At 41.2% G+C, this 288,358-nt stretch overlaps 3 protein-coding genes and 1 pseudogene across 7 annotated transcripts; 3 read left to right on the top strand and 1 right to left on the bottom strand.

Moving 5' to 3' along the window:
- Positions 1 to 68,449: 68,449 nt before the first annotated feature.
- TBC1D19 (TBC1 domain family member 19) lies at positions 68,450 to 212,889 on the bottom strand. 4 transcript variants are annotated; one of them, XM_055326526.1, is made up of 21 exons: positions 212,701 to 212,889; positions 181,798 to 181,870; positions 180,784 to 180,829; positions 174,579 to 174,654; positions 163,753 to 163,827; positions 162,489 to 162,552; positions 161,240 to 161,286; positions 157,480 to 157,590; positions 151,102 to 151,174; positions 142,487 to 142,525; positions 140,746 to 140,858; positions 130,578 to 130,652; positions 126,950 to 127,012; positions 99,060 to 99,144; positions 96,344 to 96,388; positions 86,677 to 86,709; positions 83,374 to 83,483; positions 81,192 to 81,283; positions 76,811 to 76,926; positions 71,109 to 71,179; positions 68,450 to 70,125 (listed from the first exon to the last, which is right to left on the bottom strand). In XM_055326526.1, the coding sequence occupies exons 1-21, from the start codon at positions 212,797 to 212,799 to the stop codon at positions 70,051 to 70,053; spliced, it is 1,581 nt and encodes a 526-aa protein (XP_055182501.1). In that variant the 5' UTR covers positions 212,800 to 212,889; the 3' UTR covers positions 68,450 to 70,050. The 4 variants fall into 4 exon arrangements, with proteins under 4 accessions (XP_055182501.1, XP_055182503.1, XP_055182504.1 ...); XM_055326528.1 differs by lacking the exons at positions 180,784 to 180,829; positions 181,798 to 181,870 and having other exon boundaries at positions 212,701 to 212,850; XM_055326529.1 differs by lacking the exons at positions 174,579 to 174,654; positions 181,798 to 181,870; positions 212,701 to 212,889 and adding an exon at positions 162,868 to 162,946 and having other exon boundaries at positions 180,784 to 180,831.
- On the top strand, positions 114,621 to 122,918 carry LOC129510397 (endogenous retrovirus group PABLB member 1 Env polyprotein-like). The gene is made up of 2 exons (XM_055326530.1): positions 114,621 to 114,863; positions 120,771 to 122,918. Exon 2 carries the CDS (start codon positions 120,963 to 120,965, stop codon positions 122,382 to 122,384), a length of 1,422 nt encoding a protein of 473 aa, XP_055182505.1. The 5' UTR covers positions 114,621 to 114,863; positions 120,771 to 120,962; the 3' UTR covers positions 122,385 to 122,918.
- LOC129510398 (small ubiquitin-related modifier 2-like) lies at positions 118,851 to 119,223 on the top strand. Of its 2 annotated transcripts, XM_055326532.1 has the most exons (2): positions 118,851 to 119,097; positions 119,167 to 119,223. In XM_055326532.1, the coding sequence occupies exons 1-2, from the start codon at positions 118,936 to 118,938 to the stop codon at positions 119,221 to 119,223; spliced, it is 219 nt and encodes a 72-aa protein (XP_055182507.1). In that variant the 5' UTR covers positions 118,851 to 118,935. The 2 variants fall into 2 exon arrangements, with proteins under 2 accessions (XP_055182507.1, XP_055182506.1); XM_055326531.1 differs by having other exon boundaries at positions 118,851 to 119,223.
- Positions 187,634 to 188,885, top strand: LOC129510530 (interleukin enhancer-binding factor 2-like; annotated as a pseudogene).
- Positions 212,890 to 288,358: the final 75,469 nt, after the last annotated feature.

Below are 288,358 nucleotides of genomic sequence, written 5' to 3'. Positions count from 1 at the left end.
ATCAAGACAGTGTGGTACTGGCACAAAAACAGACATATAGATCAATGGAACAGAACAGAGAACCCAGAAGTGGACCCTGAACTTTATGCTCAACTAATATACAATAAAGGAGGAAAGACGATCCACTAGAAGAAAGACAGTCTCTTCAATAAATGGTGCTGGGAAAATTGGACATCCACATGCAGAAGAATGAAACTGGACCACTCTCTTGCACCATACACAAAGATAAACTCAAAATGGATGAAAGATCTAAATGTGAGACAAGATTCCATCAAAATCCCAGAGAAGAACTCAGGCAACACCCTTTTTGAACTTGGCCACAGTAACCGGAGAAGGACAAACAGTGTATGTTCTCATTCATTTGGGGAATATGAATAATAGCGAAAGGGAATATAAGGGAAGGGAGAAGAAATGTGTGAGAAATATCAGAAAGGGAGACAGAACATAAAGACTTCTAACTCTGGGAAATGAACTAGGGGTGGTGGAGGGGGAGGAGGGTGGGGGGTGGGGGTGAATGGGTGACGGGCACTGAGGGGTACACTTGACGGGATGAGCACTGGGTGTTATTCTGTATGTTGGTAAATTGAACACCAATAAAAATTAATTTATAAAAAAAAAAAAAAAAAAAAAAAAAAAAAAAAAAAAAAAAAAAATCGAGAAAACTGTTTGACAGACCTATGTTGTTTTTTTTTTTTTTAAATAACAAACTATTCAGATCCTAAGCTGTTGTGTAGCATAAGCAACATTCCTCCTTTCAATTGTTGAATAAACTAATCTTAAAATAAACGAAGACATCTGTTTCCACCTACTGCACCGTTGTTTGGATGTTTTACAGACTTGTCTGTTCATACAGAATGTAATGGAGAAGGCTGATATTTTATCATGAACATAGTTAGGTTTAGAGTCAGCAGGCTCCGCATTTTACGAAAGGTCTCACTTGGTCAAGCATACCCTGTCCCCAAAGTGGAACTCGCCAGAATTTTGAAAGCCGAATGCCTCCTGCTTGGTACTACTGGCGATGCTCTGTTCTGATTTGTTAACAGATTTCTGCGAGGCAATTTAGGTCAAGGTTTGGAACCCTTGCAAAGTAATCAGATTTTCACCGCGGCTTCCGCTAGCCTGTCAAAGCACAGGAAGGCTGGTGGCTCCCTCCGTGGCCTACTCTTGCCAACGACGTAGAGTTCGCCAGGGTCTTGTGAGAGATGCAGCCTTCAACACCTAATTGTGTGCATGGATGTGATTTTGTGACTTTGAGTGCATGTCAAGTCCATGAGACAGGCTACCCTTATTAAAAAAAAAAAAAAAGAAAAGAAAAAGTGTGGGGGGGGAGATTGTGTTATTCTTGTTTGTTTTTAGTGCAGTTCTGGAAGGCGCCTAGGCTTTATTTAATAAATTGCTAGATGTCATTAAGAAAAGCCCAGAGCCTAACTGTAAACCCCCTTAATCTACCACTTTAAGCATCACTCTCCGACGCCAATAAATAACTTCAGCTTGCAAGTAAGCCGATACCATCTGCGTGAAGTGCAAACTTGCAAGTCAGTGGGCTGGTTCTGTGCACAACCCCAACAACTGGCCCATCCTAGGCTCAGATGCAGATGGTATGGGGAGCTCATGGGGTCATCGCTGAGGGTGTAGGGAGGGAAGGGCTCTGTGGTAGGCATAGGAAATGGATGCGTTGGGGCCAGGGCGATGGGAAAATCAGCCATTCTCACTTTTTTCTTCATTATTCAGCTGCTCTGTAGCCATTAGAGACCTAGATTCTGTGCCCAGTACATCACTGAAATGCATGTCTGCAAACCCCATGGGATTTTCGTCAACATTTGTTCTCCTTGACACCCTGCAGGGACTAAGCATCGTGGCAGATCCCATTTTTCATGAAGCCTTCTTCTCCCCGGACCTCCAAGGCCCAGAACTGTCTTGGTTTCCCTGCTACTTCTCCAGCTCCTCTCTCTCCTCTCCGACGCTCCGTCCTCCCACCCACCTGCACACAGGCCTCCTGGTGGGCCTCCTTCCCTTCCCCTCACCCTTGGTGATCTCATCCCGTATTATGCTTTTGGTTCTCTCTCCTATGCAGATGACTACTGAATCATGTTATATAAACCCAGCTTCTTTGCCAAGTTGTAGGCCAATGCCAGTGAGCAGGGTAGTGGAGAGAGCTAGAAAATTGGAAGTGAAATCAAACAAATGACAGGTGAAAATTCATAATGCGACAGATGCCGATTCTTCTCTGCCTTCCACAGCTCCCAAGTCACTTTTTAATTCTGTCTCCCCAACTTCTCCTAGTGCCTGAAACAATGGGGAGCATCGTGCTGCAGTCTCCGATTTCTCCTCTCTCCTTTCGTCTCATCCCACCGAGCCCCATAGCCTCTAAATACCGTGTTTCTGCAAGAGCTTGGCCCCCCACCCCCCAACTCCTTACACTCATCAAGCTTCTCCCGCAAGCTGCAGTCACAGCGCCGGACTGCAGGCCTCGGTGAGTCTCCTCTGCTAATCAAAACCAGGGCGGCCCCGCTGCCCAGTATCTGAGCTCCTCCAGGACAGGTACCCGCGAGGCCTCCATGGCTTTTCTTCCCCCCACTCTCCCGTTTGACCCCTGCTCCCCAGTCAAACTGGACCATTTCTCCAAATAGCCCTGCAAGCTCTCCCACCCGGGCCTTTGTGCCCCCCATAGAGCAGCCCTCTGGCTTCATCCCTTAGCCTGACCTCAAGGCGATGTTGGTCTCTGTTTGGTTGGGAGGGTAGAAACCACATGACTTGTGCTCAGGTCATGATCGGGGATCGAGCCCTGCTGGGTGAGGAGTCTGCTGCTCCCTCTCCCTTGGCCCCTCCCCTCCCTTGGCCCCTCCCCTCTCTCTCTCTCTCTCTCTCTCTGTTTTAACCACAGGGAACCCCATATGGAGAATCTGGAGAATCTGTTTCAAAGATGCTGGAAGGGTTGGAAGAGCAAGAGGAAGGAGGAGGAGGAGGGCTGAGGCAGCAAGAAAGGAGCCACAGCTAAGCACCTTTGGTCTGAAGCCCCCGAATCCACCCCTGCCTCTCGTTGCTTGTAGGTTCTGGATGTGCTGGGTGCGGCCCCCCCACCCCTACTCCAGCAACCAGGTGACTCCTAGAGCCAAAGCAGGGCTCTCCTGCTGCCTGCGGTGTCCCCTGAGCCTGGATGGCCGGAGAGCCTGGCCCTGCCTCTTGGAAGCGCGACACGCAAGGGCAGGTGGCTCTCCGAGACAGCAGGTGGGTCCCTGGGCCGGGGCCCAGCTCAGACGTCCAGGGTTTCCCCAAGTATCCCGTGACTCGTCACCCCCTTGCACCCCCCCCACCCGGGCCACCACCCCCAGCTGAAACAAACCTCTCCCCTCTCCTGGATTCTGCTGGAACTGTACTGGTCTCCGCTCAGGTCAGGGCTACCCATTCTGGGGCAGGCGCTCCGCGAGGTGCTGCAACACAAGCACGAGTGGCGCAGGCTGGGCTTCTGTCCCCCTGGAGCCTCCCCGTGTGCAAAGCCCGGTTGGAGATACAGCAAAAGGTGCGGCTGCGACGTCGTTGGAGAGGAACCGAGACAAGGGGGTACAAGTGTGGGAGCCCACGGAAAAGGTGTGTAAACCGAGCTGGGAGAGTCACGAAGGGTTTGCAGAGGGAGCCGGAGTCTGAAGCCCAAGAGGTAGGGGTCAGGGGAAGTGCTCTTGGTAGAAAACGTCATGCAAAGGCCCTGTGGCGAGCAGTGGGCTCCACGCGGAGGAGCCAGAGCGTGGTCACAGCTGTGGGCCCCCACATCTGGAAGTGGAGGAGGGGAGGGCCAGGAGGGGGAGAGACGGGGCTGGAGGAAGTAGTGGGTGGCGCACCAGGCCGGGCCTGCATGGCCCCATCTGGGGGTCTGTGCTTTATCCTGGCAGCCGTGGGAGGTCACTGAAGGGCCCCGGGCAGGATGTGACCTGGTCACTAGGGTGCCTCCTCGGTCACCTGCGTGGAGATCGCCTACCACAGAAGTCCCACGATCCGTGGCAGCTCTTACACACCTGCTCCCCATCTGTCCCAAGGTGCTTTAGACACATTAGATCTCCGAAAAGCCCCTCGCTCTCAAGATTAGAATCTCATTTTTTTTTCCCCTGCCACCCACTGGATGATTTCATTCTTCCCCCATTCTGAAAAAGGCAAAAAACTAGAGGGACAGGACCCAAGGCAGTGGTTGCCAGGGGCTGGGAGGGGCCACAGAGGTCACCTACAGAGGGGCACCAGGGGATTTTGGGGGGCGATAGAAATAGTGTTTTGTGACTCTATGTGGCAAAACTCACAGAACTGAACACTGACAAGGGAGATTTTCCTGCTTGTAAATTATGCTTCAAAAGCCTGACTTTAAAGGAGAATATCTTTCCTTCCCACTGAATCTTGCACAGGCACCACGTCACGTCCCTGATTTCTCTGGTGGCGCCACCTCCTACCTTGGCGTTTGTGAAGTCTCATTACTGGTGTCAATTTTTTTTTTTTTTTTTTTTTTTGAGAGGAAAACAGAGAATCTTAAGCGGGCTTCACACCCAGCGTGGAGCTGCACTCAGGGCTCGATCCCTCAACCCTGAGATCACGGTCTGAGCCGCAACCAGGAGTCAAGACGCTTAGCCAACTGAGCCACCCAGGCACCCCTACTAATTACCGATGTCGATTTAAAGCTATCTGTTCCTCAGTCTCTCTCTTCTGGCTCGTTGCTAGTGTGTAGGAATGCCACTGATGTCTGTGCGTGGATGTGACATCCTGCCACTTTGCTGGATTCCTGTACCGAGTCCTGGCAATCTGGGGGAGGGTGGAATCTTCTGGGTTTTCCACGTAGAGTATCATGTCGTGTGCGAGGAGTGAGGGTGTGACTTCTCTGCCGATTTGGATGCCTTCTATTTCTTTTTTCTTGTCCGATGGCTGAGGCTAGGACTTCTAGTACTGTGTTGAACTACAGTGGCTACAGTGGGCATCCCTGTCATCCCCTCTCTAACTTCTTAAGAGTTCTTGAACTCTTTTACATTTCTTTTTTTTAAGATTTTATTTATTTATTCGTGAGAGACACAGAGAGAAGCAGAGACACAGGCAGAGGGAGAAGCAGGCTCCCTGCAGGGAGCCCCATATTCTCTGTGGGCTTTTCATGTGTGGTTTGTATGATATGGAGCGGTGTTCCTCAATATCATAAAAGCCACATGCAGGGAATCCCTGGGGATGGCTTGGCGGTTTAGCACCTGCCTTCTGCCTGGGGCGTGATGCTGGAGTCCCAGGATCGAGTCCCACGTGGGGCTCCTGCATGGAGCCTGCTTCTCCTCCTGCCTGCGTCTCCGCCTCTCTGTGTGTCTCTCATGAATGAATGAATAAAATATTTAAAAAAAAAAAAGCCGTATACGAATAGGAAGCAAACTGAGGATCACTGGTGGGGAGGTGGGAGGGAGATGGGGTAACTGGGGGATGGGCACTAGGGAGGCCATGTGACACAGCAGGCACTGGGTGTTGTATGCAACTGATGAGTCACTAAGTCTACCTCTGAAACTGGTAATACATTATATGCCAATTAATTGGATTTACATGACATTAAATTAAATCTTAAACAAATTTAAGGAATCTGTCCCCCAGCAAGTAAAATCTCTCCTTGCTTGTCTCTGTGTGTGTGCAACCACGATTCAGCTCCTGGAGGACAATGGGTGGAGCATCCTTACACTTGGATTGTTTTTCCTGCAGGTAACTCAGCCCTCACTAATTTTTTTTGTTTTTGTTTTTGTTTTTTAAGCCCTCACTAATTTTGAGGGAGTATCGGTCAAGCCAGAGAAGTGACCTCAGCTTTGATGGACTCTTCCATAGCCTTCGGACTGACTTCCCTCTGGCTTGTCCGGTGCCCGTCCCCACCCTTTCCTTTCCTCATGGTTCCTTTGCTCGAGCCTCCCCGTGTGCTATTGTACAGATGTGAAAGGTTCTAACCAGGCGGCGTGCAAAACTAGGCATTAAGCAGGAAGAGAAAATGACTAATAATTTCAAACCTGGAAAGTAAAAAGAGCACCAGTGTTTCCATCATTTTGCCTGGGAAGTGAAGGCCGCTGCAGATTTCTGGAGCCTTCCGCCCCTACACTGGCCGAGCCACAGCCTGCAGCCTGGCAGGCCCTGCCTGCTTGTGTTTGCGAGGTCAGAAGCCTGTGATTCTAAAAGATATCCGATTTCCAGAAAAAAAACAGAAGGCTACCTTTGGAGGATCAAGGAAGGATTTCCCACCCGGAGTGAGGCCCTAGAGTAAAAGGATTATTTTACCATAGTCACTTACCAAAAACCTGATTTCCTTGAGTCGCACAGAGAGAGAAATCACTTTTATTTTTGTCTTATGCCCTGGAAAAATCTGACATGCGGAAGTCTCGATTTTAACTGTTACGTGTTTAACATCACCGTGGTTTGCCCAAGCCGTAGAAATACTTGTTGAAGTTCCTTTCATTCTAACACAAAGCCCAACAGAATAATAAGAACAGGCATTTTGTTTTTGCTAAGTAGCTCGAAGTGGGTATAGGTTCTTCACCTGTGATGTGTGAGCCTTCTCATTGTCATTCAATAGCACCTTTAAATTTAAAGACAGAAAAAATAAATAAATTTAAAGACAGGCATCAGCAACCTGCTGCCCCGGGGGCCAAATCTGGCCCACCACTTATTTCTGTGAATAAAGTTTTATTGAAACACCACCAGCCCCATTTGTTTACATATTGTCTGTGCCTGCTCTCCCCACAAGAGCTGAGCTGTGGAGTTTGGCAGAGCTCCCGTGGCCTGAAAAGCCACAAATATTTACTACCTGACCCTTTACAGAAGGTTGACCACTCCTGCTCTGAGAGACAACGGTTTCCAGAATCAGTTTCAGAATCCTCATCAGTCCTGTGCTCAGACCTAATTTTCGAAGTTAAGCATGGAAAGGTAGCATCTGGGTTGTGATAATCTCTCTCACTAGGACAGATGTTTTGTTTTGAATGAAAACTAGGAAAAAGGTCAATTAAATTATTGGGTTTTTCCCCCCTAGAAAACATCTTAGGCAAGGTTTTCAGTCGGCCTTCTTTGTGATACATAAAATTTATCCCTTTGTGTCCACGTGTCTTCACGCATCTTTGATGGTAAATCACTTCAAACATCAGAAAAAGCAATCACTCTTATGCTTTTGGTAGCGTAAGACATTGACATTTTGGGGTTACCAGCAAAGATCTAAATAAAGATCCTCTGTTCACTGCTAAAAATGGGCAGATGCCCATCTACTCAAACTCTGGGTGTGATTCCAAGAGTTCAGAGGTCTGAAGCCTCCGTGGACAGTCCAGGTGAATTCCTTCTTTCTGGAAGGATGAGTCCCTGCAGGCAGGACTTGGGGCACCAGCCACTTTAGGAGGGGCCCGAGGAGGGTATTGGGGCGATCCCAGCAGCCGTGAAAGATCCCACCTCACAGGCAGTCGCTCTGGTTTCCAAAACTGAAGTCGGAAAGGGTGTTCAGGCTACAGACGCAGATCTAGGCCCTGGTTCTGCGTGGCCGCAGATACAAACAAAAACTTGGGTCCATATCTGACTTGCAGGAGCTGTCATGGGGCGCTTAGGGGATCTGGATCTCCAGGAATAGAGGACAGCCGCCGGGGTCAGAGGGGTACACGTCCCAGGAATATGCAGACACCGCACGGCTCAGAGAGCTCCGGGGGGGCCCCACACTCCACCGCACTGATCTCTCAGTTTTGTCCACACGTCGGTGTGTAGTGCGAGGCAGTCCCACAGGAACATCTGCTCTGCGGAGGCAGATGTCACACCCGCTTCCTGTAACTGAAGGGACGACAGGATAACCCGGCCAAGTGAAGGATGGGAGTGCAGGCCTCTCTAGCAAAGTCTCCACTGGCACGAAGACCCTGCGGCGCTTGCAGATCGCTGAGCCATCAGGAGAGACGAAGCCCCGCCACTTGCTTGGCCGTGGATGGAACCGGAGGGTATGATGCTGAGTGACAGAAGCCCCTCGGAGAAGGACGATCATCACACGTCTCACTCATGCGGGGACTATAAGAAATAGTGAAAGGGACTTTGAGGGAAGGAGGGGAAGTGAGTGGGGAAAAATCAGAGAAGGAGACAGATCACGAGGGACTCCTGACTCTGGGGAACCAACAAAGGGGTGCAGAAGGGGAAGTGGGTGGGGGGATGGGAGACTGGGTGACAGGCTAAGGAGGGCACTTGATGGGATGAGCACTGGGTGTTATACTCCGTGTTGGCAAATTGAATTTAAATTTTTAAAAATGTAAAAAAAAAAAAAAAAAGTGCAGGCCAACGGGCCAAAGGCAGCTGTTTCTCATTTGCATATAAGTAGTGTGTATTCACAGACCGAGCAGAGCCGCTGACTTGCAAGCACTTGTCAAGTTGAACAAACAGTTCTGTAATCTTCCCTCCAAATTCAGATGTGAGATGAGGGGCTCCGCTGGTGGGGTCAGCTTCTTACCGAAATGTCTTCCGTGGGCGAGGGCCACGGTGGGGCCGATGCATCACTGGATGACATCGCCCCAGTCACCGAAGCCCCCCCCCATCCCTGAGTCCGGCTGCTGGATGCCTCCTGCAGGGTGGAGGGGTGTGCAAGGGGTGCAGAAGGAATCGCCCAAAGGTCAGCTACAGACAGGCGTGCTGAGGTCCTAAGCCGGTCACAACGCAAACCCCTGGGGCTGGCCCTGCGTCAGGTCCCCTGGGCTGCTGCAATAATTCCCGGGGGGGCACAGCCGCACCTACTGGGAGTCAGCCCCGTCCTGTGTCCACAGGCATCACCCAGTGCGGCCCCGGCCCAACACAGCAACAGGTCTGGGTCCTGATGACGTAAAAACAAACAGAAAATCTTACCTGCCTCCAATAAAACCTTTACCTGGAGCGTTTGGTGAGTCACTGCTGAGCCTAGATAATGCCTCTGCTAAATAGGAATTGTCTCTACAGGCAAGTCATCGGTTTATTGTTTTTTTTTTTTTTTCCTGTGTGAGGGAGGGGAAAGCTGGCGAATTTCCCAGCTGCATGGAGCACCCTCACCCCAACCCCACCTTCCTGTCTCTGTGAGATTGCAAATGTGTTACCCCAAGGAACCAAGGAACCCCGGGGAGGAGTTCAGAAAGCGGGTGTTGATTTTAGCTCCTCGCTGGCTGCCCAGTGGCCTCAGGCAAATCCTTTAACCCCTCTTGGGCTTGTTTCCTCAGCCCTCAAAAGATCATTAGGGGGAGATGGTTTCTAAAGAAACTTCTCGCTCTAAAATGTGACTGTGTGAAGCTTAGGATGTTCCAAGGATCTTTAACTCCCACAGTGGGCCCTTGAGTCCCAGGAGGGACAAGGCCTGTGTATTATTTAAACAACTGAATTGCAATAAGACTTTTCCCATTAAGGCAATTGGTGCAGGCAAGTACTTTATAATAATCTTCCCAGGAGCTCATTTAAAACTCCATTAAAAAGCAAACATATTTTTCCAAGTGAGCTCCTTCTAATTACCTGTTATTTGAGCTTCGTGTTTCCTTGCAACCTTGAGTTCTGGGCTCCTGCGGAGGTCCAGACCAAGTGCACGCTCTCCAGAAAGATCATTGGTTTGATCAAAGTTGTAGGTACACTGATTAAGGGATGTAAACGAAATGGATTTGGTTCTTATTCTCCCTCCCTGTTCTGTGCTTTCTTCCCACTTTCCTGCATCACAGCCTCGACCACTTAAAACAGTGATGGAGGGACGCCTGGGTGGCTCAGTTACGTGTCTGCCTTCGGCTCAGGTCATAGTCTCCAGGTCCTGGGATCGAACCCAGGGAGGGCTCCGCAGGGAGTCTGCTTGGCTGCTTCTCCCTCCCCCCAGCCCCTGCTTGTGCTCCCTGGTACATTCTCTCAAATAAATAAACACAATCTTTAAAACAGTCATGTAAAAGCTAACGATTACTCACTCAGTGCCTAGTTGCCAAACACTGTTCAAAGAGCCAACTCCAAACACAAAACTCATCATAATTCTAGGTCCTTTCCATTTGTTGATGAAGCGATTTCTCCCTATAATGCTATAAGGCAGGTACTTTTATTACCCTTATTTACCAACGAGGAAACTGAAGCACGGGGAGGTTAGGTAACTTGTCTAGGGTCACACAGCTAGTAAGTGGCAAAAGCAGGATCTGAAGGTGGTCAGGCTCCAGAGCCCACGCTCTTTACTGTAGTGCTTTATACTCGCGCTTCTTGGGATTTGAGAAGCAATGTTCTATACGAGGAGTTTTTAAAATGTTGTTGCATCAAGTATTTTGCTGTCCAAGCAAAGGCTAATCTAGAGATGATCTGGAATGACAAAATGATTTCCCCCTGATTCCAATGGTTTAGGCCAAAAAGCAACAGCCACAAAATCCACGATATTTTCACCCCATAGTGACTTTCTGGAGAAACTGCCAGTAGAGTCTGCTTTAGACCAAGCCAGAGTCCACAAATCAGGCCACCTCCACTTAAGGCAGATGAGGCTACGGCTTAGGCGGCTAAAAATTAATATCCCTGGTTGATGTACATTAAATCCATTTGGGCGCAGCGATCATAATGGGCATCCCTTGCATTCACGCACACGGCCCACTGATCCTCTTGACCCCGTCTATGGAGGACGAAACTGAGCCTAGGAGTACGAGCTGGTTCTCATGAGCTCCACGCATCCGGTGAGGACCAGGCCTGGGCAGTCTCCATCCCACACCTTAAACCCACAGACATCAACATATGTGCCAAAGCAGATCTTGGAGGAAGCTGTCCAAGTTCTTTTTTTGAGGAATCTGCAGCCTAGGTAAGTGGCCTCCGTCCATCTCAACCCAGGGGAACGATCCCATCCTTAAAAGCACGTGCTTGGATGTGGGGGTGAGTAGGTGGGTGCCAGCCTAATGTCTTTGACCCAAACGGTGGATTTGGTGACTAAGAGGAGAGATCTTTTGCATTTGATCTTAGCCAAAAGTCTGAGAAGCGATGAGACATCTTTTTTTTTTTTAAGATTTTATTTATTTATTCACGAGAGACAGAGAGAGAGAGAAAGAGAGAGGCAGAGACACAGGCAGAGGGAGAAGCAAGCTCCATGCAGGGAGCCCGATGTGGGACTCGATCCTGGGTCCCCAGGATCAGGCCCTGGGCCGAAAGTGGCGTTAAACCTCTGGGCCACCCGGGCTGCCCCCGAGACATCTTTTGAACAGCACTACACCTAAAGCTGAGTATTTTAATCAAGCAGAAGTGCAAATAGTGTTTCCAGTCTTTGTGTTGGTCATTTACTGTGACAGACCTCGTGGTGGGGACCGAATGCTCACGAGGTTCACGGGGTTATGATGGGAAGGTCAGGCTATCCTGGTCGCAGTTAAAAATTAGTTACCTTTCCCCACGATACGATTGAATAAGCACATTACCAGTTTATAAAAGAGGTTCTGAAACCTGCCAGGGGAAAAAAATATTATATAACCAGTTTGGAGCAGAAACTTCCTCACCCCCCCATCTCAGCAGGGGCTGAACTGCCCAACTTGGGGGGGGGATTCATTCCTATTTCGTAACTATTATTATTTCTCGGAAGGGCTTATCTTTGATTGCTAACAACCCTTCTCTCTGAGCGGCTTTCCCTGCTCTGTCCTCCCAGTGGACGTCACCACCCACACCTAGAGCCTCTACAAACACCCAGCGCGGGGCACTGATCTGCAGTGAGTAGAAGCAACCCGGTCTTTTCTGCCTACCAACGGGGTTGTAAACCCAGAGACGTCAGTATGCCAAGCTTCACTGGATTTGGTTGTCAGGGCGGTGGAGCATCTAGCTGAGCCCCCATCTAACAAAACGCATGCAGACACCAACATATGAACAACGATTTAACATATAACATATAACATATATAACAACATATAAACAATGATTTCCCAAGTGCCTTTTGTAAGTGCCTTTCGTAAGGCGTACTGAGGAGCAACAAGAAGTATTTATGATTGGAACAGCCCTGGTATCTTAAAGGTCTTCTGATTTAGAATTAAAAACACAGAAGTAATGCCATGCAGGGTTTTCTTTTCCCTCCGAAGTCAGCTGCAAGTACTATCAGCAGTCAGGGTACTAATATAGGTCAACTTTAAATTGCAAATATCCTGCTTTTTACTATTGTTGTCATCGTTAACTGTGTTTTAGGTTGCTGGACAAAACTGCTCTAATACAAGAATTTAGGGCTAAACAGGCAGGATGTGAAATTTTGCCTGCTGTGGGAATGGTTTTCAATGAAAAATCTTAGGAAAAAAAAAAAAAAAGCAAAGAATCTGTCCTCTATATTCTCTCTCCAGAGACAATACAGATGGGTAGGAGTCCCAGTTCCATAGCCAACAAGGAGATTTTGGCTAGCTTATTTAATCCCTCTGCATCTGCCTTTCTTCATTTATAAAATGGACATAACAAAAGGAATTGGTTCAGAGAGCAGATGGAGAGCGAATGGGCTGTTTAGGTCCTTTGTAACTCAGTAAACAGTCTATATGGCTTAGCTATTATCATATTCTGTTACTAATCATTGATATTTATTGAGGGCTTAACTCGTATGAGGAGGTCCTTTTACAAGTACTTTACTCATCTTATCTTAATGGTATTGTAAAAACCCTATTAAATAGGTACTATTATCTCCATTTTACAGATGAGGAGAATGCACAGAGACTTTCAGCAGTTTATCCAATGTCATACGACTGGTAAGTGATAGGACTGGGTTTTGACCCCAGAAAGCCTGGCTCCAAACCCATTTTAATTAACTGGTATAACTACACAATGGTGTCTCTCAGGTCATCCTACTTAATCCATGGCAGGTCAGTGGTACAGAAAATCAGAAAAAAAATTCAGGGCAATGGGCAATGGGTATTTTCAACCGACATGTATCCACTAGGGCCTGGAGGAGTTTTGCATATATAGAAAATGTCATTGGAAAAATAATTAAAGTGTCTGATAATGAGGCAGATCAAGAAAATATAGAAAATGTCAATACATACTTGCAAGCAATATATCCACTAAGGGGTTAAATATAAAGAACTTGTACAACTCAACACTAAAAAAAAAAAGAAAAGCAACCAAAAAACCCCAATCCAATTAAAAAATAGGAAGAGGAAACTGAGCAGACATTTCTCCAAAGAAGACATCCAGATGGCCGACAGACACATGAAAAGATGCGTAATATCATTGATCATCGGGAAAATGCAAATGAAAACCACAATGAGATATCAACCCACATCTGTTAGAATGGCTGAAATAAAAAAAGACAAGAAACAAGTGCTGGAGAACAAGTGTAGGGAAAAGGATCCCTCGTTTACCTCATGGACCGTCGGTAGGAAGGTAAATTGGTGCAGCCACTGGGGAAAACAGTATGGAGGTTCCTCAAAACATCAAAAATAGAAGTACCATATGACCCAATAATTGCACTACTGGGCATTTACCCAGGGAAAATGAAGACACTAACTTGAAAAGATGGATGCCCCCCCCGCCGTGTTTACTGCAGCATTGTTTACAATGGCCAACCAGAGTGTCCATCAATAGACTAATGGATTAGGAAAATGTGTACACACACACACTGGAGTACTATACAGCCATAAAAAGGGTGAGATCATGCCATTTGGGACAACATGGATGGACCTAGAGGGTATTCTGCTAGATGAAAAAAGTCAGACTGAGAAAGACAAATACCATATGACTCCACTCATAAAAGGAATCTTTAAAAAATGAAAAATAAGCAAAACACAGAATTGGGGGATCCCTGGATGGCGCAGCGGTTTGGTGCCTGCCTTTGGCCCAGGGCGCGATCCTGGAGACCCAGGATCGAATCCCACGTCGGGCTCCCGGTGCATGGAGCCTGCTTCTCCTTCTGCCTGTGTCTCTGCCTCTCTCTCTCTCTCTGTGTGACTATCATAAATAAATAAATAAATCACATTAAAAAAAAGCAAACACAGAATCGGAACTATACATTCAGAGAATAAATTGATGGTTGCCAGGAGTGGGAGGTTGGGCCAAATGGGTGGAGGCAGGAGATAGATACAGGCCTCCGGTAATGGAACGAGTAAGTCATGGGGTGAAAAGCAGAGCATAAGGAATCGGTCATGATACTATGAGTGGTGTAAAGGGACAGATGGGAGCTACTCTGTGGTGACCTGAGCATAGTGTATAAACTTGTCAAATTACTAATTTGTGCACCTGAAACTAATGTAACAGTGTGTGTCAATGATACTGGAGTAAAAAGAAAAAACACATAAGATCAGACTTTTTTTTTTTAAGATCAGATTTTTTTTAAAAAGAAGATATCAATACAAATATCCAACTAACGTATGAGAAAAAAAATGTTCCTCTTGATTGTAATTGAGACAATAGTAATTTCCAGCATGTGTGATCGTGTGGCGGAGCAGCAGAGGGATGGATTCAAATAGCCTTCTGCAGGGCAATTTGGCAATGGGTATCAAAAGCCTTAAGCAAGCATGTTGCTTCTAGAAGTTTATTTCATATAAAGAAATGCATAAATGTGCTCATTCAGACACTGTTTGTAATAAAAATTTGGAAACAACCTGATGAGGAATTTATTATGCATATGGCCATGTAAATCTATTCTAAGGAAATGGCCATGGATGTGTGCAAAGATTTATTGACATAGATGTTCATGATAGCAAATAGTAAATAAAAAAAAAGAGGAAAAAAATGACTTCAGCCGTTAAAAAGAAGGAATTATATTTAATTTAATCATAAAGCACCTATGTGATTTGGAAATGATGTTACAGAAGGCCGTAAACATGCATTATGAAAAGACTCGAAGAACATACAATACAGGTTTGCAGTCGTAATTTCAGAGTCGTAGTACTAGAAGCGAATTTTGCTTTATTTTGTTGGTTTTCTCCAGACTTTCGGTGCTGAATACTTCCATACTAGGGAAAAATAAGGGTATTATAATAAATGGAAATAAATATTTATTTCAATGCCAAAAAAAAATTCAGGGCCATATTATACAAGATTCTAAACTACAAGTGACAGAAAACCCAGATCAAACAAGTTATTGATGAGTATGTTTCAGGCACGGCTTGATCCAGGCCTCAGACAAAGCTGTCACGACTTGATCCTTCTCTCACCATCTCTTCATCTCTTCTCTTTATTGCTTCATTTTCAGGAATGTTCTCTCCATAAACATTCATGGCACAACTACAGTGGTACAAGTATGTCCACCAAGATGTTTGTATCCTCTTCCCTCCGCAAATTCTTCAACTGCCTTTTTAATAAGAGTTAAAATAAAAGTCCTGGATCTTATGTTCATTAGCCATGGTGGGATAGTTCCCTTATCCCGGATGCCATCAAACAGTCCTACAGAGGGAATGCCCTGATTGGTTATGCCGGGGTCACCTGTCGGGGAGGTGGGCTCAGCCAGGGTGGCGGGGAGTGAGAGTGGGGGGAGGGTGTGTTTTCCTAACAGACAATGGAGCTCCCTGTAGGGAAGGAAGAGTGGAGATGCTGGTGAACTAAAGCCATAACAATCAAGAATCAAAAACCCACTCACCACGAGATTTCAGTTTCTTGAGATGCTGGCCATGCGTGGGAGGAACAGCAGCAGCAGCCTTGAGTCACTCAGGTCTCTTGTGTTGGCCCGTGGCCGAGATCCAATTAGACCCACCTTGAACCAGCAAGAGAATTGATTGACTTACATAAATGACAAGTCCAGGGGTAGGGCTGGCTTCGGGTAAGTCGAAGCCACCCAAGGATCCTACCAAATCTCTCCAACATCTTAGAAACAACTTCGAAATCATCGAAGGGGTGAATTTGTATCTCCAGATTCCACCCAAAGGCTCCCCCCACCCCTGGGCGCTCTCCCCCCAGGGTGGCAAACTGCTCCGGCAGTTCCACCCTTCATGGCCTCACACCCCACCAGGTGTGACCCGGCGACAGAGAGTCTGTAGCATTTTCCATACAAGCCCCGTGACTGTCACCTCAGTGACGGGCCCAAACTGGAAGGGCGTGAGGAGGCTTGGTGCTAATTCTTTGGATGTTCAGTAGGATTGACCAGTGAAGCCACCGTGTCCTGGGCTTTTCTCGGTTGGCAGCTTTTCGGTTTCTAATTCCATCTCCTTGCGAGTGATGGATCTGTTCAGATTTTCTGCTTCTTCACGGTTCAGTTGGTCGCTTGTTTGCTTTTAAGTGTCTGTTCATTTCTTCAAGATTGTCCAGTTCGCTGGCACACGATCGTTTGGAGTTTTCTCTCGTGATTCTTTGTACGTCTGTGATACTGGTTGTAATGTCTCCTGTTGTATTTCTGATTTTATTCATTTGAGTCCTTTTTTTTTTCTTAGTCCAGCTTAACATTTGTCTATTTTGTTGTATCCTTTCAAAAAGCAGCTCTTGGTTTCATGGATTTTTTTTTCCTATTGGCTTTTTAAACTGTTTCATTTATAATTTCCATTCTGACCTTCATGATTTCCTTCCTTCTGCTGACCTGGGGCTTCATTCGTTCTTCTTCTGGTTTCTTGAGGTGGAAAGTTAGGTTGTGTATGAGCTTTCTTTTCTTTTTTTTTTTTTTTTTCCTAATGTAGGTGTTCATCGCTATGAAGTGTTGGCCCAAACTGGATCACGAGCTCATTCCTGACCAATCTGTATGGCCTGGGGAATGGGAAACGTGATTAGCTTGAGCCAATTATCATCCATTCTGGGAACCGGGGACCAGATCAATCCCATCTCGCCCGCCAGTGAGAAGGGAAGAGGGGCGTATCCCCAAGGAACATCCAAGTGGGGCAGGGAAGAACCGGTGCTGGGGACGTAACTGGCAAATGTCTAGTCCCACTCTTTAGTAGGAGTCTGACGGATTTTAAACTCTATCCAGTTGTTCATTTATTTTAATTAAAGATTTTTATTTATTCATGAGAGACACACAGAGAGAGGCAGAGACACAGGCAGAGGGAGAAGCAGGCTCCCTGCGGGGTGCCCGACCCAGGACCCTGGGATCACGCCCTGGGCCAAAGGCAGATGCTCAACCACGGAGCCACCCAATGGCCCCCCAGTTGATCACTTTGGAATGGGGAATATTTATTAAAACCATACCCTGTTTGTGGCTTAGCACAGAATATTCCCAACATATTTCTAACATGCTAAGTGAAGAAGTGTACGTTTGCTCCAGACCTTCGAGCACATCTCTACTTTCAGAGGTGCCCGCTGCCGTCAAAAGGGGGGCAGAGACAACCACAGCACCCTGTACACTGCCCTTCTCGGCCCCAGGCAGCCTTCCTTCTCTTGGGTCGAAATAACCTAACAGTTGTTTTTAATATGTATTTTCATGAGATTTTGTTGAGGGAAACATATGGGCCTCTGAAATGTCAGCACACTGGGAGGAAGGCAGGAGGTGTCAGGAGTTTTGTGCTCCCGTCTCTCTTATTTACAGAGGGGGGTTCCAAGTCGTGCGGGGTTAGCGAGAAAAACAAACACGAGGATCCCTGCCTGGGATGACATCTGTCCACCAGGACCGTCACTAGCTTAGGGTTTTGAAGGGTTTTCGGTAGATGCCACCGGCCAGGGATGACACGTTTTCACCCCCGGGAGAAAGTTTGCACGACTCCCTTCAGGGCCAACCTGTCCTGTGATGCCGAAATGTGCCTCTGCCGGAGCGAAAGCAACAAGGAGGCCTCAGCAGCTGACAGCTTGAGAGAGAAGCACAGTCACCGGGGCTAACGTCGCTGCAAGTGAGGGACAGCGCTGAAGGCCACGCGCAACCGCTCGGCGCAGACGACAGCAGGCCCTGGCAGACGACGTGACTCACCGAGCTGCTTTCCCGGGTGGCAACGGCTGCAGAACCACCGCCTCCCCCCACCCCCCGCCGGCTTGTCTCGCATGAGTCAACGGGATCCTGCAAAAGTGTCATAAAATGTCAGTGGAAACACTTCTGCCACCAGGGCCCAGGAGATGCGAGAAGTGGGGACCGGAGGGTCACCAAGGGAAGGGTCGGCCCCTTGCCAAGGGGGCTTCTCCGCTGCAGGTGCACAGCCGAAGCCTGAGACCCGGACAGAGATGGGGACAGGGACATGACCCCGGGAGCCCCGGCCTGGCCTCCTGGCCCGGGAGACCCCAGAGCAGGGCCCACTCAGCCCCGGCACCCACAGTCTCAGGCACTGAGGGGACACTTCCTTTTTCTGACCCCTGATTCTTTTTTTTTTTTTTTTGATATTTTATTTTTTTTGACAGAGAGCGAGAGAGCACAAGCAGGGGGAGAGCGAGAAGGAGAAGCAGACTCCCTTCCTGGGCAGGGAGCCAGAGGCTAGACTCGATCCCGGGACCCGGGGGCCACCAGCTGAGCCGAAGGCAGGTGCCCAACTCACTGAGCCACCCGGGCACACCCCCTACCCCGATTCTTGCTCAAACCATTTCATCTGTAGGATTCTCTGGCTCCCAGACTTGGGTCCTGTGAGATTTCAGGGGGGCCCATAAGTACATGGCTGAGTCCCCAAGGAGACAGTCCCCAGCTCTCGCGTTCCCAGGGCACACTTCAGACTCTGAAGTCACCAGGGCTCACTGAATGCCCCGGGGAGCATAGGGTTACCCCGATTTCCTCAACTGCCCAATCGATCACTCATCAAAACGTCATTGCCTCTGAACACCATGCAAGGTTAGATTTGATTTCACTTCAAAAGAACCTCCAGGGCCACCTGGGGGGCTCGGCGGGTGGGCATCTGCTTTGGGCTCAGGGCGTGACCCCGGGTCCTGGGATCGAGTCCCGCTGGGCCTCCCCGTAGGGAGCCTGCTTCTCCCTCTGCCTGTGTCTCTGCCTCTATCTCTGTGTCTCTCGTGAATAAATAAAAAATCTTAAAAATAAATAAAATGTGAAGGTGGTTACCTGCTTGCTTCAAGATATTCACACGACACCACTTTTTTAAAACGTGAAAAGCAAAAACTCCTGCTGTCTCGGGGAACCCCTTGGAAGCAGCTCCATCTACAGCCGGGGCTGGTGGGTGGTGGAAGGTTCTCAGGTCTCTGCAACTGCTTCTTTGGGGGAGCAGAGCGCTGCCTGAACGTGCACTTAAATGAGTTCACCTGGCGAGCCTGTGGCCTCTGAAGTTTGTGAGGTCTGTTGCCATTGACCTTCCTATGAATGTGAAATGTGTGCGCCTGGGTGCAACTTTACACTCACACACACTCACACACACCCACACACCCACACCCACACCCACACACAGGTTAGACTCATACCGCAGGGATTCATGCGACACAAGCTGAATGGGCCGGGCCCACCTGACTCCCCACCACGTCACTGACACCTTGTCCTGTCACTCTGGGTGGTAGGTCATATCTCCTATTTTCGGGTCACGGCTTCCGAATCCACAGCAGGGTGAGCTGAACCCCCCCCCCCCCAGCCAGGCGTTTGCGCTGCCTTGGTTACTTGGGGCTGGGCTTGGGTCCCTCCTTGGCCATTGCAGCCTGGTGCCCTTGGTTGAGTATTTAACTCTCGTGTGGCTCCCTTTTCCCTTTACCTATAAAACAAGGTTCCCAAGGGCGTCCCCCAAGGTTGTTGTGAGCCTCAAAAGAGTTTACCCGAAGGCCGGTGTGGAACATCGTGCCCGACGTAGGGCGGGTGGTGAGATCGTAACTGACCGCCTGGCATTTTCTGACCCCGGGGTCTCAAAATAGGGGACTCGAAGGCAGGCTTCCAGGGTTCCAGCGGGGAGGCTGCAGGGCTGCGGTTTACGAGCAGGGAGCCGAGCAGGGAGCCGGTATCGGAGGAGCACAACCCAGATGACCCAGGCACAACTCGGGGAGTGCGGCTTCCACGCTGGGCCGCGCGGCCTCCCTGCCAGGACCCACGGAACACATCTGGATCTGCTTTAGGTGATGTTTCTTCAAACCATGTTGGGATTTCTTCCCTCTCAACTTCTTATTTTGCTATAATTTTGGACAGAAAAGTTGTAAGCATGCAACAAAGATTTGTCTCTCATATCCCCCAAATGTTAACGTTTACTACATTTGTTTGATACACACACGTGTGCACACACAGGCATTTTTTTTTTCACCTGAACTTTTTGAGAGTCAGTTGCAGCAAGAGTGATCAACTCCTCCCATTTTGGCTGGGACTTTCCTGATTTTAACCTTAAAAGCTCTGCATCCCTCAGGCCCAGGCAGCCTGAGACAACGGGTCACCCTCGCTACAGCCATGACGCCCACTTGGCTGCAACTTCCTCAGCAGGTACGAATTAAAAACAAGGACATAACCACTGTAGATCTGGGAATAAGCTTTGATACGAAAGCCTCTTCGAGCTGTAGACCACGAAGTTTTCAGATGTTGCCAATCTTCCCAATAATGTCTTTTGTCAGAAGAACAACCCGGCCCATGCATGGCATTCACTCATCGTATCTCTTCTCTATTCCTTCCTTAGGGCCAGTTCCTCAGTCTTCGTCCTTTGTGACGTTAATATTCATGAGGAGTACAGGCCAGCATGTAGATTGTCCCTCAACGTGGGTTTGTTTTATGCCTTCACACAATTAGATTCAGGTTATTTGTCTTTGGCGAGAATCCCACAGAAGTGAGGCCTCTGGTGTTGATTTATCCCATGAGCAGGTGTGTTGACTTGACTTTGATCACCTGATGGAGGGGCTCTCTGCCAGATTTCTCCCCTGTAAAGCCACTATTTTCCCCCTTTGTAGTCAGTAAGTGTGTTGTAGGGAGGTGTTTGAAGACCAGATGTACGCATCTTGTTTCTCATCAGACTCTCCCACAGGTTGTAATACCCATTGATGATTCTTGCCCAAATCAATGATTTCTATGATGGGTTGCCCAATGGCTGAACTGGATTTTTGAAAAAATTAGCAGTGGAGAATCTTCATTAGAAGAAGCGCATGGGTTTACGGAGGAGCCAAGTTAGAGATACCTGCTGTACAATGTAGCAGGGGATGGCAAGCTCTAAGCCCCTGGGTAAAATCTAGCTCAACGCCCATTTTGTAAATAAAGTTTTATTGGAACACAGCCATGCCCATCTGCTTCCCTACTGCCTCTGACTGCTTTCACACTACACTGGGGTAAGCGAGAGGCTGTAACAGAGACTCTGTGGCTTGAAAAGCCTCACATACTTACTACCGGGGCCTTACAGAAAATGTTGGCTGATCCCTCATAAAAGGGGGCGGGGAGGAACCTCCTCTGAATTAACCTTCAGCTCGGTTTAGCTGGACAGAAGGAGCGTCCATCCGCTCTGTAGGCCCTGAGGGCTGGGAAACAGCAAGGTGTGCGTTCCTGCCCTAGAACCTAGTGATGCGTAGGGCTTGCGCACATGGGTTACCGCGTATACTACAGACGTGTCCTGCCATGTCTTACTCACAACGGATCGACTCTGTTTTTCTTTTAAGGTATAACTATAAATTATCGAGAAGGAAAATTATACCAAGACATAGTGATTAAATACAATTCCTGTGATTAGCCTGACAAAAATATGTGCTTATCAAAGCATCATGAAATCGTATAAGAATGTCCTCTTTCCTTCTAGCAAATCTTTGGTACAACAGAACTCCGGGGATCAAAAGAATTTGAACAACTCTCAAAGCGTGTAACGTAAGCATCAGGGTGGTTCAGTCGGTTAAGTGACAGTCTTGATTTCGGCTCAGGTCATCATCTCGGGGTCGTGAGATCGAGCTCCGAGTGAGGGCCTGTGCTCAGTGGGGGGGTCTACCTGAGATTCTCTCTCTCTCTCTCTCTCCCTCTGTCCCCCCAGTGCGCACGCTCTCTCTCTCTCTCTTATAAATAAATAAATAAATAAATTAATTAATTAATTAATTAATTAAATCTTCGAAAAAAGAAGTGTATAAATGCAGAGAGAGTCTGTGTTGGCACTAGATTTGGTAAAGATAAATAATAAGGAGGTTGAAAGCATTAGATAGTCATGTACATGTGAAATCATTTTTGTTTCCAGAATGTATCTTGTTTACAAAAGCTCTAGGCAAGACCAGGCTAAACTGAATGTGTTGCTCCGAAGGCTCTGTTTTGTGATAGGAAGAGGAAGTTCTGGAAAATCAATTAAGAACTCAAAGTAACTTAATCTTGTTGATTGTTCCCTTTTATGGGGAACACCCATGCAGCGCTGGAAAGACCAGCTCCAGGAAAAGATGTTTTTTAGGCCAAGCCTATATGATCAGAGAGTTGCATATCTTTCTGGTGAATTTTGTCCAAACACACACACACACACACACGCACACACGCACAGACACAAATCGATCTAGATATTTCTAAATCCAAAGCAACAGTTTCATATTAGTAAAAACCATCCATAGAAGGTTGCTTGAGATAGTGTTGGGATAAGGAGGCAAAGAGAATTTTAGGGGCGACTGGCTGGCTCAGTTGGTAGAGCGTGTGACTACTGATCTCGGGGTTGTGAGTTTGAATCCCATGCTGAGCGTAGAGATAAAATCTTTTAAAAAGAAAGAATTCTCATGACTGTTAGAATTCTTACGAAAGATTATTAATGTGGCTTTAAAGCAGATAAAGCGGCCCTAAAACTGGACAGGATGCTGAAGACTTGGAAAAACATAAAAATGAAACCCTGTATAATCACAAAATGGCAGAAGATAGAAAAGGAAAAGATGATTGATTAGTGTAAGACTAAAGTACATGAGCTTCTGCCCAAGAAACTCACTGAAGTGGATCATAGAAATTAAGCTCAGGGCACCTGGGTGGCTCAGTCGGTTAAGTGTCTGCCTTCAGCTCAGGTCAGGTTCCAGGGTCCTGGGATCAAGTTCTATGTCAGGCTCCATGCTCCTCGGGGGGTTCTCTTCTCTCTCTGGCCTTCCCTGCACTCATTCTCTCTCTCTCTCTCTTTCTCAAATAAATAAATAAGTAAAATCTAAAAAAAAAGAAAAGAAAGAAAGAAAGAAAGAAAGAAAGAAAGAAAGAAAGAAAGAAAGAAAGAAAGAAAGAAAGAAAGAAAGAAAGAAAGAAAGAAAGAAAATTAAGTTTAGGCAGCCAAGAACAGCTGAGTCCTGAAAGAGACATCTAGGAAGGAGAGAAGGGGAAGGCCATGGGCTTCCTTTTTCAAGTCACCTGTGGTCACCTCTGGTCTCAGAACAGAATATAGGTATACTTTGCTCTAAACAAATTATTTTGGATTGCATGTTTACCCCCCACCCCCCAAATTCATATGTTGAAACCCTAACCCTCAATGGGATGGTAGTAGGAAGGGGAGGCCTTTGGGAGACACTTTGGCTAGATGAGGCCATGATGGTGGGGTCCTCTTGATGGGACTAAAGCCTTCATAAAAAGAGGAAGAGCTACAGGATCTCTCTCTCTCTCTCTCTGCCCTGTGAGGATGCAGGCAGAAGACGAGGGTCATCCGCTAACCAAGAAGCAGGCTCTCACCAAGACACCCCATCTGCTGACACCTTGCTCTTGAACTTCCCAGGCTCCAGAGCTGGGAGAAATAGATGTTATTTAAGCCACTCAGTCTGGGGCTTTTTTGTTATAGCCGCCTGAGCTGACTAAGACACAAAGCAAACTCTCTTTCATCCAGAAGAGTGGGGGGGGGGTGGATACAATATTTGGAATAACTGAATATTCTAGTTTCTTAAGATTTCTTGAAATCCTTTATATTTGTTTATTTTTTAAACGATTTTATTTATTTATTCATGAGAGATGCAGAGAGAGAGGCAGAGACACAGGCAGAGGGAGAAGCAGCTCCCTGCGGGGAGCCTGATGTGGGACTCGATCCCGGAACCCTGGGATTGTACCCAGAGCCGAAGGCAGACGCTCAACCACTGAGCCCCCCAGTGTCCCTCTTTGCTTTTCTTTATAGTTTCCTAGACATTTTCAGATGCAGTGACGGGTTTTACACCCTGAAATAGGCATCACCAGCCCCTTTTTGCAGATGGCAAAAACCAAGGACCGGAGGCAAGTACCCCAGATTAGCCAAGCCGTAAACTAGGGCCCCTTGATTTCAGATCAGGGCATATTACAGGGCACTGCAAGGACTCTGATTTGCCAGCGTACTGGTCGGTGTGCAACAGGAAGCCAGCGATCACTCCAGATGGTGGAAGTGAGGAGACTCTAATAAAGGGGTTCTCACCAGGTGTGGGCAGGGTGCAGAGAGCAAGCCTGAAGGGGGTGCATCCAGAGGTCTGCAGCTGCGGGGAGTAGTTACCACCCCTGAGAGCTGAAGGAGACAGGCAGGACACAGTCCTCCCCAGTTGACGGTGTCGGAGCGGCGGATGGGAGTTGGGCTGCCGGGCAGGAAGGGCCAGTGACGGACACTCAGGCCAGAGGCAGGGGGAAGAAACACTCCAACCTCCCTCTCCCGGCCTTCAGCTAGCTCCCGGCCAGTCCCCGCGCTGGCCATCGAGTGAGTCAGCCAGAATGAGGTCATCCACTGGGGAGGCCTCCCCGGGCAGCGGGCAGGACGGCGGAGCACGGATCCCGGAGGAGACAGGAAGGAGGCAGCCAATGACTAGGGAATGGCCGGCTCTCCAGCTTCATAAAGCAAGACCCTAAAAAAAATGCTCACACTAAAAATTGAACAGGATTTATACAGGCTTAGGCCTGTCATCCCTTACCTGAAGCTCTTTGGGGTCAGATGCATTCTGGAATTCACAACATTGCGTATTGTAGACAAATAAGTGCTCATGAACTATATATCACATAATGTCCCCCAAGACGAATCTGGGGGGGGGCGGGTACCCTCTACAACCTGTTCCTCTGCCTGCGGCGAAAGTTCTATCTGCTCTAGGTGGGACCAAGGAAGACAATTGACTTCTCTCCTCCAAGCCAGCTCATTTTTTTGCCACCAAGTGAATTTTGGAATTTGTGGACAAGGAATTTTGCTAGTGTTTTAATTTCCGGAAGGCACCCTGGGGTTTTGTGGCTTTTTATTGTCCTTATTGTCTTTCTACCGTCTTCCTCTCACTACCAAGTTATTTACAGATAGTTGTCTGGATTCTAGAAAAAAAAATGCAAACTGACTTCCTGTCGGCTTCTTTTTTTATTATTTTTCGGGGGGCTTTAAAAAATGCATTCATTTAAAATGAAAAGGACATGGAGAGCCGCTGTGCAAAAAAAAAAGAGTCTCTGTCCTGGAAATGATTCACGGCAGGATCCAAGTTTAAGTAGCAAGCACCCCGGATCCTTGCAGTTTGGCTCTGTCGACAAGGAGGGGAGGGCCGCAGCACTGGGTGCTGGGTGGCACTGGGTGGCACTGGGTCCTGTGTCAGGGCCAGGGGAACATCTCCCAGCCTCTGTGCCCAGGGACGCCCAGGTGAGCGGAGCCAGGGAGGGGTTCATGGAATTCACTGGGGCTCCTTGGTGGCGATTTCGTTGGCAGGCGCTCCTGGCCTCGGAGGCCCTGAAAGACACAGTTCTCAGAACGACTTAGCAGGAAGCCTCACCCCTGAGCAGAGGAAGCGGAGGAAGGAAGGAAAGATGGCAGTGCTGGGGGTGGGGGGCCAGTAGAGCAAACAATGAGCCACGTCACGTGCCTTGGGACCGTGTCTATGCGGTCAGAGGAAGCAGCCCATGTGCGCCTTCCTTGCTGCCCCCAACCCTCTTCTAGGTGCCCTGCACTCTGCTAGCCCAGAAGGTTCCCAGGCTGACTCAGCAACCACCCCACCCTGGGCTGCCCCCCCCAGCTCCCCCGGCCCCCCATGGCTTCAAAGCCAAAGCTCACCTCTTTGGTGGGAAGGGATCGCGGCCTTGTCTCCACTCTGGTGGCGCCGCCGAGTGGTTTTGGCTTTGCTCATGAGGCTCACCCTCCTTCACCTGGTGATAGGGGGGCCGTCTCGTCCCATCCCCCGAGTGAGCAGCTTTGTCGGCCCCACTGCTTCCCCCCATTAGCCCGTCAAGCACTTACTGGAAGCCTCATGTGTCCGGGCAGCCCCGGTGCCAGGCCTCTCGGGCTTCCTGCATCGCGGCTCCCAGTGGGCAAAGTGGGCACAGGGCGGGTGGGAACACGTCAGGGGGACCGGGCACCCAGCCGGGGGTGCGTGATCGCGGGGGGCTGTCGAGGGAGCCTGGGGCCACCCAGGCGAGTGGGTGACCGAGGGGGTGAGGGGAAGAAGTGGCTGGCACAGAGGCAGCGTGGCGCAGCGCCACGGCCCGAGGATCGAGACTTGTTCCAAGAAGTGCAAGGGGCCGAGCAGAGCGGTTCGGGGAAGTCAGGCCGGGGGTGGGGGGTGTTGGAGACGGCAGCGGGGCCAGGGGAGGCCCGGGCGGCACCGGCCTGATGGCGCAGGGTCCTGGCCACCCTGCCGTGGATCCCAGGGGGCTTCCACGCGGCCTGGGCGGACGGGGCACCCAAAGTGTGATTACCTGGTGTCTCGGGGTGACTTCCCGCACAAGCAGGTGCCGAGACCGGGATTCAAGCACAAGCAGGTGCACTGGGAGGGGATTCCCGGAGCTGTTAGGGGAGGGGGGTGGGGGGCCCAGGAAAGGGAAGGCGGCCACCGCAGGGAGCGCGGGCGAGCAGGGGGTCGCCACAAGCGGCTCTGCTCACACCTCTGGAAAGCTCTAGGATGGTTTCGGGGTTGTTCCATTTGAGGGGAGAGGGATCACCCCCTTTGCTAAAAGGGCATCAGGTCTCCCACACCGTGGCCCGCCCTGCACGGGGCCCCCGGTGCCTTCAGCTGGAGGGAACCCGCAGGCGCTCCAGGAGGAGGCCACTGGGGCAGACAGGCCACCGGCGTCTGCTGAGCGTCGCTGTGCAGGTGGGATGCCGAGGGCAGACACGGCAGGCTGGGGGGTCGGGGCAGGAGGAGGCGGCCCACCCACAGGGAAGAGGGTTGTGGGGCCAGGGCCCAGCTGAGATGGGGTGGGCGAGGCAGTCACGGGGGGGGGGTGCCAGGGGTGCCAGCACTCCAAGGCCCAAAGGGGGGACCCCAGCCTTCTCCTCCCTCGGGCGGGGGGACAGCCCTGGGGCCTGTCCTGCAGCCCTGTTTTCCGGAGGCCTGAGCCCAGCGCTCGAGAGCGCAGATGCTCCCTGTGTCGCTGCCTTCCTGCGCCCGGCCTCCCTGCCCCAGCTTACCTTCTCGGGGTGGGGGTCGGTGAGAGCGGGAGTGGGGAAGGGGGTCCCCCAGCCCCAGTGTGGTCTCGGCTGGGAACTTGCCACCCTGCCCAGGGACAGCTTGGCAGACAAGGCGCCGAGGGCAGAAGCACCACGACCCCTCACAGCCCAGGCCCCAGCACCCGTGATGGGATCCCCCTGAGAGGGGCACGGAGGGGGGCAAGTCCGGAACACCCACTCCACGTCACGCTGGGGCGCAGTCTTCAACCTGCACCACCCAGATGGGTGTCTCCGTGGTCACAAAGCTCATTTGGCAGGGAGCGGGCCTTACGCGGCCAGGCCTTGCCCGTGGAGCGCCTTACAGCAGGACCCGCTGCCTAAACTACTTTCTTTTGCCTCAAAATAACTGGGTCGGCAGAGCAGGGCGGGTGTTAGTACCCGTCCCCTGTTGATCCAGGAGCCCCCACCTCAAAGGCCCGCATGCCTTCCCTACACTCCATCCTCCCAGGGGACAGGGTTGTCGGGGCTCAGCAGAGAGGTCACTCGGGGTGTTCACCGTCCGTCTTTGTGGTTGCTCAGTCGGGGCTGAGTCAGTGACCCAACTTCTCAATTCCTGAAGGTCCCTGTTAGCATCAGAGGTCTTGTTTGATAATGATGGGACGGAGGGTCGACGTGACCTAGGTGGCACTACAGAGGGACCGGTGGTGCCTCCCCGCCACCAAGTCCAAGTGCTGAGATCCTAGACTCCGGGGGTGATGGTATGAGGAGGTGGCCGAGGTCCCGAGTGAGCCCCGGCCTGGGATGAGTGCTACGAGGAGGGGCTGGCGAGGCCTGGGGTTTTCCTTCCACCCTGTGAGGACGCGGGTCTCTATCTGCCTCTCTGTGTGTGTCTTACGTGAATAAATAAATAAAATCTTAAAAAACAAAAAAAAAAAAGAATACATTTCTGTTGTTTTTTTTTTTAATTTTTATTTATTTATGATAGTCACACACACAGAGAGAGAGAGAGAGAGAGAGAGAGAGAGAGGCAGAGACATAGGCAGAGGGAGAAGCAGGTTCCATGCACCAGGAGCCCGACGTGGGATTCGAGCCTGGGTCTCCAGGATTGGGCCCTGGGCCAAAGGCAGGCGCTAAACCACTGCGCCACCCAGGGATCCCTACATTTCTGTTGTTATCAAGCCACCTAACCTGTGGGACTCTGTGCGGGCGACCCAGGGGGCTAAGGCAGGAGGCGCCACGGTTCACCTGGAATTTCATGGAACATCTGCTTCGGCAGAGGGCGGCTGATGGAAAAGGCCTGCTGAGTGCCCAAGTGTGAACACGGTTTGGACACCCCCCACTTTATGGGGGGGAGAAGCCAGGGCCCAGAGGGGCCGAGTATGTTGTTCAAGGTCCCCCGCTGGAGGGGGAGGAGGGTTGGGGGTGAATGGGTGACGGGCACTGAGGGGGACACTTGATGGGATGAGCACTGGGTGTTATTCTGTATGTTGGTAAATTGAACACCAATAAAAATTAATTTATTAAAAAAAATAAATAAATAAACCGTATGTAAATACATGAGGCTGCTAGGAAATAAGCCAAGCATAGTATCATAGGAGATGTTTGTAGGTTTTATATAATAGTGATTAAATTTTGGTTTGACTGCATAAATGTTAATACAAATTATGATCTTTTATGTGAATGTTTGTTATTTATTCCTAATGACCAAGAAATGTTTTACTATTTTATGATGTGTAATAGATTACATTTCCTTCAAGTTTCATTTGTTCTCCATATTTTCACTTAGCATACATATTGGTAATGTGCCCCAGTAATTTGCTAACAACTTATAATAATAAAATGGATACTGATGACATGCTTTCCCTGCCTCCTTTCTCCTTTTATTCTCTCTCTTACAACTCAAGGAAACCATATGGCATATTTCACACTTGTGTTTTTATTTTAACAGTCCTCTTAAAAATAATAAGGTAGAATTTCAGGTATTGGTGCTGGCTAGTGAAGAAGTTATTTTTAGAAAAAACTTGTCAAAGTTCCAGATTTCTCTGACAACCAACTTCTCTTTGACAGTTGGGTTGGTAGGGCCGGGCGGGCATCTATGTCCCACTGACCTTCACTGCCTTCTGTGCCTTAGTCAAGGTGTCCAGGGGACTGTTGCTAAGAAAATCGATGCTACTTTCAGAAACACAACAAACGAGGTAAGCAACCAGTTTTGGGGTCCTCGATGCTACATGACCTGGCTCCTGCAGCGACGTGCGCGTGAGCTGCGCCGTCAGCAGCGGCTGGGAGCCTGGACTCTGGAGCCACATCGCCATCGTCCCTCTCCAGCTTGTCATTGATCCCTTTTTTAAAATTTATTTATTCATGAGAGACACACACAGAGAAGGAGAGAGAGAGAGAGGCAGAGACACAGGCAAAGGGAGAAGCAGGCTCCATGCAGGAAGCCCGATGTGGGACTCGGTCCCGGGACCCCAGGACCAGGCCCTGGACTGCCCGGCTTGGCATTGATCCCTTATCCACTGTGTAACATTAGACGAGCTATCCCAGCGCCGACTGCCTCAGTTTCCCCACCAGCGCCGTGGGGTCACTGAGAGTCCTATCGCTAGGGGTGAGGCAGTTAAGCGAAGCTCCTGGCGAAGATCAGCTGTTTCTCAACCCACGACCCGTCCAGAGACTGCGGGGCTGGACCTGAAGGGGCCGGCGATCGGGGACCCGGAGAGCCCCCCTCCCCTGGGGGGCCGGTGCTTAGAGCTCCCGGGTGGGAGTGCTGGGACTCGCCCAGCAAGGGGCACAGGGCGGTGGGCCGGGCTCATCAGGAACCTATTTTGGTCTGTGGTTTCTCGAGTCATTTTTATCTTTACCAAATGACCCCCTGGGGACAATGAGGCAGCTCGATGGCTAAAAATAGCCAGGATGTGAGAGAGGAAGTGAGAGGTTTCCCAAGAGAGGGCAGAGCAGTGCCTGGGGGGGGTGCAGGGGCCCCGCACCTCGACAGGGTGCACCCCCAGCATCCCCCCGCCCCGCCCCAGGCCCTAGTCTGGGGGGCAGCGGCTCTCCACCTGCAAGGCCATCCCTGCTCGGCCGGGAGGGTTTGCCCGAGCCCCTGGCAACCCCCCGCGATGTCATAAGGAAGAGCCTGGAAGCGCTTGCCTCCTTGTCATGGGAGTCAGGGTTCGGGGAAGGAGGCGTCTGGCTTGTCCACTCACCCGCCCAGCGGTCCCCGGTTGTGTTCCCCTCCCCACCCCCTCCCAGTGCAGCCTCGGTGGCTGCAACAACACGGATTCACTCTCTCCCGGCGCTGGAAGGACCAAGTCCAGGTGTGGGCAGGCCCGTGGCCTCTCTGGAAGCTCCAGGGGACAATCCAGGCTGCCTGTCCTGTCCCAGCTCAGGGCACTTGCTCGGGTTCCAGAAGCCTCTGTGCCAGTGCGGCCTCTGGCGGCCCACAGCCTCGTCCCCTCCGTGTCCTGCCTGTTGTCTTCTCGTGACCTCTTCCAAAGACACCAGCATCAGACATGGGGCCCTTCCTAACCCAGTGTGATGTCACCCCAGCTGATAAGATCCCACTCTGAGGTTGTGTGTGCCCACGAGCTTGGGGAGACACTGTTTAACCCAGTGGAAGTGGCCTGGATATAAAGATGAGTAAGTCCCGCCCCCCCCACCCCAGTGTCACATCCACAGGGGCGGTGGACACACAAGCAAATTAGTGTAACGCCTCGGCCTGAACACCAGCTGATGCTTTAGGTTCACTGAGTACCTCCTAAGGGCCTGGACCTATTTTAAACTACGGCCCTTTCCTATCAGTGAATGAACAGGTAAGGAAAATATGGGGTTTGAACGCGAAACATTACTGACCACAGAAGGAAATCCCGCCGTGGGAGCCAGCTTGCGGAACGGGGGGGGCCTTATGCTGAGTGAACGGAGTCAGACAGGGGAGGACAGACACTGCATGGCCCCACTTAGATGTGGCATCTTAAAAAAAAAATGAATTGATAAACACAGGGGACAAATTTGTGGTTTGCAGAGGTGGGGGGTGGGGGAAATCGGTGAAGGGGATCAAAAGACACTCACTCCCAGTCGTAAGAGACATAAGTGACGTACAGCATGGTGACCACAGTGGAGAGCAGTGTATTGTGTACTGGACAGTTGCTAAGAGGAGAGCTTAAAGGTTCTCACCGTAACCCAAGTCTGTAGCTATGCGAGGGGATGGATGGTAACTAAACCTACCGGGGGCATCAGCCTGCAGCACACGCACAATCATCAGGCGTACGTCGGAAACGAATACGGTGCTGCGTGTCAGTTATAGCTCAATAAAACCGGGAAAAAATTTAAATTAAAAAAAATTTTTTTTAAAGTACATCTACACTCATATACTAGTCCTGGTAACCCTAGGAGGTAAGTACAATTATTATCTCATTTTATTTTATTTTATTTTATTTTATTTTATTTTATTTTATTTTATTTTATTTTATTCTTTATTTATTTTATTCATGAGAGACACACACAGAGAGAGAGAGAGGCAGAGACACAGGCCGAAGGAGAAGCAGGTTCCACACTGGGAGCCGGATTCAGGACTCGATCCCAGGACCCCGCTCTGGGCAGAAGGCAGGCTCTCCATTGTCGAATCCCCCAGGCGTCCCTAAATAAGTAAAATTTTTAAAAAGGAAAGGAAACTCTGGGGGGCATGTTAGAAACACTGAGTCCTGGGCCTTCTCTGACACCCACTGGGTTTTGCTAGACGGGCCCAGGCCTTAGCAGGCCTCCGGATCGGCTGTAGGTGGTAAAACTTGCTTTCAGGAAGCACTTCCTCTGGGCCAACACTTTGCAGCCCCTGCTTTTTAGTCTCTTGAGAATTCCGTGTGCTCCCTGCCCCTCCCGCCCCTCCCGCCCCTCCTGCCCCTCCCGGAGGAGGAGGCTGCGAGCCCCAGCACGTGCCCCCAGCAGGTGCACCGGGCGGCTGGGGGCGGGGCCGGGCCCCCCTGCGTCTGCTTCCTGTCCCCCAAGGGGCTTCTCGGGTCCGTCCCACTTGCAGAAGCGCGGCCTCGGCCCCTTGTCCCCAGGCCCGGGGAGCACGCGGCCGTCCGCGGATCTCCTCTTTGCGTAAATATTTAGATCGCACAGAAACGTTTCCCCTCCAGCCTTTCTCCATAAAAATAAATCTCGGCCTCTGGACCGTGTCCGCGCGGGCGTTTCCTGAAGGGCTCGGTTCAGGTGCTGAGCGCGGAAGGCGAGGGGGGCTCTGCGCCCCCGGGACCCCCCCCCGCGGCCCCCCCCCGCCACCCCCCGCCCGGTGGGCGCAGCCGGGCCCCCCCAGCGAGGCTCGGCTGCTCCCGGGCCCTGGCCGCCCCCGAGACTGCCTGGGACGGGCCTGTCGCTCACGACCCGGGGATCAAACTCTGCAAGGAGGAAAAAAAAAAGAATCCGCTGCTTGCTTTTATTCGTTAAAATAACAATAAAAAAACAACAAAATAAAATAAGGGGGCCTTGGGGGCAGGCCGAAGACGCAGCCGTCCCTGAAACGCCCCCGGGATTCACGCGAATCCACCGACTTCCAGAAAGTCCCGCCCGCCCCGCCGCGGCGCGGCCCTGGGCCGTCTGCGCTCTCCGAGGACCCCGCGGGCGGGCGGGACTGCGGTTCCGAGGCCCGCGAAGCCGCGCAGGGACCCCCCCCCCCGGCCGCCGGGACCCGGGTGCCCCCCCCGGGGCAGAGCCGCTCTCCCTTCGCCGCGGCCCGTCGCCCCTCCTGCTCCGCGTCCGTCCGTCCGTCCGCGCGTCCGTCCGCAGGCCCCGCGGCCGCGAACCCCCTGCAGACGCGGCGGGCGCGGGCTCAGGCCGGTGGCTGCGGCCCTGGCCCTTCGGTTCTGCGGCTCCGCGAGCGCCCCGCGGGGTCACCGGGCCCCCGGCCCGCAGGGCGGCGAAGGGCGGGCGGCCCGGGGGGTGCTGAGGGCCCCGGTCCCAGCGCCCGCCCTGCTGCGGGGGGTCGGGGTGCGGCGGAGGCCGCGAGCCCCCCTGACCGGCGTTTCTCCGAAATCGGCTAAGAAAGGAGAAATATGGGCGGCCCGGGTGGCGCAGCGGTTTGGCGCCTGCCTTTGGCCCAGGGCGTGATCCTAGAGACCCAGGATCGAGTCCCACGTCGGGCTCCCGGTGCATGGAGCCTGCTTCTCCCTCTGCCTGGGTCTCTGCCTCTCTCTGTCTCTCATGAATGAATAAATAAAATCTTTAAAAAAAAAAAAGAAAAGAAAAGAAAAGAGAAATATTTTAATAGATGAATCGGGTTTATATTCTCCCCGTCCCCCCTTCCTCTCTCGTTGTCCGGCAGCCTCGGCGCCGCATCATGGGTGCCCCCAGGCACCTGGAGAGAGCCTCCCTGTGACCCTTGAGGACCCCCAACTTGCACGTTGAAGTCCTGCCTCCAACCGCGATGCAGACGAGGAGGCGGGGCCTTGGGTGAGGGCGTGGCCTTGGGGGCGAGGAGGCGGGGCTTTGGATGAGGGGCGTGGCCTTGGAGCCGAGGAGGCGGGGCCCTGTGGACGAGGAGGCGGGGCCTTGGGGGCGGGGAGGAGGGGCCTTGGGAGCCTCTCGAGGGTGGGGCCCCTGGTGGGCTTCGTGGCTGAGACCTTGGAGCGGCCCCTCAGGGCCCTGTGACCTCGGAGCATCCCCTCAGGGCACGGTGCCGGTGCAGTCCAGGCAAAGGGCCTTTACCGAGAATGAGATCCGTTCACACCTTGAGCAGGGACTTCAGCTTCCAGATCTGTGGGCAATAAATGCCTGTTGGTGAAGTGGCCCCCTCTGTGCTCTTCCGTTCCAGCAGCTGGAGGACACTAAGGCATTATCCTTTCACTGTTCTCCCTCCGCGTTCAGTGAATCCTCCCTAAACATCAAACCCTGGTACATCAAACCCTAAACATCAAACGCTGGTACAAATGCATATGAGTTTATCGATATTCTATTATTTTTCTGATTTTCTAGATCTGCTTTTTTTTCTTCTTCTTCTAGCACCTAATGGAATCCCTTTTAATTCACTCAGTTGAGCTCCAACTGATTCTTGTTAAGGGCCACATTGAGCTCTGCGGCCTAGCAGTCCTACAATTTCTCTAACCCTTCTCCTGTAGGTAATAGTTTCCAGTTGCTTGTGTAATCACTGTCGACAATGGAGTCCATTTCTCTGAGAATATGTCCTTTAGGTCTTAAAGCTTTCACTCCCAAGGGAGAGATTCCTGGGAGCGCAATTTCTGAGTCGAACACGTGTGTATTTTTTAATCATAAAAGGTGTTGCCGTATTGCCTTCCAAAAAGATTGCATTAATACATATTTCCAACCAGAAATGGGCTACGGCCCCCACATCCCCTTCAGCAGTAGGGATTATCGGTTTCTGATTTTTCCGTCCGATCAGTGTAAGCTGATATCTTGTTGTGACTTTACTTCCTATCTCCCTGCTTGCATCTGAGTTTCAGCCTCTTTTCATACATGTGTTGGTCCCTTGGAATTGCTTTTTTTGTGAATGACCAATTCATATCCCTGCTCAGTCTTCTGCCGTGGTGCTTATCCCTGACTTGTTTTGTGAGAATTCTTTGTAGATTAGAGCTGTTCACCCCTCGAGCTCTGGGTTGCTCCCCAGGCTAGTGTTTATCTATTCACTTAGTTTATGGTGTCTTTTCCAAGCCAAAGTTTCTCCATTTTTATCTCGTCAAATATGTATATATGTGCTTTATAGCTTCTGAATTTCCAGTCTTGATTAAAAAGCTCTCACCCACCCTACATTTTACATGTGGTGTTGCTCCAGTATTATTGTTGTTTTAATTTTTTACACTGAGAACTTCAATCTACCTAGAATTTATTTTGTGTATGGGGTAAGAGAGGGGCTCATTTTATTTGCTTCTGGTTGGATAGTCCCTCATTCTCCCATCCTTATTTACTTATTTTTTAAATTTTTATTTATTTGAAAGAGAGAGTGTGAGTGGGGCGGGCGGGGAGGAGCAGAGGGAGAGGGAGATAACCTCCACCTGCTGTGCACAGAGACAATGGGGGGCTTGATCCCAGGACTCTGAGCTCATGACCTGAGCTGAAACTAAGAGTAGGACGCTTAACCGACGGAGCCACCGAGACGCCCCTCATCATAATTTAATACCTAATCCTTCCCCACTGGATTGAAAAATCACTTTTTAAAGATAGTTTTATTGATTTTCAACAACTTGGATCGAGCTAGACTGTATAATGCTAAGCCAAATGAGTCCGAGAAAGCCATACTATACGATTTCACTCATACGTGGAATTTAAGAAACAAAATAGAGGAACAAAGGAAAAAAAAAAAGAGAAACTAAGAAACAGACTCTTAACTCTAGGGAACACACTGATGGTTACCAAAGGGGAGGTGGGTGAGGGGTTGGGTGAAATAGGTGTTGGGGATTAAAGAGGACATTGTCACGATGAGCACTGAGTCGTGTATAAAACTGTTGAATCCCTATATTGTACACCTGAAACTCATATGATACTGTATGTTAACTATACTGGAATTAAAATTTAAAAACACACAAAAAACAATTTTATTGAAGTATAATTTACACACTATGCAATTCCTCCATCATTAAATGATTTGAACAAGTCGATAGAGTTTCGCAACCGTCACAATCCAGTTTTAGAATATTTCCATCACCCCAAAAAGCTTTCTTGTATCTGTTTACCCTCTAGCTTAGGCAACCACAAATCTGTTTTTTATGTCTATAAATTTGCCTTTTCTAGACAAGAGGAATCACTTTTGTCCTACTTAAAACTATAAATATATGTTCGGACTCTCTGTTTTGTTCCATTGATTCATTTGTTTATCCTTCAACCCATCAGAAATCTGGACAAAGAATATGAAGAGTTTTTGAAAAGGAAATACAGATGACTCTTTCAAGATGCTCAATCTCATTCCTAATAAGAAAGAAAAAAGAAGTACAAATGAAAATTATGCTGAGATAACATTTTTCACCTCTGAAGTTGGCAATAATCCAAAAGTTTGTAACACACTACGTTGGTGAGGCTACGGGCAAACATATTCTTACTCATTTCTGGTAAGAGCGTAACCCCTTGGCATAACCCCTACGTAAGACAATTTGGCAATATTTCAAATGCATATTTCTGGCGATGGTACTTTTGGGAAATTATTCTACAGATATATTTAGGAGAAAAGACGTGGGTACACACACACACACATACATTGTAACAGTGCTTATAGTAACAAAACATTAGAAACAACCTCAATGTTCAATAATAGGAAATTAGTTAAATAAATTTATTGTGTATCTATACAACAGAACATGAAGCATCTAAGTAATAAAGAACAAAAAAACCTCTTAGTACTACAAAAATCTTGAAGATTTAATGAGTAAAAAACATGATTAAGAGTGTATAATAGGATACCCTTTATGTAGAAAATATGGAATAAACAAGATTCTATATTTCTTTCTATCTATCTGTGTAAATTCTGGAAGGATATACATATGGTGGGAGGTTGGATGAACCAGGACAGATAGGGGACAAGGACAGGAGGGGTTTCCTGTATACTTTTTTCCCTTAATTTTAACTTATATTAAATTTTTGCCTATTCAAATTTTTTTCTTAGCTATTTTCAAGTGTTTATCCTTTTGTATACAAATGTATCCAATTAAAAAAAACCAAATGTATCCAATTCTCACCTTCTCAACATTGCTGGCCTTCCAATTGTAACTGCATTAAATTTGTATCTTAATTTTAAGAGAATGGACTTTTACATTATAATTGTCTTATCAACCAAGACTGTTACGGTTTCCATTTGTTAAGATTTGGGGCTAGACACTTTGATAAGATGTTACAGTTTCATTTAGGTGTCCTTATTAAATTAATTTCTAGAAAAGTTTTTAGTTTAATGTGAATGAAACATTTTTCCCGTTTATTTTTCAGGTGCTTATTGCCAGAAGACAGAACATTCAACTCTTTTATTAATTATAGTAGTGTTTTATAAGATTATCTTGGATTTTCTAGGTATTTGACCATCAGTAGTGAGGTACTTTCAACATTCACATTAGTTATTTCATATTCCTATCTCAATGCATTTGTTAGAATCCCAAGACAATGTTAAGTGATAGTAATGACTATAGCCTTCTGTTCAAGTTCCTGATTTTAGTGGAAATAGTTTTAGCAGGGACGCCTAGGTGGCTCAGTGGTCGAGTGTCTGCCTTTGGCCCAGGGTGTGATCCTGGAATCCCAGGATCAAGTCCCACGTCGGGCTCCCTGCATGGAGCCTGCTTCTCCTCTCTCTGCCTGTGTCTCTGCCTTTCTTTCTGTGTGTCTCATGAATAAATAAATGGAATCTTAAAAAAAATAGTTTTAGGTTAATTCTAGGTTAAGCCACATGCAATTGTTGTTTTATAGATCTAAAAGAGCTGGACATTGGTGATTTCCTATGACTCAATATGAATATTTGCTCTTGGCTTACACACCTCTTTTGCCTGAAGTTTCTATTAGAAATGGCTGCTAAACTTTATCAACTGTGTTTTAGGCTCTTGTTGGTAGGGTCCTTTGATTTTTTTCTCTTTTAATATTGTGGTGGACTGTTACATGGGTGACACTAATGAACTACACTCCCCAGTATTCCTACTTCTGTGTAGTTTTTCATGTCATTTCAGCCAATTGAACATTATTAGCAAGTATGATGCAATCAGAACTTGAAAAGTCCTGGAACAATGAAATTGGTCCTCTTAGGACACCCCCTTCCCTGGAAGCCAGACACTATACGGTAATGAAGCGTGGGCTGAATCACTAAATGATGAGAAGCCATCTTGGGTGTTCTGGCCCTAGCTGGACTCTTGGCTGAAGAGAATCACGAATCAGTTACACTGCGTGGAGCAGGACTTCCCAGCTGAAACCAGCCAAACACAGAATCACAAGAAATAGTACATCGTTATTTATTTAAGACACTAGGTTTTTGTCATTTGCTAAGCATTTTTTTTATTTGCTAAGCATTAATAGATAATTGGGAAAATGTAGTAATGAATCATGTTGACAGATTAAAAAAATTATTTAAATTCAATTAATTAACATCCAATGTATTACTGGTTCCAGAGGTAGAGGTCAGTGATTCATCAGTCTTATATAACACCCAGTGCTCATTACAGCACATGCCCTCCTTCATGCCCATCACTCAGTTACCCCAGTTGACAGATTTTCTTATGGCAAACTACTGAATTATTAGAATAAATGCCACTCAATCGTGAAGATATTATATTGATTCATTGCTAGAGTCTATTGGCTAATTTTAAAAAATTTGCATACTTAATTGGTTGATTATCTCTTTTAACACCAAATTAGAGAACTTACTGCATTTTTCTATGGTCTAGAATTACTTAAGTAACATCTAATTATCCCTTTAATTTTTTTTATTTTGATTGAGATATAATTTGATACGTAACACTATATAAGTTTAAAGTGTGCAATAGGGCCGCCCCGGTGGCTCAGCGGTTTAGTGCCGCCTTCAGCCCAGGGCCTGATCCTGGAGACCTGGGATCGAGTCCCACGTCGGGCTCCCTGCATGGAGCCTGCTTCTCCCTCTGCCTGTGTCTCTGCCTCTCCCTCTCTCTCTGTCATGAATAAATAAATAAAATATTTTTTAAAAAATAAAAAATATAGTGTGCAACATGTTGATTTGATACATTACTACCTTAGTATTAGCTAACATTGTCTATTTTTAAAACTTAAAAATCTTTTTTAGTTCTTTTATAGTTTCGATATGTATTTTGTTTAAAAAAATGAAACATTTCTCATATTTTTCAATTGCACATTCATTTATGACTTTTAAACTCTTCTGTATATGTGGTTGTATCTTCTTATTTTTATTTTTTTTTAAAGTTGGCTTTATTTATTTATTTAGAGAGCCTGCTCTAGCGGAAGGAAAGGCAGAGAGAGAAGGAGAGAGAGAATCTCAAGCAGACTCCTGTCAGAGCCTGATTCAGGGCTCAATCCCAGGACCCTGAGATCATGACCTGACCCAAAATCAAGAGTTTGACACTTAACTGACTGAACCACCCAGGTTACCCTCTTTTTTATTTATAAATGTGCATATTGTTATTCTTTCTTTTATCCTTAATAAAGCTCATACAGTCTATTTATTAGTCTTTTTTTTTTAGATTTTATTTATTTATTCGTGAGAGACACAGAGACACAGGCAGAGGGAGAAGCAGGTTCCCTGCAGGGCCGGATGCGGGACTCCATCCCCGGAGCCCGAATCACGACCCTGAGCCAAAGGCAGATGCTCAACCACTGAGCCACCCAGGTGTCCCTATTTATTAGTCTTTTTAAGTGATTCCATTTTTTATTTATTCATCCTTTTCTTGATTTCTATTTTAATGTTAGATTTTTTTCTGGATTAATTTCATTTTCCTAGTTTCATTTGGCTTATTTTCTTATATTTTAAGAACTTAATTTCAAGTAAGTTTCAAAGAATTAACAAAATAAGCCCCCAAAATATGAAAAGCCAAGCAACAATAATTCTTGAGTAAAATGGGCAATTTTCCTTCAAAAATAAATTGAAATTAGTGGTACAGAATGGGCATTACTATTACTCTTTGTTCCTTAATATGCATCCCCCTTCTTTTAGGCAGCAGGACATCAACTTCCCTTGGGAAACAAGTCTCTCCCTTACCCTCAGACTGGAAGGGGAGGCCTCTGCTCCAGGTTCAAGGTGGACCATGGGACTCAGGCCTTCGCTAATCCAAAATCTGCATCTACCTGGCCACAGTGATTGGTCCAGGAATGGACACATGACCCAAGATGGCCCAATCAAGTTTCTTCCCAGGGTTTGCTAGAACTTCGGGGTGGGGTGGGGAAGAGATTCTCTCTATCTTGAGATTTCGGGTGGTGTGAAGTAGGGGAGTCTGGAGCTGCTGGAGGCTGTCTCTGTAGCCACTAGAAAGTGCCTGAGAAAGGAGGCAGCAGAGAACAGAGACAACGGGACGGATTCTTGGTGGCGTTCGTCAAACCCTTGATGGTTACACTGGAGCTGATTCATCTCCTTTGAACATTCTAGTTATGTGAGCAAGTAAACTCCACATGTGTTTAGTGAGTGTGAATTGGGCTCCTGTCATGCACAAGAGGAGGAATCCTGATAGACACACCAGGGGCTGGGACTGAAAGTTATCACCCCTCTAATCACATGCTTGGGCCCCCTGACAACCAGCCCTCATCCTTTGATTACCTATGAACTTTCCAAAAGCCACCTTTGTTCCTCTCATCACTTAGGAAATTCCAAGGATTTCAGGGGTTCTGTGCTGGGAATGGGGATGAAGACCAAATACATCCATTCCTTATAGTAAATCATAATATCACGGAGAAGATGGGTACTTGTACATTAATACAGATACTGGTCAGAGTAAAAGGGAGAATTTATGTGAATCTTTAAGATCCAAAGAAAATTTAATGCTAGTGGCAGGCCACTTCAGCCAAAGAACTCTCGATTTTCTGGCGACATACAATTATGACATAATTTCTCCCACCTTAAGGAAAACCCTCCCCTGACCCCATGATCGCCTCTAGTATGGCCCTTTTGACTTCCTTTAGAGCTAAACTCAAAGGGTGTCTACACTTACTATCTCTACATCTCTTCCTCCCAATCTCTCCTGATGGGGTGGCATTATCGGTATTCTGCTCCTGTTTTGCTCAAGTCTCCAGTAGTTTCCATGAGGCTCAATCCAATGAATGGCTCAGTCCAATGACGTGCCGTCCGCTTATACAACTGCTATGGAATCTGATGTAGTTTATTAGCCTGTCCTGGAAACATTCCTTATTTGGCTTCTAGGACCTACTTTCTGCTAGTCTTGTCTCTCGGAGTGGCCACTCCTTTTCAGTCCCTTTTGCTGGTCCTTCTCATCTCCCAACCACTTAGAACGGGGGCCTCTTGGTCTTGGCCCTTTGATGTCTTCACTATCCATGTGTCCTGAGCGGTGATCTCAGCCACTCTCACAGCTTTAAATGCCATCTATATGCTGACAACTTCCAAATTTATGCCTCCAGCCTGGACCTTTCCCCTGAATTCCATCCACGCTTGGATGTCTAATATGCATCTGACTTAACACACCCAGAAAGGAAACTCCTAATCTTCCCACCACAGACCAGTTTGTCTCCTGTCTCATTAACTGACAACTCTATCTTTTATATTTTTAGGCTTCAAACTGTAGATTCTTCTTTTACTTTTTCACATTTATATTCCACATCCAGTCAATCAGAAAACCATCTTGGATCTATGTTCAGACTATATCCAGAGTTTCCACTGGAACCACCGTGGTCTGAGTTTCCATCATCCATCACCTCTTACTCATATTACTATCTTAGGCTCCTTACTGATCTCCTGGCTTCTGTCTTTGCCCACTCTAGGCCATTTACCACCCAGCAACCAGAGCAATCATTTCAATACATATCTTTGCTTGGAATCCTCCAGTGGCTTCCCCGTTCACCAGGAATAAAAGCCAAACTCCATCTGAGTGTCCTCTAGCCTTCACTCAATCTGGACTCTTCTTCTTACTCATTGCATGCCAGCCAAACTGGATGCCATGCTACCCCTCAAATGTACCAAACCTACTCTTGGTCCAAAATTCTTCCTTCTGGAATGCTCTTTCTCAGCTCTGCACATACCTTCCTCCCTCAGCTTCTTAGGTGTTGGCCTCAATGTCCCTTTTCACTGGGTCCTTCCCTGATCACCTTATTTAAAATGGCATCCTTCTACCCCACTCCTGATAGGTACTAGTTTTCCTTCATAAATTTTTTTCCTTGTTCATCACCATTTAGTGCACCATGATTTAACTTATTTACTCATTTATTCTCTTTTCTTTTTACACTCTAGAGCAAGCTCCATAAGGCCAGAGATTTATTTTGCCTGTTTTGTTAACTGTTGCATCCCCTAGGTGATAGCTGGTAATCAAAAATGTTATTTGAGGGGTATCTGGGTGGCTCTGTTGGTTCAGCATCCGACTCCGGATTTTGGCTCAGGTCATGATCTCAGGGTCGTGAGATTGAGCCCCTCATTGGGCATGGAGTCTGCATGAAATTCTCTCTCTTCCTCCCCCTCTGGTCCTACCCCCACCCAGGTACACTTTCTCTCTCTCTCAAATAAATAAATAAATAAATAAATAAATAAATAAATAAATTCCTTAAAAAATGTTATTTGAATGAATTCAATCAATGATTAAAGAATAGATGACACCAATTTTTTCTCTACCCTTTATAGCTCTTCTCTAACATATTTGAGATTCTCTGTGAGAAACAACCAAGGACCCCACAGGATTTTTTTGTTTTGTTTTGTTTTGTTTTTAAAGATTTATTTATTTATGACGGACATAGAGAGAGAGAGAGGGAGAGACACAGGAAGAGGGAGAAGCAGGCCCATGCTGGGAGCCCGATGTGGGACTCGATCCCGGGACTCCAGGATCGTGCCCTGGGCCAAAGGCAGACGCTAAACCGCTGAGCCACCAGGGATCCCCCCCACAGGATTTTGGAGCAGGAGAGAGGGGGTTACAAAGAAGGATTTTGAGGCAATTGTCCAGAGGACCCTGTGCTAGATGGATTTGGGAGTGGGCAAGGAGGCATGGGGATCAAACGAGGAACAGGTTGGACAGTAGGAGGTTGTTGTAATAGTAAAAATGAAAAAGAACTAAAGCTGATCTTGGGGGTTAAGCCTTTGTGACTGGGACAGAAAGACAGCAGCACAAGAAAAGTATCAACATCTCAGAGGTGGCTACTGCCCAGGTGGGCTCAGTTGTGACTTTCCTTCCTCCCTCCCTCCCTCTCTTCCTTCCATTCCTCATAGAAGCAAATTATCTATTTTTTTTTAAAAAAAGATTTTGTTTATTTATTCATGAGAAACACACAGAGGCAGAGACACAGGCAGAGGGAGAAGCAGGCTCCCTGCGGGGAGCCCGATGTGGGACTCGATCCCGGGATCCTGGGATTACGACCTGAGCCAAAGGCAGATGCTCAACCATTGAACCACTAGGAGCCCAGAAGCAAATTATCTTAGCAATTATATGACTGGGAAGGAGGAGATATTATTTTTGTGCAAATACCATATTTGGTTTAAAACACTATTTCATCCAGACTGTATGTCTTTGAGAAAAGCAGTTTCTTTTATTTTTCTTCAAGAAGCATACAAATGTACTAATAAATGTCTCAATTTATTTTTCTATGGAGCTGTTTTTGGCCCCTCCCCCCAAATGCAAACTCCACAGCCCCCAGGTCTCCTCCAACCCCCAAGTCTCCTCGGGCCCCCAGGTCTTCTCCAGCCCCCAGGTCTCCTCAGGGCCCCCAGGTCTCCTCGGCCCCCCAGGTCTCCTCAGGGTCCCCAGGTCTCCTCGGGCCCCCTTGCCCCCCCCCCCCATCTGCTGGCTGACCGCCCTGGCGCAGGAGTCGTGGCCCACCGCCTCTCTGAGTCACAGGTGTTGTTCCTAGGCCAGAGGAGGCTTAGGGCCCGTGTGGCCCTTTGTGTCAGCTCATCTTTAAACATCATCTGCTCCTGAACTGGCAGGGCTCCCCTGGAGATGGAGGGGGAGCCGCTGCCCCGCAGCTGTCGCGGGCACAGGAAGCGCAGGGGCTGCTTGTCGGAGGTGAGGCCGGCTATAAATACTGTAAAAACTGAGAACCTCCAACTTCAAAGGAAGGCCGGATGTGGTCAAGGTCGGGCTGAGGAAGAGGAAGAAAGGGGGCCCAGAGGGAGCCTGTCTGCTTCCTCCTGAGCCCTCCGGGTTCCTCACCCACCTCTGGGGAAAAGCCGGAACCCCTTGCCGTTCCAAGGCCTCCCACCTCAGGCCCCAATTTGACTTTCTGAGGCCTCGGACCTGTGCCTCCAGTCAGCTTCCTTGCGCAGCCCTGCCTGTGCCTCCAGCTTTCCGAGGAACACGTTCTCCCAGTAGATGGTCCTTTCCCTCCTTTCTGTCCTTTCTTAGGCCTGCTTCTAATTCCACGCCCACCTGAAAACCTTTGTAGGCCAAGACCCCCAGAAATAAACATGGTGGCTCTTCATCGAGCGCCCCCACATGCCACTTGCTTCAGAAACCGCATCCCATTCGATTCCTTCAATCAGCCTGCAAGGCAAGTCATCTCTCTTGATCATCTCTCTGGAGGCGAGGGAATTGGATTTGATGGGGGTGAAGTAAGTCTCCCGAGGTCATTCAGCTACTAAATGACACAACAGCGGGTCTTGTCCAACTGGCTTCAAAGCCACCGTTATGGTGTCGCGCTGCTGTTCCCACGCATGTGTTCATCTATCCATTCCCCCCGCCCCATCCATCCATCCATCCATCCATCCGTCCGTCCATCCATCTGTGCATCCATCCATCGGACCCATCCTTTTGTTCCTCCCTCAAGTACCTACATGTAGCAAGGCAGGCCTCTCCCTCTCCCAGAGTCCTGTGGCGCTCAGTGTCTGAACTCCCCCCCCCCCATGGCAGCCCAGTGTGGTACTTCTTCTCTCCTAGTGTAGACATTCCCTAGTGTAGTGTAGAGATTGGAAATGCTAAGGCCGGGGATCAGATGTCCCTCATAAAATCTGCCGTAGCCCTTTGGCCAGACTGGATGCTTGCTGACAACTGGCTAATGACTGAACGTTTACTCTGCTTTTATGGGCGGCTGAGAATAGCCCTGTTCCCAGATGACCAGGAGCCAGAAGGCCAGGTCTTCGGGTGACCGCGGTGGGGGAAAGCCATTCAAGGAAGGTCGGCTGACGAAGGGCCTCTTGCGGGAGTCCTGAGAACCCAAAAGCACCCTAGTCTATACTCTTTCAAAAGCTTCTGACAGACACACTTCCGTCAAAAAAAAAAAAAAAAAAAAAGTCTGCAGTGAGCATGGAACTTCAGCCTTGAGACGACAATCACAGGAAATGTAGTGTTCAGTTTCCTAGGCAACCATAATTCTTTGCTTTCCGTCTTGCCTGCCCCTTTCTATTACGGTGGGGTCTCCCATAGCTGGGATACAAATCCACATACTCCGCGGCGGCAGGCAAGCTGGTGTTTCTAAAGCTCCTAGAGATCCTGGGCTTCGTAGCACCAGGAAAAGGAAGTGATGCAGTAGCAGTTGTCCGACCCTAACTGTGTTCCTGTTTATATAGACAGATGAACCGACAGGCAGTCGTCCTAAGTCATTTATGGTCATGCGGGCACAGACGTGCCATGCGTCGCTGTGTTGACTGAATGTGGTCCCAACCTCCCAACCGCACCCCTGCCCCCGGGTTCTCCTCTCGGGCCCTGGTCCCCCTTCACGCATTACTCACCCTGCACCGAATGATGATCATCTGTGTACCCACTAGACTGTGAGCTTTTTGAGGGCAGTAACCGTGTCATCATCGTCATGATCACTGTCACCATCGTCATCATGGTGATAGGCGACATTCTCAAAGCTGACTTGTGTGATAGGCGTCGTCTTAACGGCTCCACATGCGTTACTGGAATCCAACCCAAGCAACCCTATGAGGTAGGTGCCCCTGGCGTTCTCAGGGACCGGTTTGGGTTTTTTCACTCCCAGCAAGTATAGTTTGGCGAAGTTCATCTTGTTGTGAAAGTTTTTTAAAAAGAGAGAGAGAGAGATTCAGGAGAAATATCTTTTTCCGTCTAGTGCAAAAGAACTTGTCATCCCTGAAATAGAAACTTTTTGAACTGAACTGGCAGGATCGCCAATACAAAGTGAAAATAATAGCTGGAGGGGCGGGGAGATCAGAGACAGCCCGGGTGTGAAACTGCCTCTGACGGGCTGTGTGACCTTGGGCAAGTCCCCTCACCACCCAGAGCCTCAGTTTTACCACAGGTGCAGTGGGGGTGATAAAATGTGTCTCATGGTGTTCCTGGGAGAGCTACGGGGAGTGTAGGCGCCGGGTCTAGCATGGTGGGGACACGAAGTTGATGTTTCGTAAATTGTGGCCATTATCATTGTTTTCATGACCGACACTCACCCTTTGACATCACAGAGGAATAAAATCTGAGGTTTAGCCTGAATTTCTATCAAGGTAGTTTTTAACTCTCTACAAATAATTAGCCAATGTTCCCAAAGGCAAAGAACTACTTCTTCTCTCACAAATTATAAAAGTGCTCAGTATTGGAACATGAACTTGCCGGGGTGCCCGGTGGCTCAGTCAGTTAAGCGTCCAACTCTTGATCTCAGCTCAGGTCATGATCTCAGGGTCGTGAACCCAAGCCCCACACTGGGCTCCATTCTGGGTGTGGAGCCTAATTTAAAAAGAGAGAGAGAGAGAGAGAGAGAGAGAGAGAAAAGGATATGAATTCTCCATGCAAGAGATTTAAAGATACTCAAACATGTTATTTCTGATCTAGAGTTGAGATCTTTTTTTTTTTTTTTTTTTTTAGAGTTAAGATCTTTTATGTCTTCAGAAGATTCATGGGACTCATTTTAGAATGGGGTCACCACAAAAATTCCTGTTCTGGGTCAAGAGTTGACATGACCGTGCAGAGCTCTCGGTTGGCAGCAGCTGGAGGCCTCAGAAGCTCTGCAGTTGGGGGGAAGCAGAGGCAGAAAGAGAGGCCCTGGGAATGTGTCTTGGGTATGTCAAAAGACAACGTTGCGAATGCCCGTCACAAAGGCTTCTGTTGTGCGTTAGGTTGCAGTGGGGCGGTTTGCGCAGTCAGTCCCTGGCCTGGGCATCTGCCAGTAGCCTGCAGAGGCGAGGTGGTGGTGAGGCCAGCTCCAGCCTGGGCTCCTGGGCTCCTGCCAAGTGCCCTGGGCAGTCACTAGACAACTTTAAGCCTGGGAGATAAGAGGCTTAGGCAACAGTCTTAAATCTCCCCGGCTTCTCCCTTCTGGATTTATGGAGCACAGAACTGCTCACGGAGACACAGCCTCCAGGATTCTTTACGGGGAGAACCACTTAGGGCTACAGGACCCTTGGGATCCTCGCTCTGTTGCTCTCAGCTTCCTCGTTCTGTTGGTCGCAGCCTGGCAACAGAGGAGGAGGGTCAGTACCCCCCACTCCCCCCAGTGTGAACAAGTTCATGCAGGTTGTTTTCCCTCCTTGGTGAGGTTCATGAAGGAGTTCTTACCGCCAGTGGAAAACGGGACAGGCAGCTTGGAGCCAAAGCCATGGAGGGGCTAAACCTCTCAGTCAGGTTCACGCCCAGGGCCCCCACGAGGAAGGAGTGTGCGCTCAGCTCTGACTGGGCTCCCAGATGGCAGGTACAGAAGCTCGGGGAAGCTTCCTGGAGACGGCAGCCACCAGAAGGCATGCTCCAGGAGGCTGGCCGGGGCCATACCTGTTAGGGGAAGTGTGAGGAGCACCCATTTCTCCACACTAGATACTGTGGGGGAGCTTGCTTCTCAGTGTATTCACTCTGCCTCCACCCTTCTGCCTCTGTCTCCCTCGTCTAGCTGCTATTTTGACATTGTACCGCCAGTCTTCACACTTCAGTTCGAAGAGCATGCCCACTTTATTCAGAGATGACAACTTCTTTTGCATTAGAGGTGAAAAATAGGATTGGCTAAGGACTCTCCCAAATCCAAATACCAAATAGCTTTTTTTTTTTTTTATCTTGGGAGAAGATGTTCCAATTTGTTCTCTGGTCTATTCAAAATGTTCTTCGGGAGGCCTTCAGACCGAAACCAGACTTTTCCCTTCATCTATTTCAATAGAAGGTGTTTCTCTAATGAACTCAAGTCATCATCAGTGATCAGTGTCTAGAATCAATCACTCCTCATGTCCTTAATTGAATCTTCTAGTTGGAAACTATGCAGTGAGATCCTTTATTCAAAATACCAAGAGAAAACATAAGCAGGCCTCATTTCTTGCTGTAACAATGCCAGTTTTCCATAATCTGACCTTCACTTGACATCAGTGGACCAGAACCTTTCTTCAAAGCAGTGTATATATTTTTATAACCTAGATGCACAAGATGACGACAGAGGATTATCTTCGGTCATTAAAGATGTTGGAACATTCTTTATTACAGATGGAAAAAATAGCCTTGCGGTTAGTTAAGATTCCTGTTTGCAAAGCTGACTTGAGTTGTCTTTTGTTGTGACAAGGTGTGGACTCCAACTGTAGGATTAGAAGTACCTACGTTCTTTAGAACCAATATTTAAAAGCAGATTAGGTGCGTGACTCACGCACTCCGCAGTCATATTTTGCAGAATAGCGAGAGGCATGTGTGATCATTACAAGTGCAAATATGCTCACAAATAAGAAAACTATCTGTGTTCTTTCCCCTGAGCAAACTGTATTTATTTTCAAGGGAAGCTTAGTGATCCATTGCTTTCAGGATATATGCTACGTTTTATTCTTCCATGATCCTTTTGTTTTGTTCTATAAGAAAAGAATCAATATTGTTTTTAAACCATAAATCATTCTGGAATTTGAACAAAGAAATGATCAGTTACAGGGAAAACTGGCACTGCTGCAAGATGACAACGTCAAAAGAAATTTAGCTCGACAATGAAGCTTTTGGTCGCCCCTAAACATAGAACGTATGATAGTAAATTTAGGACAAAGTTGCACAACTGTGTAAGGAATGAAGAGTCGAACTCCAGTTTTGGTGTTTGGTGACAGCTTTTGAGCTCACTGTTCCCCTTTCCCTTTCTGTCCCACATCTGGGTGAGCTGATGAGAAAGTGCAGGTGCACCTTTCCTTCTGCACCAGTGGGAGGAGCAAACCATGCAAGGCCTGGTCTGTGTGAGGAAGCCCTCACCCCAGCCTCTTCTTCTAACCGCAACAAAAACTAATGCCATTTGCTTTTCCTTGCTCTCTTGAGCCACTCTTGGACCTCGTTAGAAGCCTGCCCTGCAGGGGATCCCTGGGTGGCTCAGCGGTTTGGTGCCTGCCTTTGGCTCAGGGTGCGATCCTGGAGTCCTGGGATCGAGTCCTGGGATCGAGTCCCGGGATCAAGTCCCTCGTCGGGCTCCCGGCATGGAGCCTGCTTCTCCCTCCTCCTGTGTCTCTGCCTCTCTCTCTCTCTCTCTCTCTATCATAAATAAATAAATAAATAAATAAATAAATAAATAAATAAATAAATAAATAAATCTTAAAAAAAAAAAAAAGAAGTCTGCTCTGCAGCCCTCGGCCCCCTCCTGAAAGCCCCATAATGCAAGTAATAAACCTTGTCATATCCTCTTGGTGTGTGCATGTTGCATCATCAGTTTTAACACCTGAACCAAATTTTGGGCGGGAGGAGTCCATCCCACCACTGCAGGGTGATCACAATATGATATGATCCCATTAAAAAGTTTTAATGTACATACACATATTAATAACCATATCTGTTAGCAGAAAAAAAAACCCCACAGAGAAATCTACTGAAACATTAACAGTGGTCATCCCTGAGCAGTAGGATATGGGTGTTTTCTTCCTTCCTCATATTTATCTGTATTTTCTAAAATTCCTGCTCTAAAGATACACTTTTTTATATGGACGCAAAAAGCAATGCAGCATGCAATATAGAGTCAGAAGTGTTTTCCTTAAGAGAGAAGCAAAATGGTCACATCATTTTGACCAGGTTTAACCTTACCTAATTCTTTTTTTTTTAACCTTACCTAATTCTGAATTACATATACAAAAAGCCAAAAATCAAGCTTCACATGATCTGTTCTTCCTCTTTAAAAAAATAAGAAAGAAAGAAAGAAAGAAAGAAGAAAGAAAGAAGAAAGAAAGAAAGAAAGAAAGAAAGAAAGAAAGAAAGAAAAAGAAAGAAAGAAAGAAAAGAAAAAAGAGGAAGCATAAGTGCATGAAGTTAAGTTTCACTCTTTAGGAAAGTTTTAATCTAATCTTTCAAACTATTTGGATGAAAGTCAGCCTGGGGAAACATATTTCTGCTAAAAACATTTCTTTATCCTCAGGACTCAAAGGCTGAACTGTGAACTCTTGTAAACCTAGAGCCATTTAAAAATGTTAATTAAAAATGTATTAACCGTAGCGTCTGGTGCGTGTGTGGCCACCGCTCGTCTTGCAGATTTTCACTGTAGGGGCCCTGGGCCTCGGTCTGTAAATTTCCTATTGGATGGGCTGCTGCGGGGAAGAGGCGACACTCGTGACCTCCTCGCCTGTCTTAGAGCTCGGGGGACGGACGTCCAAGGTCACAGGACGGGGGGGGGGGGGGGGGGGGGAGCGGGGCTAGTCCTCAGAACCAGGCCGACCCATCCGAAATCCCCACCCCTTCCCTCTGGATGCTCAGAGATAAGGGGGGCTGAGCAAGCAGGGACGTTTTTCACCGAGGGTGGTCCTCGCCCCCGAGCCTGCACCGGAGTCCCTGGAGGGACCGGAGTCCCTGGAGGGCCTGCTCGCACCGGGGGGGCCGCCGCCACCAGCCCAGGTGCAGGCTCCCTGGATGCGGGATCTGTTTCCCAGCAACCGCACTGACAACCAGCAGGTGAAAGCGGTACCCTAACTCGGGCTTTTTGGGCCGGCAATGCCGGGCCTGGATCTTCGAGTCCTGGGGGAGCTCCTCTCATTCGTGGATGCTGAAGGCTGCCCCAGGGTCTTAGGGGTCACGGTCACGCTGAAACCTCCAGGCCCCGAAGCAGCCCACTCCCCACGCCCTGGGGCAGTTCCCCCTGTGTCGGGGATCCCCCAGAGTTGCTTCCTCCTCTGCTCTCTGTCCCTTAGGGAGCCACCCCTGGGTGAGGTCTCATGAGGCCACCCACTCAGGGAGCAGGAGATTTCTTGTGTTGGAGCTCCCCAAACTGCTCCATTTAAGTAGCACTCCCGAGGGGCGTTATTAGGGTTGGGGAAGCGAAGACAGGGCCTGCCTTCCATCTACTGAGACCGGGCCTGGGGTGGCTCGGCGGGACAGGGCCTGGGGGGCCGCCTTCCTTGGCTTTCTTTCTGGAACATAAGGATTCACATGTTATCAGCAGAGAGGAAAGAGCTGCTCAGCCTTCGGGCTACATGAGCCTCTTAGGTCCCAGTGGGGCTTTCTCTGAACCCATAGAAACCGGCAAGGAGGGCAGCCCGGGTGGCCCAGGGGTTCAGCGCCGCCTGCAGCCCAGGGCCTGATCCTGGGGACCCGGGATCGAGTCCCACGTCGGGCTCCCTGCATGGACCCTGCCTCTCCCTCTGCCTCTCTCTCTTTCTCTGTGTCTCACGAATAAATAAATAAAAATCTTAAAAAAAAAAAAAAAACTGGCAAGGAACTAAATAGGGTCTACAGAATCTGGAGAATAAAAGAGCGTTATTCCAGAAGGTAAACACGCTGCGTCCTGGTGACTAGCGGAACCTGGCACGTAGCAAGTGTTAAGTGTGCTAAGGAAAATGTCGGTGAACAAACCCCCCCCCCAGACAAAAAAAACACAGGGTGATCTGAGTGTAGAAACTGAGGTTTAAAGACTCTCGGAGTTGGCTGCCTTTGCCATGGGCTCGAAGGTCTCACTTTCCCTCCCCAACCCCAGCGCTCCGCCTTCTGTCCAACTACAGAGAGAGTGCGGTTAGTTTGCTCACGGGGAGGCAAGCTCTGGCCCAGGGGGTGGGGGGGGGGGCTCCTGGGTCAGTGCTCCAGCACCTCCGAAGCAGCCAGTGGGGGCCGCCAGGGGGCTCCCCAGCCTTCCTGGGCAAGCACCCCGCTGCTGCAGGCCAGCGGCCTGGAGCCAGGACCCCAGGCCGCACAACTCGCTGATGGCAAGCCATGGGGCCTTGCCAAGGGAGGAAGACAAGCTGGAGTGAGGACAAGTCTAGTCCTGCCAAGCTGCCGTCCTCAGGCCGGATCTCCATGTCAAGAACGGAGCTGGGATGGACAGCAAATCAAGTCCTGTTCTGCTGTGACTTTTAGGCACCCACTCTCTGGCCCCAGGCCTCAGTGTCCCGGCCTGAGCTTCTGCAGTGTGGATCTAGGCCAGAGCCCCAGCGAGCACCCAGGGGACACAGCAGGTGCCCCACAGAGCGCTGGGGAACCCAGACAGAGGAACCCAGGGTGGAGGGAGGGAAGGCGAAGCAGCCAGAACAGGGGTGTGCTTGCAGGAGCTCTTGCCCTGGGGTTGCAGTGCCCGTGTGGCGCCCCAGGCTCAGGAGCCTGCTGCCAGGTGCAGCTGCTCAGCCCAGCCCAGGAGAAGCAACCTGGGAGGCCTAGATGGGCCTGCAGCACCTGCCTCCCCACCAGTTCCTTGTTTTACCTCCCACGGTGGTTGGCAGGCCAGGGCAGAGCTGGAGCTGCCCTTGATCCTGGACTATCAGCGCCTACTGAGGTGCTTGGAGGAAACCCCAGGTAGTTTCACTTCACACCAACAACTCCACCGGCAGCATGTGTCACCTGGGAGCGTGTGGAAATGCAGACCCCCAAGCTCCCCCCATCCTCTAACTAGGGCATCAGCATCTGTTGCTTAGATGCTTAGACGCTCCCGGGTGACTCCCAGGAGCACAGAGCCTGGAGAGAACTGCCGTAAGCAGGGATTCCCAAACCTGGCTGTACATCTGGGGAATCTTAAAATATATTGATTGATGCCTGGGCTCCCTCTGCAGAGATTCTGACTTCCTTGGTAGGGTTGTGAGAGAGCATGAGGGAGGGGAGGGGCAGAGGAGAAGCAGGCCCTCTGCTGTGTAGGGAGCCCAATGGGGGGAGGCCCAGTCCCAGGACCCTGGGGTCATGACCTGAGCTGAAGGCAGACATTTAACCGACTGAGCCCCCCCAAGAGCTCCCATCCCGTAGTTATTCTAACGGTATTTATTCTGTGCAGTAAAGTTTGAGAAACACTGCCTGAAGTACCTTCAGATTTTCCTTCTAGATCCCTGCATCTCAGAATTTAATGTGCACAGAAATTGCCAGGGGATCTTGTAAAAACTCAGATTCTCCTGCCACAGTCCTGAAGAAAAGGATATTCTGCTAGCGAGTGCTTCTGGTCCAGGGGCCTTTCTTTGAGAAGTAAGGTTTTAAGACACGGAAGAGCAACTGCTGGAAAGAAGGGCAGTGAAAGAGAAAAATGGGGAAAATCCAACTGTGACATCAGGACCTGGGCTGCTGTGTAGTATGGGAGAAAGCCCTCAGGATTCAGAGGTAAGCAGACTGGAGTTGTAGCTCTCCCCCTACCAGCTGTGGAAACTTGAATTACTTATGTAATTTTTCTGATCAGCAGTTTCCTTAATTGAAAAATGGGGATGGGAAGGACTATCTAAAGAGCTATGTAAAGATGTCAGGGGTCCTACTATCCCAGGGTTTCCTGTGGGAAAAAAACAAAACAAAACAACAACAAAAAAACCAACAACCTTAAATAAGGAAACGCAACCAACACTAAAAATTATATTTCAAGAAGATTTTCTTGAAATTAAAAAAGGATTTGAAATGACACGTTGAAAGAGCACACCACAAACCTCAGAGCAACACAAAACAACCAACATCAAGACATTTTAATTACTTGGCTTTAAAGAAAGAGAAAAAAATCCTTTGAAAATGCAGGCAAAAACCAGCAAGTGACTTTTAAGGAAAAGAGAATTAGATTACCATCCCAATCTGGGGCAGAAGAAGGGAGAGTAAAATATTTAAGATACTCAAGGAAATAAAATGAGAGCCAAGGATTTTATATCCAGCCAAACTTACTTTCATGTCAAAAAGGATACATGCAAGCTGTGACCCACATGTGGGCTTTGGGGATTATTGTCCTTCTCATGAGTCCTTCTAGAGGAATCTACAAGAAATCGAAGCTTTAGACAGTTAAAATGATCAGCAAGACATTGGCATAAGTACTGACAGTGAGTATTCAATATAGTTACTTGTACGACCAAGACTAAACAAAGGTTATATGGAAGGGGATGTGGTATGTTCTGACTATATGTTCTGACATCATAGATGCGGTATGACTATAAATAATAGAATGAGGACAACATATGACAAAGATATTTTTTTATTTTTATTTTTTAAAGATTTAAAAAAAATTATTCATGAGAGACAGAGAAAGAGTGAGAGAGAGAGGCAGAGACACAGGCAGAGGGAGAAGCAGGCTCCATGCAGGGAGCCTGGGATTTGATCCTGGGACTCCAGCATCACACCCTGGGCTGAAGGCAGGTGCCAAAATGCTGATCCACCCGGAGATCCCCAACAAAGATATTTAAAAGCCCTTTTGTGTTGGGGTGATAGTTTTGTTGTTTTGAGGCTATGGTATGTGAATTGTTGGATAAAATAAATAAGTGGTTACAGATATTTTATTCCATCATCTCTTGAGTCCTTGAGAACCATGATTATCAATGTTGAAGAAAGGAGACACATACAAGAGCTAGAATAAAAATTCTGTAGTCTGTATTTTTAAAAAAGACTTTATTTGAGAGATAGAAAGCACACGGGGGGGGGGGGGAGGAGCAGAGGGAGCAGGGAGCAGGGACCTGGACTCAGGGCTTGATCTGGGAACTCTGTGGTCAAGGCCTGAGCCAAAGGCAGACACTTAACCTACTGAGCCTCTGTAGTCTGCATTTGAATTGGAAATTTCCTCTGAATACTTGAAAAAGCCTGGTAACAATGACTAACCTGGAAGCAATGAATGGCCCTAACAACCAGGTTGTGGCTTTGAAATACTGTGCGCCACTAAAAGAGACCAGAACTTCCTGAAGAGGTGGCTGTTTTCAGGTTTGGGGTGGAAGAGGTACAGGAGGAACCTGGAACATTTTGTCATACCAGACCGCAACCTAGCTCTCAGCGATGACTAGAGTTGTGCCAAAAGGATGTGGGATCCCCCTTGAAGGGGCTGTCACTGACCAAAGATGGGGTAATTTGAGCTTCAATCATGACAAAAATTGCAATGGATTGAAATCCATAAAATATCATATTTAAATCCACTATGTTCATGATGATACGTAAAAAACAATCTTTGAAGGATAATAAGGAGCCAACCCATGGCCTTGATAACTGTTAAAAAGAAAGAATCAAGGGACTCCTGGGTTGCCCAGTGGTTGAACATCTACCATCGGCCCAGGGTGTGATCTGGAGTCCTGGGATCGAGTTCCGCATCAGGCTCTCTATATGGAGCCTGCTTCTTCCTCTGCCTGTGTCTCTGCCTCTCTCTCTCTCTCTGTCTGTCTCTCATGAATAAATAAATAAAATTTAAAAAAAAGAGAGAGAGAGAGGAAAGGATCCAGCATTATCCAGGCTTTCCTATATGTACTGTGCCAAATTATTCAAATACAGTTGATCATATTAACACACTAAGAGAGCAAACTGGATGATTATCTCAGTAGATGCAAGGAAGGCATTTTATAAAATTCAGCATTTATTCCTAAGAAAAACTATCTGTAGACTTGAACTAGAAGGTAACTTCCTAACCTGACAAAAGAGATCTATAAACAAACAAACAAACAAACAAACAAACAAACAAAACTACTGTATGGGGTTCCTGGGTATGCAGTTGGTTAAGCAACTGGTTTCAGCTCAGGTCTGATCTCAGGGTCATGGCATAGAGCTCCGAATCAGGCTCTGTGCTCATGCAGGGTCTGCTTGAGTTTCTCTCTCCCTCTGCCCCTCCTCACACCCTGCACATGTGCTCTCTCTCTCTAAAATAAATAAAATAAATCTTTAAAAAAAATCACCTACTGTAATACCATACTTAATGGGGACACAGTGAATGCTTTCTTCCTAAAGTTAGGAACAGGGGGAAAGTCCACTCTCACAACTTCTACTCAACATTTTATTGGTGGTTTTAGCCAATGCACATGGGCTGGAGAAAGAAATAAAAGACATCCACATTGGAAAGGAAGAAATAAAACTGTCCTTATTCATAGATATCATTTCTGTGGAAAATTTTAGGGAATTTACAAAAAGCTAGTAGGACTAATAATGAATTTAGCAACTTTTCAGTCTACAAAACTCATTTGTATTTCTATATGCTACAGCAATCAAAAATTGAAATTAAACAATAGCATCAAAAATGTGAAACTTGGGAATCCCTGGGTGGCTCAGTGGCTGAGTATCTGCCTTTGGCTCAGGGTGTGATCCCGGAGTCCCGGGATTGAGTCCCACATCCCTCTCCCTGCAGGGAGCCTGCTTCTCCTCCCTCTTCCTATGTCTCTGCCTCTCTGTGTGTGTCTCTCATGAATAAATAAAATCTTAAAAAAAAAAAAAAGTGAAACTTGGGGAAAGCTCTGACAAAGGATGACTGACAACAAATATAGAGAAATAGTGTGATAAAATTGCTGTGTGGAATTTTAAAAGACCTAAATAGGGCAGCCGGGGGTGGGGGGGTGGCTCAGAGGTTTAGTGTCACCTTCAGCCCAGGGCCTGATCCTGGAGACCTGGGATCGAGTCCCACGTCAGGCTCCCTGCCTGGAGCCTGCTTCTCCCTCTGCCTGTGTCTCTGCCTCTCTCTCTATGTCTCTCATAAATAAATAAAATCTTTAAAAAATGGGATCCCTGGGTGGCGCAGTGGTTTGGCCCCTGCCTTTGGCCCAGGGCGCGATCCTGGAGACCCAGGATCGAATCCCACATCGGGCTCCCGGTGCATGGAGCCTGCTTCTCCCTCTGCCTATGTCTCTGCCTCTCTCTCTCTCTCTCTGTGTGTGTAACTATCATAAATAAATAAAAAAAAATCTTAAAAAAAATAAAAGACCTAAATAAATGTACATATACCATATTCATGAAATTGGAAGACGCAGTAGTGTCAAGTATCAGTTCTATGCAAATTGATCTTTGGATTCCACAAAATCTGTCAAAATCCCAGAGGTCTTTTTTGTAGAAACTGGCAAACTATAATCCAAACGTGTCAGGGACCGAGCTCCCAGGTGTCAGAATAGCTGGTTAAGGGAACAAGCCCAGTGAATGTATCTGTTGAACCTTCAATCTTTTCTGCAATAGTATAAGCAAGAGACTAAACTGGCAAAAGCGTCTCCCCTTCTATTTTGCCCCCATGAAACAACTCCAGTGGAGGTAAGGTGTATCAGCACAGATGTGGGGAATTGTCTCCATGATCAGGGAACCCCAAACAGGAGACTCCTGCAGGAGACCAGGAGCAGGGGGGAGTGAGAGGCGGAAGAGTGCCAAGTATTGGGTCAGAGGGGAAGAAAACATCTTCAGGTCCTCCTCAGCTCCAGCACCCTGACAAGACGACCTTGCTAGAGCCCCTGCGGGAGCCCCTGCAGAAAGCCTCTCATAAAGGGGTTTCCAGAAGAGGGCACCTGGGCTGGGAATGCTGATATATTGAAGAGCATGGCCCACCAGGGGAGCCCGGATGGAGCTGCGACTTCTTTGACTTCTTTTAGAGGCTGCACCGCGTTGGCCCGGCACCGAGTCTGGTGTGGGAGGCAGCTCTCGCCCCCTACCCTGTGAGGCCTACCATGTGAAGCCTTTGCAGTTGCCTACGGAAAAAAAAAAAAAATTACACATGGGTTTTTGGCCAGGAGCCAGAGTCCTGCATAAAAGAAGCAGAGGTACAGGAGCCAAAACAACTTTTTTTTTTTTTAAGATTTTTATTTATTTATTCACGAGAGACAGAGAGGCAGAGAGACACAGGCAGAGGGAGAAGCAGGCTCCATGCAGGGAGCCTGATGTGCGTCTCGATTCCAGGACTTCAGGATCACTCTCTGAGCTGAAGACAGACGCCCAACCGCTGAGCCCCCCGGGCATCCCTCTTTTTACTTTTCTAATATAGGCCTCTGTAGTATGAATTTCCCACTAAACATGGTTTTAGCTGCATTCCAAAAATTTCCAGATACTGTGATTTCATTTAATTTGAATACTGTCTAATTTCCCTTTCTGATTTATTCTTTGATTCATGGGTTATTTTGCAGTAGGTTAGTTTCCAAATAGTTCAAGTTTTTGCTAGATATCTTTGCTATTGATTTCTATTATAATTCCACTGTCATCAGATAATGTACTTTATATAGCTGGAGTCCTTTTAAATCTGTGGAGACTTGTTAGTTGGCCCAAGATATATTCTGTATTCATACGAATTCTGTGTGCACTTGAGATGAATGTGTATTTTGCTGTCATTGGATAAAGTGCTCTATAACTGTGATTAAATAAAATCTGTTAATAACATTGTTCTTTTATATCCTTACTGATTTTTCTGCCCACTTTTCCTATAATTGATAGAGGGGTGGTGTTGAAATCTCTGACTATAATTTTAGATTCGTCTATTTTGATGAGCATTACCAATTTTGCTTCATATATTTAGAAACTCTGTTGGGTGTATATTTAAGACTGTTGTGTCTTCTTGATGACTTCACCTTTTATGATGGTAATGTTCTTTGCTTTGAAATCTGATTTGTCTAATATGATACAGCCACTCCAGCTTACTTCTGACTAGTGATAGCATGCTCTATTTTTTTTCAGTCTTTTACTTCTGATCTAATTGTGTATTCATATTAAAATTGGTTTATTACAGGGAACATGTAATTAGGTATTGGATTTTTTGTTTTTATTCAACATGTCAATCTCTGCTTTTTAACTGAAATCTTTACATTTAAATCTTACATTTATTTTTTTTATTTTTTATTTAATTTTTTATTTTATTTATGATAGTCACAGAGAGAGAGAGAGAGAGAGAGAGAGAGAGAGAGGCAGAGACATAGGCAGAGGGAGAAGCAGGCTCCATGCACCGGGAGCCTGACGTGGGATTCGATCCCGGGTCTCCAGGATTGCGCCCTGGGCCAAAGGCAGGCACCAAACCGCTGCGTCACCCAGGGATCCTAAATCTTACATTTAATGTGGTTGTTGATACAGTTAGATATTTTGTTATTTTCTACTTTCTCCATCTGTATTTTGTTTCCTTTTCACTCCTTTTCTGCCTTCTTTTGAACTGCATGTTTTTATAATTCCATTTCATCTCCTTTAGCTTATTAGTTATACCTTGGGGGTTTTATTCTAGTGGTTGCATTAGGAGTCCCTATATACATCTATAACTTATCTCAATGTCCCTTCAAGCAATAACATACCACCCATGTACAAAACCTTAGACTATATATATATATATATATATATATATATATATTTACATTTCTACCCTCCTTGTTGTGCTACTGCTGTCACATATTTTACTACTACTTATATCTAAGCCTTGTGACCATTATTTTTGCTTTACATGGTTTATTTTTTTAAGTTGATTGATTGATTGGTTGATTGAAGTAATATAGAGATACCCACCATGGGACTTGAGCTCATGACCCCGAGGTCAAGAGGCACAGGCTCTTCTGACTCAGCCAGCCAAGTGTCCCTATGTGGTTTATTTTTAAAATGAATTTAAATATTAAGAAAAAAAGTTTTCATATTTATTCACATAATTATTATTTCCAGTGCTCTTCATTCCTTGGTGTAGATCCAGATTTCTTCCAGATGCCATTTTTCTTCTGCTTGAAGACTTCCTTTACGACTTCTCTTAAGGGATGTCTGGTTGGTAATGAGCACTTTCATCTTTCCAATGTGTGAAGAAAGAGTCTATTTCCCATTCATTTTTTGAGAGATATTTTCACTAGGTAAAGAATTCTAGATTGACAATATGTTTTTTGCAGTGCTTTTTTTTTTTTTTTAGACTTTTTTTAATTTTTTAATTTTTTTTTATTTATTTATGATACAGAGAGAGAGAGAGAGAGGCAGAGACACAGGCAGAGGGAGAAGCAGGCTCCATGCACCAGGAGCCTGATGTGGGATTCGATCCCGGGTCTCCAGGATCGCGCCCTGGGCCAAAGGCAGGCACCAAACCGCTGCGCCACCCAGGGATCCCCTTTGCAGTGCTTTAAAGATGTTGGTTCACTGTCTTCTATTTTGCATGTTTCTGACAGAAATATGCTGCCATCCTTAATTAACCTTGCTGTTCTGCACAGAATGGGGGTTCTTGGGCTGCTTTTAAGATGTTATCTTTATCATTGGTTTTAACGAAATTTATGATGTGTCTTTCACTTTCTCCAACGACAAGAAAATACACATTCATTTCAAGTGCACACAGAATTCGTATGAATACAGAATATATCTTGGGCTGATTAACAAGTCTCCACAGATTTAAAAGGACTCCAGCTATATAAAGTACATTCTCTGATGACAGTGGAATTATAATAGAAATCAATAGCAAAGATATCTAGAGAAAATTTGAACTATTTGGAAACTAACCTACTGCGAAATAACCCATGAATCAAAGAATAAATCAGAAAGGGAAATTAGACGGTATTCAAACTAAATGAAAACACAGTATCTGGAAATTCTTGAAATGCAGCTAAAACAGTGCTTAGTGGGAAATTTATACTATATGCCCTATTTGGTACTGCTTAGCATTTTATAGATGAAGAAACTAAGGCTTATAAAGGTTAGGTAATTTCACTGAGGTTGCACAGCTAGCAAATTTTGGAACTGGGTTTTAAGTCTATGCCTAATAGAATATAAACAAAATATGGGATATTGTGAAAATATTTGCGTTCAACAGTGGTGACTATTCCCTCTGTCTCTAGCACAGGACTTAGTAAGATGCATGGTTCTGATAAAGCACAGGTATAGGAAGGCTCCCCATCTCTTTCAACCACCTCCCTCATGTGGACTTGGTATCTGGTGTCCTTCCTACTCACCAGATGAGGCCACTGACCTTATCCCAGGGCTGAAGTCTGGGGTTGGCCTTCCGACAGGGGAGTTCCTGTTCCTTATACACTCACTGCTCCCTTATATTTCTGTACTTTGCCACCAGCTTGGCAGTATCAGCCCTCTGACAGAGTTGGGGTTCTATCAGCCTGTCCAGTGATCCAAATCTTTGTTTCCATTCATGTTCCAAGTCATTTTATTTGCTTTAGGCTCTCATACATGAAATTATTCAGTCACTTTCCTTCTAAACTAGGGGAGGTCATGCAACACAAAAAATTGTATGCCCTTTTTTGAAGGCAAGGCCCATGGTCCTTTGAAAGGTGGCAGAGAAAAAGAGAAAAACCTGCCTATTTCTCCATAGTTTTACCATTGACATTCTAATCCTTTCATTCATTCATTCATTCATTCATTCATTCATTCATTCTGTCTCTGTGTCAGTCCATTACTGTATGTGTTATTGGAGCAAATTAAGTTGTGTATTAGAGATAGTTTGTTGCTTTCTGTATTTCATGAACACTTTGCAGGGATTCCATTTGCAAAGGAGGGATCCTTTTGTTTAAGCAGTGAAAATAGTCTCTCCTTAAGCCATGAGTAAGTTGAAACAATGAATAAGCAAAAGCCAAAAGAGGGAGAGGAGAACCAAATTCACTGGGTGGGGAAAAAAAGGCTAAGTCACCAAACAAGTGCAGTGCTCTATGAGAGACAACCACAACTGCTGTCTGAAAAGGCAGCTAACTGTAATTAGATGGTGCCAACCTCAGGCTGCCCGAGGGAGCAGCTGCCCCGCTATGGGGAATTGGTCTGGACCACAGCAGTAGAACTGATTGCTCAGTCACTTCTGAGAGGACCAGCCCTTCGGAATTTCAGGCTTCTCAGTCATCAGTTATCTAAACTTCCTTTATTTGGACCTAATTCCCATTCCACTTTCTATTCCCCTCCCTAGTAGAGCATTTCCCTTTGTCTCTTGGAGTTCCCAAACCCCAATTTGAGATCAATAAACTATTTTCCAACCTTCTCTCTGAAAGTTCTAGTCATATCTTTGCTTACCTAGAAGCAGGCTGTTTCCTGGGGACATGGTTTCTTTGCAGTGCTCTCAAATGGATTCCTTCTTTTCTTTTACATTTAAAGTGATTCAGCACCAGCCTTACTTGGCAATGCCAATTTGAGTTTTACTCCCCCTTCCCTCTTGCAAACTCCTTCTGCTCCTTTGAGGCTCACACCATCTGGTCACACAACTCTTCCTCCTCCAAGCTACAGTTACTAACTAGTAGCTTCAGAGTCTTTCCTTCTGATTCTCAGTAAAACTAACTTGCAAGTCTGTTTTCTTCTTCTTCTTCTCTACTTCTGTCATCCTTCTTGGTGACTTCAATATTTATACTGATGATTCATCCAACACCATGGACTCTTGGTTTCTTGATTCCTCATATTTTCAGTGATGTTTTCCTCTACTCTACCTCCACTATCCACCATGCCTTAGTTCTTGGCATCAACAAAAATGGCACCAAGTTCAAAATTTCAAATGCAAACGTCTCATTCTGGTTACAAACACTATCCTTCCAAGTTACTTGGTGAAGTACCTTTCCTTCAAAAACGCTTATCTTTGCTTTTACCTTTAATTCTCCCACCCCTCTTTATCTATTTCTATCATCACCCCCTACTTATCCTTCATTCTCTTCTTTTGAAGCTTATATTCCATGACCCATCATTATAATTTCTTCCTTGCAACCCTTAACTCTCTCACCCAGGTGAATATTGATTTGGAGGTCCAATAAATAGCACCTGTCTTCCTGCCTGAGTTCTGAGTATCTGGGAGATAAAATTAAAACCTAGCAAAAGAAAGTTTATTACGATGATATATCTATCATCTTTCTTGCTCATAAAGTTAATCTCAGGGAGTGTGACTTAGTGTTGCAGCAAGGACAGGTTTTTCAAAACTTAAGCACTCAGTGATGCACTGAACAACTGTCGCCACCCCCTCCACCCACTCTCCCCCTCCATACTTTTGGCATCCAGACTTTCTAAAGCCAGGGTGTAGAGGAGCAATACAGAACATACGCTTGCCTTGGGTTGTTGGATCCCAAGAGAATATGAGAGAAAAGAGTTGGCTTTATATGCCTACTCACTGATCCCAACCTCATCAATAATAGAATTTACTCCCCTCCATGGGAGGAGGGAGTGAGGAACACTACATCAGTGAACAGTGTCCACATGGAAAGAAATGTTAGGACTTGGCAATACACTTTACTCAACACCTCTCTTCCTCTGTTATGCTTGTCTGATAATAGCCCAACTTTGTGGGGTCTTTTCCCTGTTAGGACTGGAGCAGAAGGTAGTCTTCAAAATGCATTACACGTTTTATATTATTTGATCATTATAAAAACCACATGAGAGACAACGGGCAAATAGAATCATCTATTATATAGATAAGAGAACTGAAGCAATGTGAACTTACTGTCATATGTCACAGTTGATGCAGGAAATCTAATTTACCTGAGAGGAGGTGTATTGATTTCCTGTTGCTGCAACAAATCACCACACACTTAGTGGCTTCAAACAAAACAAAATTATTATCTTACAGTTCTGGAGGTCAGAAATCCTAAAATCAAGGATCAGCAGGGCTGGGTTCCTCCTAAAGGCCATAGGTGAGAACCTGTTGTTACCTTGCCTTCTCCAGCTACTAGAACAACCTGCATTCCTTCCTCCATTTTCAAAGCCAATAGCACATCTTCCAGTCCTTCCCAGACTCTGACACTCCTGCCTGACTCCCTCTTTCCCCTGTAAGGACCCTGGTCATTACTCTAGACCCACTTGACAATCCAAAATAATCTCCCTATCTGAAAATCTAACTTAATCACAGAAGCAAAGTGCAAGTGCCTTTTGTCATGTAAGGTCACATATTCACCACTGGGACTCTGAATTTTTTTTTTTTTTTTTGATCATTATTCTTCCTATCACAGGGGGGATGGCACCAGTACTTACAAAAAGAGGTGCTAGTATTCTATTTAAATAAGAAGTTCTGTCTCTTACCACATTTGTTACTGAAAAAGCAAACATACAAATAAACACTGAATGCTCAGCAGAATACCTTGATCTGAGTAGCATTTAATGTTTGTTGAATAAATATATATATGTATAAATATATATATATTATCTAAGAACAAAGTTTTAAGAATAAATAATAATTGAAGAAGTAATACAAAAACAATCGCCTAATTAACATAAGAAAGACATTGATAATACCTGAGGTCAATTCCTTAAGTAAAAAGAATAATCTGAAGAAGCCATTTGGTTGATCAGCAACATAAAACCGACCAAATTTATCTTCACTGTGTATCAATATGTCTCCCCACCTCAGAATCTGTTTCATTTCCTCCCACTGTTTTATTCCTAAATTAACCAAACTATTACACTGGTATATACTGAAAATGTTTATTGGGACTTATTCAAGAAAGAAGTACATTTAATTTAAAATTAGGTGAGCTACAACACTTGTATATTCTATTGCACGTTCTAGTCAGTGAATAAAAAAAAGTGTATAGATTGGAAAAAAAAGTAAAACTGCCTTTATTTATAGATGGCATATTGTATATGTAGAAAATCTTAGGGAGGCTACAAAAAGGGATATTAGGAATGGCAAGTTTAGCAAGGTCTCAGGATACAAGGGCATTATTAAAAAAAAATCAATTTTTTTTCTATGTATTAACAAACCATTGGAAAGTGAAATTAAAAATACCATTTACAATAGCATACAAATGCAAAAGAATTAGGGATATTTTAACAAAATATGTACAAGAACTCCCCACCAAGGACTACAAAATATTATGGAATGGAATTAAAGAAGACATAACTAAATGGAGAGGTATCTCATTTTCATGGATTGGTAGGCTCAATATTGTTAAGGTATCAATACTCTCTCAATAAAAATCCCAGCACCTTTTAAAAACATTTTGGTACAAGTGGAAAAGCTAATTCTAAATGTTATTTAAAAATGCAAAGAACTTAGAGTAGCCAAAACAATTTTAACACAGGAAAAGAAACCGGAAGACTTAAACTACCTGATATCAAGATTTTCTCTAGAGCTTCAAAATCAACACAGTGTGGTATTGAAGAAGGACAGACATAAACCCAAGGAACAGAAGAGAATCCAGAAATAAGCCTAAAGATATATATGATCCATAGACTTTATACAGAGGTGTTGACATAAAAGCGATAGTTTTTTTGAGCCAACAGTGCTGGGACAATTGCATATCCATATGCAAAAACATGACCCTCAATCCTTAACTCTTCTATCATACACAAATTAACTTTAAAAAAAGTATTACAGGCCTCAATGTAAGAGCTAAATCTATAAAGTTTCTAGAAGGAAACATAGAAAAAAGTCTTTGTGATCTTAAGTTATGGAAAGATTTCTTAGATAGGACACAAAAAACAGAGGAGCTATAAAAGAAAAATGATAAACTGATTCAATAAAATTAAAACTTCTGCTTTTTAAAAGATAGCCAAGAAAATTAAGAGGTAAGCCACAGCATGGGAGAAAACTTTCCAAGCCATAATTGTATTCAGAATAAGAAATTCTTACAACTTAAGATAATCAAAAATGGGCAAAATATTTGAACACTTTCCAAAAGAATATGTATAAATGGCAAAAAAGCATGAAAAGATGCTCAACATCATTAGTAATTAGGGAAATGCAAGTTAAAACCACTTATTAGAATGATCAACATGATAATACCAAGTGTTGGTAAGGATTTGGAGCAATTAGAACTCTTACACACTGCTAGTAGGATGTAAAATGGTAGAACCACTTCAGAAGAGAGGTTCCTTGGAAAGTTAAATTTATGCTCATGTATGACACAGCAATTGTACTCCTAAGTATTTACTCAAAAGAAAGGAAGATCTATGGGAAGATCCAAATAAAGGCTTGCATACAAATGTTTATAGTGGCTGTATCCATAATTCATCGAAGTATAAGAACATGGAAGCCCATTAACAATGATGGATAAACAAACTGCATGAAACAGTCATACAATGAAATACTGCTCAGTAATAAAAAGGAATGGACAACTAATCGCACAACATGGATGAATCTCAAACATTATGCTGAGCAAAAGAAACCAGACCCAAAGAGTACATATGTAGGATTCCATTTACATGAAACTCTAGAAAGATCAATGTAAACTTTAGGGACAGAGCAGATGAGGGGTTGTTTGAAGTGAAGGTGTATATGGGAGATCATATGGAGAGAGGCTTAAAGAGAATTGTTACAGATGTGGAAATGTTGCATACTACAAATGACTGTGTGGTGATGGTGATGTGGGGATATACACTTGTGAAACCCTATAAAAAGCATACATTTTACTGTACATATATTATACCTTAATAAAGTAGATTTAAATGAAAAAAGTTGAGTGAGGTGAAGTGTTTATAAAGTTGTTTATGAAGTGTTTTTTTTTTTTTTTTTTTAACTCAAGAATATTCTTCCGTTTTGGAAGGGAAGATAGTCTCAATTATGGAGGCAACTCCACAAATCAATTTAGTGGGTAAAATAGTCATGTGACACTGAACGAGTTAAGTTATTACTGTGTGCGGAGCAAGTTTCCTTATCAGTAAAATGAGTGAATTAGGTTAGATGATTTCTTCTGTTCATTCAATAAACATTTATTAAGGCCTGCTATGGGGCAAGCACATTGCCAGGTTCTAGAGATATAAAGCTGAAAAAGAAACCATTTTGGCGCTTAAGGAGTTACAGTCTAGTGCAAGAAAGACAAGCTAATATGTGATTATGATATAGCTTATGTATACTTAGAGTATGAGAATTCATAAGAAAGCAGTCCTCTCTGATGATGCAGCACCTGAGTTGGGTTTTGAGGTACAAGAAAGAGTTTGATAAAGATGGAAGAGAAGGCATTCTAAGCAGAGGGTGCTGTATGGGCAAGGGGCCAAAGTTGAGAGACATACTATGTGTTTAAGGTACTTCAGGTGCTTAGTAGGTCTGGAACAAAGAATTTGTCCTTGTAAGGTCATGGTGCATCTTAACTGAAAAAAAGTTGAAGACAAAAAGATTCCTCCAGTTTAAGCTGTGTGTAGACAGGAGTCCTGTACCAAGGATACATGGGTACCAATGATACCCATGTAGTAGCAGATGACCTACAAGGTAAGAGAACTATATCTTCACTGAGGATCCTTTCTGTTGAGAGAATGTTTTGGCTCATGTAACAAAACTGTCCAGGGACAGATTGGTAGAATGTGACTTGGGGGATCAACAAGATCGACAGAGCAGCTTTTCACACTTTTCATTTCTAGACTGCAGCTCCTGAGCCTATAACCTCTTTTTCATACGAGTTTCCTGAAAGATTAAACTAAAGTCTTGTAATCAATTTTCATTGGTCCTCATTGGTCTTAGATCTCTGCACTGATCCTGAAGCAATCCCTATGGCCAAGAGGGATGGTGCATAGTGACTGGCTTGACCAGGATCCAGAGGTCCTGGGGTGGAGTCAGCCTCATCTGGAACATCGCGGGCTGGGGTGGAGGTGGGGGCATCTCCAAATAAAAATGAGAGCCTTTCTGGAAGAAGGGAGACAGTAGATACTAAGGAGGAATTATGTTTTAAGAAAACAGATCCCAACAATTTTTAGAACAAGTCAGATGACAAAAACACAAATGGACAAATTCTTTCATCCTCCATACTTAGGACCAGTCAATGAAAACTGACTTTGGAATAAAGATTTAAAAATCAACATATATACAAAACACGGTCACTCAAAACTCTAAGCACCCATATATTAGTGGATCAGCAGTTTTATGAGAACAAAGGAAGGGCGTAATTAATTCCAATTTACAGATGCCAGGGTGTCTTCACAATAGAGATTTTTTTTTAGTTGGGCCTTGAAATATGGAGGTGCTTCTGGCAGAGACCAAGTGCATGGCCATAGCTGGTTGAAGATGAGCAAGTAACCTGGTGAAACTGAGGTACAGGATAATGGGTCAGAGCGGAGCCTAGGAATGGAAAGACCAAGCTGTGGAGAATTTTTCCCACCATGCTATGCTATAGAGCCTGGATTTTTAACCTTCAAGCAATTAGGTATTGTTTAATTTTTAAGCATGTAAGTGACAAAATGGAGCCTGTATTTAGAGAGCTACAGGAATAGATTAGACAGTTTCCGAGAAGGAGGAAGGAGATAAGGAGATAAGTATGGGGGAGGGGGGATAAAGCTAAGTTTTAAAGCAGAAGGCTGAGGGGGTTCAATCCTAATGTTCTTTATCTTGTCTATGGAATAGGAAGAGGGAGTACCTTCTGAGTGTAAGGGGGTGCTATGCAGTTAGCCGGGGTGCTGGGAGTTTCAATTAGCCAGAAAGCTGCATTACCAAAACGCTGTCGGAAAGACTGTTCAATAAACTCTTCCATCATATAAAGTCACACATGTTACATTAGTGGGTGAACTGAAATCCAGAAAAGCCGAATACAATTTGCCTGTAGCTTATTTCGCCATAAGTTGCAGACAGAAAGATTATAGGTAACACTCAGGTCCTTGTGACCACCAGCAGGGCATATGAGGGATGTGGTTCAGGGCTTGGTAGGAGGCGGCACAGGAGGCCACAGGAGGGAGGAAGCCAGGGAAGGGCAGTGTGAGGAGTGCAGTAAGAGGCAATGTAGGGAAGACAGCCTGACTGCCCTTGATGCAGTATTTTAACAAGCAGCTAAGAGCAGCACATGGCCCGGAGGGGTTTGTGACAGCAGCAATGTGGAGTGGCTTTGGGGTTCAGATGCAGCATTGCTGGCTGAAGCCACCTGTTTCATGAAAGGATCTGCTATGCCATGTTCCATGTTTCATTTTTTTAGTCACTGTCGCAAATTCTCAAATAAGTTGGACAGATGCTAATGAAGTTAGGCATTCTTCATATATATCTCCTAGCACTTGGCCTTAAAATGTCATATTTAAAATTAATTACCAACAACATCTTACATTTGCTTGGTGCTTTGCAGTCAAAAAAAAATCACTTTCAAATATATTTTCTCATTTAGTCTTATTCAACCTGGTAAGGTAAACAAAAACAAATACAATAATTTCCCATTGCCTGTCCTCACACCCTCCACCCCCTCAATTACAGAAGAGAGATTAAATCATCTAGGCAGTCACAGCTAGGACAAGAACTCTCAGTCTAGAGTTTTCCTACTAGATCACTACATCGCCTTTTAAAAAGGCTGATGAGTATTCTCTTAAGGAAGCCAACAATGGGCGTATCTGTACACAGTTGACTTTAATCATTTAAAACTCTAACAGGGAAGAACGGGGGATAGTAGTGCTTATCTTTGTGATGAATGTGCATTTGCACACACCCAATGGCAAAGCATGTGGTCATAACTGAATCACTTTAAAAAGCAATGAAATGGGGTTTCTTAAGAATCAATTACTGAATAATAAATGATTATTTTGTGTTCAATAAGTACCTGATGAATAAAGCATATAATAAAGATTAGCAAATTAAGAACTAATTCTGTCAAATTTCATCACATTTGCAGTCTTGTGTTAAACCTCAGACATTTCCTAATTTATATATAGTCTTTAAATAAAAAAATTCAGGAAACACATTTGGACAAAACTTAATACAATTCCAGGCATTCAGTAAGAGTATCAATCTCTTGATTCAAAGTTGTGTTGAAATGATCAGCATCTTGAATTTGGACTTTTTTTCACATTATATTATTCCGAATTACAGAAATGGTAGGTCTTTAGGAAGAGATATAAAATAAAACCCTTCACTTACAATAAAGACCCAGATGAGACTGAGGACTCGCATAATGTCTTCAGTTCTAAAATGAATGTATATGGTACCTACTTCTGGTTTCTCAGCTGCTCTGCCCTGGAAGTAAATCTTGTTAAACCAAGATTCGGCAAAAGCGGGTAAGCTTTTGATTTTTCATTCCCTTCATTGAATCCTTGGGTGTCCTCTTTGCATGCTTCCAAAGTAACCGACTCGCAACAGGCCTTGGCAGTGTCAAGTCTTCTTAAGCAAGAGGCGGAAGGTTGAGTTTGAAGGCATCACTCCGTAATGTTCTTTTTTCGGAAAGTGATGAAGAAAATACTGTCAGGTGGAGACAACTGTATTTGGTCTGCCCCACTGAGACCTTTCAGGGGAAAGTAAAATGGAAAGGGATCTAGAAGATCTCGGATGAGAGAACAGTCATCAAGAAGACCAAAGTACGCTTGACTTCCATTACCTTTTTCAAATCTTCCCACATTCTACTCCACCCCTGGCTCTGAGTGAAGAGCAATTTACAAGACAAAGTGAAACATTATCTAGAGATAAATTTACAAACTGACATAAGAAAATTGTCCCAGAGGCTACATTACCTCTTCAAGTTTATTACAGTATCTTTCGTTCTTATTGCATATATGGTTACATGCCTTTTACAAGTCAGGAGTATAGAGACACTATGCTCAATTTAGCAGGAATTACGTCTATTGCTTCTCTCTTGAAAATCAGCAGCATGCAGTGCAATATTTGGTGTGCGGAGTTATTGTTTCAAAAAGTGAAAAACTACTTAGGTTTAACTGAAGAGGGAACATGATCTTTATTGGTTTATATGCAAAGTTTAATTTTGGTTTTATGCAGAGTTTGCATAGTTCATGATTATTTTTTAATGAAAAACTAGATGTGTTGTCAGTGACCTTGAAGGAAATCAGGTGACAGTAGCAAACAGAAAAATTTGAAGAAGAGGCATAACTTTTAAAGTAGAAAGGTCAGCAAGAACGGCCTGAAACGAAAAAAAAACAAAAAGAATTATTAATATCAGTATTCTAACTGGGAAGTCACAACAGAAACACACTGCAATGTAATTCTGGCATTGACACCCTAAGTTTTTCACATGTGTCCTAAATCTGTACTGAAGCTCCACCCTCCCTCCTCTTTTCTGAACATCTTAATGTTACAACATGTGCAAGATGCTCAAACGTGCAGTAGAAAATAACCTCGAGCCTTCTTCAAATATACAAGGTAGCAGGAGTTTATAAGAGGTCTAACATTTCAACTTGCTTCTATAAATAAACGTACATTATGAATCTTGGTCCCGTTATTCTAGTGTGCGGAGTATCTGGCTTCAGGAAATCATTTTGAGATGGAACTAATGTTTATTCAATCGCAAGATGCATAAACATCCTCTTCCCTTTAAACAAAGAATGTAGGCAGCTATTTTAAGGGTAAAATTTGAATTTCTATGAGAGATAGGAAATAGAGTAATATGGTAAGCCACCATTTAATTGAACTGTGTTTCAGGTATAAATTATACTATTGAAAAGAAACCAGCTTTAAAGAATTAACTCATTATTAAAAATAACCAAAAGCCATGTATCTTTACTCTGTCATCGAATGCATGCTCTTTAACTCTCTCAACCAGTTTTTCTTTGTGTTAGCAGAATACGTGGATGTGAACAATAATAAGAAACTCCAACCAAAGCCCCGGTAGTTGCTACTAAAATTACTGGGTATCTTGTTTCCCATAATGGTTATAACGGTTTCCTATAATAATCTTGTTTGTGATTCATTCACAAGAAGATTGTCTTCACCTAATTCAGGAATTCTGAATACCTGATGTTACTTAGCTTGAAACTTATAGTTTTACCCGAGTTAAAAAATTAGGCTATGAGTAATGTGTATCCTATGCATCTGAGACTGAAGTGCCCGAGCCTGGCAATCTCTCAGGAACTATTTCCATCCCATCTGAGTGAAACTTATCCTTACTTCAGCTGCAGCCAGTGATGTCACCTCCATCAGGTTCACTGCTCGGAAAGCAAACACAGCAGCTGCCAGCACTGGAAAAGAATGCACACTATTTCAACTGCTGGCCTACTCATCAGCCTGACAAATTTACTGCTCTGCCCACAACCTACTAGGAGAGCTCAGAACTAGTGCTTTACAGGACTGCACGCACGCATTCTGAGTTAAGGTCTTGTGATGAATGGAAATCATCTCCTCTGGAGGACAGAGTGCCTGATGGCTAGGTAAAATGAATCCCACCGTTTTGGGAAAAGGAAAATTCAGTGCTCTTATAAGAACCATTTATAAATTGTTTTATTTCATATCTATCATACGTTTTTATTTTATTTAACTTATTTTTTTAAAAGATTTTTTGTTTTTTTATTCATGAGAGAGAGAGAGAGAGAGAGAGAGAGAGAGAGAGAGAGGCGGAGACACAGGCAGAGGGAAAAGCAGGCTCCATGCAGGGAGCCTGACTGGGACTCGATCCCGGGTCTCCAGGATCACACCCTGTGCTGAAGGTGGCGCTAAACTGCTGAGACACCCAGGGTGCCCACATCATACGTTTTTAAATATAAGTAAATAAAAAACAAACATAATAAAAATAAATAAATAAAGGTTTATTTCGATGCAGGTGTTTCTTACTAATGCAATAGGGTTCTGGAAAGTTATATGGAGACTGTATTTTTATTTTTAAAATTTTTTTTGAGACTGTATTTTTAAATATATCAGATCATGTTTCATATATATCAAGGTGTCCTCATAGAAATGTGCAATAAATATTTTTCTTAAAAATATTTTTATAACATTTTGTTATACTTTTGTATTCCGCATTGACTTTCTTAGAGTGTTCATAAATGGATAGGTCTGTGGGGAGAGCCTCTGTGAACTGATTCTGAAATTTACGTTAATACTGGCTATAGGAAAAAGAAGTTGAAACTTTGAAAAAATAATTATAGGACACCTTAAAGATCAATAATGTACATAGAATAGAAAGCAATATTTGAGTTTTTGTTTCTATCAATCATGCATATGACAAGAAAGTAATGCTAATGTGTAATCTTTCTTATTATGTAACCTGACATAAAACCCCACGTGAGGGAATGTGTCATCTTGAAAAGTGAAAGGACCCATGTAAGAGGTAGGTATCCTGACAAGGACATGGTACTGCTTACAGATGACTCGACTTCCCTCGTTTATTTATTTTTTTTAATCACCAGTGGTGGTAGTTTCCTTTCTACCCAAAAAGTCCTTGAAATTTAGAAAATAAATGGTACGGAATCTTCAAAATTATTTGAAAGACTGGCTCCCAAATATATGGCATAGCTAATGCAACTATATATATACATTTTTACTATGGGAATATTAATAATAATGCTAATTATATTTTCTTTTTTTTTTAAATTTTTATTTATTTATGATAGTCACAGAGAGAGAGAGAGAGAGAGAGGCAGAGACACAGGCAGAGGGAGAAGCAGGCTCCATGCACCGGGAGCCCGACGTGGGATTCGATCCTGGGTCTCCAGGATTGCACCCTGGGCCAAAGGCAGGCGCCAAACCGCTGCACCACCCAGGGATCCCGCTAATGATATTTTCATACCAACTCCATGAGTCAAGTACCATTGGTGGCCTCATTATATTAAGATGGAAACTGAGGCCCAATGAGTTTGGAAGCCATGTTTAGAGTCACCCAGGTAGAAAATAGCAGAGTGAGGGGCAGCCCGGGTTGCTCGGTGGTTTAGCTCCATCTTTTGCCCAGGGTGTCATCCTGGAGACCCGGGATCGAGTCATGCGTCAGGCTCCCTGCATGGAGCCTGCTTCTCCCTCTACCTTGGTCTCTGCCTCTCTCTCTCTGTGTCTCTCATGAATAAATAATACAAATTATATATATATATATATATATATATATATATATATATATATATATATATATATATATATTTTTTTTTTTTTTTTTTTTTTTTTTTTAAAAAGAAAGAAAATAGCAGAGTGAAAACTTAACCTTGGCTCTGGAGCCAGAGCATCTAACCATTCACCATGTGATGATTTTATTGAGATTGAAGGTAAATAGTAATGACTCTTCCCTGACATGAAACTCTGGGTGCTTTCCTCTGAATTGTAATCTCTGTTGTCCTTCAGAATGGTTTTCCAGAGATGGCCTGAAGCATGATGCCATGCATCATGATGCTGGGCTCTGACAGGTAGGTGGCTGTGCATGAGGAGTACAAGTCAGCATCCACACCCCTTAACTTTCCCAGAAGGACACGGAATGCAACTAGACCAACCTGGGAAGCAGGCATTTTTCTAGGGTACAACAGATTTTGGACAGTCTGGCAAAAAAAGGCAATCCAACTAGCTAGAGAGGAAAACTCCAAGGGAAAAAAAGATGGTACCAGTAAAAAAAAATTTAAAAATTTGGGGATTATTTAATATGTAACAAAGGATACAAGAGGTCAGGGACAAAGAATTTACCTTTTAACTGAAAAGGAGAAAACTACTTTAAAGTCACTAGGCTCCTAAATTTATAAGAATATCAAAGAAAATAATTTCTGTGGACCAGAAACTTCTTTAATATCTGGAATCATTTTGACAATGGTTGACATTTGAGAAGCTAAGGAGTGTGACTGCTACTTCCTTTTTTGTGTATAATTTAACAGAGTTGGTGAAAGCCTGACAGGATGGCCAAATTTTCTGCTGTAGCAGGAAAGAGTTTTACATGGCGGGAAATTGTTTTTCCAAAGGTAGATAAGAGGGGGAAAAAAAGATCAGCTCACTAATTGACCTCAGCATCCAAAATGCTTATGTGCTCATAACCTTTATTTATCTTGGTGTCACATCACAGAAGTTCCTTTGCGTCTGCTTCATGTTTGATTTGCCCAGCCCTTCCGCAGAACACATTTGTTTGCCAAGGAGAAAAGATCTCCACTTTGGGATATTTTCAACTGCAATCACACTTCAAGGGAAATTCAGAAACTCTAATATTTACTTTTGGTCTTTTAAGCTATTCTCATTGAAAAAAAACCAAAACAGCTATTCTCATTGCTTTAATTCTAAGCAATTTTATCACAAGCATTAAGACACTTATGCTCTAAACTGTTTTTCAAAAGACCCTAATTAATTCATAATTAAAGCCAGTAATATTTACTAAAAACTTGTAAAGACTATATAATGACTAACTTGGGCAAAAAAGGTGGTCCCAAAATATCCATTCCAAAAAATGTCTGAAATAATAAAAACTAATTTGGGCATACGTACACAAAATGGTTTTCTGTGTAGGTATACCCGTGGCCCTTTATCTGAATTCATGGTATGGGAGTTCCCACCAGTCTAGTTCTATTTCTAGATGCTCTATAATTTTCCCTGTTGACTTAAGAAACACTCAGGGAAAGTGGATGGATACAACAGTGCATATTGTATTTCTACCTATTCATCAGTAACACTTCTATTGATGCTTTGAGCTTGCAGCACAGTGCCTAGTTTAGAGCAACTGCGTCATTCAACATTCATTTATTTCTCTCTGACTTCAGTGTGCTGATGGGTGATACGTCATAGAATGAGAAAATTTAAACTGGAAGAGGTCTTGAAGATCTTCCAATTCAACATTTCTTTCACAGTGGAAAACCTTAACCTTTGGTTGACAGTTAAAAAGCCCCTTCTAGTTTTGAAAAATCCTCATTATTAGAAAGTACTTTCTTATATTGAACCTCTTTCTTTAACATTCTCTCTTTTTGAAATGATACAAAAAACTATATACAACACTCTTCAACAAAACTTAGGACATACCCAGAGGAGGTTTATTTGCTATTTATTTTAAAGTCTAAAATCCTGTTGCCTGAGAAATGGTAAAAAAAACAAGATGTCTTAGCCTGGAAAGTAGAAGCTTTGGGGAATGGTGAAAGTAGAAAAAACATGATGATGACCCTGGTTTAATAGGATTACATTTTGGCTACGTTGTCAGACAAGGACCATCCAACTGAAGTGTTCAAACAGAGGATGAGGGCTACCTGTCAGACATGTCTAAAAGAGTCAGACAGGGATCCCTGGGTGGCGCAGCGGTTTGGCGCCTGCCTTTGGCCCAGGGCGCGATCCTGGAGACTCGGGATCGAATCCCACGTCGGGCTCCCGGTGCATGGAGCCTGCTTCTCCCTCTTCCTGTGTCTCTGCCTCTCTCTCTCTGTGTGACTATCATAAATAAATAAAAATTAAAAAAAAAAAAAAAGAGTCAGACCTGGGCAGACTGGGTAGCTCAGCAGTTTAGTGCTGCCTTCAGCCCAGGGCCTGATTCTGGAGACCCAGGATCAAGTCCCACATCAGGCTCCCTGCATGAAGCCTGCTTCTCCCTCTGCCTGTGCCTCTGCCTCTCTCTCTCTCTGGGTCTCTCATGAATAAATAAATAAAATCTTAAAAAAAGAAATAAAGAAAGCAAGCAAGCAAGCAAGCCAGACCTGACAACCTCTAGGATCTAAGTTACATGTACTACTGCCATTCAGCTAAGAGAAATGAAGGCAGGCCCTCCTTTCCTAAGTCATATCTGTGTGGGCTTAAAACCCAGTTGAGGTAGAAGGATACTAGGATTGTTAACGTCAGTAACTGGTATCTCCAATTGCACCAAGGGTGATGTTTATCTTCATGGCATTTTATTATTACTCTAATTTTCCTTTTTGAAATGCCATACAATTACTCTAGACACCTCAGCATTCAAGAATATGTTAATATGGTACCTAAAGAATCTTCCGCAAGTAAAGGGTCTTTTTCAATTAAACATTATTTCCACAAACCCAGAGACGTGTCCTTACAATGCTATCAATATAAGGTAAGGAAATGAAGACTCACGCAGGTTAAATAATTCATTCAATATTACACAACTGGAGAAGGTTGTACCTAGCACTTTGCCAACTTCTCTGCCCTCCAACTACTGTTGTGAAACCCTTGTGCTAATTATTTGAATTTCCTGATAATCCCAATGATAAAAATAACTGAGACTATTTTGTATAAGAGAAGCAAAATAATATAATTAACAAGAAATCTGCACCGTATGTGTTACCAAATAGCTGTCTTGTGTATATCTTGTGTATACCTATTGTGAGAACTGCTTAATTATAAAAAAAGAGAAAAATCTGTGGCCTCCTGAAAAAAAAGATGAAATTTTTTTTGGCTTAAGAGAATACCTAACAAGAGGAAATTCAACCACCAGGAGTCAGAGACTCCTAGCAAAAAGGAAGAGGTTTTGAATTCAGTGGAAACCGAAGTCCAGAAAAGCTGAGATTTCAGCTTTGCAGAGAGGCTCAGTGTCAGTTTGGATTTTAGGCAGTGGTTGAGAAGGGGCATAGAACAGATGCTAAGAGAGGCAGAGGAGCCAGGAATAGAACTGAAGTATTCCTACACTCCGCTGCAGAGACCTTACAGGTACCGAGAAGAGAGTAAGCAAGCCCTGGCTAAACCAAAAATGGACTTTCCTGGGAGCAAAGAAGAAAGATTAGGAATACACTAGTATTGGGAATTTACATAGGGGTATCTAGATCTCAGAACTTTAGTACTTGTTTTCTAAGGCAGATAAATCAATTAAATATTAGGAATTGGAAATGACAGATAACTCTAGACTCAAATTGCAATTACAGATGGTGAATGTTAGAAAGGAAAGGGACTTTATTATAGAAACATGTATCTTACAAACAAACACTTATTACCAGCAAGAATTTCCAGAGAGTTGTATCCTAGGATTCTATCCCACAAAAGCAGGAGTTGATCTGTAGCTAAGTATCCAGAAAAAGCTCGAACCATCCATTTAAAGGATATGCGAAGTCTGTAAGCAAAGGAAAAAGAAAACAGATTTTACCAGTGGCTTTTCTTTTCTCACAAAAAGGCAGTATCAGGAGAGCCAACCAATTCTATTGTTAACTTCTTTGTGAGTCTTAGACATCACCTATGCATTTAAATCTCACAGGCTCTCTTAAAAGCTGCAGAAGTGCAATGGTGAGAAACCATGAGTCTTCAAATTAGCAGTCTCAATGTATTAAGAAGAAAAATTATATCTACTTTGTTATAGTTCATTCAGCCTTTTGCAGGACACCTGGGCGGCTCAGGGGTTTAGCACCTGCCTTCAACTCAGGGCGTGATTCTGGAGTCCTGGAAGTGAGTCCCGGGATCAAGTCCCACATTGGGCTCCCTGCATGGAGCCTGCTTCTCCCTCTGCTATGTCTCTGCCTCTCTCTCTCTGTGTGTGTCTCTCATGAATAAATAAATAAAATCTTAAAAAATATATTTAGTTCAGCCTTTTGAAAATTCACTCACTTCTATGTTCTGTTTTTTCAGGGTCTCTACTAATTAGCTACCAACGAGGTGATCTTAAGAGTTAACAGTTCTTAACAGCTCAAAACTCATGATTATTTGAATTTTTATTCAAAATACTTCAATGCTAGGTAGCTGTATACTTTTCCAATTCAATAAATTATATTCCTACATTTTTCAATCAAATCGTTACATAGGCTGAATAAAAACAACAGGCAGTAGTCTTTAAAGGCAAAGAAAAATAGTTTTAAAGCTATAAGGGACCCTGGAAATAGATTTCTAATTTCAAACCCTTCATTTTAAAGGGGAGATTAAAAAAAAATAAAAAAAAAATAAAAAAATAAAGGGGAGATTATCAGAACTCTGAAAGATCAACCAGAACAGTCAAATGATTTTTCCAAAAAAACCCACAAAAAGCCAAAACCTGATATGAGATCCCACTATTTGTAAATAGGTTATGTTACAATAATAATTTATGTCTGCAATCAGGAAATGAACTCCGTAGCTTTGGTGCCTTAAGAGAGAAACCAGTCCCTCACACTTCCGTACTATTAGCCTCTAAATATCACTTGCCTGCCCCTGAGAGGTGCTAGCCAAACTCTTAGCTGGAGCTGTTACAATACTATGTAGATAAGTATCTGTGCTATTTTTTCAAAGCAAGAGAAAGGGACTTAGAGACTGCCATTGTTGATGTGATATTCATACTCTTAAGACCAAAAAAGACCCCCAAGTTTTTGGAAATTCTTCAAGACTAGAAAACTATTACTCTAATATAACAAAGTACATGTAGGGAGTAGTACTGACAAATTAAACTTCTTGGCTGGTTTTAGAACATCTGTTTATAAATACCGAAGAAAGTTTTGGCCAGACATTTTAAATTAAAAAAAAAAATCATTTGACTTTTAAGTCCAAATTATTAATATCATCCAATTTCATTTTAATAGGTCTTTCATCGTGTCTTATTAGAACAATAGCGCCACACATTGTGCCCTCTTCCAAATATAGCGCAGAATAAGTTTCTTAGAAATAAAGTTTATTGAAGTATAATCTATGGATAGTAAAATTTACCCTTATTAATGCACAATTCTATGAGTTTTGTTAAGAACCAAATGGGAACTTTGTTATTTTTTAATAATAAATTTATTTTTTATTGGTGTTCAATTTACCAACATACAGAATAACACCCAGTGCTCATCCCGTCAAGTGCCCGCCTCAGTGCCCGTCACCCATTCACCCCCACCCCCCGCCCTCCCCCTCTTCCATCACCCCTAGTTCGTTCCCCAGAGTTAGGAGTCTTTATGTTCTGTCTCCCTTTCTGATATTTCCCACACTTTTCTTCTCCCTTCCCTTATATCAAATGGGAACTTTAAAAGTAAAAATACAATAACAACAAAACAGAACAAAACAAAACAAAAAATAACCCTCACTGGATAGATCCAAAAGCAAAATGGTAATGACAGAGAAAGAGTCAGTGAATTTGAATATACATCAATAGAAAGTATCTAATCAGAACAATCAAAAAGGATTGAAAACAAAATGAATAGAGTTTCAGGGACCTTGGGGATGAGACCAAAAGTTTCAACATTTGTGTCACCGGAATCCTAGAGGAAATGGAGAATAAGTATAGTGCAGATAAAAATATTTAAAAAATAATGGTTGAAGATTTCCTAACTTTGGCAAAAGACATAAGCTTACATAAGATTCAAGAACCTCAGCAAACTCCAAGAAAGTATAAACACAACAGAAATACATGCCCAGATACATCATAATCAAACTTCTGAGAACTAAATACAAAGAGAAAAAATATTTTTTCCTGAAATGTTTGGCAGAATTTACCAGTGAAGCCACTCAGGCCTGGAGTTTATTTGAAGGTAGAATGTAATTAATTAAAAATGTATATTATAAACCGCAGGGCATTGTTATGGACTGAATGTTTGCGTCCTCCCATCGCCCCCACCTCATTCTATGTTGAAACTCTATCCCAAGGTGAAGGTATTAGGAGAGAGGGAGGGTCTTAGGGTAGTAATTGGAATGTGAATAGTTACATGGGTGAAGCCCTCAAGGTTGGGATTAGTGCCTTCATAAGAGTCAAGGGAAAATTTGTTTCTCTTCTCTGCTCTCCACCATAAGAAAATACAATAAAAAGTTGGCAGTCTGCAGCCTAAAAGAGGGTCCTCGTTGGAACTCAACCATGCTATCACCTTGATCTTAGACTTTCAGTTTTCAGAACTGTGGGAGATAAGTTTCTGTTGTTTAAAAGCCACACAGTTTATGGTAATTTGTTAGAGTAGACTGAGGGGTGTCTGGTGGCGCAGTCGGTTAAGCGTCTGAGTCTTGATTTTGACTCAGGTCATGATCTCAGGACTGTGAGATGGAGCCCTGCACCAGGCTCCATGCTCAGAGGGGAATATTCTCTCTCTTCTCTCCCTCTGCCTGCCCGCCCCCTCCCCTGCTCTTGTGTGTGATCTATATCTCTCATTCTCTCTCTCTAGAAAGAAAGAAAGAATTGACAAAAACATTGTGAATTGAATGAAAATTAAAACATAATATATCAAAATTTGTTGTGGGGAGGTAATGTGGTGCTTTGAAGCAATTTATAATAATATTGTTTCCATTAGAAAAGAAGAAAGGTATCAAACTCATGATCTTTCACCTTAAGAAGACAAGAGCAAAATATACCTAAGGCAAGCATAAGGAAAGAAATAAATATAAGAGCTAAATTAATGAAATTAAAGACAGAAGAATAGAGAAAATCAAAACAGAGTTCTTTCAAAGAAGGATAAAATTAATAAACTGCTAGCCAAACAATCAAGAAAAGAGAGAAGATACAATTATCAATATTAAGAATGAGAGAGGTGTTATAACTGTGATTCTCTTGATTTTAAATATGAAGAAGTTGAATTATCTTGACTTAAAGAATTTGAGACTTAGTCAAATTAAATTACTTCATTAGGATTATTCAGTTTAGTAGATAGAATTTAAATCCTGGTCTCTTACACCCACCCACTCATCCATCCATCCATCCACCCACCCACCGACCCACCTATCTGATGTGGATTCAAGTGTAGAAAAGACAAATACTAAACTACTATTGTATTTCCCATTAACTACTTTTGTGGTCTCAAAGAGTTAATGCTTCTTTCAAATATGCCCTAAGAGGGGAAACTAGTTTCGCAGAGGGGAAGACAGTGACAAAACATGAATAAATCATTTAGAAACTTCTGTTGCCTTAGGCATTGTTATTTTTAAAAAAAGAGAAGAGAATCAATAATACTGAAGTGAAGAGGTAACCCTACAATATGTAGGGTTGTGATTTAGTATTGGTTTGGTATTATCACATTTCTTAGGTGGTATTTGTGTTCACAAATTTCTGCCTCAGTTTTGGCCAATACCTGTAATTATGAAGAGAAATTAGTTTATTTTGGTGATTCTTATACCAAACACAGAAATTCTAACAAATAAGAATTTATTAGGATTTTGCTCCCAAGAATTTTTGGTACAATGTAGAGCTCCATCTACTACTTGATAATTATTGTTTTATTGGAGATATTTTTAGTTTAATTTCTCTAAAGAATTACTCTATCTTTAAAAGTGCTTTATGGGTGACTGGGTGATGGGCACTGAGTGGGGCACTTGATGGGATGAGCACTGGGTGTTATACTATATGTTGGCAAATAGAACTCCAATAAAAAAAATACCAAAAAAAAAAGTCCTTTACAATGATGTAATAGAACCTTCTGAGGTCAAATTATCTATTCTTCAATTAGGAAAGGTACTCACGGTTGAGCCCCAATTTCTCGTAGATGATAAAAGAGCTGGGGGAGATAGGTTTGAAGAAGAGTTTCAAACAGCAAACAGAGGGACACAATACCCTGGATATAATAACAAAACACAAAAGAAATATACATTTTAGTATTTAAAAATTAACTCTGCCAATAAAGTATTCAAATGGAAATGAGGAAAAATTATCAATATAAATATTCTCATATTGTCTAAGAGTAAAAAACTGGAAATGCTCTAATGTCGTCTAATACTGCGGTTAAAAATACATTTTCCCCCTATTTATGGATACTTAAACTATTATAGATATGCCAAGGAGCCTCCTTTTTAATACAATAGGATCCTCATATAATCTGGTATACAATATACAGAGTCTAAGGAAAACATCATTTTATAGAAAACCTGCTACTTTGTAAGCCCTCTATTATCACTTATGTCCAGCAAACTAGTTTTTTCTGGATGCATTCCAGTTTCCAGGTATTTCTCTGCTACTATAGCCACACCCTTACACTCTCCTTCCATATGTCCCTTCCCTTTCAGCTGCCTCACCCATCCAGGAAAATATTTCCTGCTTTTCTCACTCTTTCTTTGAAATCGATTCCCAGGGGAAGACTGACTACTGACTGCTTGAAATTTGCATCAGGAAGTTATCAAACAAGAATGTTTGATATTTTTTTAATTGAAATCTACTTTTTATCAGGGCATTATTTGTAGAGGACAAGAGGTAACCAATTTAAGCAGATGGTTTTTTAAGTGCTTTTATTACTTGACAACTCTGAATAAAGTCTTTCTTGTAGCTCAGCATTCCTCAGGGTTGATCTTTGTGAGGAAGTTTTAATCCTCTTTGTGAGTTTCTAAAGAAAAAAGGCTGGCATGGTTCCAAATAGTTCAATCTGGCTGCAAGCCAGAAAAGGAGCTGACCAACTCTAAGTCTTTATTCCACCGAATAAAGAAAGGGCAGAGGCAGGGCTGGCCCATCCAATCCACTGAAAAAGGACACTTCAGGGTCAGCATGGAGATAGAGAAGGAATATCCAGGGTTGCCTGATGTCAAGCTCCAGTGCTCTGCACAGGGAGAAAACTGTGGGTGTATACTGGGCAGCCAATTTAAAATTAAAAAAAAATTTTTTTAACTCTGAAGCATAAAATGGTACAGAAAACAGAATTATTCATATTTTTCTTATATGACTAAAAATTAGTGTAAGATAAGCACTAACTCAAGTTGTCTCAGAGAGCAGGAACCCAAGATAATTGGTGGTGCTTCTATTTGTTCATCGGAGACATCCTGGATCTCTGTTACTTGTCAGCATTCACTAGCAATGGAGGAGAGCAAGGTAGAAACAGAGGGAGGTGGACTAGGAATACACAGGGTTAAAGTGGGAGGGATAAGCAATAGTGATTTAGTTTAACAGCAGCCACAAAGTCTTCCCTTCAGGGAAATCTGGTTAGCCCTGATACATCCCAATTTAGTAAGAGTTAGTCAAGTTACCCACAAATGGACCACAGCAGGCCCAAAGGTGAAAAAAGTATAACTAAAGTAAAATAAATACTGTTTTAACTCAGGCTCATCGGTGGAAAAAAACATGTGATAAAGGACTGGCCAAGATAAAACAGATAAAAATGTTCAACTCCCAATATGCTCCTCTTTGATTTTCATATTGAGATCAACAGAGCTATCTACTGAATAAACACAAAGAAAATATCTAGTATGGTAACTGATAACTAGCCAAATGCGAAATTGAAAAATAAGCGACAAATAAATATTTGATTTCATTAAAAAAGAAGAAATTATGATGATAATCATGACAAAAACAATAATAAAAATAGCAGCTCTATAGCACTACAGAAACATTAACATATTAACTTCATCTCGATGAGGACATCAGTGTTCAAAGAGGGTAGGCATCCTTGTCAAAGTGAACAATACAGACATTTTTATATGTTTTTTTTCTGTTAACATATAAAAGATAATGTAACTGCAATTGATAAAGGCCCTTTTCCTCCCTAATTGTCATAAAAAATACTTAAATATCAATTTCTTCTTCTCTTTCATTTATTCTATGGAAATATATCGCTTGACATCACAAATTAAAATTTGTTGCTTTATAATTTAACTGAGGGAGGCTTTCTTAAGGAAAGAAAACAGATTATAGTCTAATTTGATTCAATTTTTATGAACTTACAGAAGGATGAGAAGAGATGGAATGGAGTCTGAAGAAAAAACGCACATACATCTCACGGAATATCTGATACAATTTGGAAGGCTCATGGTATAGAAAACAAAGTGGTGCAACTGAAAGAATAAAGAAATTAATTGATAACATTGCAGAACTATTAAAATTCAAGAAAATAAGTTAATGAAACATGAAAGAATAAATCAATTTTATAGTACTATTCATTCAAAGACAAGTTTAAAAATCATATATATCGTTTCTTCATGTTGAAATGGAAATATATACACATGTAAAAAGTGAGGCCTTAAAAATTATAAGGAAAGGATTAATTAAAAGCTACCATAATCCTAAATTAACAGAATGATGGAATGGAATTACATATAGAGGTATATTAAAAACACAAAATAGCTTTAAAAGACTATGTAAAGTCAAGTATCTCTCTTTTTTTTTTTTTTTTAATTGAAATAGTAAGAAAGTGAGATGCAGGCAATTCACTTTTACTTTGTTCCACAAAGGATCCAGAAAGTTTTTCAAAGTTTTATATTTTGGAAGTCAAGTAAGAAAATATAAGATGATTTATAATTAGCGTTTAGAATCATGGTCTTCAACTAATTCAATTTGAAAATAAAAATTTTGTTTTTGTTTTTGAAAATAAAAATTTTGATTAACAGTTTAAATTATTGGTCATTGAGACTGGTGAATCTCAACCTGTACAAAGACAGTTTCTATAGACTTACAATAAAATAACTCTCAGACAATGGATTCATTTCTCTAATGAATGCTGAATTAAGTTTTCCTTTGCATCCAGTTCTTGGCAGTTAAGCTCAGGGGTGTCAGCTCAATCAGACATCCCACAACTGAATGTCAGAAAGTCCTAATCTCAGATGCTGATGTAACAACATGATTATTCTGGACTGACATGGTCATGCTTTTTATCTTCTCAAACATTGAGAATTTTAGGCAGCATGAACACATTTATAACGCAGATACATAAAACTGCATTACCTAAATATTAATTTTAATACAAAATGACTTACCGAGTAATTTCAGCTATGATATAGAACAGACAAATTAGAAATTCTAAGGTTCCATATTCCATCAGTAATGCCCTGAGGGCAGTAGGCATTAAGTTATCTGGGAAAGCAGTGAGCCAACTCAATTCACTTTTTTTTGACAAAGTGAAAGGAAAAATGATAAAAAATGTTAAATTCTTACAAATAAAAAAAATCAATTATCTGGGCTAAATGGCAGCACACAGTATTACAGATGAGTAAATCATCAAAAGCTAGCAATGCAAGGGAGAGATTTCACTTTTTCTGAAGGGCAAAAGAAAGACAAATCAATTTTAGAGGAGTAAATAAATACCTACAAAAAAACCTACTTGTATATATAGAAAGAAAAATTTACATTATATACATACACATTTAAAAACTGACAGGCACATCTTTCCATTTTAAAACTAACTTTAAAAACTTATTTTACCACCAAAATAAATTGCTATTTCTTAAAATAGCCCAAATTAGGGTATTCTATATATTTAAAAAGAATAACTCATATTCTAATTGCAACAGTCTAAGAAAAAAATAATGTGGCACAAATACATATTATTATAAATTCAAAGTGAAACGTTGAAATTTATTTAATAACCTTTTTATGCATTTTTTCCTTTAACTTTTAAAGTTATTGATATGTAAAAATCTATAATCAAAATCTAAAGATTTTATGGGTTCAGTAATTATTTATTATCATTTCCAGTGAAGGAATAAAAGAGAATTTTAAAATTAGCACTTTTTACAAACATGTATAATACAAAAACCTTCACAATCAGTTATTATTACTCAAGATACCACTACTGTTTGTGTTGAATTCCTTATATAGCTATGAAATGAAAAAGCTTTAGTCTTTTATATGATATGTAAGAAATCTACATGAGTTTATTTTCTATTTAAAATACATTTCCCTATTTGGTTTGTGGATGTTCAACATACATTTCTAAAATAGTATAAAGAGACTCTGTACTGAACATTTTGCATCATCTACTTCCTTAGTGAACATTAAACCTTAGCCTACTTAAGTGACCAGAAATGTGAATAAGCAGAGTCAGAGTCAATGACGTGTTCTGTTGCCTAAGAATCGCTAGAAGATTTAAACTTTCATGACATCATTAATGTCCCCCAAATCACTCAAGCTCACTTTCTAAAAACGGCTTACTTGAAAAATTCTTGCAGTTGAAATTAAAATAGATAAGAGGCTAATATTTTTATTATTAGATGTAAAAATTTATATTCTTAACCTTTTGGGGGTACTCTATTTTAAAATCCTCACGTATTTATAAAAGAGAAATGTGCGGAAAGGTCATCATAATGTTATGTATCCTGTTATGAAATTTTGGTTGCTCAAGAGAATAAAGTAGGGTGCTCTGTAATTCAAGCCTGTGATCAACACCATCAAGAGAGGCATAATGCAAAGTTCCTAGGTCCTCTGAACTCGTTTCATTGTCTGGTTTTAAAAGTCTTACATTCACCATTATTGTCTGATGTTGAACACGGAGGGGCTTTTACAATGAAAAGTGTTAATGTACTGCTGATTCTTTTTATAAAAGTCAAGCATTAAAGTATTTCTGTTTAGTGTAAAGGTGGGGAGATAGCAGTTGTGGGTGACAATATTCTTCAACATGTTTATATGTAACATGTGAAAATTTAAAAATTAAATAGCATTAGGTGTCGAGCATTCTTCCTCTTGCTAATCTTCATTAAGCTTCTTGCATTCCTTATTCAATGACATGTGAGGCCAGAAAGGCATTCAGGGCTTTCGAGCCTGCACATGCGCTTTTCGTACTGTACCGCAGGACATACGAACGCTTTAGTGAAATTGTTGCTGTGTATGCCAGTCGTCTGGAGAAAGCATAGACTTGAACTCAGTGTTGGCCCTCCTTTCACATTCTTTCTGACCTATTATTTGTTTAAAAGACTTAGGAGAATTAGTTCAGGAATTTAAGCAACCTCATTTTACACCTATCAGAACTAAATACTAACGTGTATCTCTGGTTTCCATCGGATTAGAACATGGTCAACACAGGAGCACTTTCACAGTATGTTCTAATCTTAATTTGTCAAGCAATCATCTGAGAAATTATGATGATCCTTATTTTTAAAAAATTTAATTGGAGATATAAACAAATACTAAACTCAATGTTTAAAAATGTTCACGATAACTTGTTAAGTGGGTAGGTGATATGTTATAAAGTGTGATCTTCATGTCTAATTTTCTAAACTATAATAAAAACACTGAATATTTTAAAGCCCAACTTACCATACATTGAAAATCCATGGAAAGGGATTACTCCTAAAAAAAAAAAAAAAAAAAAAAGTTTCTTTTCAATTAGTATACCCACTGAGGTATTAGGTAAACTTTAGAGGATTAAAACTGAAAATAGAAAGGTTTCCTATTTTGCTTCAACTTTGTGCCTCTTATCTCCATAACTTATTCATTCCATAACTGAAAAAATGTCAGAAGACTTAGTGACAACAAAAGCACCAAAAAATGCTTTTTAATTTCTGTAGGAAAACAGACTAGAGGTTTTCAATAGATATCCAGTTAATTTTCTATTGATAATGTTGAAAAACTAAAACCTTGGATGTGTTATAAAAACAAAACAACAGAACAAGGCAGATCACAATTGAACAAATTATAATGGCCTCAGAAAGTCAATAGATTATGTCCTTCCTGAAACAACTTCATCCTGTATGTTAGAATCCAATCTGTTGAAAAGATAAGTGGCTGACTCACACAAACCGGTCACCAAACTTCCTGAGGTTCAGTAACTGCTTGTCACACACAGGAACTAAGACCGTCTCTGAAACATCATCAAGCTCTAAATTCTATGTTTAATAAGTATGTCTAGAGCGGATGCAGAGAAATTGGTGAGATCTAAAGAAAACCGAGGAAGGTCTTCCAGCAATAAGATCTTTACCAACTTAAAGGTCTTTTGCTCTCTAGGAACTGAAAAAAATTCAGAACCAGATTAGACTCACATTAAAAATCAACATTCCTAATGACATGAGAGCCACCAGCTCGAGTTCCATGGAGTACTGAGAATGAGGGCCCACACACCATCTTTCTTCAAGTTTTTCTCTCTGCTTGTATCTTTGGTTGAGTCTCTTATGAATGACCATCTTTTTCTACCTTCCCGCTCTGCTACTTAATTTTATTTCCTTTACTAATTCTAGACTTTTAACAAATAATAAAAAAGTCTGTCTTTTCTAACTTTTCTACAATAAAATTGTTGACATGTGAAAAAAAAACCTGAGAAAAAAATGAGTTAATAAATAGTGGGCACAGTTTGATGCTTTACAGAAATATAAGTACATATCTTTCTAAATACTACACCTCAAAGCAGGTGGCTATTATACCAAACCCCTACATTCTTACTGCAAAACTCCTTTTTCTTTCCTCTGTTAAGTTACTGCAGCGACATTTGAATAAGCAGGTTAAAGTAGTCAGAAATGAAGATGTTGCTATTATTATTTTCATCTTCTACAAATATTTATTAAGAAAAAAAAAGAAAAAAATATTTATTAAGGATCTGCTAAGGATAGGAATACCTTAGTCCAGACAAGCCATTTTTAATTAGAAGCTTAGAGCGAGTGAAGTCATGAACTGCCAAGCAGCAGAAAGGGATGCATACATAAAGACGACTCATGGCTAATCACACTTTCCCCACATTTCCCCCAAATTCTGAAATCTATAGCTGCTCTGTAAGCAGCTAGATTATAAGCTATTTGAGGCAAGGGCCACAATTCATATTGTGCAGTATCTTCTACAAATGAGATATAAATTGATGGAAACTTAAGCATTTATAGATATAATCAAAGTTTATAAATAAAAAAGTACAATAGAGAACAAACTAATGGTTGCGGGTGGGGGACTAAGGGGATGGGTAAAATGGGTGAAGAGGAGCAGGAGATACAGGCTTCCAGTTATTTTTTATTTTATTTTTTATTTATTTTTTTTTATCTACGATAGTCACAGAGAGAGAGAGAGAGAGAGAGAGAGAGAGAGAGAGAGAGAGAGAGAGTCAGAGAACAGGAGGAGGGAGAAGCAGGCTCCATGCCGGGAGCCCGACGTGGGACTTGATCCCGGGTCTCCAGGATCGCGCCCTGGGCCAAAGGCAGGCGCTAAACCGCTGTGCCACCCAGGGATCCCCAGGCTTCCAGTTATGTAATGAATAAGTTATGGAGATAAAAGGCACAGCATAGGGAACACAGTCATTGGTATTGCAGTAGTGCCGTATGGTGACAGATGGTAGCTATACTTGTGAGCACAGCATAATGTGTAGACTTATCCAATCACCATGCTGGTCATCTAAAACTAATGTAATATTGTGTATCAATGATACTCAATTAAAAAAATTAAAAAGTAAAAAACATTAAAGTGTAAGATTCATTTATGAATGGGGAATTAACATGTAGGATAGGAAACTTTCAATAACTCAGTGTTGAAATTAGAAATGGCCAATGAAGTCATACAGACACAAATATGAATTCTGTGTGACTCCTGTCAAGTTATCAACACTTTCTGAGTCTCTATTTTCATTTTTGAAAATGGAGATTAAAAAAAAAAAGAAAGAAAGAAAATGGAGATAAACAAGAGCAAGTTCGCTGAGCTGTACTGAAGCACCAGTGAGTTAATATACTTAAAGTGTAGCAGTACAGAGTTTAGGACACAGCAGATGCTCAACAACTGTAGCTATTTTATGCTCTCAGAAGGGAGAGTACCACTTTTAAGTATCAGCTTAAACCTAAGAAAATCTTTTTTTGTCACTATTAGATAAGGGTTCACTTCAGCTTAATCAAGATTAGCCAGGGTTTACGATTCCAAAAATGGGTGCATGGTCTACTCTGTGGAAGAAGGACAAAGTCAATTTCTGGCAAACAAAAGTAGAAGGCAGAAGAAGCAATGAAGAATCCATTAACACTCTCGGGCACGTATTGCCTAGAACATTTCTTTGATCTCAGAGGTTGTCATGTTCTTGGCCAGTTTTCCAAAATCCTTTCCTTTGCCTCTCATCACTTCAGCCTTGCAAGGGTCAAGTTTCATGCACGTGGCCATCATCCAAGAGTGTACTTCTAACAGGCGTCGGAATGCTTGGGACACCATCTCTTCTCTGGCCTTGGAGACCTACAAGTCTGCCATAACTGATTATTTTAAGATACTAGGCTTCCTTTGTCTATCTAAAGAAAGTCTAAAACATGAACTGCTTGTCCCATTCAATAGAAATAACTTTATAAAAGTAATAGTTTAATGGGCCTTTGACATAGCTCAGAATGGTAAACATGGTCAACAAAAATAAATCTTGAACTAGGTAAGATATAAATAGTAAATATGACTCAGAAAATACAGCAAATATTAACATGCTTTGCACTTACTAAATATTTCCCCTTCATTTCCTCACTGTCTCTGTTAATACTTTAGCATCTGTAGTTGTACCACAGCTCTCACATCTGATTCACATTAACATCATTCCAAATTTTTACCATCCTTCATTTGGGATTACTTAGTACAGTATTTAATTCATTTGTTGAGACAATCATTTTCTTTGGTTATTCTCATTCTACATGTAGCTTACAGATCAGTAAGAGTAGGCATTGGGACAATGGTTAAATTGTTTTCTAGCTATTTCTGTTATCTTTCCAAATTAGAACTTCAGAATATGACTTTGTTACTTATTTCCGTAAGTAAAATTTCCCAAATATCAGAACATAATCGTAGTTAAATATCAAGCTAAAAATCATACTTTAAATACAATTTTCATTAGGTTTTCAATTTATATCTAAAGTTACACATCAAATAAATTTTGGATTATTATTTAATTTAGATGACAGAGTATGGTGTTATTTATCAACTTGACACTTGTAAGCAGATTTAAAATTGACATATTTTTTCACTATTTCTTCTAGGGGCGTTTCCTAATCTTTGTTGTGAGGGGCTGTCCTGTGTACTATAGAATGTTGGTTTAATAGCATCCCTGGCCTCTACTCATGAGATACTGGTAAAACCCCCTTTCTCCCTGGCTCTGACAACAAAGTGTCCACAGACATTGGCAAATGTTTCCTGAGGGACAGGAGGTGGGGCATGGAATTGCCCTTGGTTGATAACCACTGATCTAGAGTCCCAGAACTCCTGTACCTAACGTTCACTGGCAAATAATTATTTTCACTTTTCTTGTAGGAAATAAATGGTATTAGTGGTGTTTATTTAAGTCTCAGTCAGATCTTTGTGTATCTTGTAAGTCTCAGCTCCTTGCTTCTATTCCTGTTCTTCTGTATTCTTCTATATTCACTCCCTCATTCATTTGCTCTCTCATTCAACATTGTTTACTGAGCAGTGACTTTATGCTATGCATGATTCTAGGTGCTAGATATGCTGATCATCAAAAGATCCTTGTTGCCTTGAAGCTTACATTAATTAGAGTGACACTTTCATTTCACACAATAGTTAAGGATGAACTTCAAAAAATGTTAGTCAGGAATTGAAGAGATGTCACTAAGAAGAATAGAGTAGGGAACTCCAAAACTCTCTATCTCTGCTAAAGCAATGGTTAAGCTGGCTAGAACTATTAGATCAACTTTTTTGAGTTCTGGAATCTAATAATAAGAAAAACACTTAGAACCAAGGAAATGCTTAATGAAAAAAGCAGCTGCTGAATTTTGGAAAGAGAGCATTGTGGTATTCTAATTTACCTGCCTACCATCACACACTGTCCAGTTTGGCGGCAGCTATGAAGATAACCGTCCATGTTCCTGGGGCAGCTTGCTGGTCCCAGAGTGGGCAACACGGATCTCGAATCAAAAAATTGTGGTTGTACGTTTTGACCTGTCTAGTAGCTCCCTGCCGGACTGGGCCAAAGAGGACTCCCCACTAATCAAAAGGCCTTAAGTACAAATTTACTAGCTGCAGCTCTCTGGGGCAGGAAGAGGCCGGGAAAGGAGATATATGGAAGAATAAAGGCTTAGAAAAGCTCCTCTATTCAGGGGAATCTAGAAGAGACCTGAGAGGCACTTCAGCTTTCACCTCTGCCAGATTCCTGGGCTCTGCGCATGCAGGAAGCGATGGCTGATGAACTATAAATGGCCTGGCTAAGCCTTGAAGGAGTACCTCAACATAGAGCCAGCCTGCAAAGCCTGGATAATTTATTTATTTATTTATTTTTGGTTTCAGATGTTCAAGGAAATCTCGGTCAAATTACCAGCTGACCACTAAGCTAATGCAACTGAGACTGCAGTGGGCACTCAACACAAAAAATACCATCTTGACAAGAGCAGTTTAGAAAGGTCACTAAACAAACAACTAGTGCATAACAAGCAACAACGACAAATTCTGGGGAGGGGAGACAATCCAATTCCTAGTTACCATGCTATAATATTCAAGATACCTAGCTGTCAACCAAAAATGTACCAAGCATGCAAAGAAAAGAAAGTATGGCCCAAGGGGGGGGAGGATCAAGAGTACACTTCTCATGATGAGCATGATGAGTAACATACTTATGGAAGTACACCCCCCCCCCAATCGCTAATATAACACTGAACTAATATAACACCGCATGTTAACTAACTGGAATTAAAATTTAAAAAAAAAGGATAGCTCATTCACAGGAAAACAAGAAATTAATAGAAGCTGTCCCTGAGGAAGCCCAGAGGCTGGACTTACTAGACAAAACTTTAGATCAACTGTCTCCCTATCTGACCTGGTCCCTAGGTCTCCAACCTCACCTTGTACCGGATGGTGTTTTGCCCGCTGTCACCAGTCACGCTGGCCATCTTGTTCTTCAAACCATCAAGTACGTTCCTGTCTGAGGCCCTTAAACATGCTCTATATTCCCTCTGGAATGCTCTTCTCCTACCTCTTTGCACAGCTCTCTCTGCATATTCTGGTCTCTGTTCATATATTCTACGTCCTCAGAAGTAGTTTTCCTGATCACCTTACCTAAGATAGCCACACACCCCCATCAATTTCTGTTCCCCTTCATTGTTTATGTCTTCACTCTCCGAAATTATTTTCATTAGTTATTTATTTACTTGCTTACTGTTTGTCTCCCCCACTTGGATATAAACTCGACGGCAGGTACTTTGGGTTATTACTGCAGATCACCCACCTAGAATAGAAGAGGGAGCCAGAGCAGGGCTAAAGTATTAAATGAATAAATGAGGACAAGTTATATAAAATGAACAAAAAATAAAAACAAGAAAAGCTTATATAATTTCTGTGAAGAGTCTCCTCAGCTCAGAAATTGTGCCTACCAGTTGTTTAGTGAATCCACTAGGGAAAGCCTATCCACTAGCAAGGCCTCAACCGAGGTGAGGAGGTAATGTTCAGTGCCACGGTGGCCTGTCATTTCAACCCTAGGGAAGGCGATACAGGGACGGAAGTGCCCCATGTAGGTACCTGCCTGGTCAGGGATGGAGACTGTGTCAATGAGCTGCAGGCCAGCCTCTCTGTATAGGCCCCTGAGACCAAGGAAGTCAGGCCAGTTTTGGTGGTGCTGGTGGTGGTGGAGGTGTCCCTAAGATTTTAAAGTAATCCTATCTTTGGCAGATGTTGAGTAAGTAATATATAATATTGCTTTGTATTGCCGTGAGTAAAGAATAAAGGGACAACACTCTGACTAGCTTTTGTCTCTTCTTATTCTGCTGCACTGCCCAGAGAAGGGAGTTCTCCCTGATTCTGGTAACATTCTAAAATAACCTGAAAGAAGAAATTATCCTGAAGAATTAAGGTTATGAACAGCTGTAGGTTTACCACATTTCACATTAAATTGCTCTTATTCTGAATGAAAATCTTTCTAGAATCCTTTATACGCATCTTCTTTTTCAATATATTAGCCCCTTCCTTTTCTTCTAAAAGACACTCTAGTGTACACAGTAACGTCTTCTGAGACCATAGGGCATGGTGATCAAGAATATTGAAGTCAAAGAGCTTTCGGCTCAAAGCCTGGCTTTGCCACTCACCAGCTGGGCAAGGTGACATGCCATGCCTCAGCTTCTTTATAGATTGGAATAATATTAGTACCTGCCTCAGTAGGTACCTGTCTTGTAGGGACTAAATGAATGAACACACGCAATGTGCTTACAGCATGCTACCTGGTACACAGTACTGCTTGGAAAACGTTAGCTACTGCTGCTGTGGCTACTGTTACTATTATGACAGCAATATTTTTCCTTGATGTTTTGAGTTCCTAATAAAAATCTTAAATTATGATGGTAGGTTACAACCCAGTGAGACGTTCTAAATAGTCATAAGGTTATTGGCCTTTACATAAAATGGTCCCAGGCTGACTTTCTGGATTGCTCTTACATGCTGGTTTATAGTTTTCCTTTGTGAAGCTTCTAATTCTCATTTCTACTGTTGTTAGTCATTTTTCCCGATCTCTTTTGTCCCTTTCCATGCTTCCACTTTTGTAGGGGGCTATAAAAACCGATTAAATCAAGCTTGTTAAGTAAAAGCTAATATTTTCCTTTCCTTATTTTTAAAAAAGATTTATTTATTTATTTATTTATTTATTTATTTATTTATTTGAGAGAGAGGGTGCGAGCAAGCAAGTGGAGGGGCAGAGGGAGATGGAGGGGGAGAGAAACCCCAGCAGACTCCTCGCTAAGCTCAGAGCTCAATGTGGGGCTTGATCTCATGACCTTGAGATCATGACCTGAGCTGAAGCCAAGAGCTGGACGCTTGGCTGTGCCACCCAGGCGCTCCAGCTAATATGTTCTAAACTAAGTTGAAAAAGCTCTCTTAGGAATGGAGAGAGGAGGAACTTGACTCCTGGATACCTCTTTTGGCTCTTCAGAGGTATTTTTCTTCTGATTTCCTGATTCTTGGTTAAGCACAAAAGATTATCTAAAAATTATGTTTCCAAGGAGGCAGAGATATAACAAATAAATGTTAAAATTAAAAATCCTCTAATTTAGTTCAAATAAATACTCATTAAACTCCTATGATGGCTAGATGCTGGGGGAACAAAAATGAATGATATGGCCTTATACCTCAAGAAGCTTGCAATCTAGAGGGGAAGATTAAACATAAACAAAGAATGCCAAGATAATATAATAAGAAATACCAAAGATTTTCACACTGGATACTATGGGAACCTAAAGAAAGGGCCCTTAACCAAACCTGGAGATGCGGGAAAGCTTCCTGCAAAGGTTCATGTCTGAGGTGAGCCCTGAGAGCAGGTGAAGAAAGGCTGACTGAGTTGTCCCATGCATAAGAACGGAGAGGTAATGAGGCAGGAAGCAAAACGGTGCTCTCAGAGCACTAGGGGTGCGTGTGTGTGTGTGCATATGGGTAGCTAATCACTTGATATTGCTATGATAGAAGAAAAGTGAGACAGGAAAAGGCTAGGAGTCAGACTGAGTAGAAGCCTGAGTCAAAAGATGGCCTCAAATGCCGGGCCAGAGGCCTGGACATTACTTGTGAAGAGATGGGAAGCCATTCAGAAAACTTTAAGGAGAAAAATGGCAATTTTTAGGTTTTCCTTTTAGATGTAAAAATCAGCACTGTGAAGCAAAGCAAAGCTAGAAAAGATTGAAAAAAGAGAGAGACCAATTAGGTGTCTGTTGCAATTAATAAGCTGGAGATGGTAAAGCCCGGCTGAGGACAAGGCAGCAGTTACGGTGAGGAAGAGAGGAAGGAGAGGTCCCAGATGCATTTTAAAGATAAAATTGGATGGCCCTGGTGACCTGATGAGGGGGACGTGCGACTTTGAGGAGTCAAGGATAACTGCCCAGCTTTAGGCCTTGAATGACTGGTTTCGATAAGAGTACAATGAACTGGGAGAGAAACAGGACAGTCTTTGTTTTGTTCTTAATTTCATCTTGGTTTTGTTTTCTTTCTCGGATAGTGGGTATAGGAAGATGAATGAGTTCATTATTACAGAGGTCAGAAGTGAAGATGTAAATTTTAGAGTAATCAACAAATAGAACCAAGAAAGCAGGTGAGGAAGCCCAAGGAAAATGTGTGAAAAGAAGAGAGCAGAACAAGTGTGGGTGGGACATGAGAGAACACTGATGCTTCAAGAGGGGCAGAGGATGGCCCCTGGAAGGACCCGGGAGGTCACACCGACAGGTGCACGCAGAGAACAGTCCATGAGAGCCAAGTATGACTTTCACATGGAGAGGCTGATAAAGAAGAAAAATACACCCAGCAGCCACTGCATTTTTTGAGCACTTGCTACATATCAGTCACTGTGCTGCTGAACTGATTGTGTCTCATTTAATCCCTGTGCCAGAGGATGCATGTGCAGCTCAGCAAAGTCATGTAACTCACCCAAGGTCATGGGGTCAGCTGGCGGGAACTGGCATCTGAACCCAGCTCTGCTGTATTACAAAGCCCGTGTTCTTAATTCTGCTGGGGTGAGAGGACTTCTTCAGGAAACAACTTAATAATATCACAATGAGGAATGCCCTATATTGCTTTTCCAGAAAGCAGATCTTAAAAACTGTCCAAGCATTTCAAACGCACACTTATTATCTAATGTGGTCATTATACATTTGATCACTTTCTGTAGTCAAAATAGATTATCTTGGTGATATATTTCTTCAAAATATTTCCTTTCATAAAGACCACACTTGCCAAGTTATGAGAATAACAAAGTGTAACAGCTGGCGATGCACTACGCTGATTGGAGCACTGCTGCTGTGAAGTCACAGGAAGACAGCGGATGGACCCTGTCGGTGTCCTTCAGAGGAGAACGGAGCACCCTGGACCCGAGTCTGCTCAGCGTTATCAGACATCACTCCTGGTTTCCAGGAGAGCCAGAGAGGGTACCACAAACAAGGAAGAGTTCACTTAAAATAGGTATTCTAGAGAAGGTTTACTTTAGATAATAATTTATTATCCGTGTCAACAGAGACAAGGTCACATTTGTTATAAAGGTTGTAATGTTCCTATTTCCCACTAGAGGAAGCAATCGTATTACTCTTACCATTTGGTGGATAAAAGACTGCATATTCTTCTAGTCCTAGTTTTCCTGTAAGAAAAACCACAGAGGGTTTCAATATGATTAAAACAAATCTTTAAAAATTAACTAATTTTGTGGGTGTACTCATAATGGGATTTAAAAAAACTACTACAGTACAATCTCCTTTCACTTCCTTTCAGGATATGGATTTAATTTGAAAATCTACCAGCTAATCTTTTGATATTAGCAAATCCTTTCCTCAAAGTTAATAATACAAACTTAAACTATGACCAGTTGATACAAAATAATTAAAAGAACAAATGCTTTCAACTTCCTTAAGCACTTAAGGAGAGGCATCTATTTAGAAGCATAGACTTGTTTTGCTAACTAATAATAATTCTAATCTATTCATTTGAGTAAGGTCTAAGCTTTGTAATGCCTCATTAGTTTACATTCCTTTGGAATGTGCTAAAAAGTTAAAAATTAAATGTCTTAAACCATATAGTGGTAGTATTTTCTGAATCCTGAAACAGTTCATGTAGTCCAAAAACTTCACCATAATCAAATGTTTAAAGTAGTTTTAAAAAATAGCTTCCCCTCAACTCATAAAGTTCTGAATTTTTTTTCCCCTATCTTCCATTGAGTATCTTTAGGTAGCTTTTATCTTGACAATTTTTTTTTCTAATACCTTTGAGTCTATTGAAAAGTCTCATGCATTCTTGCACTTGGAAATATTTTTTGTAGTTTTTGTTGAGAGTGGTGCCAGAGAAGAGACAAAGAATAAGGAGCATAAGCAATTTAGGTTAGGGTGGAGACCACAAGGACCGAGCTTGTAAGGAAAGAATGGAATAATGAGAAGTAGATGAGAGTGGGGGGAGAGATGGATGATACAGAGTAGCAGCTGGGTACTAAATACGGGGCTAGGTGAAAAACCCCTGTAAATTCCCAAGTGCTAAGAGACTGGGAACATCTGTTGCTCTATTGGTGTGACTATGGTGGACTTCTGGATGGCGACTAGTCACTGGAAAGACCAAGTTATGACTAGAATCTTGGCATTTTCAGTCCTATCTGCCATTTTCTAGAGAGGGGGACAGGTGCTGGAAATGAGGTTAATAACTGACCCTGCCTACACGAAGCCTCTGTAAAATCCCAGTAATGAGGCGTTCAGAGAGCTTCTAGGTAGGCCAACAAATCAACATGGGGAGGATAACACACCACAGCTCCATGGGGCAGAAGCTCAGGACTATCCCAGACCTCGCCCTATGTATGTCTTCATCTGGCTGTTCATTTGTGTCCTTTATTATGCCCTTTCATAAGCTAATAAATGTCCATGTTTCCCTGAGTTCTGTGAGATATTCTAGCAAATTAATTGAATCCGTAGAACAAGTTTTGGAACCCCTCATCTATAGCTGGCTGATCAGAAGCACAGGTGATAAACTGGATTTCTGATTGTCGTCAGAAGAGTGTATATGTGTGTGTGGGGGGTGGCAATCTTGTGGGATGGAGCCCTTTGTCTATGGGATCTGATGCTGTCTCTGGGTAGACAGGGTCAGAATTGAGCTAAATCGTAGGAAACCCATCTGGTGTCCGTGACTTGCTTCTTGTTTTAGGGAAAATTCATACATATTTGGTGCCAGAAGTAGAGTGTTTTATGATTATACACGGTACACACAGTAGAGAAACACAGTAGGAAAGAACTAGGTTTTTCCCTACACAGGAAGGAAAAATCAGTTTTTCTGATGGAGTAAGATATAGCTTAGTTCTTCAGGGACCTATGATTTTGGGGTGGAGGAGTGAGAACCCTTCCACATGTAGGGAGTATGTGTAGGCTAATAAATATGGGGTAGTTGGAAAAATCAGGGAATCAAAGTTAGCTAGGTTAAGACAAGATTGGCTGACAGGACCTTAAAATCTTGACTGAGTGCAGAGATGAGCTCTGCAAATAATTCTACAATCAGCTTTTTAGCAAATGATGTTTAATAAGCTAACCGAAGGTTTCTGTAAGTTCAGTTTAGAAGCAATGGGGTTGAGAGAGCCCCAAAGTTGGGGTAAGCCTGACCCTAGTGCCAGGTAATGTAGGGCAGGGGTTGTAGAAATCAGGCACACAGACTTGGGAGGTACAGGGGAAAGTTTCTTTCTTTATGGGAACAGCAGAACGGGGTTATATGCTTTCAGTGCTGGGCATTCACCACTTAATAAAAAGGAGAAATTGGGAAAGGCTTCCAGCTGAAATTAGATCTGTTGTCAGGTGATAGCAGGATATTGAAATAGCAGTATCTTGTGGGCAGCTAGTGATAAAGAAGAGAAGAAAGCACTGAAATAGAAATTAGAGAGCTAAGAGCATATAAATTACATCAAATTTTAAGTGTGGTAGACCATTTTGAGGGAAGGAATAGAGACAGTAGAAAAAGCAAATTCGTGTGATAAGCCCGTAGGTAGGAGGGAAAATAAAAGTCAACAGATATGATAAAAACAGCAATGGAGGAGAGAGTAAACAGGAAAGATAAAGGAGGTAACTCTCAGTGCTGCTCCTGGGAACCCCTTGCCTGTGATTGTGAGGAGCTGCTTGGCCGGGATTTGAGTAGGAGGGAAAGTATGGCTACAGTAATCTGAGAGAAATCTTATTAAGTAGTTTACAATAAAAAATTTAACAACACCAATAAATGCTATAAAATATAACAGTCTTGGTATGATTTTGTAGGTCTCAAGGAATACTTCCTTACTGTAACTAAAATTTTACCTCTTATGTAGGACTTCGGTGGTGAAGCACTGTTGTATGCAAAATGACCCAACACGGATGTATCCCGGGAAAAACAAAGTAACACCTGGGTGCAACAGTGGAAGAAACAAACAATTAAGCATTGTTTTAGAACAGGTAATTCACTGCTATTTCCCACTTGGAAGGCACGGAGGGACAATCTTTCCTAGTCAGTATGGTGTCTGGAAATGGGAGGAGTGCCCTCTATCGGTACACTGACGCTAGGTGTTAGGCCGAGTACGATGGCCCAAGTTCACCCACAGATTTCTCACGTACACCTCGAACAGCAGCAGATGAAGTAAGTTACTACCAGCTGATTTTGATGCTTTTATTGTGTTTTCTATCTGGAAAAGAGAAACAGCTGGGAGAAATTTAACCCGATGACAAATGTAGAGGGGGGGGCCCCTAGCTAACTAACTACCAGCAGCACTGAGTAGTTTGGGAAGTGCAGGAAACTGGATCTAGAGTCTTTGCTGGAATGCAGCAGCAGGCAGTTGGGTATGTCAGGGTGGGAGGAAAGGCAAGTCATGGTATCTAGAAGCGATGGCAGCTGCAGAACAAGTGGCAGCCCAATACAGGTTAGCAGCTGGTTGCCCTGCCCAGCAGGTGGAGTGTGGTGTCTGCCTGCAGATGAAAATAGGAAGGGCAGAAAGTCCGGATCAAGGATGTCCTTAGGAGGAACCGAGTTGTTGACACCAGTTTGGAACTTGGAGGAGGAGGTTGATCCCAAGGTGATTAGTGACAGGAAATCCAGGTCCTGGTATTGAAAGACCTGGGATTCAAAAAGATGTTACTGAGAAAAGAACTGGGAATGACAGGAAAAGCCAGAAGGCCAGTTAACAGACTAGGGGCACGAGGTCAGGGTTGGACGAGCAGCAGGATCCAACGGAAAAACTGTGGGTGCCAAACAGAAGAAGGGAGCCCCGCTTTAGAAAAAGAATAAATAAGGAGACTGAGCATCAGTGAGGCCCAATGGTGAAATGTGTACCAACCACTGCCACGGATTTATTTTTATGTTTTAAAAGACTATACAAGCAATTCATGGGTAAGGCAAAAATTAGAAGAACAGATCACTGAAAAAGACAAAATGCCCATAAGCCCACCTGTGTTTGTATTCTGATATGTATCTTTTCAGACTGCATTTATGCACACATTTTGCAAACAACAGAATTATGCATGCTGTTTCATAATCTACTTTCTTTCAATAACATAAAATAAACATTCCCTGCCCACATTTTCTAATGTTACAGAATACGTGCCACTATATGGATAAACAATAGTTTATTTAACCTATCTTTTACCATTGAACATTTAATTATTTCCCTTTTTTCCCCAACTATAAACAAAGCAATAAACTTCCCTATAGCTAAATATTTGTATATAATTTTATTTAAATTCCTAAAATTGGACTAGCTGTCTGGTCAAAGCAATGGGCATTTTAAGTCTAAAACTTTTGATGTATATTGTCAAACTGTCCTCTAGGTAGAGTTTGTTTTTGTTTGTAATAAACACAGTGGTAAGATAGTGTACCTTTTCCCTTATTCTCATTGAAACTGGTTATTAGCATCTTAGAAGTAAAAATAGCATTTTGCTTTAATTACTAATGAACACTTTTCCATTGCATTTCTTTTATTTTCCAGCTCATCATCATAGTCCATTTTAAAATTGATGTTTATGAAATTATTGATTAAAAAATAAAATTACTGATTTAAATATTCTGTATATAAAGAATTCTAACCTTTGGTCGAATAATATGTTAGGAATGACTTTCCTCAAACAGTTTGTTGTTTTTGACATAGAGATGTTCTTAATTTTATATGCTGAAATCTACCAACACTTTCATGCTTAGAAAGCTCCTCCCCACATTTAAAATAGTCTCATATATACACACCTGGATTACAAAAGTTTTTAGTATTTTCATCAAATATTTCTAGTTCTTCCCCTTTGCAGATATATGTCAGCCTGACTTTTCTGACCACTTTGGGGTTCGATGTGGCCCTGTGATTTGCAATTTAAGTCAATGAAATACATGACACTTGAATATTTCTATATATAAGTTTCAAGAACTAGAGCAATAACCATGTTTCCCTCTTTGTCTCTGCACAGCAACCCTTGGTTCCAGATAGTGGATACTAAGTTCTGGAGTAAAAATGACACAGAGCTAGGTCCAATTCTATCAAATGGACATGACCATGAGCAAAAAATAAACCTGTGTTGTTTTAAGCCACTGAGATCTCAGATTTGTAGGTAATTCCAGTATAATCTAGTGCCTCCAAAATTTCCAAAACAGGAAATTCTGTCTAGCATTTTTTTAGTGTCTTGAGAACAACAAAAATTTATTCTCTCACAGCCCTAAAGACCAGAAGTCCAAAATCAAGGTATTGGCAGGGCCATATTCACTCCAAAGTTTCTGGTAGAAAATCCTCCCTTGCCTTTTCTGTCCAGTTTCTGGTGTCTCCAGGTGTTCTTGGCTTGAAACTGTGCAACTCTAATCTCTGCTTCTGAATTCACATTTTCTCCTCGTCCTCTCTCGAGGCTTTTCTTCTTCTTCTTCTCTCTCTCTCTCTTTTTTTTTTATATATAGTTGACATAAAATGTTATATTAGTTTCAGGTGTATAACATAGTGATTTCACAATTCTATACATTATACAATGTTCAGCTTGGTAAGTGTAGTTGCCTCCTATCACCATACAAAGTTATTATAATATTATTGACTATATTCCTTATGCTGTACTTTTAATTCCTAGGACTGATTAATTTTATAACTGAAAGCTTGTGCCTCTTATTCACCTATTTGCCCATTCTCCCACCTCTCTACTGTCTGGCAGCCATCAGTTTGTTCTCTGCATTTATACATCTGTTTCTGTTTTTTGTTGGTTTATTTGTTTTGTTTTCTTAGATTCCACATATAAATGAAATCATATGGTATTTGTTTTCCTCTGTCTGACTTATTTCACTTAGTATAATACCATCTAGGTTCACTCATGTTGCTGCAGATGGTTAAGAACAATGAATGGATAAAGAAGGTATGGTATAAAAATACAATGGAATATTAGTCATAAAAAAGAATGAAATCTTGCCATTTGTCTAGCATTTCTGATAAATTCGTTTTGTGGTAAAATCAATAAACCATCTGGAATTTATTTTGAAACTGCACTGCTAGGGGTGCCTGGGTTGCTCAGTCTGTTAAGTGTCTGCCTTCAGCTCAGGTCATGATCCTGGGGTCCTGGGATCAAGCCTTGTGTCAGGCTCCTTGCTCAGCATGGAGTCTGCTTCTCCCATTCACTCGACCCCTCTCAACTCCCCCCCCCACTCTCTCTCTGTCTCAAATAAAGAAAAAAGAAAACAAACTACAGAGTTCAAATTCTAGCTCCACCAGTGTCTTAGCTGGGTGACACTGGGCAAGTTATTAGAATTCTTGGTGTTTTAGTTTCATCATATGTAATATGCATACCACAATAATACCTACATCAGAGGCTATTGTGGGGATTAATTAATACACATAAAGTCTATCAAAGTGCCTGGGTAGAACAGTTGGTTGAGCATCCGACTCTTGATTTTGGCTCTAGTCATGATCTCAGGGTCAAAAGATCAAGCCTGTATTGTAGGAGTCTGCTTGAGAATCTCTCTCTCTCTCTCCCTCCTTGCTTTTGTTTCCTGTCTCTCTAAAATAAATAAATAAATCTTAAAATGTGTGTAGGACAGTGCCTAGCACATGGTGAATCTTATTAAACTGTTGGCTGCAATTACTACTATTACTACCACTATTACTTTAATTTTATTCTGTCAAATAAAAAGTGCTATGGAAACACAATAAGGGGGAAATGGAAAAATATGGATGCCATTTAAGAGAGTTGTCAGGGCAGGCATCATTCAGAAGATAACATCTAATTAAAGACTTGAAAGGACTTGAGAAGTCTCTACAGCATTACCGAGGCTTCCATTTATATTGTATTGCATCTAGACTTCTTCCTCTGCTCAATCCTGCTTCATTCACTGTCCATCTACAGGCATTGATCCCAAGAGCACTCCCTAATAAATTTTTGGCATGCTAACCTTAATCTGAGTCTGCTTCCCTGGAAACTCGTCTTGCAACATAGTGGAAGTGGGGAAAAGTGATCAAATTCTAAATATAATGTCAGAAACATAGGAATCAAGGACAATTCCAAATGGAAGGATGCCTAATTTGAATTAAGGGGAAAGATGGGGTTATCACTAACTGAGATAGGGAAAGTTAAGTGGAACAATTTTGAGAGTGAGATCAGGGCTTCAGTTTTCAACATACTAAATTTGAGATATCTGCAAAATACCTGAATGAGGTATTGAAAAGGCCGTTTGGAGATACCAGACTGGAGTATGGGAGAGAAGTCTGGGCTGAAGATATAAATTTAGAAGTTATCAACATATAGATGATAATGAAAGTCACAAGACAGTTGAGCTTGGTGAAATCAGCAAGTGAATGGGTATAACTAGAGAAAAGATCGGGAACCGAGACCTGGGACACATTAATGAAGGAGAAGGGAAGGAACCAGTCTTGGAGATTGACCTCATTAGCATGGGTCCCTTTGAGTGCTGGGAATTGCTAGGAAGTATAGTGTGCTCTAAGTAAGGAGGGCAAGTCAGGCTGTGATCAGAAAACACTTCGATGTATGCATTTCCAGTAAACTGCCTAATAAGATCTCAGAAAAAAGGGACCTGAACCTCTTATTTTCCTCTTGTTCTAAATAATTATGCATGTGTGTACCTAATTATGATTTATTTGTAATATTATATTCCCTATCTTTAAAGGGTTTCCCAAATTGTATGAACTTAAGTTCCCAAAATGCTAGGTCTGCCTCTGGTAACCAGTAAAATAAGACAAGAACCAAAAAGATGTAGTGTCTTAAAAGCCAAGTGAAGAAAGGACACAACTGGGTCAAATGCTATTAAGAGATCAATTAAAAGGGGGACTGACCATTGGTCATTGGATTTAGTTATTGGGGACCTTTGAAACAACTGTTTCAGCTCAAAAGGTAGAACACCATATACAATGTTCAGTATCTGATTTTTTTTTAACGGACCATGAATCTCAGATATTCTTTCATATTAGTATGTATGAATATATTGCTGCTTTACATGGAGCTGCTTCATTGTATTTCTTATAAGTATATACCATAATTTATAAATGAACATTTAAGTAATTTTCAATTTTATGCTATTTCTGACAATGCCAAAATAATTTGCCTTTTATTGTGTTATTTTCACATATATATGAATATTTCTGTAGGACAAATACATAGAAACAGATTTGTCCAAAGGATACATGCATTGAAAACTGTGATGAATATTTAGCTACGTAGTCACATTCTTTGTTATCTTCTATCCAGCATTTCTTTGTTAATAGTGAGTGAGCTCAGCCTCTTATGTTGTCTGACTCTTTATTTTCCACTGTATATTCTAAATGATTACTTCTCATATTTAAAAGAGTAAATAACTTTAATATTTTATTTTGTAAACACATTTAACTGAATTATTTTATCCTAATAGCTTTCCGTTAATTCCTTTGAATTTTTATGTATCTATACTTGATAAGAATTTTATATTCTTTCTGATATCTATAACTCTAATCTATTTTTTTTTTTATCTTATTCTTTGGGTAGAAATTCCAAAATGATTCATGTTCTTTCTTTGCTTTAGTGGGACTATCTTTAGTATTTCAACATTAAGTAACATTAATTTATGTTAAGATGGCAAATGTTGGTTTCACATAAATATTATTTATATGTCAGGAAAAAAATACTTCCATTCTTTTACAATAAAGAGTGCAAAAAAAAAAAAAGGATGTTAGGGTGCATAATGGTGTTAGTATACTTAATACTACTAAACTGTAGTTAGAAATGGTTAAGATAGTAAATTCTACGTTGTGCTTTTTACAAAAATTTCAAAAAATAGTTATTAAATACAGTCTCAAATATGTTTTGGGCATGTATTGACATAACTATATATTTTTTTGTTGAGGTATAATTGACTTATAGTAACATTATTAGTTTCAGGTATACAACATAATGATTCGATATTTGTATATATTATGAAATGATTATATCATTTTTAGTTTTAGACTTATTGTGATGAATATTTGGCAATAATTTAGTAAAATCATTAGGTTCTAAAAAATTCTAAATCTCCTAAGATTTTTTCAAATCAGTAAATAATGTTAATCTCTTCTCTTGTCAAACCTTCTTGTACCACCATGGTAGGTAAAATAATGTCTCCCCCAAGAGATACCCACATCTTAATTCCTGGAACCTGTGGACATGCTATCTTACATGGCAAAAGAAGTTGTGCAGATGCAATTAAATTGAAGATCTTTAGAGGAAGGGATTATTTTATTTAAGTTTTATTTATTTATTTTTTAAGATTTTACTTGAGAGAGAGGGAGAGCACGCGTGGGGGTGGAGAGGAGGGGCAGAGGGAGACAGAGAAGCAGATTACCTGCTGAGCAGGGAGCTTCACACTGGGCTTGATTCCAGGACCCAGAGATCATGACCTGAGCTGAAGGCAGATGCTTATTTGACGAAGCCACCCAGGTGCTCCTTAAGATTTTTTTTTTTTTTTTAAGATTTATATTTATTTTTGAGAGAGAGAGAGAGAAAGAGAGAGACTGAGCAGGCTGGCGTAGGGGCAGAGGGAAAGGAAGAGAGAGAATCTCAGGCAGGCTCTATGCTGAGATTGGAGCCCAATGTGGGGCTCAGTCCCACAACCCTGCGATCATGACCTGAGCCATAATCAACAGTCAGACGTTCAACCAACTGAGCCACTCAGGTGTCCAAGGAAGGGATTATTTTAGATTATTTTGTTAGATCCAGTATAACCACAAGGATCCTTATAAAAGAAAGAGAGAGGCAGGGTCAGAATCAGAAAAATTTGAAGATGCTATCTGCTAGCTTTGAAGACAGAGAACGGGACCACAAGCCAAGGAGTACAGGTGTACTCCAAAAGCTTGAAGAGGGCAAGGGAATGTATTCTCCTTCAGAGCCTCTAAAAGGAACACATCCCTGTCAACACCCTGATTTTAGCTCACTAAAACTCATTTCAGACTTCTGAGCTTCAGAACTGTAAGAAAATATAGTTGTTTTAAGCCAGTAAGTTTGTGGTAATTTGTTATAGCATCAATAATAAACTAATACAATTGATATAACTAATATAGCTAATATAATAAATACCACTAATAATAAACTAATGTAATTAAAGTAAAATAATACAAAAGGAAAATATAGTTAGAAACATCTTCCCAGGATTGCCTGGAGGGAAAACAATTTTTTTTTTAAGATTTTATTTATTTATTCATGAGAGAGGCAGAAACATAGGCAGAGAGAAGCAGGCTCCTCGCAGGGAGCCCAACACGGGTTTCAATCCTGGGACCAGGATCACGTCCTGAGCCAAAGGCAGACACTCGACCGCTGAGCCACCCAGGTGTCCCAGAAAACAATTTCTAAAGAGATGTTTGTATTAACTTTCCCTTAGCAGGCTGGTGGGAACATACTAATATTAGGAGAAGATCCGGGCTTAAATATATACTCCTTGAATCTCTGTTGCCCTAGAGAAGACAAGACATCTGAGACTGCTCTAGAGAGAATATTGGTGACTGTAAGGTGATAATGCCAGAGGTAGTATGTCAGACATTATGTTCTGGTGTGCCACCCTAGCATACAAGCAAAGATCTGCCAACTTCCATTCTAACTTGAGTTGTTTTAGCTTCTGAGATTCTAATTTTGTATTTGCAAGGAAGTAACAGTTCAATTGTAAGTTTGCTATAAAATTTTGTCATTATATAATGACAATTTCAATTAATTAGAAATTAACCAGCGAGTTAACTAGAAAGCTAAACTTTTATTACTTCCTAATTAAGTAAGAATTAAATTTTATGAGGATAAGGTTATACATGGTAATGATTTACTTTATTGCGGAGAGCTGTAAGAAGTCTCAACTATGGTTTATACAGCAAAATTATACCTAAAATGTCCACAAATAGCTAATAAAAGATTTGCTTGAGCCTACAGTTTTTAGTCTCTTAAAAACATATTTATGGTGAATGTTTCAAAGAAATAAGTTATTTATGTAATAAAAAGCACATAAGAAACAATGGATATCCATCAGAAATCACTTTAATGTTACACAGTTTTTTCATTTGTGGCTCTTCCATTTTTATTCAAACCAATCTGGAGAATTTCAAATGATACATTTCAAAAATGATTTTTTAAAACACTCTTCCCTGATTTAAATTTTCATAAATTAAAGGGCAAACTGGCTTATGAGGACTTTGAGATTGGGCAGCCTCGGCCCGAGGTCCTGGTAGCTGTACTGAACTTGGGCTCTGAGCCTCTGCTTCTGTATCTGTAAAATAGGAATAAACCTACCTTACAGGTAAGAATTAGTTATAAAATACATAAAGTATCTAGAGCAGATCCTGGAACCTAACAGGCAATACATAAATAAATGACAAAAGTGCTGACAATCTCACTTGCAATGATTGGAAAATACTGGGAGAAAAAAAAAAAAAAAGACTTTTTTTTTTTTTTTTCCCTGATCTAGTTACTTGCTTAAGCCTGGGCTCTCATCTTCTTATCACATTCTTATAGAGAAACAAACATTTAAAATCGTTCCCTTCTCTGTCTCCCTGACTTCCAATCTATACATTCTTTCTGTTTGACTAATCTGAATTTCCAGAACCTCCAAGTTTGTGACTACTGAAAACCTGAAAATCCAGTCATTCCTGATTCTGACAGCTCTCTCAATCTGCATACTTAGCCAGTCACTAAAATCTACCTGATAGTTCGCTCTTCCTTCCTCTCTCCTTCCAAGTGTTTATTGAACACATTCTGTGTGGCGTGCACTGTTCAAAATATATTGTATGTCACATGGTAAATGCAATGGAAAAAAGTAATGCAGACATGAGGGATAATGCATTCACACATGCACATGTATTTACTGGGAGAAGTCTGCACTTAAGTTAGAACCTAAGGGTCAGGAAATGAACCTCAGGTAATAAGGCTTTTGGCAGAACAGCTGCTGGGAGCTCACAGGTAAGCCTAAAGTTTAAGGGAGAGGTCCAGAAAATGGGGAGTTATCAGTACACAAATGATATAAAGCAGTGAGAATAGATGAGATCACTGAAGGCAAAGACAGAAAAAAAAAGAGGTCCCCTTGGACTTATTCTTGGGGTACTCTAGGATAAGACAGGGAGAAGAGGAGAAATCAGCCAAAGTGAATGAGAATGCCAGCTAGTAAGATAGAAGGAAATAAAGAACAATATCCTAGAAGATAAGTGAAGAAAGAAAAGACAAGGAGAGGGGATGATTAATTGAATGAGATAAGATGAGAAGTGGGAACTAACTATTGGATTCAGCAATATGAAGTTGCTTGTGACTTTAGAGGAACAGTTGGGCAAAAAAAAAAAAAAAAAAAAAGTGATAAAGGAGAACTCAGGAGAGAATAGGAGGATAAGGGGATCCCTGGGTGGCTCAGCGGTTTAGCGCCTGCCTTTGGCCCAGGGGGTGATCCTGGAGACCCGGGATCAAGTCCCACATCAGGCTCCCTGAATGGCACCTGCTTCTCCCTCTGCCTGTGTCTCTGCCTCTCTCTGTCTCTCATGAATAAATAAAATCTTAAAAAAGAGGATAGAAATTGGAAGTAATATCTATAGATTTTTTTAAAAAAAAATTATTTGAGAGAGAGAATGAGCAGGGGAAAAGGCAGACGGAGAGGGAGAAACAGGCTCCTGGCTGAGCAGGGAGCCCATGTGGAGCTTGATCCCGGGACCCTGGAATAATGACCTGAGCCAAAGGCAGATGCTTGACTGACTGAGCCACCCAGATGCACCACCCAGATGCACCTTTTTAAAAGAAGTTTTGCTGAATAAGGGAACAGAGGAATGGGGCTGCAGCTGGAGGGAATATGGATCAAGAAAGATCTTTGTTTTGGGGTGCCTAGGTGGCTCAGTCAGGTAAGCGACTGCCTTCAGCTCAGGTCATGAACCCAGGGTCCTGGGATGGAGTCCCACATTAGGCCTGCCACTTTCCCTCTGCCTGCCACTCCCCCTGCTTGTGTACTCTCTCTCTTTAATAAATAAATAAAATCTTAAAATAAGAAAAAAGAACCAGACATTTCTTTTTTTTAACATTTCTATTCTGAAGTGACCACTAAACTGTACTACCCCTATAATTTATGTCTACTTTAACTATATTTGCATGGACCATTACATAAACTTGCATCAGAGCATTCATCAAATTATAACTATGCATTTCCCTTTCTCCTCATTTTCCACTAAAATGTGAGCTTAGTAAAATCTTTTTATGTGGCACCTAACACAGGGTCTATATCAGAACACACTCAATATAATGTAACAGGGATATATGAATAAATGATATTTGATTGCCCTTTTTTTAAAAAAAAAAAGATTTTATTTATTTATTATTCATGAGAGACACAGAGAGAGAGGCAAAGGCACAGGCAGAGGGAGAAGCAGGATTCCTGTGGGGAGCCGGATGTGGGACTAGATCCTGGGTCTCCAGGACCATGACCTGAGCCAAAGGCAGATGATCAACCACTGAGCCACCCAAGTACCCGCCCTGGGCCTTTCTTAAATTCCATTCAATGGCATTAAAATATCTGTAAGTATGGCATACTCTAATATGTCAGTACTGCTGAGTATATGTAGATAAGCCAAGCATAGGATAGAAGATTTGTCACACAACAGAATGAGTAAATCCCCATGTCTTCCCTTTACTACACAGAAATTCTTCCTTATGAATATCTTATACACTTTGGACCACAAGTTAACTTTCATAGGTTGTCAGGGTGTAATAGAACCCCAAACTGATTAAATTACCTGATTTACTTCTGTGAAAAAAGGAGCATCTTCTGTTTGAACACATTTTAAAAGTGATAATTTAAAAATTTTAACATCACAAAGTATTTTTAAGAATTTAATGGAAAATAAAAAACTAAACTTTGGAATACTAAAAGTTGACCCATCACTTGAAGCATTATTTCTATAATATGAAGTGTTGTTGCCTATAACGTTTAGGTAACTAACACGAGTCACTGGGAGCAGTGCCTGGTGTATCCTTGTAACATAGTCCCAGATTTCCCTTAAAGTGGGATTATTGGAGGTTTTGTCAACTATCTATGGACACAGCAATGTCACATGCCATCTACTTTGTAGTCCAGTCAGAAAACTCAATAAATGGATTATGACCCAGGACACGGCCAGAAACATTAAGTTTACTCCATTTTCATCAGCAATTCCCTCACAGAGCACTTTTGTAGCTAGGCAGTTCTGCCAAAGGAAAGACTATAATCAAGGATAATAAATAAATAAATAAATAAATAAATAAATAAATAAATAAATAAGACCAACTATGCCTTCTCTCTCTCTCTCACACACACATACATGCACATATATGAATAATTTTTCCCTAGAAAAAAATCAGAACTCAATTTCTGATAACAGAATATTGTTTTCAATACATACAATAAACATATATTTTTACTACATAAAATGAACTTCTAATAAGTCAGACTAATTATAAAATAAATCATTAAAAGATATGATCATGGAAAATGTTTCCTTAATAATGATCTACATGAGGAAAATTTAGTTCTGCATAATTCCCAAAGATAAAACTTACATAATTATCCTTTTCTTTATTTTATAGTGCTAAAGATCTACATTAAAGCTTATTTAGTGTTATTACTGAAGTACTAAAAGTAGCAAGGCCATGAGATCTATGAAAAATATTATGTAAAATTAAAAAAATACAATTGGGATTGAAATATTGATAAAATGGAAAATAAAGGTTAAAGCACACTCCTATGGTATTACTGTTTGTGATATGAATTAATATCCAAAGCTTCCCATAAACACCTTAAAATAATTTCAAAACATTTTTTGTTGTTTTGTCTCCCTAGCTAGAATGTAAGCCCATCAAAGGTGATATAATTTACATATAATACAGAGATCAATGAAGATCAGTAAGTATTTACAGATGTAAATATTCTGCTTTTTTCAGAGAATACATCCATTGTTCATAAATAATTCTGTTGTCAGACTTAGTCAGTTTTAAGTTTTCTTAGTCAGTTATAAGTTAATGTGAGAGGTAAAAATGAATATCTATTTCCCCCCCTTTATCTATAGGGAATATATTCCAAGACCCCCAGTGGATGCCTGAAACCACAGATAGTACAGAACCCTATATACATAGGGTTTCATTCATCTGGAATGAATCTCGATGCCTGGAACTGCAGATAGTACAGAACCATACACACTACACACACACACACACGTGTGTGTATGCGCTACACTTTTTCCTACATATACTTATGAAAAAGCTTAATTTATAAATTAGACATAATAGGAGATTAAGAACAATAATAAAGTAAAACAATTATAACAATATAAAAGTTATGTGGACGATGTCTCATAGTGTACTCAGGTTTCTTCTTTTTGTGAGAATGTGAGACCAATGAAATGCCTACGTGATGCAAGGAAGTGAAGGGAATGATGCAGGCATGTGATGTAGCCTTAGGCAACTATTGACCTTCTGACTATACATCAGAAAGAGGATCATCTGCTTCTGGACCACGACTGACTCTGGGGAACTTAAACCATGGAAAGCAAAACTGTGGCTAAGCAGGTACCCTACCTTCAAGGGTCAATTCTGGCACTTATTTCAAGAAATTGTCACTGCTTTTGCCAACATTTGTTGTTTCCTGTGTTGTTAATTTTTAGCCATTCTGACTGGTGTGAGGTTGGTATCTCATTGTGGTTTTGGTTTGTATTTCCCTGACGCCAAGTGATGCAGAGCATTGTTTCATGTGTCTGTCGGCCATGTGTAGGTCTTCTTTCGAGAAATGTCTGTTCATGTCTTCTGCCCATTCTTGACTGGAATATGTTTTTGAGATGTTGAGTTTGAGAAGTTCCTTGTATATCTTGGATACTAGCCCTTTATCTAATATGTCATTTGCAAATATCTTTTCCCATTCCATAGGTTGCCTTTTAGTTTTGTTTTGTTTTGTTTTGGTTTTGGTTTTTGCCGTACAGAAGCTTTTTATCTTGATGAAGTCCCAAAAGTTCACTTTTGCTTTTGTTTCTCTTGCCTTTAGAGATATGGCAAGGATGCAGAGAAAGGGGACCCTCTTACACTGTTTGGTGAGAATGCAAGCTGGTGCAGCTACTCTGGAAAACAGTGAGGAGGTTCCTCAGAAAGTTAAAAATAGAGCTGCCCTATGACTCAGCGATTGCACTATTGGGAATTTACCCCAAAGATACAAAGGTAGTGATCCGAAGGGGCACCTGAACCTCAATGTTCATAGCAGCAATGTCCACAATTCCACAATAGCCAAACTGTGGAAGGAGCCGAGATATCCATGGACAGATGGATGTATAAAGAAAATGTGGTATGTGTACACACACACACACACACACACACACACACAATGGATGAATACTTACCAATTATATGATGTGGATGGAACTGAAGGGTATTATGCTGAGTGAGATAAGTTAATTGGAGAAAGAGAATTACATGGTTTCACTCATATGTGCAATATAAGAAACGGTGCAGAGGATCATGAGGGAAGGGAGGGAAAACTGAAAGGGAAGAAATCAGAGAGGGAGACAAACCATGAGAGACTCTTAACTCTGGGAGACAAACTGAAGGTTGCTGGAGGTGAGGTCGGGGGGAGATGGGGTAACTGGGGGATGGGCATTAAGGAGGGCATGTGATGTGATGAGCACTGGGTATTATATGCAACTGATAAATTATACACTACATCTGAAACTAATGATGTACTATATGTTGGCTAATTGAATTTAAATTAAAAAAAGAGAAATTGTTACCACTCTCATTTCAAATGATAACCTTACTGATTCTGTTCACTGAAGGAGACAGATTGGTTTGCCGGCAATTCCCTTTACCACCACTAGAAAGTTTTTGTAATTATAATTTGAAATTGACAATCCACTTCTCTCCAGTCACCCAAGGAGATGAAATCATCAACTTTACACTTTCTCTACCCACACACTGAAGCAGAATAGTCAACATGCTATACAAATCATGTCTTTACTAATCTTTAGTCGATATTGTAATATATAGATTCATATGTTTAATGTTGTAACAGTTTCATGTTCAGGATCAAAATAATTAGCACAGGAAGAACCAAAAAAATTTAAGAAGTTGGTTAAAATTTTTGCCAAGAAGTAGATACATAATTTGTTTGGTTTCGTTTGTTTTATATCTTTACTACTGAACAACATTAACTAATCTGTTTCCCTCAGGAGTCATCACATTTAGACCTAAACTCAAATTAAGGAAATCTTGAGCCCTGTACAATGACAGCCAATAATTATTAAAATTAAGCCTTCAGATAAAAGAAGAAAGTTTCCTTCTCAACAATGGAAAAAAAATGATCAAACCTCATCAATGAAGAAACATGATGTTAGGATAAACATTTTCATTCACGTATCTATGGAATGATATGCACTGGAGTTAATGAGGACCAAAAAATTATGGAATTCATACAGGAGAGACAATCAAAAAAATAATCAAATAAGCCATAGTAAGAGCTATGAATAAAAGGTATGAAAAGTCCTCATAGTACTTTAAAAGCATACTTCAGATGGCTGTGACCTTATTGTGTGTGTTTGTGTAGGGAAATAGGGTATAGATCAGGGAAGGTATATGTGAAGAAATGATACTTTAGTTGACAGCAGAAGGAAAAACAGGAATTTACTTGGGGAAGAAGAGAGAGTAACAGTCTTTCACATCAAAGGATGTGCTTGAGGTAGAAAGGAATGCAAGGAACTTGAGGACAGAAACAATCAGTTCGGTTAGAATACGTCATGGTCAGGACAGAGGTAAACAGTGGGCTGGAGAGGAGCCAGGTCTGGAGGGTCCTGGAGGGTCCAGGCCTCAATGGATTTTGGTCTTTGGGTTTTAATCACTCAGGTGGCATGAACGGACTGCTGTTTTTAAAAGACCACGCTGGGTAATCAGATAAGAAAGAGAAATAAAAGACATCTGAATAGGCAGAAAAGGGAAAAAAGTAAATTGTCTTTACTGGAGATGATACTGAGCCATGGGAAACCAAAGGAGCCCCATGAGTAAAAATGTTGGTTTCTTTTGCCCTTTGCTTCTTTTCCGAACGGCTTCTCTTCTTGCTAGGAGCTATACCCCTGCCCTCCACATGCCTTCATGTATGTCCTCCTTGTAAGGGACGGAGAGTTAATGATTTCTTTGGAGTCTTCCAGCACAACAGATATCATCTAAGGAATGACCAGGTGAGGCCATCATGTGCATATTTCAGACCACTGTCACCAAACACTTTAACACTAAGACCTCTGGCTCTAGGGAATAAGTGACTATGACGGACACCTGGGCGCTGTCCTTGTTTTGACCAGTTCCTGAATGCCTGAGAAGACACGTGTGCCGACCACAATGTCAATAAAAACCCCAGACCCCAAGCAAAGGCTCCCTTGTTTCCTTTCTAAAGCTCCTAGACACTCCATCTGATCTGCTCCTTCTCTCTCTCTACTCCGTCAATAGACTGCTTTCACCTCCTGTTGGCTCGTCTTTGACTTCTATCCTGTGTGAAGCCAAGGATCCTCTTGGCTGTTCCTGTGGACCTCCTCTGGGTCCTCAGACCCAGCTTGCCTGCATCATCTTGGCGACCACAAAGGGAACCTCAGAGCAACAGCGGTATCCCCAAATTGAGTCTTCGAAGCCCAACTTGGGTTTTGGGAACCGGTAAGTTCCTCCTCTGGGAAACAGAGCTGGTTTAATGCTGATAGAATTTTTGCCATTCTCCAGGGAGGAAGAGAAACTGGGAAAACTGGTCTGTGAACCTGCTCTTCCTACTCCCCTGTGCTCTGAAGCTCTTTTTACTCTGGCTTCAAGGCTGTGAGTTGTCATGAGAGATTGAGTCACTCAACTCTGAAGAGAAGGGACACTTGTTCCTTCCTGCTGAAAGGTGTTCTTAGGCAACTAAGGACCGAGGGAAGTGTCAGAGATTACTTGAGACAGGTATGGCCATGGTATTAATTTTTGGCTCACCCAGGGATCCACAAAGAGGGGTTGATCATCCAGTGCTCAGAGCCTCCACGGTGGTTTTAGACTGCCACTAGGAGAAACTGAGATGATAAGTGGGGAAGATAGGCACCACCGGTGACTGGAAGTTCTCCCCGTACACGTGGCACATTTGATTCACCACATGTTTTCCCTGGAAGAGAGTCTGGACTTCTCTCTTTCTCTCTCTCTCCCACTGCCAAGTGGATGTCTCATGGCAATTCATGGAATTATACTGGGGATCCTGTTGAGGATCAAAACTCTTAGAATAAAGAATGGTCCCAGTGCCTACAGATGCACTGGGTTTTCAGGTTACAGGGATGAGACACCCAGCAGGCTGGTCACTGCCAGGTGGAGGTCTTCTTGTTGGATGAGGGGGGAGAACTGTGGCAAGCCAACATGGCATCTTTTGTATCCTTTTGCTCACTATGCCAGATTCTTTTACTTTGCTACACCTATTTCTACCTCTCTGAATTCTTGCCTTTTTCACCCTTTACATTGTTCATCCGCCATTGAGCAATTACATTTTCTGACCGTAGTATTCAGCATTAGCAGGTTTCCCTATCCTTGAGACATTACCTTTCCTTTTGGTTTCTAAGAAACTCCATGACTTCTATCTGAATCATGTGGCTGGGGCCACTGTGGCCAATGACTGTCTCCTATGCCTTAGATCTCTGACATCCTGAACAATTATCATCCTGAACAATTATCTAGAATCTTATCCTCTCTTTGCCCCGATCTGACTCCTTGCTTACAGTCCTAAATGGGGTCAACAGTGAGCATTCCAATGGATTCCCATTTGTTACATAATTAGGCACAATTTATGCTGGAGAAGTTGAAAAAGCAACAGCTAATATTCTATTGTAGTGAGAAGGACAAGTTTACCCAAAATAAATGTCATGCCCGACTTTTGGTCACAACATCAGGGAACTCACCATTTCAAGATTATACATGGAAGCCCATGAGGCTGAAGTCTGGCAAAGCCAGACTAGAGTCCCTGGCTCACAAAATTCTGGGTCCCAATCAATGTGCCTTCTTCTGTAAGATGGATGGCCACTGGAAAAAGGATCGTCTTCATCTCAGAACGGAGGTGGGTCCAGGCCCAAAAACTTTTGCTGGCCAAAGTTACATAGAACTGAAGGGACCTGAGCTCTCCTATGGCTCTTCCTGGACATCTCAATATAGCATACCAGGAGCCTCGGGTGATCTCTGATGGGGCAAGTAAGGAAACTGAATTTTTATTGGACGCAGGAACCACTTACTCTGTCCTGTCTCAGCAAAATGGGCTTCTATCCCAGCACTCTTGTACAGATACTGGAATAGATGGATTGCCATAGGTGACACAACTTACTTGTCTACTAGCTGGTGGAATGGGCTGTCTCTTGCTTTCACATAGCTTTCTCCTGACACCTAAATGCCCTACTCCCTTACTGGGGAGCAACTTACGTGCTAAGCCACAAACTACCATCCAAATAGGACTGACAGACTCACATGTAGAGAAAACAAAGTTTATAATGGTAATGAGCCTAGACAAGCAAGTGGGAAATACCATTTATGTGCCAGCCAGTATACTGTTCCATATTGCAATAAGAATAAAGCCCAATGTATGGGAAACAGAAGTTCCTGCGAGAGCTGATAGTATTTCCCCATTGTTATCTACCTAAGCCCACACGTATTCTTGAAAAAGCCAATATCCTATAAAACCAGAGACCCAAAAAGGTATTCGAACTCTAGTTTAGAAATTTTTGAAATATAGATTATTAACTCCTTGTCAGTCACCCTGCAATATTCCCCATTCTACCAGTTAAGAAGCCAAACGGGGACCCACTGTTTTATCCAGGATCTGGGAGCAACTACTGAGGCAGTGAACCCTATTCATCTTATAGTCCCTAACCCTTATACTACACTGATACAAGATCTTCCAGGTGCAAACGAGTTTATGGTATGAGATGTAAAGGATGCTTTCTTCTGCATACCAGAACATCCTGACTCCCCATATCTTTTTGCTTTTGAATGGACTGACGCTGATACTAGTGAGACCTCCCAGCTCACCTGGACCTGGACGGTGCTGCCTCAGGGATTCCAAGACAGCTCACATTTGTTTGGGAATGTTTAAAAAGGGAATGAAGGGATTTAAAACTGATTAATAGAATTTCAATATGTGGGTGATATATTGACTGCAAGGCCAACAAAAGAGGATTCTGATGAAAATACAATCCTCACCCTTAACTTTTTAGGGACAGTGGGGGTACAGAGTGTCTCCCCAGAAAGCCCAGACTTCTAAAGAGAAGGTCCAATATATCTACACTATATCCTCACTTCAAGGGCACAGGCATTGGCCCAGGACAGAAAATCGGCCACATGAATATTTTAGTACCACAAGCAAAAAGGCAATTAAGAACCTTCTTAATTAAGCATGGTAGGCTTTTGTCACATTTGGATTCTAGGGTGTAGCCTTATGGCCAAACCCCTTTATAAAGCATTACAAGGGAGTGATTTAGAAACCCTGGGATGGAATAATGACTGTTACCAAGCCTTCAAAGGTCTGAAAGAAAAACTGAGCATTCCTCCTGTCTTGGGGCTCCCAAACCTGGAAAAACCCTTCACCTCATCTGTGTGAGAAAGGAGAGGAATAGCCTTAGGGGTCCCAACTCAAAAATTCAGACCTGTTCCTAGACCAGTCGCTTATTTCTCCAATTAGATCTGGTAGCAGAAGGATGGCCATGATGTTTACAAGCAGTGGTTGTGACTGCCCCGCTGGTAAAGCTAATAAATTTACTCTACGACAATATCTGGATGTCATGATCCCACATCAAGTCCAAGGGGTTTTAGTGGCCAAAGGGCATGAATGGTTAACAGAAGAGAAATTACTGATGTATCAAGACCTCCTTGACACCCCTGATGTAACTAATCCTCTAGGTGTGTAGAGATTTAAAACCAGCACCTCTATTACCTGATGAAGGCAAGCAGGGGCTTCCAATCCACTCCTGCATGGACACTGTACAGCAAATATATTCTAGTAGGCCTGATTTAAAGGATGGACCGCTACCCAATCCAGAGGCTGAATGGTTGACAGATGGAAGTAGCTTTACGCACGAGGGAACCAGAAAAATCAGATATGCTATTGTCAGCCTACAAGATATAACTGAAGCAAAAGCTTTGCCTTCCCATACTTCAGCACAAAGGCCAAATCAGTAACTTTAATCTGAGCACTACAACTAGGTAAAGGGTTAAAGCTAAATATATATACTGATTCTAAATATGGCTTCTTAATATTTCGTGCCCATGCAGCCATTTGTAGAGACTGGGTATTATTTAATTCCAAAAGCCCTAAAGAGAAAATTTGAACATTATTGGAAGTTGTACAGCTTCAGTGGAAGGTGGCAGTTGTACAGAGTAAAGCACACTAAAAAGACCAAACCACAACAAGTAAAGGAAACAATTTTGCTGACAGAGTAGCAAAAGTGGTGGCAAAGGACAAGGAGTTTGCTACACAGGTTTTAGCCTCCAGAAGGTCCTCTGCCAGAAGTAAGCCCAAACTATACTCCCTTGGAGGCTCAATGGGCCTCTCAAAAGGGATCTGAAATCGACTGGGATGGTATATATTAAATAATATATATGTACTCCCCAAGGCATTGCAATGGAAAATAATTAAGCCTTCTTCTGCCACTCCTGGTGCTGCTTGTGTGCTCACTTAGCGCGGACCTGGCACCTCCTTGGTGAAGTGGTGGCTGAGGAGACTCCGGCGCTCGCCATGGCCGAGGGAAAGCCCAAGGAAGAAGTCATGACTGAGAACAATGAACATATTCATTTGAAGGTGGCAGGGCAGGATGGTTCTGTGGTGTACTTTAAGATTAAGAAGCATACACTACTTAGCAAGCTGATGAAAGCCTACTGTGAGCGACAGGGACTGGCAGTGACGCAGGTCAGATTCCGATTTGATGGGCACCCAATCAAGGGGACAGACACGCCGGCACTGCTGGAGATGCAGGATGAAGACATAATTGATGTGTTCCAGCAGCAGACAGGAGGCCTCTTCTAAGAAGGGAAACCGCCACTCTACTCCAGGACTCTTGCTCCCAACCAGGAAGACATTCTCAATTGCAACCTGGCTCTACCACACTGACTACTACACGATAGTTTTCTCTATTGTTCAGTCTTCCCCTTCCCCATTCCCTTGGCAGACATAAAGTAACTATACATGTGTATGGGCACATTGCACTTTTTTAAAAAACTAAATGGCCAATGTATGTTTTGTTCGACATCAAATAGAGATGGGCTGGGCAGGGGGGGGGAATACTGGTTCTGTGAGAATATCCCCTCTTTCCATTCGTGTCATGCTCAGCTCTTCTCTTTATATTCCAGCAAGTTCTGCTATCACGGTTTAACAAGAAAAGGACAACATAAAAATCTTTGCATATCTTGACTGGGGAATTTTAGCATTTTTCATTTATCAAAGTAAGACTAAGGCCAATTTTATGACTTTTTTATATGTAGCCATTACATGTAAGGTGATCTGTCTTTAAGTAGGGATAAATCACTCTAAAGGAAATGAATCCTAGATAGTTTTCAAGTCAAGCGTCTTGTTTAAATAAACTTGTTTAAAATGAAAAAAAAAAAAAAGAAAAGAAAAGAATTAAGCAAATACACGATTCCACTCACTTTGGTAGAGACACTATGGAAAATTACAGCAAGTATTCAGAGGAAAGAATCTAACCAAAACCATATGAGAAGTTACCAGAGCATGTGATATTTGTGTTAGAGGTGACCAGGATCTCTCCCTATGCCTTCTCTCTTAATTATGCCAATGAAACAAAGAGGCACTTACCATGGGGAACACTGGCAAACTGACCACTCAAATACCATCCTATTTGGGATAGAAGTACCTGCTGCTTTATATGGATACATTTACACGGTGGGTAAAGGCCTTCCCTATAGGACAGACAGGGCTTTAGAGGTTTCTAAGATCTTGTTAAAGGAAGTCACACCTAGTTTGTACTTCTCTGGAGTCTGCAAAGTGATAATGGACTCTCTTTCACTGCTAAAATAACGATTACCAGTGACCTTAGGGATCTGCTATCCACTCCATGCCTTTCAGAGGCCTCAAACTTCAGGAAAAGTGGACAAAATGAACTGTATCTTTAAACAAACTTTGGCAAAACTGTCAAGGAACTCCTGAAACATGGTATAAGATGTTACTGATTGCTTTACTAAGAATAAGAGTGGCTCCAACGGGGAGTCTTAAATTGAGCCCCTTTGATATATAGGAGATCTTTTCTCACTGCAACTTTATGGTTTGCTGAGGATACCAATCAAATTTTAAAATAGGTTACTAGTCTGGGTGACATTAGTCTCTCCAAAAGCATGGAAATAAAATACTTCTAAACCCTAGTCTGTGCCAATAACCATTAGGGAGCAAGGTATTATTGAAAACATGGAAAAAGGGGTCACCTGAAGACCAGCTGGAACCAAGGGGGGGAAGGGCCTAATCAACTTTTACTCAGCATCCCCATAGCAGTAAAACTTAAAGGTATCTTTAGCTGGGTTCACTTGTCCAGAATCAAACCTATCTCTCCTGAGTCTCTGCAGGAGCCAACTCTGATGCTGCCTCCAAGGGAAGAAGGGGACACATATGCCTGTGAGCCTGTGAACAATTTAAACTATCTTTTCAAGAAAATACCGGCTGCAGTGTCTACCCGAAGCTCCTGGAACCCACCCATACCTGCGAACCTGAGGAAAAGCCTAAAGTTGCTGCACTAAAGGACCAATAAGTAAGGCTCGATGACGCTTTTTAAACCTTTCATTTTTCTGAATTTACTCTTATCTTACCTATCCCTAGGAAAAGCAAATAGCCCCAATTTATTTTTGCAATGGGCTCAACACTACGCTGAGAGTTTACAGAAAAGTTCCTGCTGGATTTGTGGCCTCCTCCCTTTGTCCAGCAGCTCAGGCCTCCCGTGGTGGGTTTCTCCTTTACAAGGCACAGACTGGCATTATTTACACCAATATATAAAAGATATGGTTATCCAGCCAAATACAAGCATATATAGGGACATCTCTATCACTAACAGCAATGTCTCTCATTGGCCCATGGTAAATACTACCTGGAATTCTCCAGGCCACAGAAAACCTTTCTCCTTCCGCCAGACTGCCAAAATCATGACTGAATTCGCCAACTCTAAGATTCAAAGTAAGAAAGCACTATGGGGAATAAGTAAGACTAATAATATGAGATATACTGAGGATGGTTATTTTCAAGTATGGGACGAATTTATGTGGCTTACTCCTACCATAGGCCAATTAAATCAGAAAGCTCTTTTATGCTGGGAGCAAAGAAATCATACCTATGACGCCTGGCCTAACAGCACCCGTGAATTAGGATGGCTCTCCTCAAGAGCTTGTAACCATATCATTATTTTACAAGCAACTGACTGGTTTGCTACTGATTGGATAAGACGACCAAGCATCAGATGGTTAGCACCCAATGGAACTCAATGGCTATGTGGTACAAATTTGTGGCCGTGGCTACCCCCTGGATGGATAGGACGTTGTACCCTTGGCTTTCCCTGGATGCAAGGGAAATTGCGTAAAGAAATATCTATGCCTGCAAATTATCCCCATCTACTGCATCGCTGGACGCGGTCAGTCTTCCACTGGTATGATCACCTGGTAGGTCTTTTCCTGCCCCAACTGGGAATAGAAGACATAATCTGGCACGTAGAGGCCCTCGCAAACTATACCACACACGCCCTTAATGATACTATGCATGCGCTTGTCCTCTTAAATTCTGAAGTTGCATTGATGAGAAAGGCTGTATTACAGAATAGGATGGCCTTAGACATAATAACAGCAGCTCAAGGAGGAACCTGTGCTATCATTAAGACTGAATGTTGTGTATATATCCCAGATAACTCAGCTAATGTATCTGAACTTTTATCAGACATGCATACCCAAATTGAAGCAATGTCTGACTCCTCTGGTTCCCTCAATGATTGGATTTCTTCCTGGTACGGCGGAAATGGGTGGTCTTGGTGGAAAAAGCTTCTTATACTAATAGTAACAGTAGTTACACTAGGGCTGCTTCTTTGCTGTGGGAGCTTTTGCTGTTGTGTATTCTGCATAAATATGTCAGAAAAATTATCAGAACAAGTATTCTCTGGGAGGCGTTCTATTCTTAGGATTAGGCCTGAAGAACATCTCTGATAATCTACAAGTAGGAGCCCTTCACTTCACTGGGATTTTTATATGACTGAGTAGGCAAGGTCTACAATCCCTTTCAGCCTGAAGAAGCTACAGAAGATGAGACCTTCGCCCTTCAACACCTTGTAAGAAAAAGGAGGATAAAAATCCCATAGCAGGGAATGAGACCGGGAAACCAAAGGGACCCCATTAAAAAAAAAAAAAAAGTTGCTTTTTGCCCTTTGCTTCTTTTCCAGCTTCTATACTTGCTAGGACCTACACCCCTGCCCTACACGTGCCTTGATGTGTGTTCTCCTTGTAAGGGACAAAGAATTAATGATTTCTTTGGAGTCTTCCAGCACAATAGATAACATCTAAGGAGTGACCAGGAGAGGCCATTATGTGCATATTACAGACCACTGTCACTAAACACCTTGACATCAAGACCTCCTGGCTCCAGGGAATAAGTGACTTATGATGGACACCTGGACCCTGTCATCATTCTGACCAGTTCCTGGATGCCTGAGAAGACACATGTACCAGACCACAATTGTTAATAAAAACCTCAGACCCCAAGCAAAGACTCCCTCTTTTCCTTTCTGAATCACTCACTCTTTATGTATCTGCTCTCTCTATATACCTTCAATAAACTCTGCTTTCACTTCTTGCTGGCTCGTGTTTGATTTCCATCCTGTGTAAAGCCAAGGAGGACCCCTCTTGGCTGGTCCAGTGGGACCCCCTCTGAGTCCTCAGACCCAGCCTGCCTGCATCAATATTATATACATAAAAAATCCAAAAGACTCCACCAAAAAGCTGCTAGAACTAACTAACCAACCAATTCAGTAAAGTTGTAGGCTACAAAACCAACATACAGAAAATAGATGCATTTTTACACACTAAAAACAGCTGAAAAAAAAAAAAAAGAAAATTCCATTCACAATAACATCCCAAAGAATAAGATACTAAGGAATAAAATTAACCAAGGAGTTGAAAGGCCTATACACTGATAAGTCTAAGACTTTGATGAAAGAAATTGAAGAAGACACAAATGGAAAAAATATCCCCATTCACAGATCAGAAGAAATAACATTGTTGAAATGTCCATATGACCGAAACCCACCTACAGATTCAAAGCAATCCCTATCAAAATTCCTATGGCATTTTTCATAAAAATAGAGAAACTGATCCCAAAACTTGTATAAAAACACGAAGGACTCTGATTAGTTAGTTAAAGCAATCTTGAGAAAGAATAAAGCCAGAGGAATTACACTTCCTGATTTCAAACTATACTTCAAAGCTACTATACTCAAAACCATATGGTATTGGCATAAAAATACATGCACAGACCAATGGAATAGAATTAAGAGCACAGAAGTAAACCCTTGCATATACAGTCAACTCATATTAAACAAGGGAGTCACGAATACTCAATGCAGAAAGGATAGTATTTTTTTTAAAGATGTTATTTATTTATTCATGAGAGACACGGAGAGAGAGGCAGAGACACAGGCAGAGGGAGAAGCAGGCTCCCTGTGGGGAGCCTGATGCGAGACTCAATCCCAGGACCCCAGGATCACACCCTGAGCCAAAGGCAGATGCTCAACCACTGAACCACCCAGGTGCCCCTGAAAGGATAGTATTTCAATAAATGGTGCTGGGAATAATCACATGCAGAAAAATGGAATTGGACTCCTATTTTACATTGGTCACAAAAGTGACCTTAAAGTGGATTAAAGATTTAAATTTAAGACCTGAATCACAAAACGCCTAGAAGGAAGCATAGAGAAAATCTCCTTGACATTGGTCTTGGCAGTGTTTTCCTGGATATGATGCCCAAAGCACAAGGGACAAAAGCAGAAATAAATGAGACTACATCAAACATGAGTTTGCTTGTTTATTTGTTTACTAACTTGGGTGGAATATTTTATCAAAGTTCATTTGTCTCACAGTGTGAAACCTCTCAGAGGGTGCAGCCTTGTGTATACAGTCACTCCTCCATAGCACAAGTTTTATCAGGGCTCTCTCTGTCTCTGTCTCTGACCTCTCTGCTAAGCTTTCTGCCCCAATATCACAACCAGATGTTAGGCTCCACTAACCACCAGGGGATTGCTCTACTATTTTCAACAACCTTCTCAGGCATTAGTTGTACCACAGTTTGATCCAATTAAATTCTGAATCTTTTACAGAAGTTATTTTTGAGGCCAGTCTTTGAAATTTGTTACTGCCCTGCAAAAGACTCTTCCCAGTTGTTTCTTTCTCTGGTCTCTCTGTAAACTAGTAGTTTGTGGCTTAGCTTGTTACTCTTATGAAGCTAATGGTCTCCTCTTAATTGTCTATCATTAAAATCTCCATTTTTTAAAAAGATTTTATTTATTTATTCATGAGAGACACAGAGAGAAAGAGAGACAGAGACACAGGCAGAGGGAGAAACAGGCTCCATGCAGGGAGCCCGACGTGGGACTCGATCCCAGGACTCCAGGATCACGCCCTGGGCTGAAGGCAGGCACTAAACCACTGAGCCACCCCGGGATCCCTAAAATCTCCATTGCTTTAGAGAAGCCCATTAGGCTTGAACTTTCCCACACTCCATTTAAAGTCAGTTCTTTGTGGACAGCTTCACGAGTCTCTGATGTCACTGGGCAAAATCTCTGAGTCACTGCTCTGGAGCTAGGTGTAGGGACAGTGGCCCACTACTGATTTGTGAGAAGGGCACTGCTTGGGGACAGTAATCTCTGGTGTTCTTGGCTTGCCTCTCCCAGTGAGCAAACTGGGGTGAGTGCAATGGGGCCCTAGTATTCTCAGCCTATTGAGAGCAGTAGAGCGTTTGGGCCCTGGCCTGTGCATGTAACGAGGTTAGGTAAAGAAGGGAGCTTCTGACTTCCTGGCAGCAATATTCTGGAATTTAGCATCTGCAACAAAGAGCTAAAGGATATGAGAAATACTGTCTACCTACACCTTCTGTAGAGCTACTATAGCCCTTGACTGGAAGCTAGAGAGAAAGGGAACCCCATCTTCTTGGTCACACTCAAATGAACTGAAGCTTCTGTCTTAATTGATCGAGGGCTGATGGGAGGGAGACATGGCTCAAGTGCCACAGACTGTTCTTACTGGGATTTAGTAGCTACTTGTAAATAGTGTCTTTTTCTGACTTGATGTATACCTTAGGACCATTTTCAGATACTCTAAATGGTGTTGTTTTAAAAATAATTTTCACCAGTTATGGATTTTTCTGCTGGTGATAGTTCCATGCTACCATTCCAAAAGTGATAATATCTATTCAACTTTCTTAAGTTTAGAAGTCATCAGTAAAATAACATTAATATCTAAATGAAATATTAACTTTACCTGTATATTAAAAATTTTACTGATTCTAACACCTAAACACTGGAGTATATACTGGTGACATATGTAAATAAACTTTCAGATTTTTGTAGTTTCTAAATTTTAATTAATAACTGACTTTACATTAAAAATGGAATTTTAAATCTTTATTGTTTTTTTAAAATAAAAAACTAATCATATATGTGAAATTATTAAAATCTTCTTAAATTTATTTCTAGGGTTATTTCAAAATTTAATTTATAAATAAAGTCTTCGGGTTTCAGTTCTTCGAATAAATGACATATTAAACCTTGAGAGAATCTTTTTTAAGTCTATCTTTTTCTTTAAAAACAGATACATACTACCACCTCTATTACCAACAGAAATCTGCTAATCCAAACAGCTGGGACTGATTTATATTAATCAAGCTGAAATTACTAAGCGGAAACTAGATATTTTCACCATGACATTTATATTGACACTCAAAATCAAATTATTAATAAATATATGTGATATTTTAAGATTTTTTTCATTTTTTCTTAAAGATTTTATTTATTTATTCATTCATGAGAGACAAACACAGAGAGAGGCAGAGACACAGGCAGAGGGAGAAGCAGGCTCCATGCAGGAAGCCTGATGTGGGACGTGATCCCAGGACCCCGGGATCATGGCCTGAGCCGACGGCAGACGCTCAACCACTGAACCTCCCAGGCATCCCGATCTTTTAAGATTTAAAAAGAATATCATCTAGGGAGTTCAATATAAATTACATATTTTCTATTCATGATAAGCTGTTTTAATTTTAGTAGATATAAAAGAGACTTAAGTAGGGACCTAAATATCTACATCAGCATATGAAATGATCAAAATAATAATCAAGACGCCTCAAACTGATTTCAAAACATTTAATTATTTATTCAATACTTTTAATAGAAAAGGGTCATGCAAAATGTTTTTTCTAAACATCTTGGGATGGCTTAAGTATGAGTTTCACACACACTTTAAGAATCTGTGCCTATACTTCTCCTGGTCATAGCAAATATTACCAAAAGAAACAGTCCAAACAGTCATTTGAGAACTCTTGTTCTCCCACCCAATTCCACATAAGAAAAAAAGTTAACCTTATTCTAAACTTAGAATATTTGATAAAAAAGCAAACATGGCTTAGATTTCAGGAGGATTCAGTTAAAAACAGAGTTATTTCCTAAAGTATGCTGAGTTAGAGCACTTAAAACAAGCACATTATATATTTTGATTTTTCAACTTACCTGATATAAATAATCTTCAAATACAAAATAATAATCATCATTGCTTGCTGTCAACTTCACATCCTATAATTAAAGATAGAGAGTATTGAAAAGAACCTAAAGAAATATGTCTATAGTACTAGGACATAAATGCATTGTTGAGAACTAATACAATAATTTTACTTATAGATGATTATAAATGCCTCAATTAGATTTCATCACTGCTATAAATTTATTTGACTAATATATGTGACACATTTTGGACCTCAAATTGTTCACAACTTTTTAGGTTCCATTAGTAATTCCTTATTATTTATTTCAATTTTTATCTTCTTTTAATCTAATATTTAAGTGTTTTACAGTTGGATAAGCAGATGCAATCATAATATCCAGAAGAAACCATAATAAGCCAGCCCAAATTACTGTTTCAAATCACCCTCTACTGTTCAAGTCCACATTCTTGCTACTTCCCTGCAATACCAAACATCTTCCATACCTTTGTGATTATTCACTTATAAGTCATTGGTCATTGCATATTACCCAACAAACAATTGTTTATCTTCAAGAATTCTATAATCTTACCGGCAAGGATACATACATAGCAGAAATACAAAAACAATCAGAAATACTGAAGAAATCCAAGATAATATTGCTCAATCTAAAAATTTCCCAACCAGGCTGTGGAGCTAAGTGGCAGTCAAGGAAGGATAACATGAATCATGGATGATTCTGGAGTAGCGAATATGTGCAAAGTCTAGAAAAACTTAAAGACACTAAAATTAAGAGAAAAGAAAGGGGTCAGTCTTCTAATCAGAAGATAATATGGATAGAGGTAGAGAACATGCATTCTCAATAGGGATGATACTACCTACCTCTAAGAGGGTGAGAATTAGTTCTTGGAGGCCACAAAATTTTACATATTACAATGGTTTATAGACTTCCAAATCTTATTTTTGGTGTTTAGGGTTTTTTTATATTAGAGAAAAACTGATTTTTCTCTTCAGGGAGGTAATGAAGAAAAAGCTGAGAACCAATGGCATAAACTGTCAGGTCATAGTAAGTGGTATAAAACTGTAAAGTGTGGATACAGGGCAACCTTGGGGGGTTGGGGAATACAATCCAGAGAGAACATTTAATAATTTAGCTTAGGGTTTGGTGATGTTCTAAATTTAGTATTGGCTTGTTCCATCCATTCCTTTAAGCACTAACATAATTCTACTTTATTTTCAGTTAAAAATTAGTCACCACAGGGAGCTATAATGAAACTTCAAATAATTTTTTAAAATGCCCATTCCCTCAAAAGCTGACTTTAATAATGTTTGGAGTTGCTCCAAAAAGATCAGCGATGCTCAATACACAAGTTGGGAACAACCAGAGATAGATAGCTTCCTAAAAATACTCATGCTGTGGACAGTCAGGATTGATTCTATTAAAACTTACATTCAATTTTTCAGATACAAACTGTTTATCTCTTTCTTTACTGATTCAAACTGAAATTCATTTTGGCAGCAAAGAGAATTCTCATGCTAGCCCTCCCGACTTTCTGAATTACTTCTCTTGTGAGTCTTCTTTGATTTGAATAGAAAAAGAGGTTGAAAAGTCTTAAAGCCCAAAACATCCCTTTTGCTGGTGCTAAAATAATCCTTTGGGCATGACTATTTGACCTTAAAGTTAACAATAGTTCCTGTGATCCAAATATATGTAAAATTTCTGAGAGGGTCAAGACTTTGCTTCTTGTAGAGAACAGTGATTTTTATAAAAAGTATGGTTGTGAAGTCAGATTACCTACATTCTAATCGTGACTTTGCTATTTAATATGGGAATTTAACTAATTTCTCTTTACTTCAGTTTCCTCCTCTGTAAAATGGTAAAGTAATAGTACTTCCTATTTTGCTATAACACATGTCAGTATGTGGCTGATGGGTAAGGGAATGGTAGGGAAGGTTATCTATTATAACATGGAAATTGTGTGGGTTCACATGCAACTTTTAATCAGTGTGCTGAAATTATAGGTAGAATTACAACCTTCAGCAAGAAAGGAAAAATGCCTTCATCTCACCTGCTGCACAGGCATCAGCCCTTATAACTGTATTTCAAGAAAATTAAAAAATGAATGATTCTAGGGCGCCTGGGTAGCTCAGTGGTTGAGTGTCTGCCTTTGGCTCAGGGTGTGATCCCAGGGTCCTAGAATCAAGTCTTGCATCAGGCTCCCTACGGTAGGGGGTAAATAAATAAAATCTTAAAAAATAAAAAATAAAAAATAAGGGCAGCCCAGGTGGCTCAGCGGTTTAGTGCCTGCCTTCAGCCCAGGGCGTGATCCTGGGGTCCCGGGATGGAGTCCCACATCAGGCTCCCTGCATAGAGCCTGCTTCTTCCTCCGCCTGTGTCTCTAGAGGCCTCTCTCTCTCTGTGTGTCACTCATGAATAAATAAATAAAAATCTTTAAAAAAGAATGACTGTAGGAGGCGATCACTCTCCAGGCAGGCACACCTTGGCCCCAGCACATCTCTTAGTTCCTGTACTTTCTCTTGGTGGCCCAGTACACCACTTCAATCTGCAGTCTTTTATCATTCTATTTTATTATATTTGTACATTTTTAATAGCTCCTGCAGGAGCAGCCCGCTGAAGCTGTCCCATTCATCTTCCAAACTATCAATAATTGTTTTTGTTAATACTCTGTTTAAAAAGTTACAAAAAGTATCCGAACCCTATTTTCCCTATCAGCTCTAGTATCTTTAATGTATGATTTTATAGAATGTAAGGCTTTTTCCTAAGAAAAAGATCATTTATCTATAAATGATACCTAAATGCTGGTATCTGCTACTCTTCAGGGAGCTTTCAGGATCAAGGACAATTTATGTAAAGAGTTTGGAACACTATACAGCACAGTAGACAGTCATTAAATGCTAGTAGTAGTTCTTATTAACCTTGGTCATGCTTTACCCATAAAAATCTTTAGGTCCCCAATGTGTAATTTTCTCTCTCCCATTTCTGAGACCTGAAATAATATGCCTTCTCTATCTTACAAGTCCTTAATTTAAAATCCAAGTATTTTAAATAGCCCAATTATTAATCCAGAATTGGTCGTATCCTCTCTCATGCTTATACCATTTACATGTCAACTCTCAACTCAGTATCAGATGCCTGGAGACAAAATTTCAATGTATCCCTATCATAAAACTTGAGATGTACTTAACCATATGTCTAGAAACTATAAAAGATAAAAAATGAATTCAATACAAGAAAATGAAATAGGCCCTAAGGAATCATGATACAAATAAGATAAAAATATTAGTCTGATTTTGGCTGTGAAAAATATAGTCTGGTTTTCCTTAGTTGCATTTTTATTCCGTTTGTGTGGAAAACTTGAATTTATAGGAACACAAAATGTTTATATTCTTTTAATCAAAAAAACGGGAGTACCAGGAAAGGATCATGAGGACAGCTTCAAAGGGAAGGAGGACAGTATTGACTGAAGACTACAAATCTTGAAGATGAACCTTAACTTTACAAGTACAATCAGTGATCACTTACAATTATTTTTCAAGGTTAATATGTGTTATACAAAGTACAGGCCCATGTTAAAAGACTCTCGATAGTTGTTTAATGATATTACTGAAATGAAAAAACTATGTACACCTTTACTTACTTTATAGATTAGACTGTCCACCAAAAGGTCATGTTGTATCACATTTGTCTTAAGCTGCTCATAATACAAGATATCCTAGATTAAAAATAAAACAAACAAAATTTAAGGTCAATCACATTAATAAAGTCAGCCTCAAATTTTAATATATAATCATCATTAATAGTATTATAAACACTATGAAGACTTCATTTTATTCACTATTACATCCTCCATGCCTCGCCAATAGTAGATACTCAATAAATATACCTAATCCCATCACTTGGCATAAGATCTGAGCACTTGGTGGGTATTCAATCAATTGTCTGCTAAATTGACTAACTATAATTTGACTTTGATAGCAAATACAATATTTATTAATTATTAGGTGCCAGAAACTATTTTACCCAACATACATGGGTTAACTCATTTAATCCCATACCAACAAAATAAAATAGTTCAATGATTATTATTCCCACTTATATTTGAGAAACAGATCTTGAGGAAAAAAGCTGTCCACCAAGACCACAAAGGTAGTAGGATTTGATCCCAGGAAACCTGGCCCCAGAACCTATGCAAAAACCCAGAAGGACTACTCGATACTGCTTTGCTAATATCTAAATTATTACAAAATAAAAAGGTCAAACATACTAAATCATCCCTGCTAGTAAAAATAATCACAGCATACAAAAGAAGTCAGGTTTTAAAATATCAGAATATGGTCTAATACACCATAAAATCTGATTAGTGGTACACAGTGAAAAGATCAGGCTAATGCTTAATTTAATAAAGAATCAGACATAGAAAAAGAGATAGAAGATGGAAAGCAGAGAAAAAGGGAGAAAAGGAAAATCAGGGAAGGAGGGAGGGAAAATGGGAGGAGGGATTTGAGACTATAATCCAGTTAAGCATCAGGTTAATTGTTGGTCAGGGCATTCAAAAAAAAAAAAAGAACAAAGGTAAGGATCAAGCAGATTACAGCTGTCTTAAAGATAGATGGAAGTATCATCTCATTGCTTTAGCTGGCCTTTTGTTCCTACAAATCCCTCCAGTCCTTTCTCAGGCACTTTTAGCCCTGGTTTCTGCCCATATCCAAACACTGCTTGGCTCCACTAGTACACGCCACTCTGTATGATTCTTGCTGAAGACATTCCTTCAGACAAGTAAGAGCTACGGGACAGGATCATATGGGACAAAGAAGATCTGCTGTGTGCAGCTGCCTTGGCAGGATGGTGTCTGACTCTATGTTTCCTGAAATATGATTTCTTAATCTTGAAAGATGCTTAATACACAGTTCTCTGATTTGGGTCAAAAGTGCCCTTTGCCTGAAGATAATCTGGGGATTTACTGGCTATTTTTAGTCATTTTATTTTAATAAAATGCCTTACTTCGCTCTTATTTATGATGTTTTGATTTCTCAACTGAGGCAAGATTATTTTGTTATTTCATTGAACTCCCACTGTATCTATTGAATTAATTTCTCTCCTAGAGTAAAAGAACATTCTTAAAAACAGGAACAGTATCTAATTAAAATACCAATCCTTGACAACTGATAAAGAGCCTAGTACTATACTCCAGTGTTTTCTAGGAAACATTAGAATGGAAAAGCTAGTAAGTTTAGAGTAACGCCTCTTTTTAAAAATAAAATAAATTTAAAATCACAAACTGATATGTGACTGTTAACAATATAAAGCTATAAAGAAAAAATAATCCTTCCTTTTTCCATTCTACCTTCCCAAAGAAACTAATGTTATTTGTATTGTATTTGTTAGAATTTGTAATCTGTTTTCTTCCATAGCTTTCTCTATGCTGTATAAATACATACTTGTATGTGGGGATTTGGGTCATCATTTTTTTTTTAACACAAACTGAAATCATACCATACTCATATTCAGCTTCTCTAACTTAGCCATATAACAGGGTCAGCCTTCTATGTAACAGGTATACATCTATCTTTCTTCTTTTTTTTTTAAGATTTTTTTATATTTACGTATTCATAGAGAAAGAGAGAGACAGAGACAGAGATACAGGCAGAGAGAGAAGCAGGCTCCACACAGGGGGCCTGACACGGGACTTGATCCCAGGTCTCCAGGATCACACCCCGGGCTGCAGGCAGCGCTAAACCGCTGCGCCACTGGGGCTGCCCTATCTTTCTTCTTAATAGCTACATACACATTAATATTTTTAAAGCTGTGGCATAGATCACTATTTAATAACTCTGCTATATATGGATACAGAATTTGCCTGTCACTACAAGTAACACTGTAATAAATATCTTTATTCACATGTGCTTTTGTATCTGTGGGATACACTGGCAAAGGTTAAATCTATCTTTAGCTACAGTTTGCCTGACCATTTTCCAAAAATCACCATTTCAAATTCCCACCAGCAACATATGAGAACACAGTTTACCTATATCCTTACCTCTTTTAATTCTCACAGATGAAAACTGGAGTCTGTGTTAATTTGCACTTTCCCAAATAACAATAAAGTTGAACATCCTCTCCTATGTTTACTAGGCATTTGATTTCTACTTTAATGATTTGCCTTTCATAACACCTACTTTCCTATTAGATTATATTTATTTTACTAATTTTTTGGGCTATTCATAATGTGGATTAACCCTTTGTCATTTGTATTACAAATACTTTTTCTTCAAAACAAAGTGTTGATTCTTTTTTTTTAAAAAAAGATTTATTTATTTATTCATTCAGAGACAGCGAGAGAGAGGCAGAGACACAGGCAGAGGGAGAAGCAGGCTCCATGCAGGAAGCCCGATGTGGGACTTGATCCCGGGTCTCCAGGATCACACCCCGGGCTGCAGGTGGCGCTAAACCGCTGCGCCACCGGGTCTGCCCAAAGGTGGTGTTTCTTACTGATGGTATACAAGGACAAATTTTTTTAAAACTTCCTTATGTCTTGGGTTTAACTTGCTTGCCTTAGGCAAGCCTATCCCACCACATGTTTATAGAAATATTTTTTTTCTAAAATTGCTATTTTTTATTTAAATATAATGTATCTGAAATTTACTTTTATATGTCATAAACAGTCTGTTTTCTTTCAGGAAAATGGTTAATTATCACTATCATTTATTAAATAAACCATATATTTCCGATGAAAATAAAACTTTTGCTTCTCTATCAGAAACGGACAGATTCAGCAGGTTGAAAATCAGTAAGGATAAAGTTGAACACAACACCACCATCAATTAACTGGATATAATGGGCATCTATACATTACTTCATTCAACAAACAGCAGAATACACATGCTTCTCAAGCTCATGATGAACATTCACCAAGATGAATGAAATTCTGGGTCATAAAACATCCTTAACAAATTTAAAAGAATGAAAATCACACAATGTCTGCTTTCAGATCAAAATGGAATTAAACTAGGGACACCTGGGTGGCTCAGTGGTTGAGCGCCTGCATTCAGCCCAGGATGTGATCCTGGAGTCCCTGGATTGAGTTCTGCGGCGGGCTCTCTGTATGGAGCCTGCTTCTCCCTCTGCCTGTGTCTTTGCCTCTCTCTCTGTGTCTCTCATGAATAAATAAATAAATTCTTTTAAAAAAATGGAATTAAACTAGAAATCAAAAACAGAAAGACCGCTGGAAAATGACCAAATATTTGAAGATTAAACAATATACTTGTGGGTCAAATAAGAACTCTCAAGATAAATTTAAAATATTTTGAACTAAATGAAAATGAAAACGCAACTCATGGAAATCTGTGGGATGCACTGAAAGTAGTGCTTAAAGATAAATTTATAGCACTGAATGAATATATTAGATAATAAGAAAAATCTAACATCAATAATCTAAGTTTCCACCTTAGGAAACTAGAAAAAGAAAAGCAAATTAAATCCAAAGTAAATAGAAAAAGGTATTCATAATATTTAGAGCAGAAATAAATGAAACTGAAAACAGAAAAATCAATACAGATAAATCATCAAAGCCAAAGCTGGTTCTGGGGCCCTGGGTGGCTCAGTTGGTTAACTGTCTGACTCTTGCTTTCAGCTCAGGTTATGATCTCACAGTTGTGGGATCAAGTGTACTCAGCAGGGAGTCTGCTTGAGATTCTCTCTCCCTTTCCCTTTCCCCCCACTCACATGTGTGCACATCCAGCCCTCTCTCTCTAAAATAAACAAAGTTGGTTCTTTGAAAAGATCAGTAAAACTGATGAACCTCTAGCCAGGCTAAGAAAGAGACACCTCAACAAAGAAGATATACAGATGGCAAACAAGCATATGAAAAGATACTCCAAATCATATGTCATCAGGGAAATGCAAATTAGAACAATGAAATACCACTACACACCTATTAGAATGGCCCAAATCTAGAACACTGAGAATACCAAAAGGTGGTAGAACTCATGTTCCTGGCTGGTCTCAGTGCAGAATGATACAGCCCCTTTGGAAGACAATTTGGTGGTTTCTTATAAAACTAAACATTCTAAGGGCAGCCCCAGTGGCGCGGCGGTTTGGCGCCGCCTGTGGCCCGGGGTGTGATCCTGGGGACCCGGGATCGAGTCCCATGTCGGGTTCCCTGCATGGAGCCTGCTTCTCCCTCTGCCTGTGTCTCTGCCTCTCTCTCTCTCTCTCTCTCTCTGTGTGTGTGTCTCTATGAATAAATAAATAAAATCTTAAAAAAAAACTAAACTAAACATTCTATTATTATACAATCCAGGAATCTTGCTCCTTGGCATTTACTCAAAGGAGTTGAAATTTTATGTCCACATAAAAACTTGCACTCATGTTTACAGATAGTAACTACTATCTACCTAACTACTACTATCTAACTACAGATAGTAACTACTATCACTACTCATAGTAGCCAAAAGTTGAAAGCAACCAAGATGTCCTTCACTAGGTTAATGGATAAATGGTGGTATACCCAGACAATATAATATTATTCAGCACTAAAAAGAAATGAACCATCAAGTCATGAAAAGATATAGAGGAGCCTTAAATGCATTTTACTATGTGAAAGAAGCCAATCTGAATAGGGTGCATAATTCATGATTCCAACTATATGGCATTCTGGAAAAGGCATAATCATGTAGACAGTAAAAAGATTAGTAATTGCTAGCGTGTTGGAGGGGAATAGATGAATAGGTGGTATAGAGAGGATTTTGAAGGCAGTAAAAATATTCTATATGATACTGTGAGGATAGATACCTGCCATTATACATTTGTCCAAACCCTTGGGATGTACAACACCAAGATGAACCCTAAGGTGGACACTGGACTTTGGGTGATTATGATATGTCAATATAAGTTCACCAATCTGTAGCAAATGTGCTACTCTGGTGGGGGGTGTTGACAACTGGGGAGACGATGCATGTGTGGGACACAGCAGGTATATGAGATCTTTGTACCCTCCTAGCATTTTGCTATGAACCTAAAATTGCTCTAAAAAGGTAAGTCTTAATAATTTTGAGTGATTTTAACTTATTTTGTATTTTTTAAAGATTTATTTAGAGAGGGAGCATGCACATGTGCATGAAAGGGGGAGGGGCAGATGGAGAGGGAGAGAGTGTCAAGCCGACTCCCTGCTGAGTGCAGAGCCCCACACAGGGCTTGCTTTCACAACCCTGAGATCATGACCTGAGCTGAAACCAAGAGTCGGATGCTTAAACAACTGGGCCACCAGTTGAGGTACCCTGGGTGATTTCAATTTGCTATTATTTATTTAATTTGCTATTTTAAAAATTGTGGGTTTACATTTCTATTAACAAACAAGTGAGGTAAAATCAAAGAAAATATTTCTTTAGGTAATATATACTGCAAACACACTCATATCTACATTATTGGTATAATTCATAAATTCCCAGAGAATTTCATTTTAATTGCTATTCTAAATAGTAATTAGTAATTGCATTTGTAATGCTTTTTATTATAAATTAATAATAAACATCCTTCATGACCAATGCTAGAAAGCTAATAAATATTTTATAAAAGCAAGTCATTAGAATTCTAATTTTAGTGCTGTATGCTTCCATAAAGAAATAGATCTTCAAAATGCCATAAATAGGGACGCTTGGGTGGCTCAAGCGTCTGCCTTTGGCTCAAGGCATAATCCCAGGACTCTGGGATCGAGTCCCACATCAGGCTCCCTGCATGAAGCCTGCTTCTCCCTCTGCCTATGTCTCTGTCTGTCTCTCATAAATAAATAAAGTCTTTTTTAAAAAATGCCATAAATAACTCAACATTTATAATTCCTAACATGTAACAGTGCTGACAAAAATCTACTTTTGAGAGAAAAAAAAGACGTATCAGAGAATTTGAGACCTGGATGGACCTTAGAAATATCTACTATGTGTGCTTTATTTGCACATTAAAAATATGAGATCTGGTAAAGTTAACTGCCTTAGCCAAAATTACAGAACTGGCTAGTGATTGAACTAGTCCTCCTAATTCCAGTCTATGGTGTTTGGTTTCAATAATTTTTAGTGTAATTTATCCATATAAAATGAAAGAAAAAGTGGATAGAAGAGTTAAAATTTAACAATGTTACAGTGGTAAGGGATAATTTTTATATTAATAGCTTAATTTTATTCTATAAAATACATAAGCATTTATAAAATGTTATGATTACCAATAACACAACAGGATATTTTTAGAGTATTTTATATTAGCTCTAGTAATATAGATATTTAAGAGCAATAAATTATAAAAAGCAATCTCTGAAAAAGAAAATAGCCCAAATTTTTAGTATCAGAGACTATTTAAAGTTTAGTACATATATTTGTTTGGTATTTTATGCAAACTTACACTACCTCTTTAACTGAAGAAAAAAAAGAAATGTATTCTCAGGAAATGAAAGACCTCAAAGAACATTCCTAACATTTTATGGCTTATTAAGCATCTAGACACTGTACAAGATACTGACATTTACAGATGGTGAAGAGGAAAAAAAGCTCTGTCCTCAGGCACTCAACCTGGAAAGGGTGGCAGCCAAAACAGTAAGAAGTACGGTACATTTCTCTGTTTTTGGGCCTCTGCTCCCGCCCTTGTTATGACGGAAAAAAAGAGAAGGAAATATCTAACTATAATGGTGATGGAAAGTAGGGGAGAGAATGTTAGACTTCTCAGAAAATGTGATGGCATAAAGCTGTGTCTGAAAGATGAATAGGAGTCTCTAAGCAGACATAAGTATGAAAAGGCTTTTTTCAGGAAGAGGAATCAGTGGTGCAAAGACAGACAATAGAGCATCTCTTGGAGGACCACCAACACAACAAGGTAAAGATTATGCCTTTTCTATTAGACGTTAAGAGTCTGGCATTCTTTCAGAACAGACATTGGAGTTCTGTAACTGGAAATAAAAGTTTTAAGCTTAAGAGACAGTTTGGTTGAACAGAGTCAAAGCCATTAGGGGGTAAGTAACTTGTGGATGAGACAGTCCAGGGAACATGTACAGAATGAAAAGAGGATCAAAGTGCAATTCTCAGAAAGACAAGCCCTTAGGGTCCAAAAAAGGAACTCAAATGGACACACACACACACACACACACACACACACTCACCAAGAAAAAAGAGGATGAATAACTAAGAAAACAGTGTGAACTAAATTAAAGACCCAAGAATATCCCAAGGGCAGAGGAGGCAAAAGTATCAAATGTAGCAGACATAAAGACTAAACTGTGTCCACTGTTTCTTGGTGACTTTAGCTAGGGCAGTTATAATCATGTAGGGGGGTATATGCCAGGACTACAGTAGACAGAGTAATTAATGATTTTAAGGAAGCAGATGCCGCCAGCATAGACTCTTCTTTCAAAAGGTTTAGCTATAAAAGTAGAGGAGGCAAGAACAGGTGTGGTTGAAGGAATCCAAATGAGTTTCTCAGGATGATTCTGTTTTTTTCTGGGTAGGAGAAGGCGAGACTTCTCTTTGCTAAGATTCTGAAAAGAAGTATGGAGGAGAGTGAAGGTCAGGAGTTGTCGTTGACCGGGGTAAGGTTGTGGAGAACCTTTGAACTCACTAAAGAAAATGTTAAATATTAGTACTAGCCCTGGCTATTTTATCAGTAAGTGAGTACCTACAGCCAAGTATAGAAAAATTTTCTGTATTCTTTAATTAGCAAACTGAAATTAAGCAAAATTTTAAATACTAAATAAAGAATATTTTGATACACACTTAGAGATTTGCATAAAAGAAAATACATAAAAGCAATCATTTTAAACTCATCACATATTTTCTTAATGAGAAAACTCCTTAATTATGATGCTTTTGTATGTGTAGCTTATTTTAAGTGATTGAAAAGTAATTGAACAAAGAGTTCTGATAAAGCATTCTTGATAAGCAAATACTTCTTCTCTTCCCACCCCTCTTCTCCCTCTAATGTGCTACTTAAAACAATTATTTTGGAATTGCTTGATCCAGTTTGTTGAGGTAATACTTTTATAGCTGAAAATAAATGTAAGTGATGGAAAGTGTTTTATTCAATAAAATCAAAACTGCTTTTCTGAAAATATTTATCTCTATTTAGAAACTTGCCATTTTGCATTTATTTTTTTTATTTATTGATTTTTAAAAAGATTTTATTTATTTATTCATGAGAGAGAGAGAGGCAGAGACAGAGGCAGAGGCAGAATCAGGCTCCATGCAGGAAGCCTGATGTAGGACTCGAACCCGGGTCTCCAGGATCAGGCCCTGGGCCAAACGCAGGAGTTAAAACTGCTGAGTCACCCAGGGATCCCGCCATTTTGCATTTAAAAATCAAGATAACCATTAGCTCCAAAATTCAAGTGTAAAGACTGCCTTTAAACATCATACTAAATAATTATTACCTGGGATTACTAATTTTATTCTAGGGTGATACTTCCAGAAAAATTCTAAATTTGTTTCACAAATCTGTCTCTGGAAAGACAGATTTTGTTAATCTAGATCCTGATTAGTGAAATTGGTAAGTCATCTGTACAGTTAGATCAGAATAAGAGTTACCATCTGTTGTCCAAGAGTTGATAAACTCACAAAAAATGCCCAATATACCCTCAGCATCTATTCTATAAACAGTTACTTTTAGTGTCACCACAAAAGACCAGCAAGATCATTTGGTCTAAAACTTCTCTGAAATAAATCATATTTATTCTTTCAAAAAGTAAGTAATTTTTGACAGTGCTGTTTCACAGAGAGAGACTTAAAACACAAACATACACACACAAGCACATGAATACATAATTTGCAAAGGTTAGAGATAGTTTTTATAATAATATTAATAATATTTAATTCTCTTAAAAACTGCATTATAAATTATAACTAATTTGTATCAAAATAATATTGCAATATGTAAGCATTGTTTTATTACTACCATTAATGGTGACCCTTTGTGTCAGGCACTATGTTGGAAGACTAACATAACACAACATTTCATTTAATCACAACCACTCTATGATATAAATATTATTACCTATATTTAAGTATGGATAAATTGAAGTTTCAAGAAATTTACCTCACTCAATGGCACATTTCAAATAAGTTGAGTGAGGTAGGAGTTGAAACCAGATCCATATGATTCCAAAACACATGCTTTTAACTAAGTAGGGAAGTATTAATTCGCTATTTATTAAAATCTTCAAATGGATGGATTATATGATCAACGGGCTTAAAGCAAAAAAAAATTTTTTTTCAAAAGAATCAACGTCAGAATTTTTCCTTATTGAATCTATTACCTATTGGTGATTTCTCTTTGTATTCATTTTATTTCCTAAAATAAAATGTTCCTATACTTAGAAAAATATTATTCCCACATAATCTGTCAGTTTTTAGAACCATAAAAATAGCACATTACAAAAGTAACTGTAAGGAAAAAGGGCTCATTTACATATGCTGGGTGGTCATTCTTTATTTTTTCCTGTTCTAACAACACAGTTCTACCATATGTCTTCACTGATCTCCACTGGCAGACTACATTTTTTATCATTTTATTTACTGGTTTTTGCACCCATAAGTTTAAAGTATCCAACTAATAATCAATAACAAAATTTCTACATGAAGCACAGTGACTAAATTCTATTAATCTTGTCTTAAAACTCAAAACTACAGTGATTTTGAAAATAAAAGAGGGGGTAAATATGTTAGACTAAGAAAGCAAAGTAGAGGAAAAAAGAGAAAAGTATTTCTATTATGAATAACTGGTCATTGCAGAATAAAATATTAATAGCTCAAATTTGGCCCACCCTTTTTTCTTCTTACCTCAGGTTGACTGGAAATATTCAAAATGAGAGCCCATAATTCTGCTCTCAGTGCTGTAGGGCTTCCTTGTCTGATATATTGCTGAGCAGCAGCACTATCTTGTTCTGCTAGGACTGTCAAAGTATAGAAAAATCTCATTAGAAAATTCAATAATGTCAGAAATAACACTGAAATCCTTAAGAATCTCTGCGGAAGCTAACATTTCCTTTTTATATGTAACATCACATCACGTCTTGACAACCTTCAACTCTCTGAATTTTGAAGTGGCCCTATTTACAGCCCTATACACGTCAAGCCCTAAATTCCTCCACCTCCTACCCAATCTGGTAAAAGTTTTTCATGTAGGTACTTGGAAATCACTTTGCTTTAACTATAGCTCCACAGATCTGAAACTAGTGATTATATGCATGTGTGTGTGTGTGTATAATATATATTATATATATTATATATATAAAACAATCTTTGGATTGCATGATCAAGTAAAGTCATATTTATAAAAAACTCAAATCTCTAATGCATATTCTCTAAGTGATGTATGTTCTAGTATTTGGAAGTAGTACGATATTTTAAGTATTATGGTTAAGAATTATGAAGGATGTAAGATATCTAATCTATTAGATAACTTCTTAGCTATCTACCAAAATCAACAGAAAAGAGAGCTTTTTAAAAAGAGGTAAAAAATAAATACATAAAAGATCTGATAACTTTTAAGAAGGTCAAAAACTATTTGTAAGTAGCCAAGTTCACAAAATTAATATATTATCCTTTTGCTTTCATTTTCATTTTTATTTTCTTTAATGAAAATACCAGCTATTAAGTATGGAAAGACAATCTCTCCCAAAACAAACAAAACAAAACAAAAAAAAGCAAAATAAGACATACCAGACAACTGCTGATATTTATCTAACATAGTGTTTTCTTATTATCTTCTTCTTAAAAGGGGGGGAGGAAGCTTATACTAAATGAAAATGACATAACCAAAAGAAATAAAGGGATCATGTAAAGTAAAAAGAGATGAGACATATTCTTTAACTTGCTATTGTGTTTAATGCAAATGTCAAACATGAAGGAAAAATGATGAAGCTTGAATAAATATGATTTTGAAAAATTGAACTAGGGAGTTTAATATAGGACAATATAATTGCCATAGAAGGTAGACTCTGACACAAAGACTTATCTACATTTCATATTTCAAAGACAAAACAAGATTTATAAAAACAAGGAAAAGAATCTTCAAAAGACAGGGAAAATTATTCCCCAGAACACTAAGAGCCGCTTTGGTTATTAAGTCTCACTGTTGTGAACAGTCATCAAGATGTATGAAAGTTATAGTTTCTCCTGATGCAGGGGCATATTCCCATTAACGCTAATGAGAAGTGTGTGGGTGCATCAAAGAGAAAGCCTGCCTCTTTGATTTTAAAATGAAATTCTACTGCTGAATGGAATAAGCTAACATTCTAGAAGAATATGTGTCTGCATTTATTATTTCCTTTTTAGTGAACCATCTGTGTACTTCTTTATCTAACATTTATTGATGAAGCCAAAATGATGCATTTTTCCTCTTTATAAAGATTCCCATAAAAAAAGATTACCATTATATTAGCTACGCAGTTAAATATTACTCTTTTTTAGATTTTTAGATCTTCAGAGATTGAATTTCAGTTGGAGGTACAGAATGCAGACATTTACTTGAGACGGTTTCATTTTCAGTATAGTTTTATAAGTATAATCAAAAACTTACCTTTTTGCCCAATACGTACATGCTCATTTTCAAAAAGTTCTAAAAATTACAGAATAAAATTATTAGATAGAAATATGATCAGCCATATTTAGAACAATATTAGGTATATTTTTTGGCTACTGGTACTGTTTTAAAGCTGAATGGCTCTATAGAAAACTAAGAATATCTTTCTATGCAGAAAAATTTTTCTAGGTTGTTTACAGTTCTTGGAAATTAAAAATGGGTTAAGTATATTTAATCAGAAGCAAAAACTGATAACTTTGTTAAAATAAAACAGAGTATCTTTTCACAACAGAAATATGTCTACTCATCTTGACAGCTTCATTTGCAAAGCCCTACTTCTGCTCTCTAATCTGCCATGAAAGTATGTCTAAAAAAAGCCTTAATGCTATTATAGGTAAAATCCCACTATACAAATGCCATTTTAAAAGATTATATGGGAGAAACAAACATTTGCTTTTTTTATAAAGAATTTATTTTTTAAATCATTTTGAGAGACAGTGAGCACTCAAGAGACAGGTGGAGGAGGGAGTAGAGAGAGAATCTCAAAGAGACTCCATGCTGAGTGTGGAGCCCAACGTGGGGCTGGATCCCACCACACTGGAGATCATGACCTGAGATGAAATCAAGAGTTGGACACTTAACTGACTGAGCCACCAAGGTGCCCCAAAGATTTGCTTGCAAAGTACCAATCACAATGGGAAAAGATCATAAAGTAAACCACATTGAAAAAAGAAAAAAATGGGGCCCCTGGGTGGCTCAGTTGTTTAAGTGTCTGCCATAGGCTTAGGTCATGATCCCAGGGGTCCTGGGACTGAGCCTGAGGGGGCTCCCCACTCAGGAGTCTGCTTCTCCCACTCCCTCTGCCCCTCCACTCCCCTCCTGCACACACACTCTCTCTCTCAAATGGATAAATAAAATCTTAAAAAAAAAAGAAAAAGAAAAAAACTCCTGCTCATCAAAAGATACTACTGAGAGTGAAAAGGTATGTCTCAGAGTAGGATAATATATCTGCAATACATATACCTGGCAAAGGACTTATATCCAAAACCTGTGAAGAATTCCTGGTAAAGACAGACAACTATCTGACACAATAGGCAAAACATGGGAACAGTTTCTTTACAAAAGAGGAGACCCAAAGGACCGGTAAAGTTATGAAAAGAGGCTCAACCATATTAGTCATCAGAGAAATACAATTAAAACCACTATGAAATACACACCACCACAATGACTAGAAAATGAAAAATACGGGACAATTCTACACGCAAAGAAAATGGAGCAAATGAACTTTCCATACAAAGGTGGTGGGAATGTAAAAGCAGTGTAGCCACTTGGAAAACTGGCAGCACCTACTGACACCGAGTGTATGCACATCCTAGGACAATTAGCAGCTTACTCTCAAGTATATACCTTAATGAAGGCATATGCACCCCAAAGGACACATACTAGAATATTCATGGAAGCACTGATGGTAATGACCAAATAGTGGGAACAACTCAAATGACCATCAGTAGTAGAAATCACCAACTGTACGATTCCACATCTATAAAGTAAAAAATAGGTAAAACTACCCTATGACATTAGAAGCCAGGACTGTTACCCACAGAGGTGGCAAGGTCTAGAAGTGTACCTGGAGGCTTCTTGGATGCTGGTAATACTCTATTTCTTGATCTAATTGGAGGTTTCACAAGTGTGTTGTTCACGTCATAAAAATTCATGGATCAAATATTCAGGATTTGTGTCCTTTTTAGTATATTCATTATACTACTATAAAAGCTATTTCAAATTAGAGCAAAACAAAGATTATGAAACTACAAGGGGGAAAGCTTTTAGCTCTTCTCATCCCAGAGAAAATCAGTTTTTCAACTTTTTTTCTTCCTCTTTCTCTCCACCATCTGAGGAAGGAGGTGCTATTAATTGGATTTGTTAGATTCCACAAGAGTGATTAGTTGGCTTTTTCTAATTTATGGGATAACTGTGTGTTAAGGGCCATGAACACACATGTGACTGTCTGGGTAAGTAGGGTCTGGATACCCTGGCAACCTGGTGGGTATGTTGGCACTTGACTCCCTCCTGAGCAGAATGCTCATGCACAGAACACTTAAAGAGTTGTCTGAACTCAGTGGCCGGCTGGTGGTGAGATCTGGGCATTGAGGGAGAAGGAGATCGTCCTGGGCTAAAATTTTAACACAGTTTTCTAAAAAGCATGGTCTGTGATTCCCCAGGTTCAGCCCAGCTAAACATAAAATGGTACCATACTTCATCCTTCCATTTGTTAATATTTTCAGTGTTAATTTTTTTAGATTTAAAAAATTATCCATAAACCTGGTTTTACGAAATAGAATATGTGATCCAGAGTGCTCTATTCTTTTAGTTTACTTTGTTCCTAATGGCTATGAAGTAATTAGTTGGGCAGATTATACAATGACCAGGTAAAGTGTTTGGGGTTCCTGCCAACATATGATCATTTTCTATAACTAAAGTATTTGAATATATTTATTTAAAAGACTATATATACAATAACAATACCAGTCACATTTTAATTAGCTATTACTGCCAAGACTTAATAACCAAAGAATCAAACACTGTCAGCCAATTCTTGTCTCTTTCACAAGTGGATGACACTACGGGATGATAGTGCTTTATCACTGAAAGTAGTATGAAATAAAAATAGGGAGACTTCTTTATAGAATTTATTTATTCAGTTATGTGACATACAAAGATTTTGCTTTTTAGGTGCTATTTTCGAGTCCAAGAATACAAAGCCCAAAAAAGTCAGAACCAGAATTTCCAATCCGTCAACTCAAAAAATGCTTGTTGTTAACTACGTTAATAAATTTATCTATATTAACAGATCTATATAATGCATCTATACAAATAAATCTTGCTTGAAAAAAAAAAGTGCTCTGGTAAGATGAATTGGGAAGATTCTGAGCTAGAAGTTTACTTGGGATTTCTCACAGTCTTTAAGGCACTAACTAACACACACTGTGTATCTTTCCCAAACCTTATTTGGCAGCAAGATCCTCTCCTTCACAGGACATCTATCTGATGAACACTTCATGGAAGACACTTCAGGAAATGCTGAGCCAACTAAAGAAGCTTTTTTCTTTTAGAAATAACAAACTAGAAAATCTCTATTTAGCAAAAACCCTTGTAATAAGATTATTATGTATATTCAGACAGTAATATCAGACATACGACCCCCTCCTTTATCATAAAAGCTTATGAAACAATGCAATGCTGATCTTGCTCATCCTTTTAGCATGAGTCTTATAGTTTCCACTGTAAGTATGCATACATGTGTATATGTGTATTTAAAATAATGCATATTCATGAGTTTGTAGGAATAATGAATATGTCTAATTTTAAGTTACTTATTTATTTTTTAAAAGATACATTATTCAGCATCATCATGATCAGACTATTACGTTTAGCAATCAACAGCATGGGTGCAAAAAAAAAAAATCTACATTAAAATCCTTTGTTGGAGTGTTTTACACTTTCTACAGAAAATAACCTGTTATACAATTAGTCACAAATACAGTCCTCGAGTTTTTTGTTTTTTGCCCATACACAGGAATACTGTCCAACACACATCTTCTTTGTAGCAGCTAGGCCCTGCCACCCCTGTGCTTGGCTGAGCTGAGTTCACAAACCTGTTATAACCTGTAGCTTCCCCGCCACTTCTCTGGCTCTCCTCTCCTGCTTAAGCTTTGCTTCCTGGCAGTAATGAAAACCTTCTGCCACTGTCCTAGCTGCCGCCGCTGCTGGAACCACCACAGCCACCTTGGCTTCCGGGTTTGGCAAAGTATTGGCCTCCATCACCACAGGGGTCAGAGCTTCTGCCTCCAGAATGTCCTCCTTTCATGGGTCCAAAACTTGAGGATTGATTGTTGTAACTGCTAAAATCATGACAGGTTCCACCACCTCCAAAGTCGCTTCCATCATTACCAAATCCATCCTAGCCAGCCCCACTGCCACTGTATCCACCACCACAATGCCACCGAAGCTACCTCGCCCAGTGAAGTTCCCACCATGACCGACGTTGTTATTCCCAGCAAAACCACCTCCACAACCACCTCCAAAGTCTGCAGCACCACTTTGACCTCTTTGGCTGGATGAGGCACTAGGCCTTCTCTTGCTTAGATAGGGCTTTCCTTACTTCACAGTTGTGGCCATTCACACTATGGGATTTCTGAGTGATAATCTTGTCTACAGAGTCAGGGTCATCAAATGTTACAGAAGCCACACCTTGCTTTGTGCCACCACCTCGGTCAGTCATGATCTCAATCACTTCAATTTTCCCCATATTCAAAAATAATCTCTTAGATGATGTTCCTCAGTGTCTTCTTTAATGCCACCAACAAAAATCCTTCTCACAGTTAAGTGGGCACCAGGGCTTTGAGAATCTTTTTTCTTTTTTTTTTAAAGATTTTATTTATTTATTCATGACAGACGCACAGAGAGAGAGAGAGAGAGGCAGAGACACAGGCAGAGGGAGAAGCAGGCTCCATGCAGGGAGCCCGACGAGGGACTCGATCCTGGGACTCCAGGCTGAAGGCAGGCGCTAAACCACTGAGCCACCCAGGGATCCTGAGAATCTTCTCTTGGGACAGCCCTCTTTGGTTCCACAACTCTTCCATCCACCTTGTGTGGCCTTGCATTCATGGCTGCATCCACCTTCTTCAGGAGGCATGCGTGACCAACCCAAAGCCTCTGAAGCACTTGGTGTTTGGATCCCTCATTACCACACTGTCTGTAAGTGTTCCCCATTGCTCAGAATGGCTCCTCAGACTTTCAATGGTCGTTTCAAAGTTCAAACCTCTGATGAAGAGCTTCTACAGCTGCTCATGCTCTTTTGGAGACTCAGACATGATGGCGGCGGGAGGAGAAACTTTAACAATGCTTACTTGGCAGTGTCCACAGGCAGAAAGGTTAAATTATCTCTTAAAATTTTATTATTTAATTTTTAAATTTTAAATTCAATTAATTAACATGTAGTGTATTATTAGTTTTAGAGGTAGAGGTCAGTGATTCATCAGCTATGTATAACACCCAGTGCTCATTACACCACATGCCCTCCTTAATGCCCATCACATTGTTACCTCATCCCCCCAACCCCCTTCCCTCCAGCAAACTCCCCTGTTTGTTTCCTATGATTAAGAATCTCTTATGGTTGGTCTCCCTCTCTGATTATTTCTTGCTTTATTTTTCTCTCTCTTCTTCTGTGTTCCACTGTTTTGTTTCTTAAATTCCACATAAAATTTTAAATTATTTTTAAATAAGGATTCTGTATTATAAAGATAAGGATTTTTCTCCTGCTTTATATAAAGGCCGTTAAGTTCGTAAGTGGGAAATATACTTTGAATATGAAAATTGAATAATAGTATTGATGAAACACAGGTTTTTAGAGATAAGGATATATAGTGTCATAAGTCAGAATAAACTTAATCTGAAATATAAAACTTGGGACACCTGGGTGGTCCAGCAGTTGAGCGTCTGCCTTTTGCTTAGGGTGTGATCCTGGGATCAGGGATTGAGTCACACATCAGGCTCCCTGTAGGGAGCCTACTTCTCCCTCTGCCTCTCTCTTTGGGTCTCTCATGAATAAATAAATAAATAAAATCTTTAAAAAAAAAAAAAAAGAAGAAGAAATATAAAACTTGCCTCTAAAAAAAAAAAAACAAACTTGCCTCTAGCCAAACACAAGTATTAGCAACATTTTAAATCTTAGCATTACTGTTCCAATTTAACCAAAGCCACAAAGACTAAAAAAATAAAAATAATAATGAATTCTAGGCAAAAGTAGTTATACATGATCCCATTCTTCTTTCTAACTGCTGATTAGCAATTCTCAGGTCATGTAAAAATCCAAGTAATGTATTACTGAAATCAATCTCATTGGATAAGCACCAATTTAACCCAATATCTAGAAGTCTTGCTTTGAGGAGCAGAAAGTAAAAACAACTGCATCAGCTAAAGAGACTATCAGCCTCCTCTAGCAGATGCAGTGTTCCTTCCTCTGTTCCAACTGCCCCCTGTATGTAACAATAGCAAATAGCACACTGATTCTTATCTGAATCCTACTTTCCACTATACCTTCCCCAAGAGTAAAGACTGTCACATCTATGTGTTCACTAGTCCCTGGCCCTTAGCAGGGTCTCACATTTGTTGTCTTATAAATGAATCAAAGAAGAAAGAACTACACTCTAGATTAAGAAAACAGGCTTTCTAAAGCATAGCTACTACAGGGCTTAGAATAATTTTAAGCAATTCTTAAGAATTATTTCAAAAGTGAGAAACATAAATATAATTCAAGGTTGTATTATTATTTCCTTTTCTTTTTGTTATATATATGGTACTGGCCATGAACAGAAATATAAGGCATCTGTCTTATTCTGTTCAGATTGCTACCACAAAACACCCACAGACTGGGTTATAAATAACAGAAATTTATTTCGTACAGTTCTGGGGGCTGGAACTCCAAGATCAGGGTGCCAGTATGGTTGGGCTCTGGTGAAGGCTCTCCTCTGGGTTGCAGACTGCTGACTTTTCTCTGTGTCTTCACATGGTAGAAGGTCTAAAGAGCTCTTTTACAAGGGCACTGATCTTATTCATAATGACACCACCCTTTTGACTTAATCACTTTCCTGAGGCCTCACCTAATACCATCACCTTGGAGGTTAGAACTTCAAAATATTTCAGAAGGACAAAAACATCTAAACCATAGCATATCTTATTCTATAAGATATCTGATACTTTCTTTTAAAATAAGAAAAGACAAAAATAAAATAAAATGAGAAAAGACTATCAAAGGTGTCAGGAGAGCAGACAGCATATAATGGCAGGGTCTGGAGGCAGACTGGTTAGTTTTGAATCTTGGTTCTAGCACTAGTTACTAGCTTTGTGACCTTGGGCACGTTACTTAACATCTCACTTCTTCAACTTTAAAATGGTAGTAATACTTCCACCTTACACGATACTAGAAAATTAAAACCATAATGCAGTACTACTATATACCACCAGAATGACCACAACAAAGAGGATGGCATACATCAAGCATTAGCAAGCACATAAGGTCAACTTCCACTCTCATATCTTGTTGGTAGAAGTGTAAACTGGTACTACAATTTTCGAAAATTCTTTGGAAGTTATCTACCAAAGCCGAACTTATGAAAACCCAGGAGAGAGAAATTGTCTTCCCAGGTGTATACTCAACAGAGGAGTATACATATAAGCTCACCAAAAGAAACATACTAGGATGTTCATAGCAGCCTTATTTGTAATAGCCCAAAACTTGAAACTTCCCAAATACTCATCAATAGTGGAATGGATAAATAGATGTGTGGTATATTAATACAGAACACTATAATGCAAAAAGAAAAAAAAGGCCCACAAATACATACAACAATATGACTGAATCTCACAAACATAACGTGGAACAAAAGTCAAACATTAAAGGGTACATAATTTTAGCTTCCATTCATATGAAGTTCAAGAATTGCCAAAATTAATCTATACTGCTAGAAATCAGAATAGTGGTTATCTTTGAAAAAGAGAAGATTGAAAGAGGGTAGGGGGAAGCTTTGGTTCATTGATCTGGGTTGTATTTTAAAAGGTGTGTCCAATTCACAAAAAATTCATAAGAAATTCAATGATACATGTACTTTTCCTTTTTTTTTTTTTTAAAGTAATCTCTACACCCACCCATGGGGCTCAAACTCACAACCCAAGATCAAGAATCACACACTACCAACTAAGCCAGGCAGGTGCCCCCATACTTCTCTATACACATCATACATTAAGAAAGTTTTAAAAATAGTAATAGTCCATACGTACTAGAGCAGCTGGGATTAAAATGAGATAATACACATGTAATATATAGGTACTCAGTGGCTGTTTATTATATATTTTTATTATTATTAACATTATTAACAATAAGAAATTATAATTATATTATTATTAACAATAAGAAATAGCCAACATCTTTATTTTACAGAGAAAAAAATTAGTCCAAAAATGTAAAGTGACTTGTCCAAGTCACAGGGCTAGATGGTGGTAGAGGAGAGACTAGAACAATTCCACTACAATTTAGGCCTTCTGTATTTTAAGTCAATTTTTACTTCTTGTTTATCATAGCTAAATATCAATCTAGTCTTTTATGAGAAACTTAGTATTTGTGCACCAAAAAAAGAAAAGCTAGGGAAATTTTCTGTTTGGTTAAGATTTAAAAGACACTAATTTTACAGCCTAAGTTTATACAAGTAGAATATCAGTACACAATTAACTTGGTGATACAAACAGTAATAAAAATAGGTAATAATGGCCAGTACATGAAAATATGAGTGGTGCCAGAGATGATTTTGCCAACAAAGTGACTTATGTCTAATGACTTTTCAAAATTAAACACCTTCAAATAAAAAGATAAAATCTAGTTGAATTCTGATAATGACAACATACAGAATTCAATTTAATAATTAACAGTAATCAAGAAGAAAAAAACTATGCTTGGTTTTCAGACATAAAGTTACTAGATTAATTTGGAAATGGCAAGACGAGCCTTCGATTCACTCTCATTTATCATTAATATGCCGTATGGGAGAAACACTCACCAGGAGGCACTTGTGTAGAATCATCTATACCCAGCTGTCCTGTAGTTAAGCCAAGTTCAACAAAAAATTCCTTCTGGAAAATAACACAGAATTAACATACATCTCAGACTTTGCTACATAATATTTAAAAAATCAGCTTCCTCAAACATCAGCTTAAATAAAAATCACAAAGTAAAATGAATTTTGCTTCATTCAAATATCTAAAAAAGAAAAAAATATATATTATTGAACTTTTCAAGAGAAATACATTGGTTCAAAATTTTGAATTTTTAAGCAACAGACTAATTAGTAAAGTAAGACATGGTAATACACTTTTGAGTAAAGAGCTAATAACACTCAAATTATTCCTGAAACACACACACACACACACACACACACACACACACACACACAGAGCATGTGTAGAATTTATCAATTTTGTCTTCTAAATTCATTGTCTAAAATTACCAACATAATTCTCTACCTGTGTTTTCTATGGTACTGGACTTCATTCCACTTTAAATCAACTAAACACTGCAAATATCCAAAACAAGTTAAATTAATTTTTAAGTAAAATTAGACGATCAAGTGTTCTGTTAAACTAAGAATAAATTAGATTTATTCTCCAGACTTCCTCCACTTATCTAGTAATGTCTAGGGAAAATCATGTTTGTCTGTTATTTTTTAAATATACAAACTCCCCATATAATTCACATTATTTTTATTCCCTAATTAAATATTTCTATTAATATTTGCCTCAGTTTTATTATTCTAATTGCTAAAGCCAAACTTCCTTCTCCTTTAAAAAATGGAATTGGTTTTAATCTTTCATAATTATGTATTATTATTTAAGTTAATGATTTATTTGTGCCCTCATAAGAGTTATCCAGCCTAACGTGCACACTCATTTTATTTCTGTATCGATTTTAAATAACTGATGTTACACTTAACTTTTAACTAAACTTGATTTTTATCTGTACTTTAAAAAAGCACTTCAATTTATGATTCCAATTTTTAATGACTAAAGAGGTAAAAAGAAAAATTTAATGTTATTCTTCCACTTTCAACCAGTCTTCTACTTATTTTAAATACTGTTCTTTCATTGAAATCATTCGAATTAATGATAAGGTATTTGGTTATTTAATAGTTTTGCTCTCTCTACTACAGAAGGGACTTAGGTTCAAGACACATTTCAATATTAGCTTCTGTAATCATAGTGAAGAATTTTGCTTAGGCTAAGACATGTTAAGATATAGAAACAGAACTCGGAACATTCATTTTCTATTTAACCGTTCTGTACTATTTTTCACTCGGTATCAGTAGACCTGTGCCCCAATCTCTGATTTCCTTCAAAACTCACCCAGGGTATTAGGCCTTCTTGGATGCCTTCTTTGATATTCTAGGTCAATATAAACAATTTTCTCTGCATATGTATTACCTTTTATAAACTTCTAGCAAAGCACAGGATCACATCATATCGAAATTATCTTTTTACTGTCCATCTCCCCATTAACCTGAAGTTCCTGGAAAGGGCTGTCTCTTGCACATATTTGTACCCTACTGGCATTGTGCTAAGCGACACAGAATAGAGGGGCTCAATAAATACTGAACACCCTGCTGAGCTCTAGTTTCCAACCTATTGCCTCTACATGACTGAATCAGTCAATAGCAATAAGTTGACAACTTCACTTTAGAGTTAATAAGTTTCAGTTAATTTAAAAAACGTCCTTTTAGCATGGATGAGTCTATACAATATTGTGAACTAGGTTTGAAAGCCATCTGTTACAGGGTCATATGACTCAGTAAGCCTCACCAAATTCAATACTCATATGGACAAACCAGAATTTAAAATAAACCATGCAGGGACGCCTGGGTGGCTCAGCGGTTAAGCATCTGCCTTCAGCTCAGGGCATGATCCTGGAGTCCCGGGATCGAGTCCCACCATCGGGTTCCCTATGAGGTGCCTGCTTCTCCCTCTGCCTGTGTCTCTGCCTCTCTCTTTCTCTCATGAATAAATAAGTAATATCTTAAAAAAAAATAAACCATGTATCCTGGAGTCAGAATCATATCACCAGATCCTATGACTCAAGGAAGGTAGGAACAACTAGCCCTAGTCACAGTATAAAGAGAAAGAATAACCATAACACTTAGTGGGTATAGCCACAATTTTTTTTTTAAAATTAGCCACAGGCTTTTGGTTCTTCAACAGCTAAGAATGAATCCACATCAGCTCCGGGTCCCTCAGAAAGACAAAAGACATAACTAGTCCCACTCATGGACATACTAAACCTTTTCATACAGTACCCTTCCCCTGTCTCTTTACCTCGCAAACTCCTTCACACTAGTTCAAATGACAGTACCTCTAAGAAGACTTCCCACCACTTCCAGCAGAAGAATCTGTCACTTCCTCTTCTGTTCACATTATATAAACTACTACTTATAGGACTTCTAACACTTTTAAAAATAATTTCTTAAAAATTTATTTTTTATCAAAGTTTTAATAGTCATGTAATTAACTTAAGTAATGTAAGTAATAGTAATTAACAGTTATATACTATTTACTAGGCTCCAAGCACCATCTATATGCTTTATATATTATTTTACTTTCTTAGGGCTTCCATAAAAAAAAAAAAAAAAAAAAAAAAGAGAGTACCACTAACTGAGTAGCTTTAAACAACAGTAATTTATTCTCACAGTTTTAGAGGCTAGAATCAATACGTTAGAAGGCCATGCTCTCCCTGAAGACTTTAGGGGAGACCTGTTCTAAGCCTTTCTCTTAGCTACTGGTATTGCTGGGAGCCTTTGCTGCTCCTTGGCTTATAGACACCTAACTCCAATCTCTGCCTCCCCTGTCTTATTATAACTCCTTGTATGTTTCTCCTCTGGTCTCTTCTCTTTTTTTTTTTTTTAAGATTTATTTACTTATTTATGATAGACACACACATAGAGAGAGAGAGAGGCAGAGAATCACAGGCAGAAGGAGAAGCAGGCTCCACACAGGGAGCCCAACGCGGGACTCAATCCCAGGACTCCAGGATCGCGCCCTGGGCCAAAGGCAGGCGCCAAACCGCTGAGCCACCCAGGGATCCCCTATCTCTTCTCTTCTTATAAAAACACTGGTCATATTGGGTGTAGGGCCCACTCTATTTCCACAAGATATTTCCGTAAGATTGACGGATCTGCAGTGACCCTATTTCCAAATGAGGTTACGTTACTGGAGGTTGGGACCTCAACATATCTTTTAGAGTGACACAATTCAACCCATAATTTACAGCTTGTTGATCTGCACAATACTTCTATGAGATATTATCATCCCTATTTTACAAATAAGAAAACTAAGGTTCAAGAAAACTTGCCCAAGGTCATATAGCCAGTAAGGGACAGAACAAGAATTTAAACTCCTATTAGGTGCCTTCAGAGTCTAACTAACTAACCATCGTGCTATACACATACAGCAAATAGTTTAAGAAGTCAAATGACCTTGGGTTTACCTTCACCCAGCACTGTTGCCCTGAAAACGTACTGGATCTCTCTCTCTCTCTCTCTCTCTCTCTCTCTCTCTCTCTCTCTCTCTCTCTCTCACACACACACACACACACACACACACACAAGCACAAATTGTGGCGAGGAATGCCAGCTATATTAAGCAATATACTTTGCTGAAAAAATATGACCTTTGATGATAAATTATATTTGAAATGGAAGACTGGGGGGATCCCTGGGTCGCTCAGTGGTTTGGCGCCTGCCTTTGACCCAGGGCGAGATCCTGGAGTCCCGGGATCGAGTCCCGCATCACGCTCCAGGCGTGGAGCCTGCTTCTCCCTCTGCCTGAGTCTCTGCCTCTCTCTCTATCATAAATAAATAATCTTTAAAAAAAAATGAAATGGAAGACTGATAGGGCTATAAAAACCTATTAGAAAATACAGACCATAGTTGCCTGATGTGGTGTCTCTTGACAGGACTTGGAAGCTATGTTCATGTGTATCATAAGAAACAGTTCCTATGGTCTATAAGACTTCCCTATGTTGTGCCTATGTTACTTCGTCACTTCCAATCGCATGCCTTCCTTGTTGGGGCTGGGAAGTAGCACGAGGTTGGCTGTACGGACTCTCAGCCTGACATACAGACATGCTTTGTTTTCTGTCCCATACTATTATACAAATCTAAGTGAACCTGATCCCAGGTTATAACCTATTGTATCCTGTGAGTGTGAATGTAACTTCAAAACTGAAACAATTATTAGTGCTCATGGTAAGCATTCATTCTCTAAATTGGCTGTCTTTATTTTTTCACTTTAGTTTTTGCTTCTGCCTTTCAAATTGGAAGATTTCAAGTATCTAGAGATCCTAGGTTGGTCAGTCATATTTAGAATGAGGCAATAAACAAGTGCCCGGAAGCGGAGTCTGCAAGGATTGGGCAAGGGCACAGTGGAGGGAAAGAACTGGGCAGGCACAGTGATGGAGGCAGGAGATGATGAGAGTAGTCTCACCATTTGATCAACTTTCACTTAGTGTCTCTGTTTTCAAAACAGTGTCTCAGTATTGCACTACTTTAAATCGGAAGTCACTGAATTCTTAGCCTCTCTGACTCTTTTTCTCTCACAAATATGTCTCAGGGGAAGGAGAAGTCACCTGAATATGCAACGTGCCAAGAGTCTGGGGGTCTATTCTCTCCTGATACAGACTTTCACATAGTCTCATTTGTAAGCCTATGGTTCACCAAGACCTTCTATAACATGGGGTGTCTCCAATTCTTGAGCCTTTGCAAAGTTCTATGGAGAAAATCAATTTGCTTCTTATATTAGTGTCTGGTCAGAAAATAGAAATCATACCAGAAATGTGACAAGGAAAAACAGAATTAGCAAATGTAGAAAGCAACTATGATTTTTAGACTGATGAAGAAGGAACCAAGAAGGAACTAAGAATTCAGGAAAGAGCTCCCTGCCCTCAAGACTGATATTCAGACTTTTTTTTTTTTTAAACAAAATGCTTACCAGAAGTTGTAGTTATTATCTGTTATCATACAAAGTTATTACACTATTACCCGACTATATTCTCTAAGCTGCACTTTTCAGAGCTGTGATTTATCTATTTTGTAACTGGAAGTTTGTATCTCTTAATCCCCTTCGCCTACTTTGCCCATCCCCCCACCACTCCCCACTCTGACACCACCAGTTTGTTCTCTGAATCTGTGAGTTTATTTCTGGTTTTTGTTTGTTTTCTTTTTCAGATTACATGAGATTCAGTCTCTTAAGGATAAAGAATGGCTGCCCCAGGAATGTGCATGGGGGTTAGAGAGGGTGGGTGAAGAAATTTGCCAGAGGGTACAATCTGTAGCTGGTTCCCCAGCTGATCTGCTGCCTTCTGAACATAGGATCCAGGAAGGGAAGGCCTTTTCTCCTGTTATGGTCTTGCAGGCCCCCCAACCCTAACCCTCAACTGATAAACCCTAACATTAAGCCAGTTAGCAAAAGAGGAGTGTTTGTAAGATATAGTTCCAGCAAAATAAAGCAGAGCAAAAAAAGGTACATACAGAGATGAAGATAAATTGATTATTGGTATGCCTCTTATCTGTACCTCCCATCTTCCAGAGAGAGGCATATGGGCTTGATCTTCTTCTGTGTTTAAGTCAGTTATCATCTTCCTACCAGCTCTCCAGCTGAATATATTAATAGAGTTATAAGTTGTTTCCTAGTTTCACCAAAGACAGTATTTATAGTTTTGTGCTCCTTTTTGCTTTGGGGTGATTAGCAAGAAAGGGAGTGATAATTTCTTAACTCCACCATCAGGAATTCTCCCCATCTTTCTGTAATTGCTGTTTTAAAACTTTCTCACCAAAATGTGACATACAGACATGCTATGTTTTCTGTCCTGTACTATTCTACAAATCTAAGTGAGCCTGATGCCAAGTTATAACCTACTGTATCCTGTAAGTGTGAATGTGACAGTTTCCAGAACAAAGACAGTCTCTCCCACATCTTCCTTTCCCTTTATCTTCCTCAGTGCCTCATTCCCTTTATCTTCCTCAGTGCCTCTTCCTCAGTGCTTAATAAAAGGCTGGTTGAATTAAATAAAATGAACATTCCTTAAAAGTTTTTAATAAAATTCACAAGTTGCTTCAATGAGTTTTATTGCCATATATCACACACCTGAATCTCAACAAACTGTCTTATAAATCTATGCTGTTGATTAAAATGAGAAAAAAAGAAAAAGCATTTATATAGGTCCATGAGAGCTCATCTGTAGTCCTACTAGCAAAGTAACTCCCTCTCTGTATGTTTACAATAGAAACATTTCACTTCATTTAATGAGCAGACAGACCTTGTTGCTTGCTGCACTAGAATATTTTTCTAATAGTGTCTTCTAAAATATGTAATATTTTGAATGACTATACACTTACCAATTCAGGGATGTCTTTTACTTTCAGAGGAACTTGGATTAAACCCAAATGAGTCCTGAAACTAAGAGAATCACCATTTTCATAATTTGGGTTGCGAAGATTAATTAACACCTTTAAAAACAAATCCAACAAAATTGGTTAGTTTCTTTATAAGATGTTTACACTTATAAAATTGGCAACGATATTCTTGGTGTATAATCAAAATTAAAAACCATTTGGGGCTATGCATAAACTTTAATTGCATTCTAAAATACCATAAAATTGTACTGAAATGTTAAAATACCATAAACATGCTTTAAATTTAATATTTCCACTGATGATCTACCATATGAAAGTCTAAAAAGTTAAGAATTTAATTAGAATGAAAAACCTTTCAATAGTAATAAAAAAAAACTGCTTGATTATAATATTTAACCAGAGAAGGTGACAGAAAAATTAAAATTGCTTGATTGTAACATTTGCCAGGGAGTTTTAGAATCAGCTGCAGCTCTTTTAAAAACAGCTACTGACAACATTTTCAGATAGTGGAATAATATTGTAGAGTATTGCTTCTAAATCAAACTCACAAGAAAAAAAAATTCAGAAGCCAAGCTAACAAAAAAGTATATATACTAATATAAGGGAAGGGAGAAGAAATGTGTGGGAAATATCAGAAAGGGACACAGAACATAAAGACTCCTAACTCTGGGAAATGAACTAGGGGTGGTGGAAGGGGAGGAGGGTGGGGGGTGGGGGTGAATGGGTGACGGGCACTGAGGGGGACACTTGACGGGATGAGCACTGGGTGTTATTCTGTATGTTGGTAAATTGAACACCAATAAAAATTAATTTATTAAAAAAAAGTATATATACTTTCAGAATTAAAGATAAAAAAGTCTTAGATATTTACATATCCTTTAATCTAGAAATCACACTTCTATGACTATAGAAATAATTAAGATGTTTGCAAAGATACTGCAAAATGTCAATGAAGTACTGTTTATAACGGAAAAAAAGGATCAATTCATCAACAGGCCTGAAGGAAACAGAATGTTATGATTATTAAAGAGAAAACACAAAAATTACATGAACTTTCAGCCCTTAAGTGCTAAAAAAGTGAAGAGTTTGGGAGAAATCTTTAGCAAGCTAAGAAAAATAATCCCATCACCATAAAGGCAGTTTCCGTCCAAACTAACTTCTCTTTAGAGTTAAAAGGAGATCCCAGTTTGGGTGCCTGGGTGGCCCAGTGAGTTATGCATCCAATTCTTGGTATCAGCTCTGGTCATGATCTCAGGGTCCTGAGATTGAGCCTTGTATAAGGATCAATGCTGAAAGAGGAACCTGCTTAAGATTCTCTTTCTCCTTCTCCCTTTGCCCCTCACATCCCTCCTCCCCGACTTGGTATCTCTTTCTCTAAAAAGAAAAAAAGGAGACAGTACAGTTGGCTCTTGAATGACACAGGTTTGAACTACATGTGGGTCCACTGAAATGCAGACTTTTTACAGTATAATACTGTAAATGTGCTTTCTTTTCTTTAGGATTTTAATATTTCCTTTCCTCTAGCATACTTTATTGTAAGAGTACAGTATATAATACATATACAAATATGTTAATTGACTATGTTATCAGTAAGATTTCTAGTCGACAGTAGCTATCAGTAGTTAAGTTTGGGGGAGTCAAAAGTTATATATGGATTTTTGTCTATGCAGAGGATCAAAACTCCTGTGTTATTCAAGCATCAACCATGTTTTATGCGGATAAACTAGTATCAGAGACAACAGTTAAAAGAAATAAAATATGAAAGATTCATTCATTCTTTTATTTATTCATTCAATACCTATTTATTGAGCAACTATGTGCTAAGCACTATTCTACCTGTTGGAGATAGAGCAGTTAACTTGCAGCTGGTTTGTGGCAGCTCCACATTTATCTCCAGGGACACCTGGATGTCCGGCAGTGACGCTTGGCCAAGATGGGATGAGGTACACTAACTAGTTATGTATACTGTGCTATTTAATGTCCCCTGGAGGCAGTTCATGTCAGTTTATTTATACTGTTTATTGAAAATGTACAGATTGCTGGTTTCATCTGATCCACCAGTGGGGGTATAAAAGACCCGTTGGGAATCTTGTGCCTCAACTCCCAAGGCCAGTGTTTCTCACTTGTATCTTGGCAGTTCAAAACCCAAAGATAAAGCATGTCCTCTGCCACTGAGAAAGGAGCTTTGCCAGGAAGTTTGGATCTCTTTTTATCTTTATGTGCTTTCTTTCTCTTGCTGAAATAAAAGCCTTCTGTGGTTATATCCTATGAAGTCCTGTGAGTCTTTTCAATTATCTGACTCTGTAATTGCTGTAGCAGTGGACAAAATAGAAAGAAAAGCTCTTGCCCTCGTGGACCTTCCATATAATAGGAGAAGGCAGGCCATAAGCAAAAGAGAAAAAGAGAATGTTCTATAATGATGAATGCTATGAAGAAAAGCAAAGTAGGAAAAGGCTAAAAGGAGTTCTAAGCAGGGGGCTGGGGGGGTGAGAAGATGACATTTAAAGCAAAGACATAAGGAATGAGGGAATGTGCAGTAAGTATCTGAGAAAAAAGCACTGTGCGCAAAGAAAACAAAAAGCAAAGGCCGTCAATGGGAGGAAGCCAGGGGAAAGCAAGGAGGCTAAAGAAGCTGGAATAGAACAAAGCAGGGAAGAGTTATATGAAATGAACTCAGAGAGATAAAGGGGTATCAGATCAAATAGGGTGTTTTACACCACTGTCATGAGTTTGGCTTTTAAGCAGAATGAGATGGGAAGCCGCTGGACACCAGAAGAGTGGTTTACTTGGAATGGTACTTAAAGGGCCTTCTCCTGGGAACTGCACTGAGAACAGATTCTTGGTGGGCAAGGGTGAAGGAGGAAGATGGGTTAGGAGGTTACTATAGTGATCCAGACAAGAGATGAGAGCTTGGACCATGGACGTAGGAGTGGTAGTAAGAGGAAGTGGATGATTCTGGATAAATTTTGAAGGTAAAGGTGACAGGATTTGCTCATAGATTATGTGTAAGGTACAAAAGAAAGAGGAGAATCAAAGAAGGGTCAATTAAAATAATTAGTGAGTTCTAACTGCCCAGTAAGGAGTTTCACTTAATGATCCATATGCCTCTCAAACTTCACTAAGCTCATTGTCTTCGCTAACAGACCTGTTCCTCCTCTTGTATTTTCTACCTCTGGCAGGTACCTCTGCTCAGTTACCCAATCTAGACACTTAGAGATCATCCTTTTCTTTTTCTCATAGTCCCCAAACCTAATCACTTCCCATATCCTCCTAAAAATCTCTTGCAAATCTGTTGAATTCTTTCCACTTCCAATGCTGTTCTTTTAGTTCAGATCCTTTTTTTTTTTTTTTTTTTTTTAGTTCAGATCCTTTACATGTCTTAGACTTTAGACTTAGACTAGACTTTACATGTCTAGACTACTGGAACAGGGAAGGACAAAAAAGGAAAAGATTCACTGAACATCTGTATGTGCTAGCCAACAGGTTACCTGATTTACAGTCACTATTTTTAATCAAAATCTTCCTAATTGATTTTCTCGCCTCTAATCTTCCCACATTCCAATGTATTTTCCAAGAACTATTTCTGAACACAAATCTGATGTCTTTCCACTGCTTCAGTGACTGCAAGGCTTTTAACATGATGATTCCTCTGCCTAGAGATATTCTTATATCATCATTTCTTCCATTTGCCCCCCCCCCCGCCGCCTTACTAATATACCTATATTGACCCAATATAACCTACCTCCAGAAAATCCTTCGGTGCATAAACAGGTCTGAAAAGGCTTAAATCTGGAATTAATAAGATAGATTAGAACAAAATTTCAATTAATATAACATGAATGCTTATTAATAAATATTAATGATTCTTTGATATGTTGCTGTGTAGCTAGATTAAATCAGACTTTTGCATAGTATTGATAATTTGTCATACGTTGTCTAAAGTAGTGGGAAGACAAAAATGAAAAGATAGTCCCTTTCCTTCACAATCTAGATTCTAGAAGAAATTAAGAGTCTCTCCTTCATAAATATGTAATAAATTTCTATTGAATTGAAGAAACAATGTCAAGACACCTGGGTGGCTCAGTGGTTGAGCATTTCTGCCTTTGGCTCAGGTCGTGATCCCGGGGTTCTGGGATCTATCTAGTCCTGCATCAGGCTTTCCATGGGGAGTCTGCTTCTCCCTCTGCCTGTGTCTCTGCCTCTCTCTGTGTGTGTCTCTCATGAATAAATAAATAAAATCTTAAAAAAAAAAAAAAGAAAAATGTCAATATAACACAAAAGTTCTATATGAGAATTTTCAAAGTACATAGAATATAAATAATACTTTCTTAGTGAATTCCTCTAGTTTATTGACTGTTCTCCCTTTTGAACTTCTATAACACATTGCTTTCTAGAGAAATCTAGTACTGTACTTATTTCCTGCCTGGTCCCCCATGCTTATTTTTAAAGAGGAGTGGTGAGGCATTATGTACATGTCTACCTAACAATTATATATATCTACTTATTATAGAAAATGAGATAGTTGTCACTCATGATATGCTTATAAAATTGACTCCATTTTAATCATTAAAATAAATCAATTTTTTTTCAAAATCAATTCTTAAAAACACTTAGGAGCATCAAAACTTTTCACTATTCAGCCTATCTTTGATATCTCAATGTAATTAAAGTTTGAATAATATTTGCCTTGATTATGAGTCTAAGAAATCCACTGAAAGATTTAGTCTACTTTTTTATAAAAATGTTTCCAAATGCTGCTTTAAAAAAGGATAATTGACTTAAATATTCACCAAATAATGTAAAACATTAGCCAAAGTTAGGAATTTTTAAACTGCAAAGTAGAAATTTAAGCAAACAAAGTAGATGATTGTAATTAGTGACAAAGGAAAACTGCTCTCTTTCCAAAAGAATTGCTAATGTTATTATGGATCCGCAATTAAGAAGGCAATTTGTTTCCTACAGCTACATTTTTAAAAACGTTGTTCATATACCTGGTTCATCAGTTCCCATTTCATTCCATTTATTGAGAAGTTCTTTCTGTTCTCCAACTGGCCTCTAAAAAAGGTAATTTTAAAATTGGTTTCATTTTGTGAGGTTTAGCAATGCAGCTGAAAAATAAGAACCAATAACTTATCTAAAAGTTTGAATAAGCTACCATAATATAAGGAGAAATAATTTCACTACATATGGTGAACTTTTTTTGGAATTACTCTTAAATTATTGTTATTTAACTATTATATTATATCTAGTCTCAATGGCTCAATTAGAATATGGTGCTAATGAGTCCAAGAAAAGAAGGTAAATGATCAATACTGGCCAGTAAATTTCACAAAGAAAACCTGCTCCTCAGCCACATACTACATCTCTTACCCCATTCAGCAATCTCAGAAATGCATCGCAAGGGGGACTGGCCAAGAGAGTGTGACTGTGAGTCAGTAGCATCAGCTTCCTATATGAAAGACAGTATATTACACAATACTACATATTTAGACAGTTTTCCATATAAATTTATCTGTTTTTTACACCATCCTTCTGGTGCCTTCAGTGACTTGTCCTTGGGTATTATCCAAAGTTCATCCACTATATCCTGTCTAACAGGAAAGAATAAATAGCATAGTAGCAACAATAAAGTGAAGAGAAATTTGTTTTCTCCTATTCAAAAGGAATCCAGAGCATTCCTCAAATGGCTTTTCTCTCCCTTTTTACCTCTCCCCACTCAAAGCCCATAGTGACAGATAAATGTTGAGAACTAGCTCTAACAATAGTACTATTAGAACTAAATAGTTCAACAACAGAGATGACAAACCATCTTTCCATCCTCTATGTTAACACTGAAAGATGGTACCATACTGGCTATTACAAAGTGATAGTATGCCCAAACTCCATCTCTAATTTTAAAAATATGCTTATTGTGCCAACTAACCAAAAATAAGGAGACCGAAGGTAATTAAGATACCTACAGGGCATTTGTAACACATATAACTTTTATAGCCAAATCTCTAAAGAACCTGTATGTAGATTATCTCCTGTATTTTTATTTATTCTCAAGATATGTTCCTTACAAAAAACATCACAGCATTCATAACAGAAATCTAAATAGAATACATCGATGTAATTGGCCTTTTACAGATTTTTGTTTCAAAACAAACTGATACACTGGTTAAAAAAAAAAAAAGATAAATCTGCCTAGCAGTTACAACTTCACTGAATTTCTAGTATTTGATTCACAATAAAAGGCTTAAATGTTAAAAGTACCTTTCGTGCCAATGGGATACTCAGTTCAGTGCACATACTATTTAAACTCTTCAAAATTCTTTTTTCCCAACTTCCCTGAAATATAAAGAACAATTTATTATTGTTTCTGGTTAACAATACCAAAACTAATTTTTAAAAATTAAATAAATTATGAGTTATATAGAAATGCTGGGGTTGGTTGAGACTGGTTATCTTCCTTTATTATTTCACCCAACAAATATTGATCAACACCTACTATGTGCCAGATACTCTCTTTAGTGCTGTGAAGTAAGTCATGAACAGAAAGTCTCAGTCCTCATAGAACTGATGTTCTAAGGGAAGATGGCAATGAAGACAGATTTAAAAAAAAGAAGGAAATCAATGAATCATACGGTGATAAACACTGTAAGAAAAAATAGCAGATAATAAAAAGGTAAATTACATTTAAACATTTTGTAAATGTTTGATACTCAAAAATCTCATTAATAACCTAGTAAAAATAAAGCTTTATAGGAATTATTATATTCAGTCCTAAATACCTCAGCATGAATATTCTAACAAGAACCTTCTCCTACATAACCACAATACCACTATCACACCTAAGAAAATGAGCAGTAATATTTCATATCATCTAATACTTAGTCTACCATCAAACTTTTCCACTTGTTCCCAAATAATTTTTACAGTTTTTTTAAATCCACAATCCACTAAAAATGTAAGCATTACATTACATTTGGTTGTTATGTCTCTTCCCCTGTAGCTAAATCTAGAATACTTTGTCCTTTTCTTTTTCATGATATTGGCTTTTTGAGGAGTCCAGGCCACCTATCTTTTAGAATGTGTTACTAATTTGGATTTGTCTTGGGTTTTTTTTGTTTTGTTTTGTTTTGTTTTTCCAGCATTACCTTCTTCTCTATCTCTTATATCCCTTTTAAACTTGAAATAAAAAGTTCTTTTAATAGTCAAAAATTGATTATCCACATATATCATATTTCAGTAAAGTATTCTTTTTAACACCAAGTTAAATGATCATAATTCCTTTTTTTTGGTCTTTTTACTAAAATATGCCTATAGGTTACTTCTGACTCATTGAAACCAAACTAAAATAATACCAAAGCTTCAAAATTTAGATCAAGAGAGGAGAAAAAAGGAAAACTATGTATATAACATTATTGATAATGGACAGTTATATCCAGTCAATAAAAGTAGAATAATAATAGCAGCTCCAGCGGGGCCTGGGTGGCTCAGTCAGTTAAGTGTCTGCCTTCGGCTCAGGTCATGATCCCAGGGTCCTGGGACTGAACCCTGTATTGGGCTCCCTGCTCAGTGGGGAGCCTGCTTCTCCCTCTCCCTCTGCTGCTCCCCCTGCTTATGGTCTCTCACTCTGTCAATTAAATAAATAAATCTTAAAAAAAAAACAGCTTTAAAAAATGTGGTTATTATAAAGATTAAAGATGTAAAGTACTTGAAACAGTGACATAATGATAATAATCATTCAAAAATTGATAGCTTTTAATATAGCTGTCATTGTTCATAGCTTCCTCTTTAACACACATATTTAAATACATTACTCTTTTTATCTGAACATACTCTCCATGCTCTAGTGTCCATCCCCAACATACTTATTCTTACTTTATCTGAATAAATCTTATTCACCTTTCAGGCCTTCACCTCTATTTTTTCTTAAGATTTTATTTATTTATTCATGAGAGACATACAGAGAGAGGCAGAGACAGGCAGAGGGAGAAGCAGGCTCCCTGCAGGAATCCTGATGCGGGACTTGATCCCAGGACCCCAGGATCACGACCTGAGCCAAAGGCAGACGCTCAACTGCTGAGCCACCCAGGTATCCCAAGAATTTTAAATTCAGAAAAATTGGGATTCTTGTGGCTGGAACAGGGGACATGAACTATTATGGCTGAAAATTCAAATAATGAAAAGATATTGATTCAACAAACATTTACTGACCACTTATACATCACTTTTGTCATGGGGGTGGGGAAGATAAGACAGCACAAATAACATGAGACAGGTTCAAAACTGCACAAGGACTATTATCAGCCCATACGCCATACACAAATGGAAAGAGCATAAAAAAATAAACGAGGAAACAGGAAGCTGGGTATGTCAAAACTTCTAGTTGTTAATAGAATACATACCACTTCCTTTAAAAGTCTAAAAAATATTGAAAGGAAAGTAACTTCAATGATTTGCATTTCCCCATTCCCTCTTCCATATTTATGACACAATGCCAAGGTTGAGGGCTTTCCCAAGGTACCCTTACAAGAACTTCAGTCAAGGGACACCTGGGTGACTCAGTGGTTGAGTGTCTGCCTTCGGCTCAGGTCATGGTCCCAGGGTCCAGGGATCGAGTCCCGCATCGGGCTCTCTGCAAGAAGCCTGCTTCTCCCTCTGCCCATGTCTCTGCCTCTCTCTCTCTGTGTCTCTCATGAATAAATAAATAAAATCTTAAAAAAACAACAAAACTTCAGTCAGATGATCAGAGAGGTTATTTCCATAGAAACCTTAGGTAGCCTGGGAAGTCATTTCTATAAACATCAGAAAGAGGAATAGAATTTCCTAACAATGAAGGGAAATCCAAGATGAAGAAAGTAGTCGCTGGCAACCTGGGTCATCCTTTAGGTTCCCTCAAGAACTCTAATCTTAACTTAGGGGTATTTATTTGTTCGTTTGTTTACTTACTGCCATACTGACTGACGTGTATGGAGTGCTTTCTACGTGCCAAGCACAAAACTACGACCAGTGAGTAAATGGTATAAGGAGCATAGGACCATTTTAATATAAGAAAGAAACTTTCCAACAAGTAGAAAGGCTTAACCAAAACGGCTTAAGTTAGTGAAATTGTGAGCTCTCTGATTCCAGAAGTACTCAAGCAAAAGGAGATGAACTCATGAGGTTGGACAAGATAAACATGATGGATCTACTTCAAATCCAGTTTTATAAATACTTAACTTTTCTCAAGCTCTATCTGTAGAAGTGACTAAACAAGCCCAAAGTCTCAAAAATAAATGCTCAAAAAGTCATGGTCTCAAGCTATTATTTAAATTAAAATGTCAATACATGTTTAGCACACATAGAAAAAAGTGGAAGTGGCAAATAAACTATTGAGAAAAGGGAGAGCACTAATAAAAGATACAAAGGAAATAATGGTTCCTACGCAAAGATTTATGAAATAAATAAAGCTTTAAAATGTTATTTAAAAGAAAAATGAACGGCCTTTTACATTTAAAGTGTTTAATAGGAAGACATTACCTTTTACCCAAACCCACATCCTCTCCAAATGAAATTACTGTTGCCTTCAAATCAGTTTCCCTAATAATTGGAATCTATGGTATTAAGTTAAAGGATTTCAGAGTTTCATAAATAAGGTAATTCCTAAGCCACGGGAAGCAAAAAACTTAAAAAAGAATCACAACTGTACTGAAATCTCTAACTGGGTATTAGCTATTGCCTTGCTACTTTTTTCCTAACAATGAAAGTAAGGAGTCTTAAAAAGCCATATAATTTAGCATGTAAAAACTATGAAATTATAAAATTAAAATTTATTTCCTTCACTCTGAAAAAAAAACAAAGCAAAATAATTATAATCCAGCTATCTAAAGAAAAAAGCTTTTAGTAATTCTCTGGTTATAAAAGTAATACATTTATTCAAGATAATTTGGAAAAAATAACAGTATGTAAAGAATAGAATAATCAATAAGTATCCATAAATTTCCATCAGCCAAAAATAACCACTAATACTTTGTTCTCTTAAGTTTTTCTATGTACGTGTGCATGCAATTGAGATACACATGTCTGTATACATATATATATCTAATTAGAATGGAATTGTACTGTTTTATATTTTGCTTTTTCCATTTAAGATTATATTGTATACACTTTCTCATTTCATTATATGCTTTCAAAAATAACATTTTTTGGGGGGGGGTTGTTTTTTGTTTTTTTTCAAAAATAACATTTTGAAGCTGTATAACATTGTCTTTTGGAGATATCATGCTATACATATTCAAGTCCTACTGTTGTTATTCATTTAGATTCTTTAAAAAGTTTTAATATTATCATGAACATAAATTTCTATGTTTTCTAATTCTTCCCTTTAGATAAGGTTCTAGAAGTGAAATTAATAGGAAAAAGGGTGTGAATATCTTCTAAGAGGGTACATTTGCTATTTTTTATTTACTCAATTCATCCATCCTTAAAAAAAATATCTGCTGAGCATCTGCCATGAGGCAGGCCAGATGCTGAAGGTACAGCTGTGAAAGGAGAGACAGTGACCCTGCATCACAGAAATGGCATTGTCTCACTGATAATCCAGACAACCCAAGTACTGCAGAAGGAAGTATGGGGGCCTCCTCAATAGAGAGTTGGAGACAAAGAAAAAGGACCTGAGAATCTGAGATCTCAGGGTCAGAAAGCCTTCCTAAAGAAACCATCATGTAATATAATACCCAAGAATGTGCAGAAGTTGGCCAGAATATGTGAGATTTGTGGGGAGGCAGTTTCAGGTAGAAGCAACGGCATGAGCAACAGTTCTCCTGCTGGAACAAGAGAAGGAAGTCAAGTACAATTAGACAGAGAAGGTATATGTGTGTGAAAGTGGACAGGGGAGTGGCAGGATGGGGAGGAACAGTGTGAGGATGCAAGATAAGACCTGAATGGTAAAAAGGAGCAAGATCATTTATAGTTTTGTAAGCAAAAATAAGAAGTTGCAGCTTCATCCTAAAGGTCTGGGAAGTTTTGGGGTTTTTAAAAAAGATTTTATTTATTTGAGAGAGAGAGTACGCATATGAGCTTGAGCAAGGGGAGCAGCAAAAGGGGAGGGAGAGGGAAAGAGAGAGAATCTCAAGCAGACTCCTTGCTGAGCATGGAGCCCAATGCAAGGCTGGATATCAGACCATGAGATTATGACCCGAGCCAAAACAAGAGTCAAACACTTAACCAACTGAACCACCCAGGAACCTCCTAAAAGTCTGGGAAGTTTTAAGACATAGAGTGACAAAACAGAAGGCAGAAAGATCAATTAGGAAGAGGATGAGAATTACAGTCACATAAAACTAACAAAATTTTCATTTTTATTTAGGTTACTGGATTGACAGAGAACTACACAAATTTAACCACATAGCAAATCTTGAATTTGAGTATTACTGGAGTAGATAGAGAAACAGGCTGAATATCTCAAGCAGTACAGATAATAGAGTCAGACTTTCCAGGTTGAAATTCCAAATTTTCCACCTACTAGTTTTGTGAAACTGGACCTATCTAAGATTCTAAGAGTAACATGCTTCATAGGCTTGTCATAAATATTAAATGAGTAAATACTTGTTAAGCATTAGAATGGTACCTCGCACATAATTACAGCTCTATGTACTTACTAGTACTATTTCACAAGAAAATCCATATACTTATATTTAAGCACACATTGTATATCAGTTTCTTCAAATACTCTTTCTCTAAAAGGTGTAGCAAAGTAGTTCCCCAAATATTTTACATGGAAACAGGGTTTCAGTCACATAAGTTTGAACACTGGAATAAACTAAATTAATATCTTTACTGCAATATCTTTAAACATCTCAGAGCCCTTAACATGCCAAAATAAACTGTGTTCAACAAAATTAAGTAGTATTGAACTAAAACCCAAAGTATAAAAAAAAAATCCATGAATCCAGTGATATAACAAATAACTGGAGGGAGGTAAACAACTCTTCCATGTAGAAACATTCCAAATAATTTCTGTAGAGACTCCCACCTCAAGGAGGTGAAGCATAACTGTCTCACCTTACGTGTGAACCATAAATAATGACTTCCTTCCAAAAAGTACAGTATACAAGGGGGTGGGGATGAAGAATGACTTCACAGTGGAGCAACCTCATAAATACTACCTCACCCAGGTGATCCAGATCAACATCAATAGTGATAAACCATGTGGATAGTATACGCCCTGATATGATGTGATGAACATAAATAGCACTTTTTATCAATGGTCTTCCTCCAAGAAATCCCTCAGTCTAATCATGAGAAAAACATCAGACAAATTCCAACAGAGGGATATTCTACAAAATAGCTGACCAGTACTTCTCAAAACTGTCAAGGTCATCAAAAGCAAGGAAAGTCTGAGAAACTGTCATAGCCAAGAGGAGCCTAAGGAGACATGACAACCAAATGTATCCTAGATGGGATCTTGGAACAAAAAAAAGGACACTAGGTTAAAACTAGGGAAATACAAATAAAATACGAACTTTAGCTAATAATAACGTATTAATGCTGGTTTGCTAATTTTAACAAATGTACCACACTAATTTAAGATGTTAATTATAGGGGAGAATAGGTATGGAATCTATGGAAACTCTATAATATCTTCTCAATTCTTCTGTAAATCTGAAAGTCCTATAAAAAATCAAGTCCAGGGGAGCCTGGGTGGCTCAGTCAGTTGAGCAACTGCCTTTGGCTCATGTCATGATCAGGGGATCCGGGCTCATGTCATGATCAGGGGATCAGAGGTCCCAGGATTGAGCCCCTATCTGGCTCACTGCTCAGCGGGGAGTCAGCTTCTCCTTCTCCCTCTGTAGCTCCCCCTGCTTGTGCACTTGTGTATGCACGTGTTCCATCGAATAAATAAATATAATCTTTAAAAAATCGAGTCCATTAAAAAGTCATAAAATAGTGATTCTAGGAATGAAAGGCACAGTACTGGAAATATAGTGAGACTGTAATAGCACTATAGGATGACAAATAACAGCTACACTGTGGTAAACACAGCATAATGTAGAGAGGTACACCTGAGACTATGCTGTACACCTGAAACCCTGAAACTAACGTAATACTGTTGACTACAATAAAAAACAAATACGAATAAATAACACAAATTTTTAAATAAATAAACTGTGATCCACCAAGAAGAAAGCAGTGTGGGCCTCAATTTCCAAACTTATTTGTCCATGGAACCCTTTTTTGTGGAGCATCTCTCAGGGCTAGTATTCAGCAGAAAATACTTTGGGAAATGCTGATGCAGTATGAGAAACCTCTTTCTCTCATCAGCCCAGAAAATTGAATAACAATCTGGCTTGCCAAAAACTGCAGAGAGTTGATTCACATCCCAACTCAAGAGCTAAGTGAAGTTCAAATAACTCATGAAACTTTAATAGGAAAAAAAAAAATCAAAATTTTCCAGGCTCCAGTTCCAAAATATTTTCTTCTGACCTGTTTTACTGAATAAAAGGGGAAGGAAATACTAACTGGATTTTTTTTTTTTTTTTTTTTTTTACTAACTGGATTTTTTTAAAGGTTTTTTTTGATTGTAAAGGGCAAAGAACAACTTAATAAGGCACCACCTATGCCCAGGTCCTCCCTAGTGCTCCTAAAGAATGTTTTAGCCGCCTCCCCCATAGTACATAGCACTTTCTACCTTACATTACAACTACTTATGTTCAAGTCTTCTTTCAAGGACACTATTAATTTGACATAAACTTCCTAAGTTCTTGCTACATAAAGGTCAGTATGCTGGATGTAATAGGTATATAAAAATGTTTTAAAATTGTTTTGTTTCCAAGAGGCTTATAACAAAAGTCAAAAAGATGTACACAAAAATTGCTATAATAGAATGCAATTTGTGATAAGAACCATAAAATGACACTGTGCTACAAGAGTCCAAAAGAGAAAGAGATCCTTTTCAACAGGGGTGATAACTATCATAGAGGAGAGATGTCATCCGAGCTGGCCCTCAGAAAATAGATTTTTCATGATGCTCAGCAGGCAATAAGAGCTTTCTAGGACAAGAAAACAAAAATAAGTGTTAAAAGATGCAAGACGGAAAGGCAAAATGATTCATGTGGAAGAACATTATAGAATAGTTATAAGACAGCAGAGATTGATAAAGTGGAAAGGGAAGCTAGGGACAAACAGCAAAGATTCTTACATGTTTTGCTTTGGAGGAGGAACTTGTAAGGCATCGGTAGTCACTGAAAATTGGTGAGAAGGCAATGAGATACTTTATAAGGTTTCACCTGCTATATAAAGTTAATTGTGGTAAGAGTACATATGAAGATGGGGAGAGAGACAAGCTGAAAATCAGGAGGTGTAAGAAAAAGACAAGGATGTGAATTAATGTCTGAAACAAAGTTAGCACTCAATAAAAGGTAGTCGTCATCCTCCTCCTCATCACTGTGATCACCAAGGTAATGGCCTTGATAATAATAAGGAAGAGAAGGCTCTAAGACTATGGGAAGAAATAATTTATAGGACTCAATGACTACTTGGATATGGAAAACAGAGATGAAAGCTATTTCAAGTCTAAATTACTATACTAATGATGAATTAAGAGAAATAGGAAGGTCAGGAGGAGACGTTCATTTTAGGAATAACATAATAAACTCAGATTTAGACATGTTGAGTTTGACCTCACATCAGAAATGCACAGTAGATAGTTGATCTCTATGATCAATGGAGGTAAAAGGAATGTGGTAGCAAAGAAGAGGGAAGCTGTGGAGGCCTGAATAAGATGACCTGAATGTTCTTAATAAACTAAGTGGCAAATGTTAAAAACGAATGAGAGACGGGTAGAATTTAGGGGCTACCCAAGTGTGAAAAACTCTGGGAAACCCTAACTGGAAAGCAGATAATGTATGATAAATAACAACAAAAGGACGGACAGGCAGCAAAATGAATCCACTGAAAGATAAACAGATTTAGACTAAACTGATGGTAAACATAAAACTCATGTGATTTTCCTAATTCCACTGTTTGGGAGAAGAAAGTAGATGACAGAGGTAGCCTTACACTCAGGATTGGAATGGCAGACAGAACAGAAGTCTAGAGGGGCAAGAGATGATGAGGTACAGGGGAGCACAATGCTGGGATGGTAGTTAGGCCATCCAGACTAAGGAACTTTTGTGCAAAGAGGAGAGAACTGCCTAATAGAACAGGGAACTGCTAATAGAACAGGGAGCTGAAGAACTAGATGACTCAGGGAGAATAAAGGAAGGCAGGCAGACGCTAACTAGTAGAGGAGATATTTAGTGTGACCACAGTTAAAGAATCAATTATTTCAACAAATAGTGTCCCATAGGTTAAGCACTGTGCTAGATGCTGAGGATAAAAAACAGTCCCTGCTCTGAAAGAATGAACAATATAGTGCAGGGATTGACAAGCTTCCTGTAAAAAGGCAAACGATAAATATTTTAGACTTTGTGGGTCAAAAGGTGTCTATGCAACTACTAAATTCTGACATTGTAGTGCAAAAGCATCCACTGACAATGTGTAAATAAATGAGCAAGACTATTTTCCAGTAAAACATATCTTATTAATTCCTGATTTTCATGGGTCACAGATATTATTATGCTCTTGGCTTTTCAGCCAATTGCAAATGTAAAAAAAAATATTCTTAGCTTGCCAGCTGTACAAAAGCAGATGGCAGGGTAGATTTGGCCCACGGGCTGTAGTGTACCAACCCCTGAGTTAGCAGCTAAGTCTGAAAAGAAAAGAGAGGAGTAATACACACACACACACTCTTACCATTTGATGTGTTCTCAGCAACTAGCAGAGGCTTGAAGAATGGACCTGTTATTTACCTCTCTACCTCTTCTTTTCAGTCACGATAGGAAAATAACTTTAGTATTTTGCTTCCTACACCTAATATGCTAAAACCGATACTTTCTCTAAAACTTTTCGAAATTTCAAATCTCACCAAAAAAATAAAAAATTCAGACCCAACCTTTTTACTTCCATTTTTTTGAGTCTATATCTTTATAACAAAAGGTCAAACAATTTTTTCATACATGTATCATTTAGTAATTATGCTTTATGACATATCGATAATATTGTGATTGCTGGATCTGAAGGCACCACCCAAAGATCTGAAAATATTACAGATTTCCTGAAATATCTCCATGTTTTTTGTTCATATTGCTTCCTTTCATCATCTAATTTTGAAAGTTTTTTAAAATAAAGTTGAAAAATTAAAAGTTGCCTCCCATCCACTGCTAGGAATGTGATAAAGCAGCAGAATATTTCTTCGGAGCAGAATGAACCACTGTGATAACTGAAGCTGGGTGATGGGTTTATAGGAGTTCTTTGGGGTATATATGAAATTTTTCATGATAATCTCTGAGACTATAATTGAGAAAAGTCAACTCTGTGGTGCCCCATAAGCCCCTGGGCAGTGGCAGAGACCTCCTCAAGGGAGGCTTGCAGAGACCTTCTCGTAGGCAGGTGGGCCAGGCCACACCAATGTGAAGAACAGTCCAGAGATCAGGCGTATGTAACAGAATCTACTAAGTTCCCATTTTAATGATTCTTTATAGCTTTTCTACTGAAAAGCATTTTTTTAAAGTGAATTTTAGTTGTTTTAGGACATTTTAGAGAGTAGGTTCATTTGAGCTCTGTGATAGAATACAGTACGATATAGCAGCCTGCTGTGAGAACAAACGTCCTTCATATACAGTATCAGTATCACTGGCTTCAAAAGCCAATATTTTAAGGGAAGCCTGAGTCAGTTCATCCCCATCTCATTCTTTTAATATCACAGAGCATGAGGAATAAATGGTCACATAATACTTTTATCACATTTAAAGTTTCAGGCCAGTATGGTACATGATTTATCCCTCCTTCTACTCACTGTTTTCAGGATTACTGTAGTTAAGTAGGTGTGCTCCTTGGTTATTACTGAGAGTAAAAAGGGAGAGCATGCAAATACTATTTACATCGCTGGAGTGGTTCTTACCCAGACTTCCATATAATGTATAACATATGCTCCTGATACCAATAAGGTGCTCTCATTCTGCATTATAGAACTTGGCGTGGAAAACTAAAATAAAAAATGAACAATAGCCAACCTGTGCTTTCCTCATGTATACCAAAGGTTCTTTCAGATGTTCAGGAGGTGCAGCAGGATGACTAGGTAAAGGAAACCTACGGACAGAAAGAGGCAGCTAAATATTGTACATTATCTTGATAAATAATTAATTCTCTTTGTTAGAAATCACTTACCTCTGTGGTCCATGTTATAAACGAAATAAAATATCTGTCAGCAATTCTGAGTGTTTACAGAAGGTACCACAACATAATAAAGCTCTAATAAATCTTATCCTACTAGTATTACAGTTTTAGATTAGCAATTTAATTACCTGTTAAAAGTTGAATTGCACAATAATTTGAATCTATACTTTGAGGTAATTTTAAAATTACTTATAGTTTTGTAAATGCTCATGTAAAAATTGTCAGAACTGTTATAGTTAGGATATAAATACTGTAACATTTAGAGGAATTTTTTAAGGTTGAAAAAAATTCATGAATATGTTAACATATCAACTCTTCATTCCTCTCAATTTCCTTTTCCATATGATTATGTATTTTTTACATGATTGGATATAAATACTATCTTTCATAAGAACCATGTTTTAATATATAATACATGAATTTGATAAAATTTTAAAATGTTAATGTCTTATGTATTCTTTCTGTTTTCTAAGTAACTTTACACTCATATTCAAAATGTATTATTTTTATTAAGAAAACACTTATTTATTCAACAAATATTTGAGCCATTCTAGGTGCTAAGTGTATGGTGGTAATTGAGACAACATCCCCTGTTCTCATATACATAACATTCTAGGGAAGAAAGACAGTCAATAACTACAGAAAGAAAGAAATTTATAGAACAATATCAGATAGTAATGTGTGCCATGAGGAGATGAGAGCAGGGTAATGAGATAGAAATGATTTGGAAGGGGAGGGAAGGTGTCTAGGGGAGCTAATACTTGAACCAGGACGTAAGTGATCTTTATACAAAGATCTAGGGGAAGAATATTTCAGGCAGAGAGGCAGCAAGCACAAGACCCTTACTGAGGTAAGAACATATGGAATGTTTAAAAATCAGAAAAGGCCAGAATGGCTGGAATATAATGAATGAGACACACAGTAATGTGAAATCACAGAAAGCACAATAAGAAAACGTAACAATTCAACATTTACTTAGTGATTCCAGTTTCATTCACAACAACATGTAACTCCTACTGGAATTATTCATAACACTTGTACCTACAGCAAAGCAGTCATGTTCCATTACTCAAGAACCATACACTGAATTTTCAAGAAATACCTTATCCCAAGGGGGACACCAACATGTAAAGTGTTTATGATATATCAAGCTTATTTATACTTATCCCAGGACCTAAGAGTAAAATGCTGAAATGTCCAAGGAAACATTTCTGGAATAGAAAAAGCAACCTGTTCTATCCAATCTCTAAAGCAGTTTCAGCAAATGATCATTCTTAGCTAATTGTTCTTTCCACTGAAATCTGTACTTCATGTACCCAAATAAATCATCATTCCCCATTCACAAACGAAAAAAAATTATCTATCTATATATCTCAATATTTCTTCATGTATACAGATAGTTTAAAAACCATATATTACATACTGTTCATCATTCATAAGGGACACGTAGTTTAGAATTAAATATTGTTTTAAAACCCTTTCATTTTAATGATAATTACTTCTAAATTTAATAAAACTTAGAAATTTAGGATTGAAACTTGAGAGCACTTACTGATAATCTTAAGTTACTTAATGCACAAAGAAGTTTATCCGTAAACAGGTAAAAGAGGTGGCAACCCCAAAATCATTAATGTCAAGCCAAAATCAAGTTAGATTTTTATTCACTCAGAAATATTTAGTAAGAATCTACTAAGCATTTAAGGTACTAGAAATAAATCTGTAAACAAAACAGGCTCAAATTCTGTTCTTATAGTGCTCCCATATTTACAGGAGGAGATGAAGTTTGCCAGATAGGAACAAAGCACAGAAACCTGTGCGGCACTCTTGACTCCTGCCTCCTCCTGTCCCAGAGTCCCCTGAAATACTTCTCATCTTTTCCAACCCACTGCCACCATTTTAGACAACCCACATCTCTTTTCTGTGTTCATCTGACAGGTTCCTAAGCAGTCTCCCCTCCTTCCACACTATGTTCAACCTATTTGTCAATTTGCCTGGCTGTTTAGCCAGGGGTAATGTCTTCCTTATCACCAGTGATGGTATTTCCAGTGTTTAGCATAATTTGTGGCACAAAATGGATAACCAGTACACTGCTGAGTGAGTATAAAACGCAAATATGATCATGTCACTACTATGCTTAAAATTCTAAAATGATACCCAAATGTTTTTAGGATCCAGTCTAAAAAGCTTTGAGGGACACCTGGGTAGCTCCATTGGTTAAGCAGCCGGCTCTTGGTTTCAGCACAGGTCATGATCTCAGGGTCATGAGATGGGGCCTCACATCGGGCTCTGCACTCGGCATGGAGTCTGCATGAAAGATTCTCTCCTGCCCAGCCACCCACGCATGTGCTCACATGTTCTCTCTCTCGAATCAATCAATCAATCAATCAATTGTTAAGTAAGTAAGTAAACAAAATAAATATCAAGTCTTGAGGAAGAAGTAAGGCATCCCTTCGGCCTAAGGCATTCTTCTCTACTCCTTCCTCTGACTAACTCTCTATCTTAGCTTTTTTATCTCAATCTGAATATTGTGTCCTTTGGTAAGCCATCATGACATCCCCAACCTGGATCAAGTGCCTGCTCTATGTGTTCCTTGTACTATCCCATCATAGCACTTATGTTGTACTATAATTGCCGCCTTAAACTATGTGTGCCCCACTGAGATGTAAGCTCCATGAAAGCAAAAACTATCCAGCTTGTTCATTATCCTCAATTTCTAGCTCAGTACATAATGCATAGCAAGTATATTTAAAGAAACATTCAAAAGGCAGTAAAGAAGAACTATGTGATTAGCACATTTTGGAAGTACTCTGGTCTACTGCCTGAGTACTCTTCCAGCAAATGCCATGAATGTCTATCAAGACGTAACCACGTCCTGTGATCTAGTGTATGGTACCCATGATTAAAACCTTTCTGTTTTTGGTCCACTACTGTTCAACATTCACACCTCTCCAAAGTGTGGCAAACATCTGCATATATCACCTATAACAGTAGACTATGGTGTATGTTTTTATAATATATACTTATATAGAAAGACTTTTAAAAGGTTTGTTTACTTCTTTAATTGATATTCCTTAAAGGAAAATTATAGGTAACCTAATTCTTTATCAACTGTGCTACACAAAGTACAATGAAAACTAAGACCAAAAAAATAAAGTGCATATTCCATGTAAAGACTATCTTAATTAAGTTTTTTAGTAAGTTTAGGATTAATAACTCCTGGGTATCATCAATTCAACAAATATTGTGTGTTAGCATTGGTTGGTGGCCCAATACCTTCGTACCTGCTGACTCAATACCATTTATTTGGTGTTATAGAAGGTACTAAAAGAAATGTAAAATATACTTGTTTCGTGACACTTTTAAAACATGTTTTTTTTTCTTTTCTTTTTAAATTAATTTATTTATTTATGATAGTCACAGCGAGAGAGAGAGAGGCAGAGACACAGGCAGAGGGAGAAGCAGGCTCCATGCATCGGGAGCCCGACGTGGGATTCGATCCCGGGTCGCCAGGATCGTGCCCTGGGCCAAAGGCAGGCGCCAAACCGCTGCGCCACCCAGGGATCCCCGTGACACTTTTAATACAAGTGAGACATAAGATGTACACATATGTGAGATGTAGTAAAACACATGTGTTTTGGATTCAAACAGCTGGAGGTCAAGACCCAGTGCTATCATTTACTAGCCATATGATCTTCAGGACATTATTTAAGTAGTTTCAGCCTCAGTTTTCTCTTATGTAAAACAGTTATAGTAATAAATTCCACAATTATAGGGTTGTTGTGAAGATTATAATGTATAAGACAATTCATTTAAAGTGCTTTTAGCACAGTGCTTGCGTAAAACTCTCATTTAATTGCCTATTAAATATTAACACAATAATTAAATAAGGTCGATCCCATGACCCCAAGATCATGACCTGAGACAAAACCAGGAGTGGGTCTCTTAACAGACTAAGCCACCCAGGCACCCCAAATAAGTAGTCAGTCTTAAGTTGGAAGAACTAACCCAGGCTACAATTTAAGTTTTGGGTAAATGACACAACACAAAAATTTTTCTCTTTTAAATAAGAATCAGAAAACAATCTTTGGCATGTTTACTAAAATGAAGTATAGCTCATGTGTCTACACCTTTATTAGGAAAGAGCATTGTTTTTTTTTCCACTCTAATTCTTTAACGTGAATTCTTCTACTTTACTCTTTGCTTTCTTTACTTGTCCATCTAATGGTTTCTGTCAATGGAAAATGCAACACAATATACTAAATTCACTGTATTCTTCTGATTTATGTTAGGGGAAACACTTCTTCTCCAAGCTGGATGTGTCTTTCCCTGTGGAAAGAGCTCCATTACTGTGACACTCTTGGCCTCTCTCCAGGGCTTTACTTGTTACACCATTTTTAAATTTTGGAATAATAAACCAAACATGCTCACCAATGCTATTTAACTGGAAGTTTAAATCTATTTAATTCTGGAGTTCAGTTAAAGGATTTATTTTGCTCTTGCACTAAGCTATGTCCTCTTATCTAGTCTTTATCAGTAATAAACGTAAGTTTTGATCTCTCATTTGCCTTTATATTTTATCTTATTTCTCAATTTCTTCAGAACCCAAGTGAGTAAAAAAGGTGATACTACTTGCTCCTTCAAAAATCCCAACAAGTTATTCAAGAATATTTATTTAATATTGTTAGGATACTAAAAGTAAGACAATGAATGAAAAACACTATACCTGCAAAAAAAAAAAAAAAAAAAAAAAACACTATCCCTGCCATCAAGTAAAAAGGCACTCGGTATTCACTAATAGAACAAATTTCAGAAATGGACTGGACTACAAAAATAGCAATCATCAGTAATATCTCCTCTGGATGAGGATGATGAACAGTGGATGAGAATCCACTATTTGTATTTACACACAACCAGGTACTTTTATTACACCAGTATTGGACAGAAAAACACACAAAGTTACAAGCTTTCTGGGTAATAGAAAAGAGATAAATCATCATGTTCATAAGTAACCTGTGGCATCTCTATGCATATTGTACATTTAAAACCTTACTTATCATGATAAACATCTATTCCTTGGTGACTAGGACCAGGGGTATGGTCATAGTCAACTTCAATTAAAAGCACTTAAATATGATCTTATTTAAGAATGTAAACCAACCAGGAAAATGATGACAAGCAAGGAAGCAAATACTAATTTTTAAAATGTGTGTCCAACCACAGGTTCACAGGCCTTCATCTGAGTCTCTTTATTTTAGAAACAGTTATGATAAACTAGATTATCTTGTTTCCTAATTAACAGCAGATTAGAAGGGACAAGTTAGAAACAGAAGTATGAGCATCTAGAGAATGTGAAAGACACAGGCACACTGATAGCAGTAAAAAAAAAACAAAAAAAAACAAAAAAAAAACACAAAACATAAGAACTCCATTAGACTATAAACTCCATGAGGGTAGGAGTTGATTCCTTGTTCTATATTATATTCCCAGTGCCTAGCACATGGTAGGTGTTCAGTAAATAACTGATGAATAATGGAAGACTGAATAAACTATAAACGCTAACACTCCTTATTCTGTGTAACAACAAATAGTTTTATACACCTCAACAGACTCTGTGGGCAAGTCCAGATTAACAAAAATATTGATTTTCTTAATAATGACACCAATTTTGCAAAAAAATTTAAAAAGTTAATTATATTTAGAACAGTTGCTTTATAAAGACAGAAAAAGGGTTAATATCCAAAATGGCAAGAAAAAGAACATTGATAAGCTTCAGTTTTCTGAAATATTAACTTATTTTCCTAACTACACTGGATACATGAATTGTTAACATAAAAATTTCAGTGGTAAAAAAAACCTTACCTATTTATTATTCATTCTCAGGCAAGATTGAAATTTTTCAATGTATTAATTTAAATGAAATGTTATATAAATACTAATGAAAAATGTAATATAATGAGTGTACACAGCAATACTATATTCATTACTTACAAAGTAAATACAGCTAAACATAATGGTATCTCAAAATAGGTAGAAAAAACTCACACACTCAGTTCACTATAAACAGCATTCTGAAGTTTCTTCTCCCAACCTATTTTTTAAAAAAGAGTAAAATACATGAACATATTAGTTTTAAAAATAAGCATACATTATAATTAAATTTATCTTACTAAAACTCTAACAGCATATTTATTTGTGAAAGAACTTCTTCAAATGCCAATTGCTGTGTAAGTGTTATTAAGGAATGAAGTATTTCCTACATGTTCACAGTGTCTGTTGGCAAACACTAAGTAGCAAAATTATCAATATGACACTATTTTTTAAGTAAAACCATTGCACCATTTTCTCATGGTTGGAGGAACATTTCCTTCTTCCACTGCTAAGGTGCTCAATAAATGCCAAAATAGTGCTGTCTACTGTACTACTAGTGCTATGAGGAATGTGCCAAGGGAAGGGCAAGAAACATCCAGGCACCTGACAGACAGATCATAACCAATTAGTTAAACTAACTAGTCAGCAAACTCCTGAACAACAGAAACATTATCATGAGGTACCATCAGACCAGTTAGCTTGGCCACTAACTACTTGAACTTAACCACTTAACATCTCAAGTAAGTCAATTTCCGAGTGCAAAGGTTAGAAAATACAGAACCTCTTTTCTTGCTCTAAAAGAAATTAAGGTTTTCTTTTCTTTTCTTTGAAAGGATAAAAAAGAGGAGGGGGAAAAAGTGTAGAAGGAAAAGAAGCCATAAATGAAAGCAAAAGAGGAGGTGCTTGGCGAGGGAGATTCTTCATACATTCAGGATGTATTTTGATCAGAAAGTAAACTACATTCAAAACTGATTAGTTTAATGCAGTGATTCCCAGCGTTCCTGAAGTTTTGCAGTATTTTATTGAAATATCTGAAAGTTCTAATTCTCCTCAAAGAGAAAACTACCCAGCCACTGCTTCACAATTTTGAATGAGTAACCGAAGTCTGAAGATAAAATATTCCTTCCAAATGAAGTATTTCCTTATTTTCCATTAAAGAATTAGGAGAGAAAAAAGCAACTTACAAACCTGATATTTTAAAGAATTCCTTAATATCTTCTTTTAGTGATTCAAGTTTAATTTCAGGTCTCTGAAGACTGGCCTAATTTTAGAAAGAAGAAGAAAAAGAAGAAAGGAAAAGACAGAGGTCAAAAGTAAGTCATTTGGGTTGATATTAAATATGAATGAAAAGTTTTAAAAGAGGTGTCCAAATGTGCATACTATTTTAAAAATCCCATTCTGAAGTCCGAGCACCTTTGGATAATAGAATTATCTAGAATAGCTCATAATAGAGAAGACTTTTTTACCTACTCTTAAAATACAGGATCTGTGATGGTATACCGTAGTCTACTCAAAATATAAAAACTTGCAGCTTATAAACACTTAACATTTTTATCTAGGACTTTTATCTTTGTGAATATCTATTTTTCTAGCAGGAAAAATACTTAGCTTTTATTAATTCATTTCCTTAATATTATATCAAACATATACTGTGGCATTTACACCTAATGGCTTAAAAACCCAGTTGCATCCCTTACAAATGGATCTTTGAATAGCATCTTCTTTGGATTACTGCTCAATGCAAACCTTTATTTGTTGTGCAGATTTATGGAAAACACATAAAACTACTAGTTCACAAATACTTATTAGTGTCTCCTTCATCTTCAAGTGCATGTTTTCTATTGGATTTTCACACTGTAATTTTTACCAAAAGTAATAATTTCCCCAATTTATAATGGCTTTGATTATTTTCAAAGTGTTGATCGCTTATCATCTAGTTCTTTATATCAAATTCTAAAAGTATTCCTTAAGAAGGCATTACTATTAGGGTAACTAATGATAAGTATTTCAAATCTAAGAAATCAAAAGATCTTAACTTCCACTCACTACTTCTTTCCTTCTCATCTATTTTTTAATCCTAATCAATGAAATTACCATGCACCAGATATTCTAAATCAGAAAATTTAGTTATTCTTAATTCTACTCTAACCCCTCAAAGATTCAACCCCTTTCTGGGAAGATGGCATTGGAGGCAGTGAGTTATTTTTTGGTTTGGGTGCTTTTTTTGTTTTGTTTTTTAATCTCTCTGATTTCCACATAAAAACAGTCCGAACAACTGAATAGGAAAACCAAAATCCCATGGAAAACATTTACAACAAAACTTAGTGAAAAGATATCCCCACAATAGTTGGGGACAAACAACCATAAGACCTGTATGGTATTAGCATTTTTGCAGGAAAAAGCCAAAGGAAGTAGTAGGGTACGTGATGGATGTGAAACAGGAGAACCCCCAAAATAGCCAACACTGTTTTCACTGGAACATATGAAGAGCCAATTTTAGAACAGGAGCGAAAACTGGGAGGGGTTTTGCCTAATTAAATATAGCAGATGAGGTCTGAAGAGACTGTGGCAGCCCAGCATCTGTGAATTCTTGACACTGACCAACCGGCATCCCCTTTCCAGATACGACCATTCTGAAGAGAAAATACTGATAGAGTAATAAATATTGAGGATGACTGGGAACTAATGTATTATCTTGAAAAGCCAGTAAGTAAAGGAAAAGGCATGTCTTGCCCTTCCTAAATAAACTGCACATCACAGGGTAACTAAATAATAAATAAAAGGAAATACCTCTTGATAAAAGTATTCCAGCTAGTAACTAAAACAGATGGGATATAAATAGAATATCACCATTTTGCAACCCCTAATAAATGACTAATTCTAGGCATTGAGCAGAAAGAGCTGTTAACATTGCAAAAGACAATTAGATATTATGTACTTCTCAATGAAAGAACACTCCCTTGCCAATAGTTATGAGCAGAGGGATGACACCACAGTCTCATCGAGCCCTTGGTCCTGCTGTCCATTTACAAGTCCTACAAAGGCTAAAGGAACATGTTAAGTTGCACCATGAGGGTGCATTCAGAAAAAGGATATGAGAAATTCTAAAGATCAAATGGCTCTGTTCTTTAGCTCACAAGGTGTGAGGAAAACAAAGGAAAGGAGAGAAAACCTGTAGATTTAAAAAGACAGATCAAAAAAACTTTTTTAGGGCAGCCCAGGTGGCTCAGCGGTTTAGCGCAGCCTTCAGCCCAGGGCATGATCCTGGAGACGCGGGATCGAGGCCCACATCAGGCTCCCTGCATGGAGCCTGCTTCTCCCTCTGCCTGTGTCTGTGCCTCTCTCTCTGTGTGTGTGTCTCATGAATAAATAAATAAAATCTTTTAAAAAAAAAAAAACTTTTTTAGGGGCACCTGGGTGGCTCAGTCGGTTAAGCTCCAACTCTTGGTTTGGCTCAGGTCATGATCTCAGGGTTGTGGGATGACCCCTGTTAGGCTCCGCACTCAGCCAGAGTCTGCTGGAGTGTCTTTCACCTTACTTTCTCTCTTCTTTGCTCCTCCCCAACTCATACGTGTTCTGTCTCTCTCTTTCTCTCAAGTTAATAAATTAAATATTTTTAAAAATTATTTTTAAATTTAAAAACTTTTTTAATTGGCAAGACCAAGTTAGGGTGTTTTTGTGTGAGGGATATATATTTGCTTAATAGAAGTATCAAGAAATGCAAGAAAACGATTACCATAATAAAAACCAGGTTGTTTGGGAGGGAGGAGTTTGTGATTGGACTGGGGCAAATGGAAGGGTTTCTGGTGTGGCTGGCAAAGTTTCATTTTTTTATAGGGTGGTTGTTATATGGTCGTTCATCTTATCATTCATTACATGGCAAGTTTGTTTTATACAGTTTCTGTGTTTTATTTTACAATAAAAAGCATCAAAAAAGAAAAATATGCCAATTTATTCCTTCTCTCCATTCTAAAGTCCCACACTTGAGCCTAAGTCCTCATCATTTCTCATTTGGATCACTGTAATAGCTTCCAAACTGTACATCTTACCACTCCATCTAAATTGCGATTGTTCCCCACCTGGCATTTTCACACTCCCTTATTTTACTGTTTCTTCTTTCTTAGCATTTATTACCTTCTAATATACCATATGATTCATGTATTTACTATGTTTATTGGTACACTGTCTATAATCCTACACTAGAAGTAATAAGCTCCACTAAAACAAGGATCTTTGCTTTTTTGTTCACTGTTATATCCTAAATGCTTAGAATGGTTACTTTCACATAATAGGTGACCAATAAATGTTTACTGAATAAATGAACTAATTTCTCTCCTCTTTATCAATCCATTCTCCAGCATTTTCTTCCTAAAACAGAAGGCCTTCCTGACTGCAAATCTCCACAGCATAAAATAAGGAATCTAAACTTTTCAACAGAGCACACTTGGCTCTTCACAATGTAGACCAACTTAACTCTCCAAATTCATCAGCTGCTCTTCCACCAAGCTAACAACATCCTCTCCTCTCTCACACCTTCTCTCCCCAATACACCCTACTCTTTCTCTAGTCACTGTGAACCACATTCACTGATCCCCCAACTGTTAAGTAAAGAGTTTCAGGCTTTTGTTCATGTTGTCTCTCAGATGCAAGTGCTCCCTCACCATCTTGGCAGATACCTACTAACTTCCAAGACATCCCTCAAATACCACCTCCTTTCTTAGTTCGCCCCTACCACTTGCCTACAAAGACAGTACACTCCGTTCCTGTTACAGCACTCATCAGATTATATTGTAATTTTCAGCTCACCTATTTTTCTTCTGGACTCTTAAATTCAAAGGCAAGGACCATAACTTCATTTTTGCATCTCTAGTATTAACTTAGTACTAATTGTAGCTTGAAAAAATTATATCAGTCACATCATGTTCTATCCTTTTTATACAATTCTCACCCAAGTAAGCAAGGAACTTTATAGAAGTTATTGCTAACTAAAGAAACTGGTTTCTAGTCTCTTATTCCTAGGATTTTAAAAGCTGCAAAACTTTGCTCATTATTCAAAAGTACCAAAGCAAAAGGAAATAGGTTTTCCTTTACTAAGCCTATATTTGGAAATGACTCTGAGGTAGCATAATTAAAGGAATTTCAAGGGAAAAAACTGGCTATTCCTTCTAAATATGTACAATATTTTAAAGTTGCTAGACTTCCTAGATACATTTTTTAATCAAAGGCAAATCAAATTCCTAATCATCAACATAATTATAAAAATCTTGAGAAATTTGGGGCTCCTGGGTGCTTTGGCTGAGTGAGCATCTGACTCTTGATTTCGGCTCAGGGCATGATCTCAGGGCCATGGGACTGAGCCCAATGCCAGGCTCCGCACTGAGCATGGAGTCTGCTTGAGAGTCTCTCTCCCCCTCTCCCTTTGCCTCTCCCCATACCATTCATACTCTCTCTCAAAAAAAAAAAAAAATTCTTGAGAAACTTAAAAAGCAAAAGCAGGCCAGTGACAGGAGAGTAACATGGTAAGACAGTTCTTGAATATGTTTTAGTAGCATAATCCCTTTTTAAAATGAAACCCAATTTAAAACCCTAGTATATAAAACACATTGAAAGTGGTATTAGTAGACAGTAAAAATGAGTGTTCTCTCATTGACTAAAGTATAATTACTTACATTAGAAGTATATAGCTTTATTATGATATAACTTCAATATCCAATTTGTTTTTGTATTTTGTTTCGGTTGTTCAACATAAAGAAAAAGTCTTGATTCACAGAGATAAGTGTTTGTACTTTTAATAGCTTCCTGGCAATTTCAGCACACTCCCAAATTAAACTGCTGCGGGAAATCGAAAGCGGAGACTGGGAGAATTGGTTTTTTTTAAAACAAATTACTGAAGAGACACTTGGCTGGCTCGGTCGGTTAAGCGTCCAACTCTTGATTCCAGCTCATTCCATGATTTCAGGGTCACAGGATGGATCCCTATGTCTGGCCCCACTCTCAGCTTGAGATTCTCTCCCTTTCCCTCTGCGCTTCCTCCCACTGGCTCTCTCTTTAAATAAATAAAATCTGGGGATCCCTGGGTGGCTCAGCGGTTTAGCGCCTGCCTTTGGCCCAGGGCGTGATCCTGGAGTCTCCAGATTGAGTCCCACGTCGGGCTCCCTGCATGGAGCCTGCTTCTCCCTCTGCCTGTGTCTCTGCCTCTCTCTCTCTCTGTCTCTCATGAATAAATAAAAAAATCTTTAAAAAAATAAATAAAATCTTTTTTTAAAAAAGAAAACATAAATAAATAAATAAGAAAACAAATCACTGATATTAGTTATCATAAGCAGAAAACTCAGAGTTTCTGATGCTTATAACTGCTAACACTACACATATCATATTACTACTATACTACTCTGCCTACACCCTGCGCTAGTATCCTTACTCACATAATGAACCGTGAGTGCTCATGCGCAAACCCCAATATTTTGAAAGACCAATGTAGAATTATTTCCTTCCTCATCAATGACACATTTTTAAGTGTCTCTATATATGAAGATGATGAAAGAAACAGGGTTTTTTTCCTGGGATTTATCTGCAGCCAAATTAACTTGGAAGCACAACAGTTGATTATGAAGTATTTAATATAACAATACATTTTCAAGAATGGTGCTTAATATATTTTATTTATATTACTGTTAAAATTAAGAATTTTTGAATAGGGGTACCTTGGTGGCTCAGTCAGCTAAGCATCTCCCTTCAGCTCAGCTCATATCTCCAGGTCGTGGGATTGAGCCCCACATTGATCAGCAGGGAGTCTGCTTCTCCTTTGGCCCCTCCCCACTGCTCGTTCTTTCTTTCTCTCAAATAAATAAATAAAATCTTCAAGAAAAAGAATTTTTAAATAAATAGGACATTTCCTTGGGTATATAACAGAGCACAATTTTAAAACCACTTGGGACTAAATAAATAAGGACAGAATTTGGCATCATAAGACCTTGAATTATCTCTCAGCCTTTTTTTTTTAAGATTTTATTCTGAGGTTAGGGTGGCTTCCATTGTTCGGGGCTTAGGGTGCCATGAGGGGTGACCGAGGACGAGGGCACGGCGGGCGCTTCGGGTCCCGAGGAGGCCCAGGAGGCGGGTTCCAGCCGTTTGTGCCACATATTCCATTTGATTTCTATCTGTGTGAGATGGCTTTCCCCCGGGTCAAGCCAGCGCCTGACGAAACTCCCTTCAGTGAGGCCTTGCTGAAGAGGAATCAGGATCTTGCTCCTAATTCTGCTGAACAGGCGTCTATCCTTTCTCTGGTGACAAAAATCAACAATGTGACTGACAATTTGATTGTGGCTCCAGGGACATTCGAAGAGCAAACTGAAGAAGTGCGAAGGTGGATCATATAAAAAGGGAACAATGACTACAGGACACAATGTGGCTGACCTGGTGGTAATCCTAAAGATTCTGCCAACATTGGAAGCTGCCGCCGCCCTAGGGAACGAAGTTGTGGAAAGCCTGAGAGCACAGGATCCTTCTGAAGTTTTAACCATGCTGACCAACGAAACTGGCTTTGAGATCAGTTCTTCTGATGCTACAGTGAAGATTCTCATTACAACAGGGCCACCCAATCTCCAAACACTGGACCCAGAACTCCATTTGGATATCAAGGGGTTGCAGAGTGCCTCAGCAGCCATCAGACATGCCCGCTGGTTTGAGGAAAATGCTTCTCAGTCCACAATTAAAGTTCTCATTAGACTGCTGAGGACCTGAGGATTCGTTTTCCTGGCTTTGAGCCACTCACACCCTGGATCCTTGACCTACTGGGGCACTATGCTGTGATGAACAATCCCACCAGACAGCCTTTGGTCCTAAATGTGGCATACAGGCGGTGCTTACAGATTCTGGCTGCAGGACTGTTCCTGCCAGGTTCAGTGGGAATCACTGACCCCTGTGAAAGTGGCAACTTCAGAGTACACACAGTCATGACTCTGGAACAACAGGACATGGTGCGCTATACAGCTCAGACTCTGGTCCGTATCCTCTCACATGGTGGTTTTCGGAAGATTCTTGGCCAGGAGGGTGATGCCAGCTATCTTGCTTCTGATATATCTACCTGAGATGGAGTGATAGTGACACCTTGAGAAAAGGCTTATGAGAAGCCACCAGAAAAGAAGGAAGGAGAATAGGAGGAGGAGAATACAGAAGAACCACCTCAAGGAGAGGGAGAGGAAGCATGGAGACTCAGGAGTGACCTTCCTTTCTCTTCACCCCCTTTCTTGTCCAAAGGGAAGACTGCAGCCTAAGCTAACTGCTCCTGGGCTTTAATAAAGGGGGCATTTCTGAGGGATAGGGGAGACAGAAGTGTCATTCCACTGGGTTCTGATTGGCTCAGTAGCCAGAAGTCTTCCATTTATGACCTATGCCATCCATCTATAGTGAAACAATACCAGCTTTTCTCCTAAGACTTCAGAAAACCCAGTTCTTGGAAATGTCTCCAACCAGTACTTCGTTGTTGAAATGTTGTGAACTGTTAGTGTCTGGAATTTTTTTTTTCCTAAGAAAAATGATTAAAGTACTTCCTAGTAAAAAAAAAAAAAAAAAAAAAAAGATTTGATTTTGAAATATATAGAGAGAAAATGAGAGAGAGAGCACAAGCAGGGGACAGAGGGAGAGGAAGAAGCAGGCTCCCGGATGAGCAGGGAGACCAACGTGAGGCTGGATCCCAGGACCCTGAGATCATGACCTGAGCTGAAGGCAGACGCTTCACCGACTGAGCCACCCAGGCGCCCCATCTCTGAACTAGGTTATTGTGAGATTTAAATTTAAAATTTTTCAAAGTTATTTTTAGTTGGTCAGTCCAGTGTAAATAAAATTGTGTTATAAAATATGAGGTATCCAGATGACAATGGACAAAATGTAAAAGACTAGCAGGGAGGAAGTGCCTGGAGGTAGAGGTTTTTTAATATATCTACAACAAAATTTAAGCTTTTCTTTAAACAAAACACCTGTAACTCACTATGAGAGCTGGTAAAAACAGTATAAAAAATATGATCCAGCAAGAGTGTACATTACCCTACATACATCCTTCACCCATTTATTTATGTTGACATTTCTGACATACTTCACCATTCTGCACTCTAAACACACAAGACTACCTCTACTCCCACCACCCTTGACGCACACAAATACACACAAGAATTCAGTTTCTACTTTCACCAGAACAATATTAATCCAAAGCATTAGCCACTGGCAATCTTAAATTTCTAAACCTGGTAAGTAAAGAAAACTAGAGAAGCAAAGTGGCTAATGACTTGGCTAAGTCCAAGAAGCTGAGCAGTAACCTGAGACTACAGACTCCATGAAGTACAAAGCAGGGCATAGCAAGGTCTACAAAAGAGGGTTCCAAGGATCTTTTAACTCCCTTTAAAGAAGCCCCCATCCTCTCCACTTCTCACTATGCCATCATGCTTCATCTTTCTGTGTCTGAAGAATCACAGAATTTCAGGGTTAAAAGAAACTACAGAGTTCTTCTAGGCCAACTAACCATTTAATAAAACTCTCCTTTCTAGGGGTTTCCTAGCTTAGAAACTCTAACTTAGAAACTGTAAACTAGGGGGAGAATTAAGATGGCCAAGTAATAGGGAGACCCTGAGCTTGTCTCATCCTAGATCAACATCAGATCATTTTGGACAACTGGCAAATCAATGAGGATTAAGAAAACAATCTGCACAATTAGAGGGAGAGACTATAGCAAATGCAAGGTTCAGAGATGTGAACCTCAGGAGAAAAAAGCCACAGGGGCACAGAGGGAAGAGAGCCCTTTATACAAAAGAAGTCAGGGAGAGGGGGAAAGAAAGCAGCACATAGGATTCCTACAAATTCTGTAGTGCGAGGACCCTCTGGGTTGGACTGGGAGAGAATGTCATCCTTCCTGGAGTACATTTGGAAGATGGTATATTGCCTCTCCAAGGACAAAAGGTCCACCAGGCTTCACTGAGTGGCCGTTCAACAGCCAGGGACTGAGGTTCACTCAGAGGGTAGATAACCTGGTTGCAGCTTTTCCCTGTGCTTCACCATAGAATCCAAGCACCTGTGCAGCCCTGCAACTTCTTTTCTTAGACAGAGCAGCGTCAGGCATAGGTGCTCTTCCGGTGGAAAGGACACCTTGCCGGGTCCTTTCAAATTTGGAGTTTTGGGCAACCTGGGTGGCTCAGTGGTTCAGCATCTGCCTTTAGCCCAAGGCATGATCCTGGATACCCAGGATCAAGTCCCACATCGGGCTCCCTGAATGGAGCCTGCTTCTCCCTCTGCCTGTGTCTCTCCCTCTCTCTCTCTGTATCTCTCATGAATGAATAAATGAATGAATGAATGAATAATTAATTAATTAATTAATTTAAAAAATAAAATAAAATTTGGAGTTTTGAATCATCGCCACCCTCCAGAGATAAAACACAGAGAACTATGGTACCAGGCATGCTGATGGCCCAGGAACAGATAGATTGTGGGCAGGGATCTGATGGAAGCCTGGGGCACAGGAGGAGAGATTGATCGCATTTCACTGAGGGCCTCCTGAACAGTGCCCCCAAGTTCCCCTCCTGGGGGAAACGGAGAACAAAATGATGTCATCTTCCATCCCACCCGCCAGCATCTTCAGACTTCCCAGAGAAACACAACGGCCCTAGTGGAGGCTGGAGTAGCTAACAAGAAACCCCACCCCCCTCCGCCTGGCAGGGGCATATCTTTATAGGTTAGGTCTGACTGTGAGGCAGTGCAGCAGGCCTCTCCTCCAGAGGACCAACACAGGCCCTCCGCATGTACCGAGTCATAGATCAGAGAGTGCGCCAAAGCATGTTTCAGCTTTGGTGGAAATAGGACCACATTTTGCTTTCATTTTTTCTTTGGAATCAGGCTTATAGCTTTTTGCTAGTTTACTTGTATATTTGTTTCCTTTTCTCATTTTTTGGGTCAGGCTTTTTCTTTGGAATCAGGCTTATAGTTTTTTTGTCTGTTTGCTTTTTTGTTGCTTTTCTCTTTTCTTGGATCAGGTTTTCAGGGGCATTTTCAGGCTTATGTTAACAAACAAATCAAAGCACACCTAGTTAAAGGTCCAAACCCTCCCCACGACAAGCAAGGAACAACTCTGCAGAGGACTGACCTGTGGGAAAGAGCAGTCAAAACACAATAGCAAAGTGCACACAGCATACACCAGAAACACCTCCTGAAGTCCAAGACCTTGGACAGTGTATGACCTCCTTCTTAATACAGTATTACTCTCAGGAGCAGGAAATGTAACAAGGTTTCAGAATATGCAAAAGACTGGAACCTAGACATAATGACAAAATGGGAGGAATTATCCCCCAAAAATAAGGTCAAGAAAAATCACAGCCAGAGATTTGCTCAAAACAGCAATATACCTGAACAAGAATTTAAAACAATAGTCATAAAAATATTAGCTAGGCTTGAAAGAAGCATAAAAGACACCAGGGAAACCCTTGCTCAGGAGATAAGAGACCTAAAAACTAGTCAGGCTGAAATAAAAAATGCTATAACTGAGATACAAAACCAACTGGATATAATCACAACAAGGATGGAAGAAGCAGAGGAATGAGTAGTTAATATAGAACATAAAATTATGGAAAATAATGAAGCTGAAAAGGAGAGGAAAAGACAACTATTAGATCATGAATATAGACTTAAGGAACTCAGTGATTCCACTAGCATAATAATATCCATATCATAGGAATTGCGGAAAAAGAAGAGTAGGAAAAAAGGATAGAAGGTTTATTTGAATAAATTATAGCTGAGAACTTCCCTAATTTGGGGAAGGAAACAAGCACTCAAGTCCAAGAGGCACAGAGAACTTCCCTCATAATTAACAAAACCAGGTCAACAACAAGACATATCATTGAAAAACTTACAAAATACAAACATAAGGAGAATTCTGAAAGCAGCTAGGGACAAAAGGTCCTTGAACCTACAAGGGTGGGCATACAAGGGTGGGTTAGCAGCAGACCTGTCCACAGAACTTGGCAGGCCAGAAAACACCGGCATGATATATTCAACATGCTAAATGGGAAAACTATGCAGCCAAAATATGCAGGCTGTCATTTAGAACAGGAGAGGGTGGGTGTTGATTGGGTGTCTGCCTTCGGCTCAGGTCATGATCCTGGGGTCCTGGAACTGGGCCCCACATTAGGCTCCCCACTCAGCAGGGAGCCTGTTTCTCCCTCTCTCTCTGCTGCTTCCCGTTTGTGCTCTCTCTCTCTCTCTCTCTCTCTCTCTCTTTCTGTCAAATAAATAAATAAAATCTTTTAAAAAAATAGAATAGGAGAAGAGAGAGAGTTTTCAAGACAAGCAAAAACTAAAGGAGTTTGTTAATGCTAAACCAGCTCTGCAAGAAATACTAAAGGAGACCTTTGAGCAGCAAAGAGAGACCAAAAGCAACAAAGACTAGAAAGAAATACAGACAATCTACAGGAACAGTGACTTTATAAGTAATACAATGGCACTAAATTCATATCTATCAAAAATTACTATGAATGTAAATAGACTAAATGTTCCCATGAAAGGACATAGGGTGTTAGAATGGATAAAAAACAAGGCCCATCGACATGCTGTTTACAAGAGACTTAGTTTAGACCCTAAGACACCTCCAGATTGAGAGTGAAGGGGTAGAGAACCATCTATCATGTGAATGGACATCAAAAGAGAGCTGAAGTAGCTATACTTATATCAGACAAACTAGATTTTAAAACAAAGACTGTAATAAGAGATGAAGTAGGGCACTATATCATTAATAAAGAGGTCTATCCAACAAGGGGATCTAACAACTGTAAATATTTATGTCCCCAACTTGGGAGCAGCCAAATATATAAATTAATTAATAACAAACTTAGAGAAACTCACTGACAATAATACAATAATAGTAGGGGCTTTAACACGCCACTCACAGCAATGGACAAATCATTTAAGCAGAAGATCAACAGGGAAACAATGGCTTTGAATGACACACTGGACCAGATAGACTTAACAGATATATTCAGAGGATTTCATCCTAAAAGAGAATACACATTCTGTTTGAGTGTACATGAAACAATCTCTAGAATAGATCACATATTGGGTCACAAATCATAGAAAATTTAGAAAAGCCACAAGTACGTGGAGGTCAAAGAATATCCTACTAAAGAATGAATGGGTTAACCAGGAAATTTAAAAAGAAATTTAAAAAATACATGGAAGCAAATGAAAATGAAAACACGATAGTCCAAAACCTTTGGAATCCAGAAAAGGCAGTCAAAAGAGGTAAGTATACAACAATACAGGCATTGCTCAAGAAGCAAGAAAAGTCTCAAATTTACGATCTAACCTTACACCTAGAGAAACTGGAAAAAGTAAAGTAAATAAGGCCTAAAACCAACAGAAGAAGGGTAATAACTAAGATTAGAACAGAAATAAATGATATAGAAATTAAAAACAAAACAAGAACAGATCAACAAAATTAGGAGCTAGTTCTTTGAAAGAATTAAAATTAATAACCCCCTAGCCAGATTTATTTAAAAGAAAAGAGAGGGGCAGCTCTGGTGGCACAGCGGTTTGGCGCTGCCTGCAGCCCGGGGTGTGATCCTGGGGACCCGGGATCGAGTCCCACGTCTGGCTCCCTGCATGGAGCTTGCTTCTCCCTCTGCCTGTGTCTCGGTCTCTCTCTCTGTTGCTCATGAATAAATAAATAAAATCTTAAAAAAAAAGAAAAGAAAAGAGAAAGGATCCAAATAAAACCATGAATGAAATAGGAGAAATCATAATCAACTCCACGGAAATACAAACAATTATAAGAGAATATTATGAGCAATTACAGGCCAACAAATTGGGTAATCTGGAAGAAATGGATAAATTATTTTGGATAAACAACCAAAACTGAAACAGGAAGAAATAGAAAACTTCAACAGATCCAACAAAGAAACTGAATCAGAAATAAAAGACCTCCCAACAAACAAGAGTCCTGATGGCTTCCCAGGCAAATTCTACCAAACAGTTAAAGAAGAATCAATACCTATTCTTCTGAAGCTCTTCCCAAAAACTAGAAATGAAAAGAACACTTCCAAATTCATTCTATGAAGCCAGCATTACCTTGATTCCAAAACCAGGAAAGACTCCACTAAAAAAGAATTATAGACCAATATCCTTGATGAACATATATGCAAAAATTCTCAACAAGATACTGGCTAATCAAATCCAACAGTATATTAACAGGATTATTCACTATGATCAAGTGGGATTTATTCCTGGGCTGCAGGGGTGGTTCAATATCTGCAAATCAATTAATGTGAAACACCACATTAATAAAAGAAAGGATAAGAACCATATGATCCTCTCAGTAGATGCAGAAAAAGCATTTGACAAAATGCAGCATCCTTTCTTGATAAAAACTCTCAAGAAAGTAAGGATAGAAGGAACATATCTCAACATCGCAAAGGCCATATACAAAAGACTCACAGCTAATATCATCCTCAATGGGGACAAACTTAGAGCTTTTCCCCTAAAGTCAGCAACACAACAGGGATGTCCACTCTCATCACTGTTGTTCAACATAGTACTGGAAATCCTAGCCTCAGCAATCAGACAACAAAAAGAAATAAAAGGTATCCAAATTGACAAGGAAGGTGACAAGATACTCTATGTAGAAAACCTGAAAAACTCAACCACAAAATTGCTAGAACTGGTATAGGAATTCAGCAAAATCACAGAATATAAAATCAGTGTACAGAAGTCTGTTGTATTACTATGCACCAATAATGAAGCAGCAGAAAGAAAACTCAAGGAATCAATCCCATTTACAATTACACCAAAAACCGTAAGATCCCTAGGGATAAACCTAACCAAAGAAGAATTCTGTACCCTAAAAACTACAGAACACTTATGAAAGAAATTGAAGGCATGAAGAAATGGAAAAACATTCCATATTGGAATGGAAGAACAAATACTGTTAAAATATCTATACTACACAGTCTATGCTATCCCTACCAAATAACACCAGCATTTTTTACAGAGCTAGAACAAATAATTCTAAAATTTGTATGGAACAAAAAAAAAAAAAAAAACCCTGAATAGCCAAAGTAACATTAAAAAAGAAAACCAAAGCTAGAGCCATCACAATTACAGACTTCAAACTATACTACAAAACTGTAATCATTAAGGCAGTAGGGTACAGAACAAAAAGAGGCATATAGATCAATGGAACAGAATAGAGAATCCAGAAATGGACCCTCAACTCTATGGTCAACTAATCTTTGACAAAGTAGGAAAGAATATCCAGTGGAATAAAGACAGTCTCTTCAACAAATGATGTTGGAAAAAATGGACAGTGACATGCAGAAGAATGAAACTGGACCACGTTCTTACACAATTAACAGAAATAAGTTCAAAATAAATGAAAGACTTCAATGTGAGACAGGAAACCATCAAAATCCTAGAGGAGAACATAGGTGGCAACCTCTTTGACCTTAACTGTAGCAACTTCTTACTAGATGCATCTCCAGACCCGAGGGAAACAAAAGCAAAAATGAACTATTAGGACTATCGAGATAAAATCCTTCTACACAGTGAAAGGAAACAATCAACAAAACTAAAAGGCAACCTACAGGATGGGAGAAAATATTTACAAATGACATATATGATAAAGGGCTAGTACCCAAAATCTATAAAGAACCTAACAAACTCAACACCCAAAAAATAAATGATGCAGTTAAGAAATGGGCAGAAGACATGAACAGACATTTTTCCAAACAAGATATCTAGATGGTTAACAGATACATGAAAAGATCACCCATCATCAGGAAACAACACATTTTGGTGAGGATGTAGAGAAAAGGAACTCTCTTACACTGTTGGTGGAAATGCAAACTAGTGTAGCCACTCTGAAAAAGAGTATGGAGGTTTCTCAAAAAGTTAAAAATAGAGCTACCCTACAACCCAGCAATTGCACTACTAGGTATTTATCCAAAGGATACAAAAATACTGATTCAAAGGGACACGTGTACCATGATATTTATAACAGCACTATCAACAATAGCCATGTTATGGAAAGAGCCCAAATGTCTACTGATTGATGAATGGATAAAGAAGATGTGGGGGGGGTGTGTTTGTGTGTGTGTTAGAATATTACTCAGCCATCAAAAAGAATGAAATCTTGCCATTTGCAACAACCTGGATGGGACTAGAGTGTATTATGCTAAGCAAAATGCTAAGCAAAGTAAGTCAGAGAAAGGCAAATACTAAATGATTTCACTCATATGTGGAATTTAAGAAATAAAACAGATGAATATAGGGGAGGCGAAAGAAAAATAAGATAAAAACAGAGGGAGACAAACCATAAAAGACTCTAACTATAGAGAACAAACTGAGTGCTGCTGGAGGGGAGGTGGGGAGGGGGGAGGATGGGTTAAATGGGTGATGGGCATTAAGGAGGGTACGTGTTATAATGAGCACTGGGTACTATATGGAAGTGATGAATCACTAAATTCTACTCCTGAAACATAAAACAAAATAAAATAAAATAAACTCTAAACTACCTTTCTAGTTTAGAAACTCACTACATCTCTACCTTAGCCAATTCTATATTTGAATTATTACATTAGAAAATTCTTTATTATGAGCTAAAATTGATTCCTCTTACCATCTGCCACCATCACACACACACACACACACACACACACACAAAATGCCACAAAAAATAGGCCTAATTCCTTTTCTCTAAGAGACCTTCAAATATTCTAAGAAAGCTATTGAATCTTCCCTAAAAGCTTCTTTTTTCAAGGTCGCAAATATTTCCAGATTCTCCAAAATCTCCTCATATGACAGACTCTTCTTACCATCCTACCCATTCTTCTATGAGCAAAGTCCAATCCAACTTGTCCACTATTGTAGTAACTTCCTAACTGATCTCTCTACTTCATTCATTTCACTAGACCATTGATTATCAAACTTTTAGCCCTCGGGACCCTTACTCTCCTAAAAATTGAGGATCTAAGAGTCCTTTCTTTATGTGGATTATATCTAATGATATTTACAGTATTACAAACTAAAACAGAAAAAAAAACCTATTTTTTTTTATTAGTATGGAATTCCCTCAAAAAGTTAGAAACTGTATTACTGCATGATCCAGCAATTTCAATCCTGGGTACATACTTGAACACATATTTGTACATTCATGTTCACAGCAGCATTACTCACAATAACTAAAATGTAGAAGCAACCCAAGCATACACAAATGAATGGATAAGCAAACTGTGATATGTATACACAATGAAATATTACTCAGTACTTAAGAAGAAAATAAAAAAAAAAAGAAGGAAGAAAATCTTCACACAGCTAGAGCATGGTTGAACCTTAAGAACATTATGCTAGGTGAAATAAGTCTGACACAAAAAGACAAATACTATGTAATTTCACATTAATGAGGTACTTAGAACAGTCCAATTCATAGAGACAAAGTAGAATGCTGGTTGCCAGTGGGAATGGAGAGTTAGTATTTAATGGGTACCAAGTTCTATTTTGGGATGATGAGAAAGTTCTAGAGACTGATGGTAATTGACGGTTGTACAATAATGTGAACATACTACAATAAAAATATTAATTCATTTAAAAATAACTCATAAACCCATTATATATTAGCCTAAATATTTTTATTTAAAAGAACTGTATATTCAGAAACAAAAATTAGTGAGAAAAGGAGGCATTGTTTTACATTTCTACAAATCTCTAATGTTCGGTTTAACTGAAGACAGCTGGATTCTTCAATCTGCTGCAATAACCATCTGTGGCACTATGTTATTTTGATTGAAATATATGAGAAAGGTCAGTGTTGCACGGATATATAACTGGAAAAGGGAAGGCCATATAACTAGAAAAGGGTATCCTTTTAAGATACTTAGATATTCTCCTTTGATAGCTACCAAAATTTGACCAGTAGTTTCCTAAAAATTAGTTGCAACATGAAATCTGAACATCAGTCAACTTTTCACTTTTTTATTACATAAACATGTAATGCTCTGCTTTGCACTTTGAATCAATATTCCACCTATACATGACTTCATAACATTATGCATTGATTTTGAATATATTAAGTGATGCACTAGACACGTTCACTAAACAATATCAAAAGGTAACATTCTTTAACATCATCATAAATATCACCAGTAAAGTCTTTTAAGTATTGAGGAGCTATCAAGTTCATAGTGGTGAATTCAAGTTTTCCAGAATCTAAGTGTCTTTCATCTCTGTACCTCAAGAATCAGCACAATAGCTTTCACATAGTGAGTTCTTCATAAACATGTTCTAAATGAATGCATTTGCACTGAAGGTTCCTTAGACTTACACCTGCAAAAACCCCATGGGAAACACAAGGTGATTGCTCTTGTTCTCTGGAATTTTTAGTCCAGACAAGAAACTCAATAAAAAAACTAACGCCACTGTAATAAAAAAATGTTTTTTTAAAAAAAACCTTATTTTAAAAAGGTATCATCCATTAAGACAGGCAATTAATTCTAATTTACGGCCTTCTCTACCCCCAGCTGTGTCCTTTGAGTATATTTATATCCTAGTATATGCCTAGTATACTTATTTACATTCTTTCTTCTTTCAATAATTAATTGAACACTTCCTATGTGCCAGCTGCTGAATATAAAAAGAAAAACAAGACACGACTGTCCCTCTCTCTCTCGAGGAACTCACAATGTATTGAGAGACAGAAAAGGCTGGGGTGCCTGGCTGGCTCACTCAGTAGAGTATGTGACTCTTAATCCTGGGATCTTAAGTTTGAGCCCCACATTGGGTATAGAGATAACTTGGGGGAAAAAAAGCTAAGAAAAAGTATGATAAATAAATGCTCTTTCCTGCATCAACCCACATTCTTCTCATTAACACCACTGTTTGGGACTTTGTCTAGTATCTTCCATCGCCACCACAGAAGAGGCTCAATTAAAATATGCTGAATTGGGTATTCCCATTCCTTCCTAATATTTTTGGTTCTTTATGAAACTGTAGACCTTATCTATTTCTGTAATTTAAGTAGTCCCAGGGGACATGCATTGTAGCCAGGAATGAGTTTTAGTTACAAATTGGAAGTTTTGGCTCTGTGCAAGCTGATCACGCTTTATACTCAATCTGTGTTGTATAATTCAAGCCCTGCTCTGGTTTCTCTCACCTGAAGATAGATCCTTCACTGGTTTTCTTTTGCTGACATCCCAAAGCTGACCCAGTTCTCTGCTAGCACTGGCTGCCTTATCTCCCTTATTTCACATCTTTACTTCTTAGCCTTTCATAATATACTTTATGCCTGAGCCAGTCTTCAGTTCACATTTAGTAATCAATCTTTTCCTTGTTTCAGCTTGGCCTTATCTAATTCAAAAACCTGACATGACTTCTAAGCAACTCCATGCTGAAATAAAATGCAAAGAGATATGCTTACTTACTGAAAGCAAATCCATATTTTAATAGTTATGTTAACTCTCTCTCCCCAAGTATAAATAGAGAAAAGAGGTTTCTTATTTTTAAATGCTATATACAATCATTCATTTCTACATAGTTGTACGAAGGTGGGGGAGAGACAGTAAAGTATTCCCAAATTGAGAGCACTTTAATGGTGCAACCACTCTGGAAAACAGTATGGAGGTTCCTCAAAGAGTTAAAAATAAAACTACCCTACAATCCAGCAATTGCATTACTAAGTATTTAACCAAAGGATATAAATATATTGATTCTAAAGGGCACATGCACCCCAATGTTTATAGAAGCATTATCAACAATAACCAAATTATGGAGAGTCCAAATGTTCATTGACTGATCAATGGATAAAGAAGTAGTGTGTGTGTGTGTGTGTGTGTGAGAGAGAGAGAGAGAGAGAGAGAGAGAGAGAGAGAGAGAGATGGAATATTACTCAGCCATCAAAAAGAATGAAATCTTGCCATTTACAATGATGTGAATGAAGCTAGAGCATATTATGCTAAGAAAAATAAGTCAGAAAAAGACAAATACCATATGATTTCATTCCTATGTGGAATTTAAGAAACAAAATAGAGGAACATAGGGGATGGGAAAAAAAGAGAGAGAGAAAGGAAGACAAACTGTAAGAGACTTTTAACTTTAAAGAACAAACTGAGGATTACTAGAAGGGAGTCTGATGGGGGATGGGCCAAATGGGCGATCAGTTAGAGGGTGTCACTTGTGATGAGCAGTGGGTATTATATGTAAGTGATGAATCACTCTACTCTTGAAACCAATATTACACTATATGTTAATTAACTAAAATGCAAATTAAAAAATTGATACCAAATCAATCAATGAAAGAGAGAGAGAAGGCACTTTGAGGCCAGAAAATGAAACTCAATACAACTTACACAGTTTTACAAGGTAACTTACTGATAGGGGTGGATCAGCAGATGACAATTCAGGAGCTGTATAGCTATTCTCCACAAAGTCTAGACCTTAGTCCACAGATTGTATAGTGTGACAGGATATATAGGAGGGCACTGTAGTGAGATCAAAGGGTCTGCATGCACCTCAAAGGCTTTGCATGCATCTAACTAACAGCTAACCTTTAATTAGATCTTGTGGCACTACCTGTGCATGAGGAAGGAGAAAGACTAAATTATCTTTAATGGATTCGTGGGAAGTGAAAGCAAGCCTGCCCCCATTCTAGCCTTCATGGGCATTTCTAAGTTATGTGTTTTAATCTCCAAGAAGTCAGGAACACATAGCTCCAAAAAAGGTCATCCGTGAACGTGAACATAATGAAGGGCCAAAGATGGAGTCAGTATTCTCAGCACTCCCACAATTATCTTACTTTCCAGGATTAAAGAACACAATAGCCAAGACAGATATGTGTAAGAATGATATCAGTCCTTGGTTCACACCAAATATAATCAGAGTCCCTGAATTATTAATTTATATATCAACTGCAGTAGTCCAACCCGCAGCTTAACTATATATACACCAAATCCTACCCTAGAGGGGGAAAAAAAAAAAAGACAGAAGATGGTAAGCTCCATTCATGGCACAGGCCTTTCAATACCAATGTATGTTCTGGGGAGTCTGGGTGGCTCAGTGGGTCAAGCGTCTGTCTTTGGCTCGGGTCATGATTCCAGTGTCCTGTGATCAAGCTCTGCATTGGGCTCCCTCCTCAAGGGGGAAGCCTGCTTCTCACCCTCCCTCTGCTGCTCCCTCTGTTTGTGCTCTCACACTCTGTCTCTCAAATACATAGATAAAATCTTAAGATTTTATTTTGTTTGAATCAAAGATAGAAGCTTGATTGAGCCATGCAGGTGCTCCAATAAATAATATCTTTAAAAAAAATAAATGTTATATGTCCTACAGAAAATATATTTCATTAAAATTTATCTAAATTCATTAAATTTTCATTTCTTTAAAATAAATGATAAATGAAGGTCAGTTTCTTTTTATTATCTCTAAATTATCTCTACATGTATATATTTTTGATAATGATGAATAGAAAACAATATTTTAAATACAATTTCATAAATTTTTTAGTAAGAGACAACTAGCACTGAGATGCTCTGGGGTTCTAGACTTATAACAACATCCTATCAATTATATTATTCTTTCTCTCTCCAAAGCATATCTTCTTTCAGGTTCCTTCCTTTCACAATTCTATTATTTATAATAACAATCTGAACAACAAGACTTATTAAACACTTAATGGAATGGAAATGACATTTGAGGTTTTTACACAACATCCATTTTAAATACAAATAATGAATGATACAAAATAACAATGTTGATCTTGGTGCTAAACATCAAATTTGGATTTGGTTATCACTCTAGTGTCTAGAGGATGAGTGAGCAAATTCAATGTTAAGATGCAGGTTGACTTCATAACAAAGTAACTCAAGAAAACTTAGAAATCAAAAAACATCACCCTTTCCAGAAACACAAAATTCCATGTTATTACATGAAGATCTTGATAATTAAACTTCAATCTACAAAAGGATATATTAGGGCACCTGGGTGGCTCAGTCAGTCAAGCGTCTGCCTTTGTTTCAGGTCATGATCCCAAGGTCCTACTATCAAGTCCTGCATGGGGCTCCTTGCTCAGCGGGGAGCCTGCTTCTCTCTCTGCCCCTCCCCACTCTTGTTCTTTCTCTCCTTCTTTCTCCCTTGCAAAAATAAATAAAAGTCTTTAAAAAACACAAAAGGATATATATTAAAATACAGTTTAATTATAATATTAAAAAAGAAGTGCTAATGATGGGGCAATAGTCTAAAAATAATTTATATTTGTCTTTGACATATTCTATGTGATTTTATTCTTCAAATTAAGTTGAACCAACACTGCTCTAGCACTTTCAGAATATACTCAGACAAAATGAGGACAGCACAGGAAAATGCTGGTAGCATGAAACTGCCCTCAGGATTAAAGTTGTAAGGGAATGTAACAAATAAGTATCTAGTTGCTTAAAAGTATGTTATTAAAATTGATTATAGAGGGGCTTCCTGGGTGGCTCAGTCAGTTAAGCATCTGCCTTTGGCTCAGGTCATGATCTCAGGTCCTGGGATCAAGCCCTGCATCAGGCCCTTGCTTAGTGCGGAGTCGCTTCTCCTTCTGCCCCTCCCCCTGCTCATGCTCTTTCTCTCTCAAATAAATAAATAAAATCTAAAAGAAAAACAAAAACAAACAAACAAAAAAAACTGTAGAGTTGCCTTTTAAGAGTTAGCTTACTTCTACTCAATGTCTGCAGTAGTAGATATAAGCTAAGGCAAAGTTGTTAACATATTTTTTTCAACTTCAAGGTTGTATTAATATTAGAAGATCTATAATTTCATTCAAGTATCAATCTATAATATTATAGATCTTTCACTTCATGTATCTTGAGAACCAGCCAAATATAAGTTGAGTTCCCAGGTAATCATCTCCATCTCCTTACCCTGCTTATTTTTCTTTCTTTTCCCTTGCCTTATTTTTTATTATATCAAAGCAATTAACTGATGTTATACTGCAGATACATTATCCTTTATTTGAAATTCCAAGGCCTGAAAAGCCTTGAACATCAAAGTTTTTTCATAATTGAACTCATGGCATAATCGGTCCTAACTTGAACTCATTTGGCAGCAAAATCTGATCTGACCTGAATTGACATGAGACTATTTATAGTCATTATTTATCACACTTAGTGTGAAAATTCTTACATTTTGTTGCAGAAATATTAATTTGTATAATTACAAGTTGCTACAAGACCATAGTAGGGATATTAAATAACAGAAAATGCCTGAATTACCCTTCTAAAACTTGAAAAAAAAATCTGAATTCCAAAACATACCTGGCCCCCAGGTTTTAGGTAAGGGATTGTGGGCCTATATTTATTTGTGATGCTATCGTCTCTCAATGATGGCAGAACTTTATTTTATTCACAATTGTTTCCCCTGGGAGTAGAGTTGTGCCCGACATACACTAAATGCTCAATAAATACTGTTGAATAATCAAATAAATAATCATATTTATTAATGTGAGTGTAGTTCAAAATAGAAAGCAACAAAAATAATTCCTCAGGGCAGTAATCTCCAAAGAAGGTTATATTATTCATAGGTGTTTAATCTTTTATTTGCTAGGTGTAGAATACAGCAGAACAAGAAGACATACTCCTTTCCTGCCTTCATGAAACTTATACTTTAATGGACAAAGCAAATGTTTAAAAAATAAATACAGGTATGATAAATATTATTTAAAAAGAAAGAAAGAAAGAAATTCCAGGTACTACGAGCCACTAAACTGGGAGGTTATGGAAGACTTAACAAAGCTTAAATTGTCTTGGCTGAAAGAGTAGACGTAGACTGAAGAACAGTAAGTATCACCAAGCTTCATAGGCATGATCAAGGATCTTGACCATTTTTCTAAGGGCCATAAGAAGCTTTGAGGGCTCTAAGCAATCTTGTTTGGACTTTTAAGGAATACTCAGGCTTCCATATTACTGAGCACTTAAAATGTGCCAGGCATATTATCTTCTTCAGTCCTCACAAAATGGGACTAACATTTCCAGGTTGATGGAGGACCTGGTGGCTGATCAGCACCTCTGCATAGAAAAACAAGTAGAGCCAAGGAGGAAAAAAAATCAACTATCTGAAGGTAGAAGAGAGTTGCTGAGAGAACAAAAACTACAGTAACAGAAAGGGAAAGGTCTTGAGAGATGAACTGGTATCTATAGCCATGTCTTCCCTGGGATCATTATTCTGAGCACAGGAAGAGGCAGAGAATCAATACAAACCCAGCACAAAGCAGGGCTACAAAAAGTAGACAGAGAAATAGGAGAGCTTTGGCAGAGACTTGGAGGTCTTAAGCACTTGACTGTTTTTGTCCTCAAGAAATTCTCTGAATACTAGGATTCTGTGGAGTGGAAAGCTAAAAGTCTAAGCAGGAAACCTGTAAAAAGTTCTTGTTTTAAGAAGTCTGACAAAAAAAACATAAGAGTGTGGGACCCAAGACAAAAAGGACCTCTAGAATACATCAAATTATTAGTTGAAAACCCTGGAGAGCCAGGAAAGAACCAAAGGAAAATTGAGCTTAAGAGGCTAAACTCAGCCTCAATCCAGAACATTCCCTAACTGGATTATAGTGACCTGTCAAAAGACTTATCTTCTCAGTGAAGAGGGAACCCCTACATAAAGTAAGATATCACCTAGCGGCTTTACAGTTTTTCATACACAATGTCTAGCATCAAATAAAAATTTACTAGTCATGCTGATAGCAAAAATCAGATAAACAAAAGCTAAGAGAACAAATAACAGCAAAGACACAGATCTACATGTGATCCAGATATTGGTGTTAACTAACAAGGACTTTAAAATAATGACGTGTTATGTTTTTTGAAAAAGACAAATAAATGGACAAAATAGATGAAAAGCAGATAATTTTATCCAAGAATTAAATCAATTAAAAAGAACCATCTGGAAATTTTTGAATTGAAAAGTACACTATGTGAATAGTGTAATACATGGATTACCAGGAGATAGGAAATAGCCTAAAACAGGATTAGTGAATTGGAAGGTCAAAAGAAATATCTACATTGATGCAGAGAAAAAAATAATAGAAAACACAGAAAAAGAGTATTGGAGATATATGGGATTCAGTAAAATGTCTAACATGTATAAATTGGAGTCTCAGAAAGAGAGGAGAGAGAAAAATGTGGCAGAAAAAAATACTAGAACGACAACAACAGAAAATACTGGAACAAACAATGGCCAAGAATTTTCCAAAACTGGTAAAAGGTATCAACTCCAGATTTAAGAAGCCCCACAAACTCAAATCAGGATAAATTAAATAATAATAATACAAATAACAACAATAATACAAACAACAAATAATAAATAAAACAAACAACTAACAAAAACACACCAAAGCACATCTTAACAAAACTACTAAACACCAAAGACAGAAAGAAATGTTAAAGGATTCCTGGGTGGCTCAGCAGTTGGGTGCCTGCCTTCGGCTCAGGGCGTGATTCCAGGATCTGGGACTGAGTCCCACATTGGGCTCCCTGATGGAGCCTGCTTCTCCCTCTGCCTGTGTCTCTGCCCCCCTCTCTCTCTCTCTCTCTGTGTATGTGTGTCTCATGAATAAATAAATAAAATCTTTAAAAATAAATAAATAAATTTTTAAAAAAGGAAGAAATGTTAAAAGCAGACAAGGTAAAGGTGGGGGGGGGCATACATTCAGTGGACAACAAAAAGACTAATGGCTGATTTCATAACAGAAAACAAAGATGCCAAAAGGCAATAAAGTGTCTCAATGTGCTGAAAAAAAATTATTTCCAACTTTGAAATGTTTAAAAAAAAATCCTTCAAAAATGAAGATGAAATAAAGACATAATCAGACAAATAAAACTGGGGAATTCATCCTAGGAAACTTGCACTTAAAAAAAAAAATACTAAAAAGAGTTCTTATTCTGGAAGAAAAATAATCCTGAAGTAAATATAGAAACATAGAAGTAGGGATCCCTGGGTGGCGCAGCGGTTTGGCGCCTGCCTTTGGCCCAGGGCGCGATCCTGGAGACCCAGGATCGAATCCCACGTCGGGCTCCCGGTGCATGGAGCCTGCTTCTCCCTCTGCCTGTGTCTCTGCCTCTCTCTCTCTCTGTGACTATCATAAATAAATAAAAATTTAAAAAAAAAATAAAAAAAAAAGAAACATAGAAGTAAATGAGCAAGAAAGGATAAAAATGTAATTAAAAATGAGTAAATACAGACTGAATATTGATGCTACAAAACAATAATAGCCATGTCTTGAGGGATTTAAACTACACATAAAAGGCTAAAATAACAAAAGGAAAAAGACAGGGGATCCCTGGGTGGCGCAGCGGTTTGGTGCCTGCCTTTGGCTCAGGGCGCGATCCTGGAGACCCAGGATCAAATCCCACATCGGGCTCCTGGTGCATGGAGCCTGCTTCTCCCTCTGCCTATGTCTCTGCCTCTCTCTTTCTCTCTCTGTGACTATCATAAATAAATAAGAATTTTTAAAAAAATTTAAAAAAAAGGAAAAAGACATTAATGAGTAAAAGTGTTCTAAGTTCTAGCATTACATAACAGGGAAATAGTAAATGTGATCATTTATATAAGACTATATTTATATCAGACTATTAATTATAACCTCTAGGGTAGCTATTTAAAGACCAACAAAAAACATGTAACTATTACATTAACGGAGGATTAGTGGGGCGTGATCCTGGAGACCCGGGATCGAGTCCCACGTCGGGCTCCCTGCATGGAGCCTGCTTCTCCCTCTGCCTATATCTGCCTCTCTCTCTCTCTCTCTCTCTCGTTCTGTGTCTGTCATGAATAAATAAATAAAATCTTTAAAAAAAAGAAAAAGAAAATGCTACTACATACTGCATAAGTCCAAATATATATATGACATTCTTCAAGGTGAAACCATAGAGAGAAAAGTCTGTGGTTGCCAGGTGCTTGGGAGGAAAAGAGGGAGGGATGAGTAGATAAGGCACAGAGGATTTGGGGGGCAGTGCAACTATTCTATAAGGAACAGAAATACTGAATATATGACATTATACATCTGTCAAAACCATTAGAACTGTACAACACAAAAAGTGAATCCTGATGTAAACTATGGATTTTATTTAATAATTATGTATCAATATTGGCTCACCAATTGTAAAAAGTACCACACTAATACCAGATGTTAATAATAGGGAAAATTGTGTGCAAGGGAATATATCGGAACTCCGTATCTTCTGCTCAATTTTGCTGTAAGCCTAAAACTATCCTGAAAAGTTAAAGTCTGCTAATTTAAAGACAAACAAACAAATAAAACCTTGCCAAAAGAAAATCTAAGACACGGACTTTATTGGAAAATTCTTCCAGGTATCTCAGGAAGAAATAACTTTAGAACAACTAGAAGCTCAAAACACAAGGAGAATTTGTACTACTTTCATGCTCTTTCCATGGATCTCTAACAGGTGCCCACCCAAAAGAATGGGTGCAAAGAACTGCAGAAAGGCTCCTTTTGTGGCACAGGTGCACAAGAGGAGACAAGCTGCCACTCCAGGACAGGCATAAAAAAACATGCTATCTTGCCTAAACTTTCCATTCATTTGAGGAAAAGGCCTTAAACCCCTGAGGGAAAGCTCAGAAAACATTTCATTCTGAAGACAAGGCAATAATTAATTGTTTCTAGGGTGAGATAGATGCAAAAATGATTTTCCTCATGGGAAGGTTTTTAAAAAAAAAAAAAAAAAAAAACTTCCCTGGGTCCAGGGTCCTACACCAGTACAAAGCAGAGGTGAGCCAGCACTAGCAAAGGTCCGGAATCTCCTTCACCCATTATCAGCCACAGATCCAAGGCAGTTTGGTTGCCAAGGGGAGAAGAGGAAAGAACACTGAGAAAGACCTACTCCCAAGGCACATGGACTGAGACAGAACAGAGAATGCCCGTGCCTACCATGAGCTTAGGACTGAGTAACAATGACATTTCAACTTCTGAGGGCAAGAGCAGAGCATGGAGAGAGACCTGCCTGTGGCACAGGCAAGCAGAGGCCAGTGAAAGCACAGGATGCAGAACTAACACTGAGAAAAACCTTCCAGTATTCCGGGGCCCTTCCTAAGCACAAAGTTACAGGAGCCCACCAAATTTGAAGCCTGTGGGACAATGAAGCTAATGACGGTAATAAAACTCAGGCCCAGCTTGATCCCCAGCTATACTGACTGAAGTTTCCATATGCGGTACACCTCCACACTCCCTTGAACAAAACTGCCAGTCTACCTGACCCAGTCGACATTTGTAGAATATCAAGAGCAGAATGCTCATTCTTTTCAAATGCACATGGAACATTCAACAAGATAAATAACCTGAAGAGCCCTGCATATATTTTTTACTTAAGTTTTTAATACAGAATATGTTCATACCTAGAAAACGCCAGGCCCCAGTGACCTTACTGGAAATTCTACCAAATATGTAAGAAAAAAATAATGTTAATTCTATACAAATTCTTCCAGAAAATAGGAAAGAGGAAACACTTTCCAACCCAATTTATGAGGTCAGCATTACCTGATAACAAAATTAGACAGAGATGTGAAAATAAAACTACGAGCTGGGCAGCCCAGTGGCTCAGGGGTTTAGCGCTGCCTTCAGTCCAGGGCGTGATCCTGGAGACCTGGGATCAGGTCCTGCGTCAGGCTCCCTGCATGGAGCCTGCTTCTCCCTCTGCCTGTCTGTCTCTCTCTCTCTCTCTCTCTCTCTCTCTCTGTCTCTATGAATAAATAAAATCTTAAAAAAAAAACTACAAGCCAATTTTCTTCATGAAAATATTCACAAAATCTTCAACAAAATACTAGCAGATCAAGAAACATATATATATATATATATATATAAAGGATGATGTATCAAAACCACGTGGAATTTATCTCAGGAATGCAAAATTGGTTCAACATTCAAAACCAGTCAGTATCATTTGCCATATCAACACATTTAAAAAAGAAAAAAATCACATGAGTATCTCTAAGGATACAAGGAAAGTATCTAACAAAATTCAACATCCATTCATAATAAAACTCTCAAAAAATGAGGAATAAAAGAAAGAGAGTTTCCTCGACCTAACAGAATACATCTATCTATACACCACTGCAGTGGAGGTTCTAGCCAGTGCAACAAGGCAAAAGGGAAGGGAAGGGGAGGGGAGGGGAGGGGAGGGGAGGGGAGGGGAGGGGAGGGGAGAAATACAAATTGGAAGGAAAAAGTAAAACTGTCTTTATTCACGTAGGACATATGTACTTGGAAAATCCTATGCAATCTACAAAACGTGCTACTATAATTTATAAGTTTAGTGAGATCACAGGATACAAGGTAAATATACGAAAATCAATTATATTTCTGCATACTAACAACAAACTGGAAAATGAAATAAGAACAAAATTGGCATTTATAATGGCATCAAAAAAATAAGTATTTAAGGGAAAATCTAAACAAAGTAAGTGCAAGATTCGTATACTAAACTATCAAACACCGTTGAGACAAAATAAATAGAAATAGAGGTAAAATATCATAGGCAGACTACTCAATACTGTTTACATATCAATTCTCCCAAAATTGGCCTACATATTCAATATAATCCCAATCGAAATCCCAGCAAACTCTTTGTAGTAATTTACAAGATGACTCTAAGCTTTATAGAGAAAAGTAAAGGCTCTAGAATAGCCAAAACAATTTTGAAAAAGAGGAACAAAGTTGGGAAACTATCTGATTTCAACACTTACTATAAGTTTACAAAAATCAAAACAAATAGATCAGTGGAACAGGACAAAAACTCAGAAAGAATCGTGTGTGTTTGTGTGTGTGTGTCCTAAATCAGTTTTCAACAAAGGTGCCAATGCAATTAGTGGAGAAAGGATAGATAGGTATGTCAATCAACAGGTACTGGAAATAAGTGTGGTATTGGACATCTATCTATCTATATCAAAAATACTGACACAAAATGAATCGCAGATCTATATGTAAAAGCTATGACTATAAAACTTCTAGAACCAAACATAGGAGAAAATTTTTGAGGCTCTGCGTTAGACTCAGCTTCACAGGTAGGGCAAAAAAAATACAAATCATAAAAGAAGAAACTGATTTTTAAAAATTGTCATCAAAATAAAAAAAGTTTGCTCTTTGAAAGATCCAGTTAAGGAAATGGAAAGATAAGCCTCAGACTGGCAGAAAATATTTGCAAGACGTGTATCTGATCAAAGATTTCTGTCATATATAAAGAGTCCTTATAATCCAACTATAGGAGAACAAACACAATTTTTTAATAGGCAAAGTATTTACACAAACTACTTGATCAAAGAAGATATTAACCTATGGTAAGATACCTGGTATCATTAGTCAAAAAGAAAATGTAATCAAAGCCATGATGGGATATCATTATGCTCCTACCAGAGGAATGTAATTAATATATGACGTTAACTAGGGGCGCCTGGGTGGCTGGGTGGCTAAGGGTTTGCCTTGGGTTTAGGTCGTGATCCCGGGGTCCTGGGGTCCAGTCCCGCATCAGGCTCCCTGCATGGAGCCTGCATCTCCCTCTGCCTGTGTCTCTGCCTCTCTTTCTGTATTGCTCATGAATAAATAAATAAAATCTTTTAATTAATAAAAACTGACATCGGGCAGCCCTGGTGGCTCAGCGGTTTAGTGTCACCTTCGGCCTAAGGTGTGATCCTAGAGACCTGGAATCGAGTCCCACATTGGGCTTCCTGCATGGAGCCTGCTTCTCCCTCTGCCTGTGTCTCCGCCTCTCTATCTCCCATGAATAAATAAATAAAATTAAAAAAAAAACTGACATCAAGTACTAACAAGGATGCGGAGCAACCGAAACTCTCATAACTGCTGGTGAAAATGCAGAATCGGGGCACCTGTGGGGCTCAGCGGTGGAGCATCTGCCTTCGGCTCAGGTCGTGACCCCAGGGTCCCCGGATCGAGTCCCTGCATCAGGCTCCCCGCGAGGCACCTGCTTCTCCCCCTTCTCCTGCCTCTGCCTCTCTCATGAATAAATAGATAAAATCTTTAAAAAAAGAAAAAGGAAAAAAAAAAAAAAGCACAATCATACGCTGGGAAAGTCCAGCAGGTTCTCATAGAACGAAACATACACTTACACTGCAACTCAGCAATTCCGCTCCTAGATTATTTACCCAAGAGAAAACAAACGTGCAAGCAAAAACCTCTATCAAAATGTGTATGCCCGGGATCCCTGGGGGGCTCAGCGGCTTAGCATCTGCCTTTGGCCCAGGGCGTGACCCTGGGGTCCCAGGATCGAATCCCACGTCGGGCTCCCTGCAGGGAGCCTGCTTCTCCCTCGGCCTGTGTCTCTGCCTCTCTCTCTCTCTCATGAATAAATAAATAAAATATTCTAAAAAAATGTATATGCAAACAAAATGTATATGCCCGCTGCATTCGTGGGCTCTGACCACCCATGACCGCAACCGAAGATGCCCAGCAACCAGCGCACCGGCGGATGACCAGGCCGCGGCACATCCAAACACGAAATACTACTCAGCGGTTAACAAAGGGACAGAACCAGGGAGACCGCCCAAGGGCACTGAGCCAAGTGACCCAAACCAGACACAGTCGCGGCCCTGCGCGACCCCATCTCTGGGCCGTTCGCACACGGGACGGCAAGGCCTCCTGGTCAACCTCGGCATCCAAGGGCCCGAGCACATCAGAGGATACGCCGGGAACCGGATGGAGAGAATGAGGAAGAGGTCTCTGCAGGGGGCTCGGAGGACGAAAAGAAAAGAAAGAAAAGAGAAAAAAAGAAAAGAAAAGAAAAGAAAAAAAAGAAAAAAGAAAAGAGGCAGCTGGGGGTCCGAAGCCACCGAGAGGACGAGGCCCGGGGGGGGGGGGCGGGGGGGGGCAGGGCGCGGCCCAAGCCCGTGGCCGCCGGGGCTCCAGCAGCTCGCAGCCTCAGCGCCCGGGAAGGGCCTCGGCGCCTCCGGCCTGCAGACGCGCGCTGCGCCGCACCCTCCCCGGAAAAGCCAGGACCCCCGGCGCGAGGCCGAGGAGCGCGGCGGGGAGGCCGCCCGCCCCGCCCGCCCCGCCCGCCGCCCGCCGCCCCGCCCGGCCGCACTCACCCAGGCCTGCCGTTCCAGCTGAGCGTACAGAGTGGAGCCCTTGAGCTTCTGCACTATCTGCGCGATCACGAGAGACAGGTCCGACTCCTCCTGCAGCATCGCCCCGGCCCTAGCCCGCCGGGCCGCGGGGACAGGCCGGCTCGGGGCTCCGGCTCGCGGCCGCCTCTCCGCGCCCTCCTGCCGCCGGCGCTGCCGCAGCGGGCGTTGCCAGGCAACCGCCGGGCCGTCGGTCCGTTCCTCTCTGCTCCCCCCCCGCGGCCGCCGAGGGGGCCAGCGCCTGCGTTCCGCTGGGCGGGGAGGGGGGAAAAAAGAAAAAGAAAAAGGGAAAAAAAAAAAAAAAAAGACCTGTCGCGGGGGCGGGGGCGGAGGGAGGTGGTAGCTTTTCATCGCGCTGTTCCCGCCCTGGCGCGCGTCTAGATGGCCCCGAGAGGGGGCTCTCGCGGCAGGCTGCGCGGCCCCTGGTGCCCCGGGAGCTCGGAGGTCGCGGGCTTCCGGTGTCTCGTGAGCCCCGAGGCTCGTCGGCCGCCCGCGGGTCCCCGCGGTCGCTGGGCCGGTGCTCGCGGCTGGGCGGGGAAACGCCGCGGCGGCGCTCGCGCTCGGGCTGGGGCTGGGGCTGGGGCTCGGGCCTTGCAGGCTGCGCTGGTGCGGCCGCCGCAGAAGCGCGGGTTCCCGGGCCGCGGGAACCACGGGGTAGGGGGCTGGCGGGGGGTGGGGGGCGGGGATCAGCCGTTCATTTTCTTTCCGCTCCTCCCGTCCCTGGTCTCCGGGATCCTGGGGCGAGGATGCATCGACACCGTCTTCCCGTCGAGCAGCTACAAGCTAAACCAGGGAGGATTTGTGGATGGGCCGGCGGTTCCAGCAGGACCCCATCGTCCCAGTGCACCGGGCGGGGGGCCGGCCTAGACGCCTCCTCTTCGGTGCATTCATTGATTCAGCGATTTCTCCAAAAGTCATGGAGCTTTCAACTTCTTGAGCATCTGCATACAAGAAGCTGCGTGGGCACAGAGGTAAATGAGACCCGGTTCTTGTGGCTGAGCATCCATCTGCCCTTGGCTCACTCAGGTTGTCCCGCAGCAGGCTCCCCTGCTTCTCCCTCTGCCTCTCTCTCTCTCTCTCTCTCTTTCTCTCTGTGTCTCATGAATGAATAAACAAAATCTTTAAAACAACAACAAAACATGGTTCTTGCCTTCAAAGAAAAACGGATCGAAGGCTTTTAGTAGAACCAGAAGAAGCAGATTTAGCTATTTGAATGGCATTTCCCAGAGGCAGCTAGAAAGATCCCTGTGGAATATTATACGCATTAGAATAACCTCACCAAAATGATCAAGAATTAATTTCAGATGTGTGTGTGCAGATGTTTTAAGCAAAGCGAAGCTAAGATCCCAAGAAAACAGACCAAGATTACTGCAAAAAACTACCCCGCCCTGACTACCTTGAACTTTAAGGTAAGGTTGAATCACATTCTCTGATTCAATAGGCCCCTTGTAGGGCCTGCTAATCTGATTTCTGGCAAGTTCCAAGGAGATTGTGATGCACACCAAAGGACTAAAGCAGGTACATACAGAAATTCTAAAGGACTGGACCTTTGGCACCCATGCACAACACCCTGGCATTCATGATACCACTGTTCAGAGTATTGCAATGGTAAATACAGATTCCAAATAACCCATTTGGTCATGCTTATTTATTAAAAACAACTTTGGAAAGAGGCAGGCAGGAGGAAAAAGGTAATTAAAGGCAATTAATAACATTACACAAAACATGTAGTTTCACTACAAAGCATTCCCCCTACAATTCGGAATTTCTCCAATTTGCAGATGAGTAAATCTCAACCCTTTACAGCCTCTGCATCCCAACACCCCAACCATCCATGAATCTCCAGGACAAGCATCACTTTGAACAATAAAAAGGAAAACTAGGGAGAGAGTTCTTTTGAGATTGGCAGGGTGAAAGTGGTTAATAACTCAAGAGATAAGAATGCTGAAGTTGAGAATGGTCATAAAGTGTAGGGAGGAAAGAAAATGAAACTGTTGAGTGGAAGAAAGCCATGGTACCTGGAGTCAAAATGGCCTACCTCCTGTTCTGCTATGTAGCCTTGGGACCCTTCCCCTGTCAGAGTTTCAGCTTTCTCATCTGTAACAAGAGGTTAAAATACTGACCGGAGGGGACACTCTGAGGACAGATGTGCCTTGTGTTAAATATTTTAAAATATGAATAAATGAAATATTAAAATTGTGATAAATAAATAAAAATAATGTCCAATGCTATTGACAAGGGAATGGAAAGTAAATAAATGTAGCAACGTGTGTGAATGTGGCCAGCACAATTTTTTTTTTCCATAGGTAGAGGCTTTAAAAGCTTTTTCTAAGGAGAAAACAATTTGCAGTCTTACAGCAACAATTAGGAAGTTTATATTTGATTCTGAAGACATGCCCAAGCAAAAATAAAAATTCTGAATCCTAATATTAAAGATTTGTTTCTTACACACATAGAAGCAGGTGTGTTATGTTATAATTCAATGTTAGAATGCCCTCTGTTCTCTTTTTCCAATTCAATTTAGCAAAACTTTTCAGAACACCTGCTCTGTGTGAAGAAAGGCAAGGAATACAGAAAAAGTGAGGAAATTTCTTTTTCCTAAGAAATCTCAGTCTCAAAGGAATAGTGAAACCAGTATACAAAGAGATGGTAGATGGGCTTCTTTAGACTTCCACCTGTATATTTGGAAATTTTATTACTCTAAAGTCATTGTCCCAGGGGCACCTGGGTGGCTCAGTGGTTGAGCATCTACCTTTGGCTCAGATGATGATCCTGGGGTCTGGGATCGAGTCCCGCATCGGGCTCCCTGTGTGGAGCATGCTTCTCCCTCTGCCTGGGTCTCCGCCTCTGTGTGTCTCTCATGAATAAATAAATACAATCTTGTACACACAGAGAGTGGCGGAGACCCAGGCAGAGGGAGAAGCAGGCTCCACGCAGGGAGCCAGATGTGGGACTCCTTCCCAGGACTCCTGGATCACGCCCTGGGCCGAAGGTGGCGCTAAACCGCTGAGCCACCCAGGGATCCCCTAAATACAATCTTTTCAAAAGAATAAAGTCATTGTCGTATAAGAAACAAAAGGTGCAGAGTTCCATCTCCATCTCACAAGGAGAACTTTGCGTTGGAAATCCTTATTCTACTCAGAATGGGCGGGAACTGGGGAAACGCTCCATTTCTGATATTTTAGAGTGAACCATGACCCCACCTAACAGATGAATAGCAAAAGGAATTTAAAACCCAATCTCAAAAAATAAAAAAAAATAAAACCCAATCTCATCTGAGTAGCTGAAACTACACAAACAGAAACAAAAGTAAAAATAAGTTCAAGGAACATTCTCCTCCAAATCCTCTCAAATTCAAAGCAAGGCACCTCTGGGCCAACATGCGTAAGGTTCTGGGCTGAATCTTGCCTTTCTCGGATCTGCTCTGCTTTGATTTATTTTATATATAATATTGTGTCAGATTTCACTGTGGGTGAGAGGGTGGGGGGAAAAGCACTGACCAGGGGCCTCACATGAACAAAGATGAGGACCACATCAAAAACACCCTGTGAGCTCACACAAAACTTAGGTTTGCATAAACTCTACAATCTACAACAGGTTCAACTGTTGTTTCAGGAGACGCTGCTGTTAGCACGCTGTATCTGAAGAATAGGTTGAACTGTATGTTGTCATGAGTTTACTTAAAATAAATAAGAAGTACTTTGTACGTTGTGTGTACCACCAATGGCATAGGCCTCCTTGTCTTTGGGAACAAACGAATCCATTGTGATACGGGTGACCTGTCCCTGGATAGTTAGCCCCCATTTGCCAGCACAGGACCTCAGGCTCCTCATCAAAGTCTCTTCCTGTTACTTCTGAGAGTCCTCAGGAAGTGGCACGACTGTGCTGAGGAGCAAATGTGGTTGTGATCTGCTTTGCCTGCTCTGGTGATATCTGAGGCCTCACAGCTACTGTCCAGGGTGCTGCTTTTTCATATTCACAAAAACCCAGAGATGCTTGAATCCCAAAGGCTCGCAAAACCCCTCAAGAACAAAGTCCCTTATGGTTCTGCTTGCCACCTCTCTTTACAAGGTGGTCAGATGTCCTTTCTGAGCCCAAGCTGAATATCAGACCATGCTATTGGAGGGGAACAGATTTTGCTACCCCAATATATGTCTCTTTGGCATAATGATTACTTTGAGCTAAAGGCATTTAAAACCCAACAGATTCAGGAAAAGTTCTTTACTCAACTGCTTACATTTTTTTAAGATTTTATTTATTTATTCATGAGAGACACAGAGAGAGTGGCAGAGACACAGGCAGAGGGAGAAGCAGGCTCCCTGCAGGGAGCCCAATGTGGGGGATTCGATCCGATCCCCAGACCCTGCGATCATACCCTGAGGTAAAGCCTCAACCATTCAGCCACCCAGGCATCCCTCAATTGCTTAAATTATATAGGAAAGGGGATGGATACCAGGAAGAGAGCTATTACCAAAGATATCATTTTCCCTAAGAATTTCATCTGCATAAGAAGGCAACCTTTGCTTCCTAAACATCTTTGCCTTCCTGTGAATGGTATTCTCTCCTTTGTATCCCCAAACACCTACACCTTTCCTTAGCTCAGGCTGTTAAATAAGCCTCAATTGACTAGTTGACCTTTGAGTCTTCGCATCTAGTTGGGGGCTCCCCTATCCATGAAATTTTGTTTGTTTTTCTCCTATTAATCTATCTTATATTAGTTTAATCATTAGGCCAACCAAAGAACTGAGAATGGAAGAGGAATATTTTTTCTGCCCTCCACTATACTCCATTTCTCCATCTTTCCTGTCTCTGGCCCCAGGCAGTTATGCATAAAGGGAGAAGATTGGGCTATTGTTTCCATGAACAATCTCAGGGACTGTGTTGGTTTCATGTTAAACATAAAACTCCTGGGAAAAATCCAAGTAACAGTGGTTTAAATCAGAGGATATTTATTATTACCAATAGGTCCAAAGGAGGGTACAAAGGCTGATTTAACACCTCCACAACATCATCAAAATTGAAGCTCCTTCCTTCTTTTCCATTCTGGCCTCCTTAGCATGTTGGCCTTCACCATTCAGCTTACTGTCTTAAGGTGGCTGCTGCAGTTCTAAATATGACATTCTTCTACTGCTGCCTACAAAGGGAGGCAGGAAGGGGACAAAATAAAAGACTCAATGACTTTTACTTCTTTTTTTTTTTTTTTTTTGAGGAAAGATTCTTTCTTTAAGAAGCCTCCAAGAAGACTTTCCAGTGCATTTTATTGCCCAAAGCTGTGTCGCCTGACCACCTCTAGCCACAAGACAGTGGCAAGAAATGATCTGGTATTTTCTTCTCAATCCTGGGAGAAAGATGAAGAAGAATGGCTTATTGATTCTACCATATTGTCCAAAACAACTCCAGTGTCAGGTTGGCATCATGATATGAACGCTCATAGGTGAGCATTCCTGACTGACATTCAGGCCAATCAGACCACAAATAAACTGGAGTTGGGCAATATCCAGATCATTTATCATCCACAGAGTTGCTTGTGTGAAGTTCAGAATCCAGAATCTAAATTATAGTACTCATTGATGTGGCATTTTCTTAGTATCACGTGACATTCTAAAAGCTAAAAATAAATAAGGTTGACCCATTTGCAAAATAAGATCTATTAGTAAAAGATTATGTGACAACAGAATATTTGCAAGTATTATTATTTTTTAAAAAAAGACAAAAATTGATGACTTGTGACGAAAACACCCTGTCCATTAATAACTTTGGTGAAGGCCTCCTGTATCTAGAAGTCACTCTGCCGGAATTCTAAGTTATTCTCTCAGATGGTACAAGCAGAAGTGGGCAGGGGAAATAACCTATTCTAAAAAAAAAGAAAGAAAAAGAAAAAGAAAGAAAGAAAGAAAGAAAGAAAGAAAGAAAGAAAGAAAGAAAGAAAGAAAGAAAGAAAACCTATTCTCTAATACAATCTGTACTGCTTGGAACAAAAAGGCTTACTGTTGCAAAGTGATGGATGGCCTAGTTTTTTCAGACACTCTAGGTTTCAGGTAACACAGTAGAGCAGGATCTACTTGACTCATTTTCTCCTCAGTTCTCTAATCATAGCTCTGCTTTCTCACCTCCCCCAGCCAAACTGCACCACACACACACACACACACACACACAGACTTACATTCCAAGATGTTTCTTTTTTAATTATTCTTTGTTTGGTACTACCCTTCCTCCATTGCCTCCTAGGAAACTTACATACTCCTGCCATCTTTTTTTTCTTTCCAGTTTTTTTTTTTTGAAGGCATAGTAACATGTACATGCAAGATAGATAAAATAGATAGATGATAGATAGATAGATAGATAGATAGATAGATAGATAGATAGATAGATAGAACAGACACAATACTAAGTACTTGAGAGCAAATTGGAGGTCACAGTAGGGCCTGTCTCTGTCCATTAGGGAAGGAAAAATTGTCCATAGAGATGCATGCAGAGAATTAGGCTTAAGTGATAGACCTAGAAGGGAGACCAAAAATTGTCTGTTAACAAGCTTAGTGAGGAGAGCCAGTGAGGAACAGAGTGTGGAACTCTAGTGCATAACCAGCAGCTCCACTGCAAATGCCTGTTAAGAGGAGGGGTCCTAGAGAAGTGACTGACAGGTCTGTAACCAGGACTTAAGCCTGAGACAAGCTCTGGGCATTGCAAAGAGCAAAGCCATGGACCCTAGAACAAAGTGGGTTTCTTGGCAAGGAGAGGCCTTTCAAATGGGGAACTCAAAAGGGGAAAGGAGAACTCGGTGTGGTGCCACCATTTCTTCCATCTTGAGTCTTGGTGCCTTTCACAGAACTTCCACCAGCACCATGTTGAGACAGAGCACCCAGAGGTTCGTAACCTCTGCTGTCCACAGGCGCCACTATGAGGAGGGACTAGGGAAGAATTTGGCACTTTCAGTGAAAATAAGTGGCGGTTACTAATTATGATGACTGGGTACTTGGATCTGGGTTTGCTGCATCCATTTTTATAATAAGACACCAACTACTTAAGAAATAAGAATGTTTGAGTTAATCCATGAGCTGGATGAGAAGAAGAATATTTTAAGAAATGCAATTTCTTTGACAAATGGATCAAACTCTTGAGTTCAACATACTTGATATGTTTGTAAATAAACTTACAGCATGACTCAAAAAATGGGAAATTGAATTAAACATTTGATGCAGAGAAGAGAGAGAACAAAAGACAAAGACTACAATAAAGCAATGTTTTTCAGCTCGAATATCCTTGAGTTCTTATGCTTTATCTAAAAAATTCATGACATGATAGGTGTATTCCAAAATATGCTTTGGTTTATTTCAATATAAAAGTGTTTTAAATACTGCCACATCTAGATAATTAATGCACCATGTGTAGCCTTGGTGTCAGCATACTCCCTGGCACACAGCTGAATGCCCCCCACCACATGCTGTCCCAGAAATCTCGGCAGTATTGAACCACACAGCCCACAGTTGTACCCTACTCATTAACACACCACTTTATCTCCCCTTCCCTGACTCACTTCCCCACTCTACTACATATGTTTGCTAAGGTCACCCCCACCCCAGTACCCTATGACCACTCAAATTTTTATTTCAGAGTCTTCTCTGGGGGAACCTAATCTACATCTAGTACCTAAAGTAGTGCCTGGAAGGTAGCAGGTACTTCTTAAGTGGTCAAAGAAAAAGAATGATGATTTCTAATTTTCTCCAGTTGAAACTTCTTGACTGGAGTCTTCCAGCTTTAACCCCAAACTTCCAGCCCAGCAGAGCCTTCCAAACTTTACATTTTTGCATTAGAGAAGAATGACAGCAGAGGTATGATCAGTAGGATTCTCCAGAAGAACAGAACCAGTAAGAGATAGAGATAGATTTATTTTAAGAGATTGATTCACATGATTGTGGGAACTGGAAAATGTGAAATCTATAGGGCAGGTCATCAAGCTGGAAATTTAGGTAAGAGCTGATATCTTGAGTCCAGCATCCACAAGGGAGCACGCTAGAGACTCAGGCTTTCTAAGTGAGAGTCTTAAGGCAGAATTTCTTCTTCTCCAGGAAAACCCCAATTTTTGCTCTTAATTAAGTTCTTCAACTGATTGAGTGAGGCCCATATTATGGAGAGCAATCTGCTTTACTTAAAGTCAACTATTGTAGATGCTAACCATATCTACCAAAAACATTCACAGAAATATCTAGATTAGCGTTTGACCAAACAACTGGGCACCATAGCCTAGCCAGGTTAACATATAAAATTAACCCTCATAAGAGGTACCCATCTTTAAAAGCCCTTGTCCTGGTCACATATGCATCCTCAGAGTCCTATTCTACTTTGACCTCTCATTGTCTCCTTAATATCCTGACTCTACCACACTTCCGTTTTGACTTTCTGTTTTATAGGGCACTTTGGCCCTTTACCCTGCTGCCTTATTCTGCTATTCCTGGTTTGTTCCTGCTCAGTTGGACTCCACTCTCAGGGGTTGGCCTCTTGAGCTGGTCCAGGACCCTTAATAGAGTACCCCTTGGCTGTCATGTGGGTCCAGAGTGGTCCATTCTGGTGGGCCGCAGATGTGATATTCTCTCCAGAGTCCCAAAACAATATAAAATTTAATTCGTAGAACTAAACATGAAATACGTCAAATAGCACTTCTGCTAACGGAAAGGGAAAGTGGCAAAATCAAACTTCAGTCCCGAGGGGCAAGGGAAAGAAGGTTATGATTCACCAGTAATGTTTTAGTCAGATCTCCTGTGTGTGTGTGTGTGTGTGTGTGTGTGTGTGTGTGTGACTTAAGATGTTTCCAGAATGTTTAGATATTAAAAGAATATCCTTGACACATTACATCAGATCAATGTTTCCATCTCAAATGACTCATGTGCTGGGACAACTTCACTTAACAAGACAAATAAACAAAGCAGATAGGAAATGCGGATGTTCGAAGAGCACATTTTAAGGTATTCAGTATATGAGTAAAGATGTAAAAGTTTTTAAAAATTTTAAGAATTACTTTTTCTATCCCTGCAACACAGACTGCAGAATTAGAACAAACCTGGGAAGTCCAAAAATTAATTTCCTTTTGACAAGAGTGAAATTTGTTCTTTCCAAGAGTAAAATTAAGAGAGTTGCTCCACATCACAAAACAAGATGGAGGCAAAGCACTAAGTTCACACCCAAATTTTCTAATAATTCAGCTCATGTTTTCTTATGATTCCAGAATGTTTATTTTTGGTGTCTATGGTTTGTTGTTGTCATTCTCTTCTGTATTTCTTCCTTTCTTCCTTGCTTTTCTTTCCTTCCCTCCCTCCCTCTTTCTCTGTCTCTCTCTTTCTCTCTTTTTCTTTCTTCTCCATAGCTGCAGAGATTCCACATGGAGGGAAAAAAAACAATATTAACTAATTTAATCCTTGTAACACCTTATAAGGTAGGGGTTATTTTCTCTAAGTTTTACAGATTAAGAAAATGAGACTTAAAAAAAAAACCCCACAAGACTTGAATGTTAGATACCTTGTCAAAACGTACAATGAAGTTCATAACAGAGCTTGGATTTGAACCCAGCTTCTAATACATCCCATTTCCTCTCCGGGATAAAAGAAGGTGATTTTTGCCTCAAAAATGTTTAGGTCTTGGGGATCCCTGGGTGGCTCAGCAGTTTGGCGCCTGCCTTTGGCCCAGGGCATGATCCTGGAGTCCCGGGATCGAATCCCACGTCGGGCTTCCGGCATGGAGCCTGCTTCTCCCTCTGCCTGTGTCTCTGCCTCTGTCTCTCTCTATGTCTATCATGAATAAATAAATAAAATATTTAAAAAAAATGTTTAGGTCTCATTTTTGTCTTGCAAGCCCGGCTAATGATAAAAATGACAACTTCAGAAGTTTTCAGAAATCCTCTCTCTTAATAATGATAAATTTAAATTTGAGAACTTCTATTGACTAAAGAGTTTACAAAGTTTAAAAGGGGATTATATTTCCTTTTATTCATTGTGCATTTCTGCACATATCTATAAGAAGTTCCTCTGAGCATCTTCCAATATCTTCCCCTACATTATTAATTTCTACACATTAAAAGAATAATAAGATTTTATTAAATCTTAGAGATGCAATCTTGGAAATGTAAGAAACATGATTAGTAAGAAAAATGGAATGTAGGACTCTGCAGCTAAATAATACTATTTTGATCTATTCTTCTTGAAAATGTATGTTTCTCTAATAATAAATGGAGGCACCTAAGGGTCAGTTGGCTATTCTTCACTTCAAAGATAATAATAATATTCAGGGAATTATTAGCTTTGAATCTGAGAGCAATTATTCCTTCAAGCTATTGCTTGATTTAAATAGGTTTTATTAAACTTTCAAGTTTGTTGGCATCTACCCTAGAGATTTATTTCACTAGAAAGATTTTTGTTAGTCCAATACTTTTCTTTAGTAACTAAATGACCTGATCAGAGAATGGGATATTGTGAGGTGTTTTTGTTGTTGTTGTTGTTTTAGGATTTATTTATTTATTTATTTGAGAGAAAGACTGAGACACAGACAGTGTGAGCTGGAGGGGAGGGGGAAGGGGGCAGAGGGAGACTCTCAAGCAGACTCCCTTCTGATCATAGAGCCCAATTTGGGGCTCAATCTCACAACCCTGAGATCATGACTTGAGCCAAAATCAAGAGTTGGTCACCATCCATGTGCCCCAAGACTGAGATACTGTTAAGTTTTTAAAAATTATTTGGAGGAATCTGATTTAAATTTAAATGGGATTCATCTTTAGGCCCTTCCAAGAGAAGAGAATTCAAGCAGAATATAGCGGTCATGAGCTTGGGGGTCAAGGTCTAAGTCCATTGGTCCTTAGATTTAGATACTAAGATTTACTTACTAACTGTGTTATCTTGGGTACTTTTCTAAGGCCCTCTATGCCTCAGTTTTTTCATCTAAAAAATGGGGATAATACTACTTTCTACTTCATGAGGTCAGAATGAGAATAAGAAGAGTCACTGTTGGGTCACCTGGATACCTCAGTTGGTTAAGCATCCGACTTTTGATTTGGCTCAGGTCATGATCTCAAGGTTGTGAGATCAAGCTCCATGTCAGGCTCCGCCCTGGGTGTAGAGTCTGTTTAAGATCTTAAGATTCTCTCTCTCCCGCGGGTCCACTTCCTCCTCCTTCTTCTTTTAGAGGAGCAGAGGGGAGAGGGAGAAGCAAGAAAAAGGAGACTATCCTGTTCAGGAACTGTTGAGTTTGAGGATACACTGCCTTAGCTGCCATCTGGCAATCAAGAGTCTACCTTGATCACCACAATAACTGCCTCACAACCTCCTTCAAACTAGGACTGGACACTAGCTAGCACGCTGCTACACAGCAACCCAGCATTCCAGGACTGTGCTTGTCCCAGCAACACCCACAGCAGCCTGAAGATGGCTCCACTTCACTTCCACCTTCTAAATTTCCCTTGAGGGCATCTAATCAGTGAAGCTAATTTACATTTGAGACTGGAGAGAATATTTGCAATTCTCTGGCCTCTACAGTACAGGAAGACACTCTGGAAGGTGGAAGGGCTGCTGAGTGCCAAACTTCCAATTCCATTATATAAATATATTAGTTGGCTAAGGCTGCCATAACAAGATACCAAAATACCAGACTGGGTACCTTAAATAACACCTTTGTTAATACCTTAAATAACTCTTTGTTGGGTGTTTCTGGATGCTTGAAGTCCAAGATCAAGGCATTGACATGTTTGGTTGCTTTCTTCCTTGGCTTCTAGATGGCTGTGTCATCACCTGGCCTTTCTACTCTAAGTGTGCATCTCTGGTGTTTCTTCCTCTTCTTATAAAGACACCAGCCCTATTGGGTTAGGGCCTCACCCTTATGACTTCATTTAATCTTAATTGCTTCTTAGAGGCCCTATTTCCAAATACAGTCATACTAGGAGTAAGGGCTTCAACTGAATTGGGGATGAGAGGACACAGCTCAGACCTCTTCCTTGGAAGAATTTCCTCTAAGAGAAAAAGTTGTGAACACAACAGCAGGTGTTAAGAGTCATAAGAGAAGTAGGTAGAGATTATGGTAAAAATACAGCACAGGATGGAGGTGAGCCTTAGAGGATGGGTTGCATATGTCTGTACAGAGCTTATAACTAGAATCCTTGTGCATATTAATTCTCCTTTTCTGTTCCAGAGGTAGAGTTCAAGTGCAAACTCCAATGCGCAACAATAATCGGAAAGGATGGCACAAAATGTTGCATGTAGGAGGTTGCTGATTTGCTGTACATATCTCTACTCCTTTGACTTCAGGAGCAACTTGGTGGCTGATGGGCTACAGGAAGGGCAGTAAGACAGTTTTGCTCATTAGCACCCTGTTGACTGATTTAAAATACAAAATAAAAGGTGACAGTTGTGAACACTCACTATGAAGCAGGTTCAGTGCTAAGATCTTTATGTGTTTATTCCCTTTAAGCCTCATCTCAGAATTGTCTAGACTTTCCAGGATTTGAATCTGGGCTGTCTCCAGACACTGGTTTTTTTATGTTGTCAAGAACCCGGATTCTCTTTCTGATTCATCCAGCATTCTCATCCCTGAGGATCACCACAGGGAGCATCCCAGCCCTGCAGTTCAAACCTTCCACCTAATACCTTACCTTTTTATTTTTTGCCAAATTTATTTCTGCTTTTTGATCTTTTTGCCTTCTTTTGAATTTTTACCCATAAAATCATTTAAATTATTTAATAATAAAAGTCATCTCACTTTATTCCTTATTTTTCAATCATCTGTCTCTGTTTTATTTAGTCTTATTCTTTAGTCATTCCTGTTTCCAATTTCTCCATTGGTCTTAGAGAACCTCCTCCTTTGCACAGCAACTTGGAAATTAGTTTTCATTCCAAAGGAAAGAAAAAGATATAATTAAGGCCATCTGCTTTCAGTTTTCAGATACTCATTTAACAGATATTTGTTTCATGTCTCTCATATGTCAGGCTCCATTCTAGACACCGGAGATCCAGCAATGAACTAGATCATCAGGAAAACTGACTTAACAATGCTCACATTCCATGGAGGAAATGGACTGTAATCATGTAACCAAATTTAAAAAGAAAATAAAGGATAATTTTAGATAATCATGATTGTTTCCAAAAAAACGAAACATTGTGATGGGCAGAGGCATCTGATATGTGGACTGGGTGGTCAGGGAAGGCATCTCAGAGGCGGTGACATTTGACAAGGCTGACCCCGGGTTCTTAGCCATTGATGTCAAGTTATAGTCATCATCCAAATAATTAATACACACTTAAAGGTCATTATAGCCTGTGTGAAGAAGTGAAAACCAAAGGAAAGTAAGCCCAAGCTGTTAGTGGTTAGATGTTTGGTAGCTGTGAGCAGTAAAGCTTCTGAAAACTGATGAAAAGCTGTGGCTAAGAACTGGCCTCCCTCATTCGGTACAATATCCTGCTTTTGTGTATCCTTGCTTTTCAGTACAATATCCTGTTTTTTCTCCTGTTTTCTAGGTACCAGGGATTTCTTCACGGAGCTCTTAGATGAGCGTGAATCCTTGAAACTGGGAGTTATGTGTGCATGTTCTTCCTTATTAGTAATTGGGAGAACTCAGGGCTTAGCATTCCGGAGACCCTGCCACTTTACTGAATTGTCTCCAACAATTGTCTTATTGACCATGTATATTTAAAATACAGCACATTAAGCCAACAGCATGCTGGCTTCTGATTACAAAGTTGCACTGGATCACTTTGGTCCATCCTCTTACATGATATTTTTCTTTCAAAGAATTTTTGAGCATATGGGTTTTGTATCGCACACTCAATGAAGCCATGTTCTTTCATTAAGCTAGTAATAGTCAAAATCTGTGTCTTAAATTTCCAATTATATTTCAGGTAGAAACGAATATCTCCTTGATGCTAATACAGGTTTGAATTTGACTGTGTCCATTACTGTAAATCTGGATGATAAAAATCTCAGGCTAGAGAGCATGATGTGAATCGAAATAAGTCAGTCAGAGAAAGACAAATACCGTATGCTTTCAATTCATATGTAGATTTTAAAAAAATAAAACAAATGAACATGGTGAAGTATGGGGGGAAAGAGGAAAACCAAGAAATGGACTTAAGTAAAGAGAACAAACTGATGGTTCCCAGAGGGGAGGTGGGTAGGCAGATGGGTTAAACAGGTGATGGGGATTAAGGAGTGAACTTGTGATGAGCACTGGTGATGTATGGAAGTGTTGAATCACTGTATTGTACACCTGAAACAAATATTACACTTATGTGAACCAACTAGAATTTAAATAAAAACCTGGGGACAGAGAGCCTCAGACATTCATCTAATACCTTGCAAACAGCTATATGTTTGTCATTATGTAACCAAAATACCCAGATAATTGACTATGTGGCTTTTTTGTGTGTTTTGGTTTTTTCCAATATTCTTCCAGATGATTCAGTGTAGATGCAGCCAAGGAAATCTTTGAATCGTAAATGCCCAATTTTCATGGCAGATTACAAACTTCTACAACCAGCATGACTCATCAGTCTTTTCTCAGAAAGAACAGTTCCTCCCAGGACCAGAGGACTGGGATCGGTTTCTCAGTCAATTTTCCCAGAAATTCTTTGATGTTAATCTTGAATATAACCTTTGCTCTTTAAGATGAGCTTCTGAATTTTAAGCACAAAATGGAAATACTTAACAAGGAAAACATAAAACAAACAGCCAATTCAGATTTTATTGACTTTATCACTCAGTTACACATTTTCCTTCCTCTTAAGGCCAAGCAAAACAAAAGAGAGCTAAATGGAAAAATCAAACTCTTAGCAGCTCACACATCATCTGTGAATATTTCCTGTGATCTCAGGAAGCCTGGGAGAAGAATCACGTTGTCTCTTCTCTTCTTCCAGAATTTCACTTACAACAAAAGAACCAAACCAGTTAATATTCTCTAGGTTTGAAGTATATGGGAGACGTGCCTTTCTGGAGCCACCAGAAGCTTCTGGGGTTGTAACATTGTGCCATGTAGTATGGTGGACAGAGACCTGGACAGATTCAGGAGGCTTAGGCTCTCATTCTGGTTCTGCTACAAATTATGTGTGTGGCTCCTCAGCTCTTAGTGTCTCATCTGAAAGTATGATGTAGCTAACCAGCAAGATCTTTAAAGATTTTCCATCAAAACCTATGACGATGTAAAGCTAACAAAGAATCTAGCAGCTCAACAATATTGTATTTTAAGGAAGGACATCTTGGGTTATGTGATGAAAAATCCAGTATTAAACAGAATCTGTTGGCTTTTCTAGTATTCTACTATGTATTAAATTTCATGAATATACAGACAATTAGAAAAGCTTACCACAAGTAATAATGATTAATCTAGGGACAAAAGGTAATGATTATACCAGGTCAAAACACATTGCTAGACACCGGAATAGTAGCATCTCCTACTACTCAAATATGGTTCAGTTAGATCTATGGAACAATAACAACAACAACAAACCCCAAGCATACTGTGCCCGGCCAGTACCTAAATAACAATAACACATTTCAAGATACTTCCCTGAGCAACTCAAAATATAGTCCCCATATCATTAGCTTCCTTGTTTATTAAAGCATTTGGATTTTGTGGCTTCAACTAATCAGAATGATTTAGACTTTCTTGTCTTCAATTTTCTTATCTGTAAGATAAGAGGTTTGGCTAAAATAACTCGAAGATTCTTCCAGTTTCTAAAATTCTGAGAGTCTATATTTCTGGACAGTTTGAAAATCTGGACTCTCCTTAAATTCAAGTAATCTAAGAAATATATGCTCTCACATATATAGACTTGGGGAGAGGCATACCTTGCCAGAGAGCAAAATGACTTCCTAAATCGTTCCATTGAAGAAATATCAGAAAAGACACAGCAAGTCCTATGCCCTCCCTTCCCCCAGAGAACCTCTCTTGCTGCCTGATTTATAAAATTACAGATTCGTCTAAGACCTTATCTTCTCGGAAAATACAAATGCCTCTGGAAAGGTCACGCATTAAACATTATCAGTCATTTTTACCTTTGTTTGAATGATTTTTCCCCCAATTTGACCCTGCCTTGTTCCATAAAGGATTTGAAACTGCCTACTGGAAATGAGTTGATCAGATTTGATAAAAGCCCACGGGGACCAGGAGATAATGCGAGAAGGAGGGTGCCACCAACAAGAAAAGCTTTATGTAAATTGCAAAGTGTTGTAAAAATATTAGATATTAGAGATTGTTATTAATAAAGGGAAAGGCTGAATGGCTAAAGATAAACTGTGTTCATTTCCCAATGATTCAGTCTACTATTTCAACAGGTCCAATTATTCTTCATTCTTCTTATGGGGTTTAATGTTCTTTGTCTAATTCCTTGGGCAGTCTGTTAGAAAAAGAAATACATTCATAATTTGCTCTTTACCTTGCTCATGTTGCTTTCCCATTTCCTGAATGGCATAAAATTCTGTTAGCCACTGTGCTGTCTGGGAGCACTATTTGCACAGTCTCCTGATCTATTTCCTGGAAATGCAAAGATCCTTTCTCTGTCTTTGCATAAATAGGTGTCTATTAACCTCAGGAAGGGAAAAATGACTAATTTTAAATGGCTCTCTCAATGTTGCCGGAGCTGATTATAGCAAAATGAATAGTTCTAGCATAAGACAGCAAAGAAAAGCCAGAGCCCATTTTCAGCGGTACAAATTTTAACCAAACACACAAAAAAAGCATGTTATTTCCATATTATACTGTACAGATTATATTTTGCTTAGGTCACAAAGATAACATAGTTTTGAAAAAGAAAGCTTTAAACCCTGAGAATTCAACTGAAAATAACTCACCTTCCTGGAAAATACCAGCCCGTGAAGGAGATCTACTACAGGGTCAGAAAGCCGAGAAGCAGGGCTCTTGAAGCAGGGCTCTTGAAGCAGGGCTCTTTCTAACCCTGCTGGTTGAACCTAATCTTGAACAAATAATTTAAATATTTTTCTAAGACACTCTTTCACCATTATGTAACTATTGGCCTGAATTAGCAGTTTCCACGATAGGATTATTGAATCAATATTAGAAGCTCTACTTATATGTATTCGTCTTATGAAAAGAAAGTCACACCTCAGTGTTGTTTAGTAAAAAGGTTGCCCACACTTACTGCACATCTTCTTTGGCCATGTTGCACTCTCAGGCTGGGAAGCGTGTTGAGGGTGGAGGCAAGGAGGTTTCAGAGGGACTGAGCATGGTGGTCTCAGGCTATTTCACTTTTCAGCAGTTTGGAACACATGGATTTGAGCTGTGGGAAGTGGATTCACAGATTGTGTGCTCATGCTTCAATTAAATCAACCCTTAGAAATGGGCCGACAACAACAAAGCAACAACAAAAGATACCTGCAAATAAATCATAAAGGCAAAGCTATCATTTTGTGACTATTCATCTACACTCTTTGTCAGTCATGTGTCACTTAACGTATTATAAAAAAACAATGATATGACTAGACATTGGCAGTATTTCTTGCAAATATTAATAAGCCTCCTTGAAATACAGGTTTTTATCCATTCGCATAAGCAATGACCCTACCACCATCACCTTAAATGTATCTCATGGTCTGGATATTATTTATTGCCGGCCTGGAGGCAGCACAATTCATGAGACCCTTAAAAATCAAACAGGCAAGGAGGATTCTGGGAAGATGACAGACTAGGAAGCATCAGGAATCTGTCTCCCCACTCAGACAGCAATTATTTTGGCAGAATCTGTCTGATGTAGCTATCTGGGAATTATGGAGTCAGTTGAAGACTTGCAACTTCCAGGGGAAGGCTCATGTGGTAGGCTTTGGTCAACTTTAGCTTTCCGCTCAGCAACAGCTACTTATCCACGCTGGGGGCACACGGTTGTGCAACAGTTCCTGGAGCTGCTTGCAGGCTGCTGCAGGGGGGGGGGGGGCGGGGGGGTGGTTGGGGGGGCAATAAAAATCATGTCCTCCACACACCAAGGCTTTGTTTTCTATTTGCTGGTTGCTGCTTTGATCCCATAGGTGCAGACACAAAGGTGGGCAGCTCCTGTTGTTGCACCTCCTTCTTTTGTTATAAGCCCCTCCTCATCCAGCTGAGGTGACTTCCCAGGGGTTTTTAAACCAGAGTGTTTGTTTTCTCCCTTCACTTTTCTCCATTTTCCTCCTTTTGAGGTTGGACATTAAAAATTAGGACATTCAAGAGCACCCACATGTATAGGAGAAATTGGAAAGTCACCACACATGCCCAGGAAAAGGCTTAGTCTCAGAAAAGACCTGGAAAGGCTTTAAGATTACACCTCAGGCTTATCCTTGGCACAGAAATTGCCTACAGCAATCCAAACAAAGCCAAACAAAATAAAACCCTGCAAAACCTAGGGAAGGGGAACAAGGGGAACAATCTAATTTCCAGAGTTACCACATCAATTGATTCAAATGTTCAATTTTCTTTTTTTTTTTTTTATTTATGATAGTCACGCACACACACAGAGAGAGAGAGAGAGAGAGAGAGAGAGAGAGAGAGGCAGAGACACAGGCAGAGGGAGAAGCAGGCTCCATGCACCGGGAGCCCGATGTGGGATTCGATCCTGGGTCTCCAGGATCGCGCCCTGGGCCAAAGGCAGGCGCCAAACCGCTGCGCCACCCAGGGATCCCAAATGTTCAATTTTCAACAAAAAAATCATGAGGCATACCAAGATATAAGAAACTATGACCCACTGAAAGGAAAAAAAAAATAAACCAAAACACAGTTTCCAAGAAAGACCTGCGAATGTATTAGACAAAGTCTTGAAAATGACTTATCTTAAAGATGCTCAAAGACAAAAGAAAGACCTGAAGAAAATCAAGAAAATGATGTATGAATAAAATGCAAATATCAATAAAGAAAGAGAAAACAAAAAAAAAAAGAGAAAGAAAATAAATAAATAAATTCTGGAGCTGTAAAGTACAGTAACTAAACTAAATAATTCACTAGAAGAATCCAAAGGCAGCTTTGAGCAGGTGGAAGAAAGAAAGAACCAACCTGAAGATAGGAGAATGGAAATGAGAAGGATAGAAAGATTTTAGGAAAAAAAAGAAGGAAAGATAGAAAAATGATTTTAGAAAAGTAAACAGAACCTAAGAGACTTGTGGGACATCACCAAGGAGGAGAGGAGAGGGAAAGAGGCAGAGAGAATGTTTTCAAGAACAATGGCCAAAACTTCCCAAATTTAATGAAAGGCGTAATTATAAATAACCAAGATACTCAAGGAACTGCAGCAGGATAAACTCAAAAAGACCCCCACTGAGATGCATTGTAATCAAACAGTGGAGACACAACGAATCTTTAAAGCAGCAATAAAGCAGTAACTCATCACATACAAAAGATCCTCAATAAGATTATCAGCAGATTTCTCATCAGAAACTTAGGAGGCCAGAAGGCAGTGCGCTGATGTATTTAAAGTGCTGAAACAAACACATAAAAACCCAAAATACCTGTTCACCTATATCTGGCAAAACTAGCCTTCAAAAATGAAGAACTTAAGACATTCCCCAATAAATAGAAGCTGAGGGAGATCGTTTCTTCTAGACCTTTCCTGCAAGAAATGCTAGAGAGAGTTTTGCAGGTTGAAAGGAAAGGACACTAAACAGCAACTGGAATTTGCATAAAGAAATAAGGATTACAGTAAAAGTAAATACATGGGCAATTATAAAAACTAGTATTTTTATAACTTTGGTTTGTAACTCTCTACATCACTTTTGAGTCTAATTTTGTTCTCCACATCACTTAAGAGTCCAATTTATTTAAAAACAATTATTAGCTTATGTTTTTGGAAACACAATGTATAAAGATGAAGTTTTGGGACTTCAGCAACCAAAAGCTTTGGGAACTGGAAAGGAATTGTGAAGGAGCAGAGATTTGTATGTTATTGAAGTTAAGAAGACATAAAGTCAAATTATCGTGCTTTAACTTTAGAATATTAAGTGAAATCCCCATGGTGACCACAAAGAAAATAGCTATAGAATATACACAATAGGAAATGCGAAGGGAATTAAACATCCCATTACAAAAAATCAGCTAAACACAAAAAGTCAATAAACACAGTAATGCGGGAAATGAGGAACAAAAGAAAAGCTATAAGGCATAGAAAACAAATAGTAAAATTACAGAATTAAGTAACTCATCAGTAATTACTTTTAATGTAAATGGATTAAATTCTCTAATCAAAAGACAAAGATTGGTAGCATGGATTAAAAACATTATGCAATTATATGCTGTCTACAAGAGACTCACTTCATTTTTTTTTTTTTTTTAGCTTAGTTTTAAGGGCTGGTCTCAAGGACCTCCAGAAGGCCATTTTTTTTTTTAATAGTTCTTTCCTTTCCCCTAAGTTTTTATTTAAATTCCAGTTAGTGGGGTGACTGGGTGGCTCAGATGGTTAAGTGTCTGCCTTTGGCTCAAGTCCTGATTCTAGAGTCCTAGGATCGAGGCTTATGTCCACTCCTGGCTCAGGAGGGAGTCTGCTTCTCCCTCTCCCTCTGCTTCTCACCCTGCTCATGCTCTCTCTCTGTCTCAAATGAATAAATAAATTTTTTTAAATTTTTATTTATTTGTGTATGATAGTCACAGAGAGAGAGAGAGGCAGAGACACAGGCAGAGGGAGAAGCAGGCTCCATGCACCGGGAGCCTGATGTGGGACTCGATCCCGGGTCTCCAGGATCGCTCCCTGGGCCAAAGGCAGGCGCCAAACCGCTGCGCCACCCAGGGATCCCCAATAAAATTTTTTAAAAGATAAATTCCAGGTAGTTAACAAACAGCACAATATTAGTTTCAGGTGTAGAATTTTGTGATTCATTACTTACATTCAACACAGGTGCTCCTCATGAGCACCTTCCCTAATCCTTATCACCTATTTAACCCACTCCACCCCTCTTGCCCACCTTCCCTCCAGTAACCATCAATTTATTCTGTATAAGTAAGAGTCTGTCTTGGTTTGCCTGTCTTTTTTCCCCCTGTGATCCTCTGTTTTGTTTCTTAAATTCCACACATGAGTGAAATCATATGGTATTTGTCATCCTCTGACTGACTAGTTTTGCTTAGCATATTACTCTCTTGCTCCATCCATGTCATCACAAATGGCAAGATCTCATTCCTTTTTATGGCTAAATCATATCCCATTATATATATACATACCACATCTTCTTTATCTATTCATCAACCGATGGACATTTGGGCTCTTTCTATAATTAGCCTGTTGTTGGTAATGCTGCTATGAACATTGGGGTGTATATGTATCCCTTTGAATCAATATTTTTGGATACTTTGGATAAATACCTAGTAGTACAATTGCTGCATTGCAGGATAGTTCTATTTTTAACTTTTGAGGAACCTCCATACTGTTTTTCAGAGTGGCTACACGAGTTTGCATTCCCACCAACAGTATAAGAGGGTTCCCCTTTCCCTGCATCCTCACCAACATCTGTTGTTTCCTGTATTATTAATTTTGGCCATTCTGACTGATGCGAGGTGATATCTCATTGTAGTTTCGATTGGTATGTCCCTGATTATGAGTGATGCTGAGCATCATTTCATGTCTCTCTTAGCCATCTGTATGTCTTCTTTGGAGAAATGAAAAGGTTCACTTCGGATCCAAAGACACAAACAAGCTGAAACTGAAAAAATTGAGGGGCACCTGGGTGGCTCAGTCAGTTGAACATTCTACTCTTGATTTCCGCTCAGGTCAGGATTTCAGAGGTGAGATCCGGTCCCATGCTGGGTTCCTCAGTCAACTCCAAGTCTGCTTGAGATTCACTCCCTCTCTTCTGAGCCTCCCTATCCTCCCCTCGCACGTGCTCTCTCTCTCTCAAATAAATAATCGTAAAACAAAAACAAAAACAAGACAAAATTGCAAGCTGCAAAATTGAATCTATACCAGTACAAGTTAAGCAGTTTGGGAAGTTTGTTATTCTGTTGGAGGAAACCACAGACGTAGCAGGCATGCTTCAACTTGATCGTTTTCAGGGTTGGGTTTCACTAATGAACAGAGGAAGGATTTTTGTGTGTGCATGAGAACCTCCAAGATGTCCAGTAGAAGGATTCAACAGGGAATGTTTTCCATTAAAAAAAAAAAAGTTTTTGCTTTGTTAAAAGCTGTGTGAGTGTAACTCCTGATGGGGCAAGAGCCTTGATAGGAATAAACAAAGACGTTGTCGGGGCAGAGGGGGAGGAGGAGTTATACAAATAACACTCCCTGGGATGAAGTTTGTGTCATCTGTTCTAGCAAGATCAGAAGGGACCACAAAAATCTTAGGAACCTGTGGTGGACTGAAAGATTGATCCCAATTCTTCATTTTCCTGCTAGAAAAGCACATTTTAATACCCTTGACATGGTTTCATGGTGGGCGGACTGTTCTTTCCACTCTGGACTTTGGGTTTAATGTGTGACTCATTTTGACCAGTGGGATATTAGAGGCTCTTGCATGAGCAGAGGCTTAAAATGCCCTAGTCAATCCCTGCTCACTTGCTATAGCCACGGGCTCTGTAATAAGATGCTTGGAGCAGCCCAGAGCCAAACCCAGTCACCCCCAGCAGGAAGCAGGGTCTCCCTGGACCTGTGAGCAGCAAATAACGCTATGCCTTCCACCACAGGTCCTGCACTTGCTGGTCAGTGCAGCAAGAGTAGACCAACAACGTGGTACCCCTCAGACAAAGCGGTTATATCGAGGTCAGATCGTTGTCAAACTTAAAATGATATTTATTTATTTATTTATTTATTTATTTATTTATTATTATTTATTTATTTATTTATTTATTTATTTATTTATTTATTTATTTTACAAAAATTCGAAGCATTACAAATCTGCTGACCTTTCCTGTGATGAGCAGTAAATGTTGCTAGAATGCTAATTAGCAGATATTTGATGTTAACTCCCTCTTCAAGATAATGGTGATTTTTAATGATGAGTACAAGTCATCGTTTTTAAATATATATTTATGCTATGGAAGGATTGGCTTATGCTGGAAGTTTCCCACAATATTTCAGGAGGCTGCTCCAAATGACTTATGCTTGTTCCCTTTAAAAGCAGGACACTGGAGAGTCTTAGAAACTGAATTTTCTTCTGCTTGGAGACTGCATTTTCTTCTACTTAAAAAGCCTTTTTTGAGCTTAAGACCAGTCTATTTTACTGTGTGTAAGTTGTCACTCAATACACATTTTTTTCCCATTTTTTTTTTTAATTGAGTAATAATGGACATTCAACTTATTAGTTTCAGGTATACCACATGATTTGATATTTGCATATATTCCAAAATGATCACCACAATAAGTTCAGTTAATATCCATTATCACACCTTTTTTTCCCTTGAGATGAGAACTTTTAAGATCTACTCTCTTAGCAACTTTCAAATATGCAATATGGCATTATTAACTAGAGTTGACATGCTATAAATGACACTCCCATGACCTATTTAAAAATTTTTTTTTCGAACAAAGAATTTCAATGGTTTCTAAACACATTTGTTAAAAATATAGAGACAGAACACCTTACAGTTAGTTTCTAAGAACGAATGATTGACATTAGGGAAGATGGAAATTTCCTGCCTAAATTCCAGTAACAGCCCTTGCATAATTGATGGGTGGAGATTAAAAATGAGGGTTATGATTTGGTAAGCAAAGCAAATGCTACACTACTTCCAGGCAGATCCACATGTCTTAGTGAGGTATCTTTCTCAGCTATAACAGACACAAAATCAAGTACCAAAATAAGCTGAAATTCGAACCAGACCTTTGAATTGCTATGTTACAAAATGCTAAGTCAAGATTTTCAAAAATAGTGAAGCATATTCAATCACTTTGCTGCCACTAAAAATATTATTATCACTATTAATAATATATAATAGTGGATATAAGTAATTTTCAATATGAAATACATAAAATTGAACTACTTTAAAATATTTTATTTTTGTAACATCACTAAGTATCCATTTTGCATGGTTTTATTATGTATATGACAATGGTATATGTAAGCAATTTTTAAATAAGTAAACCTATGTGAGCTCAAAGTAAACCCTCAAAAATGTTTTACCCATAGGAATGGCACAATCTGAGGTTTCAAGCCCACTCCCCTAAAAATGTCTTCTATCCATGGGCTCACACTTAGGCACTTCTTGTCCAACATCTTTAGTTCTCCTTGCTGCCTCTTGCTTTCTGTTCAGGCGTGCACACCTCCATGCTGTCTTGAAATCAAACACACAAGAACATCCTTGTTTGATCCTGTAACTTCTTCTCGCTGAGTTTCTATTTCTCTCCTTTTTACTGCTAATTTCTGCTCTTAGTAGGGCATTAGCGATGCCCCTGTTGCTTGAATACTCGTTACCTTCACGCTTCTTTTTTTCCTTACCACCTTCCCCAGCACACACACAACACACAGACCCTGTTTGGAAGAACCTACAGATACATCTCTGAAGCTGGTCGTTTGGATGTTCCTTCAGATCTTAATGCCAAATCTGAAAAACTTTCCTGGGATGCCTGGGTGGCTCAGTGGTTGAGCGTCTGTCTGCCTTTGGCTCAGGTCATGATCCCGGGGGTCCTGGGATCGGGCCTCCCTGCAGGGAGCCTGCTTCACCCTCTGCCTGTGTCTCTGTCTCTCTCTCTGTGTCTCTCATGAATAAATAAAATCTTAAAAATAAATAAATAAAATAAAAATAAAAATTTTTTGTTGATCATTGACATTCTAGCCCCCAAATTTATTGCCCTTTTGTATTACTTTTAAAAACTATACACAAAATAAAATCTTTCACCTTCGTTGTGCATTATTATGAGAAATCCAGTGTCTTGTTAGTACAGCTGAAGATCACTGAGTGAGAGATAGTGGTCACTCCCCTCAAGATGGTTGTACCAGCCTGCTGTGTTGGGGCCCTCTCACCATCTCGCCATCTTGCCATTCTTGGACACCACCCCTTCCTTCCTTCATTCCCCATGTCCCTGCTGACAAGTTCACTGTGAGGAATTATCACAGAAGGCAAAAAATAAAACAAACAAACAAAAAAGACAAAACAAAAACCAACTAAATATGACATCGGTGTAAGTCAGATACCAAAAAATTCCTAAAGTTCACTGGCTGTGCCCCTTCAGCGGATGGGGGACAGGGGTGGAATTGGGAGCCAGGGAGGAAAGCCAATATTGGCTGTCCACCGCCTTAGCCACAGGCCAGCCACCATGTTGCAGAGAGTCCATTCCTCAGTCAGATCAAAGACCACTCTCATCTTTCCACACCCCCAGGTCTGACTCCCCATCTCTAACTCACACAGAGGCTAAACTTCTAAAAGCCGCATCCAATCCCTGCCCCCTAGGAAAACCAGGCTTTGACCTTATCACATAAAACAGTTTAGTTCTGTGATTCTCAATCCTGGCTACACACTAGAATCACCTGGGGAGCTTTTTAAAAATGCCAGTGATTGGACTGTACCTGCCGAGATTCCGAGGCATGTGCTTCGAATTGGGGCTGGGGAATGGTTATGTTTGAAAAGCTCCCCGTGTGGTTTAATGTGCAGCCAGAGTAAAGAAATCCCAGCTGTCTGCTCCCCGTGTCCGCTCCTCCACTCGAGTATAAAAGTGTGCATTCTTCTTTGCATAGCTAAAGACCTACTCACTCCTTTCTCCACCAGAAGCAAATCCCAACTGATGACCTTTAACAAAATAAATAACAAGCAGAAGCTCTGAAATTATTCATTTTCCCTTAAAGGCTGCACAGTCCCTCAGATCAAGGCCAAGTGCTCAGGCTTTTTGTAAGTGGGAAAGACCAGTTTCAGCGTGGGTCAAGAGGGATTGTGGCAGGGGGTGGAGTCTCGTCTCTCTCTTCTGGAAAAAAAACCTAGGGGCCTGTGACTTTAAAAAAAATTTTTTTATCCTTTTCCAATTCACTGCAGTAAACATTGCCATCTCCCCATTCGCATTGAAACTTTATCCTATCTTGACTAGAGCAATGTTTCCACAAGCCAAGTCTCCCTCCTGGGGCTCATCACTGTTTGGTTCATCGTCTGCCTCTTCTTCCTCTTGCTTGATTTATTTTAGGCCCTCCCCAAGGCTTAGTCCTTGGCTCTCAGCTTTGTTTTGTGTTCACAATTCCTCAAATTGGTTATTCACGCTGATATCTTCAGCAGTCACATCCACCCTTTCTTTAAGTGTCCTAAGTGCTCGTGTTCGTGATACAACGGCGGACTGGAATCCACAAGGCCCCTGCCTCGCAGAGCGTGCACTCTGGTGGGAGGAAGCCCACTTATTCAGAAGAGGCACACAGGCAAATGTAGAAATGCAAGTTGTCTTACGGACAGGGACAGAGCTCTGAAAGAGCGTATGACAGAGGGACAAAGGGATGCCTCTAGTTGGGGACATGAGGGAAACTGACATTTTGAGGAAGGATAACTGGCAGGCAGGCGGGGTAAGGACCCCCTGGTTATCCGTCCTAAGAGGAAATGACGCTTTAAAGCATTTTACACCACCTTGGAAGGAGCCCTCCACCCATTCCTACCTGAGAGATAGATGACAAAAACCTGATTGGATGAGTGACACAGAGAGGATTAATCAGATTAAAACAGCCAACTAGTCCACAAAACAAAATAAAAAAAAAAAAAAAAAACAAAACAAAAAAAATCCTAGACTTAGAAATTCCAGGGGCAACCCTCTCAGGCTCCCTCCCTCCTTGGGAGCTTCATACCCTCTCAATAAACTTTATTATCATCCAATAAGCCTTGCTTTGCTGCCCACCACCATCTACCCCTTCACTCTTCAAAGCTGCATGACCAAGAACAGTGGGCTTTGGTGGAGAAAAATATCCTGCAACCATCTGAGCTGGGGTCTGAAGGGTGAGAAGGTGGGATCTGCAGGTGCAAGGGCCATGGGTCTCCCCAAATAATTTGTGAACTCCTTAAGGAGACACTGGGTCTCCAACAACTTCTGCTGGACCCAACACTCAGCACCAAGCCTCAGAAGCTCAGGAAACACATACTGATGTAACATTCCCCTCCTCCCCCAAATAACAAAACATCCCTGAGGTGACTGTTTTGTTCACCTAGCACGTCTCCTCCAAGTAGAGGAACAGACTTTCTCCTTCCATTCGAGTGATAGCCCCCTCCAAAGCCCTGCCTGATTCTTTAGCCTCTGAGCGGGGCTATATAGTCCCTTATTCCCCTGACAACTTGGCCTTCTTTAACCCTCTTCCCTACAAAACGAAACAAATCAAGCCCATCTTCAAAAGGTAAATATAAACAAAGAGAGACCACAAAACATGACAGGTGATGTAGACTCCTGGAACATTTGGGGTCCGGTTTCAATCCCAGGCACTGCTGGAGCTGATTTTTATGATTCCCATAAAATTTGTATTAATTCTGTGAGCGTGTTTAGGACCCACAATTAATTTCAACCAATTTGGGTTAAAATTCTGCCCCTTACAACTGACAGAGGACTAATGAAGGCACTCTGGCTCAACTCTAATTCACAAACAGGTATTTTCAAGGGGGTCAAATTTGTCTTTAATTAACAGAAAAATGGTGGCCATTATTTATTATAAGTAAAATCAACAAGGACATGGCACCGGAACAGCGAGATGAAAAGGCAGTGGTTGCTACTGTTACGAAGCTCACGGTCAGAAGGAAAAACACTCAGCAAATAGTTCCCTACAGAATGACAAGAGCAATGACAAAATTATATACAGGATATGGTCATTCTACCACTATATTAACTCCAATTTCACCTTGTCATTTCCAATTTACGGACAACTAGTATTTAAATGGCATTTGCCTCTGTCCCCTGTCCACCCCCAATGTGGAGGAGGACAATTTATTTAAGAATGCAAGGCAGTTTTAAAAATCTTATAATTACCCTTTCCTATTCTGCATAGGTTCCATTCATAGGTATAGGTCAAGTAGCCAGTCAGCTTGCCTTTTCCTCGGTTGCAAAGTAAATCATTTGAGAGCAGGAAGGTTTGGGAAACATTGTCTTAACCCTTCTCCTCCTTCACCATGAATAAGTTGGCTCTGATGCTTCCTTCACACATGTGCAACCTTTAAGTCATTTTTCTTGGCTCCTTTTCAGGCTGTGTCAAATTCTTTCTAGAATCAAGGGAATGGAGAAAGAAGATGTGAGTATATCCAATGGACTATAGCCCATCAGAAGGCTGAATACCTGCCATCTACATTGGCGTGGATGGAACTGAAGGGTATTAGGCCAATGAAATAAGTCAATCAGAGAAAGACAATTATCCCATGATCTCACTCATGAGGGGACTGTAAGAAATAGTGCAGAGGACTGTAATGGCAGAGAAGGAAAACTGAATGGGAAAAAAATCAGAGAGGGAGACAAACCAGAAGAGACTTTTTTTTTTTTAATTTATTTATTCATGAGAGACACAAAGAGAGAGAGAGGCAGAGACACAGGCAGAGGGAGAAGCAGGCTCCATGCAGGGAGCCCAACATGGGACTCCACCCAGGGTCTCCAGGATCACACTCTGGGGCTGAAGGCGGCACTAAACCGCTGAGCCACCCGGGCTGCCCCAGAAGAGACCCTTAACCCTGGGAAACAAACTGAGGGTTGCTGGAGGGGAGGTGTGGGGGGGAAGATGGGGTTACTGGGGGATGGGCATTAAGGAGGGGGCGTGATGTGATGAGCTCTGGGTGTTATATGCAACTGATGGATTATTGAAAACTACATCTGAAACTACTGATGCACTACATGTTGGCTAATTGAATTTAAATTTAAAAAAAAAATTGAGGGGATGCCTGGGGACCCAAAGCTTTCCTTCCAGATCAGAAAAGCACCCTCACTTTCCTTGTGATTCCCCTGAGCGTATATTGAGCACCAGGCTGGGCATGACCTGGAGCAAGTTGCTAATTCTGGGAACCTCAGTTTGCTTATCAGGTAAGTGGGGATGACACTGTTACCTCTCACAGGATTCCATGGTGCCTGGCCTCTTACGAATACCCAATAAAATGCCAGCTGCTGTCCTTCTATAGCATTTGGTCCAGCCTGGGTGTCACTAAAATGCCAAACTTCTATGTGTTCCGTGTGTAATCGAGTCTTTCACGACCTGACTCACTGCCATTCATTTTCCCCAAAACCTGTCTCACTTGTTCCTTTTGAAGTTTTTTTCCCCCCTCAGGAGATCATTTTCTCTTTGGCAAAGGTGACTTTGGATTACATTTATTTTCCTCAATGTGTTAACGACGGGCTCAGTGGAATAATCAACAAGCAATATAAACAAGCTTTAAAATGTTTTCATTCACGTAATAAGAACTAAATCATTTCGACCTCTATCTTATAGGCTACCAATCAGCGTGATTCTCCAGGGTGACTTTCAATCATCTGTCACTCTACTGATATCACATCTTCCTGATTTAATGAGGAAAATCATTATAAACATCAGATTTTTATGAACTGCCTGAAGCAGTGGTAAGGAGGAGAGAGAACACCAGAAAGACCTGGCCTTGCTTGCAGAGAGAGAGAAACATCCAGAATAAACTTGAATAGGCCATGTAGGTGGCTAGAAATAAAACCAACGAGAAAATATTTAACTGCCTTGTAGGAGTAGGAGCCAAGTTCAAGTATTTCAGCTCCAAAAAAAAATTACTGCCAGCCAGGTTCTATTCCAGGCACTGGGGATATAGGACTGAATAATAGAAATTCCCTGCTTTCATGGATTTACAATCTAGTGGGAGATTGCGGACAAAAAAAAAAATAGGAATGTGTATATTACATTAGGTGGCTATTGGTCAGTATGAAGAAAATAGACAGGTAAGAATGGGGGTGGGAGGTAGAAGGATTGCATTATTTTAGAAATAATGGTCAGGAAGACCTTTATGATGAAGTGATATGTGAACTGAGATCTTAACGGAGTGAAATATCTGGCCATGCGGATATCTGCAGGAACAGAGGGGACAGCAAGTGCTAAGGCCCTGAGGCACTGACATACTTAAGGAAATGGTAAGGAGGCCAGTGTGGCTAGAGCTTGGGAGCCAGGGAGGGACAAAGGAAGAGGGAGAAGATAACGTCAGAGAGGTGGTGAGGTGTCTTGTCAGACACAGAACCCCTTTGTGGGGTTTTTTTGTTTTTTTTTAATAATAAATTTATTTTTTATTGGTGTTCAATTTGCCAACATACAGAATAACACCCAGTGCTTATCCCATCCAGTGCCCCCCTCAGTGCCTGCCACCCCCCCGCCCTCCTCCCCTTCCACCACCCCTAGTTCGTTTCCCAGAGTTAGGAGTCTTTATGTTCTGTGTTCCTTTCTGATATTTCCCACACATTTCTTCTCCCTTCCCTCTATTCCCTTTCACTATTATTTATATTCACCAAATGAATGAGAACATACACTGTTTGTCCTTCTCCGATTGACTTACTTCACTCAGCATAATACCTTCCAGTTCCATCCACGTTGAAGCAAATGGTGGGTATTTGTCGATTCTAATGGCTGAGGAATATTCCATTGTATACATAGACCACATCTTCTTTATCCATTCATCTCTCGATGGACACCGAGGCTCCTTCCACAGTTTGGCTATTGTGGACATTGCTGCTAGAAACATCGGGGTGCAGGTGTCCCGGCGTTTCATTGCATCTGAATCTTTGGGGTAAATCCCTAACAGTGCAATTGCTGGGTCGTAGGGCAGGTCTATTTTTAACTCTTTGAGGAACCTCCACGCAGTTTTCCAGAGGGGCTGCACCAGTTCACATTCCCACCAACAGTGTAAGAGGCTTCCCTTTTCTCCGCATCCTCTCCAACATTTCTGGTTTCCTGCCTTGTTAATTTTCCCCATTCTCACTGGTGTGAGGTGGTATCTCATTGTGGTTTGGATTTGTATTTCCCTGATGGCAAGTGATGCGGAGCATTTTCTCATGTGCATGTTGGCCATGTCTATGTCTTCCTCTGTGGTAATTGGAGAGAGAGCTGACCAGATTTACTGATGGGCTCAACGTGGAGGGTAGAAGAAAGCAAGGGATCAAGGTCGATCCAGAGTTTTGGCCTGAGCAACTGGGAGAAAGAGCTAACATCTACTGAGATGGACATGGAACAGATTTGAGATTGGGGGTGGAGGGGAGCAGGGTGGGGATTTGAGAGCTTGGCTTTGCCACACCAGGCAGGGCCCGGGCCAGGGTGAAGCAAGTATGGTGTTAGCCTTAGACAGAAAATTGAAAATTCAGTAATCAAGATAATATTTTTTTAAGATTGATTGATTGATTGATTTGAGGTGGAGGAGGGGCAAAGGTGGACGGAGAAGGAGAGAATCTGGAGCAGACTCTGCGCTGAGCGGGGCTCGATCTCATGACCCTGAGATCACGACCTGAGCCGAGACCAAGATCAGACGCTTACCCGGCTGAGCCCTCCAGGCGCCCCAAGATAAGTATTTTATTTTTAAAAAAGATATTATTTATTTATTCATGAGAGACATACAGAGAGAGCCAGAGACACAGGCAGAGGGAGATGCGGGCTCCACGCAGGGAGCCCGACGTGGGACTCAGTCCCGGGTCTCCAGGATCACACCCTGGGCTGAAGGCAGGTGCTAAAGAGCTGAGCCACCCGGGCTGCTCAACATAAGTAATATTTTAAAACATACTTTAAAAAAATAAATATTTAAAAATATTAAAGAATAAAAATTGATGGTGAACAAAATATCAAGAACTTAAAAGTAGGCCATTATGGCTTGTTTGTTCATGAGCCTGTATTGTTCTGCAGCAGGAACGACCATTTACATCAGCCTGTGGTTCCCCGTGGGACCCCTCGTTCCCCTTAATGAGGGCTGACAGTGGCCTTTGGGGATTAGGTCACAGAGCTCTACGTATCGCCTTTTTTTTTTTAAAGTGTAGAACTTCTGCTGCCTTCAACACCCAGTTCAGGACATGGAGCGTGTTCTGATAAGCGCAGAGAGGGGCTCAGCTGTCTTCTTTTACTTTATGCTGCAATGTGCTCAGCAGGGGGGCAAATCCGAGCAGAAAGAGCGAGTGTAGACGTGGAGCCTGGAGTGCTGGAGGCATGAATGTGGCAGTGTGGACCAATAAATGGGCTGGTTGAGCTCGGATGGAGAAACAGCAGGAAGGCAAAGGAAGTTAAGAGGTCTGAGGGGTACACCCTGGGGAAGGATGTGAGGACGGGAGAGCAGACCCACAGACATACCCGAAGAGGAACAGCCAGGAACCAACATGAGGGAGCGTTGTCACGGAAATCAAGGAGCAGGAGTATTTCAGAAGGAGGGAAAGGAAAGCTACGTATAGAGATATGACTTCCGCATCTATAAGATTGGTAAAGATTTTCCAAGGTTTTAGTAAACTTGTAGCAGGTGGAATGGTGACTCCCGGGGAGATGGACCCACATCCTAATCCAGGAACCTGTGGACGTTAACCTTATGTGGGAAGTGGGTCTTGGCAGATGTAATTAGGTTGAGGATCTGGAGATGAAGAGATCCCCCTGAATTATCCGGATGCGCCTGAAATCCAAAGACAAGTGTCCTCATACGAGGGAGGTAGAGGGACATCAGGCAGCCAGAGGAGGACAAGGCCCTGAGGACGGAGGCAGAGTCCAGAGTGAACAGGGCCACAAGCCAATGACACCCACGAGTCCGTGGAGCTGCTGGAAGCCGGAGGAGGGGAGGATGATCCTCCCCCAGAACCTCTGAAGGGGGCATGGCTCTGCCACCATCTTGATTTTAGACTTCTGGTCTCCAAAACTGTGCAGAAATAAATTTCTCTCATTTTAAGTCACCAGATTTGTGATCATTTGTGCACGGGGACCTCAGAAAATGAGCATAATTGAGGGAGGCGGGGAAACCAATTCTCTCACACATTACTGATGGGGGGTAAATTGGAGAGCACCTTTTATGGAAGGCAATTTGGTGAGATTTATCGCCGTTTCAAACACACACACCCTTTGAACCAGCAATTCCAATGACAGGAATTTATCAAACAGCTAGACTCACATGCCTACCAAGTTACGTACGTGCAAGGTTATCCACTGGAGCACCATTTGGAGCAATAGACTAGAAACAATCCTAAATGTGTTGACCTTTGTGTTAAATGAGCTCGACTCTGATACGGAACGATAAAAACGTAACTTTATGTGTTCTCTCATTGTGGGCCTAGCTTTTTTGTCCTGCCCCTGCATGAAATCACAAGCTGTTCTCATATTTTTTTTTTCCCCAGACACTTAAGATAATAAAAAATGTGTTTGGAGATTTTTATTACCATGTTGCCCCTGTGGTATGAGCCTGAATATCCAGGCTGCGGTGATACTGAAACTGTCGTACTCTGAGCCTGTTTATGGATGGCCCCCCTCTCCCCCAACTCAGGTGGGGAGTCTGCAGCGGAGGGAGGGGCTCGTTTCCATCCAGGCCCCTGTCCTCTCCGCCCCACACTGAGTCAGCCTCTGACTTCTCTGGAGTTTAGAGGGCTGGAGAGGGGCAGGGGCAAGAAAGGTAAGGGACAGAAGAAGGCTTAGTTGGTTGTCAGATATGATCTGGCAATGGTGACTTCAAGGTGTCACAGCCACCGATGAGAAGGACTCAACAGCCACCATCTATGTATGGACAACCTGGGTCAGCACTGGACCAGGTGGGCTGCCAGGACTTGGTTCCATACTGTCACTCCAAGCCATACTTCTGGCGTGTGGCTTCTCCCTCTCCTAGGGCCTCACCCAACTCTGCTGTGGGTGGGGAGGAGGAAAACCACGGAGGATCCTGAGCGGTACACTTCCCTTGGGAAGGTGTCTGTGGCATCCTCTGCTGTCCACCCCCTGTTGGCTGGACCTCAGTCAGATGAGCCCACCCAACTGCAAGGGCAGCTGGGAAATGTGGTCTAACTGTGTGCCTGGGCGATAAAACGCATCGCCTGGTCTCCACTTGTGTGGAGACTCTCAAGCTGATTCTCTGGAGTGATGCTTTCAGGGACCGCCCCCCTGCCAGAGATGTGGTTGCAGCTTCCTTCACCACCACCAACCCATCGCCCCACAAATGGGCCCTTATGAACTCCTCTGTTGGGCTCACAATACCCCTCCAGAAAGCTCTTTTGGGTGGAGTCCAGGATGACTTCAACCTGCATCCCTTCGATTTGTCCCCAGTGGGGGTCTCTACTCAGCCTCCTAAGGCTGCATCGCCCAGTCACTTGCCTTGTAGAATTTCTCCGAAGTGGGTCAAGTACGAATCCAGGAGTTACTTCACCTCCAGGGACGCATGCTAAGATCTCTTGCAACCTGCAGAATTTGACGTAGGGTGTGGAGGCAACGCTGTCCCCTCCGCCCTCATTGAAAGAAGGCCGAGTGCACAGCACACGCAACTGTCCTCAACCTTGACCCTGCAGAGCATTCATCTGGGGTCACGAAACAGGTTCTTCAAAATTTCTTTTGCAAGTCCTGCAGAGATGGCCTCGTGTCTCGCTTTGGAATGTAGAAGTTCTTGACACACCGCGTTGCCTGCGGGGTTGTTGCCATGTAAAAGATGTTTGCTGCTGTCTGTTTGTTTAACACAGTCTAATTCGTCATTCTTTTGTCCCTAGGTCAAAAAAAAAAAATTTCTCATCCTATTCCTGGTCTTAAAACTTCGATTCTCCTTCCAGTTCTCCCATTACAAACCGAACTGCTGTGGGCAAAAATCACACTATGGGTTTAAACCTTCGTTCCTCTACCAGCAAAATGTGAAGTAAAACCTTGACAGGGGTATCGTGCAGGTTAAACTCACTATTATCCGTGGAAGCATCTGGCACCGTGCTCTGAGCAACTGAACGTTCGCCAAGACAGACCTTCATTCCAGTCCAAAGGGGTCCAAGCTGTTTGTAAACTGCACATCAGTGAGTGAGCGGTGGTTTGGGGCTTAGGTTTGCCATGAACAAATGGCTTTAGAGGAGAGGACCTGATGAGAACGAATTTGCTAGAAATCGAACCGGGACTTACCCTTCCACGTTCCTCTCAGTCGGATGCTCTTATTTTGTGGGCAGCCAGCCTCTCTGTATATGAAGAGCTTGGAACGAAAATTAGGTTCAGATTTTACTTCATTTCGGCCACCCCCCAGCCCAGTCCTGTGTAAACACTGCCAAACCATAAAAGCTACCTACTGTTTCCTGGGAAGATCTTTTCTGAATATAAAGCACCCTGGGAAGGGGTGGGGGGGGGGACTGATAATGCGCTCTAAAATCAAAACAAAGGAAATAGAGCAACTGGGGTCCTGGTCAATGTTTGGGTGATATTTAGTCCTGACAACCAGGGAGCCCTGTCAAGTTGGCATACACGGGGGACAGTGACACGGGTGGTCCTGATGTGTTAAGTCAACCTCTGGCATGTCCAGTAGCACAATGACGTCGCAGGCCAAGCCTGAGGCTCACTGTCACCTGCTGGGTGCTTTCTCTCACAGTTCGCTGCAGGAAGCATCTCCTTCTTCTGGGAAATTGGATGTGTGTGAAAAATGGGTAGCTCAGGTAATTTCCAAAATCGGAGATGGAAATTTTCAGCTATTTCTGATTCTTGGGGCTCTGGTCAAGCTCTCACTGGGTATTGGGAGCACATGCCAGTGCCCGGTAAGTTCTGATCTAATTGAGAAATTAGACAAAGGTGTTCTTTTTTTGAGCAAGCGTGTTTATTTGCTATGCTGCTGGGTATTTGTCTCTTAAAGTTAGGGAGGGAAAAAAAAATTAGAGAGGAACTTGACACACAGGGTCCCAGCTGAGGCCGAGTGAGGCAAGGCCCTGTGCCAGCTTTCCTTGTTCCAGCTCTCCTATCTTAAATGAGTGTCCTTTCGCAGTCTATTTAGTGCCCTGTTTCTTTGTTATTTATTTATTTATTTATTTATTTATTTATTTATTTATTTATGCTTTTTTGTTAGCGATTTCTCTGCTTAAAATAGTCCCTGTGAGTAATGGTGAAATGCTTCCCAGTGTTCCTAAGGGCCAGAAGGCTTGTGTGCGCCCTGCAGAAAAAAATGCATGTCAGATAAGCTTCAAAAATACGCGTGTCAGACAATGAGTCAACAATATATGCTAAATACAGTGTCTTTAAACAGAAACACCCATGAAAAAGGTATGACCAACCGATGAAAACGAGGCGACAGGAACCTTGTACGTACCCAAACTTCCTTTTCCCCTGGGAATAATGGTTGAGCATCAACTAACTTGAAGTTGTCGACAACTTTATAGAACGTTACTACTGCAAAGAATGAGAATCGACTATAGTAATAGCCGTCACTGTAATATACCAATATGTCATTTTGTCATCATTAATACACAATAGTCAGAACTATTATTATTCCGACAGAAGAATTGGCAATGGAACATTCCAGTCCAAGGGCTTCCTGATAAAGCCCACCCCCTGGGGTGGGGGGGTGAGGGTGGGGAAGGAGCGGGGACAGGGGCTGGGGAGTTGCAGGTACTCCTAAGGGTGTGCTAGTCCCATAAGCATTATTTCTGGAGACCACCAGAGCCCTATTTAATCCCTAGGCCCCATTAACCCTTTCTCAGACACAAGTGATGTGGTAAGATTTTATTTCAGAGTCTCCACATGTCTGTTGCAGGATGTGGTCAACCTGTTTTGATGTAATTTTTTTCATAGTTGGGGTGGGAGGGGGTTGCCAATGGGAAGTGTTAACATGATGAAAGGGTTGGGAAAATTGGCTCTAGGAGAAAAGACTAATGAAATTGGCATAATTTTCCACAAGGAGAGAGGCAAAAACATCATAATAGCCTTCCAATAGACAGAGAGACCATCATGAAGGGCTACGAGTGGATATTCTTTCTGTCAACTAAGGACAGATGGCTTGAGCTGGGAATAACACAGACTATTACTAAAGCTGAAGCTTCCTGGTGAATCCACAAATCCCGCATTAATAGTGAGTTCCGTGAGTTTTTTTCTTTGAAATGGCTTCCTTGTTCCTATTAACAGTAAAAGCAAAACATGTCCTGCTTTAGCAAATGAGACAACACAGAAAAGGATAAAGGAAAAAGTTAAGCATGCTTAATAAGAGATGGCCACTGTTAATTTTTTTAAGACTCTGTTTTAGAGCATTTTTAATCTCTAATAAGTTTGAGAAGATGTAGAGATTTCCCGTACATCTCCTGCCCCATGCATGCATAGTGCCCCCTATTATCAACAACCCTCACCAATATGGTATATTTGTTATAACCGGAGAACCAACGTGAACATGTCATAATCACCCAAAGTCCATAGCTTACCATAGGGTTGCCTCTTGGTATTGTATATTCTAGGGGTTTGGAAAAATGTATAATAACGTATATCCATCGTTATAATACCATACAATGTATTTTCACTGCCCTAAAGTCCTCTGTCCTCTGACTACTCATTCCACCCCCCTGCCCACCCAACCAACTCCTGGCAACCACTAATCCTTTTCCTGTCTCCATAGTTTTGCCTTTTCCAGGACGTCAGACAGTTGGAGCATACAGTACTTAACCTTTTCAGATTGGCTCCTTTCACTTAGTGATAGGCATTTAAGTTCCCTCCCTATTGTTTCATGGCTTGATAGCCCATTCCTTGTTAGCACTGAAGAGTTTCCATTGTTTGAATTTCCAGTTTCTTTATACACTCCCCTGCTGAAGGACACGTTGGTTGCCTCCAACTTTTGGCAATTATGAATAAAGCTGCTTTAAACAACTATGCGTTGGTTTTTGTATGCACTTAAGTTCTCAACTTCTTTGGGTAAATACCAAGGGGCACAACTGCTGCGTTGTATGGCAAGAGTATGTTTAATTTTGTACAAAACCACCAAAATGTCTTCCAAAGCGGTTGTACGGTTTTGCACTTCTACCAACAATGAATGAGGATTTCTACTGCTCCACATCCCCATCAGAATTTGTTATCAATGTTTCAGATTTTGACCATTCTAATTGGTGGGTAGTGGTATATCATTGTTATTTTAATTTTCATTTCCCTGATGACATAGGATGGGGAGCATCTTTTCGTATGCTTATTTGCCACCTCTATATTGTCTTTGGTGAGGTGTCTCTTAAGGTCCTTGGCCCATTTTTTAATTGGGTTGTTTGTTTTCTTATTGTTGAGTTTAAAAGTTCTTTGTATATAGTGGATAACAGTCCTTTATCAGAGGTGTCTTTTGCAAATATTTTCTCCCAGTCTGTGGTTTGTCTTCTAATTCTCTTGACACTCTTTTACAGAGCAGAAGGGTTTATTATTTTTTTTAATTGACTGAAGTCCAGCTTGTCAATTATTTCCTTCATAAACTATGTATTCGTTTTTCGATGCTGTATCTACAAAGGCATCACAACACCCGAGGACATCTGGAGTTTCTCCTATGTTATCTTCTATGAATTTTATAGTTTTGTGTTTTAAATTTAGGTCTGTGATCGATTTTGAGCTAATTTTTGTGATGAGTGTGAGATCTCTGTCTAGGTTAAATTTTCTGCATGTGGATATCTAGTTGTTCTAGTACAATTTGCGGAGGAAAGTTTCTTTGCTCCACTGAATTGCCTTTGTTTTTCCGTCAAAGATCAGTTGAGTATATTTATGAAGGTCTATTTCTGAAATCTCTGTTTTAGTCCATTGATTTCTTTTTTCTTTAATTTTGACTTCAGTGTAGTTAACATAAGTGTTACATTAGTTTCAAGTATATTGTTGAATCACAATACAGTGATTCAACACTTCTTTACATCACCCAGTGCTCCATCATGACCTGTGCACTCCTTAATCCCTATCTCCTATTTCACTCACCCCCCCACTTCCCCTCTGACAATCATCAGTTTGTTCTCTATAGACTCTCTCTAAGAGTCTGTTTCTTGATTTCTCTCTTACTCTTTTTCTCTCTATCTCCCTCTCAGTCTCTTTCCCTTTACTCCTTTGTTTTGTTTATTAAATTCCAAATGTAAGTGAAATTATTTGTATTTGTCTTTCTCTGACTGACTTATTTCACTTAGCATTATACTCTCTAGCTCTATCCATGTCATTGCAAATGGCAAAATTTCCATTAATTTCTTTGTTTATTCTTTCTCCAATACCATACTGCCTTGATTATTATAGCTTTTTTAGTAAGTCTTAAAGTCAGGTACTGTCAGTCTTCCAACTTTGTTCTCCTTCAGTATTGTTTTGGCTATTCTGAGTTTTTTGCGTCTCCATATAAACTTTAGAATCCATTTGTCAATCTCCATGAAATAACATTCTGAGATTTTGATTGTAATTGCACTAAATCTATAGATCAAGTTGGGGAGAACCAACATCCTGACGATATCTAGTCTTCCTATCTATTAACATGGAATAGTTCTCCATTTATTTAGTTCTTCTTTGATTTTGTTTCTCAGAGTTTTGTAGTTTTTATCAAATAGATCTTGTAGATATTTTGTTAGGCTTATACCAAAGTTGAAATCTTTTTTCTTTTTTGGATGCTATTGTGTTTTTAATTTCAAATTCTACTTGTTCATTATTGGCATATAGGAAAAAAATTGACTTTTGTATATTAACCTTGTATGCTGCCACCTTGCTATAATTGCTTATTAGAAATTTGTTGTCAAATATTTGGGATTTTGTACATAGACAATTGTATCATCTACAAACAAAGAAAGTATTATTTCTTCATTCCCAATCTGTATACCTCTGATTTCCTTTTTTTTTTTTTTTTTTGACTTATTTCATTGACTGGAACTTCTAGTATGATGTTAAAAGAAGTTGTGAGTTCCTTGCCTTGATCTTAGTGGAAAAGCTTCAAATTCCTTTCCATTGATATTTTATTGAATGGTTTTTCAGAATTTTGGGGGGTACATTTCCTTTTATGGGAGAAGCATAGAGATAAATCCCCAAATTGCATCTGACACCTTTGGCATGAGACTGTAATATTGTTTCCTTTTCATGGAAACAAATAAGGTTCTTAAACAAGGTATGCCAACTAAAATCACTATCTCTTTTCTTTTAATGAAGGAAAATTAGTGTCATCCAAAAATCTGTACTTTAGAGTTCTTGTTTAATAAGCTCATTTGTTTGTTCTTTTGGTATGCATTTGTCTCCTTAAATTTTGGAGAAACTTATCTCTTTTCCTTCAATATAAAGACAAAGTCTTTTTTTTTTTTCAAATTTTATGGGTTTTTTTTTTAAGATTTATTTATTTATGGTAGACATAGAGAGAAAGAGGCAGAGACACAGGAGGAGGGAGAAGCAGGCTCCATGCCAGGAGCCTGACGCAGGACTCGATCCCGGGACTCCAGGATCGCGCCCTGGGCCAAAGGCAGGCGTTAAACCGCTGAGCCACCCAGGGATCCCCTAAAGACAAAGTCTTAAGTGGACTTCTTCATTGGTTCACAGTTGCCATCCTGGAACAGAACTCTCCACTTGATGGGGATGACCTGACCATTCAGGCAGCAGGCAGTTCAGGCTCACTGTGAGAAGAGGGCATCCTCTTCTCATCTCCAATACAAATGAAGGATACTAGTAACAAGCCCCAAGATAATTAAGAAAACTTAGTTTTCCATCTTCAGGAGGGGACTGAAACAGTGCAGGGAGCATAATCACCATAGCTAATACTTGTGTAACATTTACTACGTGTTAGGCACTGCCATAAGAACTTTAGGAATTAAAAAAAAAAAAAGAACTTTAGGAATTAGCTCATTGACAATTCTGAACAAATTGAAGAGGTGAAAACACCATCCCCCTTTTACAGATGAGGAAAACCAGGCTCGGACAGGTGGGGAACTTGCCCAATAATACAAAGCCATTAAGTGGTAGAGCTGAGCTGTGAAACAAGGTAGTCTGGCTCCAGAATCTGCGTATGACCATTAGGCTAATACGGTCTCTCAAACAGCATTTAAATACTATTCGGGCATTACACTTACAGAGGATAAAAGGCTTGAGAAATCAAGGTATAAAAGTCGTGTGAAACCCTTGTTTAAGTCTGATGATGGCTTTCCTGAACAGTGAAAGATGAGAAGAGGCACAAAAAAAAAAAAAAAAAACCAAAAAAAACAAAGTAGGGTGGAAAGAATTCAAGCAATGGTATTAGGATGGAACTGCGTGTGAATCCCACTGCTGCCACGCTGGGCTGCGCTACTTTTGGAAGCATTACTTCACATCTTGGAGCTTTGATTTGCTCCTCTGCCAATGAGTCGAGTGATACTTGTCTCACAGGGCTGCTGACAAAAATGAGATGTTGAATCATGCCTGTGGCCTGCACTCTGCCTTCTTGTCTCCTGACTCCTGAGTAACTGTGGGCAGCCTCTGTGTCTTGATTGCTCCCTACTCACTTGTGTGCGGAACCCAAGTCACTTTTTAGTTTTCTCCCAAGAATGCACTTGCACAGAAGCATCTGTAAATAATATAGACTTGACTGAGGATTGTGTAGGAGCAATGAAGAAGAGCTTTGCTTATCACTCACCACAGCACATGAGTTAATGTTTTTTCCCCCAACTTCCTTCTCTGCTAACCTGCCTCAAGAGGGCATGAGGTCACGCGGGCTATGGCTTGAGCTCCCCCCACCAGTCTTTCTCTCCCTTTTTTCTTCCTCCTTTTTTGTTTTTCTTTATTGCCCCAACTCCCTACTCTCAACATTTAGACTCTTTTTCCCTCCAAGATCTTTCAGCTGCGACAGTTCATCAAACTTTTATTACCCTGTTAATTTGGCTCTAAGTCAGCTCTGAATTCTAACACATACAAACTTGAGACATTGCTCAGCAAACAAAGGCCCTCTCCTTATTTTATCAGGACCCATTATGTGGTTATAGATTGCTGCATTAAAAACCTACCCCGAGTCTTATTGGCTAACATAACAACAAGCATTTATCTCTCACAGTTCTTTAGGTTGATTAGGCTCAGATTGGTGGTTCCTCTGCTCTGCATGGTGTCAGCTAGCCTGATGGTCATCAGGAGGCTAAAATGGTCCAAGATGGATTATTCATATGGCTGGCAGTTGGTGCTGGCCTTCTTCTGGAAGCCAAATTGAAGCAACTCAGTCCTCCTCCATGTGGCATCTCCACTTGCTTGGGCTTCTCACAGTATGGCAACTGGGTTCCAGGAGGCAGCACTCCCAGCACCTGGAAGCAGAAGCTGCAGCTCTCTTAAGGCACAGGCTTGGAAGTTCTATAGTAAAAATGTCTACTGCTTTCTATTGGTCAACGCTAGAGCCAAGCACATTGAGGGGAAGAGAGGCGAAGAATTTGTGCCATCTTTCATCCACCACACCCATCGTTTTGAAAAAAGGATTGTCAATAACAAAATGTTTTTCCGTTATCAATTCAAAGGATTTGGGATATAAATGCTGGAATGAAATTTCTGACTTTTTCCATCTCTTTCGATGAATGGATACATCAGTGGGTTTACAGGAGTGAGAAGACAGACAAAGAATGCTAGGAAAGACCCTAATTTTCATATCTGCTTAGGAGAACCCTCTTTTGCTTAATCTTAGAATACAAACCCCAAAACAATTAAGATCATATTGATCAGATAGCTCTTCTTTTTTTTTTTATTTTTAAAGATTTTATTTAATGAGAGACACAGAGAGAGGCAGAGACACAGGCAGAGGAGAAGCAGGCTCCCTGTGGGGAGCCCAATGTGGGACTTGATCCCAGGGCCCCAGGATCACGACCAGAGCTAAAGGCAGAGCTCAACCACTGAGCCCCCCAGGCATCCCAGATAGCTCTTCTTTATCTCCTCCCCAGCTGTGATGTATTGTTCATCCCTTCACTCACCCTAAAGGGAGTGGGATATGACAGATGACAGAGAGGGGTCCTGGCCCATATGTCTGCCCTGCTCTCAGGCTCAGATTACCAGCATCACACTCATCAGCACATCCCTGTGTCAAGACCCTGATGTGTTCCTCCTCTTCCCTTCATTTTCTTTGCAGATTAAGTTTATTATCATCTGAATGGTACATTTAAAATCTGACAGGAAATCAAAAAGCAATATATTTTATGTTGCCAGTAAAAAGCAATTGTCAGATCCCAGCGAGCCACAAGAGCCGAGTCCAAACATTCTCCAGTAGCCGTAATGAAAAGAAATAAAGTGAATTCTTTTTAACTGCCCCACGTCAGCCTTCGCTTTAGCAATAATACATTCAGCAGTAACCTTGTAAACAGAGCTTGAGGGAACTGGAGGAAAAGTCTACATTGTGACCCAACTCATTCCTCTTGCTAATTAAAAGAATCTCCTAAGTCTAGACATGGATTAACTTAAATTCCTCTAAAAGACAGAAAGTAATTTGGACAATAAAAATAATTAAACTTTCCAAATATGTAAGAGCAGTTCTTAAGAGACTGGGAAAAACAAAAGCTTCTTCCTTAGAAATATAAATAATTTCCTAAAGTAGAACCGAGCTGGTTTTTAGACAATCCTGAGAGGACTGAAATAGTTTCATTTGGACTCAAATTATGTGATTTCTGATGACCTTCCAAATATATTTTATTCAGTTGACTCTGGCATGATACACATACACATCTTAAAGGAGGCACCCACCATGGGGGGCATCGGTCGGATTGTTCATGTTTTGCTTGACGTAAGCACTGGATTCTTAAGTAGTTGAATCTATCGATCTGTTCCTTTGTGATTTCTTCTATTGCTTTTATGCACAGAAAGTCCTTCCTTATTCCAAGATTGATTCAATATTTGCCTATATCTTTTTCCAGTCCTTTTAGGGCTCCCTTTTTTACATTAACCCTTTAATTGCTAGAATTTATTCTAAAGCATTACAGTGACTGTTTTTTACATGGTTGGCTGACCAGCAACTTGGATACATCCTTCACGCGCATGTGTGTGTGTTGGGGGCGCGGGGAGTGTTCCCACCTTATCTGTTTGTTCTTCTCCCATGGTAGAAGCCAGAACTCGATGTTCAGCTGCCTTCGGAAATAGGGCACAGCTATATGACCAAGAATCAACCAATTCGTGTGGAATTTCAATTAAAAAAAAAAAAAAAAACAGTGATGAACAGAGTAGGGGGTCTCCAAAAATCCATTCTAGGGAGCATGGTGCATAAAGCTCCAGACCTCAAAGGCAGTGATGATAGAGGTTTTAGTGGCACCAGCTTCCTGGCTACCGCGGTGAGGTCTGGAGGTTAGTGCTCAAAGGTGAAGGGTGGGAGGGCCTGTGTTGTAATTTGGGCTATTCCTGGTTGCATAAGTCCCCAGGACTGACTCCTGACCTGAGAGAGTCTTGGGGCTCCTTAATATCTATTAATAAGTTCCTTTTCTGCTTAAACTGGCTTTAAAAGATTGTGTTGTCTACAACCAAGAACACTGACTGATTCAAATATGCTTTGAGGTGAGAATAGAACTTAATTTTTTTTCAAATACATATTCAATTGCTCCTATATGAGTTGTTGAATAATAATAATAGCAATCTATTTTCCCCCAAAACTAATTTGAAATGCCATCTGCTATAGACTAAGATGATTGTGATCCCCTAAAATTCATATGTTGAAATCCAAATCCCCAGTTTGACGCTATTTGGAGGTGGGCCCTTTGGGAGGTGGTTAGGTCAAGAGCGTAGAGTCTCATGAATAGGCAAATATAAAATATACCCCCCAAAGTGACTTCCCCACCTTTCTACCATGTGAGGACAGAAGGAGAAAAAGACTGCCTGTGAGCCAGGCAGGGTTTTTGTTTTTGTTTTTGTTTTTTTACCAGACACCAAATCTGCTGGCACATTGGTCTGAGACTTCCCAGCCTCCAGAACAGTGAGAAATAAATTTCTCTTATTTATGAGCTGTGTAGTCAATGATATTCTGTTGCAGCAGCCTAGCCCAAACAGACTAAGACACCATTTTATTTCCTTAAATACGTTGGGGTCAGTATCTGCGCTCTTGATTGTGTTTGATCAATAGTCAGTTAAATTGTCTGGAAAAGGAAGGAAAGCAGACAACCACAAACCTTGATATGGACTGTGACAGTGTATCTCTGTTTTCTGATTCTACCTACAGATAATTGTGTTCTTGCCTTGACTGCTATTCATATCATTTAAAGTAATGTGATTTTTACATTCTGAGACACCACTCTTAATTTTTTTTCCTTTAACAAAGCCAACCGTGGAGATGCCTACCCCCTCCATACCCATGTCAAACAAACATTCTGACGGCAGTTTGAGAACTCTGCTCTTTAGCTATTTGGTACTATAAAGTAAAAAATAAAAATTCAAGGGATGCACAGAATTTTTGCACTTCATACAGCTCATATAGACAGCTCTCTTCTTTTCCGTGTAGAAGGAGTAAAAATGAAGCAACAAGTATACTGAACCATGAGTCTACAGGCAGGGTGGCTGTTATCAGGGACCCTTTGCTCCCTGCTGCCTCATTTTCTACTTCAACCAGGTGTTCCCACACCCTCTCTTCTCATAGCCTCCAGCTAGGGAAGTAGAGGAAAGAGTCTTAACTTAGGCATCATGAGGACTAGGCTCAAATCCCATTCTACTACTAACTGGAGGCGTGGTATTGGGCAGCAGGCTCTGAACATAGGACGACAGCCACGGGTCTGAGTGGATAATTAGTTTTCTAGGGCTGCCATAACAAATCACCACAACCTGTGTGGCTTGAAACAACCAAAATTTATTTTCTCATGGTTCTGAAAGTCAGAAATCTGAAGTCAAAGTGTGAGCAGGATTGGTGCTTTCCAAAGTTTCTAAGGGAGAATCTATTCCACGCTTCTCTCCTAGCCTCCAGTGGTGGGCTGTGATCCTTGTTGTTCCTTGGCTGACAGAGACACCCTTCCAATCTTGCCTTGACTTCCACATCACCTTCTTTCTTTGTTGTGTGTCTTTGTCCTCTCCAGATCTTAAAAGGACATCAGTCATTAAGGCCTACCCTAAATCTAAGACGACCTCATTTTGAGATCCGTGATATAATTGAATCTGCCAGGACCCTGTTTTCAAATAAGGTCATATTCTGAGAATCTGGGTGGACATGGTTGGTCAAGGGGGACACACTATTCAATCCAGTACAAGGAGTAAGTAAAGATCAAAGGTGAGGCCTGGCTGAGGTCAGTGCCTAATTCCTGCATTCTGATCTGGTCGCCTGGGAGCCAACATAAGAGATGGGTCAGAGCCAGAGGGCTAAATGAGGGCAGTAAGAAGCCCAGCTCACCACAGAGAAATAAGGCAAGGTGGATAAATGAGGATATTAGCAAGATTAACCTGAAGGTCAGGGACACTTGGAGAAGTATGAACATAACCAAAGGATCAAGGGAGGTAGAGCAGAGGAGACAGTTTGCCACTGCTGCTGATCTGGCTACCCACACTGCCTTCCCATGTCTGTGAAGATTAATTCCAAGTGAACTGGAGTGGATCCCAGCCTCTCTGGATCCACAGGGACCAAGTTGCTACTTCCTATGCAGCCCCTGAGCTGATAGCTTACAAGACGGTTGGCTGATATGCATCTGCAGCTAGAGTCTGAAATTCATTTTGCAGGACGAGTGGATAGGCTTGTGTTTTGCCTAGAAGAGCTCTGGTCTACCAGACCAGCTTCTGGTCCATAAGCCTCCTCTGTGTTTGCTCTATTTCCAGGTCCCTTCTGCATCACCTCCTTGATTTTCAGTAGGGCTCCCCACTTGGACTGAACCCCTGCTAATCTGTGATGTTAGACCCCGTAGGCAGCATGTTCCACCACTGCCTGGGGTCCTGTTTCCGACTAGCTTTTGCTGCTAACAGACATTTGCCCTCTTCTGGTTTCTCTCTGAAGGACCAATTCCTCCCCCAGTTTCTGTCCTGTGCCATAGGTGGACTTAATTCCTATTCTAGCTCTAGGGTGGGCATGTGCCTCGGGGTTGGCCAATCAGATTTTCCTGACCTAGTGATGAGTTACAGGATGCGCATGTCACCCAGTACAAGCCAATGAGACATAATGAGGCTTCTGCTGGGATTTTCTGGAGAGGGCCAGATACTCTTTTCTGCTGATTATGAACCTGAAGATGCTGGCAGCTATCTTGCCACCAAGCAGAACCTGAGAATAGAGCAAATACACAGGAAGGTATTGCTCAGAGGTGGAAAGACTCGATTTAGCAACATCAATTGAATCTCTGGATCAAGACATATTTAAAGCTAAAATACTCTTGAACATTTCAATTTCATTAAACTAGTAATTTTATTTATTTTTTGCTTAAAGTCATTGGAGTTCGTTTTAAATTTCTTGAAACGCAGACTCCCGATTACTACCTGCTACAAACCTGATGGATCCCCTCTACCCCAGAATTAAAACCCTGCCAATGCCTAGCTCCTGGGGTCTCCCATGCAATCGTGCCTTTCCTCTGCACCCCACTATCACTTGGGGCTGTCTCGAGGGGGTGGACACTCACTACTTTTGGCTACCCAGTATCTGCACACATCACCCTTTCTATTCAAAGGGATTCCTCTCCCTGATTCCTGGCTACTGGTAGCATGGACACCCAGCCCAGATTTTTGAGACTCAAGTGTTCCATTCAGAAGGTGATACAAAGATGTAGGGACAGTACTCATAGCAGAAATGGTGGTTTTGAATCCAGTGGCCACAATGCCACTGTGGTAGGCTAGCCAGAAAGTTCCTGAGCTGTGGTTATGGCTATGTTTCTGCTACTCTGGGTTCCTGCTACTTTTTCCAACTGGCTCTCTAAATCTTCCATCATTTCTATGAGAAATATATCTAATGACTCTTTTTTCTGCCCAGTTTACCAAGCTTAGTTTCTGTGGCTTATAAACAAAAGCCCTGATGATACATTTGATGTGCACATCAGTGCACTTAGTGCCCATGGTTTCCATGGCCTGCTGGGCACTAAATTTTGCACAGAAAGTGGAGGGGCTCTGAAAAAAAACAAGCATGAACAGTGGTAAACAATGCTCTCCTCCTGAATCAAATGCTACTGAAACTAGAAATACACACTGCTCATAGGAAGCCCACATCTAGGGTGGCTCAGTGAGTCAAAGCTAAAGGTCTCTTTAACAAGCAAGAATTTAACAGCTCCTGACCTCTGTGTGCTTCATTTTGCTCATTTGTAGAGATAATAATGTGAACCTTGCAAGGTTTTGTGAGACCTAAATCCACCTCTGGATTGTATGTTTTATGGGGTAATCATCATGTATATCTTGCTCACTATTGAACAAAACCTCTAGGTCCAATAGTGCCTAGAATGTGATATCTACTCCATAGATGTTTCTTCAGTTAATTAATAGAATAATATTTGTAAATCACTAAATCAGGCCACCATAGAAAATGACAAATGCTATGACAAGATTATTAGGATCATACAATTTAGCCCCAGGGTTATCATTCAAGTATGATAGATCTCCAGGGTCAGGATATCTTCCAAGCAAAATTCCTAGTTTCAAGGAAGGGCTCAGGAAAGTCAGACATTTTCATTGGGTTTTCTAGACAACACTGATGTAAGTGTTTATATTATGACAAGCAACTCTTGCTGCTGTAACACATCTCCATGACTTCACAGAAGAGCATTTACTTCTAGCTCGTATAAAGTGTGATAGAGGTCAGATGATGCTACTGGATAGAATGTCTTCAATAGTGCTCAGGGATGCAAGCTCCTTCTATCAAATGGCTCCATCATCTCTGGAGACCTTTGCTTCTAGCTTTGTACCTAGGGAGCAAAATAGCATGGAGAATGGCCCAGTGTATTAGTTGGGGTTCTCCAGAAAAAAGAAAAAAAAAAAAAAACAGAGCCAATAGGTTGTGTGTGTGTGTGTGTGTGTGTGTGTGTGTGTGATTTATTTTAAGGAATTAGCCCATGTAATTTTGGGGACTGGCAATACCAAACTCTGGAGGGTAGGCAGCCAGGCAGGAGTCCCAACGAAGAGCCAATGCTGCAATTTAAGTCTAGAGGCCAACTGTCAGCAGAATTCCCTCTTGCTTGGGGGAGGTCAGTCTTTAGTTCAGTTCTTCAACTTATTGGATAAGGCCCACCCACATTATGGAGTGCAATCTATTTTACTCAACTGCCCATTTAAATGATCATGTCATCCAAAAATGCCCTCACACATCCACAGTAATGTCTGACCATATACCTGGGCACCATGGCCCAATCAAGCTGACACAGAATTAACCATCAGACACAGACGGTATACTTTATTGTTAGACCTGGAAGTGGTACATATCACTTTTGACCACATTCCACTGGCTATAATTCATCATCAGGCCCCAATCTCCCCACAAGGAAAGCCAGGGAATACAATCTTCCCATGTGTCTAGGAAGAGGAAACTGGATTGGCGAACATCTAGCCAGTCTCTACCACAGTGTTTTTAACATAAATAATCCTTGATCCAGGAAGGAGCAATCCCAAAAGTTCTAGAAGAAAGTGAGGGGTAATCCAACAAGTTGCCAGAGTGCAGAAGGTGGCAAGGTATTGGATGTCCTGGGAATTCAGAGCAGAGTGCAAACCAAGATCACATGACCAAGTCTATTGCCTGGAATATCATTTTAAAAATTTAGTGGAATTAAAATAATTTTAAGCCTTGACCAACAGCCTGTGCTGAATATTCTTTTTGGCAAAATAGCTATGAAAATCACCAGAATAAAAAATGCATTACTGTGCTTTCGGGTTTCATTCCTGCCGCGCACCCCCCCACCCCCCCTCCCCCCAGTTCTTAGTACATGAGACTTTGCTCGAGAGAACTCACTTTGATACCGTCCTTCTTCAGTATGGAAGCCAGTGGGGTAAAGAGAGAGTAAAAAGCAGTGGTTTGGAGGAAAACTGATTCCTGACATTGGGGACTAAAAGTAAGAATATTATGGTCAGGGGCGCCTGGGGGCTCAGTTGATTAAGCAACCGGCTCCTGATCTCATCTGGGGTCTTGATCTCAGGGTTGTGAGTTTAAGACCCACATCGGGCTCCATGCTGGGCATGGAGTCTATTTTTTTAAAAAAAGAATATCATGGTCAGAAAATGTAAGATGAGTCACAAAGTACAACTATTGCATAGTGCCTGTTTAAAGGGAGGAAAATAGAGTGGAAAGAGCACATCTTTTATAATGAGACACACTGTTCGGTACCATGGTTCCACACATCAGGCAAGTTTCTGAATATTTCTGAATTTTACTTACAATGTTTTATAAGTGGAGATTTAAAAATGTGTACCCACAAAAAGAACACATCCCACATGGTAGGTCTCAGAGTTGAAGTTCCCTGGAAATGCATGGCTTTTAATGAGCCAGGCAAACACATCTTATCTCATTTAACTACCACAACAACACTATGAAGCTGAGATTATTATTGCTCACATTGTCCAGATGAAGAAAGATTTGATAACTTGCCTGAAGTCATAGAACTAATAATTGGTATAATCAGTATTTGAACCAGGCAGTCTGATTCCAGAGCCTATGCTTTTGACTACATAGTACATATAATGGATAACTTAGAGTACGGGTATGCTGTAATGCTGGTTCAGAACACACAAATACATTATTGCTAGAACAGGGAATCCAAGAAATGGAATAAAGAGCGATTTAGGAAATATGATACAGATGGCATTTCAAACCAAAAGAAAAAGGATGAACTAGTATTTCATAGAGTGTGTTGGAATGATTGGCACCAATCAATTAAATTAAAAATAAACTGAAAAGTGTTATGAATACATTGGAGAAAAATCAGTTCTTGATTGAGGTTGGTTTTCCTTACGATGAAATGAAACCAAGAAATCACTATGTCAGGAAAAACTGACAAATTTACATGAAAATCTTCTCTTTGGCAAATCAGAGTACAATGAATGATCATAGGTCATGATATAAATAATTCTATAATATGAAATCTTTCAGGGACATGAGATAAACACACAATTATATATATTAAGTGTCCCTTCAAAATCAATAAGAAAACGTCAAACAACTCCAAAAAATATGATCAAATGATATATTCAGGAAATTCACTGAAGAAATATTAATGGTTAGTAACTATTAAAAAGGAGAAAATGCCTACCAATAGTAAAGGAAGAGTATTTAAAATAGCAACAAGACTCCATTTCCCATCTGCTGCCTGGTAAAAATATTTTTTAAATTATTACCTCTGGTATTGACAAGCATATTAAGAAATAGTCATTTTTGTGTGCTTGATGACAGCATCAACTGATAAAGCCTTTTTGGAGCATTATTTCATGATATCTTTCAAAAATATATGTATTTAATCTATGTCCCCAAAATTTCACTCTTAGAGCTGAACCTTTAGAAATAGTTGCACCAGTGTGTAAAGATATGTACAGAAGGATACTTGTTGCTTTATTGTCTATATTCATAAAAAACAGACAAAATTTAAGTGCTCATCAATTGGAGAAGGGCTAATTAAATTATGGTATAAATAAACTATCAAAAATAAATAAATAAATAAACTATCACCGTTATGCAACATTTGGAAAAAATGAAGTAGAACTCTAGGTGCTCGTCTGGAAAGTGTCCATCACATATTCCTAAGTAAAAATCAAAACTATCACAGAACAATCTAAAGTGTCCCAACTAAGTAAAAATCAAAACTATCACAGAACAATCTAAAGTGTCCCAACTGCTACACTGAGGAAGTGAAAATTGAGAATGAAAAAAAGGAATATTTTTTATACAGATATGTACTTTTTTTTTCAGAGAATATGTTTGAAACGCATACACAATTATCAGGAAAGATCCAAATATAATTTGTGAACAGTAATTATTTCTGGAGAGTTGGGCAGGGAAAGGTGGGTTAATGGAGAGTGTTTTGTGCTTTTAATTATGTGTTCTTTATTTGAAATCAGTGCAGGAAGTATGTGCGAATTTTATAATAAAAGAGAAGAAAACAATATGCAAGAGAAATACGCAAAAAATATCATCCTAAGGTCAGCAGCTTTTACGGTTGTCTCTTTAATCTCTGGATCTACAAATAGAAAGAATGGCCGAGAATATTTAGAAGCGGAACGTATTCCAACCACGCAGGCTGGATGGCACCGATTCTCAGGTACTCAGGGAATGGGAAGATGTGACCGCAAAGCCATCAACTATTATTTTTTAGTTCTCAAGAAGGATAAAGGAAGCTCTTGAAAAATGAGAGCACATCGCCCTTCTCCTCCAAATGAAGAAAAGATGACCTTGGGTTTGCAGGCTGGACATTTTAATCTCTGCTTTTATCACTGGGAAATATATTAGAGAGGGACCTTATGCAAGTAGAGATGCAGCCTGCTGGGATAAACAGGAAGCTGCTGGGGGGAGCGGAGGGAGTGACATCATAATGAAGTGGCCTCTTAGACTTTCCAGTCACACTCAGAGGGGTGGAACCACTGGCCCATTGAAGGTGGCTTGGAGCAGGCAAACACACCAGTCCCACAACCAGCTGAGCTGAGTCACACCTGCTGTGCTACTTTTGAGGACGGGGGTTATGACCAGAACTCGGTCACAGAAAGCCAGCTCACTGGTGTAGGCCAGGCGTATGGGCCCTCTCAACGCGACTTCCAGCAGGATCCCAGTTACACAAAAGCTGTGTCCCCAGTTATGCATCAACAGTATTTTCCATCACCTCTTTCCTCCTGTGGTCCCACCTAAAATTTAATGTCTAGTGAAAAAGAAGGCCCTTCTACAGGGCACCCCCAGGGTGAGGTAGGGTGGATCTGAGGGGGCGGGGGGGTCACTGACCAATTTTCAAGGGTTCTTGGATGCTGTGTTAGTCTAACATCCACTTGTAGAGCCATTGGCTAACTCAGCTTCACCAGGACCTAACACCCTGAGACAGCGGAAGTTGACTCCGATAAAAATCAGGAAAAGGGGCAGATGCCAGAGGAACAACAAATGTCCAATGCAGTCACATAGGACAAATCACCAAAACCACCTGAGCCTCAGTTTTCTCATTTACATAATATGTGTGAAAACTCATCTCCTGAGTTTTCACTCACGTTGAGAGGATTCAAGTTACACAAATGAAAACACTTGTAGTTCAGAGAGCGCGATTCAAATATATTAATATCACTATTGGCCTTGAATAATAGGAAGGAAAAAATTAAATGAGCAAAAGAAAAAAAAAAGAAATGAATCCAAAAACAGGAATGTCATATACGAAATTAATATGGCAGTGGGAAAAAAATCAACCGGGGCCACAGACTTTAAAATGATGGAGCAACGTGACAATTTGTTGAAGAATTACTCTTGACGTTGGCATAGGAAAGAAATATGTGTCTGGAACTGGGAGCCAGGGAAGTCTCAGTGTTCTTGAGACGAAGGGGAGCGCTCAGCCTCGGCGGCCAGGGATTGGGGGCAGCAGTAGCAAACAGCAGTGAGAACCCAAAATGAGCTCCAAAGACAGATGTTAGCATTCTTCTGTAGACAAGAAAAATGCTGAACTCTTCTCAAAATGTAAATAAAGGCTTACTCGGCCTGCCTCTGTTCCCTGGCTCCCTGAATGGCCTTGAGTCGGCACTACACACATTTGGAAAGATAAAGGCATTAAGGTTTGCTTTATGAAAAGCAAACATTTGTCCAACATTTAACTTGTTCAGGGCTACCTGCGCAGGGTCATTAGATAATGCTTATTTCTCCGGAGGGAATAGGACTTTTCACTCCCGTGGCAGCGTGATGTCTCGGGAAAATAGCAGCTTTTAAAGGCCAACATCTGGTTTAAATGCCACCTCTGCCAAAACAAGCCCTCTGTGCCCCGTTATCGTACCTCTAGAATGGGGGTAACACGAATACTCGCTTTATCGGTATGCTGTGAGGATTTAGTGTGTTAACACATGGAAACCAAAGCACACGCAACAAATAGCCGCCAAGATCATTATTATCATAACCAATCAGCAACATTCTACCAATCAAGGAGACTGCTCATCGAGGCAGGTGTGAAATCAGGATTGCAACGAGGTCGTACATTTCCTTTTGGTGGCATGGAATACCCCCTGAGATTAGGGAAAGGAAGATAGGGAAAATGAGAACTTACTAAGATCCACAAGGGCCAGGATTATATCTGTTCCGTCTATTGCTCTGTTCCTACCACGTTGAATAGCGACAGGTCCATATTCAGTGCTCGATAGGTTGTGTGTCGTGCAATTCCTCATGTTTTGCTTTATTTGCTTTATTTATTTCTTATAATACTGAAAGGTAGATGTTATTGCCATTTTACACATAATCCAAATAAAACAAGGCCACCTTAAAAGAAGCACAAATCCCACCTGATGGCATGGAAGGCGACATGAGCACGCGGGGGAGCAGGATGTGGAAGTACATGGTGGTGGTAGGGGGGAGCAACATTGCACAACTGCTCTAGACCCTCTCTCCGTAACTCAATATCCTCCCCATCCGAGAGGGGCGCAGTCACCTCTCTCTTCTTCCTCCCCGCAACGCCACACCTTCTCAGCCACCTGACATTCCCTGGTCCTCTCTCCTCTCTCCTCTCCACTCTCAAATCTTTTCTCCCTGTGATAGAAAACATTCACGTTTTTTCAAAAAAAAAAGTTATTTTTCCTTATACAATATATTAAATTTGCTGTCAAGGGAAGCAATTCTATAACCGCGAAGCGTTATGTTCATTGTGGGTTACATACGAGTCTTGCTGGGGTCTTCCCCAAGCACGTGGACCCTTCATTCCCATTCGCTTTGGTCTCACTTGCTTCTTGACATGGGTCCTGACACTGAAGGAAACATTTCCCTTAGGCTCCACGGACCGCCATCTTGGCCCCTCTCCTTATTCTTTTTTCCTCCCCATGAGATAATTCTCCTCACCATCATGACCCTACCATCTGCTCTAGAGTCACCAGGTTCTTGCAGGCTCATCCCACACCTTCCTCCTTACCTTCATTATCCCTTCACTCATCTGGAAACTTTTTAATTCTGCAGTGATTCGTCCTTCAAAGTCTCTTCAGAGCCATTTAGAATAGAATCGTAACTGTGTTAAAAACTGAACTAATCGATGATTCCTAGCATAGAAGTTACTAAAAGGCAAAGCCTCTAAAGACAAATCCGGTAGGCTTTCCTTATAACAAAGAAATTGCCTCTCCGCTTGTTGCACTAGGACAAGGCCTACTTTTGACCACTGTGTCCATTAATATTTACTCCAAGACAAAAGATTACCAAGATGTATTATGAACTGGTAATGGAAACCATGTTTTTCCATAAATAAACGGATTTCTTCACATTTCACACGCTTTGCTGCCTGGGTCTTCAAGTCACTCACTTGTTCTGTGGTTTGGATATCTCCCCAGTAAGACTTCTCTACTTGTCAATAAATTTGAGCTATGGCAAAAGACAGTGCTGAACTCAGTTGTTTCCCATCGCTGTAAAGTGTCTGATGTTTAATCACTGACGTTTATAACTAAGATAAGTTCCACTTCTCATACTTTCGTCTGAATTCTGATAGGAGTGAGGAGTGACATTGGCCAAAGATGCCTCCCTTGTATTATTAGGGTTTGTTCAGTGTAGGAATTGCTGATGTTGATTACGGGCTTCTCTGCATCCGTTACCTACACAGACTTTTCCCCCAGTGGGAATTCTGTGATGTCGCTGGAGGTTTGCACTCTGCCTGAAGGACTCCTCACAATGATGACATTCAGAGGCTTCTCTTTGATATGCGTTGTCTCATTCAACGCGAGGCTGGCGTCATAGTTGAAGGCTTTGCCTACCGAAGTCATTCTACTCATAGGTTTCATCTTTATTATTCATTATGTGGTGCCTAGTAAGGTCTGAGCATTTGCAAAAAGCTATGCCCATTACCGTCACAGGTTTCAACCACAATATGAATGTCCCAGTAGAGAGTCAACACCGAGCAGTGGCTAAAGAGCCTTTCAGATTCATTATATCCAGAGCATTTCCCTCCCAGTATATATTCCTTGATGTTGACCAAGGTGTGAGCCAGGGCTAAAGACCTCCTTCCACATGTTACATTCACGCCTTTCTATTCTAGTGTGCAGTCTGTGATGTTGATGGAGCTGTGAACAGCGATGAAGGCCATCGCCCAGTCCTGATTCTCAGTGAATTTCCCCAAAGAGTGAAATGACTACTGTTAAGCAAAATAATTAAATCTTTTGTGAATTCACTACATTTCTGATGGGATGAGCACTGGGTGTTATGCTCTATGTGGGCAAATTAAATTTACATGAAATATTTTAAAAACTCACTACATCTCCAGACTGTCATTCTTGCATAGGTTATGTTAGCCTTCATTGTAAGTGTGTTTCTTTCGGAGCTGTGATCATGTGGATGGTCATCGTGTGCTCTCCCTGTGGGAGAAAGGTGTTGGACACAAAGAACTAGCTTCCACTAAACTTGTCACATCTGTGCTCTTTTCACAGAAGGAGTTGTTGATGGCTGCCTCTGCCTTCAAACTGATCACCCCCTTGATCCAGTTCTTGACTAAGCAAAACTATCTTTAGGAAATGGCTTGTAAGATTTTCCATCATGAACTTCCGGTATGATCCTTGATGCAAACCCAACTTTGGAGTTCACCTCTTTGCTACGCAGATCACTTCCTTTTCTATGCATTCTGATGGGACACATGATCAGAAATGAAAACCCCCAACCACTGTGAGACGTAGAATAATGGTTCCCCAAAGAGGTCCATGTCCTAATTCCTGGCACCTGCTGAGATGTCACCTCACATAGCAACCAGGCTTTTGCAGAGGCAATTGAGGGCCTCATAATGGGGAGATTATCCTGAATCATTTGAATGGCCCAATGCAACCACAAGGTCCTTAAGAGGCAGAAATGGAAAGACAGGGAGGGAGATGGGACCGAAGAAGGAAGGTCCACGTGATACGATGTAGGGTCTCTGCTGTGGTTGGCTTTGAAGATGGAGGAATGGGACCATGAGCCTCCAGAGCCTGGGAAAGACAAAGATTCTCCCCAAAATCTCCAGAAAAAAAAACAAAACATAGATCTACTGACTGACTCTTGCTTTTAAGCCCAACAAAGCTCTCATCTGCCTTCTAATCTACAAAACTGGAAGGTAATACATTTGTGTTGGTTTAAGGCACTAAGTTTGCAGTAATTGTGATGGCGGCAATAGGATACTAGCACAGCAACGGTGACCACCACCCCTGCAGCTGTGATGGCGTACAGGGAGGCCGTCTTTGCCTCACTGTGGCAGATGTGGGAGCATGCCTGTCTAATCTCCCTTCAGGAGAGAGCCTATTGTGGTATATGATGCATGTAACAGCTGACAGCCTTGAGGGGCTGCACCTACACGACCCATGACAAGGACATCCTCTCGTTTGGTGCTCCCAGCTGATGACTGAGCCTGCTGGGTGTCCTAGAGCCCAGCCATTCCTCCCCATCAGCCTGGCAGCACAGAGCTGCACTGCTGACCGAGTTTCTTCTTCTTTTTTTTTTTTTTCCGAGTTTCTTCTTATCCAATCTTCCTTCCTTCCCTCTTTCTTCACAGATGTCCAACTTCCCTCCTACACTTCCTGCTTCCTCTCCTCTTTATCCTACAGGCATCCCCCTCCAACCCAGTAAATCTCAGTATATCTAATTCCATCTCAGTGTCTGTTTCATTGAATACCCAGAATGACACACCCTCCAAGGCCCAGCTCCAAAATTCCCTTGTCCTTGTAGTTGGCCATGAAACAGTCTCCTGTTTGCTCCTGTCTGACTCACCACTGTCCCTTCATATCTTAAATAATTGGCCTCCCTTAGTTGGTTTCTTTAATTCTCTCTCTACCTCTCACCCTGATGGAACCCTTCCAGAGCCCTGGTTAAGCAGGCAAAGATCCTTGCCCATTTCAAGGGTACTGTGATGTGGAATGTGTGTGCGTGTGTAGGTGTGTGTAGAAGACGGTTAATACTAATAATCCACTATCTGTCCTTCTTTCTCTGTCACATACAGATAAGGGACCCAAGGCTCAGAAGGCCTGAGTAACTTGGCCAAGGTCTCACACCGAGAACATGATGATCACTTTCAGTTGCCAATCTTGCTGATCGTAAAGCCCTGCTATTTCAACGAAATGGTGCACACTCTGTGCGTGCAAACATATTTCTGAAGACCCCCACAGGTGTTTATTCTAGAATTTAGATGCATCTGGAAGAGTAGGGGAAGAATCACATCAAGACCCTATTTATAGGGATGCCTGGGTGGCTTAGTGGTTGAGCCCTTCGGGCCAGGGCATGACCCTAGGGTCCCAGGATTGAGTCTCACATCAGGCTCCCTCCATGGAGCCTGCTTCTCCCTCTGCCTGTGTCTCTGTGTGTCTCTCATGAATAAATAAATAAAATCTTTTTTAAAAAGGGCCTTATTTACATGAGGAATGAGGATCATCTTGGGAAAACACTCATCCCAGGCTAGAGTTAAGTGTGCAGATGTGATCCAAGCTCAGCAAGATGACTATGGAGGGAGGGCTGGAGCCCAGCATAGGATTCCCTAGTCACTTCCACAGTCTGCCTTCTGACTCAGGCCCTGGGGACGCATACCTGAGTCCTGGAAGAAGTAATTATAGTAACAAGCTGTTTCTCAATATATGAATAGAGATAAAAAAAAAAAAAACACTCAGTGATAGTATATCCAGGTTTGTTTTTTTTTTAATGTGGGTTTTTTTGTTTCTTTTTATTGATTTATTTTGGAGACAGAGAGAGCGCATGCTTAGGGTTTGGGGGTGGTGGAGCAGAGGGAGAGGGAGAGACTCAAGCAGACTCCGTGTTGAGCATGGAGCCCGACTCGGGGCTCGATCTCATGACCCATGACATCATGACCTGAGGCGAAACCAAGAGTCAGACGCTTAACCGACTGCACCACCCAGGTGCCCCAGTATGTCCAGTTTTAATAAAGCAAAGAGGAAAGATATGAGGGCACAGACAGTGTGAAAAATGTTTATGACAAATGAAAGTCCCTCTCGGTGCAGCCAGAAGCAAGAGCGGGCTGGGACGGTCTGGGCAGTCAGTTCCTGTAAGAGAGGCAAGTTGCCAATAACACAGGAGCCAGAGAAGGCCAAGGGGATTGCAAGGTAAATATTCAAGGGAGCAGCTGCTCACCACTCCTGTGATGCTAATAACGCCAGTGTCAGGCTCTAGAATGTTCAGTGCCCCGTAAAACATTTCCTGTGCTCTGTAAGCGACAGGACTCATTCCATATCTGTGCTTTCCTCCTGCTTCCCGCGCCCTCCCCCGTGCCCCCCATTCAAAAGGAAGGTGATGCTTCTGAGGTTTTGAGACCCTTGGGATTTTGTTTTTGTCTTTGTTTTGTTTGTTTTTTATTTGAGTCTGGTTGACACACACAGTGGTACATCAGTTTCAGGTGTACAGCCCCGTGACTTGGCAGGTTTCTACATCGTGCAGTGCTGCCCACGAGTATAGCCACCCCCTGGCACCACGCGGGGCTCTTGCAACCCCATTGACTATACTCCTTATGTTGTGCCTTTTATCCCTGTGACGTATCCACTCCATGACTGGAAGCCTGGATCTCCGGCTCCTCTTCACCCATTTTGCCCATTCCCAATCCTCCTCCCCTATACCTGCCATCAGTTTTTTTTTTTTAATTTGACCCACATGCTTGGCACATGACAGCGTTCAATAAATGAAAGCTAATCTATTTAAAATAAGAGTAGCACATACACCCTCTAGATGATTTGGAAACTAAAGCAGAGACCACCCTCACCCTCAAGCTCTTCCACTGAAGTATACAATTTTTTTCCTGTTGATTCCAAAACCTGTGAATATGCTTTTGTTGTTTCTCGACAGGAGTCATCCCCCAGAGTCTACATTGTTTGGTCAGAATGGTTGACTCCTTGAAACATTTACCCAGGTAAGAGGTAGCATCAGCAAAGATTTGAGGAAAGACGATGCCTTCAAAGGTCTTTTGAATGAGCCAATAAGTCACTGCTGGTGACTATTTCTCCTCCATCCCCAGTATCAACTTTAGTCTCGGTTTTCTTCTTTTATCACCACCTCTAATTCAGTGGACTCCAAAGTATGTTCGTGAGACAATTCTTTGATGGCTAAGAAGTTCTAGTTCTTTTTTTCTTCTTGTCCTTTAAAAATCCCTCCATGGTTTATTTTAAAGAAAAATAAAGTTCACAAAGTTGATTAGAGGTTTATTTTTTAAAAAGATTATTTATTGAAGGGTGAGGGGCAGATCCCCACTAGGGGCTCGATTCCATGCCCCATGAGATCATGACCTGAGCCCAAACCAAGAGTCTGTGGCTTAACCAAGTGAGCCACCCAGGCGCCCCATCCGCGGTTTAAAGGCAGATGAGAAATTTTACCCAAATCCACCAGGCTGGTGAACCTGGCACAACCTAACGCTGAGGTGGTTCCAAAGAGCCAGGAACGGGTTTCACTCACAGCTGGGCTCGGTCCCCATCCTGCTCTGAGTCTGGAGGTACCGATGATCGCCAGGGATTACCCGGTGCCTGGGTGAGAGAAGCGAAGGAGGCCAAACCTGCTGGGCACCCTCAATGTTGGGAGCTGCCCAGGCGCAGAGCACAGGAGGGCGCCTGGGGGTTGGGGGTTGGACGGGGTAAGTGGGCTCAGGGCGGAGCTCATTGGCCTCCGAGGTTCCAGCGGACCTGCCTTGTCCTGGCATCAGCCTTCTGTTCACCTCCCTCTGCGTGGAAGTCTGAGTCTGACCTATAGTAGGGGAACACACTCAAACATTTTTGGCTGATGGAAGATAGACGAGAAATTTGAGATATCAATTTTAGTCTCTCATATTTCAAGCTTTCCGGATCCTTTAAGGTTATTCTTTTTTTTTTTTTCAATCTTTCACTCATCAGATATTCATTGAGTGCTGCTGATGTGCTATACCTGTTCCAGGGGTGGGTATACAACATTCAGATGGGAAATTTCCTTGTGGTCACAGAACTTACCGGGAGATACAGACAACTTTTATATATCTCTATATAGATATAATGTTAAATGCCATATAGTAATAGGAACAAAGAAATAGGTCAGGAGCTGGAGATGATGGATGGTGCTATTTTAGGTGAGGTGGTCAGGGAAGGCCCCTCTCAGAAGGTGGCGTTCAAGTACAAGTCAATAAAATCAGGGCAGGAGCCAAGCAAGTTCAGGATGGACTGTTGTAGCAAAGAGAGCCCACAGCACAGCTGCCCAAGCAAGATATATATTTATCTCTCGCCTAAGTATAAGACTAAATATAAGTAATCCAGAGTCGATATGATAGGGACTAGGACTCTTCCTCTGGCTTATGTATCATTCCCTAGAGCAAGGGGTCAGCAATTGCTGGCCACGGTCCCGTAATAGGTTTTTTTGACATGACCCCATAACATTCACCATCCCACCCTCTGGTCCTCCCTCTTCATTGCTCCCTAGTCTATAAGCCCCAGGGCAAAGGTAATGAGGCCAAGCTTTGAGGTTGGGATCTGGCAAGGAGCTTCCGTTGTGCAAACTTCAGGGCCGGTGGAGGAGGGGCCACAGCCTGAAGGAGTCTCTGAGCTGTGAAGCTTGTGAGCAATTTGCTTTCCTGAAATGTGGAGATCCCAGCAAGACCGGTCAGGGAGGAGCACTGCAGCGAGAGGGGACCACGGGGGCAGGTCTACCTGAAACACCACCCCCCGGGGTGCAAGGGCCAGCAGGGGGGGCTCCAGGCGGCCCTCCCAGCTTCACACAGGGGAACATTGGGTGGGCTTCGCTGGTGGATGCCACCAACGCCGCCCCAAGGGTGGCCCAAGGGCCGTTAGAAGAATGTGGATCTGCATCGTCTCGAGATTTCACAAAGAGGGGAAGACAAAACGAACCTCTCCTTTCCATCCCCTGTGTTTGTGAGGTTGGTCAAGAAATGAAGCAATTCGCATAACATCACGATTTGTGACCATGAGGCCTGACACAATCCTACCTCATTGCCAGGGCTATGTTTAAAATCACAGATAAAATAAAGAGCGTGAGGCTTGAAATATTACACATAGATTATACTAAGTGGCAGCGCTGTCTCTTCCAAAGGTTTGGAGGGCAGGACCATCTTCCAGCTCATAGCCTGTGGTACATCAGGACTCCTCGCCTCTCCCCACCGCTGCGGTGAATTAGGAAGGCTCCATACTTAGACCCTAAGAAAGAAGCCATCATATGGGATCTAAATATAAAAGCATCTAGCTTGCTTCTCTGTGCTAATCACAACACTACAGAAGGTTGCGTGAAGGAACCAGTAGGAGTGTGCTCATCATGGTGACCCGTACAGGAAAAAGAAGGGGTGGGGTGTGGGTCGCCCTGGCCACCAAGAGGCAGAGCGTACGTGAGCAAAAGTGGCTCCAGACATTGAACCTGGGTCAGGCCCCCTCTGCCTTCCCCCCTTCATTCTCTCCAGATACCCAACCGCCTCCTGGTTGCTCCATTTCCAGAACCAAGTCTCGGGAAAGCCCCGAATGTGATTTATTCTAAGGAGAGTGTGACTGATAAGAGCCTAGTGTGGCCCCAATCCTGAGCATCTGGTTTTTAACAAGAACGGAAGAATCTGGTTCTGAGAAAGGGAGGGCATGTGAAAGCCAGGAGGGAAAGGCTTCCTTACCTCATACCACGATGGTGGATGTCTCTTCGGCCCTAGAGCTTGGGGAGGCCTGGAGAAAAGGAGAGAGTTTCTTTAAAAGCTCTATGGTGCCAAGGTGACAATGCTTGACTTAGCCACTCTGGAAAACAGTTTGGTAATTTTTTTAAAAAGGTAAACACATGCTTACCGTAAGACTCAGCAATATCATTCCTGGGAATTTGTCCTAGAGAAATTAAAACTTAGGTTCACATAAAGACCTGTCCATGAGGGGCACCTGGGTGGCTCAGTCAGTTAAGATCTGGCTTTGGCTCAGGTCATGATCTCAGTGTCCTGGGATTGGGCCTGGGCTGGGCTCCCCACTCACCGCAGAGTCGGCTTGTCCCTCTGCCCCCATCCCCCACACCTCGCTCATGCTCTCTCAAACTCTCTTAAATAAATAAAATCTTAAAAAAAAAAAACAACAATCCATGAGAGTTCATAGCAGCTTTACTCATAACTGCCCCAAACTGGAAACAACCTAAATCATCTTCTCTAAGTGAATGGATAAATGCCCTACAGCACAACCACACGGAAAGGTACTCTCGGCGGAAGAAAACAACAAACTACTGATACACACAACTTGAATGGACCTCAAATGTCTCATACTGAGTAACAGAAACCAGTCTCAAAGGGTCCACACTGTCTGATTCCATTTATATAGCGTTATCAAGAGACAAAAGGAAAGTGATGGAGAACAAACCCATGGTTGCAGGGGTTGGGGTAGGGGAGGATGCGCCTATAAAGGCAACAAGAGGGTGGGACTTTTTGTGATGATGGAACAGCTCTGTCACTCGCTTATGGCAGTGAGTGTATGAATCTGTATATATGTCCTAAAATTTGTAGAAGTCTATGGACACGCCCCCCAAAAGTCAATTGTACCATATGATGATTTAAGACTTTTTTTTTTTAAATCTTCAATACATCTAAAGAAGGAGTGTTTGATGTGGCTTATGGAGACCTGGGTCTCCACTTCTTTGCAAGTGTGATTTTCACTCCCCCATTCACTCATCAGCCATCAGCCAGCCAGCCCTGCGTCCATGCCAGGCGGCTATTAGAGATGCACAGCCAGAAGGTAGAGTTTCTGCTCATAACCAACTTGTTGCGGGGGAGGAAACCAAAGCTTATACGCATGATTTTAACCTGGTTTGATAGAGATATGTACAATGGCAGGATGGAGGCACCTAGAAGGGGGCCCCAAGTCACACTGGGAAGGTCAAAGATGATGTTGCCCTCAGAGCCTCTGTTCGCTCATTTAGAAGTTTGGAAGAAATTCTTATTTCTTCCAGATTTTGTTCATTTAGAAGTTTGGAAGAAATTCTATTTTTCTCATCTGTTCTAGAGGCTTGTTTGGGGAATTAAGGTCATAGGAAGGTGTATGACCTGTAGAGCATGGTCATACAAGAGTCTTAGGAATATTCAGATTCAGAAAGAGCTCTTTGCTCTCTCAGAACAAATGGGCGGTTTTAAGAATAATGATTTCGTAGGTAAGTTACAGGGTGGGGAGGAGAAAACAGGAAGTCTCTGCATCTTCCCAGGCTGTTTTTGAAACATGTTTTTATAAATTTGCTTTAAAATTTTTTCAATGAAAACTGAATTTTATTTCCTATTCCGGCTTTTCCCTGCTGTGCTAACAATTGGATTTCTACAACATTGGCTGGAAATGAAAATAAAACAACCTACTGTAGAAGTTATAAACCAAAATCAGACATGATGTTTTTTTCTACTATTCATCCTAAAAGAGCTCTCAGACTTTCTGTTTTCCTATAGAAAATAAATCTATAACCAATGGGTTGGGTAAAAACAACCTACTGTAGAAGTTATAAACCAAAATCAGACATGATGTTTTTTTCTACTATTCATCCTAAAAGAGCTCTCAGACTTTCTGTTTTCCTATAGAAAATAAATCTATAACCAATGGGTAAAAGGTGAAGGCAGGCATTATTTTTGCTCATACATAGAAAAATTTTTTCTCTCAAGATTAGTGATGAATAATAATAATTACTTTTGAGCACTTATTATATGGCAAGTGTTTTATAGGCAATATCTCATTTAATCCCTAACAACAGTCCTACAGATCAATGCTACTTCCATTTTACAGAGGAGGACTCCAAAGCTTGGAGGGGCAAGTATTTACAGTTGACCCTTGGACAACATGGGTTTGAACTGTGTGGATTAATTTATAGGTGTTTTTTTAATATATATAAATACTGTACAGTATTTATATACAGTATTCAGTACAGTAATATAAATGTATTTTTTCTTCTTTATGATTTTTAAATAAAATTTTCTTTTCTCTTATTAAAAATGTAGTATATAATAACATATAACATCCAAAATATGTGTTGACTACTTATGTGATTAGTCAGGCTTTGGTCAACAGTAAGCTAAAAGAGTTAAGTTTTGGGGAGTCAAGATTTATACATGGATTTTTCAACTGCTCGGGGGGGTGGACACCCCTGATCCCCACATTGTTCAAAGGTCAGCTGTGTTTTGTTTTTTTTTTTCAGCTGTGTTTAAGTCATCTGGAAGGTCAGTGTTAACGCCAGAACTCCAATCCAAGGATGTAGGTCACAAGCACAAAGGATAAATGGAGAGAAAATATTTGTCACAAAGTTAGAAAATACTCAGTAACAGAATAGTAGAGAGCTCATTAATCAATGACAGAAAGAAAATGCGTAGAAAAATTAGCAAAAGAAACAAGCGGGTAATCCACAAGAGAAAAACACAAACAATAAAATACAAAAAGATGCTCAACATCGCTAGTAATCAAAACTGAAAAATAACACAAGCTACCTTTTTTCATTCATGATAAGGGGAAAGAGTGAAAAGATTGATAATAGTAATGGTTGAATGTTGATATGTGTGGATCTGGTACATTGTTGGAGGGAGTAGGAAATTTGGTGGTATCTTTTATATTTTTTAAAACGCACCTAATCTGTGACTCAGCAATCCCAGCGTTTTGGTGTTCCTCTAGACAAACATCTGCTCATGTGCTTGAGAAGTGTGTATAAAAATGTTCACTGTGGTTATGTCCGCAAGAGCAAGAATCCAGGAACAACTTAAAGTCGCTTAGTAAGAACACAGGGATAGTGGGGCACGTCCACAAAATGGACTACCACACAGTAGCTTAAAAGAATATGGCAAGATCTACAGAGGCTGAAAATCCTCTAAGATGATCATCTTAAGTGGGAAAAAAAACCAAGTAGCAAGAAAAAAAAAAAAAGATGTAGTACAATATCATTTGGGTAAATGGCCCTGTAACGCACAGCGACACCGTGTAATTTCCAAGGGGACATGGATGGGTATTTAATGGTAGAAAAAGGATATAAAATGAACTGGTAAGAATAGTTATTTCAAGGAAAGCTACTGAAATTAATTGGTCAAAGGGACATTATCTCAAATGGTTGGGTTTTTCCCTAAAGTAAATGTACTCCTGAATTACTTCTTAATCAACAGTATTTAAAATAAAAGAAAGGAACCAGATGCGGTTGACTCCATAGCCAGAGGGTGTGGTCACCTTGGTTCTTTACCTGTGGTTTATGGTTGGATTTCAGCAAGTTCGCGAACTTCCTGAAACCACGTGTGCAACTGTGTGCCTCGAGGAGTGCACGTTTCTCCTTCGGTGGAGACTCATAATATCGAGTTTCCAAGGGTGACTCAAGACCCAAAGGCGATCAAGAACAACTTTAGTAGGACACGTTCGTGTTCTGTGGTGGCCTTGGCAGAGTGGCCCAGCTTTTCTGGAAAACGGGCATCCTGCTGGTTCTCACCTCATGGGGGTCAATGTGAGGATCACGTGAGCTGGTGTGTGGAAAGCTCTGGAAACAGAAGTCCATGACCTTAGCTGTGACTACTACTTTCATCGTTGGTGCCATTGTGTATGGCTTGGGAAGAGCACTTCACTCGGGAGACTTGAGTTCTCAAGAGAGTCACATCACAAGGTAAATCCGGGAGACGATGCCATCCGGCCAGTCTGGAGGTCTCGCAGTTTCAGGCTCCTACTAAATTTTCTTCCATCTGTAAGAACGATAAAATGCCATCAAGTGCCATGCGCCCTCCTGTCTGCCCAGCCTTTACCTGGTGAGCACCGGTGCCTGCTTGCAGTGTGCTCGACGTGGTCGGAAGGCGGGAGGCCTAGGGCGGCCAATGTGGCTGACAGGGCCCGGCCTCCAGGGGCTCGGAGCCCCTGCGCCACGTCCCCAGCTGGGGCCTGGGGTGCCCTGATTACTCCCTGACCTGTCCCTGGCTTCCTCAGATAACTGAATTTCAAACACGAGCTTTTATTATTGACAGGCAGAGACAGTATCTATATTTTTAGGCCTTGCATCCGCTGGGCCCAGAGTGCTCTCCTGACCCTCCTCTCAGCAGTAATTAGGCCAGCTCGGCCTTGCGGGTGCTTAGACATTTCAAGGCCCTCGTGCTCCCACTGGCTTTTACTTTTAGTCCAGTTAATGGATTCAGTAGCTGTGACAATCCCAAAGTAGAGAGTGGACGCGTGGGCCGACCAGAGGCCAGCCGGGCGCAGCTCTCTAAAAGGTTCCCTCAAGAGCTCGGTTGTCGGCTCCCCCACACCCCGGATGCTTGGGAACCTCAGGGCTTCAGTGACCGACAGTGTGTGGCAACCTTGTCCTCCTACAGTGGGCACTTGTCACTGGGCAGTGACAGTAAATGAGTAGGACACTGGCTGGCAGACACGGGCCCAGGCCTCCGCCGTCCCCAGAGGCGCAGCCACAGCTCTCTTCCTCCACCAAGTTGTCTTCTAACTTAGGAAGGAGGAAGGGGCTTGGGGAGGGTTGGGGACACCAAAGGGGGGCGGGGAGGTGTGGGGCCAGGTGGGCCTGTGCACAGGAGAAAGCACCTAACGGAAGCTGGGGCTCCATCAACGGCGCTTGTGTGGCTCAGACGTGTCACCAGAGTTCATCCAGAACGTTCCAACCAGTGCCTCATCCCACGGGATCCTCACAGGGCTCTGTGAGGTTCATACTACGATCTGTACTTAAAGGATGAGGCATTGGACATTCAGAGGGATGAAGGCCCAGGGTGGAGCCCAGCTGACATGAGATCGTGGAGGCGGCACAGTAGAGACACACACTAGGTCCTCGTGTGGTCACCTCCAGGTAGTTGCCTCTTGGCGTCCTGTTCCGAGCGGTCCTCCGAGACTCGAAGAAAGAACGGGGGACTCCTTGTCTGCCCGCTGGCTCTCAAGTCACCACCATCCGCCCCCAGGGGTGTCCCCCAGTGTGTGTCACGCTGTGGAATTCCATTTTGAGATTCATGCCCTGGAGTCTTTTTTTTTTTTAAATTTTCTTTATTTATTCATGAGAGATAGAGATAGAAATAGATAGAGATAGATGGGGCAGGGGCAGAGACCCAGGCAGGGGGAGAAGTAGGCTCCAGGCAGGGAGCCCGACGTGGGACTTGATCCCGGGTCTCCAGGATCACGCCCTGGGCTGAAGGCGGTGCTAAACCGCTGAGCCACCCGGGCTGCCCATGCCCTGGAGTCTTAGAGGCTCACCAGGCCCTCGGCAACCGTGCAGAGACCCCGATGGGAGTGGGAGTCGGCCGGCGACCGCTGTGGGTTCCCGTCGGACGTGGCAGGTGTTAGGGTGACGCTGCTGCGGTGATGCAGGGAGTACAGAGGCCCCAGGCTGCACGTACCGCCTCTGTGGGACGGATCTCCCTCGCCTGCAAAGAGGAAATGATAACACCACGGAGTTCTGATGCATCCGGGGTCCCGAGGAACGGAGCTGGGTGCTTGCCTCGAGGGGTTGGCGACAGCGCTGCCCGCAGCAGGCCCGGTCCTTGTCTTCGTGAAGCTTCGGGCTAGTGGGGCAAGGGCACGCATGTAGTATCACGAACCCGAGGGAGGGCTGTGCAAGCGCAGAGGAAATGAAGGAAGAGACCGGGAGGCATCTGGACATCCACCAGGGCCCCTTGGTCTAGTCCGGGCCCAAGGGGCGGGTTGGCTGCGAAGCCTGGTCTCTCGCAGCGGGTGAGGCCTAACGGGAGGAAGCCAGGGGCAGAGCGGCCGGGGAGAGAGGCCGGTGTGTGCCCGCAGCCTGGGGGTCAGGGGACAAGGGGGGCCCGGAGCCAGCGCATCCGGCACGCATGGACTGGGGGACAGGAGGAGGAAGGGTGTTAGATGAAGCCAGGAGGAGGGGCAGGGCCCTACCGGGTTAGAGAGCTTCGGGTGACCAGTGACATCCTGGTCTGTGTTTTAAAAATGCAAGTTACTGCATGAAGAGGGATGGGAGGTTTGGGGTGGGGGGGCAGGGAGATGGGTTTTGAAACCTACGACACTTCCCCGCGTGAGCGGTGAGGGCCACGAGGGCTACGGTGGAGGTGGAGACCTGGGGACACGGGGAGAAATTGGGCAGCGGTGTATCTTCCACCTGAGAAGCAAGACGATTTGATGAAGTCCCAGTGAGCGGGATCGGAGGGCAGGGCTGTGTGGCAGTGAAGGGAGAAGGCAGAGCAATGGGGCTGTGGGCTGGAGAAGACCGCTCGGAGGTGGGGTAACGTCGGACCCTCCAGAATGCTCGGCCCCAGGTCGGAGGCAAGGAGTCAGACAGGAAACCTGTGGACTGCGGAAATAGGATCCGAGTCAGAGAAGCGAAAGCCACCGTGACGTAGCCTGAACACAGCTGAGGAGGGATAGCGTGAGGCAGCGCCAACAGCTAAGACACGCAGACTCGGATCCACAGTGTTTTTGTTAGGATTGGGCTGCAAAAAAATAAAAAATAAAAAATAAAACTAAAAAAAAAAAAAAAAGGATTGGGCTGCTAGAGGCAGAAAAGCCAAAGTAACATTTGCTTAATAAAGTAGGTTTATTTTTCTTTGTCACATACATGAAGTGTAAGGTAAGGAGTCCCGGGCCAATGGGTACGTAAATTCTAAGACCATCAAGGATCCGGATCCCTTTTAAGAGCCCATCCTGCTACACTCGACCGCCCGCCTCGGGATACAAGGCGGCTGCCCCTGCTCCGGGGATCACGTCTCCATCCGAGCCAGGGGAACGAGGAAGAGGAAAGAAAAGGGTCTGCGAGCTCTCTGTAAAGATACTTCTCAGGAGCTGCACGCTCGTGCGGCCTACACCCCGTTGGCCAGAACCCTGTCACGGAGCCGTCCCTCGCTGCGGAGGAAGCTGGAAAACATTGCATTAGCTCTGGGCAGCCACGTACCCGGTTAAACATTGGGGATCCAGTTACGACATAAAAGGGGGAAGGGAGGCAGCGACAGCTCCACTCAGCAGCTGCTGACAGCCAGATGTAAGTCAAACATCATTATGTTTGAGTAGAGTTCCCATCGAGCAATGAGGTCGACATGAAGACCATAATGAACATCCCATCTGGAAGGTTCTTCCCCCAGGGAGTCCTGAGCCTCACTCCCTCAATTCCCTCCCATCTCTGCTCCGGTGCCACCTCCCCTGATCCCTGCCCCTCTCTACCCCCTGGGCTGGCTTCGTTTTCCCTCATGGCACTTACCACTGCGTGACATCGTGTCCTCTGCTGACCTAGGTGCTTCTTGGGTGTCCCCCACTAGGCTGGGAGCCCAGTGGGAGGAGCTCGCTGCTGGGAACCCAACCCGCGTCCAAGTTCCCGCCTCATGGCACCTGTTCACTCCATATTCGTTGATGGGATAAAGAAATGGGCAAAGCACATCAACAGCCCCTAAAGGGCGCTCTGGTTCATCTTAGGTTTGCATGAATAGCCAGAGAAGGACCGCGACTGGCAGCGAACCCCGTGGAAAACGGGGGGCATCTGTGGCCATGGAAACCCTGCAAATTAAAACAACCGCCAGGCGCCTTTTTTCATACATTAAATCAGCAAAATGAAAATGGGGACTGATACCCTCGGATGCTGATAAAGAGGATAAGGAACCAGTAGTAATAAAAGGCAGCCTTACAAACGGGGACGAGTAAATAAAATCTTTAAAAAAATAAAAATAAAAATGAAGAGGGATCCTTGGGGGGCTCAGCGGTTGGGCATCTGCCTCTGGCTCAGGTCGTGATCCCGGGGTCCTGGGATCGAGTCCTGCGTCGGGCTCCCCACATGGAGCCTGCTTCTCCCTCTGCCTGGGTCTCTGCCTCTCTGTCTCTCTTATGAATAAATAAATGAAATCTTAAAACAACAACATAAAAACAAATGGGGAGGAGCTTCTAGAAAGCGGCTTGCTCAGGCCTCGGGCTACCGGTTGGAGGAGGCGGTACCCGGGGCATTGGCAGCTGGAGGGGGTGACACGCCGGTGGGTGTGAATGGAGCCCTTGGAGCTGGCTGATGGCAGCCCCGAGGTCACCGATGTCCACCCTGTGCTACAAAAATGTGTGCGTGAGTGTTCCCTACAACGTCACTTGTAAAAATAGAGGGCTAAACCCAATAACAAAACATTCAGCCCTACGGAAATATTTTCGGAAATCGAAGTACATTTTCTTTTTTTCTTAAAGATTTGATTTATTAGAAAGAACAAGCGGGAGTAGGGAGGTGGGAGGAAGGGGCAGAGGGAGAGGGAGGCGTAGACCCTCTGCCAAGCAGGGAGCCCCAATACAGGGCTCGATCCCAGGACCCTGGGATCAGGACCCGAACCCAAGGCAGACGCTTGAGACACTGAGCCACCCGGGTGCCTCGGGTGCACGTATTCTTTTTTTTTTTTAATTTATTTATTAATGATAGAGAGAGAGAGAGAGGCACAGAGACAGGCAGAGGGAGAAGCAGGCTCCCTGCAGGGAGCCCAATGTGGGACTCGATCCCAGGACCCTGGGATCACTCTCTGAGCCGAAGGCAGATGCTCAACCAGTGAGCCACCCAGGGATCCCCTGGAGTACCTACTCTTAATGAAAAAATAGACACCACTCTGACGTAATACTCTGGAGCTGGAGAAGAACTAGAACATGACAATGAAATAGTGCTGGGTAAAAAAAAAAAAATGAATATACAAAATAGTATGTATGCAAAACCCTGTAAATTCTCTGGGTAATAAGGTTATAGATTTTTTTTTTCACTTTCTTATCTAACTTTTATTTTTTATTATTTTTTTTCTTATCTAACTTTTAAAAAAGTAAACACATTTTTCCAGACCTCGCAAAATGTCAATTTCTCATTTTCAAAGTTTTCATCAGGGGGACGTGGATGGCCCAGCGCTTGAGCCCCTGCCTTCGGCTCAGGGCATAATCCCAGGGTCCTGGGATCGAGTCCCGCGTCAGGTTCCCTGCAGGTCGCCTGCTTGTGTCTCTGCCTCTCTCTCTGTATCTCTCATGAGTAAACAAATAAAATCTTTCTTTAAAAATCAAAGTTCTCGTTAAAACTGCATTTTCAAAGAGCAGCGAGGAGGATGCATGCCATACACAGAGTGTGATTCCAAAATTGCTTTTAAAAAGATGTGTTTAGAGGGAAAGGCTGGAAAACTATGCTCCTAGCCATAAACAGACATGATCTTTTTTTTAAATATTTTTTTTATTTAAATTCAATTTAACAGACGTGATCTTGAGGCAGGGGCATTAAGGACGAGCTCAATAGCCCTAAGGACAAGAAATATGGTAAATGCCTGCTATTCTCATTTGCTGAACGTTCTTGACATGCCAAGTGCTCCCCTGGGCACTTTCCACACCCGGTGACCTGTAATGTCCCAGTCGTCCTGGCGGGGGGGGTGGTGGGGGGTGGGGGGGTGGGGGGCACAGCCACCTTCCAGGTAAGAAAATCAAGTTCGAGCGAGGCAGAGCGACTTGCCCAAACCCAGCCATGGCTGGCCAAGCAACAGCCTCAGCAAACAGGCTCCTCCTGCAGAATTGCGTTCCTTTCATCAGAAAGAAGCCACGGTGGTTTCCCCAGGACAGCCGGTTGCATGCACTCTGCAGGGAGCAGGGGTCCACCCCTGGAGTGCTCCAGCCCTACCAGGAGGTTCCAGAAGCCTGGGGATGGCTAGATGGGGGGGGGGGGGATAATTCTAGCAGGCAGGGGTCTGGCTGTGTTTGGGAAGAGACTGAAGAATAAGGAATTTATTTCTTTTTTAAAAATTTTATTTAAGGGCAGCCCCGGTGGCCCAGAGATTTAGTACTGCCTTCAGCCTGGGGTGTGATCCTAGAGACTCAGGATCAAGTCCCACATCAGGGTCCCTGCATGGAGCCTGCTTCTCCCTCTGCCTGTGTCTCTGCCTCTCTCTCTATGTCTGTCATGAATAAATGAATAAAATCTTTAAAAAATTTTTTATTTAATTATAAAAAATAGTGAAGGGGAATAAAGGGGAAAGGAGAGAAAATGAGTGGGAAATATCAGAGAGGGAGACAGATCATGAGAGACTCCTAACTCTGGGAAATGAACAAAGGGTAGTGGAAGGGGAGGTGGGGGGGGGTGACTGGGTGACGGGCACTTGAGGGGATGAGCACTGGCTGTTATGCTATATGTTGGCAAATTGAACTCCAATAAAAAGAAATTTAAATAAATAAACAAACAAACAAACAAATAATAAAATTTGTATTGTTAGTTTAATAGTAAAAAAAAAAAGATTTTATTTATTTATTCCTGAGAGACACACGCACAGAGAGAGGCAGAGACACAGGAAGAGAGAGAAGCAGGCTCCCTGTGAGAAGCCCGACATGGGACTCGATCCTGGGACTCCAGGATCACCCCGGGCCTAAGGCAGGTGCTAAACTGCTGAGCCACCCAGGGATCCCCATGACCCCTCTCATTACCCCCCTCTCCTCTCTCTTTCTTGATCCACAAAATTGGCAATGACCGTGTGAGGGATGGGCTAATGAGGAAAAAAAAAAATACTTAGGGATTTTTTTTTTTTGGTGTCTCAGAACAATTGTTCCTTAAGATGGGGTGGTTTAGGGAGCAGCTACGGATTTCCTTACCTTAGAACCAAGTGCGGTTGTGCGTGGTGGCCTGTCTTTGGAGTATTTGCCAGAGAAGAGAGTCTACAGCACCGCAGGGCTTGGGGCGGGGTGCGGGAGGCACCCACTTTCTGTAGCGGGTACTGCGTGCCTGGAAGCGGGGAGGCATCTACACCGTTTCGACTCAATTTAGTCGATGATGATCAAATTGCCGGGAGCTGGATCTGAACACAGGTTAGGCTCCGAGGTGACCCGGGGCACTCCCGTTTTGCCCAGTTTATTAATAATAGTCACCTGTGTCCGTCTGCGGACTGATTTCACGAGGGCAGGATTCATACCAGCCTTGATGGTGGCTTGTTCCCGGCCCCATCCCAGCGCCTGATGCCTGGAGGCACCAATACATGCGTGAAATAAGGACTAATCCCCTGGAAATGCATCAGTTCCTCCCCCGGAAGCCCTCAAATCTCCCGTGGGAATTCTCTCTTCTGGTTTCATTCCTACGTGACCCTGGCCCGGAGACTCAGAGTGAAAAATCCAGAGTTGGCCAGAAGAGCCAACGTGACGGAGTCGTAAAAAGGGACAATAAGCAATGAAATACTGGCTCTCCCTATTTTTTATGCTTCATCCATTCACATTTCCCAAATGCATACTTTATGCCAATCACTGCGCTCCAGTGCTAGAGATAGAGACCCCTTCACCCGGCCGTGGTAAGGGGGGTGTAAATAGAGCATCCCTACATCCCTAGCGTCGCCTTATCCACTGATCATGAGTGTCCAGCACCGTGTCCCAGGCATTGTTCCAAGGGCTTCCCATGGATTGCTTTGTTTGGGGGCAGCATTGTGTTATCCCCATTTTAGAGATGAGCAAGCTGAGGCTCATCATCAGCTCATCATAAGGTGCGGTGATTTGTCTGTGTTCCTCAGCCGGCCAAAGGGGAAGGCCAGGCGCGGGTGCCCGCCGCTGGGTGCCTGTGCTCATCTCTCAATGGCTCGCGGGGAGCTTCCCGGGAGAGGTGACCCTGGGATCACTGGCTTTGGAATCACAGGGACACTGGATAAAAAAGCAGATTTTCAGGTCTGGGGCTAGAGGGTCAGAATCCCTGGGAGGGGGAGCCTGAAAAGCCCCTTTTTTTGTTGTTGTTTTTTTTTTTAAAGCACTAACCCAAGCGTTTCCGATGTGCACTGACGTTCGTAAAGATGTGCCACACTCACCGCTTGGGAGTTTACAGACTCCCTAGCACCCACCCTCCTGTACTGCAGCCTCGCCTCCTGCCAACCGCTGAGTTGCTTGGAATAGAGAGGAAAGGAAGGAGGGAGGGAGGGAGGAGGGAGGGAGGCAGGTCAGCGGAGCCCCCTCCTCTCCTGCCCTTGGACCTGCAGCAGCACATCCTTCCACCTGCTAAAGCTGCTGATGGGGGCAACGAGCCTCAGGAGGGGGCTCCCTCTGCAGCTGAACTGCCAGCTGCTGGGAATGGAAGCGGGGTGGGGGGATATATAGCTGTTCCCAGGGCTCTAAACCTGAATGGCGATCCCTCCCCGGAGCAGGACGAGACGCACTGGGCCCCCTCCTAAGGGGCAGAGTCCAGCCTGGAAAGATTCGGCCAACAGGGCACCCAGCAGGAAGGAGGAGCAGAGCCGAGGGCCCTGGCCACAGATGGGCCGCAGATCCTAGGATAACACAGGGGGTTCCAGGCCGCGGGGAGGGGAGCCAGGATGGGCATGCGGGGGGGGGGGGCTGGCCAGCGCTGGTTCTCCCCAGCAAATCACGGAGCCCCTCTGAGCCTCAATTTCTCTGCGCTTGGAAGGGAAATAATAACTGTTATTTGACGGCCTCTGGTATCGTGATGCGTGATTGGGCGCACACCTCCCGGGTCCGGCCCTGCCCCTGGCTTGAGGCAATCGGCCGATTTTCATAACAAATGTCTCTGAAGCCGTCCTGATCCCCGTCCGACAGAAGGGAGTGAGTCTCGGAGGGATTGAGAGCGCTGCCCGGCAGCGCCCGGCAGGTAACGGGGAAGCCAGGACTCGATCCCAGGTCCGCCTGGTGCCAAAGCCTGGCCTCTTACTGACTGCCGGCAGCTTCTCCAATCTTCCTTCCACTTCCAGTTGCCGTGACCGTGGTTTCGAAGAAAAGAGGTGTCCTCTACCCTCCCAGCCCACATCCTCAGCCCTCGCAGCACACGTGCCAGGTAGTTCATCCGTATTCAGCAAAGATGCAGTGCGGAGCTCTGTCAATCGAGAGCTGTCGGTACACAGCGGCCCAGCGACACCTGGCCAATGGGCCCAGTGTCAGCCCCGCCAAGTGGCATGTTGGAAACACAGGTGCCACAGCTGTCATCTGCTTCCCTAAAGGTCTCAACTGAGGAGACCATCCGTATGACGGACACTAAGGGACTTGGAGGGTGACTGAGCTTCAGCGAGAACCCAGACTCCCAGGCCGGCCTTCCTCTCTGATCTTACCTCTCACCGTTTGCCCCTCACTGGCTCCTACTGTCAGCTGTTCCCCCAAGAGG

This window comes from Nyctereutes procyonoides, unplaced genomic scaffold (assembly GCF_905146905.1).
Source record: "Nyctereutes procyonoides isolate TBG_1078 unplaced genomic scaffold, NYPRO_anot_genome, whole genome shotgun sequence".
Lineage (NCBI taxonomy): Eukaryota > Metazoa > Chordata > Mammalia > Carnivora > Canidae > Nyctereutes > Nyctereutes procyonoides.
This window is presented reverse-complemented; position numbering and strand designations above follow the sequence as displayed.

Coding starts and splice junctions, on each gene's coding strand:
- LOC129510398 (XM_055326531.1), top strand. CDS start 118,936: ATGGCCGAGGGAAAGCCCAAGGAAGAAGTCATGACTGAGAACAATGAA.
- LOC129510397 (XM_055326530.1), top strand. CDS start 120,963: ATGACGCTTTTTAAACCTTTCATTTTTCTGAATTTACTCTTATCTTAC.
- TBC1D19 (XM_055326526.1), bottom strand. CDS start 212,799: ATGCTGCAGGAGGAGTCGGACCTGTCTCTCGTGATCGCGCAGATAGTG. Junction 81,284..83,373: donor CCATCTCTTCTCATCCTTCT/GTAAGTTCATAA, acceptor TATTATATCCAG/GGTATTGTGTCCCTCTGTTT. Junction 70,126..71,108: donor CATCACTGGCTGCAGCTGAA/GTAAGGATAAGT, acceptor TTTTCGTTTCAG/GCCGTTCTTGCTGACCTTTC.